At 43.7% G+C, this 243793-nt stretch overlaps 5 protein-coding genes, 2 long non-coding RNA genes, 1 other non-coding gene and 1 pseudogene across 18 annotated transcripts; 3 read left to right on the top strand and 6 right to left on the bottom strand.

The window, feature by feature from the left end:
- Positions 1–13545: 13545 nt before the first annotated feature.
- DERL1 (derlin 1) lies at positions 13546–43457 on the bottom strand. Of its 2 annotated transcripts, none has more exons than XM_072774371.1 (8): positions 42208–43457; positions 31296–31407; positions 24819–24883; positions 23749–23775; positions 23089–23184; positions 21463–21515; positions 19449–19559; positions 13546–15837 (listed from the first exon to the last, which is right to left on the bottom strand). In XM_072774371.1, exons 1-8 carry the CDS (start codon positions 42358–42360, stop codon positions 15699–15701), a joined length of 756 nt encoding a protein of 251 aa, XP_072630472.1. In that variant the 5' UTR covers positions 42361–43457; the 3' UTR covers positions 13546–15698. The 2 variants fall into 2 exon arrangements, with proteins under 2 accessions (XP_072630472.1, XP_072630473.1); XM_072774372.1 differs by lacking the exon at positions 42208–43457 and adding an exon at positions 41912–41931.
- Positions 43458–44238: 781 nt separating this feature from the next.
- LOC140603788 (uncharacterized) lies at positions 44239–83574 on the bottom strand. Of its 4 annotated transcripts, none has more exons than XR_012006776.1 (5): positions 83414–83574; positions 81337–81432; positions 72098–72237; positions 52107–52380; positions 44239–44395 (listed from the first exon to the last, which is right to left on the bottom strand). It is a non-coding gene; the product is annotated as an uncharacterized lncRNA (long non-coding RNA). The 4 variants fall into 4 exon arrangements; XR_012006775.1 differs by lacking the exon at positions 44239–44395 and adding an exon at positions 50622–50761; XR_012006778.1 differs by lacking the exons at positions 44239–44395; positions 81337–81432 and adding an exon at positions 50622–50761.
- TBC1D31 (TBC1 domain family member 31) lies at positions 65106–133397 on the top strand. Of its 4 annotated transcripts, none has more exons than XM_072774366.1 (22): positions 65106–65319; positions 69132–69278; positions 74872–74987; positions 79570–79748; positions 87642–87793; positions 91742–91901; positions 92714–92914; positions 96663–96839; positions 101259–101338; positions 101420–101566; positions 103718–103851; positions 107289–107422; positions 107749–107928; positions 109476–109708; positions 110157–110309; positions 111705–111840; positions 115805–115897; positions 120990–121130; positions 122759–122953; positions 125145–125283; positions 130829–130924; positions 133058–133397. In XM_072774366.1, exons 1-22 carry the CDS (start codon positions 65243–65245, stop codon positions 133189–133191), a joined length of 3204 nt encoding a protein of 1067 aa, XP_072630467.1. In that variant the 5' UTR covers positions 65106–65242; the 3' UTR covers positions 133192–133397. The 4 variants fall into 4 exon arrangements, with proteins under 4 accessions (XP_072630467.1, XP_072630468.1, XP_072630470.1 ...); XM_072774369.1 differs by lacking the exon at positions 65106–65319 and adding an exon at positions 69394–69456 and having other exon boundaries at positions 69143–69278; XM_072774368.1 differs by lacking the exons at positions 65106–65319; positions 69132–69278 and adding an exon at positions 69467–69507.
- LOC140603393 (acyl-CoA-binding protein pseudogene) lies at positions 92163–92652 on the bottom strand (annotated as a pseudogene).
- A 4124-nt stretch (positions 133398–137521) lies between the features above and the next one.
- Positions 137522–137594, bottom strand: TRNAM-CAU (transfer RNA methionine (anticodon CAU)). The gene has a single exon. It is a non-coding gene; the product is annotated as a tRNA-Met (tRNA).
- Positions 137595–155711: 18117 nt separating this feature from the next.
- FAM83A (family with sequence similarity 83 member A) lies at positions 155712–177627 on the top strand. The gene is given in 5 exon segments (XM_072774373.1): positions 155712–156038; positions 156041–156357; positions 167855–168022; positions 169612–169736; positions 176963–177627. Coding segments are annotated over 5 exon segments (1305 nt in total). The 5' UTR covers positions 155712–155878; the 3' UTR covers positions 177498–177627.
- Positions 177628–186945: 9318 nt separating this feature from the next.
- C14H8orf76 (chromosome 14 C8orf76 homolog) lies at positions 186946–206958 on the bottom strand. 3 transcript variants are annotated; one of them, XM_072774378.1, is made up of 6 exons: positions 206797–206958; positions 203804–203899; positions 202932–203075; positions 197929–198335; positions 193476–193608; positions 186946–187318 (listed from the first exon to the last, which is right to left on the bottom strand). In XM_072774378.1, the coding sequence occupies exons 1-6, from the start codon at positions 206911–206913 to the stop codon at positions 187121–187123; spliced, it is 1095 nt and encodes a 364-aa protein (XP_072630479.1). In that variant the 5' UTR covers positions 206914–206958; the 3' UTR covers positions 186946–187120. The 3 variants fall into 3 exon arrangements, with proteins under 3 accessions (XP_072630479.1, XP_072630478.1, XP_072630480.1); XM_072774377.1 differs by having other exon boundaries at positions 197929–198386; XM_072774379.1 differs by lacking the exon at positions 203804–203899 and having other exon boundaries at positions 197929–198386; positions 206797–206955.
- An 8710-nt stretch (positions 206959–215668) lies between these two features.
- ZHX1 (zinc fingers and homeoboxes 1) lies at positions 215669–240127 on the bottom strand. 2 transcript variants are annotated; one of them, XM_072774375.1, is made up of 4 exons: positions 239933–240127; positions 232867–232979; positions 219960–222809; positions 215669–216588 (listed from the first exon to the last, which is right to left on the bottom strand). In XM_072774375.1, the coding sequence occupies exon 3, from the start codon at positions 222582–222584 to the stop codon at positions 219963–219965; it is 2622 nt and encodes an 873-aa protein (XP_072630476.1). In that variant the 5' UTR covers positions 222585–222809; positions 232867–232979; positions 239933–240127; the 3' UTR covers positions 215669–216588; positions 219960–219962. The 2 variants fall into 2 exon arrangements, with proteins under 2 accessions (XP_072630476.1, XP_072630475.1); XM_072774374.1 differs by having other exon boundaries at positions 215669–217278; positions 239933–240124.
- Positions 218136–222842, top strand: LOC140603792 (uncharacterized). The gene is made up of 2 exons (XR_012006779.1): positions 218136–220999; positions 222476–222842. It is a non-coding gene; the product is annotated as an uncharacterized lncRNA (long non-coding RNA).
- Positions 240128–243793: the final 3666 nt, after the last annotated feature.

Consider the following 243793-nt stretch of genomic DNA (forward strand, 5'->3'; position numbering starts at 1 on the left):
GAAGCCAGTGACGAGGGACCTTGGAGATGCGGACCCACTCAGAGACGTTTCTGTCTCGTACGTTGGCGTCAGGGGTGCTGACTGAGCTCAGAGGCACACAGAGCAGGAGGCAGTAGTCGGGTCACCTGAGGAGGTCCAGCCTGAGGAAGGCAAAAGTTGCAATGGACTCAAGTGGATTCTGGCCAGGAATCCGGGCAAACAAGCCATCGATTCAGAGACCCCAAAATGCCAGGTGTTGGGATCCATCCAACCCAGCCCTCCTTGTTTTAGAGATGGGAAAAGAGCAGTCCAACATGAGTAATCTGCCTCAGATCGTCTTCTAGCTAGTTCCACATCCAGGGCCAAAACTGAAATTTCATGACTCCAGAACCAGCTTTTTTTTTTTTTTTTTTTTTTTTGGAACTATACACATTATTACTACAAGCCTGCATCAGGGTCACCTTTGGTAGAGCCAACGATGCCCTTATTCCTAACATGGCCGAGCCAGAAGAGGTTAATTACCCCTTGTATCCTGTGCCCAACAGCAGCTATGGGAAGCCAGAGTCACCTCATCTTTGATGGGCTCAAGCAAGCAGGAAGTACCAACAGTCTTCAGAGCTCAAGGGATCATGGGCAAGTCTTTCTCCAAATTCAGATTCTTTGGGATTTGATAAATACATCCACCGCGCCAACACCACTCATACAACATGCACTTTTTGAGTGCTTGCTTCGCATCAAGTACTTTAATTGCTGGGGAAGAAAAACTGCATCCACGCCGGCCCCGCCTCCAAGGGGCCCCACTGTCCGTTCTCCCAGTTGATCATACCTCACTCCACAACCTTGACCAGTTCCTCCTTGACCACCCAGGACCTGTGACAGCCCAGCACGTAGGAGGTGTCCGATCCACTCTTATTAAAGGAAATGAGCTCAGTCTAATGGGGGAGGCAGACAAGTCGTTAACAGCCACCATTAGACATGTACACAGGAACCGGGAAAAGGGCAGGGGCATCGATTCAACACTGGCATGGTTGGCTTCCTAGAGGAGTTGCCACCAGAACTGAGATCTGAGACACAGAAGAGCACCCCACAGGCGGAAAGGGCTGGGGTTTAGCAGAATCAATCTGATCCAGGCTTAGACTTCTCTCTCTTCTCGTTTTCACTTCTACTTCATTCCTATCCGCCTTCTCCTTGCAGAGCTGTCGGGTTTCTACTCTCAGATGAGAAAACAACCTTCAGTTGTCCCATAGACACATCCGTGTGAGCCTGTTCCGGTCTCCTTACGAAAGTCACCTGTCTGGGAGGCAGGTGGAAAATCACAGTGGTCACTCTTGGCCTGGCCTGACAAGTAGGAAGAGAGAGGGCATCACAGTCTGATCAGGAGCAGGGCGCAAGGCGGGAAGTGGGTGGAGAAGGTCCTAGCAGGGCGGCTTCCAGTCCTGACCCGGCCTGCTCACTGCGCGGCAGAGGGCCAGGGCCAGAGTCCCCGGGGTCCCCGGGGGCAGCCTCTCCTCTCAGCTCAGGTTAACACTGGACAAAGGCACAGAGAGCGTTCACCCCAGAGCCTGACGCAGCTCGGATTTCAGAACAGGTGACACAGCCTCTCTTGGCGCTGGGAGCTTGTAAGTCAGCCTGCAGCTGGGCAAACAATGTGCCCAGTGAGTCCAACCCCTCAGCAGGACATGACTGGCCTCACTCACCCTCAGCCCTTTGCTCCCTGCTCCCACTCTTTGCCTCCACTCTCCTCCAGTTCCCCAACACTCCATTTCTCTTGCATCCAGACCTGAGCAACCACAGGCCCCTCCACCTGACACTCTATCTAGTTCACCCCTCCTTAGAAAGCCCTGCTTCCAGAAGTTTCCCATGATCCCACCGCCAGGTCATGGGGAGCTGTAAGTGCCGGTGGCATGCCCGTGTCTCCCTGTAAGTCTCCTTCGGGGAAGAGACGAAGTCCTTTTCATCCCTGTATCCCCAGCACCCCGCCCAGCGCCGGGCCTGTGAATGTGCCAGGCCAAGGGGACACGTGAGCGTCCTTTCTCTCATCGGAGCCACTGAGGGATGGACTCCAGACAGCAGGATGAGAAAGCCAAGGTCACTCCTCAGCTGAAGGTCCTCTGGTTGGGGGCGGTGCAGAGAGTGCTCCCTCTGCAAGAAACACCACTCCCTTCTATTTGCAAAGGGCTTCCCCTGCACCACCCTCCGGGGCAGGTATTAATCTATCACTTAAGGACGGGGATCCTGAGGCCCAGAAAAATCAGGGGAGTTGCCTGCCATGCCCCTGGGAGGGCACATGGCCCTGCTGGCCCCGGGTCCATCTGACTCTGGCTCCCCAGCCACTCGGCTTCCCTTCACCCCTTCTGGGCCTCTGGCATTGCCCAGGGGAGCCTGGCAGCCTGAGCTCTGGCTGAGGGGGTGAGGACCCTGAGGGGGGTGAGGACCCGTTGCTTGGGCCCTTCCTGTGACGTGCTAACTCCCCTCCGAGGGCCCCGTAGGGCCTGCCTGAAGCTCCCCCTCCTTAGTGGGGTGCTCGAGGCTCCATGCTTCCCCAGTCTGCCCTCCGCACACACGTGTCTGAACCCCACCCTGTGACTTTTAGGTCCGTGTCCCTCAGGAAAAGGGGGGAGGCGGCCACAGAAAACTCGCAGGCACATGGAGGGAGAGGGGAAGGCAGCAAGGGAGGCACGTGCTGTCACCCAGAGCCCAGGAGCCCAGGCAGCCCAGGCAGCCCTGACACTGCACTGCCACTGAGGAAGGACCACCTGTCCCTCCTCCCCGCCTCCCAGTCTCACACTTTCATTTGCAAAAAGCAACTGGGACCCAGCTGGCAATGCAGCTTCTCATCCTTGGGGGGTGCGGGAGGAAGATCAAAAGGTTGTCCCCACCAGGCCCTTGCGAGGCCTCCCGAGGCCGGAGCACAGGAACAGCTGCCGTGCGCTTTCCGACTGTCCTAGGCCGGTGGCCGGGCTCCTTCCCCACCAGGAGCTCCGCCTCCTAAGTTAAGGTCTCAGCCTCCCCTGCAGCTGGAGCCCTAAGTTAAGGTCTCAGCTCCCCTGCAGCTGGAGGGGGCCTCGGCTCCACAAACCCAGTCTGCCTGCTGGGATAGAAGTGGAGACCTGAGGGAAGAAGCCCCTTGCAGCGTCCAGGTGCCGGAGCAGCCTCCCCACGCCGGGCAGCCCAGACTCCTGGCACGCTGGTCCCTCGAATGTTCCCTGGGGACACTGTCTCACCAGATCCCTTCTGTCTCACCAGATCCCTTCTGTCACGGGGTCATGCAGGTCACAGCCAGGGGCCTCAGCCTTCCCCAGAGTCTCTGATTTACCCAACAATCTTTTTTTTTTTAAGATTTTATTTATTTATTCATGAGAGACACAGAGAGAGAAGCAGAGACACAGGCAGAGGGAGAAGCAGGCTCCATGCAGGGAGCCCGACGTGGGACTCGCTCCTGGGACTCCAGGATCACGCCCTGGGCTGAAGGCAGATGCTAAACCACTGAGCCACCAGGGCTGTCCTACCCAACAATCTTTTGACACAAACATTAAAACTCAAGTATAGGGGCGCCTGGTTGGCTCAGTCGGTGAAGAATCTGCCTTTGGCTCAGGTCATGATCTCAGGGTCTCCCTCTGCCTCTGGGGCCACTCCTCATGCTCTCTCGCTCTTTCTCTCTCTCTCTCTGTCAAATAAATAAATAAAATCTTTAAAACTCAAGTGTAATGTCCTTACAAAACGCATACAAACTGTGAGTATACAGCTCAAGAAATGTTTATAAAGGGAACCATCCCCCATATCAATATAGGATATACCAGTACCCCCAGGGCCCCCCCCCAGGAGCCCTCCCAGAAACTGCCCTCTCTCTAAATGTAATTGCTAACCTGCCTTCTAACAGCATAGATCTGTTGTGCCTCTTCTTGAATTTTATATAAATGGGATCATAAAGCAGATATCCCTTTGCATCTGGCTTCTTCTATGCAACATTGTTTCTGAGATTCCCCAGTGTTGCTTTCTACCGCCCTGTTCTGTTTGTGCTCCAAGCTGGATAATATTCCACTGGAGGAGGAGTAACCCAGTTTGCCCATTCTTGGGGTGCTTCTAGTTTAGGCTTAGTATAAATAATGCTGCTGTCAGCATCCTCACACGTGGCTTTCATGTGCATATAAGCAGAACAGAACTGAGGCCAGCTCAGATTTTTAGAAGTAAAAAAAAAGTGACTTAAAAAAATTCCCACCCCAAAGGCTTGCAAGCAAGTAGAATCATTTTTTTTGTTTTGTTTTGTTTTGGGGTTTTTTTTGGGGGGGAGGGTGTTTTGTTTTTGGTTTTGGTTTTGTTTTTTAACTCAATTTGCCAACATATAGTATAACACCCAGTGCTCATCCCATCAAGTGCCCCCCTCAGTGCCCGTCACCCAGCTACCCTACCCCCCCCCCACCTCCCCAAGTAGAATCATTTCTAATGGAGGGATTTAGGGTGACTCCCTGAGCCCACTGCATTCCCTGTAATCAACACCCAACCAAGGCGGCAGGCTGGTGCTAAGGGACCCTACTACTGCTTCGCTGCAGCGTGACATGGCCAACTGCCTGGGTGACCACCTGTGGGCCTCAGTTTCTTCACCTGTAACTGTAACACCCACCGCATCAGACTGTTGTGAGGGCCAGACTGATGCCCGTTCTGAAGGAAAGGGGAAGAAGACGGGCGAACAAACATCGCTGGGGACAGTCTCTGTGTAAGATGCTTCCCAAACATCGGTTCCCTGAGGTGTCACCATCATCTTATGAGGAAGGTCTCACTCTTCTCTTTCTAAAGCTGAGGACAGTAGAGCTCAGGTTAATGGGAGGTCATGCACGTGGCTCCAGGTCACAGGGCTGGTAGGGGGCAGTGTCAGCTTCGCCCAGGTCCACCAGGCACCTCGGCCGTGTTGAATATACGCAGAAGGTGTATCTGCCTCTCCCTGGGAAGGGGTGTCATGCGCTCCCTCTGAGCCCCGGTATACTCGTTTGCAGCATGGGCACAGGGAAACCATCAGAGGGCAACTGTGAGGACGAAAAGAGTTCATGGTTGGGTAGGGAAGGGGAACTAACGTTTCTGAGGAGAGCCAAGTGATTTACACCTACGACCTGAGTTAATTTTCACAACAGCCTTCCTAGGTGGGAGCCGGATTATTTCCCACTAGCTCGGGCATTCGGGTGTGTCACGAATTGTGACTTGGAAGTCCCAGAGGGAAGCCAGCCCCCAACCTCCCTCGGCCCTCCTGGAGACTCCAGTTCGTCCTGGGGAAATGTGTTGGTCAGAATCAGCCCTGCAAAGCCCACGATCTCCTGCCACTAAGGCCAAACCCATAACGCCTCCAAATGCCTTTGTTCCTGAAGCCGGGCCTGCACCCCCCAACACACACCCCCCCCCCACAGGCCCTGCACAGCGAGCTCCCCTCCCAGCCCCCCACGCTATCAAGAAAGCCATTGTCAAATGCACACACTCAAAATGCTAAAAGACTGCGTTTTTATTTTTCAAGGACCCATTCCTAATCACAAGAGGCCACTTAGTCTGAGTGGGGCCCAGTAATGTTGATTAATGATTATGCATTTCTCAAGAGGGTGGGGAACGCTGCTGCTCTCGGTCTCCTGCCCCAGGGCCCGCCCGGGGTGCGCATTAATCACGGCGCCCCCGGGACTCAGAGCGGGGACCAGTGACCTTTGAGCAAGATCGCGGCCAGGCCCCAGCCCGGGTCCCTCGCCCTCGCGCGTCCAGGTGCCTCTGCAGCGCCGGACCCCGCCACCCTCCCTCGGGTGAGGGGCTGGCAGGGGCGTCTCGGGGGTCCCTGCCCCCCTCCAGTGCCCGGCTCACCCCTCGGGTCCCGCGCCACGTGCACTGAGCATTAATCAGAGCCCACGCGCGCCCAGGTGTTTCATCTTAATGATTTTAAGGGTTGTCTTTAATTCCCTTTCTCTGCGGGACAGACACACAGACACTGGCAAGGAGCGAGCGCTCCCAGCCCCCGCCCCTTCCGCTGGCCCAGCTCCCCTCCGGGGTTCGCGGCCCCCCCCCCACCCCCCCCCACCCCCCCCCCCCACCCCGGCTTACACCCACGTGTTCGGGGAATGGGCGGAGGGCGAGCAAACTGCAAGTGAGGAAAGAGAGAGAAACGGAGAAAAGTTGAAATTCAAAAATGTCAACTTTGGGGACTTTTTGGGGAGGTGAGAAGTCGGGGGCTCTAGCACGGCCTTAGGGGTCAGGGACCAAATGGAAGCAAGCGGAATGAGGATTCTCAGAAGTGCTGGGGTGAGTAAGGCACACTTAGCCAAGGGCTGGCACCCCCTACGCCACCCCACTGGGGGAGGGGGCGTGAGGCAGGCACTTTGGAAGACCGCCGGTTTCCACTATTGCTAGATTTGCACGGACTCGGATTTGGCAGTTCTCGCTTCGAGAAATTGGGTCTAGGAGGTGCCTAACCCCACAGATCCATGTGTGGGTTCATCCTCCAGAAGATGTGCGGGGGATGTTCACAGCAGCACCGCTCCCCATATCCTGAAACTACCCCATGCCCATCAGCAATAGAATGGATGAGAAAATCATGATGCCTTCATACATGGAACGGTCTTCAGCAACCAGAGTGATAGCAACACAATTAGACACATGAATGACCTTCGCAAGCATCACATTAAGTACAAGCAGCCAGGTGCAAGACAAGAGCTGCATTGTGGTTCCATGCATAGAATATTCTAAACCAGGCAAAAACTAATTTCTGCGGTGACAGGGCAAGACTGTGGCTCACCTAGGGGGCTTGGTGACCGGCAGGGGGTTCAAGAAGGCTTCCAGGGGCTGGAGATGTCATATTCTGATCAGAGTGCTAGTTACACAGGTGTGTTCCGTTTGTAAAAAACTCATCAAGCTGTACACTTAGGATGTGTGAACTTTCCTAAATGTATGCTGTACAGTAATATTATTTTTTGATTACCTTATTTTATTTATTTATTTATTTATTTAAAGTAGGCTCCATGCCCAGTGTGGAGGCCAACTGGGGCTTGAACTCCCAACGCTGAGATGAAGACCTGAGCTGAGATCAAGAGTCAAATGCTTAACTCACCAAGACACCCGGGTGTCCCCATAATATTCTTAAAAACAAAACAGCAGCATTGTAGTGGATCTGTTCTTTGGACTTCTTAGTAAAGATTTGAATTACCGTATAATGGCTCTTTGGTTTGCTGGACCATTGTTTATGCGATGGTGATACTGTGCTGAGACCACGCTCTGTGTTCTTTCAACGTCATTTGACGTGCCACGTGTGCCATCAGGACACTTGGGTTTCCGAGCTTCCCTTGCAGTTAGTTGACACCATGTGACTGAGTGTCGGCCAGCAGCACGTGGATAGAAATGACGTATGCCACTTTCGGCCTGGCCCCTAAAATCTCCTGCATGATCCTCCACTTGCTCTTTCTCAAAGTGTCCACCATCTACAAAGAGTTCAGTGGACTCTGAGGTCCCGGGACACTGTGGAGCTCCTCATAGTTTGCACCATGGCAGACAAAAAAAAAAAAAAAAAAGTTCAAAATCCCTGCACTAATTGAAAGGACACGGAGTCTCTGAATAACTGCATGGAGAACCACCCCTCCTACTCCACTCCCGAACCTTGACCCCACCATCCCACCTGCCTACCCACCTTGTCCTGTGATTTGCACGAGAACTTGATCTCTGTGGTGATGTCAGTGGGGAATTGGTGATTGCTTGTTATAGCTCTTAGTCTAACCCATCTGAATCACACCTTTCAAAAGCCCTTTGCATCCTGGATCTCCCAGTGGGACCGTCTCTGTCTTATAAATGGGAGTAGAAGTGAGCATTTTTAGGGAGAAATACTGGTTTCTCACTCCTTGTATTGCCACAAAGAGGGAATTTCCCAGGAAGGAAAAGTAAAATTCTATTTTCCTCCCAAAGGGAAGACTTTTATGATTAGAGTCAAGGTAGAGACTGAGCTTAGCCCTTATGAGGCCAGTCAGGCCTCCGGAAGCTACCTTCTGGGCTCTTCCCCAAGGCAAGCTTCCAGGAGTAGACACACACTCCTGTCCTTGTTTTGCGGGGCCAGGGACCAGGGCAGTGTTTCAAATTCTGGGGTTCTGTTTTAGGACATCTAAGTGACTACACCTCTATAATGTATCTTCCAATCCATCTTTTCTCAAGAGTGAAGCTAACGTTTTTATCTCTAATAACTGTGATTGTCTCTCACTTGGCTCCAAACTGAGGAGGGAAAGAGGAGAGTGATTTAATGGTCCTCTAAAATCCAGTGAAGACTAGGAAAGTACCTGTTCTCTGTAGCGATGGCCCCCAAATGAGGACAACTGCGAAAAATCATTTTGAACAACAAAAGTCAGGGAAATTTCAAAGGATTTGTAAAAAGGCGGGGGGTGGGAGGCAAAAAGGGACGGGATCGAGGGGTAATTTGTGACAACAGTAGCTGTGACCCTTCTCTTGCTAGACAATTTAGATCAGCCTCCCTTCTGTCTTTTAGGTATTAGGATTTGAAATTTCATTAGAGCAAAGAGTGTCATGCCTAAAGATCACTTGAAAATCTGATTGAGGGATCCCTGGGTGGCGCAGCGGTTTGGCGCCTGCCTTTGGCCCAGGGCGCGATCCTGGAGACCCGGGATCGAATCCCACGTCGGGCTCCCGGTGCATGGAGCCTGCTTCTCCCTCTGCCTGTGTCTCTGCGCCTCTCTCTCTCTCTCTCTGTGACTGTCATAAATAAATAACAATAAAAAAAAATATTTAAAAAAAAAGAAAATCTGATTGAGGTCATCTTTGAGGTACCCTGTAGCCTGAAGGATCTCTGAGCTTATATAAGGATTCCAAAATTCCATTTTTGTACTGTTTGCCAACCATGGCGGTCTGGGACAGACACAGACACACAGTGGCTAGAACGTAGAGGGAAGGCTGACGGTCGGCTTCTAAATTAAAGGCCTTTCGGCAGGCAAAGAAGAGATGCATCCAGGTGATCTTGGCTGCTGGGAGACTGGTGCTAACCTTTCTTTCTGTCTTGGACAGACTTTGTCTCACCCGAAGGGATGAAAGATGATCACCAGTACTTCTCTGGTCCTTCTAGGCCAGAGAGAGAGTTGAGAGTGCTCCAGCTGCGAGAGGCGGAAAGGGCACGTCGCATGTAAGGACCTGAGCGGAGGTCGTTGGGAAGTTATTACAGCACTCTAGGGGGTGTATTAGTTTCCTAGGGCCGCTGTAACAAATCACCACAAATTTGATGGCATGAAACAATAGACTCTTACTTTCTCACGATTGTAGAGGCCAGAAGTCCAAAACCAAGGTGTTAGCTGGACCACACTTCCTCCAAAGGCTCTATGGGACACATACTCCTTGCCTCTTCCAGCTTCTGGTGGCATCAGGTGTTCTTTGGTCCTCCTTGCTCCGATCTCGTCCTCTGTCTTTGTGTCACCTGCTCTGTGTCTGTGTCTTCCCCTCTTCTGTCAAGTATCTCGTGTGCCTTTTTTTTTTTTTTTTTAAGAGACGGGGAGGGACAGAGAGAGGGAGAGAGAGAATCCCAAGCAAATTCCCCACTGAATGCAGAACCCAACATGTGGCTTGAATTCATGACCTTGAGGTCATAACCTGAGCTGAAATTAAGAGTGGATGCTTAACCAGTTGAGCCACCCAGGCCCCCCCTCCCCTGTATGCCTCTTATGGGACACTTGTCATTGGGTTCAGAGCCCACCTGGATAATCCAGGATGATCTCATCTCAAGATCCTTTATTATATCTGTGAAGATCCTTTCTCCAGATAAAGTCATATTCATAGATTCTAGGAACTAGTACATGGATGTATGTTTTGGGGGCCACTATGCAACCCTCTGGAGAGGGGGTATCAGAATTTTGAGGAGTAGGTAATGATCAAACATTTGAAATAATGTCTGAAATAATTTCAAATAATAAACATAATGAAATCATCCTAATTTTTTAGTTTATTTATTTAAGTAATCTCTACATCCACATGGGGCTCAAACTCACAACCCTGAGATCAAGAGTCACATGCTCTTCTGACTGAGCCAGTCAGGTGCCCCAAAACTGTCTTAATTTTTTTTAAAGGTTTTATTTATTTATTCATGATAGACATAGAGAGAGAGAGGCAGAGACACAGGCAGAGGGAGAAGCAGGCTCCATGCAGGGAGCCTGACATGGGACTTGATCCCAGGTCTCCAGGATACGCCCTGGGCCAAAGGCAGGCACCAAACCACTGAGCCACCCAGGGATCCCCCTGTCTTAATTTTTTAGCCACAGAATTCCCCTGCTTCCCTGACCGAGTCTTGCTTTGTATCTGGTGAGTAACTTTAATAAGCCTTTCTAAGACGGGTAGACCTGATTAACTACAAAGCTTTTATTTTGCCGAGTATAGAGCTTTAGAGCCAGGACAAAACTGACCAAGACAGAGTGGACTGGAAGAGCCACCTGGGGAAAGGATGAAGAGACGGCAGGAAGCCAGCTGACAGCTCAAGAGAATTTAGGTTATGAAATGGATCCATTCCTTCAACAAATATTTATCTCAAGAAAGCTGTGCCCGCCAACCTTTGTGCTAGGTACTGGGGATGTGACAGTGAACACACACAGAGACGGTCTCTCTTCTCAAGAAGGGTGGGGAGTCACTTATCCCTCTGATGTTCAATGTCAACCCTCTTCACCTTCTTCCCCTCAAATCTTCAGCAAAATCCACACTGCTTGCTAATGTTCTGGAGGTGAACTTGAGAGAGGAGATGGGGGGACATAGAGTCTTACTCCTGGGTTGGAATGAGGCAAAGCCAGAGATTCTTCCAGAAGGCCACACATGTGATCTACATGCATGTTAGTGGGCCAACTGGGGCGTTTTAGGCATCCAGCATCTACTTCCCCCTTCTTATGAATGAGGAGTACTTTGGTTTGCTCTTGAATATTACTACTCCCCCATTGCAGAGTCTTAAATGGGACTGCCAGTCAAATGTTTTTCCCCCAATTCCTATTCACAGGAGATTCACAAGGTCAGAGGTAGGCCAATAAGACTTGGGAATTGAGCCCCAAAAGGAGAAACCCAAGTATAGAATAAGAAATATCTTAGCCCAGCAAATGTGGTTCAGATTAGCTTCTGCTCCCCTGAATCCCTGGTCCCCCTTCCTGCCAGGTGTCTCAGCAGCCCCCTGAAATCCATGAGGTACCGTATATCCTTCCAATAAATTCTTTTTGCTGAAGTTAATCAGAGTCCTTTCGGGATACCTGTAACCAAAGAACCCTCACTGATGGAAGGGATCAGGCAAAGGCCCAATCCTTCCCTTCCAGTAAGGAGGAGTCTGGAAACCTGCAGATGTTGAAGGCATGCTGTGGTGACAGATGCCATCTTACAGCCTCAGAGCTGGGTCTGTGACTTCTGTATCACGACAGTTTTGATCAAAATCTAAAGTCTCCCTTGAGCTAACGGTGATTGCCCTTAATTAACGAGGACACTCACTGTACCAGTGCCAGCCCTCAAAAAGGCCAACGTGGTGACAGAGAAGGGACAGGGATCAAATTCATCTAGGTCAGTTTGAAGGCTGCCAATGACAACCTGAGCTTAATAAACATTTCCTGAGTGATCCTTAAACCTTGCACCTGAATCCAATTCCACACTCCCTGTGGGTCTTTCTGGCCCTGGTGACATGGCAGGGGTTTCTCCTCCTTCCTAAGTGCATATGCACTTGTACAGGCAACAGGGTTCTCGCCTGCCTCCAGTCTATAGTCTCCTTTTGCCCCAATCACAAGGGTCACACCCATTCGCTGATATTACCCATTGTAGACAGAAGCCGCTTGACTGCTTTTTAAAAGTATCTCAACTTTGAATCCAGTCTTCCCAGGATCTCCAACCTCTTCCAATATCCTGCTTCAGGGAACTATGATCCCCCTGTATGAACAAGAAGTCCTTGAAGACTCCTGGGAGACTGAGCCATTAGCTCGCTTCCTAAACAGGCCAAATTCCTACCCAACCCAATCCCTAGTCCAGTAGAGAGCACACACCCTGAAGACAGAGCTGGTCCTAATTGCACCTGTCCAAACACTACTCAAGAGACACCTAGTTTTTATAATAGATAGAACTTATATACATGTTTACATAAATGTTTTTTTTTTTTTTTTTTTTAGGATCCCTCCCCACCCCCTGCCACCTTTGCAAGCCACAAGGCAATTCCCCCTAGGGATGATAGAAAGCTAATTTATACCTTCAACTAAGGTTTCCAGATATTCTGGCCTGCCTTCGGCCTGGCAAGAAAAGGATCTTTCTTCGCCACTTGATGGCCAGATTCTGAATGTTGGCTTCCTCAACTCCAGAGCAGCAGCAGAGATCTTAACTCAGAGCTGGGTTCATATCTTGTCTTTGGCACCGTGTAGCTGCTTGATCTTAGGCACCCTAACCTCTGAGTCGAGAGTTTCCTTCCCTGAGAAATGGGAATCCCTACTTCACAAGTTGGTTCCCAACCCCAGCCAAATAGTAGAATCACTGTGAACTTTAAAAACATGCAGGAGAGCAATGCAAGAAATCTGCACCCTTAAAAAATCCCAAGTGACTTTCTGGGACAAGCAGACTGGAAAGCAGAGATTGGAGGCTTACCTTAAATGATGTAGAAAGTACCTGGCACATCCAGTACCCAGGTATCTACCCTACCAGAGTTGGGAAGATAAGGAGGGCACGTGGACAACCATTCTGGGCTTTCATCATTCATGTCAGGATTACATGACATGATCCTCTCCCCGAATCCCAATCCCAACCGCCAGAGCCACTCTGGAAAGCAGATAAGTCAACTGCTAGGAAACACGTGTTTTCTCAGCCCCACCTTCCGAGATACTAACGGTATAAAGTCCAAAGAGCAAGAATTAGACTTTTCCCAAGGTGAAGCTTTGCTATTAAGTAAATGCTGCAAATTTTAAAGGGGAAGGGACCTCAGAAACAGAGTGGCCATGAATGGAGCAGTTGGCAACCAGCATCACCCGTTCAGTCAGTGTTACTCAAAGGCAGCTTGGAACACGGTGACACTGGCGATATGCCATCTCCTGAAATAAGCAAAATCATTCCTTTCTAACTTTCTGGAATTTCCCCCCAAGACAAGGAGACGGGTGCAGCACTGCTCCTTCTCATCACCCCACCTCATGATGGATGAATGAAGAGGGCCCAAAACCTGGCATACAAATTTGGGTGGTTCATGCTCTAGAAAAAAAGGCTCACTAGTGTCATGGCATCTGCCTTCCAGTCTCTAGGTTCTGACATGGCAAGGGGATTAAACGAATTCTGTAGGGTTCCAGGAGTCAGACCCATGGGCTACAGAAATGCCATGAAGCACCCTACAACTGGATAGGGTTCCTAACTCAGTGTTCGTTAAAATCAAAACCCAGACATTCTGCTTCCAGGAATGAATCCTACAGATAGTCCCCAACATGTGAACAGAAGTAGGTACTGAAATATGCTGCATCACTGAAATAGCAACAAATCCTGGGCACTCCTAAATGCCCAAGAGTTGACTGGTTCCAAAAATGACGTAGTACCTAAAAGAGGCAGCAGAGTAGGTACATGGAAATTTAAGGCAGACAACCATCAAGTTGTACACTTTAATTTACAATTTTTATCAATAAAAAGGATTAGTTACAAAAGGGGAAGTTCTCGATACAAAATAAGTTTGTTTTTTTTTAATTTCACTCATTAATAGAATCCACCATCATGTCTTGCCTTGCCAAATCAAATCTCAAATAGCTTGCTTAGCTAAAATTATTCCAAAAAGACAGGTCATCCAGACAAAATGATCAGCTCCCTAAATGTATTTGAAAAGGAAAATTTAATGAACATTTTGCCTTGAACTTAGGTGTCCTAAAGAATACTTGTAACCCTTACCAAAACTACTGCTAGCAGGCAGCTGAGTGGCTAAGAGGGCAAAGAGCGTCGGGCTCACTTACGAGAACCTTCTTACACGTACAATGAGTTTCCGCTCCTGTACGATGAGCGCACATGCGACATGACAGGACTAATGGCTTCTAAAAGTTTACAAGTAAATTTTATTGTGGCCACAGGTCAACAGCAAAAACATATGACAGTTGAGGTTCAGATTCTCTCGGCCTCCTATTTTATGGTATAACTTAAATATGGAGAGGTACACACAAACAAACTTTTTTTAAAAACGAGCTGTTTTCAAATCCTCACTTCCTGGGAGAACACACGTCACTACTGTTTAGAGGTGGGGCGCGGGACAGTCACACTGGTAGAGCACAAAGTTTCCTGAGAAGAAACCAATCAAAACGACCAAAGCCTTTCCAGCTGACTCCAAGTGTGGCAGCCACTCAACACTGGTCCTGGCAGGCTGCTTTCGGACTAAAAACACAAATTAAGAAACTGGCAAACACCAGGGCCTTCAAAAAAACTTTATTGGGGGATAAGCCTCACTCTGATGTGAAAAAGCCCACCTATGAAAACAGAAGTTGTGGGTATTTACGCTGGTCTGATGTGCATTCATGACGTGTACCTTCATGGCTCAAAATAAAGACCCTCAAGCACAAATGATTCTAAAGCCATTACAACCCAAAGTTATGGGATCTACCTAGATGTGCTTGTAGTAGCTCTCAACATACAATCTCTGTACAGAGGAGAGCTGCACCTTCCTCACAATTAACTGAAGCACATGGCCAGTAAAAGGGGAAGGAGAGAAAAAAGACAATTTAAATAGGGTATGAGGTTGTCCTGTCCACACTATTCAATGAACATAAAACTAGAAGGAGGAGGAAATGTGATCATGCCCAGGTCTCTCTCAGAGAGAGCAACTCCCTGCGGCAAATGTGATTTGGAACTTTCTAGCACAACACAACCCAAACTACTCTGGGCCCACACAAAACCAGTATGCTCTACATGAGATGCAAAGGGAGTTTGCAGTATGCCCCCCAGTTCACCTTAGCCCCACCCCCCACCCCAGCAAGATGCAGCTCCACTTGAGTTTCCACCACTTGACTTGGGGAAAACAAAAAGGACTAGCAACAACCCTCAGCCCCAGTCTGTGGCCCTCACTGACACAGTGGTGCTTTTTTTTTTTTTTTCCCATAAGAAACATCTGTAGAGGTGGCAAATGGTTGCACATGATACCAGGTCACAGCAATTCCAAAAGCTGATGAAGCTCTCCGTCCGCTGGTCCAGTCTTCTCTTCTATTGTTATAGTTCTGCCACCAAAGGGGGGAACGCGGTGGACAAGTTCTCTGTGACCAAGCCTTGGCAGAAGTCAATAAATAAGAGAGCTTGTCACAGGCAGAACCATGTTATGGGCAACCTCCTCTAGCTGCAAGTGTGGGGGTTGGGGAAAGAAGGAGGGAGGCATGTGTGCGAGAAAGAGGTAAGAGTCCCTTTGTCAAGGGTTTGGTGACCCCACCCCACAAGCCCAGCTTGGTGCCAGCAGACCGGGACCTGCCAAAACCCATTAATTCAGACGGAAAAGGAAGAGAAGACACCAAAAAAATATAGTCAGTTCTGAAATTTGCACAGTTGATATTTGTTCTTCGTAGCAGTAAGGACTTGAATGAGAATCACGAAACTTGAGGAACACTTATATTTTTCTTCAGGATTTAAAAAATTGTGTCTTGTACTGAAAGACTACATTCAGTGTGGGTCGGGTCCGACAGCGTTTGCTAGAACTTGGTTGGTAAGCACACCCAGCACTGGGAGGAAACGTCATCTGAGCGGAGTGGCTGGTGGGCAGGCCCGAGGCCGCCCCTTCACTGGTCCCCAAGCCGAAAGCCCTGTCCCCAGTTGTGTCTCCCGCCTCCGCCGTTCTGGTCTGCAGCTCGCCTCATGCTTGCGGGGGGCACACCGAATCCTGACACCCCTCCTCTCCTGCTGGGCAGCCAGCGGTACCTGGGTGGTGGGGGGACAAAGGGAGAGAAGACGACACAATCACTTCGGCAGAGTGATCCCACCACTCAGTGCACCTTCCTTTCTTGGTGTCCCTGTGGCAGCTGTCTCACTGAATCGTATTAGCGCGGCCAATGGAAGGACAAGGACAAGTCTTACTTTAACTCAGGCCTTTTCAGCACTTGGCTCAATGCACTGACCACAGGCGGTACGTGCTTTTCAGGTTTCTTTCTTTCTTTTTTTTTTTTTTTTAAGATTTTATGTATTTATTTGAGAGAGAGAGAAAGAGAGAGAGAGAGAGAGAAGGAGCACGAGGAGAGGGAGAAGCAGGAGACTCTCCACTGAGCAGGAGGCCCAACATCGGGCTTGATCTCGGGACTCTGGGATCATGACCTGAGCCGAAGCCAGACGCTTGGCCAACTGAGTCACCCAGGCACCCCACTTTTCGGGTTTCTCAAATTTACTCCATTCCCAGCCAGATCCACACTCAATTTGATTTCTGATTACAAAAGTATTTCATGCTGAAGAGTATGGAAACAAAAATATTACTCCCACAAGCCCAACAACCAGAAAGAACCACCCATATATAGCATTTTGACATATCTAAATACAGATCAAACTAGATCAAAGCAGACAAAACAAATTCACGTGCAGAAGATGAATCCGCAGCCTGAGTGTTGAGGCCCAACAGTGTCCACTGCCACATCTGGGCTCCACGGCATCCACCAAGGGGGATCGGAGAGGCCCTCTTGGTCTTGGGAGTCTGGGGTGTGTTTTTCCTGTGAATTCCTAATCTGCCCTCTGACAGCATTCCTTCCATCTCCAATATGGTGGGAACGCTGAAGCCCAAAAAGGGGACCTGATTTCACATGTGACAGATTAGTAAACCAAGAGTCACAGAACAGCTAAGAAAACATACACCCCAGCCTGTGTTCTCTTGGGCTCTGACCTCTCTGGACTCGGAGTAAATGGAGAATGTTTTTAAATCTATTCCACTTAGTGGCTCAGTCAGTTGAGCGTCTGCCTTTGTTCTGCTCAGGTCACGATCCCAGGCTCCTGGGATGGAGTCCCACATCGGGCTACCTGCTCAGTGGGGAGTCTGCTTCTCCCTCTCCCTCTCCCCTTCCATGCTCGCGCACTCTCAAATCAATAAATAAAATCTTAAAAAAAAAAAAAAAAAACCTATTCCACTTAAATTCTAATGTTTACAATTGTGCTCGAAGGCAGAGACCATCACCCGATGCCCCTGCTCAAAACCCTCATGGGACCAACAACAACCCAAGAGTGGTGACCTGCCCACAGCAAAGAGCCTGCAGAGCACAACCCAATCACCCAGTGCTTCGCGTACACCAGGTGCTGTCTGTGCATACACTCACCTTGTCTTCACCACAACAATATGGGGAAGGCTCGATTAGTATCCCATTTTATACATGAGAAAACCAAAACCAGATTGAATAAAGCCCTTCTAAAGGTGACCGTCGGGATTCAAACCCAGGCGTCCTGGCCCCAGAGCTTGCACCTGTACCACTTACTGCACTGCAGCCTGCAGAGGGGACCCACGGGGTGCGGTTCAGGTGACAGCGGCCGGTGACCGGAGTCCTCACTTGTTTACATCATCCCTGAGACTTTCCTGTTCCCGCCAAAACCAGACAATGAACCCCTTTCAAACAGAAAAATAACTGTGCGCAGAAGAGGATCTACTTTTCCAAATGGAATGCAGAACAGGGATCTATCTTAGAATTCTAGAACTCCCATCTTCCCTTTTAAACAAATACAGCTTTGTCTTTAAATGAAAATGTATTTGCAACTTCTGATTTCTCAATATCCTTGATGTTCTGGTACAATAATATTCCTCCAAAGTGTGTAATAAAGTAGAACACTTAAAAAGGTCTGTCTTGCTGTAAGACAATATGGAAGCCATCTCCACTGCTTAAATGGATAGTGAAATTAAATGCAAGTAATTAGTACAAAAAGACACCCAATTATACATAATCAACAAAAATTTATGGTAATTTCAAAGCAGTTACTGCTTTTGCAAGGAGCTACATTTTATCATCTGATCTTTATGCAAAATTCAACAGAAGGGCTTTTCCGCCAACAGAGAATGCTCAAATGGAAGGCAGGCTCCAGTGTGCCCTTGATTTTGCCGCTAGAATCTCGGATACTTTATTTCCTGCAATTGAGAAATATCTACAAGCCGGGAAGTCAAAATATGGCCATTTAAAGCAAAAGAACTGCTGGCTACCCACCAAAGGACCAAGTTTTTTCTTTTTTTTAATTGATGCATCTGCCATCTGACTTGATAAACCTAGATCAAAAATCCAAACCTGCTGTTATCGTGTCCTTTGATAATTAGAAAGCAGATTGGTCATTTGTTTTCTTAGCCTGAAGGCAACTCAAGGCTCAGAAGACAAACAAGTTTCTTTCTCTGCTCTTAAAAAAGAGAGAAAGTACAACAATAGTGTACTTCTCTGTTTGTATGTTATATTTCACAGAAGAAGGCTTTCAAAAACCTACCACTAACTGACAAAGGGGGCGGGGGGGGGGGTGAAGGGGCCTACTCAAGTTTTACTGCTCTCACTGACCCCTCCAGAAGAATGACAAACCGCAAAACATTAAAATGAGCAAGATGTGAAAGGGTGTTTTTTTTTAAAGCTTTTCAATGCAAGCTATGACTGCATATCCCCGACTGGAGATTAGGCGTGATTGTCAGGCAGGCTGTGACACCCAGATGGTGATTTCACTGGTCCCTTCTTCAACTGCCTTTTGCTTCACTGACAGAATGGCCACACTACTTACATGCTTAAGTGTGTCAGCATCTCTTCTGGTTTGTAAAATCCCACTCCAGCCCTAACTTTAAGAACAAGACTAAGAGCTCGTATTTACTGGACACCCATGGCTGTACGGCCAACAGCATACCTTTCCACCTGCAGCCGTGGGAGACAGGGCTCCCCTGGATTTACAATTTGCAAGTTGGAGCTCCAAGGTGTTATTAATTCCCCTAATTATCAAAACTGGTAGACGGGAATGGCATTCCAACCCAAGTCTGTCACAGGCCCTCAGCCCCCTCACCTGAATAAACCCTAAAACCAAAGAAGGAACCAGTACGTACTCCCGGGGTGCTTGGACTATCCAACCCTGGGTTTCTCACTTTCACTTTAAAAAGTCCCACAAATTTTCTGTTCTACAGCATCTAATAGAAAAAGGGTTGAAACTGCTAACCAAGGAGTTAACTTAGCCCCTTTGCCTCTTCTCTGGCCAAACCTTGTGGAAAACTGATACTCCGAGAGACGGTAGCCTTGTGCTGTGACTGTGCCCGGCCCCCTACGCACTGCTGTCCACGCTGGACCGTGTGCCTTGCCCCGTGCCCCGCAGAGCTACGGTGTCCCCTGGGAAGCCTGACATGAGTCAGCAGCCCCTGGCTGCAAGGGCTCCACAGAGACAACCAAACTGTGGCTCTGAGCCCTGGCTTCCTGTAACTGGGTGACCGGGGCAGTTTGTTGGCTCACAGTTCTCTGTCCACCAAAAGAGGTAAATGCTATATCTCATGGAGTTTTGATGAGGACGCCTAAAACATGAGCAAATGGCTATTCAATGAGCAAAAACACACTTACAGAAACTGAGGTGTGGAGAGAAAATTCCTTCCTCCCAAGTCCATCGGGTATCTGAACATTAGGAAGAAGTAAAGATGTCCAACAAGATTTCCAATTAGCTCATTGATTACCCTGCAAACAAAGAGCCAGGTGAGTTTGAAGGCATTCAAGCAGTCAGGTGAGATGTAGCCAGTTTTAACTAGAAGCCCAGGGAAGAGAGTCTGGCAACCCACTGCTGGTCCCTGGGAGCCTATGACAGCTCCACAATGAGCCCTTTTGTGGTCTGTATGGTGAATGCATTCGGAGGGAAGGGAAATTCAGTCCTGCTGGAGTCTGTGCTCTACAAGACCAGCTGCCCTGACATCTCTGTCAAGCCCCATCTCATCCTCAAAATATTGTTTTTGCTACTTCCTGCCTCCAGAGTTGGAAGCTGCAAAGCAAGCTTCTGCTGTTTCAGTCATAAATACTGTATTTGCAAACCATGGGCAAATCAAAAGGCTAGCAAGAGAGAAGCAGGGGAATATGGAAAGGTACAGGGGGAAGAGTGAACGCCTGTTCCCCCATTCCTAGAGCCACAGCACTTCTCCCTCACATCTTTGAGTATAAGACATCACAAAGATCACTTGGCATAGCTGACCTTCACCTTGTAATCCTAAAATAAACATTGACCTTCAGTTTTCCCATGGCTTACATACAGGCCACTTCAAGGTTTTATAGATCCACTCCTACTATCACATATCCTTCTGCCTTCTCCTGCCACGTGATTCCTGTCAGGGACAAATCAACAGCCACAAGTACTCCCAGACTCTGCCCATCCGGGTGGCAGGGCAGCTTTACCATGCTCAGAACTTGCTACGCTCTAAAGAGAGTCTGTTTGCTGACTCATTCATTTCTATCAATATCCGACAGGCATTAGGACCACACAGAGCAGAAATGTCAGACATGTTAAGGCCCCAGTACTATTAAAATCTGTTAAAACATTTAAGATATTTTGTAGTACAAGTAGGAGTTCACAGAACAGTTGCATCTTGATATCTTCCTTTTACAATTCTGACTGGATGCTTTAAAGGTCTTCCTCTCAGCTCCAATTCCAGACTAAAAATCTGAGGCTATTTGGCTAAAACTTCTGTACTATCAAACCACTTACAAAACTACTTCCCATCTGAGAATCTGCACTTCAATGACTGGTGAGCAGCTTTCAAGGCATCCTGGAAATGCCTCAAGTATAAAAAAAAACAAAGGGATGCCTGGATGGCTCATTGGTTGAGCAACTGCCTTCCGCCCAGAGCATAATCCTGGAATTCCAGGATCAAGTCCCACATCAGGCTCCCTGCGGGGAGGGAAGCCTGCTTCTCTGTCTACCTGTGTCTCTGCCTCTCTCTGTGTGTCTCTCATGAATGAATAAATTTTTTAAAAATCTTAAAAAAAAAAAAAAGAATAAAAAACATAGTAATTTTATGTATAATTCTTAGAGTCGTCAGCTCAGACACAAATTAAATTAGTTCTTTGTTTACTCAGTCTGGACAATGAATTCAGAAATATTTATTCAAAAACATGTACATGGAAATGTACTGTGCCTAATGATGAGCTAACAAAATAACAATCATTCAATGCTAAATGCACTTAAAGCCCTACAATTTAATCAATTAAATCAGAATGAAATTATAGTTGATTCTTGAACACAGATCTGAATTTTGTGGATCCACTTATATGTGGGGTTTTTTTGGAGAAATATAGTACAGTTCTAAAGCATTAATTGACTGCTTGTGCCATAAGCAAGGCTTTGGTCAATGGGAGACTATTAGCAATTAAGTTTTGGAAGAGTTAAAGAATATACACAAATTTCCAACGATGCAGGAGGTTGATGCTCCTAGCCCCCATTGTTCAAGGGTCAACTTTATTTCATAAGTATAAGGTTCCAATGCATCAATGTTGAACAACTTTCAAATTTTCTAAAGATAAGAGAAGGGAGATAAAGAATAATGGAAGTCTTCTAGGGATTTGTTTCCAATTAAGTAAATCTAGTATCACTTACGAGCCTCCGATGATATAGTTGAATCCAAGGATAACCCAAGGTAAATAACAGGCCTAGGAAAAAATATACACAAACATGAATAACCACACCTAAAAAGGATACAGTTGCTAGGGGGCTGGAATGGGTAAAGATATACTGACAAGAGCTTTATATAAATCCCTTGGAAAGTCACTGCAGTAATTTCTCAGACCAGTCTAGCATTATTGTACTTGAAACTTCCTATCTCAAATTATACAGGGGGCGCCTGAGTGGCTTGGTTGGTTAAGCACCTGACCTTTGGTTTTGGCTCAGGTCATGATCTCAGGGTCATGGGATTGAGCCCTGTGCACTCAGCAGGGAGTCTGCTTGAGATTCTCTCTTGCCTTCTGCCCCTCCCCGGACTTGCATGCTCGAGCTCTATCTAGCTAAAATAAATACATTTTTAAAAAATAAAATTATATTTATTCATATATTAGTAACTAGAGAGACAGAGTACTTTGCCCATGGTTCAGATACAACACATGCCCCTCTGGGTGAATATTAACAAAGATCTTCACAAAGGAGATGGGTGTCCTATGGATGCTGGTGAAAACATGACCCTGAAAAGAACCACTTTAAGACTCTAACTGGCAAAACTGCTACCCATGAACTAAAATATCCCATCTTTTTAGGTTCTTCTTTTACATATTTCACAAAATTACTTTGAATTTTTATCTCATTACACACGGATACCTTGAACAAATACTCTCCCCAGTGACAAAGCTCTTCAGTTGAGGCTCTGGCCAGACCAAGATTCAGCATGTTATACCAAGAGCTAAGGGAGCTGCAAGGAACTTCACAAACTAGTAAAGAAAGGGTTGCATATAAATAACTTGGAGACCGAATGTGGTTAAGTACCATAAGAGAAAGAGAACATCTTACAGAGCCCAGAGGCGAGACAAATTCTAGACAGGAGACCTGGAAGTATGTTCAGTCCCTACTCAAATGAAGAACAGGTAGGATTTACAAGAGGAAGAGAATAAAAAAGATGCTACCAGTGGAAAACTGTGAGAGAAGGCACTAAGGGAAGTGTTTGGTGACAAAAATAATCTCTCTTAGCTAAAGTGTAAAATACATTAACAGGGAATAGTAAGAATAGACTTTAAAAGAGAGTGCTCCCCAGGAGTATCTTTCCTTTTTCTTCTTTTTTTTTTTTCTTTTTAAAGATTTTATCTTTATTTATTCATGAGAGAGACACAAAGAGAGAGGCAGAGACACAGGCAGAGGGAGAAGCAGGCTCCCTGCGGGAAGCCTGATGCAGGACTGGATCCCATGACCCCAAGATCACGCCCTGAGCCAAAGGCAGCCACTCAACCACTGAGCCACCCAGATACCCCTCCTCCTTCCTCCTCTCTATCACGTACAGACATGAGACCACTTAGGGACACAAGCCTGAGGGGCCTGAAGCACAGAGGGAGTGAGAAGTAACAGCAAAGGATTCCAGGTTGGCTGCAGACAGGCAGGGCACTGAGCAGGGGAGAGGGGGCTTGCCTATGGTACGCTGCTCTGCAGTGACCTCTTCCGGATGAGTCAGAAAGTGCATCTCTGAGCTGAGGGGATTTTGCAAAGACAAATGAAAAGGAAAATTTTCCAACTACATGAAAGTACCTTAAACCGCGTTCCAAACCAAAACGATACAATCATGTCTCTGTTCAGTTGGGCCCAGACATAAAGTACTGACATGATCAGAGGAATCATCAGCAACTGCAAAAGAAGTCAACATGTAAAGACAAGGCTCCAGAGGCACTTCAAACAGGCTCAGCGTGAATCTACCTTTTTTTTTAACCTCTCCCCTACAAATTCTCACATGGCTATTCAAAACCAAAAAGAAATTCAATCATCAGAATTACAAACTGTGTTAATCAATTGGACAATGCACATTACAAAATCCTGGAATAAAATACAATTATTTTAGACATATTCAGAAATCTCAGGATCAAACTTGGTTATTTGAAAAAAAGCAGGCAGTAAAACTCTACCTAATGTATATTCTCAATTTAAAAAAAGTACGTATCCATATAATGCATAGAAAATACTGGAGAACCATCACTGTCCATACACAAACATTGTGAAGAAGCCCGAAATGAGCAAGGAAAATAACAGTTTAGATAATTCATGTAAGACTTTCAATATAAAAGTTATAATTCTGGTAATTTCAAAATGCCACATAGTTAGCCACAGAGTTAATGCAATGTAAGCTTCTCTCAAAGGCCATTCATTATAAATCTGAAACCTATAAAAGGGCAAACAGTTTCAAGGGACACTTACCTGCATATCCATTGCTAAGCCAGTAATCTTGGTTTATAAAGTTAAAGATAAGATACAAAAAAAACATTGTGCTCCTAGTATCAGTTAATTTCATTTCTGTGTCCTGAAAGAAAACACTTTTCTGTAGTTCAGGTTGTCTAGAACATCCCAAACACAAAGGTACCTAATCATCTTCATTATGAATACTCTCTTATACTATTATGATGACAAGGAAATGTGACAAATGAACTGCTTTGGCATATGACTCAGATGGCCCCCTTGCGTCCTCTCTGCCTTGCCCTGTGTTTCAGCATCTCATCTTCAAATGGAAGACAGAGATACCTGTGCCCTGAAACAAATAATGATTCTACTCACATCCAGGGCTCCACAGCATGGTTGAGGTTCCAAAACATTTTTTTTCTTCCCTTAAAAGAGGGGAAAGGGCAATCAAAGTGCCACATGTCCTGGCTCTTGGCCAAGTTTCAATGGAAGCTAAGCCCCAAAGCAATGTTAAGTTCACCAACTGGGTGCAGACTGAGCCATCAGGCCCCTTCTGCTGCTCTCACCATCTGTACAGGTCCGCAGCTGGAAGGCTGCTGGCAGCTGTAGCTGTGACACAGCAGAGACGAGCTGGGTCCTTTCCCAGAGCTGGGGACTTATGGGGGAACTGAATTACTGGGTAAGCCCCCGAAACAAGGACTGCAACAAAGTCAGGAAAGGATGCTGCTTGTAAATTCATTTTCTGAGAAGGAGCACAGATTCCAAAAGCTGTCTCATGGCATGGAATCTCTTTGTGCTGCAGTCAAACAAGCTGTCACACATGAGAACGCAGAGAACCAGGAACAAGAACAGGGACGGCAATAAAATTCAACCAAATGTGGGAAACCTCACAACAGCAAGAGGACGCATCACTCAAGGGCTATGTGATTTACGACAGCTTCAAAAACGAACTTTAATTATTCCTAATTATTAACTGTAGTAAACAAAGATGCAAATACTATAATTTGAACTGTTGTATAAAACACGGTCTACTTCCCCAAACCTGAAAATAATAGTTTATTTCTGGCCCCAAATAACAGACTAAAGGATACCACGATGCAAATCCAGTTAAAGAGGAGCATGAATAAATAGTCTGCCGGCCTCCCATCAAAAGCTCCTAGAAACAAAAACAAGCCAAATGTCATGGTTCAGAATTTCAGAACAAAGTGACTTCTATGTAGAGAAATACTTCAAAAAGTTATAGAGAAAGCCAAAATGAGAATATCTTTAAATTTCTCCTCTCAAGCAAAAGAAAAGTAAATTTTTAAAAATATCTAAAACGATGCCCTTGGAGCATGCAACCCTTGATCTTGGGGTTGTGGGCTTGAGCCCCATGTTAGGTTTTGAGAATACTTAAAATAAAAATCTTTAAAAACAAATTTAAAAAATAGGGATCCCTGGGTGGCTCAGTGGTTTAAGTGTCTGCCTTCAGCTCAGGTCATGGTCCCAGGTCTGGCATCGAGCCCCAAGTCAGGTTCTCTGTTCATCAGGAAGCTTTCTTCTTCTCCCTCTCCCTCTGTCTGCTGCGCTACCCCCCTCCCCGCCCCGCCCCGCTGCTTGCACTCGCTGTCTCTCTGTGTCAAATAACTAAGTAAAACCTTAAAAATAAATAAATAAAACCACTTCCTCAACAAAGCCCTGAGCTACAGCCAACTGAGTAATGCTAATCTGTGTTCTCCTAGCTGAATTCCAGTAAGGATCATGCTCCCCAACTACCACAGGCTGAAGGACTCCTGTGGAGGAATCTGTTCCAAAACTCCTGAGATTACACCTCCTGAAGACATCACAACCAGTCGGGCTCTTTCCTGGCTCTCCCCATGACTTGATGACACATCCGTGATCACTGGGGCAATCCTTTCCCTCTCCACTGGACCATAAGCTCTGATAGGGAGGGAAACACATCTGCTTTGCCCACCACTGTGTCTCCTCCAGCATGACTCTGTTGGGAAGTTCTTACAGTTGTTGTTGCTGTTGTTGTTAATAGATTCACACACACACACAAACCACTTAGTCTGACACTGCCTTTCTGAGAAGATTCAATCTCCTTCCAGCTTACATTCTAGCAAGGGAAAATGATGCTGGAAAAAGGGAAGAGGAAGGGCAAAGCCAAACCTTCCCATAGCCTCTGACTCTTTACCTTTACACTCCATCTGAGAGGTAGAAAAGAAAGACCCCCTTTCTACAGAGAGTTACATGACCAAAGTCACATGGCTTGTTAGAAGGTGAACTCTACTAGTCCAGTGCCCTTGCTACTACATCATATACCAGACTCTGTCTTATATCTGGACAGAATAATCAACATTGGTCTGGCTCTCCTTTCTAAGGGAGATTCCTCATGCATTCAATTGGAAGACCAGTGAAGAGGCAGAAATAAGAAACAAATGACTGGAAGGGTCACTCTAGCTCATACGTAGTCAACTAAAAAAAATCCTAACAAGTATCAGAAAGTCAGGGGAAAATATCTATCTAAAAGAAAAAAAAACAAGTGGGGCGCTTGAGTGGCTCAGTTGGTTAGGCATCTGTCTTTGATTCAGGTCATCATCTTGGGGTCTGAAAATGGAGCCCCGCATTTGGCTCTCTGCTCATCAGGGAGTCTGCATCTCCTCCCACTGGCCCTCCCCCAACTCTTGCTCGCTCTCTCTCTCAAATAAATAAAAAATCTTGGGACACCTGGGTAGCTCAGTAGTTGAGCGTCTGCATTCGGCTCAGGGCGTGATCCCAGGGTCTGGAATGGAGTCCCACATTGGGCTCCTTGTGGGGAGCCTGCTTCTCCCTCTGCCTATGTCTCTCCCTCTTTCTCTGTGTCGCTCATGAATAAATAAATAAAACCTTTAAGAAAAAATAAAATAAAAATCTTAAAAAAAAGAAAAAAAAAAACAAGTTTGCAGCAGAAGTCTCTCGTTCTTTCCCCCATTTCTCCCCTGATATCTCAGAGGCACACTTTAGCCCCAGTGTTAAGGATGCTTAATGGTAGGGGATCTATCTCTATGGATGAATCAGAGCTGAAATTCTGACAACACTTCTGAGTTTTAGTAATAGTTGTGCTTCTTTTGATTTGGTTTCGGCTTTATGATTTCTGTTTTTTTTTTTAATTTAATTTTTAAGGGGGCTCCATACCCAAGGTGGAGCTTAAATTCATGAACCCAAGATCAAGAATAGCATGTTCGACCGACTGAACCAGCCAGGTGTCCCACTGGCGTCTTGATTTCCAAGGATTATTCGGATTGACTAGTTTAACTATTGTCATCACATGAACTATAGTAGTCTATTATATGACAAGTTTGCAACTGGGAATTTACAAATTAACAGGTCTCAACCTGCAATCTTCCAGTTTAAATCAGAAACCTTATAAATAAACCAACACTGCTGTATACTTGAGTCAGGCAGGAAAATATATAGGTGACAAGTGTGTTGTCAGGATGTTATTGTGAGGCTGTACGGTGGAGAGAAGGCTGGGAGTCCACGAACCCAGGTTCCAGTCCTAGCTGTGTTACCTTGAACAGGTTTGTGACCTACGGGACCTGTCACCACCTCTCCAGACCATTGTTTTCTTGTCTGTGAAATCTTATATTAAAAGGACAGGTCTCAAAAGTTCCTCCCAATATAAATGTTGAGAGGAGCATCATTCATAACAGTGACAAATGAAAACAAGTCAAATGTCCATCAACTGATGGATGGAAAAACAAAATGTAGCAATTCCATACAATAGAGCTTTATTTGGCAATACACAGGAATAATGTACTGCTACATGGAAGAACCTTGGCAACACTATGCTAAGTCACATATTGTATGATTCTGTCTCTAAGAAATGTCCAGAATAGGCAAATCCAAAAAGGCAAAAGTAGATCAGTGGTTGCCTAAAAGTTTAAGGGGAGGGCGGGGTTGAATTGAAATGGGGAGTGGCTATTAAAGGGTACAGAGTTTCTTTTCATGGTGATAAAATACTCTAAAATTAATTGTGGTAATGACTGCACAACTCTATGAATACTCACTAAATCGTACACTCTAAATGGGGGGAGCTGTACCGTATTTGAATTACGTATCAATAAAACTTTAAAAAATGCCTCTCAACTCTAGAACTTCAAAATGCTCTGTGACTACATAGTATGGACTGGGGGAAACTTTTAAGAATTAGAGTAGACAAAAGAGATCAAAGGGCTAATAACCCTACAGATTGATCTGAAGTGTTATTCAGGTATCACAAATTAGTTTAATTACTTGACTATAGGGGATCCCTGGGTGGCGCAGCGGTTTAGCGCCTGCCTTTGGCTCAGGGCATGATCCTGGAGACCCTGGATCGAATCCCACATCGGGCTCCCGGTGCATGGAGCCTGCTTCTCCCTCTGCCTGTGTCTCTGCCTCTCTCTCTCTCTCTCTCTCTCTGTGTGTGTGTGTGTGACTATCATAAATAAATAAAAATTAAAAAAAAAATAATTACTTGACTATATAGTAGGGATGGGTAAGTGGGTTCCAGGACATCAAGCAACCAAGAGAAAACAATTTACAAATAAAATATGGCCGCAGAATTATTGTAACTTACATTTCATAACAGTATTATGATTATTTTTTAAGTCCTTGTGTTTCAGAAGTGAATATTAAAATATTTACGGATGAAATGATATCATGTCTGGCATTTGCTTCAATTAATCAGGGGCAGAGGGACAGACACGAATAGAAATCAAGTAAGACCAGCGATGAGATCATTATTAAAGGTGAGCAGTAGTTAGGGGTGCCTGGTTGGCTCAGTTGGTGGAGCAAGAGACTCTTGATCTCAGGGTCATGGGTTCAAGCCCCATGTTGGGTGTAGAGATTACTTAAATTCATTTTTTTTAAAGGTGAACAATAGTTAACAGAGGGTTCATATAGACATGTAGACACAGACTACAACATGGATAGACCTTAAAAACATTCTACTAAGTGAAAGAAGCCAGTCACATAGGGACTCAGAAAATGTCCCAAATAGTGAGATCCATATGTATAGAAAGTAGCTTGGTGTGTGCCAGAAGCTTGGAAAAACAGGATGGGGGAGGGAGAGTAATGCTTTCAATTTTGAGGGGGTGATGAAGAAATCTTGAATTAGTTAGTGGTGGATGCATAACACTGCAAATAGACTGAAGACCACAGAACTGGGGCACTTGGGTGGCTCAGTCAGTTAAGCATCTGCCTTCAGCTCAAATCATGATCCTGGTGCCCTGGGATCAATAGAGCCCCAAGTCAGGCTCCTTGCTTAGTGGGGATTCTTCTCCCTCTGCCTCTGTTCCTCCCTCCACTCACGCTCGTGCTCTCTCAAAAATAAAATTACTCTTTTTTAAAGATTTTATTTATCTAATCATGAGAGACACAGAGAGGCAGAGACATACGTAGAGGGAGAAGCAGGCTCCCTGCGGGGAGCCCAATATGGGACTCCATCCCAGGACCCCAGGATCATGCCCTGAGCCGAAGGCAGATGCTCAACCACTGAGCCCAACCAGGTACCCCAAATAAAATCTTAAAATAAAAAAATAATAATAATAAAAAGACCACAGCACCCTACACTTTAAAATGGTTAAAACTATTGGGGCACCAAATAAAATCTTTTAAAAAATAAATAAATAAAATGGTTAAAACAATCCATTTTTTTTTTGCTTTTTTTTTCTTTTTTGTGTTTTTTTTTTATTGGAGTTTGGCCAACATATAGTATAACACCCAGTGCTCATCCCGTCAAGTGCCCCACTCAGTGCCTGTCACCCAGTCACCCCATCCCCCCACCCACCTCCCCTTCTACTACCCCTTGCTCGCACCTTTCTGATTTCTTTCTTCTTCTTTTTTTTAATAGCGCTTAATGCAGGAAGGAGGCTTACTGACCATTTGGTACAGGAACCCAATTACATCTTAGGAGAGTTTGTTTTTTTGTTTTTTGTTTTTTTTTAATTAATTTTTTTTTTTTTTTTTTTTGGAGTTCAATTTGCCAACATATAGCATAACACCCAGTGCTCATCCCATCAAGTGCCCCCATCAGTGCCCATCACTCAGTCACCCCCACCCCCCGCCCACCTCCCTTTCCACCACCCCTTGTTCATTTCCCAGAATTACAAGTCTCTCATGTTCTGTCTCCCTTTCTGGTATTTCCCACTCATTTTTTCTCCTTTCCCCTTTATTCCCTTCCACTATTTTTTTTATATTCCCCAAATGAATGAGACCATATAATAAAACAATTTTATGTTATGTAAATTTTATCTCAATAAAAAGGAAAACAAAGGTGCATTAACCTTTCTCACTACTTTTGTGTATGTCTGAAATTTTTCCATAACCAAATGTTTAAAAACTGGTCATGATCATCCATACTTAAGAGTTTACTATTGATATAGAAACAAAATTACTCCAATAGCTTAATCCTCAATGAAATTATATCAGAGGGGCAGAATTTGAAGCCAGTTGGCATCATTATCAGCAAAAGGAGAGAGAAAAAAAAATCATGTGTTCTGGGGGCTTTAAGGACCAAACCCCTGATGCGATGGTGAGAGTCCTCACCTGCTGGTCAGTTTTAGCTCAGCCCTAGCCCCTTTACCTGTCTGAATAAGGGGATAGGCTAGGTCCCTTCCAGTGCTAACAGTTGATAACCTGACACTTTGTATTAATACAATGATTTTCTTTGTAAAAAGAACCTCATACAAATGCCAATTTAGGGAAAAATCACATTTGACACCAAGTGCCCATCCTTCTACTTTTCCCTGCAGTTACAAGATTCACAATTCTCAAACTGACTTAGATTTTTTTTTTTTTTTCAAACTGACTTAGATTTAAGGGTGGTTCAGAATTCTCTGTCCTGAGCTAACAGCTAGCAGGTTTATAGTCTCTGGAATCAGCCAACCTTTTCAAAATCATTTAGGCTTAACAAAATTATGTTTACATTTTGACACAGCAGTATCAACTTATTGCTTCTCCATGTAAGCAACTCGGAACAGCATATAAGGTATTTGCACAAAGGAAGTAACAATTGACAAAACTTTTAAGAAAAGGTTTTTGTAAAAAAGCTTATCCATAACATCATAGAGGTAGTCATATCTGATAAACCTGTGTATTATTAAATCCCAGTTATATATCTTACAGGTGAGTGATCTGATCACAGATAATAAGGCTTTCATAGCATAAAAAAATGTTTTTCAACTCCAATCTGGGAGATGTATACACTTCGGCCCATTTGCGCATTAAAGAACAAAAAATGCCACATGACAGAAATGAGATACCAAATTTCAAGGAGAGGCACACAGCTCAGCCCTTAGGGACAAAGTGTGGACAAGACATGTAAAGCTCTGGTCTTCTATTTTTTCACCTATAAAATGGTGACGCTGTTACTTCATGATAATGCTGTGAGGATTAAAAATCAAATAATCTAAGTACCTGGGACAGTCCTGGCACCAGTACTATTAACTAAGCATTTATTATCATTAGGCCATTTCCTATGCTAACTGCCCTCAAAATTCTTCCAATACATAAACATGAACCAGTAAGTTAGACAGAAACAAATCTTAAAACTATGGAAAACATACCTGTTTCAAGTCGTGTAGAATACTGATATAAGAAATATAAATTGACCAAATAAAGAAATCCAGTTCCTGGACCCACAGGGAAATAAAAGGTGGCAGTGATTGGCCTCCAAACCTGTCCAGATTAAAAGAGACACAGTAGTTAAGTTTCTCTAAACCTGGTTAATTGCTTTGTTTTGTTTTGTTTTTTTTTTTGAACTAAAACAACATTCACCTTTGCAAAATATTCTCCTCTGTGATGAAAGCTACCAAAGGGACACCACTAAGATAACTCAAGAAAACTGAAGAAAAGCTCTTATCAGCTACAATCATATTAATTTGCGAATTGATGGAATAACATATTGTAATATAAGCAATAAATATTTCTAACCAAGTTGAAAAAATCAATACTACAGAAATATATGATTAGTCTTTACTGGGATAAGGCATAGAGTTAAGCCTGTCAAAACTGAATTATAAAGACAATTTCAAAAAAGACAGTATTATCACTATGTAGGAAAAAGAAAATACTGGGATGACAAATCTTGCCAAAAAATGTCATAATTTAGAGGTAGAAGTAAAATAGAAATTTTTGTATTCAAATCTCTGTGCCATTTAGGCAATATGGACATATGACTTCACAATATTAACTCCCTCCCCCCACAAAAAAAAATTATAGAAAGGTCTACAGATTGAAATAAGCCTCCCTCCTGACCCTCATTGCCTAATTCCCTTCAGCAACAACGATCAGTTTGTTGTATTTCTTTCAACAAATATAATATTATATGTTACTATCGTACATCCTTTTTCATCCTACCACACACTGACAGTTCTTTACCTTGTTTCATTCACTTGAGGAAAAATTTTTGCTGGCTTTACAGTATTCCTTTTATGTGAGTGCCCAAAATTCATTTAAACTGTTACAATGCCACAATGAATATTCTTAAATATCCTCTTTATACATGTACATGTAGGATAAAACCCTGCGAGTTAATCTGCTAATAGACCTTTATGTTTAATTTTGGTAGATACTGTCAAATGCCTACAAAAATATTTAACCGACTTCTACTTTCTCCTAAATGTAGATTAGTACCTATCCTCTCTCCACGCCCTCACCATTTAGTGTATTCTCTATTTACCAATTATGTTTTTAAGACTTTAGCATTTCCTTTCTTCATTTTTCTGCTAGATTTGCATTTCTTTATATATATCATGGAAATTCCCCTTTCTCATTGTTGCAAATATTTTCTGGTCTATCATTAAATCTATGCTTTTCCGGTATTCTTGTCATATTGTGACATGTAGAAGTATTCATTAAATGGCGGCAAGTGTATCTATCATGTATCATGCTTACAAGCTACTTCTCCACTCTAAGAATATGAAAGTGTTCACAGTTTTATCGTAGCACATTCCCCGATCATCTTCATCTTGGAGTGAGGAGGAGATGGTCACTCAGCCTTCTCAATCCCATTTACAGAGTAACCCATGCCTTTTTTTTTTTTTTTAAGATTTTATTTATTTATTCATGAGAGACAGAGAGACACAGGCAGAGAGAGAAGCAGGCTCCATGTGGGGAGCCCGATGTGGGACTCGATCCTGGGATCCCAGGACCACACCCCAGGCCAAAGGCAGACGCCCAACCACTGAGCCACCCAGGCATCACATCCCATACTTTCTCCATTGATTTGAAAACTACTTTCATCAGATATTTATTTCCTTTTATATTAAGGTCTCTTATTATATTAAAGTGCTATCTTGTTTGGAATTGAATTCCTATACCAACATCAAACTGTTCTACTTTCTAGTTTTATAATATGTTACAGTATCTGGTAAAGTTACACAATTAAATAACCCCGCTCCCATTTTTCTTCCACAGCTGTCTTGATTTTCTTGGCTGGTCTCAATATTTTATTTTCCTAAAAGAACTAGAACCGGCATCTTTATTATATCAATGTGATACAATTCCCAACCAGGAAGAAGTCTTTCATAGCTTTTGTTAAGTTTTGTATTGAGCTATGCTTTCTAGCTCTTTTTATAACCAACCACCAAAGCTGAATTATCTTCTTGTTTGTAATATTAGCTGAGTTACCTTATTGTCTGTATATCGGAAAACTGAGTCTCTAGGGCTTTCCAAGTACACAACTCCATCTGTTTTAATCCATTCTTGTCTAATTCACTGGCTAGTGCCCCCAGAACAATGTTTAAAAATAGTGGTTAAAGTAGATGACCTTCCCAAACCTTGGGAAATACCAGTATAATGCTGGCTTTGGCCTTACTACATAAGCGTGAAAGACACGGCCCCTCCATCAAAGACTTCTCAAGAGTGCATTATCCAAAGAAGCAAGAGTGATCACAAGAGGGGAAATTTGGTCTTAGAAAAAACAAAGTCCAAAAGAACTGCAAGAGCACAATAAATAAACAGGTATTGCTGACAATTTGGGTGTGGCGGGAATGGAGGACATTAGTTGTGAGACCTGGCCAGACACAGAGCTGCCAAGTTACATTCTCCAAGTATAAGAATGTAACTCTCACAGCTCAAGAAAATGCACTTTATAAAATAATACCCCAAAGAGTGACTTTCCAAGAACCTTATATTAAACCAGTAAAACAAAGTAGCATTTTGATTTATTCATACCTTTATCATAGACAGTAAAGTTTAACAGAAAGAACACTGGAAATGATTTAAGAAGACCTAGATGGTAAGTCCTGGGTTAGGAGCTAACACTCCTATCCATCTGTAAAAGGGGAATGATCTACTAATACTTGCCTATTTTGATGAGTGGTTAAGAAGAAAAAAAAGTGTACTCTTCTGCTCATTTACATGCAGTGACCCAGGAAATAGGTTTTATTATTAAAGAAACAGAATGAGAAAAGGTTAAATAATAGTAAGTGGTGGAGCTAGAATTTTAACCCAGACAGCTTGACTCCAGAGTTTATGACACAAAACCCTGGTTTTTACAATGTTGTTCACAAGTGGTATCATTATTATGAGCTATAATTACAATTAGTAAACATTTTAAGTACTTACTATACTTGTATAAGCCTGATTCTCTCTTATGAAAAGCACTGGGAACAAAGACCAGCAGCAAGCAAGCCTTGGCCTTGGCCCTTCAGTAGCCCTGCGGCCTTGGAAAACTCTAGACTTTGGAGCTGGTGTCTTCATCTACCCAATAACACCTACCCTATGACTCCATCTTCCTTATCTCCAGATTTTACCTTTTACTTTGTAAAAGGTAGGAATTAAAAAAGTGGATTAAAAAGGTGGTTTGTAAAAAAAAGAAAAAAAAATTGTGTGGGTGTATGATTATTACAATCTTTCAGGAGACATGCTCTGACATGGTTTTTACAAATTCCCATTTTAAACTACCTCCATAGTCCCATAAGTTACTCAGGGCTTGATTTTGGAAAAGAAACCCTGTTTTTCTCCGACTGTATTTTTTACACATACTGACGCCATGACACTATTTTTAGCTACTGTGTGCACCTGTGCTTTGGAAATCAGTGTCTGTCAAAATATCTCACTTCTTTTCCTCCGTTCATTAAGCTTACCCTTGAGTTATACTTGGCTTTCAGTGATCTAAGAGACTTAATATTATTTTTGTATTACTTTAAAATTATAACTTAAAAACACCAGGAGAGAGCTTATCTCTTCAGAAAAACACAAGGCAATATACTTCTGAAGTCCTCACTGAAGATGCCCAGCTAAATCCCCTCCTTTACGGATATAAAATAGGATAAGAAAATGGCTTTATTTTCAGGGCTGGGAGAGGTTGGAAGCATGTTTTACAACCCTAGAAAGTCTTCACGGGTCCTATAATGGGCAGCCAGGCGCGGTGCCAAGAGTGCAGAACCCGCAGGCAGAAGAGGGGAGGGGAGCAGCTCATTTTCACCCCACCCCAGCACCCCATAATCACCCCAGCTTTTTCATGACGAAAGCTGGGCCCTCATGAGAGTTGAGGCAATCTGCCCAAAGCTCCTCACTTAAAATCTAGCAGCCCACATATTCACCAGCATAGAAGGTCTTCAAAAAGGGAGAAGACATTGATTGCCCTTTGGTTACTAGTCCCAACAACTCCTGTTGGGAGAGCGTACTGTAGCCATCCTTGATTTGTAAATCTCCCACACAGTCTGCTAATGAAATCATTCCAAATGCTACCCAGAGCCTCAAGCAGGGTTTTCAAAGTACCAAAAACAAAGATTTTTCCTGAAATAGTATGGACTGGTTAATTTGGAGTTAAGAAACTCTACTACACAGGCCATCAAACAAGAAAGAGAGGGAGTACCCATGTACCAAATGCTGATGTTAGCTAAGTTGTGGGCTTTTGTTTTTGTTTTTGTTTTTGTTTTTTTGACATCCTAGGTAAGGCAAGAAAAAACAAATAAAAGGCACTCAATTTCAATTGTGGACTTTAAAAGAGCTATGAGAAGCCATTCATTCTACTCCTAGATATGTACGCAACAGAAACACATACCTATGTTCACCAATACATGTACTGGAATGTTCACAGCACTATTCATTATGGCCCAGACTGGAAACTATCCAAAAGGCCCATTACCAGTAGAATGGGTAAACAGATTGTGGTCTAGTCACACGATGGAACAATATGAGGAACAGCAATCTATAACCATGTGCAACAATATGAATGACTCAAATGCACTATTAAAAAAAAAAAGACCAAACACAAAAGAATATATACTCTAAGATTTCATTTATAGAAAGTTTTTTTAAAATGGCAAAAATAATCTATGATAGGGCGCCTGGGTGGCTCAGTTGGTTAAGCATCTGCCTTTGGCTCAGGTCATGATATCAGGATGCTGGGATCAAGACCCATGTTGCGGTGGGCGGGGGGTGGGGGTGGGGGTGGGAGTCCTGCTCAGCAGAGTCTGCTTCTCCCTCTTCTCTGCTCTTCCCCCTGCTTGTGCTCTCTCTCTCCCAAATAATTAAAATCTTAAAAAAAAAAAACAAACTATGATGCTAAAAGGCAAGATAGTAGTTACCCTTGGAGGGGGTAGTTACCAGAAGGGAGCTGTAGGAAGGTTTTGTGGGGGTACTGGTAATTTTCTGTTTCTTTATCTGGGTGCTGGTTACATATTGGTATTCAGTTTTTAAAAATTCAACAAGCTATAGATATATAATACATACACTTTACTGCCTGTATACTTAAAAAAAAAAAAACAAAGCTATGATCTAATGGACCTTATCTACAGACAACAACACAACTGTCTGAAGTGAACAGGACTGTTAAGGAAAGATTTTAAAGCTGTATGTAATACTAGCCACGAAAGCTCTAACCCAAACCTTGAGGCTACTTCCATGCTCAGCCTATAAACCAAGTTCATCTCCCTTCTGGTTATGTGTGTAATAGGTCTCTCTTCCCCAATACTCTTTTTTTTCTTCTTAACTTTATCGGTTTTTTATTCAATTAATTAACATATACTGTAATATTAATTTCAGGGGTAGAGTCAGTGATTCATCAATCTTACAGAGCACCTAGTGCTCATTACATCCTGTGCCCTCCTGAAGGATCACAAACGTAGTGATCCAAAGTGGCACTTGAACCCTAAGGTTTATAGTAGCAATGTCCACAGTAGCCAAACTATGCAAAGAGCCCAGATGTAAGTGCACAGATGGATGGATAAAGATGTGGTGTGGTGTATGTAAATATATATATACATATAAAATGGAATATTACCCAGCTATCCCCAATGGAATATTACCCAGCTATCCCCAATGGAATATTACCCAGCTATCCCCAATACACTCTTAAATCAATCTGCTAGGATTGCTGTCATTGGGTTATAGGTGATATAACAGAAGCAAAAGTTTGGCAAATAAAACCACAAGGCCCAAATCACAGATTTGGCTGGTGCCATCTCTTATGACTCCTAAAAACAAATCAGCGAAATTGAGAGTTCATCTCTTCTCACCTAAAGGCAGGATCCTTTTAAGAGGGCTAAATAAGCAATAATAATCCAGCAGTTACATTTCAATCTCAGTTACAGATTAAAATTAGAATCCTCATGCCCACAGAGAAAAGGCAGGAATGGCAGAAATTATTACTGGCTAGTAAATAAAAATGGACACTATTTTTGATAAGATTATTTACCAGACTACTTACTGGGCACTTCACATTTTTCTTTGAAATTTTCATAACAGAGGCATGGAGTAGAGAACATACCTCCTCAGTTTGAGGACACTCATTTTTGTGTTTCTAAAATTAGGATGTGGCTTACAATCAATATCCTCATTTAATGGAATATCTACTCTTCCGTCCCTCAAGCTGATGGAGCATCTTAATATCAATGGAGTTTAGATCAGGGTTCATATGGTATTTTATTTTTTTAAGATTTTATTCATCCACTCATGAGAGAGACAGAGAAGAGGCAGAATGAGAAGCAGGCTTCCCCGCAATGAGCTTGATGTGGGACTCAATCCCAGGGCCCTGAGGTCATGACCAGAGCCAAAGGCAGCAGCTCAACCACTTGGCCACACAGGTGCCTCCATATGGTATTAAATCATCCCTACTCTTAGGTAACAATCTTGAGCCTCAGAAAGGATAAGTAATTTGCCTAAGGGCACAGCACTAGTAAGAGGCTGAGCCAGGCCTGGAGAACTGTGACTCAACTACTTGAAATCCTATGGTCTATTTTAAGAGAAAGGAGATAACTGGCTTGGAAGAAATCACCCTCAAGAATGTTTGCTAAACACTGAACTGTGTATTTTGGTAGATACTATGCGAAGGAGTTGAACGAGACAGCTCAGAACTATCTTTGACTCACTGAAGTAGAAACCAAACTGCAGCTGTCTACAAACTGCAGTGATACTTGTCTCAGGATGCCTGTGGGAGCGGAATGAGCTCGCATGGAAGTACAATACACATGTAAGGGGGCGAGCTTATTCTGTCCAAAGAAATTGGCAGCCCGGGGAGACAAAATCTCAGAAATCACCAGGGCTGCAGGAAATCACCACCTCTCTCCTAGTGAATCAAGGACCCATACAGAGACATGCAATCATTATGAACAAGTAGATAGATGAGTGTTAAATGTGAGGGGCTAGGAATTCTGGACAACAATGTGGGGAGTCTTAACACTCCTATCCAAACTAAGAAAATAACACTTTAAACTTTGCCGTTCCAAACCAACAAGCTACTCAGATGAGACCTAAAGATAAGGAGAAGTGACTTTCATCACTTCCAACATGAATCCACAATTCTAAACCAATCATCCCCAATTTTTTTTAAGCTGTTCAAGATTCAGCTTCCAAGGAAAAGAGGAGCCTCTAGCAGAAACCACATCACACTGTTTGTTACACATCTGCCTCTCAGACACACTTTTTCCTTCAACTGCTTCGTTTGCAAATGAGTTCCTCCAGGTGGGTCTGAAAGCTAAATTTGTCCAGAATGGGTAGCAGCCAGAGGAGCAGAAAGAAGATACAGACATTAGCCTTTTCACATCTGGACAATCAGTGCATTGCCTTGCTGCCAGAAGCTTCTCCCTGGTCTCAGGACAAGCCCTGACAAAACGATGCAAGGAAGATGGGAAAAGCATGGGAGCTGGGACACGAATGATGATTCTAATAAGTCACCTGTCAATATTTACCTGTAATCTATTAGAGAGCCTTTCTTATTTTACTCGTCTGACTACACAAGTGAACAGGGTTTTGCAAGGAGGGTCAAAGAGCCAGTTTTGACCAGATTCTTCTTACAAAAGGATTTACAACCACTGCTCCTCATGTACACACATTACCCAACGTGCCACTGACCGGGCACAAAGTGCACAACATTCACTAGGTCACCAATAATTACCAACGCAAATAAACAGAAAACACTGTACAATTCTGGCTGCAGGCCCAAATCACATTCTAACATCCACCTGCCTACTTCCGCATTTGGATGCCTAAGAAGCATCTCTATCAACGTGGCCAAAAGAGAACTCTTAATCCACATCCTCCCCCACCCCCAAATGGAAGCCTTCCTAAGCATTTCCCATCTTGGTAAAGGGCTCCACCATCCACTGTGGAAACAGAGACATCTCTGAGTGCTGCTGCCTTCAGCCACTCCCCCATTCGCAGCAACCTTGCCCACTCAACTCCCAAATCCATCCACTTCTATCTTCACAGCCACCCTGGCCCAAAACGTCATCTCTCTTGCCTTCTAATGCAATTCTATCCCTCTCCCCCAGTGCATGGACCAAGTCCATCCCACAGAGCGGTCAAAGCAATCCTCTCAGTCCTCTGTTTAAAAAGCTCCAAAGGGATCCCTGGGTGGCGCAGCGGTTTAGCGCCTGCCTTTGGCCCAGAGCGCGATCCTGGAGACCTGGGATCGAATCCCACATCGGGCTCCCGGTGCATGGAGCCTGCTTCTCCCTCTGCCTATGTCTCTGCCCCCCTCTCTCTCTCTGTGTGACTATCATAAATAAATAAAAATAAATAAAAAAAAATAAACTTAAAAAAAAAAAGAAAAAAGAAAAAAAAGCTCCAAAGCCTTTCTGGCATCTTCAAAATAAAGTTCAAACCACAAAGCCCTGTATGATCCAGGCCCAGGCTACATTTCTATCTTTGCTTTACCGTACTCACCCCTCGTTACCTCTGTCCTCATCTACCAATCCTCATCCCTGTAGCTGACTCTGTACTATCCAGTCTCCTTCTGTTTCTAGGGCCTGCCTCTCAGCCTTCCACTGACTATTTTTTCCTCTTGGAGGGTTGTCCCAGAGCCAGAGCTTCCCAAAGCTGGCTCCTGGGCATTCAGATTTCAGCTCAGATATCTCCTCTGAAGGCTTTCTGGAACACTCTGTCAAATGTTAAGTCACTCTCTATCACATGCCTCTCTCTCATTTTCTTCATGGGAGCTGGGACTTTCTGCCCTATTCACTATTGTGGTTCCAGTGGCCAGCGCTAGTAAGTGCCAATTATTTCCATGCATTCAACCAACATGAAAGCACCTGCTACGTGCCAGGCACTATTCTAGGTAACAAAGACGGTGGTAAACAAGTCAGGGATCTGGCTCTCATGGAGTCTTATTTTCTGAAGGGATGCCGAATAACAAATGCCAACAGGTGATACGTAGCAAGAAAAATTAAGGATAAGGGAGATGGAGTAAAGGACAGGTACTCTTTTCTGTAGGGCTAAAGCGTTGCCAATAAGGCGGCACTAGGGAAGAGATGTGAAGAAGGGAAGTAATCATGGTTATCTTCCTCCAAAAGAGAAACAATAGGCACTAATGACCTGAGGGGAGAAAGTTAGCTGCTAGCGGAACAAGAATTCCACTGTGGAGTCTTCTGTGCAAAGAAGGTGGACGGTGGTAGGAGATAAAGTCAGAGCGACAGTAAGAACTGAAAGGACTTGGATTTTAACCATCTGAGTTGCAGAGATGCTGGATGGTTCAGGGCAGAGGACTGACAGACTTGATTTATGTTTTAAAAGGATTACTCTAGGGGCAGCCCCGGTGGCTCAGCGGTTTAGCGCCGCCTTCAGCCCAGGGTCTGATCCAGGAGACCCGGGATCGAGTTCTACCTTGGGCTCCCTGCATGGAGCCTGCTTCTCCCTCGGCCTGTGTCTCTGCCTCTTTCTCTCTCCTCTCTGTGTATTCTCATGAATGAATGAATAAAATCTTTTAAAAATTAATAAAAGGATTACTCTAGCTTCTAGAGAAAAAAACCTAGCTGAAATGATAATGGCTTGCAACGCAGAATGAAAAGGGACCTGTACTCTGGATATATGTCTAGGGTAGAGCAAAAAATTAGCTGGCAAATGAGAGAAATGTGAGAGAAAGAGAAGTTGAAGATGATTCTACGACTACCAGTTTGAGCTCCTGTAATAGTGGAATCGCTATATACTTCTAGGGGGCAAAGGAAAAAGGGTATCCGGCTTGGGACATTTTAAATTTGAGGGGCCTATTAGTCATCTGAGTGATAATTCCAAACTGACAGCTGGAAATCAGGAGATAGATCCAGACAGAAAATATGTTTATTTGTATTCGAGAGTCTTCGGTTTATAGAAAGTATTTAATGCCATGGAACTAAATGAGATCACCTACAGCTGGGGACAGTGTAGAGAAAAGAAAAGGTCCTATCCCTGATCCCTGAGGGACGTCACAGCGTGTAAAGGTTAGTAAGATGAGGAACCCGCAAAACAGAGGAAGAAACAGTAAAGAGGGGGAGGACAAAACAGTGTTATCCACACTCCGATTAATGTGCACAAATTAATGTCAGGTCTTAGTATCTGATTAAAGACCTAAATCACACAATCCAGTGAAGATCATCTCTGGGAAAGTAATACTCTTGCCTGAAATACTCTGGACAGTTTCCTTCATGCTTAAACAAATAACTAGGACTTCTATTTATGGACCAATTTACTCTTTACTCAGTCCTTCACACATTCAACTACTACTTGCCAGATACCAGGTGGCGACTGGGTGAAACGCAGATAAACAACTCACTCTTTGCATCTGACCTCAAACCACTCCCAACAACAACAACAACAACAAACTCCATTAACAGAAGAAGAATTCGGCCTATGAGTAAGTTGACAACCACATGGCACCCACGTGGGTGGCAGACAGAGGTCAGAGGGCACCTGCTCCAGGTGGACCAAAGCTGCTAATCACTGGCGTCCAAAAGATGAACAGCTATCACAGAATTACCTTCCCACTGCCTCCTTCTCTGAATGCAAAGGGCAGGGAGCGTAAAGTTAGAAGGGCGAAATCAGTCCCCCTTCTCACCAGGCCAAACCCACTTGTCCAGCCATCCTGGCCCCCAGCTCCAGACCTCTTCGCCTCCACCCCGCCCCCAGACCACAGGACCCCGCCCTAAACCGCTGGAGCCGTCGCACTACAAATCCCACCAGGCACCGCGCGCCCGCAACATGCCAGTCTACGCTCCGCCGCCGCGGGGCCTCCTGGGACCTGCAGTCTCCACTCCCCTCGTCGCTGGTCAGTACCTGGAAGCGATAGAGGAAGGCTTCGGGCCAGAGGAAGAAGTAGGCCGGGCTGATGAGACCGAGTTTGCCGACCAAGGGCACCGCGACAGTGGCGGCGAACCAATAGCGCGTGATGGCCGGGATGCTCCTGAACCAGTCCCCGATGTCCGACATCTTCGCCTTTTAAGTGGCCAGGGTGCGCACAGCCGCCCGACTCCCCGTACTCGGCCCCTCACGACAGGGCCCGCTCCGCGAGTGGAAGGTGTCGAGGCGGAAGCCGCCCAAGCCGCGGCTAAGAAGGCGGAGAAGGGCGGACGTGGCGCCACCGAATTCGGACGAGCGAGGGAGCGTTCGAAGGCGAAACTTCCCCTTCCGGCGGCTGTAGAAGACGTTGACCAGAAGTCCCGCCGCTTAAAGGGCAAGCGCAGATTTTCACCGCGGGGCCGAACCGCGGCGGCTCGGGGGCGGGACCAAAAGGGGCGGGGCCAGGCGGGGGCGGATAGACACGACTGGTGGGAAACAGTGGTTGCCAGGGGCAACGGCAGATACTCCAGCCAATCGCGGGCCTCAACGCCTGCTGCACAGTTCAAGCCCGGGTTGTAACCCCGCTGGGTCTTCTCGGCCGGTGTTTGAAATGGGGAGGAGGAAAGTAAAGTACGCAGTTCCTCTTTTGCTCTTTCGTTCGACGGATGTTTGTTGAGGACCTACTAAGTGCCAGTCAAGGTTCTAGACACCCGGGATCCTGCGACTATCAGAGCTGTCGTGGTACCTTGTCTCCTGGGGCTTACATTCTAATGGGGATAGACAACTACTAAATAAGTGAAAAAGGTCATTTCAGAGAGTGGGAAAAAGTAATAATAAGGAATGAAAACAAAAACAAAAAATTAAAAAAATAGTAAGGAGTGTAAAAGAGGACGAGGCGGTAGAGCGAGGGGGTGGGAGCGGAGGAGTGTGGGGAAAGATGACTGCTTCGATGAGGATGGTCAGGGAGGACTTCTCGGATGAGGTGGCCTGAGAGCTGAGCCAGCTTCTCTCACCCCACCCCCCGCCCCCCATCCTCACCCCAAGGACCTGGGCTACAGGGGTCATTTTGACCCATGATTTTCAATCTAGGTGCAAAGCTTTAGCTGGAAGTTTTCAGGCCGTAGACTGAAAATGGGATTTTCCATCGACACCAATAAAATCTCGAACAGCAAAGCCTGTCCAACAATGTATTTATTATTTTAGAGAACAGTTCTCAGCACAACATCCCTGATGTTTATTAACAACAAAAAAAATTAAGATTTTTATTTTTTTACTCATGAGAGACAGACATAGGCAGAGACATAGGCAGGGGGAGAAGCAGGCCCCCTGAGGGGAGCCCAATGGGGGACTCGATCCTGGGACCCCGGGATCACACCCTGAGCCAAAGGCAGACGCTCAACCACTGAGTTGTGCACCCTCCCCCCAAAATAGTTTTTACAGAATAAAAAGGCACTAAGTATTCCACAGCCTGATAAAAATATACTACATTTGTTGTCTCCTAATGGATAACAAGTATAGTGAATATATGAGGGAACTCTTCATTCATACAAAGCTGGTGGGCCTACGGATTAGTACGACCTTATAAGATCATTGTGATCTCCAGTAAAAAGCTAGAACATTGGGATCCCTGGGTGGCACAGTGGTTTGGCGCCTGCCTTTGGCCCAGGGCGTGATCCTGGAGACCCGGGATCGAATCCCACGTCGGGCTCCCGGTGCATGGAGCCTGCTTCTCCCTCTGCCTGTGTCTCTGCCTCTCTCTCTCTCTCTGTGACTATCATAAATAAATAAAAATTAAAAAAAAAAAGCTAGAACATTGTATAAATAACATAATATTTGGAGATCCTTCCTGAGATTCATTCTCTGCATCTACCTGTCTTCTTGTACCCACTACCCCCTGTATCCAAGATACAATAAGAGAAAATGGGTTATCTAGCTTAGGTGGAAAGCTAAGGAAGGTTTCTCTGATGAAATCATAAGTACCGATGCCATATATACATATGTATCTACCAAGAACAAAACAACACACGCTCCATTTTGCAGTATTTATTTGTAGGTCACACTCTAGAATTCAGAGAGTGCATGCCCTGGAGTTCGACTTCAGGCTTTTAGAAACACTAAAGTTTGGGTTGTGATTACACCACTTGTTAGCAATATCATGTTGTAAAATGTGCCTCCATTTCTTCATCTGTAAAATGAGATAAGGGAGAATACTAGTACGCCATTCATTGGACTGTTGAGAAGATTCAAATGAGATAAATTCGTGTCTAATGCTTAAAGGAACATCAACATTCTTACTATTTTTGCTTCCTTTTTCAAAATGTTTTAGGATGAAAGTGTATCACTTTTAGAAATAGAAAGCTGCATTTTCAAAACCCTATACCCTCCCACAATGTGATTCTGATCCAGGTTATCTGCAGACCCTTCTTTGAGAACCATCAGACTATATGGACATTCAGGATTTTCTATTTTCTCTATAAAATCATTATATATTGTGATAAACTATTCTGAAGGGTGGGGGAAGACAGTTTATTCTTAGCTGTCTTAAATAGAGGACTTCCCCAATGCTCCCAAACAGCGAGCTCTAGAATTTAATTGCTTAGCTTGTAAGGAAGTCCCTGTGTTACTATCATAACATGAGTTATGATTTAAAGCATGCAGAAAAATAAATAAATAAAAATAAAACATGCAGGTAATGATTAGGCTGTCCTAGGAAAAATTGTGGAAGTCTGGGGGAAATAGGCACTCTCATGAATTATTGATGAGAATATACATTGGTACAGCCTCTCTGGCAAGCAATTTGGCAATATTGAAATGCATTTCTAGGAATTTAAGCTTCAGATAGACTCCCAACTTCTTTTTAAGTGCACAAAGAGAATCGTTGCCACAATCTATGAAATATCAGGAGATTGGAAATAGCTGATTATGCATCAATAAGTAACTGACTAACCTATGGCTTATCCATATGGTCAAATCCTATCAACCTTCATTGGAAAACAATAACTTCGAACACCCCAAAATGGAATGATTTCTAATAGCATAGCAACCAAGATACAAGAGTTATATTTCAATGTGCACATGATGTCATTGTATTGTACAGAAGGCTCACACACACAAATATCACACAGCATTTGCTTGGAACAGTGGTTACCTCTGGGAAGGGAAACTCAGAGGCTGGGAAACAGGAGTAGGAAGGAGATATTTTATTGCATATTCTTTTATGTCTTTCAAATGTCCCAACTATATGTACTATGTATTTTAAAATTAATTTTCAAAATAGGTAGAAAGGAGGTTCGTGCAGAAAGGAACAGGTTCAATGTCAAAAACTTTAGAAAAATTGAGAGGTAGAAAAGATTACCTTAACTCTGTCTTTGCTGCTATCTTCAAGTATATTTCCAAGTGTTTCTCTTAAAAAGGGACTTTAAAAAAACTGGAGGGAGACCAATAATTAAGAGCACAATATTGCCTAGCACTGAAGCTTGGCACTGCTGAGTGATGCTGACAGACAGGGAGCTGATGACTCAAATATCCTCTGTCACAACAGTCACAGAGGAATACCATCCTAATGGATGTCTGCCACATAAGTGGCCTCTTCAAGAAAGTCAAAGCACATTGCAAAGATGTAATTAATCCTTACGTTAACTAGTAGGCAATTTCATTAGCCCCATCTTGCAGGTGAAGCTATGGCAAGAATTATAATTTCTCTCTCCCATGTCTGGAAGAGCCAGTCCTATATTTTTAGTCATAAGTCTGGGAAATTTTAAAGATTTTGTCACACTGGGCAGGAGGGCAAGGCAGCTACTAAACACCATTTAAAGCATTTTGAAAAATAAAAAAAAAAGCATTTTGCATTTGTTATTTTGATGTGCACATGCGTGTATGTCTATGTGTGTGTCTACTAAATAAAGTCAGCCTTCTACATGCCGTCAAGGAATGAATTTGGATTCCAGTCCTGCCTCTGTCCTTTTCTGATTGTGTGACCTTTGCTAATGGTGTGTGACTGTGGGCAAGTCCCTAATAATAATAATAGTATTACCTGCCGCTATATCAAAGTTGTTGTTTGTCTGAATAGAGAGCTTGCTGTTTACCAAGCTCTGGACTTGAGGTTTCCATGCATTGTCTCTCTTAATGGACACACTAACCCCCAATAGGTAGGTACAGAATCATTATTATTGTTACAGAAACTGAGAAATAGACATCATCTAACTCATCCAGGGTCTCATAACTGTAAATGGTGATTCCAATCCAGGTCTGGCTGACTTGAGTCCATCTTTTAACCATTCTGCAATACTTCAGTGACAAATGTAAAAGCCCTTTATAAGCTCCAAAACATCCCATAAGTACTAGTTTTATTCTAGTAACTAACACAAAGGACCAGAACATGGGAGGCACTTGATGCTTTATAGATGAGTAAACCAGGCTGGCTGGACCAGAGTTTATGCAGGAAGTATTTGGGGAAAAAATCCCTTTAATATTCATAATTATCATTCTAATGACTAATATTCTACTAGTGGTGTAGCATAATCCTTTGACAGCTTTCCTATTTCTGATGCCTTGCAATAGCTAGCTTCTTTTTTTATTAATAATATGTGTAGAGTATTAATAAATTGACAGTCTATGGGAATGGTCGTAATAAGTCTTCACAAGAACATTTCAACCCTATGAGGTACTTTTATTTTTATTTATAATTGAAAAAACAGCCTCAGAAAAGTTAAGTAACTTGCCACTTGCTAGCATGTGCAAATATAAGACTTAACCCAGGTCTATCTAAAACCAAAGGTGGTACTCTCTGGGTGATTTATAAGCAACCTCACAGTTCTGGAGGCTAGAAGTTCAGAATCACGGTGCCAGCCAGGTCAGGTTCTGGTGAGGGTCCTCTTCCATTTTGCAGACCTCTTAGCACATCCTCCCACAGTAGAAGGGACAGAACTCTTTTGAGTCTCTCTTATAAGGTCATTAACTTTATTCATTAAGGTGGAGCCTACCAAAGGCTCCTCATCAATCCCAGTGCAGGATTTCCTGCCCAAGGGTCCTCTCCCTCGTGCTTTAATAAAACCATCCTTTATGCAGCAAAGGCACCTCAAGAATTCTTTCTTAACTTCCCTCTGAACCCCAACATTTCCATATCACCAGGTACTCTTCCAAGGCATTGTGGATATAGCAGTAAACCAAACTGATGAGTATCTCTGCCCTCTTAAAGCTTACATTCTAGAGGAGACAGAAAGACAATTGAAAAGGGTAAGAGTGAGAGGTATACTGGATGAACTCTTGATAAATTCCAGGAAAAAAAAAATAGAGCAAAGAGATTTGGGTTGGTCAAGGAAGGCCTCACTATGATCTCAAGGGATACTTGAGTAAAGATCTCAAGGAGGTAAAAGAGCAAGCAATGCAGATACCTCAGGGAAGAGTCCCTCAGGTAGTGGGACTGCCATGGAGGCCTCACAGCACAAAGACCAACATGGCCAAATGTACAAAGTCATTTGCATTACAAAGTCAATAAAGCATTTTATTCTGATATTTTTTAAGATTTTATTTTATTTTTTAATATTTTATTTGAATTCAATTTGCCAATATATAGTATAACACCCAGTGCTCATCCCATCAAGTGCCCTCCTCAGTGCCCATCATCCAGTCACCCCATCCCCCCTCTCCTCCCCTTCTGCAACTCTTTATTTGTTTCCCAGGGTTAGGAGTCTCACAGTCTGTCTTCCTCTCTAATTTTTCCACTCAGTTTCCCTCCTTTCCCTTACAGTCCTTTTCACTATTTCTTCTATTCTGCATATGAGTGAGACCATATGATGATTGTCTTTCTTTAACTGACTTATTTCACTCAGCATAATACCTTCCAGTTCCACCCACATCAAAACAAATGGTAGGTATTCATCCTTTCCATCTGAAAACACTTGAGATGCCTCTAGGGAATGGCCTTCCAGAATCCTATGACTATATATGGTTTTACAACACCAATGAAGTATGTCCACATGCACTAACAAGTATTGATTGCTTCCACCAAAAAAGAAGCTCTTAGTCTATGACTTCTAGCTGTGAGTTCCACAAGCATAGGAACTTTGTTTTGCTCACTTCTGTATCCTCAGTGCCCACAGGTGGGCCTGGCACATAGTGGGTGCTCAAGAAATACTTGTGGAAGGCATGAATTATTCATTTTAGAAATTGTCCCTGGGGGCACCTGGGTGGCTCAATTGGTTAGGCATCTGCCTTCAGCTCAGGTCATGATCCCAGGGTGCTGGATTCGAGCCCCACATTGTGGGGAGGGGGGGGGGGTCCCTGCTCAGCAGGGAGTCTGCTTCTCCTTCTCCCTCTGCCCTTCCCCTCACTCATGTTCTCTGTCTCGCCCTCAAATAAATAAAATATTGAGAAAAAAAAAGAAATTGTCCCTGACTCCCTCACCCACTTCCCATTAGCATCCCCTTGCCTAGATTAATGCTCCCCCACTTCCTTCTCTCCTTATCCCTAGAACATCACACAAATCACCATTGCCCTCAGCACATTGTTTTATAATTATGTGGCAGTCTCCTCCTCTAGGGTATAAGCTCCTTGAGGTGGAAACTAGGTTGTATAACTCTTCATACAAGACTGAATACATTTCGTAAGTGAACCCAGGCCTCTCCACCTTCAAAGTATATCCCCAATCCAACCACTTTGCAACATCTCCCTCTGTCCCTCTGTCCCAACCTACCTACCTAGGATCACTTAGTTCTGGGGCTTCCCCAGTCGACTTCTGATTGGTCTGTTCCCAGTGTGCCGTCTGTTCTCAGACAGGAGCCTAAATCAGCTCCTATCACTCCCTTGCTCAAAGCTCCATTGAATTTTATTCTAAGTGTGATGGAACGTTCTTACCATGACCTTCAAGGTACTAGATGATCTGAATCTTGGCTACTACTGTGACTTATTCTTCCCACTTTCCCCCTTGTCACAGCAATTCAGCTTCATTGAGTTCCCTACACTGGAAAGGCCTAGGCAGCACACGTTTGCTGGACCCTCAACTGGAAACATCCTTCTCCCTGAGGAATGGTGCTCAACCCTCTCAGGCCAAATGCCCTCTTTTACTTTAAAAAAAATTTTTTTTAAAGATTGTATTTATTTATTCATGAGAGACACAGAGAGAAAGGTAGAGACACAGGCAGAGGGAGAATATGTCAGCTCCCCAGAGGGAGCCTGATGCGGAACTTGATCCCAGGACCCTGGCACACACTCAACCACTGAGCCACCCAGGCATCCTCCAAATGCCCTCTTTTAAAACAACTATTTGCAAAAAAATAATAAGATAAAATTTAAAAAATAAAAATAAAACAACTATTTGCCCCCCAAGTTAAAACTAGTTTCAATAAATGTAGTGCCTAGTTGTCATATAAATTATAAATACAAGAAAATTAATTTATACTATGATATGCATTTTAATATGTAAATGCTCAGGCATAGCTACATTAGCAGATGTAATGAAATAGTCTGGTGCTTGCATTTAGACTTAGTATTGTGAGCAAAGAGTGACAAATGCAGACATACCCACGTTGTATTTGTAACTCAAACACCACCATAGCCTAGCATTGGTAGTAGACAACTTTTGGGAAAATTCTGAATAAAGAAAATATATCAAAATTCATATGTAATAAAATAACAGACTGAACAGATTGAGCTTTGTGAAAATATATTTGCATGACAAGAAAAATTACCAAGTCAAAAGGTAAATGACAAATTGAGAGAAAATATTTTCAAGATCTATCACAGATAAAAGACTAATATCCCCAAATATATGAAGAACTTATTTAAAAAAAAAAAATTAGGGGAGGGACACTTGGCTGGCTCAGTTGGTAAAGTATGTGACTCTTGACCTCCAGATCATGAGTTTCAAGCCCCATGTTGGGTGTAGAGATTACTTAAAAATAAAATCTTTTAAAAAATGAGAGGGGGCAGGGGATCCCTGGGTGGCCCAGCGGTTTAGCGCCTGCCTTTGGCCCAGGGCACGATCCTGGAGTCCCGGGATTGAGTCCCGCATTGGGCTCCCGGCATGGAGCCTGCTTCTCCCTCTGCCTGTGTCTCTGCCTCTCTCTCTCTCTATGTCTATCATAAATAAATAAATCTTTAAAAAAAAAATGAGAGGGGGCAAAAAGACCAAAAACCCAGTAGAAAAATAAACAGAATACAGGGATAATTCGCCAAAAAAATAGATTATATTCCCCTAAAGCATTTTAAAAGATATTCAACTTTTCCCGTAAGAGAAATGTAACTTACAACCATGATGAGATACTATTTTTCACCAATGAGATTGGCAAAAAAATAGTATAATCCCTAAAGAGGGCACATATTACAATAGAAACAACATATGCATTTACCCTTTAACAAAACAAAGGCAATTTTAATAACTTACCCTGAACATAAACCTGGAAGAGTACAAAAAAAAAATTTGTGCAAAAGTCAGATACAAGGTTATTTATTGTGTTATTGTAATTGCAACATATTAGAAAGGCCCCAAGTACCCATATATAGGAGATAGGTTGCAGACTACGGTACACTCACACATTCGAATAATAAGTAGCTGTAAACAAAGAATAAGAAAGATCTCTATGAATACATATGGAGTGATTTCCAGGATACCTTAGCAAGGGAAAGATAGGAAACTGCAAATTATTTACATGTAATATGCCATTTTTTATGTAAGAGAGAGGAAACAATACATACATATACATTAGAAACAGTAATATATAAACCTTAAATTTACACAATGTTACATGTCAAATAGATTTAAATTAAAACAAAATAAAACAAAAAAGAATAAGATCTTGTCTCAATGAGTACAGTAGCTGCATCCCAGGACAATTTAGAGTATATTAAATCCTTGTAAATATTCTTTATGTTTCCATGAAAAACAGAATTAGGTTCTAGTTCATATATCACAAACAGGGTTTTCACTAACAGGATATGTTGGAAATGTTCAAAAGGATGCAGGAGCATTTTATACATTGTTGGATGCCTGCCTAGCAGCCCTGACCCTTTTCCTCAATTCCTGTTGTGCTACTAAGAAATTGTGATAACCCTAAACAATCACATTATCAGCTGAAACGTGTTCCCCAAACAGATATCTTAAAATCCTAACCTCCAGTTCCTGTGAATGTGATATTATTTGAAAATACTATTTGTAGATGTAACCACGTCTAAATGAGGTCATACTTGATGAGGGTGAGCCAGTCCATTGGATTAGCCATAGCGATATTCTTATAAAAAGGGAAATTGTAGGGGGAGAAGGCCATGGGAAGATAAGGGTAGCGATCAGAGTGGCACATCTATCAGCCAAGGATTGCCCACCAGGACCAGGAGCTAGGAGAGAAGCAGACTCTTCCTCAGAGTCTCTAGAAGGAACCAATCCTGCCAATCCTTTGCTTTCAGACTTCTAGCCCCTGGAACTGTGAGAGAATAAATTTCACTATCTTAAGCCACCCAGTTTGCAATACTTTGTTACAGCAGCCCTGGGAAGCCAATATAAATGTCTTACACAGCACAGTGAATACACAGTTGCAAACCTGTCTTTGTGTCTCCTTCCTAGCAGGGCCCAGTTCCCTGCTCAGACAATACCTGTCAGCAGTGCCTTCCCCCAACATCTTAATCCAGGTACCTCCCACCCCTCCTGCTCATCCCTTTATCCTGCTTAAATTTGTCTTCCCCTTTTCATTACCTGACATGATATAATTTATTTGTTTTCTTAGTCATTGAATGTCTTCTCAACTAGAATGTAAGTTCCAGGCAAGGGCAATTTTGGCTTGTTCACTGCCATTCCCCAGCGCCCAAAACAGCCCTTGCCCACATAGGAGCCACACTGACATTTACTGAACTAGTGATTGAGGATCTCCTTTGCAGAGAGAGGACAAAGGTACAGAATGGCTTACCTGGAAAAAGCAAAGAGAGATATCAAGAGCACCTGCGAGCCAGAGGACTTGGAGGAAAAGCAATTCAAGATTTTTCAGTGAAAGTTGGATGTGCAAGCTCTTTGGGGCACAGGACGTTATCGCTGATTGCAGATGTAATGTGCAAACATGCATATGCTCGACTGGCAAGCATTGGAGCCAAAAAAAGCGACATCTGTCACATTTGTTTGAAGCCAATCCAAGTAGACTGAACATGCATTTAGAGAGCTCCAAAAGCTTTTATATCTTGTACGTGCTGTCAAAGACAGTAGGAAAAAGTGTGTTGGCAAGAGAGAGTACATACTAACCAGTCAAATTTGCGCGTGTGTTAGGTTACACGCAGGGTTTCACAGCCCCAGCTCCCAAAGTTGACACTTTGGGTCAAACAGTTGTTTGTTGGTGAGGGCTTCCCTGTGCATGGTAGGACGATTAGCAGCATCCCTGGTGCCATATTACAGTAGCACCCGTCTTCTCAGTTATGACAATCAAAAGCATCTATAGACATAGCCAAATGTCCTCTGAGGATCTGGGGGCAGTCACTCTTGGTTAAGAATCAATGAATTAGGGATCCCTGGGTGGCGCAGCGGTTTGGCGCCTGCCTTTGGCCCAGGGCGCGATCCTGGAGACCCGGGATCGAATCCCACGTCGGGCTCCCGGTGCATGGAGCCTGCTTCTCCCTCTGCCTGTGTCTCTGCCTCTCTCTCTCTCTGTGACTATCATGAATAAATAAATAAAATCTTTAAAAAAAAAAAAAAAAAGAATCAATGAATTAGGGGTGCCTGGGTGGCTCAATTGGTTAAGCAGCTGTCTTTAGCTCAGGTCATGATCCCTGGGTCCTGGAATGGAACTCCAAGTCATTGGCCTCCCTGCTCAGCTGGGAGCCTGCTTCTCTCTCTCCCCTTTTCCCCACTTATACTCTCCCTCTCTCTCTTTCCCTCTCAAATAAATAATCTTTAAAGAAGAAAAAGAAGGAGGAGGAGGAGGGGGAGGAGAAGGAGAAATCACTGAGTTACGTGTGATGCTTGTCCATTCCTCCTTCTTTCGCAACCCCCTTACCACTTCAAGATACACACACAGACACCACAAACAGTAGGACAACTCTCCCAACCCCCTTCAAATGATGATTTATTCCTATATGTACTCTTACTGAATACATCTTTGGGATTTCCTGATGTCATCTTTGGTCAACCATCACATTAAGAATCTCTAGCAAGGAACGCCTGGGTGGCTCAGTGGTTAAGCATCTATCTGCCTTTGGCTCAGGTCATGATCCCGGAGTCCCGTGATCAAGTCCCACATTGGGCTTCCATGGGGAGCCTGCTTCTCCCTCTGCCTATGTCTCTGCCTCTCTCTCTGTATTTCTCATGAACAAATAAATAAAATCTTAAAAAATAAAAGGAATCCCTAACAAAACACATCTCATGCAGGTGTGCAGTTTCCTTCTATATTGAGCCTAGACTTGCTTCAGCCAGTGGGGCATCAGCAGGCATGATGGTGCAAGCAGAGACTTGTTAGACTTTTATACATTCAGGCTTGTCCTACTGGAGCATTGCTTTCTTAGAACCCAGTGCCATGTTAAGAAACTCCAGCTAGACTGACAAAAGATGAGAGGCCACGTGATCAGAGGCACTGGTAGGTGAGAAGCCATCTTAGATATTTCAGCCCCAGGTGAGCTTTGGCCAAATGCAACCATCAGTGAAGTGACCATGGCTATACCCCCGCGAATGGAATGTTTAGCAGTGGAAAGCAGTGGAACTGTTTAGCTCAGCATGGTTAACTCACAGAATTATGGAATTTAGGAAGTCTCTTTTGGTTTAAGCCAATAAATTTCGAGGTAATCTATTATACAGCAACAGATAATTGAAACATTTGATGATTTGAAAAAACATCATTTATTATTTTATTTTATCTTATTTTATTTTATTTTATTTTATTTTATTTTATTTTATGTATTTGACACAGAGAGAGAAAGAGAGAGAGCACAAGCAGGGAAAGAGGCAGGGAGAAGAGAGGGAGAAGTAGGCTCCCCCACTGAGCTGGGAGCCCGATGCGGACTTGATCCCAGGATTCTGGGATCATGACCTGAGCCGAAGGCAGATGCTTAACCAACTGAGCCACCCAGGTGCCCCCATTCTTAATTTTTAGACCACATTTTACAATTTCAATGCTCTTGAGGTTGTGTCCATTTTATCTGTATAGTGAACATACTACGTAACAGTGTACTTACTATGCTTATGTTTTTCCAATGACATCACATTGCTAGCTTGAAATTGGTCCTGAATAGTAGGAGTATTTATATTCTACAAACCAGGGCTCTTTCTTTTTTTGTCCAGAGAGTCAGTTGTTGAATTTATCAGTACATCATCGGTACTCTCCTTAGAAGGGCTTAAATAATAGCAATACTACAATATTTAGGAATGTGTGTGTGTGTGTGTGTGTGTGTGTGTGTGTGTGTATGTGTGTTAAGGAGAAATAAAAGGGATCATCATGCAAATGATGAATTCCCTTCATAGCTTAGCAGCATATGCTTTGAGAATACAGATGAAGGCAGCACTACGGATTTTCTGGATGTGCAAGTTTTTACCAGATTATTGTTTCATGTATATCTACAGTGCTAAGTAATGGTCATGGAGCCCTCCAACTAATTGCTGTGTGTTCTACTGCCAGTGAGAAAAGCATGATGTGGTTGCCTGTTTCTTGTCTGTGGATAATAATCAGCAAAGTCTGTAACATTCTGGGTGGTTTAATAAAGAAAGATACAAAAAATAATAATAGCAATAATAATAATAGCTAGCTTTCACCCAGGACTTCTGTGTGTCATTGCTGTTCTAAACTCTTTATAATTCAAAAAATAAATAAATAAACTCTTTACAATTCTATGGGGTTGCTCCTATTATAACCTTGATTTTACAGCAGAAGAAATAAGGCATGGAGAAGTTAAATCCTATGCCCAAGGTTAGAGCACTAGTAAGTAATGGAGCCAATGGACTCAGGCAATATACTTATGGGGATAACAGGGTGGAATATGTGAAATTATGACTCTGAGTTCGCAGTATTCATGAGTTAGAGGTTTTAATTTAATGCAAAATTCAAATTGTTCAGTCCTATGGGAAATCTTCACAGCATTCTCCAACTCCAGAGCCTTCTGCCCAGGGAGGCCTTTGGAATAGGCCACTACAAGCAGAGCAACATGCTTCTAAAGCCTGTATGTGAAGAGGCAATCCTGCTGTACATACCCTATCTTATCTTTCTCTTTCCTCCTGCACAAAGTTGCTTGCAATATTTTTCAAAGCCATCAACCTAATGAAAACAAAAATTCTTGGGTAAAGGGGAGAAGGGAGGGATGAATAGGTGGAGCACAGAGGATTTTTAGGACAATGAAAATACTCTGTATGATGTTATAATGTCCAAACCCAGACAATCTACACCACCAAGAATGAGCCATAATGTAAACCAGTGGCTCTGGGAAATTATGATGTTTCCATGTAGGTTAATCAACTGTGGGATCCCTGGGTGCCTCAGCGGTTTGGCGCCTGCCTTTGGCCCAGGGTGTGATCCTAGAGACCCGGGATCGAGTCCCACGTCGGGCTCCCTGCATGGAGCCTGCTTCTCCCTCTGCCTGTGTCTCTGCTCCTCTCTCCCTCTCTCTGTGTATCTCATGAATGAATAAATAAAATCTTAAAAAAAAAATCAACTGTAACAGAGGTGTCACTCTGGTGGGGATGTTGATAATGAGGGAGACTGGGCAAGTGTGGGATGTTGATAATGAGGGAGACTGGGAGGTATATGGGAAAATCTATATAGCTTTCTCTTAATCTTCCTGTGAACTTAAAACTGCTCTAAAAAACTTTTTAAAAACTTACTTGGAGGGCTTCTGGGTGGCTCAGTGGTTGAGCATCTGCCTTAGGCTCAGGCTGTGATCCTGGGGTCCTGGGATGGAGTCCCGCATTAGGCTCCCTGCATGGAGCCTACTTCTCCCTCTGCCTATGTTTCTGCCTCTCTCTGTGACTCTCATGAATAAATAAACAAAATTAAAAAAAAAAAAAAAAAGAAAACCTACTTGGGAGCACCTGGGTGGCTCAGTCAGTTAAGTGTCTGCCTTCTGCTCAGGTCATGATCCCAGGGTCCTGGGAGCCTGCTTCCACCTCTGGTTCTGTCTCTGCCTCCCTCTTCCTCTATCTCTCATGAATAAGTAAATACAATCTTAAAAATAATAATAAATTTTTAAAATTCTTTAAAAAATTAAAAATTACCTGGGAAACATGTTTTTTACTGTTGGGTAAGGCCACATAAAAATCAGAAGAGACTGGAGAACCCGGTCTGTTTGGTGCGGATTTCTTGCTGATCATGCTCACTGGGCTCTGTGGCCTCTTGGCACACACTGCCCGGAGTGGGCACTAGAGGAAGGAGGCCACGCTGCCGTAGAATACTTTAATGCACAGTAAGTGCTTTGCTCAGTTTGCCTTCCTCCCTTACAGCAATTAAAAATATTTTACTCATGGTTTACTGGCATCCTGTCACACTTGATTGATAGCCTGTCCTCTGAGCTCACAAATGTTATTAGGAGCCTGTGAATCAAGACTAGTTGTTCAGTCCTGTGGGACTTACTCTCAGCCCTCTCTGACTCCACTGTCCTCTGCCCAGGTGGGGCCTTTGGAATAGGCCACCACCAGCAGAGCATAATTTAAAAGTTTTAGCTTCCAATAGAACCTTTCCACGTGGTCTTTGACGAGTGCCTACAATAGTACACTTAGATATTAAGTTCCCTGCCATATAGTTTGAATATAATTTTTTACTTTTATTTTTAAAATTTTTTAAAATTTTATTTATTTATTCATGAGAGACACAGGCAGAGGGAGAAGCAGGCCCCATACAGGGAGCCTGCTGTGGGACTCGATCCTGGGATACCAGGATCATGCCCTGAGCCAAAGGCAGGCACTTAACCGCTGAGCCACCCAGGCGTCCCTGAATATAATTTTTTAAAGCCCAACTGTCAACAATAGAGGGATGATAAAATTAAGCCACATCTGTAAGGTGGGATATATTGAAGTTGTGGCTAAGATGGAGGTGGTTACAGGCTGTCTTTCTTAGGACAGTTGTGGGCATGATAGGGGCCAGGAATTCTGCACCCCCTCCTCCCCTCCTGCCCACGTGGAAAGGCTGTAAAGACTGGAAGCTTGCAGCCACTGCCCATTGGGTCATGGAATTCTCTCAGGTCTCCTCCTTCCTTTAGCCTGCAGGAGGCCTTTTAGAAACCACAGTCTATGTCAGCAGTTTCTCATCGTCCCTGGGAATGATCCTGCTGCCTGTCAAAATCAACATCACATTTCGCTCTCTGCTTTGATACCCTACCGTTCCAGCTGTAGTTGCCAAATCCTTTTGATTACACAAGAAACACCGCCCTTGGTTGCTTTCATGTATGTTTTATGAGAACACCTAGCCATGAATATTTATTTAGGCAACTTGGAGCACGTCTCTTTGATTTTCCTTCTCTCTTCTGAGTCATGTTAAAAGGGGGAGGGGGAGGTGCACAATGTCATAGTTCACCTGTCATGGCTTTTGCCTTATCCCCCTCTTTCCCGACCACGCCAAATGGCTGAGTCGCCTAGGAAATGGAAAACACTGCTGCCTGGGTTTGCATCAGTTAGCAGCATGACACACACTTCTGCTTCACTGATGAAATGCAACCCGTTTCTTTGCAATGTCAGCTTTCCTACACAATATGTCAATGGACCCTTGTCATCTAATTGTTGCCTGTTTGGATTCCCTTTATGGTGACTGCCTTGATCGACCCCTTCGTCACTTTTGCCTCAAGTGGAACAGCTCACACCCTCTTTCTGTCTCAAGCCTCAAACTATTTTAAGTGATCTTTCTCACACAGTCAAAGGGATGTGTCTAGAAACCATGAGTTTCCCTAGAATCTTTGAGAAGAAGATTCAAGCACCTTAGAATGGTAGTCTGGGTCTTTTTTTTTTTTTTTAGATTTTATTTATTTATTCGAGAAACAGAGAGAGGGATAGATGTGGGGCTCAATCCCGGGTCCCCAGGATCACACCCTGGGCTGAAGGTGGCACTAAACCACTGAGCCACTCGGGCTGCCCTAGATTATTATTATTATTTTTTTTAAGATAAGTCTGGGTCTTTTTTTTTTTTTTTAAAGATTTTATTTATTTATTCATGAGAGACACAGAGAAAGAGAGAGGCAGAGACACAGGCAGAGGGAGAAGCAGGCTCCATGCAGGGAGCCCGATGTGGGACTCGATCCCAGAACTCCAGGATCATTCCCTGGGCCGAAGGCAGGCGCTAAACTGCTGAGCCACCCAGGCATCCCAAGTCTGGGTCTTTTATATTCTGACTTTTATATGTATCCTCACTCTTCTGCCATTCACTCACATAATAATAATAATTGTTACTGGTATTATTATTGAGGGTTTTCTAGATGCTAAACTCTTTACATGCATAATAACTCCTTGTGTATCCTGGGCTTTAATTACACTAAGCATTTCTAGTTTCTAGAAGGGTCCACGTTGTTTCACAAAAGCCCCTGACTTTCTGCAGATGCTGTTTCCATTCCTAACTTCTCTGCCTTGCTCATCTTTCCAGACTCAGCTCATGTATCACCGTCCTGAGACCTTCTCTGATCCTTTTTTTCTAATTATATCTATTTTAGAAATAGAAAGCAATGTTTTAGCTTAAATAACCAGTGTATAGTAGACAGCAGTCCAGGTAAGTTTCTGCAACAATTAGAACAAGAATATAAATGCTGCCAGAACAGAATCTTCTTTTACTATTTCTCTCTCTTTTTTTTTCCCCTGGAGTTTCAGCTACCCTCTCTCAGACTGGCCATCACCAAAAAGTTGGAGCTACTGCCTCTGGCAGTTCTCAGTCTTTGTTACCAGAGAGGAACTGAGACTTGCCATCCTTGGTCTCAACTTTAAAAATCCAGAAAGGGTACCTGGGTGGCTCAGTGGTTGAGTGACTGCCTTTGGCTCAGGTCATGATCCCAGGGTCCTGGGATGGAGTCCCTCATCAGGCTCCTTGCAGGGAGCCTGCTTCTCTGGCTGCCTGTTTCTGCGCCTCTCTCCCCCTTCTCTCTCATGAATAAATAAATAAAATCTTTTTTAAAAAATCCTGAAAAAGAGCTCTTTTTGGCTCAGCTGAGTCAGGCCCCACACCTGAGCCAATCATATGACCAGTAAGGAGTGGGCTAGGAGCATTTCCCAGAAGTGTGTGTAACAGGACATTTAGGCAAAATTATCCACTCATACCTTCCTACCATACCCTCCCCCAAACCCACTTCCTCAGTGCTTTATTTTTTTTTAAGTCCTCTTAACATCTTTGTTTACCAACACTCCTTTTAATGTGCAAATAAACCCTTTTCCCAAGGAGATAAAACAGAATCTTGTTATAAAAGTTCCCAGAAAAAAAAAAAAAGTTCCCAGAGATTTTTATCCCAGGCTAGCAATAAATTATTTTCTGGTCCAGGCAATAGGTCTTTTGGAAGAATTCAGAACCATACCAATCTGGTGCAGGAAAAGCAGAGTAAGATAATGGAGCCAGACAGGTCTACATTTGTTTTATTTTATTTTACGTTTTTTATTATTATCATTTTTTAGTAATCTCTACACCCAATGTAGGCCTCAAACTCACAACTCCGAGATCAAGAATTGCATGACTGAGCCAGCCCGGCCCCCCAACATTTTAATCTCGCCTCAATAGTTACATGACCTTAGACAAGTAAATAAGCACTCCAAACCTTGTTTCCTTGTGTGTTAAGTGGGGACAAAATTATTCTATTAGTCAGGATGGATTACTTTATGCTGCAGTAACAGCCTGGCTGATCCCAGATGCATGAACAATAAATGCTCATGGTTGAATGGCACAGAATTTTGGTGATTGTTTTTTCACAGCAATGTTGCAGCTACAGATAACTAATTTAGTAGGATTGCACTTCAGGGCCCCTCATGTTTGGATGGAGCTACAGTTCTGGTAATGAGTTGGGAGTAAAAGTTACAGTGACATTTCTGGGCTAGAGCATTGAATTGCTGGCATGAGACCCCCTAGAACTCTCTTTGTCCGACAGCAACCAAACACTTTTGAAATGGCAACTCCCAACAGCTGTGTTCCCCTAGAGACTAAGATGGGCTAAACACACTGGTAAATTGTTTTAAGCCGTCTGAGTTTGGGAGTTGTTACTGTGCATAACTTAGTCCGGCCTCCCTTAATGAGGTAAGAAAGGGTATTTGAAGAAATTTGCTAGGGATCCCTGGGTGGCGCAGCGGTTTGGCGCCTGCCTTTGGCCCAGGGCGCGATCCTGGAGACCCGGGATCGAATCCCACGTCAGGCTCCCAGTGCATGGAGCCTGCTTCTCCCTCTGCCTGTGTCTCTGCCTCTCTCTCTAGCTGTGTCTCTATGAATAAATAAATAACATCTTTAAAAAAAATAATAAAAATAAAAAAGATTTAAAAAAAAAAAAAAAAGAAATTTGCTAAAGGTTTTTAATTGTTTTCTACTCGGTGCTCTTTGAGAGACTACAGGAAATATTTGAATTGTATTTTTAGTTACCATACTGGTTTGATTTGCTTGCTCACTCCTTGACTGGCCTAGGTTTAGACAACTGAGTGCCAAGCAATAGCTGCCCTTTACCTCCTAAATATCTTGGGATTTTTCCCAAACAGAGTTTTCAGATGTTGAGTAATCCAAATATCCACTAAATACCCTTTAGCAAAGTAGACAAAGTGGGAGTGCTTCTTCTCTCTCCAGATTATATATTAACACAGCAAAAAATAAGGCATCCAGCAGGAGTACCTGGGTGGCTCAGTGGTTGAGCATCTGCCTTTGGCTCAGAATGTGATCCTGGGGTGCTGGGATGGGGTCCTGCATTGGGCTCCCTGCGGGGAGTCTGCTTCTCCCTCTGCCTGTGTTTCTGCTTCTCTCTGTGTGTCTCTCATGAATAAATAAGTGAAATTTTTGAAAAAAAAAAAAAAAGAAGAAGGCAGAAGTAGGGTAAGCAAGAGGGCAAAGAGAAAGGACTTTTCAAAGAAAAACCCAAAAATCCCTTGGATACACATAACTTTCCATTCCTCTGAGATGTATTTGAAAAACATACAAAGAAGAAAACAGGAACATTTCACAAAGAGGAAATCTTTGTGATCTTGGGTTAGGTAAAGATTTCTTAGATATGACACCAAAAACCCAATTCATAAAAGAAAACACTGTTGGGGGCAGCCCCGGTGGCGCAGCGGTGTAGCGCCGCCTGAACCCCGGGGTGTGATCCTGGAGAGCCTGGATCAAGTCCCACGTCAGGCTCCCTGCATGGAGCCTGCTTCTCCCTCTCCCTCTGTGTCTCTGCCTCTCTGTGTGTGTGTCTCTCATGAATAAATAAATAAAATCATTTAAAAAAATAGAAAGAAAACACTGTTGGGTTGATCTGCATCAACATTAATATCATCTCCTCATTGAAAGATATTGTTAATAAAATGAAAAAACAAGCCAGAAACTCGGAGAAAATATATGCAAAGCACATATATGATAAAGGGCTTATATCTAGAATATATAGCTCTCTCAAAACTCAATAAGAAAAAAACAGCCCAATTAAACTTTGGATAAAACATTTGAACAGATACTTCACCAAAGTTATATGCAGAAAGCAAATAATCACATGAAAAGATGCTGAACATTCATTCTGGAAAGGGAAATTAAAATCACCATGAAGTACCACAACATTCCTAGTATGGCTGTGATTACAAACACTCATCACAGATTTGGAGCACCTGGAACCATCCTACACTGTTGGTGGGGATATTCAATGGCACGATTACTTTAAAAAAAAAAAAAAAGATTTTCTTTATTTACTTATTTGAGAGACAGAGAGAGCATGAGTGAGGGTAGGAAAAGGGAGAGAGAGAAGAAGGCTCCTGGCTGAGCAAGGAGACCTACACCAGGCTCTATTCCAGGACCCCAAGACCATGTGACCTGAGTGGAAGGCAGATGCTTAACCGACTGAGACACCTAGGCACCCCTGGCACAACTACTTTGAAAACATTTGATACTTCCTTAAAAAGCTAAGTATATACCTACCATATATGGCCCAGCCATTCAACTTCAAAGAATTTAATCACCAGAACTGAAAACAGTTTTGGTATTTACACAAAGACTTGTATAGGAATGTTCATAACAGCTCTATTTGTAATAGCCCCAAACTGGAAACAATCCAAATGTTCATCAAAGGTGAATGGATCCATTCACAGTGGTATATCAATACCATGGAATACCACTCAACAATAAGAACATGTGAACTGTCGATATACCCAACAACAGAGTTGATTCTCAAAATAATTATGCTGAATGAAAGTAGCCAGGCCAAAAGAAAAAAAAAAAAGCGTACATAGTTTAGAAACTATTTATTATTTATTTATTTATTTATTTTTTGGAAAGAATTTTTTAAATTTTTTTTCAGACTTTACCCATTTATTCATGGGAGACACACACACACACACACACAGAGACAGAGAGAGAGAGAGAGAGAGAGAGAGAGGCAGAGACACAGGCAAAGAGAGAAGCAGGCTCCATGCAGGGAGCCCGACGTGGGACTTGATCCCAGGTCTCCAGGATCAGGCCCTGGGCCGGAGGTAGGCACCAAACCGCTGAGCCACATGGGCTGCCCAGGATCTATTTATATAAATGTCTACAAAATATTAACTAAGAGACAGAAAACATTAGTGATTACCTGTGGGCAAGATGGGGTGGGGATAGAAAGAGAATGAACTGCAAACAAGCAAGAGGAAGCTTCTAGGGGCGATGGGTATTTTCATTACCTTGATTATGATGATGGTTTCACAAGAGTATATTTATGTCAAGTCATAAAATACAATTTAAATATGTGTGGCTTATTGAAAATCAGTTACACCTCAGGTAGGCTGAAAAAGTATATTTATAGGATGCATCAGTTATTGACTGAGTAATGATTCAGGAAGAAAGTAGCAAATGGTCTACCAACTTGGATAACTCTAGGAAATTAGAACAAATAGAAGGCTGGCAGCCGCGGGTGCATGTCTCTTCAATTGCCAGCATGACCTTCAGATCTGGCCCAACTCAATCTAAAGATAAGTGCAAAGTGGAATCCAGAAGATCTGTAATATGGAAACCTTTTGTCACATACCTGAAATTGAATAGGATAGTCATATGGGCTGTGATAGCCCATATAAGCTGAACTGCAGGCAGGTTAAGCCAAAATGGTTCAGGAAATCATTCAGCACGTTTGTCTCTACTACTGATAAAAATGTTGCTTGGTTACCAGCATGGGATAGAAATGTGAGAAATAACCTGTTTCAAGTTAGACGCCCATATGCTTAACACCCTAAGCTTCCTGACTAATAACGCAAACGTTCATACACACAATTTGTTATCATCTCAAATCCAATAAATAAAAATGAAGAATGTGATGGTCTATTCTACAAGAGGTTATTGAAAGTTGTGTGGTCTCTCAGAGTCACCCTTGGCAACAATATAACAAGTTTTAAGCTCTGCATTGGTAAATTTTTGTGAGAGTTTTGCTTTTTTCGGTAGACTTTGAGCTTTTCAAATATCATGGCCACATAAGTTTGAAAAAACTCATTTTGCTGTTGTAGAAAAACACGGGGACCAAGCATGAAAAGACTAAAAATCTAATCGCAGCTCTCCTATTAACTCAATTCCTTGTCTGCAAAACGGGGATAAAAGACGTACCTACCTGTAGTAGGTTGAACAGTGGCTCCCCCAAAATATATACCCATGATCTAATTCCCAGAACATGTGAATGTTACCTGCTTTAGAAAAACAGTCTTTGCAGGTGTAATTAAGTTAAGAATCTTAGAATGAGGAGATCATCCCGGATTACCCAGGCAGGCCCTAAATCCAATGACAGGTGTTCTTATAAGAGAAAAGCAAGAGAGATTTGAGACAAAGGTGGGAAAGAGAAGGCAAGGTGAAGATGGAGGCAGAGAATGGGGGGATGGAAGGGAATGATGTGGTCCCAAGTCAAGGAAGCCACCAGAAGCTGGAAAAGGCAAGAAATGGAATCTTCCCTAGAGGCTCTGGAAGGAGCCGCTCTGCCAACACCTTGATTTCTGACTCTGACCTCCAGAACTATGAGAGAATAACTTTCTTTCTTCTTTCCTTTCTTTTCTTTTTCTTCTTTCTTACCAAGTTGTGATCATTCATTACTGCAGCCTTAGGAAACCAATATACTACCTCACAAAGCCCCCAAAATGAAAATAATAGTGCTACCAACATTGTAGATTTTCTATGAGGATTAAATGAGGTAATCGTCAAACACTTAGAAGAATGCTTGATACCTCCTAGGCCTGAAGGAAGTGCTAAGTTAAGTGAATTTTTACAAAAAGGAACTCTGATGTCAATGCAACTGGTTGTTGACGTTCACTAGTCCATGCCTGGTGGACTGGACACCATGATACTGGCGCCTTTTGTTAGATTACAGTTGAAAAACCAATCACAATGGTGATAAGGACAAGAAGAATGGACTCTATAGGGGTTCTTTTAAACTCTGTAAAAGGAACCCCCTTCAACTCTCAATGCATTTGGGTCCCTCTACTAGTTGTCTCCACAATCCCTGAGTCCCTAAAGGCAATGTAGAAAAGAATGCAGGGGCCACAGGAGAAAACCACTTTTATTGCCTCCATGGGGAGCCTAAAACCCCGCGGGGGGGTGGGGGGGGGGCAGCAGCGCAGAATTCTCAAGCACGTGGCTCTGCGCCACCCGCAGGAAACTACGATTCCCAGAAGGCTTTGGGCCCCGGGGGGTAGGGGATGGACCGCCCCCAAGGGGCGGAGCCTAAGAGAGGTCGTTGGCCGGTTCCATTATCCCGAGCTGCAGGGGTCGCCTGGGCGGAGTTGGGAAGCAAAACTTCCTCCCTATTGGCTGCGAATAGAAAGGTCGGCGTCCCCCGCGCGGTTGGTCGGGTCGCCGGGATCCCGGACGCCCGGGCCGGAGCCGGGAGCTCAAATTTCCCGGGTCGGGAGATTAAATTTCCCGGGCGGGGAGCGCGGGGCCTGCCGGGAAGGCGCCTGGGTCGGTTGTGCCTCGCGCGGCGGCGGCGGCGGCGGCGGCGGGGCTTCGCGATGCAGAGCACGGACCTAGGCAACAGGGAGAGCGGCAAGCTGTGGCACCGCAAGCCGTCCCCGGCCGCTCGGGACGGGTAAAGGCGGCGGCTGAGGGGGGCCTGGGGGCCGGCGAGGGCCTGGGGAAGGGGTGCGGGGGCCCGGGTGGGGCTTCGGGCTCTGCCCCGCCCCTGCCCCCGATGACCTCTTGCAAGGCAGGTGGTCCGAGTCGGTGCTCGGCTGGCCCAGGTCGTGGGGGCGGGGGCGCGAGACCGTGGTGCCCGGGCTGAGCCCGCCTGGGTCGCCGTGGCAGCCCCGAAGCGTTCCTGGCGCGCAGCAGATGCTCAGTAAACGTTAGGGGTTGCAGCTGGAAAGGAACTGGAGGAACGTGCAGGGGAAGGGCAGCGGTGCACGCCCACCGCTCCCGAATGCTGCAGCTTAACCTCCTTAAATCCTCGGACACTTGCATTCAGACGGGCGTGCACCCACCCGTCAACTGTTGAGCACTGACTCTGTGCCAAGCTTCTAAGCTCGGGGGGCGGGGGGCAGCTGTGAAACACCACAAACTTCCGGGTTTTTGGAGTTTACAGGGTTGTGTGTATGACGGTGACGACAGGGGGGTTCGGCCACGGTCAAGGTGGCCTAGTAAGGACTGTGCTGCTGCTGCTGCTGCTGCTGCTGCTAATTGTGTTTGTTTTTTAGATAGACTTTTTTTTTTTTTTTTTTTTCTTAAAGAACTGTTTTAGGTTCACAGGCAAATTCAGAGGAAGGGACAGAGATTTCCCATATACCCGCTGCACTCACACATGCATAGCCTCCCCATTATCAAAATCTCCCATCAGAAAGGTATATTTATTGCAATTAAGGAGTCTGCATTGACATATTATCATTATCACTGGAAGTCCACAGTTTATACTAGGATTCCCTTTTGGTGGTGTATGTTTTATGGGTTTGGGCAATTGTATAATGACCTGTATCCACCATTGCAGTATCCTAGAAAGTATTTTTACTGCCCTGGAAGTCCTCTGTACGTTTCCTGTTCCCACCTCTCCTCCCCAGGTTCTTTTCATTCTGGTTTTCATTCTGGTCAGGTACCTGACCTCTATTTGAGTCTTAGCCACTCAAGACTTTAATGGAAGCCTTTGTCCCAAGTGGTGACATCTTGGTTCCAATTGCTGCACACAGATTGATCCTATTGATTTTAATTTCCTAGGATTTCATGGCCTTTGCTGCATCACTTGGATTCATGTTTCTTCTCCTAGTATCTTTTCTCTTGATCCTTTGATTGCTGCTCAACAAATCAACAGACTTCAACTGCCAGCTATGCTTGCTGGAAGCCTGGTTCCGGACGTTGTACTGACAGCTTGTTTGATTTCTGCTTGCTGACAGCCCCCTAGCCTTGTTGCTGTCCCACCAATTCCATTGAAAAAAATTTTTTTGTTTAGAGTAGGGATTCTTCAGTAGACATTTTCATTTCCAAACTTGGAGTTTATGTAAACACTACCTCTACGTCTGATGTTTTCTAAATATTCTGAAAGTTACTACCCAGATGCCTGGGTGGCTCAGCAGTTGAGCCTCTGCCTTCAGCGCAGGGCATGATCCTAGAGTCCCAGGATCAAGTCCCGCATCGGGCTTCCTGCAAGGAGCCTGCTTCTCCCTCTGCCTATGTCTCTGCCTCTCACTCTGTCTCTCATGAATAAATAAATAAAATCTTTTAAAAAAAGAAAAAGGTTATTGCTAACCCACAGTAATTCTATTTCTTGCTATCATAAAATATCTGGATATACATGCAAGATTCAAAAAAGTAAAGACACAAGTTTTACACAAATGTTAATTTGCTTCCACTAAAACATAGCTTTATTTTTGTTCATCAGAATCCACTGTGATGGTGTTGAGAGAGACCAGGGGCACAGACTGAGTCAGTTGGATGGTAGTTGAAGAAAATATCCATTAACTAGTTCTATGAAGGGCAAGTTAATCACTAAGACTATAGGTGAAAATAATCATGCCTGCCAGACTAGTGTTGCCTTAGGGCATATAAAGTCTTTAAAAAATGTCTCAATGTTTCATGGATCTTGGTGTTTGGTAAATTTTTGATTTTTAAATTATGTTTAAGAATTGAGGAACCATCAGGCAACTCATGAGCAGTTGAAAAGGCAGTTGTTCTAAAATAAATGCTAGTATGTGTGTGTTATATGAATCAAAAGGGCAGAATGTTGCTATTAATTGTGATTATATATCCAGATGGTAGGGTTATAATCAGTTTTATTTACTAGTGTTTTTCCATATTTTCCTTATTTTGAACAATGATCATGTAATGTTATAATCCGAATACATAATAAATGTTATAGAAACAAGAGCAGAGGGAAAAGTCGTTGGCTCTGTCTGATTTTAATTGCTGGGGAACATTTTGATGTTATTACTCTTTTCAATATATATATTCTCCCCCTCTCCCCTTTGGGGATGTCAGAGGAAAACCAGAGCTGGACAGTAGTTAAAGTGGTAAAAACAGATTTTCTTCCTCTATTGCAATAGAGGAAAGGAGACCTCGGTACAGAACTGGGCTCGGGTCTGAATAGAGCCTGGGCAACTGGGAATATCAAGCCAAAAGGCAGGGTGGGAGTCAGTGGATAGAAAGTTACTAGGATAAAGGAACTTTGGGTAAACCAGCCTAAAGAGATTCTTGCTGAAGACAGGCCAGCTTGATTAGATGTCAGCTGGGAGATGGTTGAGAATGAGAAACTGCTCAGTTATCAAGGATGATCAGGTCCTGAAGGTCCGGGGTTCTAATTAAACAGACGGACTGAGCAGGGTTCTTGCTAAAACTAGGTTTTACAAGGAAGTGCACAGATGGAGAAGTGCCTCAGAAGGTACAGGAGCCAGACTAAAGTTTGGTCAAGCAAAGAATCTTTGTCAGGGACCTGATAAAAATAAGTATTGTAAGAAATTTGCTATTTCCCCCAATGAACAACCTTATGTTTAAACTGAAGAAAATAGGACGCCTGGGTGGCTCAGCATTTGAGCGTCTGCCTTCAGCTCAGGGCATGATCCTGGAGACCCGGGATCGAGTCCCACATTGGGCTCCCTGCAGGGAGCCTGCTTATGTCTCTGTCTCTCTCTCTCTCCATGTCTCTCATGAATAAATAAAATCTTTAAAAAGGGGAGAGAAATTATTCTGCTCTTTGTTACCTGAATAGGCACACATAAATTATTTTAAGAAATTAGTTATTCTCTGCTGCGAGTTTTATAACAGGCTTCTTTTAACAGATACATGGTGCAAGATCTTCTCAAAAAATAGTAACTTTAGACAACTGTAGAAAATAAAACTCGTGTACGCTTAATTCACTTTGGAACACTTTATACTACAAAATCTCATTAAGATACCTTAAAATTAAAATACTGAATTGACATTATTCTTGCATGTGGTGGCTTATGATTTACATGAAACTACTTTTCACTAATTACATCATTGTTTTTAGCATGTCTTTATGGCTTCATGTAACAGTTTGACTAACTCAATAAAAAATACATTCTCTTATATCTTGTTATTGTCTGTCACTTTCTGTTCATATGTGCACTTATTTTTTTCATATTTGTCTTCCCCACTAAACTGAAAGCTCGAAGAGGGCAAGGGCCTGTGTCCATCGGTTACTGTTAGGCCCCAGCATGTTCAGTGTGTGACACATAGTGAATTTTCAAGTATTTGTTGAACATATGAACAGTAGCCACTTTGATAATGAATAACCTGATCTGCTTTTGGAAATCACTGTACAATTGCTTCTAGGAGAATAGCAGAAAAGAGGGGAACAGGTAGGCAGGAAACTTCAAAATAAGTGATGTATGCTATATCTTTCGTAAGTTATGCTTGGCTTAGAATTACATATATTGTTTGTTTGTTTGTTTTTGACAGAATTATAGTGAACATCATTCACAGCACTTCTGATTACCTTCCGAAAGTCTTGCGATTTTTGAATGTGGCTTTTGATAGTTCGGGTGATTGCTTAATTGCTGGAGACCATCAAGGAAATATCTATGTTTTTGACTTGTATGGAAACAGGTGAGCAGATCCGTTTGATACATATCTTATTTAGCAAGTCAGTCACTGCCAATTTTAGTACCTCCTGTTAATTATTCATTCAGCAGGATTCATTTAAATTCTTACTCTATTTCAGGTACCCTGTAAAACACGGTCATAAATGCTGATGGAAGAAAGTGGAAGAGCATAGAAAAATATAGTTAGTTTTTTTTTTTTTTTTTTTTAGAGGATTCAAGTTCCAGTTTGAATGGTATCTCTAGTAGCTTGTTTTTCCCTAAATTTAAAAATTTATTATTGCTATCTTATCACTGTCTGGTACGTTATCAGGCAATTTTGAAAGAGCATAATTTCCTTCGTACATTATTGTCACGGTTTTCACATCTAGCAGTTTTGTTTTCTTTAAGATTTTATTTATTCATGAGAGACAGAGAGAGAGGCAGAGACGTAAGCAGAGCGAGAAGCAGGCTCCCTGCTTAACCACTGAGCCACCCAGGTGCACACACATCTAGCAGTTTTATTTTTTTATTTTTTATTAAAAGATACTCATCATTACTCACTATCGGGGAAGTACAAATAAAAACCACAATGAGATACCACCCCACTCCCATCAGAATGGCTAAAATCAAGAATACAAGAAACAACAGATGTTGACAAACATGAGAAAGCAGAACCCTCTCTCACTGCCGGTGGGAATGCAAACTGGTGTGACCCACCTGGAAAACAGTATGGGGTTCCTCTAAAAGCCAAAAATAGAAGTATCTTATGATTTAGCAATCATTCTTCTGGGTATTTATCCAAATACAAACATACTAATTTGAATGGATACATGCACCCCCCTGTTTACAACAGCTTTATTTTTAATACCCAAACTATGGAAACAGCCCATGTGTCCATCAACTGATGACTAGATAAAGAGGTGGTATATACATACAATAGAATATCATTCAGCCATAAAATTAATGAAATACTTCCATTTGCAATGACGTGGAGATGGAGTTAGAGAATATTACGCTAATCAAAAGCAGCCAGTCGGAGAAAGACAAATACCATGATTTCACTCATATATGGAATTTAAGAAACAAAATAAATGAACAAAGGAGAAAAAAACAGAGAGGCAAACCAAGAAACAGACTCTAAACTATAGAGAACAAACTATTGGTTACAAAGGGAAGAGAGTAAATAGGTGAAGGGGATTAAGGAGTGCACTTGATGTGATGAGCACAGGCTGATGTACAGAAATGTTAAGTTACTATATTGTACACCTGAAATTAATATAGCACTGTATATTCACTAACTAGGATTAGAATTAAAACTTAAAAAAAGAATTTTGTATACTAAAAATCGTGTGGTAAGAAATAAGAAAAATGGGTTTCAGTTAGAGCATGAGTTAAGTGGTTTTGTCTTTCTGGTTTTAACTGTTGAGTTCTATAATTGAGCAAGAGGGCTCACTGACGTCATCCCTCTATATCTTTGCCTATATGATACCCATTACTCCTTTTTTTAAAAAATTTCTTTTTATTGGAGTTCAATTTGCCAACATATAGCATAACACCCAGTGCTCATCCCATCAAGTGCCTCCCTCAGTGCTGTCACTCAGTCACCCCAGTCCCCTGCCCACCTCCCTTTCCACCACCCCTTGTACATCTAGCAGTTTTAAAGACTTGATCTTCAGCTTCTGCCTCTGCTTCCTCTGCTGAACAACTGAGTGCAGAAGCAGTTAGGTGGGATTGATGAAGGGAAGCATCCCTGCAGCGGGGGGCGGGTAGGTGGGAGGGAGAGCCTGTCCGCCTGGCAGAGTCAGGTGTCTCTGCGAGGGATGGGCAATCATGGGAAAGACAGGAAGCTTTGATCGAGTGAGTAAATATGTTGAGGATAATGGGGACCCGGCTTCTCCGATCAGGAAGGGGGGTTACAAATATAGGAACGTAGAAAACTAGAATGAATCCTGTGGTACCAGATTGGAATTGGATATACCTGTGTGCACTGCTGGTTTTGAATATCTGGACATAGAATTGAATAGATGTATGAGTGAGTGAATGAATTACATATTCATATGTTTCCTAGCGTAGTCCATTCATAGGACCTGGGAGCAACAACGCCCCAGTAGCAATGAATATACCGTTTTTTTTTCTAAATACCACGATCTGCTAAAAGTAATCAGGGATCCTGGCAGAAACGGCCAGTTTTAGGATAGAGACAGGCAAAGTACAAGGTGAGCCTTTAACATTTTGTAGCCAGAAAGAAGGAATTGTTTAAAGAAAGAGCGTCGAGATGCCTGGGTGGCTCAGTGGTTGAGCATCTTGCCTTAGGCTGAGGGCATGATCCTGGAATCCGGATCGTGTCCCACATCAGGTTCCCTGCGGGGAGCCTGCTTCTCCCTCTGTCTCTGCCCCTCTCTCTCTCTGTGTCTCTCATGAATAAATAAATAAATCTTAAAAAAAAATAAAGGGTCAAAGGGCACATGGGTGGCTCAGTCGATTAAATGCTGCCTTTGGCTAAGGTTGAGATCCTGGGGTCCTGGGATCAAGTCCGAATCGGCTTCCAGCTCAGCCGGAATCTGCTTCTCTCTCTCTCTCAAATAAATAAATAGAATCTTAAAAAAACACAGAGTGTCAAAAGGACATAATGGTGGCTTAAAAGAGCCCCTGTATTAGAGACATTGTAGCAAAATAAATAATGATAATAATGGGTACTAACCCACTGAGTAAAATAGAAATCTATGAATTCATGCTGTAATAAGTTAGTGAAAAGGGATACTCACATAGTCACAGAGCAGCTCCCCACAAAATAATTATAGAGGGGGAAAGATTAATTTTGTGGTGAAGTATAGCAAACACTACCTTATCAAATGATGACACAAGTAGTGGGACAGATCGAAGTTTGTGTGCATACATAGGATGGCCCATAATCTTGAGGGTTGAGGTCATGAAAGTTGTAGAAAAACCAGAAGAATTATTACAGCTTGAGGGAGACTAGAGACCTGAAAAGTAAAGACATGAATCTGGATTGATGTTTTTGCTGTCAAGGACATTACTAGGGACACATGGCAAAACTGAATGGGGGTCTGAGGACTCGGTTGTGGTAATATATAAATGTAATTTTCTGATTTTGATAGTTGTATTGCAATTATATGGGAGAATTTTCTTGTTTGTAGGAATCATGATCTCAGTAACTTATTCTCAAATTGTTCAGGAAAAGAAGAGGTCGTAGTAGATAATGAATTTCTCTGTAATTTATTAGATATCTGTTAATCATTGTCTCTCTTCTTTGCCAAAAAAGTAACGGTCACAATTCTCCCACCCTTTACCCTTGCCTAACGCATGCTACCAGTTCTCAATCTTAAGTCCATACAACTGTCTCTTCTCTGTTCCCGCTGCTAGAGAAAACAAAAATTACTTAGAGACTCCGTTACTAGATAATGGACCTGAGCGTTACTGATTCCTTCCCTTCGTTTGCTAATCAATTGTTATTATTTTGTCAATAGTTCTTATTTCTCTCACTCTCCTCCATTCATTCAATTCCAGACCTTTGCCTGCTTCCTCATCTCCTTGTGTACGATCCTACTCTTGCGATCCTACTCTTGCTCGACTGGCTGGCCTCCTCACTCATGAGAAAACAAACACTTTCAAACTGCCCTTCCTCTTCCCCAACACAGCCTCAGATACACAGCCATCCATATGGTTGGTTTATTCATAAAGTAAGTGATCCTAGTTTCTTCCAGTACTGATCTCCATCTTCTGAGGCCATCCCTGGGACTTTGCACCATGAGTGTTCTTCTCTTTTAATTTGTCCACTGTCCCTTTTCTCTCTCTCTCTAAATATTCACATCTGAGCAGAAGAGTAAGTGGCAGAGCTGAGCCTTGAAATCAGGCATGCCTGATTTGAACACCCATTGTGCTGGGGTCCCTTGGAAATTTTACTTGCCTAATCGAATGTCTCTTTCACTTCTCATTCCATTAAATACTCGTCTTCACATCCTCTGTAGAATTTTTTTTCTGTTGCTTCAAGGTACAGCTCTTTCCTGATTTTTTTACTTCCCTGATCAATTTTTCCCCTTGTTTCACTGACTCTCCTGCTAGTGCTTGTCCCTTCATTGTACTGCTTGAGCATCTCTCCTGGGCCTGCTCCATTCTATGCTCCAGGCATTCTCATTGATAATCTCATCAATACCAAGCCTGAGGCTTCAGCTGCCATGCAAACACTGTTAATCCAGATTTACTTCTACTACCTACTGGCTAGATTAGGCTGTCCTGTGCAGGAGCCACTGGCTGCATCAAGCTCTGGAGACTGAAAGTTGGCTAGTCCAAATTGAGATGTGTCAGGGGCACCTGGATGGTTCAGTTAGTTAAGCATCTGTCTTTGGCTCAGGTCATGAACCTGGGGTCCTGGGATTGAGCCCCACGTTGGGCTCCCTGCTCAGCAGGCAGTCTGCTTCTCCCTTTGCTCCTCCCCCTGCTCATGCTCTCTTGCTCACTCTCTCAAATAAATAAATCTTCTTAAAAAAAATGGTTAAAATTATAAATATTAAAAAAAAAACAAATTGAGATGTGTTAGTGTAAAATACACAGTGGATATGGAAGACTTAGTATGAAAAAAAGAATGTAAAATATCTCCTTAATTTTATTGATTAAATGTTGAAATCATAATATATACATATTAGGAAAAATATGTTATTAAGATTAATTTTACCTTTTTCTTTTTTTCAAAGTAAAAAGGCTCCTACAATATTTTAAATTACACCTGCAGCCTGTGTTATATTTCTTGGACAGTACAGCTCTAAACATTTTGCAAAGGCCTTGAACTCAACATATTTAAAACCAGACTTATTTTCTATCCTCAAACTCATCCCTCTTTTGCCCACTCTTGAAAACCTGATTTTTTTTAGTAAATTAATGTAACTGTGTGCCAGGTACTCTGCTAAGCACTTAGCATATATTATTTCATTTAGTCACTGTATTAGTTCACTTAATCATCACAACGACCTTATGAGATCGCTTTTCTTTCTTTTTTTTTTTTTTTTAAAGATTTATATATTTATTCATGAGAGTCAGAGACATAGGCAGAGGGAGAAGCAGGCTCCTTGCAGGGAGCCTGATGTGGGACTCAATCCCAGGCCTGGGATCACACCCTGAGCTGATAGCAGACGCTCAACCACTGAGCCACCCAGGTGTCCCGAGATCTTTTTTTTTTACCTTCATCATTCTTGATTCCTCCCTCCTCACCTCATAGTTGATGCATCACCATGCCGTACACCCACTTGACTCCTGACTCTTGTCCTGTTTGTCCTTTCCTTTTTATACCCATAACTCTGGTTAGATGCTCTCTAGCAGCTTGCTTCAGATCTCTTCTTGTCCCTCTATCCATTTGCCATTGCTGCCAGAATCATCTTCCTAAAAGCCGTGGCTGGTCGTAATTCTGCTAGGCTTAAAACCTGCTAAGTAAGTGCCAAGTTCCTGTACATGGCAGACGGAACTCTTCAGAATCTATTTTTGGCCTACCGAAACAAGAGTTCATTTTTCTGGGTTTCGTTTTCTTCATCTCTAAGGACTCCTCCAACGTAAAATTTATGATTGTTGGAAGAATTTCTAATACTAATGTGGTAATCTCTTAATAGGTTTAATCTTGTTCAGCGAACAGCACAAGCATGCACAGCTCTGGCCTTTAATCTCCGTAGGAAGTCTGAATTCCTTGTGGCATTAGCTGATTATTCTATTAAATGTTTCGACACAGGTAAGAAGTCTTTCTATTTATCATTTGAATAAGAGTAAAATTTAGACTGAAGTACTGCAAGGAGTTTGTCAGTCTGTACAGTCTGGGGCAGAGGTCCCCACAAAATGACCTCATTTGAGACATCAGCTGTAAGTTTGGGGGGTCCTGGGACCATCTTCCCATCAGGTCTGCTGTCTACAAATTCAAGGTTCCCCACAACTACCCTCAGGTTTGGTAATTCAGAATGACTCACAGAACTTAGGAAAGCACTCTGCTTACAATTGTGGTTTTAATGCAACAGGAGGATATAAATTGGAATCAGGTAAAGGAAGGACACATAGGGTAGAATGTGGGAGGCTCCCAGAAGAGAAACTGATAATTCCCCTTAGGGCATATTACCCTCCCAGCATCAGCAAGTGGCCATCCACACTGAGTATTGCCAAACCAAAAATTCACTAAGCTTTGATGTCCAGGACTTTTATGGAGGCTCCATGATGTAAACATGACTGATTTGAATTCAGACTGGTGGGTAATAATCCCAATTTCCAGCCCTCCCCTCTCTTTGGAGTGTTTGGGCAGATATCACATGGCCCAGAGCCCCAGCCTTCTGTTCACTCACATGGCTGGTCTTTCTTGTGTGACCAGACCCGGCTCTGAGATTCTCTCCTTAGATAAGCCATCTGTTGTTGTCCAAGGGACCAGCCATGAATAACAGAGACACCTCTTAACTGGGGAAATTTTTAGGGTTTAGAGAATGCTCCTCAGGAACCTGAACAAAAGCCAGACCTCTCTCTGAAGCCTCAGTTCCTTCTTGTACTTAGGTACAAGAATAATAACTTTCAAATATAGCCTATGTATTTTACACCATGTCATCTACTTTTAGAGAATTTAGAGTTCTGTAAACTGAATCTCTTAGTAAGAAAAAAGGTATCTCAACTGTATTTTTTTTCTTATTATTGAAGTAATTGATAGAATATTTAGAAAGATAATAATAACTGAGGGCAGCCCAGGTGGCTCAGCAGTTTAGTGCTGCCTTCAGCCCAGCACCTGATCCTGGAGACCCGGGATCGAGTCCCATGTCAGGCTCCCTGCATGGAGCCTGCTTCTTTCTCCCTCTGCCTGTATCTCTGCCTCTCTCTCTATCTCATGAATAAATAAATAAAAATCTTAAATAATAATAATAATAACTGGGGCGCCTGGGTGGCTTAGGTGTTTAAGCATCGAACTCTTGGTTTTGGCTCAGGTCCTAATCTCCGGATCCTGGGTTTGAGCCCCAGCTCCGGGCTCAATGCTGAGTTTGCTCATTTCTCCCCTTCTGCCCCTCCCCCATGTGAGCATGTTTTCTAATAAATAAAATCTATTTTAGAAAAAGGAAGATAATAACCGTAGTAATATTAGTGATAGCTAACACTTATATATTGTTTACTCTTTGCCCAGTACTGTTCTTTTTTTTTTTTTTTTTTAAGATTTTATTTATTTATTCATGAGAGACACACAGAGAGAGAGAGGCAAAGACACAGGCAGAGGGAGAAGCAGGCTCCATGCGGAGAGCCCAACGCAGAACTCGATCCTGGGTCTCCAGGATCACACCCTGGGCTGAAGGTGGTGCTAAACCCCTGAGCCACCTGGGCTGCTTGCCAAGTACTGTTCTATGACTTTATACATACTAATTTTCATTGTCCTGAAACGCACGGAGATGGATACTGTTATCTCCATTTCACAGATGAGGAGACTGAGGCATAGAAGTAACTTGACCAAGGTCCCACAGCTTGTAAGTGGTGGAGCCAGGAATCCTATCCTGGAAGCCTAGCTCCAGAGTCCCTGCTCTTAATCATCACTACACTCTCACTGTGCGTGTAAGGAGGCTAACTCAATGTCCTTCAGTAATGCTCAGACACAGTCCATGTTTCTATAGTAGGGACCTATCTTTCCAGTCTGTTTTCTCTGCATATACCTTTTTTACATTCTTTTTTCATTATTAAGCTTTTATTTATTTATTTGATAGAGCATCAGCACATTTGCACTCATGAACAGAAGGAGGGGCAGAGGGAGAGAGAATCTCAAGCAGACTCCCCACTGAGTGGAGCCTAGGTTCCATCTTATGACGCTGAGATCACTACCTGACCTCAAACTGAGAGTCCCACACTTAATGGACTAAGCTACCCAGGCACCCCACCTCTCTTACATTCTAACAAACATATGCTCATCCTATCTGCATTGTTTTGTGGGATCGTGTTCTTAACCTCATTAAACATTCAGACAGTATTTTAAAACCAGCATGTAATATTCCACTCTGTAGATGTTGGCATGACCATAATCATTAAACTTGTTACCTATCAATGGACTTTACCCTGTCTCCAATCTCTGTTCCAAACACTGCTATCACAAAAATTGTTAAAAAAAAAAAAAAAAAAAAAAAAAAGTGAAATGTTGATACTCCTCTGTGATTGCTTCACTTGGGTTCTATCCATGCTCTTCTCCTCTCTCCTTAGGTCTGTCTTTTCACAGTCTCTTCTGTCTGTTGAACCCCCCCTACCCTCACCAGTGAAGCCCCTTCCTTGGGATGTGGTCTTCACTACCTCCCTCTTGGCTGCTAAATCCCGCTGCTTCACCACCTCTAGCAGTGGACTCTGCCACTTGCTTCTCCCCACCCCCCCCATACCTCCAAGGTCATTCAGAACCTCTGATTGTTGAAACCCTCCTACTTTTCATTCCACCTCTCAGTAGCATTTAGCACCTTGCGTTACATCAGGACCTTAGTTTTCATTCTCTTCTCTCTCTGGCTTCTCCTCCTACCTTTCCGACTGCTTCCTAGTAGGTTCTCTCCTGTTGTTTTTTTTTATTTTATTTTATTTTATTTATTTATTTATTTATTTATTTATTTATTTTTTTTTTTTTTTTTTTTTTTTTTATTTATGAGAGACAGGCAGAGACACAGGCAGAGGGAGAAGCAGGTTCCATGCAGGGAGCCCGATGTGGGACTTGATCCCGGGACTCCAGGATCACGCCCTGGGCCAAAGGCAGGCGCCAAACTGCTGAGCCACCCAGGGATCCCCTCTCCTGGGTTATTTTAGTGGTCCCTGGTACCTGGACTTTTGGATTTTTTTCCCCAATTAAAGAGAAAGCAGAAGAACAACCCACATGGGTTGTCAACTTTTAAGTTTGCTAATTGACATTAGAAAAAACAATAAAACTTCATTTCATGAAACAAGATTTTTTTTTTAACATAAAAGAACTTACTAGAAGGATATAATACTAGATTGAAAGGTAGTACTTTAAACTTAGCTTTATGAGAGGTGCCTGGGTGGCTCAAGTGGTTAAGTATCTGCCTTTAGCTCAGGTCATGATCCCGGGGTCCTGGGATCTATCTAGCCCCACATCCGGCTCCCTGCTCAGCGGGGAGTCTGCTGCTCCCTCTCTCCCTCTGCCTGCTGCTCCCCCCCAACTTGTATGTGCTATCGCTCTTTCTCTGTCTCCCAAATAAATAAAATCTTGAAAAAAATAAATTTAGCTTTATGAAAAACTCGTTTCATTATCCTTATTTTTCTCATTTCACTGAAGACCAATGAAAAATTGATCATTAACTAATGCCAGACTTTAGACTGGTGTTTGGAAACTACAACTCTTCCCCCAGGGCTTTCTCTGTTTGCTCTGCTTTCAATTTCTACCTATGTTGTGTCTTTTAATGCTTCCCAGATTTACATCGTGCTTTCTGACTATTCTCAGTTTCATCTTTCTGGAGGAAAAAGTTCTAATCATGAAAGTAAAACATGCCTACCATAGAAAACTTGGAAACACAGGAAAATGTAAAGAGAATACACAAATCACTTCTAATTCTATGACCCAGTGATAATTGTCGTGAGGTTTTTGGTATTTTTCCCACCAGGCTGTTTTCTATGCTTCTCTCTCGCATGGATATACACAAACCTCAGGATCAGTTTTAAAAATCAAATTCATTACAAAAAAAAAAAAAAAAATCCATGATCTCTGCTTCCCATACTGCTAGATCTGTTTCTCTTCATGTATTTCTCAAGTCAGTTAGTAGTATTGCCATCTAGTTACATAACTAAGCTAGAACCACTGAAGACCTAACTCGTCTTTTAGTTCAACACATCTATTTGACCACACAGTCCTTTGAATTTCTCCATTACGGTTCTTGAGTTTATTCTTTTCTCCATCATCACCTTTTTAGTTTAGACCTTCCTGTTTCCTCCCTAGATTATTACAGCAGAAAGTGAATTTGTTATCTCTTCCTTCTTTGCAATGTATCTACCACGTATCTTCAAAGTGCTCTCCCTAAAATACACACCAGCTATGATATTCTTCTATGAGATAAAACTATGACTCACAAGAGAAAGCCCAAACTCCCTATTGTCACACTTGAAGCATTTCTTAAACCCTTTTTCATTTGTCCCCATCTCCTCACGTGTTCACGATATTCATGTTACTAACATGTTCCATTTGTGCATTTTATCAACCGGCCAACTAGGCTTTTACTTTTGTAGATGTTAATGAAGGTGCCTCATAGAAATACCTAGACATCAACTGAAATTGTTCTTTGGTGATAGTGTTTGATCTGTGTAACTTTTACTTTTCACCACAGTTACCAAGGAGCTAGTTAGTTGGATGAGAGGACATGAATCATCAGTATTTTCGATCTCTGTGCACGCATCAGGGAGATACGCCATCACTACTTCTTCTGATACGGCACAGCTATGGGACTTGGATACCTTTCAGAGAAAAAGAAAGCTGAATATTCTACAGTCTGTGGGTATACAAAAGGTCAGTGGAGGTGGGGTGCATCTTGGTCTTTTGTGCTTCTCAAGACTAGTTTCTTGGTCAGCAGGGTTTATAGATGATGGAAGACTAATGAATGATTCACATTGTCCCACCTAGCTGTGTTCTCGTAACTCAGCAACAAGCAAAGCAGAGTGGCCCACAGGATTAAAGATGTTACCTATGGCTACAATTTATAACTTACTGAGTTTTTGTTTTGAAAAATTTTAAACGTAGAGTAGATTTGTAAGAAATTCACAGTGAACACATGTGCACCATTAGATTCTATCATTAATGTATTCCTATGCTATTTTTACTTATGGTACTGTGCTATATTAAGGATCTGTCCATCTTTCTGTCCTCTATTCTTTTTTTTCCCATTTTTTTTTTAAGGTTTTATTTATTTATAAATGAGAGAGAGAGAGAGAGAGGCAGAGACACAGGCAGAGGGAGCCTGATGTGGGACTCGTTCCCAGGTCTCTAGGACCACACCCTGGGCCAAAGGCGGCGCTAAACCGCTGGACCACCGGGGCTGCCCTTTTTTTCCCCATTTTAAAGTGAATTACAGACATCAGTATACTTGCCCATAAATACTTAAGCCTGGATTTAATTGGTTAGGGTTCAGTATTTGCTAATGTGAAATTTATATATAATGAAATACACAAATCTTAAGTATTTATTTGTTCAGTTTTGTACAGTTTGCACATATACTTCTGTAACCTGTGTTGGACCTATTACTACCATCATCCCAAGGAAAGCACTGTCCTGATGTTTTCCTACTGTACATTAAGTTTTGTCTGTTGTAAAATTTCAAATAAATAGAGCTAGTCAGTAATGGTATATGTAAAGCTTTTTTCCTTTAACATAATGGTCTTGAGCTTCATCCATGTGGTTGTACATTTCAGTACTTCATTCCTTGTTATTATTGATGAGTATTCGATTGTATACATATATCACTTTTTAAAAAATACCCACCTCTTTTGCTTTTAAGGCTTAATTTTTTTTCCATTTGATTAGCCTAATACTATTGTCAGGATTGTCTGAGTCTCCCATGTGATTCATTCTATTGCTTCAGGTTATATTATACATGCAGTATTGCTTTTAATTTCTTGGTCATTAACATGAACAGCTAGCAGTGCATGTCAACCAGAAATTTATTTTATAGTCTCTGTGGAAATCTCAGTTCCTTAGATTGCCTTTAATAATTAAAAATAGATAAAAGTTGTAGCCAGCTTACTCATCAGGGGTTTAGGCCAAATATCTTAGTAGGTCTTTTCTTCTTTAATTGCTTTAGTACTAAATTGAATTCTAAATTCCAAAGCAGAGCACATTGGGAATTGAACCCACAATGGAAACAGAGTTATGAAACAGTGACACAAAAACCATCTGTTCTTTTTACCATGAAATTAAAATTACTAGATGCTGGATAGTTGCCAATCTAGCCTTGCTTGGTCATTTAGACATTTTAGTTTAAAATGTAAGACTCCAGTTGTTAGTGATACGAGAATAAAATTTAGAAAACATATGTATAGTATGCAGTATGGATATAGGTATATTGTTCTAAAATAAGAGAACATGGTAGTCTGTACGTTACCTGCAAACTTTTTCTCAAAGGACCAGGTAGTAAATATTCTTGTTTTGCAGACCCAGAGTAAAATTGAGGATATTGTGCATGTACTTATATAACCATCTGCAATGAAATTATTTTATTTTGTTTTTAGATTTTTATTTATTTATTAATGAGAGACACACAGAGAGAGAGGCAGAGACATAGGCAGAGGGAGAAACAGGCTCCATGCAGGGAGCCCGACATGGGACTCGATCCTGAGTCTCCAGGATCACAACCTGAGCCCAAGGCAGACACTTAACCGCTGAACCACCCAGGCGTCCCTACAGTGAAATAATTTTAAAATGTAAAAACCATTCTTAGCCCCTGGGCTATACAGGAACTGAAGGCTGGTCAGATTGTTGCTACTCCTGGCTTATTCTTTGAAAACAGGAGGTAATTGTGAACTAATCTTAAAGTAAAACTTTTATTCTTAATTTTTACTCAATCTATGTTTTCATTCCATTTTCTGATTCTGTATTTGATTTTTTTAAATTTTTTATTTTATTTATTTTTTTTATTTATGATAGTCTCACAGAGAGAGAGAGAGGCAGAGACACAGGCAGAGGGAGAAGCAGGCTCCATGCACTGGGAGCCTGATGTGGGATTCGATCCCGGGTCTCCAGGATAGTGCCCTGGGCCAAAGGCAGGCGCCAAACTGCTGCGCCACCCAGGGATCCCTGTATTTGATTTTTTTTAAAAGATTTTATTTATTCATGAGAGACAGAGAGAGAGGCAGAGACACAGGCAGAGGGAGAAGCAGACTCCATGCAGGGAGCCCAACATGGGACTCAGTTCCGGGTCCCAGGATCAGGCCCTGGGCTGAAGGCAGCACTAAACTGCTGAGCCACCTGGGCTGCCCATGATTCTGTATTTTATATAGAACTTCTGTGACTTTTGTATGTATGATACATGGTGACAAATGATGTTGAGTCTCATTTTATGAGGGCTCTTTTTAATCTAAAATAGTCTTCTATGAGGTACGTGAGTAGCTCAGTCAGTTAAGTGTCTGACTGTTGATTTTGGCTCAGGTCGTGATCTCAGGGTGGTGAGATTGGGCTCTGCCTTCAGTGGGGAGTCTGCTGAAGATTCTCCATCTCCTTCTCCCTCTGCTCCCCTGCCCCCACCACTGCATGCACACTCTCTCTCAAATAAATAAATCTTTAAAAATAAAATAATCTTCTACCGTTTTTCCCATGACATTATTATTTATTCTTTTATTTATTTTGAGAGCAACCAAGCCAGTTGTCCTGGAAAATGCCCCAAATTCTGAATTTGTCTTATTGTTCATTGCTATGTCATTTAACTTATTCTCTGATTTGTATTTCTTATAAGCCAGAAGTTAAATCTAAAGTCTTAAGTAGGGATTCCTGGGTGGCTCAGCAGTTTGGCGCCTGCCTTTGACCCAGGGCACGATCCTGGAATCCCAGGATCGAGTCCTGCGTTGGGCTCCCGGCATGGAGCCTGCTTCTTCTCCCTCTGCCTGTGTCTCTGCCTCTCTCTCTCTATGTCTATCATGAATAAATAAATAAATAAATCTTTTAAAAAAAAAAAGTCTTAAATAAATTCATGTTCAACATTTTCGACAGGCTATTTACCTTATACGTAAGATGCAGATAGTAGTGGCCCATATCTTAGTGTTGGCTTCAGGACCAAATGTGGTAGCTTCTACAAAGCAATCTAGACCTAACATCTGCTTTGGTGTATCAAGTGCTTATTTCTAAGTCAGCTGCAGCTGCTTCTGCTGTTGTCCTTTGTTCTTACCTGTTTTCTGGTTCTACTACAGGAGTGGCTCAGTGCAGTTAGGTATCTTTTTAAAGAGCTGTAAGGGGCGGCCTGGGTGGCTCAGTGGTTTAGCACTGCCTTCGGCTCAGGGCCTGATCGTAGAGACCCGGGATCGAGTCCTGCGTCGGGCTCCCTGCATGGAGCCTGCTTCCCTCTGCCTGTGTCTCTGCCTCTCTCTCTCTCTGTCTCTCATGAATAAATAATAATAAAATCTTAAAAAAAAAAGAGCTGTAAGATAACTTGTATTTCTTTTGAACTACGTGAAATAGATGAATGGTACCTCATTAGCAATTCAGAAGCCCAAAAGTTTCAAGCAGTTCACTTGGTGGCAAAATCTGATCTTGCTGAATTCACTTGGCAGCAAAACCTGAACTGAATTGACACAAGGCTGAAATGTTCATGTGTTTGAGTATGGGATATTGCTCCGGGTCACCCAGGGGTTCTGCATTCTATCACAGAATATCATATTACCATTCTCAAGTCAGAAATAATTCTGAATTCTGGAACACAATTTAGCACCAAGGGTTTCAAATTAATAACTATGGACCTTTGATTTAAAAATATTTTTCCTTTTTTTTTAAGATTTTATTTATTTTGAGAGAGAGAGAGAGAATGAGTAGGGGGAGGGGCAGAGGGAGAGAGAATCTCCCCACTTAGTGGGGAGTCTGCAGGGGGCTCCATCTCATCACCCTGAGATCATAACCTGAGCCTAAATCAAGAGTCAGACGTTTAACCGACTGAGCCACCCAGGCCCAGATATCAAAATGTTTTTAAAGAACCTGTCACTCCCAACATCTTTCCACTGGTTTTGTGCCTGGCAATAGAAATAATTAATACCAATAGCAATAGATACTAATTATTGAATATTTATTATGCACCTAACACTTTGTTTAGTTATTTTTAAACTTTAATCCTAAAAGTAGATACTACTCTCATTTTACAAAAGGGGATCTGAAGCTGAGAGACATTAGTAACGTCCCATGTCTACATAGCTTATCAAATACTTGTGGTTTTAATCTAAGCTCATATTAGTGTAGAGTCTCTCCATTATACCATACTGCCTCTCGGGTAAGTCAATTACACTGCTTCATATTAGTAAATTTCTATTAGTTTGTTGATGTTCAAAGTAGAATATTTAAATATTTAGTTTGGGGTTTTTGAATAAATCTAGAGTTTCTGATGACTATGGTTCAGTATGTATTGGAAAAATTTTTGTGATGGATATGAAGAAACATTTAACAAAGAATGTATTACTGAACTTAGTCTCTTTAGTGGGCACACACTAAATTTTTGCTGAATTGTGCATTTGACTTGCCCTTTATTGCCATACTGAACTCTCAACTTTGAAAAGAGCCCACATACCTCTCAAAAGTGAATTGGAAAGCTTAAGATTTTTGCATTTTATAAGGAAAAGCAGCAGCCCCACCCTTTCAGCCAACCTTCCAAAAAGCAAATTTTGTTAGTGCTTTTGAAGTTTTTACTAAGCTTATGACTGTCAAGAGATGACACTATCTAAATAATGACATGATTCATTAGGAACAATTTTATAATCATTAAAATCTGGCAATTAAAATCACAAATCTAGTAATGAATAATCATGTAGGCAATAATCTATCACAGCTATTCCCCTAAAATAGCAGTTGGTGTTCATTAACTTTTAAGCTTTTGCTTCTCCCACTAGGAATAAACTTTATTACTTTTCTAGAAAAATATTGCTAATTATAATAAAAATCTTAAGTCACTCTTTCGACCTTGGCTTTCAAACAGCGTTTCAGTGCATTCGTTTTAGATTACATTGTATTTATTGCAAATTCTTTCAGTAAGACCTTTCTATTATAAATCTTCCTGAATCTGTTGGCAAACAATCTATCAGAGATTGTCTTTGACAAAGTGAGCCAAGGACAAAAGTGAGGATTGAATTAGGCAAGGGCAGCAGTCAAATTAGCATTTTTTATTGTATCTTATTAGCATGAACACTGAGTAGATTGTTTTAATTAACCAGTAAGTCCCACAGTGCATTATGTATGTGTGTATGTAAGAGTTGTGGTTTTTAAGCACTATTTATTATTTAAAAAGATACTGTTATATGTATACAAGAAAAATAGTTCATAATAACAGCCTTCAACTATTATTATAAAAACTACAGGTTTCTTGGGGTGCCTGGGTGACCCAGTCGGTTACAGTCGGTTAAGCATCCGATTCTTAATTTTAAGTCATGATTTCGGGTTGTGAGATCGATCACAATCGATTGTGAGGCCCGCGCTGGGCTTGGAGCTTGCTTAAAATTTTCTTTCTCTCTCCATCTGCCCCTCCCTGCACCTCTTAAAAAAAAATTAAAAAATAAATAAATAAAAAACTTAAAAAAATTACAGGTTTCAGGCCTTGAAATTTTTATAGTAATATCATTAACTATTAGAATCATTCTTGGGGCACCTGGATGGCTCAGTGGTTGAGCGTCTGTCTTTGGCTCAGGTTGTGATCTCAGAGTCTTGGGATCAAGTCCCACATCAGGCTCCCTGTGGGGAGCCTGCTTCTCCCTCTGCCTATGTCTCTGCCCCTCGGTGTCTCTCATGAATAAATAAATAAAATATTTTAAAAATAAGAAATGATTTTTTTTTTAACTGTATGTATAGAACAGACTTGGTGACAACACAAAGCAGATGCAGGGTTGCAGAAGTATTTTATTTAGGTGCCTATGGATTCATTATGTCTATAACACTTGGAGAAAGCCGCAGTAGATTTGGTGTTGATCCTGCTTTACCCTCAGACAGTCATTTTTGGTCCACTCCTTCTCACTACTACTCCTTTTGGTCCACTCCTTCTCACTATTACTATGAGGATGGCCTCCAAATTGTAAATACTCAAGAGACACTCCAGTGTTAAAGATGGTGATCACCTCATCTCCAAAGAATGTAGCATTTCAAGAGAAAACAGGGTTTCTCTGACTCTACTAAACGGTGAAGGTGTATGACAAATCCAGGGTCAGAATGAGAGGCTACAAATTGTTCACGGTGTGCTGCCTCCTTAGTCCCTGTTCCTTCTCCAACACAAGAACAAATCATATCTCTTCAAAAAATAATAAAGCTTATAAAGACAAACTGGTGGAAACAATGACAAAATATGTTCAAATATGAAGAGTAACAATAAGCTGTAATGCAGTTAAGATGGCAGCTCTAGATGGGAATCAAAGAATAAAGAGCTAGAGATAGAACTAAAGATTAAACCATGGGAAATGTCACTTGAGGTTTTTTTGAGAGGATGGACAGTCTTAGGGCATAGATTTCTTCCATCTTCTCTCCTTTCTTTTCCTTCCCTTCCTCCCTTAGTGTGCTTTATACAAATGACACAAAATCATATTAGAGGACATTGAAATTCTTAGGAGAAAATGGTGAATTTTAACTAAAACTTTGTGTTATCAAAAGTCAGCATTGTTGCTTCTCCCTCTGCTTATGTCTCTGCCTCTCTCTGTGTCTCTCATGAATGAATAATTTTTTTTTTTTTTAAAGGAGGGGGTCCCTGGGTGGCTCATGGTTGAGCATCTGCCTTTAGTTCAAGTCATGATCCTGGGTTCGTGGGATCAAGTCCCTCATCGGGCTCCCCAGCAGGGAGTCTGCTTCACCTTCTGCCTGTGTCTCTGCTTCCCTCTCTGTGTCTCTCATAAATAAATAAATACAATCTTAAAAAAAGAGAAAAGTCAGCATTGTTTAGTGCTTATACAATAGAAGAACAGACATTAGAATAAAGTGGTATTTCCAACTTTACTATCAAGTCCAGTCTCAATTGTCCATTAAAAAGATAGAGTCACTGATAAAATATCATAGTTTTGTTTTCAACAACAAACTTGTTTTTTGTATTTTTATAAATAATGCCCAACAAACATTTGTATACCTTTACCTTAAAGCACTTTGCTGATTTTTTTCCCCAGAAAGGATTAACTCTTAGAAGCAGCCTGACTAGCTCAGAAAAGATACATACCTCTCTTCTCAAGGTTGTTGAGATACCTTGTATATTATCTGTAACCAGTTTTTATTACCAGCAGCCAGGAGGACAGTGCCGGTTTCCTATACTCTCACCAATATTTAATATTTGTAATCTTTATGAGTAATTAGTATTTCATGTCATGTTTATAGTAGAAGGTAGTTTATAGAGTACATATGTTAGTGTATGTATAGCTTGTGTATATGTTCATTTGTGTTAGAGTATATCTGATACACAAAATATTGTTTTCATTTGAATCTTTTATAAGGTTAAATATTTTAAAATTGTTACTTTGTATTTTATGAATTGCCTAGTCATTTCAGTCCCTGATTTTTTCTAAAGTTTGTTTACCTTTTCCTTTCAGTTTATAATAGTATATGAGTTATCAGTATTATCCTGTCATAGGTCATAAATATTTTTTTCCAGTTTAAGAAAAAGTAATTTTTTAAAAGAAAAATTGACAACTTGTATAATTTTAAATTTAAAGAAGCTGTTGGCTATATGAACAATAACTTTTCCTTTATCTTTAGGTTTTCTTTTTACCATTAAGTAACACCATCCTCAGCTGTTTTAAAGATAATTCCATCTTCGCCTGGGAATGTGATACTCTTTCTTGCAGATATCAATTGCCACCTCCACCTGAAAGCTCTAGTATATTATACAAAGTATTTGCCGTAACCAGGTAATGTGCATTTCACTTTTTGTTTAAATGTATTTATTTTTTAAAGTAATCCCTATACCCAGCGTGGGCTCAAACTCGTGACCCCAAGATCAGGAGTCATACACTCCTCTGAGCCAGCCAGCTGGGCCCCCCAAATGTACATTTTAAAAATGTTTTGTTTTATTTAAATTCAACTAATTAACATATAGTATATTATTAGCTTCAGTGCTAAAGTTCAATGATTCATCGGTTGCATATCATGTGCCCTCCTTTTTGTCTGTCACCCAGTTACCCCATCCCCCCACCCTCCAGCAACCCTCACTTTGCTTCCTATAGTTAAGAGTCTCTTAAGGTTTGTTTCCCTCTCTGATCCAAATGTACATTTTTTAAAACACTGAGAATTTTTAAGAAATCTAGTTTCCAGTAAAATTTTATAAATTTTCATTCCATTTTCATTATCTATTCATTGTCTTTTCTTTCATAGGAGAAAAAAAATTGCTTCAAACTTATATATGTTCTATAGAACTTTTTAATTTATTGTGGCAAATTTCAGATGTACACAAAAATATAAAAATACAGGAAGCCCTAATTACAGCATTTTTATTAACTGTAATAATCATCTGATAGCCACTTTTATTTTATCTGTAACTCAACCTATTACTACCTCCTACTACCTACTGCATTTCCTTAAAGCAAAATCCAAGCGTATCATTTCATACATAAATATTTCAGTGTGTATCCCTAAAGGAAAGAGTCCTTTTTAGAACATAACTTTAGTATTGTTATCACTTCCTTTTCCAAGTTTTTATTTAAAGTCCAGTTAATTAACCCATTATCATACTTTTTAAAAATGAATAATTTCTTAATATTGTCATATACACAGTTTTTGTTCAAATCAGGAACCAAACTAGGTTCACACAGTGTTTTGGATGATATATCCCTTTTTAAATATTTTCCTTGCAATTTATTCATTAAGGAACAGTCATTTGTCCTATAGCGCTCTCTGTATTTCAGGTTTTGCTTTTTGGATCCTTGTGATGGTGTTTAATATGATCCTCTCACCTTGTTTCCTATATACTGGTCACACCTATATTTTCTATAAATTGGAGGCTTGGTCTGGTTTAGGTTTGATTTGGGGTCAAGAAGACATGATAATGATAGGTGGTTTGCATGCTTTAATCAGATGAACATTTCTCTTGTGATATTAGCAGCCATCGCTGATCATGACCTAGAATCAGTATTGCATTCGAGGCTAGCAAAATAGTGCTATGCTAATTTTGTTATTCCTTCTTCCCTTATTAACTAGAAACCTACTATAGAAAGAAACGTCCTCTCATCAACTCTTTGGTTACTTTATAGTTGCAAAGGAAAGGTGGGATAAATGCTTGATGTCCCTGTCTTTAAAAAAATTTTTTTTTTTTAAAGTAGGTCCCCCACCCAGCATGGAGCCCAATGCAGGGCTCAATCTCACTACCCTGAGATCAAGAGTCAGACAGAGTTTAATTGACTGAGCCAACCAGGCACCCTTAAAAATTTTTTTGTAAAAAATAACGAATTGGCTTATTGGCATTTTCCACATGTCGCCAATGAAAGCTTTGCCTTTAATTTTTGTGAATGAATGGATTTAAATGTAGTTGATATGATTTAATCCATTAATATCACTATTTGTGATGCTCTAGTTCTCCCCTCTTTGACTGCTTTGAACCCTTCTGATAACAACCCCAGTGGTCTGTTTTGAAAGCTCTCATTCTTTTTCTTTTTCTTTTTTTTTTTTTTTAAGATTTATTTACTTATTTATTCATGATAGACATAGAGAGAGAGAGAGAGAGAGAGAGAGAGGCAGAGACACAGGAGGAGGGAGAATCAGGCTCCATGCCGGGAGCCCAACATGGGACTCTATCCGGGATCGCGCCCTGGGCCAAAGGCAAGCGCTAAACCGCTGAGCCACCCAGGGATCCCCCGCTCTCATTCTTTCTTATCTGACGAGATGTTCCAGGCTTACCTTATACATTTTCTGTCCCAAACCTGGAATCAGCCATTTTTCTAAAGAGCCTGGGCTTGTTTTAGTGGGAAATAATAGTTCAAAAACTAATCTGGATGTTAGGGGTACTCCTTGTGACTAATCTGGTCACTGTCTCTAGGCCTTTTCAGTGGAAAGAGCTAGAAAATATATTATTTCCTTGTTTTCTCTCACCCTCTTCTAAGTCATGAGTAAATCCCGTCAGTTCCATCAAATATCTTGAATTGGTCTGATCTGTGCATTGCCACAGCTATGACCCTACTCTAACTCCCTTGGTCTCTTTCAGACTTCTATAATATAGACTCCTTATTTGGTCTCCTTGTTTTCAATTTCATTTCCTAAAGTCAGTCTCTACATAGCAGATAGAGTGGGGGTTTGGGGTTTGTTTTGTTTTGTTTTTTGAAGTAGGTTCCATGCTCAGTGTAGAGCCCAGTGCAGGGCTTGAACTCAAGACTCTGAGATCATGAGTTCGAGGCTTAACTGGCTGAGCCACCCAGGTGCCCTGATAGAGTGGCCTTTTTAAGTCATAAGTCAAATCATGTCACTTCCCTATTGAACTTCCTTGAAAGGCATTCCCTTGTGTTTAGAATAAAAGCCAAACTCCCCATAATATCCCTATGGCCTCTGTCATCTGGCCTCAGGTTTTCTCTTTCCTCCTATTGAACAATTCCAACCACCCTTGAGTGTGGCTTCTCTCTCTTCCTTAGGTGCTAACCTTATTCCTTTCTCAACACTTAAAGTGTCGGCCAGTCTGGAATACCAACCAGCATGGAATTCTTCCAAATCATCCCACAGCTGTCTCATTCACATTTTTCACGGAGGAGACCTTCCTCCTTTCCCAAGTCTATAACTCCCATCTTATTTTATAGTTCTTTAGAGAACTTACCGTCAGCTGAGGTAAAGTTCATTTGTTTCCCCTCCTCTATACTGAAAATCCCACAAGAGCAGGACTCTTACCTGCCTGGGTCACCATTATGTTCCTGGTGCCTGAAATGATACCTGTCTTCTAGTAGACTCTTTACAAGTTCTTGGCAAATGAGTGAACAACATTGCAAGTCAAACCAGCTTATTCTTTTTGTACTTTGTAAAAGTAGCTTGCTTTGAGCAGGAAAAAAAAAGCTGGGGTTTGGGCGCCTGGGTAGTTCATTCAGATCATGATATCAGGGTTCTAGGATCAAGGCGCAAGTCAGGCTCCCTGCTCAGTGAGACATCTCTGCTTCTCCCTCTGTTCCTCCTACTCATGGGTGCACACTGCACAAATGCACATTCTCTCTCTCTTTGTCATAACTAACTAACTTTAAAAAAAAAAAAAAAAAAAAAGGTTGAAGGGCACCTCGGTGGTTCAGTGGTTGAGTGTCTGCCTTCGGCTCAGTGCGTGATCCTGGGATCAAGTCCCACATCAGCTCCCTACAGGAAGCCTGCTTCTCTCTCTGCCTATGTCTCTGCTTCTCTCTGTGTCTCTCATGATAAATAGATAACATCTTTAAAAATAATAATAAAAAGTAAAATAAAAAAGTTGAGGCTTTTTGGGTTTTCATGTAACAGTGCTGTATCAATTCAGTATAGTCATATGTGAAATATAGAAAGTTGAATAGAGGTGACTTTGAGATTACACTATAAAAGATAAATGTTACTCCGAAATCCTCAATCAGGTCATCAAACAAGTATTTGTTAAGCTGGTGTCTTAATACAATAGGTAAAAAATCTATATGCTGTAAACCTGAACTTTTCCTATATGATAGCTACTATATTCATGGGACTATTTAGTAAAAATTAAATAAAATTAAGATTTTACTTCCTCAGAACCGTTAGCTACATTTCAAGTTGTGGCCAGTAGTGACCATATTGGGTGGCATAGATGGAGAACATTTCTGTCATGTGGGGTGATAGTGGACAGTACTACTGTAAACAATTCATGTAGTCCTACTTTCTCACCTTTTGTTCCACAGAGATGGTCGAATCCTGGCAGCTGGAGGGAAATCAAATCACCTTCACTTGTGGTGCTTGGAAGCTAAACAGCTATTCAGAATTATTCAGATGCCTGCTAGAGTTCGAGCCATCCGCCACCTAGAATTTCTCCCCGATAGTTTTGATGCTGGCTCTAATCAGGTTAGTAATATAAATGTAGGACATTATACTTTCTGAGAAAGAGCATATCAATTCCTGAACTATCTTTGTTCTCCTCTTTAACTTGCAAGGTACATGTGAGCGTGTGTAGTTTGATATTCAGAGAGTTGACTGACTTTAACATTGAGGTGTTAATTGGCATAAACATTAGCTTCATAATGATTTGATATCTGTATACATTATATAATGATCACTGTAAGTCTGGTTAACATCTGAGACATGGGACTTAAATGTGACTTTTTTTTTTAAGTAACAGACGCAACTTTAATTGATTTCTGGATAAAAACTACTCAGTGCAGGTCAGTAACCATGGCAGCCCCTACTCTTTTGGAGCCACGTCCTGCATGGTCTTCAGGACCTGCATTAACGGGCTATTTGCATGATTTCATGTCATCCACAGTATTAGAAAAACAAGACATTAGATCAGTTTAGACGAAATGCACTGCTGGCAGCCAAATCCAGCCGTTATATTCCATATTTTTTCTTTAGATCTTCTACCTTGTTGACGTAAGCTATCATGGCATCTTCCTTGGAAGTCCCTTTCAGCTGATTCCAGGCATCCCACTTGGCCTTGCCTCTGAGATCCAACAGCCCAGGCCGTTCTGTGTTTACATCACCTACAGTTGCCTGTTTGTAGTGACTGTAGATGAACAACATCTCATCATCTGCTGGCTTGGTCTTGAGGTGCTTAACATCCTCAGCAGCTTTGTCAAACTCAGCCTGAGACATGGTGGCGGGGTTGCGAACCTTCGGGACTCATATATTATTCATATATTATTTCTCTCTACTCTTAGGTTCTTGGAGTGCTGAGTCAAGATGGCATAATGAGATTTGTTAATATACAAACTTGTAAACTTCTCTTTGAAATTGGGAGCCTTGATGAAGGAATTAGCTCATCAGTAATTAGCCCACATGGACGGTACATTGCATCTATTATGGAAAATGGAAGTCTGAACATATATTCAGTTCAAGCTCTAACACAAGAAATCAATAAGGTATGTTATCAAGTAAATAACATCAAAGATTTATTTTATTTTATTTTATTTATTTATTAAAGATTTTATTTATTCATTCATGAGAGACACAGGGAGGCAGAGACACAGGAAGAGGGAGGAGAAGCAGGTTCCATGCAGGGAGCCTGATGTGGGACTCAATCTGGGGACTCCAGGATCACGCCCTGAGCTGAAGGCAGATGCTCAACTGCTGAGCTACCCAGGCATCCCTGTGCGGGGCATTTTAAAGAGTAAAATCAACAACAGAAAGCACAAAGATGTGAAAAACGTGACATTAAACAGACCATGGAGGGGATACTTGTTTCAATTATGAGAGCAGAAATAAGAAGGCCGAGTGCTGTCGTGGGTGAGCAGGGATCGAGTCCCACATCAGGCTCCCTGCATGGAGCCTGCTTCTCCCTCTGCCTGGGTCTCTGCTCTCTCTCTCTCTCTCTCTCTCTCTCTCTCTCTCTCTCTCTCTCTCATAAATAAATAAATAAATCTTTTTTAAAAAATGCTCCACACACATACACAGTACCAGCGTGCTGTCTAGTGTACCTAAGCACAAGAAGGTTGCAATAGATACACTTAATTCAGGCATAAGTTATAGTGCCGTTGGCATGAGTTCAATGTTCGTGAATCAACTTATATAGAATAAGTGTCTTTAAATACAAACACACACTAAACAAAGCTATATATTGATTGGTCAACAAAAATGTTGTGATCACTGGCTCACAGGGACCTAACTGTATTTCTCCTGGGAGCAGTGATTCAGTATTCACTAGCTCAGTACTTCTTGGAGCTTCTTTATAGAACAGAACTACTGTGAATAGTGAGAACCTTTGTGTGTGTGCGTGTGTGTGCATGTGCACACTTGTGTGCATGTGCAGATGCATACATTTTCTTTAACCATATGGAATTATACTCTACTATTCTCATAAACTTTAAATATTTAGTAACTTACTAATTTGATTTTAATGAGTTTTCAGCTTAGCTGAATTTTACAGGAGCTAGGTACATGTTATTAATAGAAGCAGGGTGAGATCTGAGAAAAACCAAAGGAAGGGTAAGTCATTGACTTCCTCTCTGGTATTTGTTAAGCATATTAACATCATATTGACCAGAAAAGCTAGCCTATAACAGAAGTAAGGTCACCTTTTTTTCTTTTTGTACACATTATCAGCACCACTAGTGTCTTTCTGGCTATTCCAGGCTTGCACAAATGTTCAGATCTGTAGTCTCTACAAAACTGACCCAAGTCCTGTTCTTTCAAGTCCTGTCTTGTGGCCACTGGAGAATCATTAGTATTGTGCTGATAAGTAAGTTAATTCCTGCTTATGTGTTGAAGCTTTAACACTACTGAGGTATGGCAGTTCAGATCCTATCTCGGGCTCTAACTTTTGGGAGGATTGTATTTTGTGGAAGCACATGAAGTTCAAGAGGAAAAAAATGTGGCACTAGAATAAAAATTTTAATACAGATTGGAAGAATGGATTGACGTTAGAAAGAAGAGAGTTCAAGGATATTAAAGATGGGCACTATTCAGAAGTCAGACCATTGTTAATTGTATTCATCGCTAAAAAATTGAAAAATCACAGAATAGATGGCCATCGTACTTTTTTTGAGGGGCAAAGCTATTGTTAAATTTTGCATTATCCTCGTATTCTTTCTAGATACGAATAATAATGTATCCGAGAAAAACACTATTTTAAAAACCTTACAGAAATGGTTCCAACTTTAAACGCTTTTAATAATAGTTTTAAAACAGAAATGTAGTATCTACACCCTGTATATTATATTACCTACTCTACACGTTTTACAGTGTTCTCTATATTCATCGTACTGCAGTTGGCAATAGAGAAGACTTTTTTTTTTAAGATTTTAATTTTTTTATTTGAGTGAGAGAGTGCATGAACAGGGGGAGGGAGAGAGGGAAAGGGAGAAGCAGAGTCCCCACTGAGCAGGGAGCTGGATGGAGGAATCGATCCCAGGACCCTGAGGTCATAACCTGAGCTGAAGTCAGCTGCTTAACCCACTGAGCCACCCAGGTGCCCCAGGGAAGACTTTTTTGGACTCATACAGTAGGCTGCAGGTTTCAAAAGTAGAAGTCCTAAACCTCTGAAGATAACATGAGAAAAATCTTTGAAACTTCAAAGTAGTCTTTTAGTAGTCTGTGTTATGAAAAAGGGTCAAGATGTTTGCTTTGTTCTGTTTTTTTCTTTTGGGAGTAAGGCGGGGGGAGGTCAAAAAGTTTGGTTTCGTTTTCAAGGAGCTTTTTAGAGGAGTAGTGATTCATTGTCATTTACATTATCTTGGAAAAACATTGTTCCAGCTTTCATGATGATCTGAATGCAAGGTAATGTGTATATCGTATTTTTCTGAAATCTGGTGTGTTCATTTTGACATATGGGATATTCCCTGTGTTTGTGGTCTGTTTTCTCATCTAACAGGAATTGGCACTTTGGCTTCCAGAAAAATTTTTTAAAACTCACATATCCACCTTGTTTTTGATTTGAGTCTGGGCTAATCACTAAGGAAACTCTTAGCAATAATGGACTCAGACATTTCAGTAATCTGTGAAAGTCATTGTAACTTTCAGAATATTTAGAACTTTGGAAACCTGAGTTACCTTATCTGCTCATTTCCTTTGAGCGGGGAAGACCTTTTGATTTCAAAGTGGTGTTATTCATGGAGAAAATGTTTCTGTGAATCATTTTCCCTTAAGTAAATTGAAGCTGTTGGGATTTATTTTCTTTTATTTTCCCATAATAATGAGGGTGGAGAATCTAAGTCTTGGCGTCCGAACTGCCTGTTAAGCTGTCAACGTAGTAGAGGACTAATGGCCATCTCTGTAGTACCAAGGACAGAGAGAGACAAGTGTCCCAGGCTTCCAGAGGAAAGTCATTTGACAACTCCCTCAGAGAAATTCACTTAAGCCCAAAGAGTATTGGGGATCCCTGGGTGGCGCAGTGGTTTGGTGCCTGCCTTTGGCCCAGGGCACGATCCTGGAGACCTGGGATCGAGTCCCACACCGGGCTCCTGGTGCATGGAGCCTGCTTCTCCCTCTGCCTGTGTCTCTGCCCCCCCCCCCCCCGTGACTATCATAAATAAATAAATAAATAAATAAATAAATAAATAAGTTAAAAAATTAAAAAAAAAAAGCCCAAAGAATATTAAGGTGCTTCTCTCAGCATTCTAGAGGGCCCTGTGTCCAGCTGCCTTCTGTGCCACAGATTACCACCAAACCACTAACTTTATCACACAAGTATTAAAAAAATGGATTAGGGAAACCTTGGTGGCTCAGTCGGTTAAACATCTGCCTTCAGCTCAGTCATGATCTCAGGATTCTGGAATTTTGAGTCCTGCATGGGGCTTCCTGCTCAACAGGGAGTCTGCTTTTCCCCCTCCCTCTGCCCCCCCCCCCCCCCCCGCCCCTGCTCATGCTCAATCAAGTAAATAAAATCTTTTTTAAAAATAAATTGATACAGTATGGTTTAAGGCCAGCTTTCAAAGGATAATTAAATTCTCTATTGTTGTTATTCACGTATCTTTATTGTGTTCTTCAAGGGAATTTGGCAGAAATTTGATTTAACAACAAGGAAACATTTTTGGATATTTTATGTACACTTTTTGCTTGGAGAATAATGTAAAGGTACATTATGAAATTGATCACAACAAATTTTGTAAATCTTATGTGAACAGGTCTGTGTTCTAAGAATAGCCACTGGATTTTATTTTTTCTCCCTTTTAGCCACCTCCTCCCTTAGTGAAAGTGATTGAAGATTTGCCTAAGAGTAAACTGAATTCTGGTGACCTTAAGATGAAAGTAACATCAGGAAGAGTACAACGGCCAGCCAGATCAAGGGAAAACAGAATACAAACCAGAATACTAAAGAAAGACCTGACTGGTAGTTTTGAAAACAAAGAGGTAAGAATATATTATGATGACATTTTTGTCATGACTCTGCTATGGAGGAGATTTACGATACTTAAAGCCATCATCACTCTTCCCTCTCTTAGAACTTAAAGGAAAGGTAAGAAGATAAGAAAGTTGTAACTGAAATTACAACATGTTTTCTAAATTTTCAATATACAATTATATTAGTACATGTTTATGGTTTTTTAAAAAGTCAAACAGTATAGAATTGCACTGTCCAGTACGCTAGCCACTAGCCACGTGGGGCTCATGAATACCTCAGATGTGCCTAGTCTGAAATGAGATGTGCTGTATGTGAGAAATGCTCATCAGATGTTGAAAACTTTGTATAAGCAGAAGAATGTAAAACATCTTGGGGCACATGGCTGGCTCAGTCAGAAGAATGTGTGACTCTTGCTCTTAGGATCTTGAGTTGGAGCCCTATGTTGGCTGTAGAGATTACTTAAAGTAAATAAACTTTGAAAAAAAAGGAATATAGGGATCCCTGGGTGGCGCAGCGGTTTAGCGCCTGCCTTTGGCCCAGGGCGCGATCCTGGAGACCCGGGGTCGAATTCTACGTCGGGCTCCCGGTGCATGGAGCCTGCTTCTCCCTCTGCCTGTGTCTCTGCCTCGCTCTCTCTCTCTCTCTCTGTGTGACTATCATAAATAAATTTTTAAAAAATTTAAAAAAAAAGAAAAAAAAAGGAATATAAAATATAAATAATTTACATCGATTATATGTTGAAATGACAATATTTTGATTACCTTGGGCTAAATGAAACATTACTAAACTTAATTTTACCTGCATCTTTTTATTTTCTTTTTTTTTTTTTTTTTAATTTTTATTTATTTATGATAGTCACAGAGAGAGAAAGAAAGAGGCAGAGACATAGGCAGAGGGAGAAGCAGGCTCCATGCACCGGAAGCCCGATGTGGGATTCAATCCCGGGTCTCCAGGATCGCGCCCTGGCCAAAGGCAGGCACCAAACCGCTGCGCCACCCAGGGATCCCTGCATCTTTTTATTTTCTTAACATAGTTCCTAGAAAACTTAAAATTACATGCATGAGTTGCGTTGTTAACGCTACTATAGAATGTTAGGAAGGGAAAAAATAAAAGTACATCTTTCTTCTTCCCTGTCCCCTAGCCCACTCTTCTTCGCACTCCCCAGAGGTAATCATTGTTAATAGTTGTTGATACGCTTCAGGAGTCTTCTGTGCATATAGAAATATATGTATATCTGCACGTGTTAACCTTTCTATTTTTTTTACATGAATGGAATCATAGTACTGTTCTATAACTTATATCACTTAACATATTAAATATCTATATTTATGCATATGGTGCTACAACATTTAAAAAATACTTGCATTGTATTGCCTTTGTGCATATACCTTCGCCTTAATTTACTGTGCTTAGCTGGCATTTAGATTATATCATCAATCTCATGTTAATACAATCTGTGATGAAGTGGAAAGCCTTATATAATTATCTTTGAACATTTGCACAAATGTATTGGGAGAAGTAGAATTTTTAAATCAGAGTTTGGATAAAAATTTTGATAGTAGGGATCCCTGGGTGGCGCAGCAGGTTAGCGCCTGCCTTTGGCCCAGGGCGCGATCCTGGAGACCCGGGATCGAATCCCATGTCGGGCTCCCGGTGCATGGAGCCTGCTTCTCCCTCAGCCTATGTCTCTGCCTCTCTCTCTCTCTCTCTCTGTGTGACTATCATAAATAAATTTTTTAAAAAATTAAAAAAAAATGTTTTGATAGTAGAAGCCAAATGGTTCTAAGAAAGAATGAGCTACTTTGCCTTTTTGCCTTGTTTGCGATAATTTCTATACTGTATGTGTGTGAGAGAGAGAGAGAAAGAGATTTATTCAAGAAAAACTTAGAAACAACCAAAATGTCTGATTGTAGGTAACCAGTCATAAATTATGATACAGCTATATACTAGAAATCTAAGAATATTTAAGAGGAAAGGGAAATAATTACAGTATATTAAAAATAAAAAGCAAGCTATAAGTACTATATACTTGGATATCAGTTTGATTTGAAAAGACTTTGAGTACATACGTATTATTTTTGAAGAAAAACCAAGATGCTAATAAAATTACCTTTGCGGGATGGGCTTTCAGTTTTATTTTCTTCTTTATGTAAATTTTTTGTGTTTTCATAATTTTCTCAAAGATCATATATTACTTTGGAATTGAAAGTAAATATAAATATTCATAAAGAAGTTGGTAATGTTTTCAAGGACTTTTAAAACATTTTATTGACATTAAACCAATTGCACACACAAAAGTACACTATACAGCTCAGTGATTTTTTTTTTTTTTAATAGACCGAACACACCTGTGTCACTAGCACACAAATCCAAAAATTGACCCTTAGTAGCACCCAGAAGGCCCTCTTCTGGTCCCTTCCAGACCCTTTCTTCCCAAGGATGACTCCTCTCCTGACTTGTAACACCATAGATGAGTTCTGCCTTTTTCTGTATTTATATAAATTGGATCATTCAGTTTGTAGTCCTGTATCTGGCTTCTTTCATTCAACATTATGTTTTATTTATGCTTGAGAAATCCATGTAGTTGTACATCATTCGCTCATAACTATATAAAATTCCATCATGTGAGTAAACCAAATTTTATCCATTCTGTAGTTGGTAGACATTTGGATGGTTTTCTACTTCTTAAAAAAATTTTCTGTTAGAAATAGTGCTGCTGTGCACATTGTAGTACATGTCTGTTGGCGAACGTTGGGCATATTTATGCTGGATAAAAACCTAGAAATGGAATTACCAGCCTGTTGGTAATGCTTATGTTCCGCTGTAGTATGCTGTCAGTTTTCCCAAGAAGTTGGTTGAAACAATTTACATTCCCACCAAGAGGTATTTGAGAGCTCTAGTTGCTCCATATTCACACAAGCACTTGGCGTTTTTCACATTAATTTTAATGACCTCTTTTTTTTTTCCTCTGAGCATTTTAAAATTGTGAACCTGACATAATACGAATGTGTAAAGCGTGGTCTACCAGGGAAATTCATTAGAGACCCAGTGGCCAGAGTTTTCAGTGAAAGCTGGTTATATAGGCATCGTAGGTTAAGTACATCTCAAAATCCCGGACTCTACAAGGAGAGCAGGTATTCAGCATAAATCACAGTGTACGAACAATTTAGGCACAGTGAGCCACTCTTATCTGGGGACAGTGGGAAATTTCCTGAAATCCAGGTTTCTAGACTCCAGACAAGGCCCAGCCTTGCAAGTACACCTCTCTAAGGGTAGTGTTCTCAGACCTCCCATGTTAACACTTTTCAGGACATACCCACATACACATTAAGAAACTGAGTATTACCAGTAGCTTTGAAGCTCCCGTGTGCCTACTCCCAATCACATTTCTCTCCCTATCCTATAGATGTAACTATTGTCTGCATTTTCATGTTAATTATGTCCTTTATAGTTTTATTACTTTTATGGGTAATCTTAAAATATTAGTTTTTTTAATTTACATTCAATTTAGTTAACATAGTATATTATTAGTTTCAGAGGTAGAATTTAATGGCATGTAACACCCAGTGCTTATTCCGTCGAGTGCCCTCCTTCATGCCTATCACCCAGTTACCCCATCTCCCCTACCCACCTCCCCTCCAAAAATATCAGTTAGTTTTAAAAAGCTAAGTAGCAGGCACAAACCTAGCTGTGTAAAGGTTGGATAATCTCATTCCTGTTAGTTGAATGTTCTGATGAGAAAATAAGCTGAATGATAGCTCTGAGACATGATCTGACTTCAGCTTTCCTGAGAATTTACAGGAGCCTTTTCTGGGAAAACTAAGGGCATGGTCACAATTGATTTCTGGAAAATAAGAGGCACCACCTTCAGGGCAGTACTCTAGTGGGAGTCAAATTTGGGAATTCTTCAGAAATATGTCAGGGAGTGGGCTGCTTCTCAGCAATTCATAGCCAGCTCTAAGGAGTAGGTCAAAGTAGAATACTTGAACAGGGTGAAATCTTCACTATAATCTTGGCGTCATGACATGGGAAGGGAAGTAGGAACTTCGTCTGTATATGGTCAGGATAAGAACAGATAAAACCCAGGCCAAACTCACCTGGGGATTTTATCTTCGTTTACAAAGAGGTTCCAGGGGCACCTGGGTGGCTTGGTTGGTTGAGCATCTGACTGTTGGTTTTAGCCCAGGTCATGATCTCAGGAGTCCTGCATTGGACTCCATGCTCAGAGGGAAATCTGCTTGAGATTTTCTCCCCTCTCCCTCCTCCTCCCTCTCTGCTCCTCCATCCCCAACTTGCACCCTCTTTCTCACTGTCTCAAATAGTAAAATCTATAAATAAATAAGTAATGCTGGAAAGCCATTGTGAGCTAGATTACCCTTTCTGTTTTGTGATGATGTCACTTATTGATGTTATTTTTTTTTTTTAAGAATGAGTTGTCAGATGGATTAAACAAAAAGCGTTTGCAAATCTTATTAAAAGGCTATGGTGAATATCCAATGAAATACAGGTAAAATTTACATTCTTCCCTGTTAAATCAATTTTACACCCCTCCCCCAAACTTTAGGTTAAAATTATACCTTTATTTCAGAATGTTCATTTGGCGCTCTCTGCTACAACTGCCTGAAAACCATACTGCATTTAACAGCCTGGAAGATAAAGGTGTTCATGTGGCATTTCTCAACCTTCAGAAGAAATACCCCATCAAAAGCAGGAAACTACTCAGAGTGTTACAGAGGTATGTTCAGTATATTGCAGCAATATGTATATCTTCCTCAAGATATTAATTATAAATGAGAAGATGGGAATTTTATAGTAGAGAAACTCAGCAGATACCACCTTAATATGTTGCACATCACTTTCTAGGTATTCTTACCAAAAACGTATAAACCCCACTCTAAGTCATGAGAAAACGTTGAGGGACACTCTATAAATAAAATAACTATGTGATATTCCCCCAAAATGTCAATGTCCTAAAGATAAGAAACTGGGGAGCTCCCATGTTGGAAGAGCCTATGGGCTCTTAATTTAGCAAATAAATATAGTGTTGAGTCCTAGTTTGGCAAAATGAAAAAAATGACACATAAAAAAATGGGGAAAAATGATAAAATCTGAATGAAGTCTGATTTAGTTAATAGCATAGTACTGATGTTAATTTCTTAGTGTCCTAATTGTACCATATTTATGAAAGATGTTGACATTAGAATAATTTGAGTGAAAGGTATATAGGAACCTCTCTACTATTTTTGTGGCTTTTTTGGAAACCTAAAACTATTTCAAAATAAAAGTTTTTTTTTTAAAAAAAGGAAACCTTAAAAGTAAATATAGGAGAATTACAGCCCTAGAGTAAGGCGGGCCTTTTAAAGCATGATGTGTCCAGAAGAGATTGATATGAACACAGATCTCTACATGTAAAAAAATTCCCCAAAGACAAATGTAAAAGTGAAAAAGTATATATAAAACATAAGACAAAAGGCTGGTTTCTATATGAAATACTCATGTAAAATGAGTGTGGAAAGGACCAACCAATAAAAAATGGAAAAAGAGGGGCTGCCTGGGTGGCTCAGTTGGTTGAGTTTCTGCTTTTGACTCAGGTCATGATCTCAGGGTCAGGAATGAGCAGCCCCACATCCCGCTCCCTGTTCAGCAGAGAGTCTGCTTCTCCTTCTCCCACTCCCTCTGTGTGTGCACGCTCTCTCTCTCTTTCTCTCTCTCAAATAAATAAATCTTAAAAAAAAATGGAAAAAGGATTGAATGTGTTGTTCATAGCTGAGGATATAGTTCTTAAACATGAAAAGTTGTGTATCTCCCTTATAATAAATGCCAGTCAAAATTACATTGAAAAAATATGTATATATACACATTTAAAACCACATTGCCGTTGTTTTTCTGAGTTTCAATTGACCAAAATTTAAAAAAAATAGTCCTGGAGCAGCACCTGGGTGGCTCAGTGGTTGAGCATGTGCCTTTGACTCAGGGCGTGACCCCGGAGTTCCAGGATTGAGTCCCTCAGTGGGCTCTCCACAGGGAGCCTGCTTCTCCCTCTGCCTGTGTCCCTGCCTCTCTCTCTATGTCTCTCATGAATAAATAAATAAAATCTTTAAAAAAAGAAAAAGAAAATTGATAATAAAACATGTTGGCCACAGTGAAAAAATGGGCATCCCTTTATTCTGCTAATGAGAATGTGAATAGACGCTATTTTTGCAAAGAATAATTTGGCAGTGGCTATTGAAATTGGTGCACATGTTTTTTGACTCAGCAATTCCCTTCTAGGAATTTATCCAAATCTATATTCCCACATGTAAATGTAAATAAAACGTTAAGCATGGCATTGTTTATAAAGGATTAGAAGCAACTGAAATGCCCAGTAAAGCCAAATTTAAGAAATTAAGGTATCTACACAAAACTGTCATGTGCCATCAAAGCTCCACATCTACTTAGATTGAACTATTTCCAAGATACTATTAAGCAAAAAATACAAGGTGTGGAAACAATGTTTATATCAACCTTTGTGATTTTTTTAAAAAAAGGATCTAGGGCACCCGGGTGGCTCAGCGGTTTAGCGCCGCCTTCAGCCCAGTGCGTGATCCTGGAGACCCGGGATCAAGTCCTGCGTAGGGCTCCCTGTGTGGAACTTGTTTCTCCCTCTGCCTGTGTCTCTGCCTCCCTCTCTCTGTCTCTCATGAGTAAATAAATAAAATCTTTAAAAAAAAAAAAAAAAAAGATCTATACTTTTTAACAGTGGTTCTGGGGAAGTAAGCTAGATGACAAAGGTAGAGGGGAGAATCAAATATACCGTCTGTAGCAAATTTTTTTTATCATGCGAATGTTTTACTTAAAATTCTAATAATAAACTTTTCTGGTCTTTGTTTTCTTACATGATTCACAGAACCCTATCTGCGTTAGCTCACTGGTCTGCCATCTTCAGCGACACACCATATCTTCCACTCTTGGCATTTCCATTTGTAAAATTATTCCAGAACAACCAACTCATCTGTTTTGAAGTTGTTGCTACCCTCATCAGTAAGTAAATAAGTATTAAATAATGAAACCAAGGGCAGATTTCTGTCTGTTTTTCTGATGTCTTTGTGACATTTAGCAATTCTGGTGTTAAACAATCAGATACAGAGCGTGAAATGGATGATTTGGATATTTATACATAAACCTTTTTATTTACAGGAAAATCTGGATAGTTACATTTTAGAAGATACTAATACAGGTTAGATTTTGTTAGTAAGAGGAAGCAGGGGCACCTGGATGGCTCAGTTGGTTAACCATATGACTTCATCTCAGGTCATGATCTCAGTCAGTGTCCTGGGATCCACTCCTGGGGCTCAGCATTCAGCGGGGAGTTCAAGTGTCCCTCTGCTGTGCCCCCTCCAGCCCCCCAGCTCCTGCGTGTACTCACTCTCTCAAATAAATAAAATCTTAAAAATAATAAGAAAGAAGCAGATTCTTTACTTACTGAAAGTCAGTTAATATTCCTAGGATTGTAACAAGTATGTAAAGCATTTAATAAACTGGATCCAATTATAGATTGATTTAACAAAAATAACAATTTTATATGTATTTTAAATTACTTTAAAAGATTGTCTTGTACAAAGGAGAAAAGCTCTTACCTATAACAGTAAAATTTTTAAAAGAAATAAAAGATTCAAGTATACATATTGTGAGTATTATATTTCTCTTTATGTTTTTTTGTTCATTTAATTACATTGTATTTGCTTTGGTTAATTTTTACTGATCATTGGAGAAAATATAGGAAAATCTACAAAAGGAAAGTCACCAGTGTTCTTCCTCCCCATGGATAATCTTTGATAATATATTGATGAATTTCTTATAAGAGCATTTCCCCCAAATCATTAAATATTCTTGAAAAATATAATTTATTCCCTGGGTAATGTAACATTTCATCATATAGATGTATTATAATTTAGTTCCCCAACTGGTAGACCTTTAGTTTTTTAAATAATTTTTCCATACATTTTAAGCAATATTTAAAATTTTTATAATTGAAAAAAATTTATAATTATATTACTTTAATGTTATGTACATTTCTCTTTTTATAAACTTTATATTTTATTGACTGTAGGATTCTTTTTTTTCCCCCTCACTACTAAAATATTCTATAATGTAAATGTACTAGTTTAATCTGTTGTTGGACATTTAGGTTATTTCTAATTTTTACCTCAAGAAACAATGTTATAACTATCTTTACATAGAAATGATTATGATTCTTTTCTCTTGGTCAAATTCCTGGAATTGGTATTATTAGGTCAAAAAAATAAGAATATTCTAATTGATTCCTCAAAAGGGTTATACTAGTTTACCCTGGCAAAACACTTTGTGTTTTAAAAGGAAAAGAAGCAACTCAACAACAAAAAGAAAAATAATCCCATTTTTATATGGACAAAGACCTTGATTAGACTTTTCTCCATAGGAGATATCTAAGTGGCAAATGAGTACATGAGAAGACGCTCTGGATCATTAGTTATTAGGGAAATGCAAATTAAAAAACCACACTGAGATGCTACTTATACCTACTAGGATGGCTATAATTTCAAAATTGGGGAAAAAAAGAGGGATTGGCAAGAATGTGGAAAAATTGGAACCTTCATATATCGCTGGAAATGTAAAATGATGGTCACTGTAGAAAATTGGCAGTTCCTCAAAAAGTTAAACATAAAATACCATATAACCCAGCAATTGCACTCTTTATTTCCAGTAAAATCTTGTTAAATCGTTGGAGCATGATTACGTGCTGAGGAATTGATTTTCCTTCTAAACCTGAAATCTAAATCTAGAAGATCCATCATGGTCAGCATGAGTAGCTGTGAATTTTCATCAAGGGTCTCAAACTAGTTTTAGCTAATAAACATTTACTAAATGTTAGCTCCAACTAAATGTTAGCACTGCTTGCGATATTACCATTGTTCTGACCGTTCAGGTTCACAGTCTAGTTGGGACCTAGTAGAAAGTCTGAAGGAATATAATCACTTTGGTATATGATTTGGAATGTGTTTATAGAAGTCATTTTAAGCACTGTTTTACAGTCTCTTTATGACCAAGAGGGAGTTAGTTCTTCAGGTGGAGTCAAAGATCTCCACACAGTGATTTCTCCTTATCCTGTTCTCATTCAGTTCTGTGTCTAGGTCCTCTACTCGTACTCCTGTTGTGGTGACTCCATGCCGAACAGAGGAAGTTACTGTGTAAAGCAGGGTTTCCCTTTTGCCTAATTGAAAGCAGTGTTCTGTTGATGATTAGGTATAAAAATCAGGGCCGTATCTGTGTGCAGTGTTTGACAATTCCTAGGATTAGCAGTGTCTGTCTGAGTCATGGTAGGTACTTAGCACATGTTGCTGAACTGGATTTTTCTCTTAGAGTTAACTCGAGCAGCAGTTAAAGAAGTCGAAATAATTTCCTTTAAAGCTTAGTTTTTAAAATTTTTTTTTAAGGTATTTATTTATTTATTTGTGATAGTCACAGAGAGAGAGAGAGGCAGAGACACAGGCAGAGGGAGAAGCAGGCTCCATGCACCGGGAGCCCGACGTGGGACTCGATCCCGGGTCTCCAGGATCGCGCCCTGGGCCAAAGGCAGGCGCCAAACCGCTGCGCCATCCAGGGATCCCTAAAGCTTAGTTTTTGCAAGAGTTTAATTATACCTTAATTATTAACTCAAATTTACTTACTAATAAATAATTGACTTCTGGAATTAGTAGGCCCTTTATAACCGTATGTAATCCAAAATTCCACTGACCTAAACCTTGGTTAGCTAATATGTGAAGAGACCTTTATCATCAAAGGATGGAACCACAGTCCTTTTCCACTCAAGCATCCCTGATTAGGTATGAATTTGAGTAGATTTCAGGAGATTGGCATTTAATGTTCATCGGTTTTGTTTTGTTTTTAAGATTTTATTTATTTCAGAGAGAGAGATAGTGACAGAGCTAGAGCGCAAATCGTGAGGAGAGAGAGAAGCAGGCTCCCCCACTGAGCAGGGAGCCCAGTGCGGGGCTCAATCCTAGGACCCTGAGATCATGACCTGAGCTGAAGGCAGACCCTTAACCGATGGAGCCACTCAGGCACCCCCCATTCGTCACATTTAACAAAGACTTAAGAAAGAAGTTTTTTTAGAAGGGTCATTCTGTTAACCAGGAGAAGTAGGAAGCAGAATGCCCTATGGTGAGGATCAGGAATACTAAGGGAAGTATCGTTTGTTTTGATTGACACTTTCTTATCACCTGCTCTCATTTGAAGAAATTGGCCAGTTCCATAAACCTAAAATACTATTGTTAACATGATGGAACTTTAAAATCAATTGTTCTAGAACTTGAAGAGTTATCATGTGTTCTTTGTTAATGAGCATATTGATGGCATAAAGAGTGGATACATTTAAGAATTGCAAAATCTTTTGATAAATCAGAATGGTAAAGATAAATTTTCTATTTTTTTCTTCATAGTCAATTGGTGTCAACACTGGTTTGAATATTTTCCGAATCCTCCTATCAATATTCTCAGTATGATAGAAAATGTTTTGGCATTTCATGACAAAGAACTACTGCAGCACTTCATAGATCACGATATAACTTCCCAGGTAAGAAGAATAAGGTTTTTTAGGATAACATGGCTTATTTGGGAAGCTAACATTGGTTCTGGTATAAGTAAGGCAGTATTTTCTTGAAAGAGTATAATAAAAGAATATACTACCTTTTGTATTTTTAACAGTATTCCATTCTTCTTCCTTAAACTGCTTTCCTGAAAGTCTGTAAAGAAAGGTCCGGAGTAAGGTGGTTCTTTTCCCAGTTGTTTTTAACATAACTGTTTTTAACTCTAACTGCTCCATCAAATGTAAGAAAATATTGGCAATGACTTAACGACTTTTCCGTAGGAAACTAATAAATCTTTCCTTATTTATTTTAGCTGTATGCTTGGCCTCTTCTTGAAACCATTTTTTCAGAAGTACTAACAAGAGAGGAGTGGCTAAAATTATTTGATAATGTCTTTTCCAACCATCCTTCATTCCTCCTCATGACTGTTGTAGCCTACAACATATGCTCTAGAGCTCCTTTGCTCAACTGCAGTCTTAAAGATGATTTTGAGGTAAATATCCTTGTTCTTAAGTAATGGTTCTCAAGTTTCATTTATTTCAATTGAAAGATCCATTCATTTATTGAGTACCTGTTGCATGTCAGTTACCAGTGCTGGGTGGGTAGTAATGCAGTACCACATCCTTACTCTGACATAGTTGGTAGATAATCCAACAGGCAATTACAGCACACTATTTGTCTTACAGTCATAGCTTCAGAAAAGAAACATGGTAATATGGAAGTTCCATGCTTGTTGCCTATGTAAAGGATGTTTAACAGGTGGGTCGTTGTTCTGTGTGTGGTTTTATAAGTGACCCATCCAGTCTGTGACAGTCTGGATGCTTATTACACATATGAAATGGTTACTATGAGAATTTTGAGACATAAGAGGAAAGTTACTTAGGAAAGCATGAGAGGAGGTTTTTTAAAGGAGAAGTTCTTGGAGCACCTGGGTAGCTCAGTTGGTTAAGCATCTGCCCTCGGCTCGGGTCATGATCTCAAGGGTCCTGGGATGGAGCCCTACATTGGGCTCCTTGCTCAGTGCGCCTTCCCCCCATCCATGTGTGCTCTCTCGCTATCTGTGTCTCCCTCTCAAATACATAAATAATAAAAGAAGAGGTTCTTTTGGTAGACAAGAGGAATTGGGCTTGCTTGTTATTTATTTTGTGGTTCCTAGCAGACTTTATTTTTTTAAAAGGTTTTTAGTTTTCCTTTTTTTAAAAAAAAAAAAAAAAGATATATTTATTTGAGAGAGAGAGAGAGTGGGTGAGGAGGGACAGAAGGATGAGAGAACCTGAAGCAGACTCCCCACTGAGCTCAAAGCCCAACGAGGGGCTTAGTCTCCCAACTCTTGACATGAGCTGAAATCAAGAGCCAGACTGAGCTATCCAGGTGCCCCCTGTCAAACTTTATTTTTACTTAATGTTCACAAGATACATATATACATATATTTTTTAGAATTTGGACCTGCCGGGAGCACCTGGGTAGCTCAGTGGTTGAGCATCTGCCTTTGACTCAGGGCGTGATCCTGGGGTCCTGGGATCAAGTCCCATGTTGGGCTCCCTGCAGGGAGCCTGCTTCTCCTTCTGCCTATGTCTCCTCTTCTCTCTCTCTGTATGTCTCTCATGAATAAGTAAATAAAATCTTCAAAAAAAAATAATTTGGACCTGCCAGCAGAACAAGATAATGTGGAAACATTTCAAATATTTTGAACGAATCAAGCTAATTTATTTTCATATTTATTTATTTTGGATTTTGCAGAGAAAAAAATCCAAGTGGAAGAGCTTGCTCCATTGTGGGTTGAAGTATTCTTCTAATATAAAGGAGGCCTTTGGTTTGAGTTAAAACTTAAAAAGTATTATTTCAGAAATTTGGTTTTGAAATTTTATTGGACTTTGAAAATATGAAATTGACTCAAAAACTTGGGTTAAGAAAATCTTCAGTGAATTTGCCAAGAAAGAGAGAGAGAAAGAAAATTCATACTTTAAACTCTTGTTTTAATTCTATCTCATAGTTGCTTTGTTATGTAAATCACAATTTAAACACAAAGTTCTCTTACAGTATTTTTTTCATCATCGGAATAACTTGGATATAAGTGTTGTAATTAAGGAAGTTTATCGTCTCATGGATACCACTCCCACTGACATTCATCCAGACAGCATGCTTCATGTTTTTGTGGCACTGACAAAAGGGCAGTATCCAGTATTTAACCAATATCCAAAGTTCATCGTGGACTATCAGACACAGGAGCGAGAAAGAATAAGAAATGATGAATTGGACTACCTGAGGGAGAGGTAATCATGGAATAGTTGTACTTTGTGGGATAGAAGCAAAATCTGTTATAGACAAAATTTTTATGAAAAACACATGTAAAATATTAAGTATTTGTGTAGAATCAGAGTTTGAAGGCTGGGAATATCTTTAAAGGTATTTAATTCTTGCATATAGAAGTAAAACAATCATATTAATCAGGTATATATTTCGTGTTTTGATTGTTCTTGGACTTAAATTACTCAGTTTTCTTTGTTTGCATTTTTTTCTTTGCATTTTTTGGTGAGACTTACATAGGGCATCCTTTCCAGTGCTTTCTTCCCCTTGAATGAGATAAACTTTAATTTTTGAAAGTAAAAGGCAGTTGTTCAGGGTCTCAAAGGGAAATAGCAATTTACCCTTTCGTGATCACAAATGTATATTGGAGGCTTGTTTGTGTCTGGATGTAATAAGAAGTATTCCCTACTTAAGGCAGATGGTTGAAGATATGCAAGCTGAAGTAGACCAGCAAAGAGTTGAAGATGAAGCTTGGTACCAAAAACAAGAACTCCTTCGTAAAGCTGAAGAAACAAGGAGAGAATTGCTCTTACAGGAGGAGGAGAAGATGGTACAGCAAAGGCAGAGGTATGTGTTACCGCTTTGAGAAAATCTGGACATGTGAGTTAGTCAAATAATTTTTATTTTCTTCTTTATTTTCTATATATATAGCATTACCCACCTGTGGCATTTCCATTAAGCAAAAATATAAGCTAATAAAAAGAAATCTGCATATACCACATTTCAAAAGATTGACATATACTGAAACATAATTCTGAAACTATACTGCACTGCACTATAATTTTGCACTGATTATTCAGAAGTAATACAAGACCTAATGTACCTTGGAGGATGTTATTGGAAACATCATTATACAATAGGCAGAAATGCTCTGTAATACAGTGCTGGGTAAATCACCTTGAGGAAGGCATAATTTTTTAAATTGTGTTTTTTTTTTAATATTTATTTATTTATGATAGAGAGAGAGAGGCAGAGACACAGGAGGAGGGAGAAGCAGGCTCCATGCCAGGAACCCGACGTGGGACTCGATCCCGGGACTCCAGGATCGCACCCTGGGCCAAAGGCAGGAGCTAAACCGCTGAGCCACCCAGGGAGCCCTTAAAATTGTGTTTTAAGCATACTGGCATGACTTGAAAATTGAAACATAAAATGATTATCTCTATGCATTTCATACTTTGGAGGACAGGGTGCTAGAAGTGCTAAATGCTTATTTGAACATACATTAATAAAGCAAAATGTTTAAATTGATTAAGATTATGGGATTCAATAGTAGGGACTCCTGGGTGGCTCAGTGGTTGAGTGTCTGCTTTTAGCTCAGGGCGTGATCCCGGGGTCCACGGATCAGATCGAGTCCCACATCGGGCTCCCTGCATGGAGCCTGCTTCTCCCTCTGCCTATGTTTCTGCCTCTCTCTCTCTCTCTCTCTCTCTCTCTCTCTGTTTCTCATGAATAAATAAAATCTTTAAAAAAAAAAAAAAAGCCTAATCGTTGGGAAACTCACTTCTGTAAGTGTTTACTGATTTTTACTCTTGGTTGGGACTTTATGAAACCAATTTCTAGTGTGGGTTAAAAACAATTACTGAACTGAGCATTAACCTTATACTAAAATTCTGGAAGAGTAAGCCTATGTAATCTTTGGTCACACTGGAGCAATTTTTGTTCTTCTTCAGATAAAGGGTATCGACTGTAGTGAGATGATCTGAATAGACCTGTTATAAGAACTTTTAAATCTGAAATGAATAACCAGTTGTGTGTAGACACATGTCATTTCCATGCATGCAGACATGGGCAGTGTTCACCCATGTGTGGTATACATACCACCATGCCACGGTAGCACCAGTCACACTGGGGCAGTGCACCCTAATACGTGCCAGGCCTTTCATTGTTGGGACACATGTTTCCATTTAAATCTACATTGAGAAATGTGTTGATTTGTTTCTCTTGATGTATTTTGTATTTAAGACTAGCTTCTGTGAAAAGAGAGTTGAAAGTAAAGGAGATGCACTTACAAGATGCTACAAGAAGGCGCTTTCTGAAGCTGCAGCAAGATCAGCGTGAGATGGAATTAAGAAGGCTGGACGATGAACTCGAGAGAAAGGTATATGACCACTACTTTTGTGCTCACTTGGGATCACCCTTTACTCTCATTGAACTGTGACCCAAACACCCTCAAGATCAATGTTATTGCTAGAATTCACAAGGAATATTAAATAGCCTCTTTACTTTCACTTTTCCCTAGGCTCTTCTTATTCACTTCCATATTTCATTAATAATTAAAGATTTTAGAAATGCCAAGAAAATTAGTCAGTTTGACTGGCATCCTTGGCGACTACTTCTCGAAAAATAGAAGCATCGATTAACCATTAACTGTGAAGTAGGGGAAATACTCTTTTTTAGTATAAAAATTTGCACATGGCTAATACAAGAAAATTTCTGTCATAAAATGCATGGAGTCAAAACCTTCCCCACTCTTCTCTCCTTTCCTCCCCCAGAGATACACTGAAAAATGGCAATACAGCTTTTCCATTTCTCATGGTTGCCTAGCATTCCATTGTGACTATATTATCGCTTGATTAATCCTTTGCTGTTAGACATTGAGGTGGTTTATAGTGCTTTGCTGTACAAAACGGTGCTAGGTTAGCATTCTCAGTACAAATTGCACTCAGGTTGCACTCATAGTTTTGTTGAGTAAATTCCAAGGTATATCAAATTATTCTCTAGAAATGAACCTACCTATTTTAAGTGTATATATAAGAGTGCTTATACCCTAGTCAATTCAGAGTACATCAGTCTTAATATTTGCCAATCTGATGGGTGCAAATTGTATATTTTAATTTGCCTTTTTTTTTTCTTGCTAGTGAGGTTAAATATCTCCCAAGTTACTTACTATCTTCTGTTTGTAGAACTATAAATTTTATGTCCATATCTTTTGTCCTTTTTTCTATCAGGTTTTTTCCTTATCAATTTACATTGGCTGTTTGTGCCATTTGAGGCAGCAGGATCCAGTAGAGATATGATGTGAGCCACATAGGCAATCTTGTTTTCTAATAGCCACATTAAAAAAAATAAGAAAATAAAAAAGAAACATGAAATTAATATTTAATACAGTAGATTTCCAAGTTATTGTAATATGTAATTAGTACAAAGATGTTATTAATGAGATATATTACTTTTTGTTTATACTAAATCTTGGAAATCTAATAGTTTATATAGTATACCTCAATTTGGACTGGTCACTTTTTTTTATGATTTATTTGGTTTAGAGAGAGTGAGTGGGGGGTAGGAGCAGAGGGAGAGAATCTCAAGCAGACTCCCTGCTGAGTTGCGGAGCCCCATATGGATTTCTGTCCCACGACCCATGAGATTATGACCTACGCCAAAATCACAAGTCAGCCACTTAACTGATGAAGCCACCCAGGCAACCCTGGTTTTAACTTTTTAAATGGTTAAAAGAACTCAAGAAACATAATTTCATGACATGGAAATTATGTGACTTTTTTTTTTTTTAAGATTTTTTTTTTTTTTTTTTTTTTTTTTTTTTTTTTTAATTCATGAGAGACACACAGAGAAAGAGAGAGGCAGGTACACAGCAGAGGAAGAAGCAGACTTCATGCAGGGAACCTGACGTGGGACTCCATCCCGGGTCTCTAGGATCACGTCCTAGGCCGAAGGCAGCACTAAGCCACCTAAGCCACCCAGGCTGCCCTTATGTGACATTTTTAAAAGCATGAAATTCCTATTTCAGTATCCATAAATAAAGTTTTATTGGAATAGTCACACCCATTTGTTGATGAACAAAGTCATTTGCCAACTGATGGTTTATTCAGTGTTAAATCCCCTTATATATCGTATCTCCTCCATTGCTGTGTCTGCTCCTAAGCCAGCACCACACTGAATGACAGTTTCGGAGTGTTTTCCTAACTAGTGGGCCTCATTCCCACTATAAGTTCACCTTTTCAGGATATTCTGCAGTATTCTCAAATGTGTATCATTTTATTTATTTATTTTAAATATTTTATTTATTTATTCATGAGACACAGAGAGAGAGAGAGAGAGAGAGACAGAAATACAGGCAGAGGGAGAAGCAGGCTCCATTCAGGGAGCCCGACACGGGACTCTAGGATCATGCCCTGGACCAAAGGCAGCGCTAAACCGCTGAGCCACTGGGGCTGCCCAAATGTGTATCATTTTAAATGGAGTTTGAGAATCATATCACTTTTTCTTTCCAGATCTCTACCTCACCCCATCCTAGCAGCACTTTTATTAGGATTATTAGGATTGCATTGAATTTATAGTCTCATTTAGGGAGTTTTAAACCTAGTTTTGGTCAAATACTAAGTATTTTTTCAGTCTTTGAAAGTATTTTGCATTCATCTGTATTAGAAATCTATCATCTCTTCTATAGCATGAGATAATACCTTTGTTTTATTTAAAGCCAGTGAATTTTAAATTGGGTTTTGAAAGCTATGTTTCCTTTTCATGATCTCAGTGAATAAATGAGGTTGATAATTCATTATTCTAGAAAAGCATATATTCTTCTCCAAAAGTAGTACAGGCTTAGAACAAACTCTGACCTCTTTATTCCAAACTCTTTGAGATAGTGAAGGCAATTTTTTGTCAAAGAATCCTGTAAAGTCCTTTCAGTTCATATGACCTGGCCTCTGCTTACCCTTCCAGCCTCCTATTCTTCATCTCCCTATTCTGTTCATGAGCTCTGACCCTGCTAAACTGCCAGAGCTTTTCTGCTCCCCGTGCAGGCACCAGCAGGGAAACTGTTTAAGTCCACAGTGACACATTCAAGTGACTGCACATCCATTAGCAGTAAGCAGAGTTGATCTGTGGTTGCTCTGGCACTAAGCTATTTGTATGTCTAAGCAAAAGAGCTTCTCTAATTGAAATTCCTAAAACACATTATTAACTATGCCAAACCTCTCTTCCACCTATTAGAATTTTTACTATTCTTGTTTCATAAACTTGAGCATCCCCACTTTTGACCTCGTTGGCTTTCCCAGTAACCTTCCTAAGTTGAACTGGTCACCGGTCAGTGATTTATTTACTTCTCAGATGCATGTCCTTGTATGTCCCACCGTATTTTCATTTTTACTCTGTTTCTCCAGTAATAGGTATTTGATCTCTTTACAATGTCTAATACTTACACATACAAATAGTAATGCAATTCTTAAATGTTTACTGAATAAACGAATGGGGTTTGATAACTGATGTCATTGGTTTTATTTCTAAAACACATATCTCTCCTAAAAAATGGGGACTTTAAGCAGCCAAGTATTCATTTAAGACCTCTCCTAATATTTTCTAGCCACCTAAAGAGGCCCTTATTCAAATCCTCTCATGTATAAGTGTAAAAAGCTTCCACATAATCAAAATCTGAAGAAAGGTAGACTTTAAATTAGCTAAGTCCAAGCAGAGCACATTTAAAATTGGAGTTACTCTTTGCCAAACTGAATTTATAAAAGTACAGTCACTTACAGGCACCTAGGTGACTCTTGATTTCGGCTCAGGTCATGATCTCAGGGTCATGGGATCAAGCCCTGTGTCAGGCACCATGCTCAGCAGGCAGTCTGCTTGAGGTTCTCTCCCTCTGCCCTTCCCCTCATCCCCCAAAATAAAGAAATCTTAAAAAAAAAAAATTTTTAAGTATAAGCATTTATTCAAAAAGAACATTAAATAATGTTATATTTAATAAGATTAAACATTCTATACTTTTAACCACCGCAAATTTAAATTGCTCAAGTTTTTCTTACTCATAATATTGGCTGATATGGTGTGGTAAGAGCTGCCATCTGTTCTTGCAGTCTGGGTAGATGAGCATATGGTAATTGTACTTTCCTTTTTAGAAAATTAAGCTTAACTTTAACTTAGACATTATTCCTAGATTCTGCAATGAATAGTAATAGACTATCAATTACTCTGGTATCAAAAACCCAATACTTTTTATTTTAAATACTTTTAGTGGGTTATTTGGATTATAAGATTACTAAAGCTGTTAAACAGAAATTATCTTGTCAGTTCTTTTTGGTGTTCACACTGTTGTTTGGCCATAGGTACACATGAGAGATCGAGAAATTGCTACTACAGCCAAAGACCTAGAAATGAGACATCTGGAACTTGAATCACAAAAAAGACTTTATGAGAAGGTATAATTATCTGTTTCCACCATGGGAGAAGCAGGGTTTATACAAACTCTTTTTAGATTGTATTTATTCATGATTTCATAATGCTCATTTTATTTGTTTTTTTTTTTTTCTTTTAAGCAGAATATAGTGTCATCCAGGATTGTAAGGTAGCCAGAATGTCTGAATGTACAGTTTGTTGTAATGCTTTAACTCATGTTTCTCTTAGCGACTTGGTCTAGTGTCTGACGTACCAGATGTAAGCCCCAGATTTTGCCTTAGGATCTTCCACCAACTTACTAAGTTTTCTCCCATCTATGTGATAGTGACTACTAAATTAACCTAGTACTTCACAAGGATCTTTATAAGTAAAGTAAATCAGACAAGAGCTTGTAAAGTACTTTTAATTTGAATTCTCTGGAATTAGATTATCAAGTATCTACTTAGAATATATAATTGAGTTTCCAAGACAGTGGAAAAAAGAGTTTTGTTAATATAAATATTTATTATTTGGGAAAAGCATTTTGTTATGCATTTATTTAACGTTGAAACCATAAGTTTTCACTTCCTTCAGCCCTCTTAAAGTGAGATTTTGAAGTCAGTGATAACTGCAAATATGTAACAGGTAACATATGATTGTTCACATTAAATGAGTTTTAAAACATATGTCCTCCATTTGTATCTGCAACATATTTTGAGTTCCACACTGAACTACTTCTAGAATTGAGCCAGGGATTTACACACTGGCTAGGTCTCCTGTGATTTTGAATTAGATTCAATTCATTTAGGCCAAACCTAAGTTTACTTTTTCCCTGTTTTTTCTTTGGGGAGATGGGTGGTGGCACCAATGGAGCATGATTTCAGAATTAGCAGAAAATTTGCAAGAAAAATACTAAGAATTTCCAAATATGTTTCTCTCAGAAATATTGAATCAAATATTAACATCTTGTTAAATTAGCATTATCCTTCCCTTCCTGTCTATGCCTTGATACCCCTTCACCCCTAAATGCTTCAGTGTATATTTCTTAAGACTAAGGAATATTTATCGCATGACCACAAAACAATTATCAAAATCAGGAAATGAACATATTATTGTTATCTATTTTATCAGTTGTAAAAATGTCCTTTAGTGCAAAAGAAAATCTCAGATGATTCATTTTTTTCAGTTGTCATGTCTCTTTTAGTCTCCTTTATGTTGGCACCACTCATGAGTCTGTCTTTATAACTTGATATTTTTGAAGCATTTGGCCAGATATTTTGTAGACTGTCCCTCAGTTGATGTTTGTTGTTTCCTTATGATAAGATTCAACTTAAGTGCTTTGGACAGGAATGCCCTACAAGTGACACTGAGTTTCTTTCTACATATCATCATCATTTTTGCCCTCTTTTGAGGAAAGTATTTATTAAGCAAACTAATAGAGTTAGAGAAGACTGAGCCTACTCAATAAAACTAATTCATAAAATCATGAACTTTATCTAGTCTGTTAGATTCGGATGTGCAGCTCCTGCCTTTTTCATCAATTTTAGTAATTAATATTTTATCTGCCAAACTTAGCTCTTACATTAGTTTGATTAACTGCGTCTATTTGTAAACAAACTATATCCCAGAAAACAGACAATATTGTGATGACTCTTATTGGAAATATATGCTCAATATCCCATGTATATCTAATTTGAATTTAAAAAATTAACAAAAGAATAAAATGAAGCAAAAAAAAAAAAAAGAATAAAATGAAGCACAAACAAGCACATACTGACCTCTGATCCTGAATCCATCTCCTTCATCTCCTAGGACCCTGCTTCATCAAGTCCAATTTCTGCATTTCTCTTGGTCTCTCTCAAGCACATGTACTTTCTACTTGGTGTAGGACCACCCTTGCCAAGACTGCTGTGAGAATTAAATGAATTAATATCTATATGTCAGTGACAGGAGTCCCCAAGACTATCCTAAGGTTCAGTGATTTGCTAGAAGGACTCACAGAACTCAGAATTGTTATACTCATGGTTATGGTTTATTACAGTGGAAGGATACAGAATAAATTCAACAAAGATAGGGGGCACCTGGCTCGTTCAGTCAGTGGAACATGCAACTCTTGATCTCAGGGTCATGAGTTTGAGCCCCACAATGGGTATAGAGATTACTTAAACAACAACAAAACGCCTCAGCAATGGTAAAAGGCACCTAGGGTAGAGTCCAGGAGAGAATAGGCACAAGCTTCCCCTTGTCCTTTCCCAGTGGAGTCATACAGATAGTGCTTAATTTTGCCAGCAAGGATGTATGACAACAGAGTACTGCCAACAGGCATGGAGTGGGTACATGGCTGACCCTCCTTACTTGCTCTGCAGAGGTCAGGCTGATAAGGGTGACCCAAGGCTCCTACCATAAGTCACATTATTAACATCTAGCAGAGCCCAAGACCCCACATATATAGAGATACCCTTATCAGACAGGGTATTCCAGGGGTTTAGAGCTGGTCAAGGGCTAATCTTTTCTTTGGAATGTGCAGGATTTGAATAATTCAGGCTACTGAGTTACCCCTTTACTACACAGATGGGCACCAGCTGGGCGAGTATTATTAATTTCCCATCATTGCCCCTTGGCCAAAAACGCTCTACACTTTGACAAAATGAATTGACAACTTCCTTCCCCTGATTCTTTAAATCACCACCCTGTCTTCCTTCCTCTACTGTTTGTAAATGTCCATTGTTTTCCTCCTAATCTCTGCATATACATTGTTTTACCTCTTGTGGAGTAACTAAGATTCTGTATTCTTTTCTTTTTTACTTAATAAAATCCTTTTTCTAAATGACTCCATATCTTGGTATTGTCATTTGTAATAGATATTGATGAACTATAACTTATTTAAATCTATTTTCTGTTGTTGGGTGCTTAAGTAGTTTACAGGTTTTGGCAATAAACTTCTTCATACAAATATCTTCTCTGCATATAATTATAAACATTTTTATTTTTCATTATGAAGGTAATTATGTTGCCAGTAGATCATTGGAAAACTAGAATAAATCTCTAAATTGGGAAATAAAAAAAATAATAAATAAAATAAAATAAATTGGGAAATAACTGCTAATATCATCAAGTGAGATTATTTGGTACATACAATTAGTAGTTTGCTTTTTTAACTTAAATATTCATGAATATTGTTTGCTGTCCTTCCCTACAACCACTGCACTCATTAGCACTCATTCTCCTGACTCTGGCAAGCACTTATTTTATTCTCTATCTCTATGGATTTGCCTATTCTGACATTTCATGTAAGTGCATGCAATCATACAATGTATAGTCTTTTGTGACTGTTTTCTTTCATGTAGCATAATGTTTTCAAGGTTTATACATGTAGCATCCTGAGTTAGTACTTCATTCCTTTTTGTGGCCGAATAATATTCTGTCATATGGATAAAACCACATTCTGTGGAGATTTGGGTTGTTTCCACTTTTTGGCTATGATAGGTCACACTGCTGTGAACATTCACATACAGCTTTTTGTTTGAACATACATTTTCTATTATCTTAGATATATACCTAGGAGTGTAGAATTCTCATTTCTGTACATTCTTGTCAACAATTGTTATTGTCTGTCCTTTTGATAAAAGCCATACTAGTGCGTATATAGCGGTATCGTGTGGTTTTGATTTGCATTTTTTAATGACTGATGATGCTAGTCATAGTGATGCTTTCATGTTTATTGGCCATTTTTATGGTGCTCTTTGGAGAGAGAGAAACTGTTGGTTTTTAATATCTCATATAATTTTTTGTCGAAAACTATATATTTTAGGGGCACCTGGGTGGCTCAGTTAAGCATAAACACCTCTTTGGCTCAGGTCATGATCTCAGGGTCTTGGGATTGAGCCCAACTCAGGCTCCCTGCTCAGTGGGAACTCAGCTTCTCCTTCTGCCCCTCTTCTCTCTCTCTCAAATCTTTAAAAAAAGAAAAGAAAACTAGGTCTTTTAAAATAATGTGGCAGTTCTGAAAATCAGATTCTCCTCCCACCTCAGGGTTTCTTGTCTCTTAATGACTTTTCTGAATTAAATCTGTAAAGTTTAATTTATAGAATTCAATTAAAGTCTTAACTCAGTTCTAGTGACTATATAGAGATTTCCTTAGTTGCCTGAACCAATTAGCTCCTAGTCTTTGCCAAGGGACTCTGTGTGCACTGTGTTGGACCATGCCTTCAACATTTAGCTACGTAGTTCAGAACTCTTAGATTTCACTTCCTGACTGTGCAATACCTCAGTTCACCAGACTTGAAAGCTCAGGACCTTCTCAGATCTGAGCATTCACATAGCCCTTGGCATATATACAGCCTTACACATGCATATGGACTTTTAGGGTCCTAGGAATCTATCAGAGCTTTTCAAAGTCCCCAGCAGACATCTGCTTCTCCAACTTTTTCTGTAAAGCCTTTTGATTAACTTATGGTTTGCACTGAGATCTACTGCCCAAGACAGCCAAGATGTTCAACAGGTTCCTCTGATGTTTTTCAGCAAATGTCCCCAGGGAAAAGACTGTTCAAAGTAATGAGTTCTTAATAAGGACAAATAAAGACAGCCTTGGAAGAGAGTTCTTCCAAAATCAGCAAATAGGTCAAATGGTGACAATCATGGGAGAATGGGAGTTTGAAGGAGCTCCTAGTCCATCTTGCCCCTTCCACAGGCTGCCAGGCTGCTGGTTTTCAAGGCTAATGCAGAGCTAAGGGGTGGGGTGGGACTAGGAATAATGCAACTTAAAAATGCCCTAAGGCTTATTCTTTTTACCAAGATTCAGCCATTTTTATGAGTGAATGCTCCCCAAATTGCTGTAAGCCTTTGGTTAGTTTCCAGAGTTCTGAAAAAATTGATTTTACCAGTGTTCTTAGTACTTTTTTGGATGAGAGAATTTTCAGAAGTCCTTTCTTGTATTGTCACTGATGTCACTTCTGTTTGCTTTTGTCTTTGAAAACTAGAGAACTACAATTTTTTATTTGTGTGCTAGTATTAAAGGGGAAAAAAGTCATTTTGTGTTCTAGCATTATTATATAGATTTGTTCTAGCGTTGTTATATAGATATAATCTATATATATTCTATAGATTTTTTTTTTTACAAATGCTTTTTTTTAACAGAATCTTATTAGAAATCAGGAAGCTGTTGCAAAAGAAATGAGAGAAGATACAGATGCCTACAGACGAAAAGTGGATCTTGAAGAACATATGTTTCATAAACTGATAGAAACCGGTCAAACTCAGAACCAAAAAACTCACAAGGTAAAAATATGGCAAATCTAGCATATAGAGGGGGGAGGAATCCCCATCTGTCATCCTTTTATGTATTTATTTTTTCCCTGCCCCCATCAGTCATCCTTTCAAAAGAAGAAATTCACAATCGCGCTCTGTGAAGTTGAGTTAATTCATTTCTTTGTTTCAGTTATCACAATTCCTAGAATCTCACATTATTTTTACAGGTCACTCACTTCACTGCCAGACATAAACATGTATCTTTTATAGTCTTTGAGAATTTTAAGACTTAGAAGAAAATACGAGGGAAATAGTAACGTTATAAATACAAACCCACTGTGTTAATGTCTCAGAAATTGTCCCTGAGTAAATTAGTTACAAAACATCAGGTCTTTGCCTGGTATATATAAGCCAGCATTTCCAAAGTAGGTTCTGTAGAATATTAATAACTATGACACAATAAAATGGGGAGTGGCAATAAGTATTAGAGGTGCTTTGGGTTTTTTGTTTTTTAAAGATTTTATTTATTTGAGAGAAAGTGAGAGAAAGCACAAGTGAGGGGGAGAGGGAAAGGGAGAGGGAGAAGCATCAGGGCTCCCTGATGACACTGAAGAGCTAGGGAGAAATCAGGAAGTAGATAACTGGCTGGGGTGTGTTCCTTTTCAGGCTGCTACAAGAGGCTCCATTCCAGGACCCTAAGATTATGACCTGAGCCGAAGGCAGATGCTCAACTGACTGAGCCACCCCAGCAGTGCTGTTTAAATTTAGGGGCTTTTTTCCTGCCAAATTTGAGGATATGATACATTGTGAATCTTTAAGAAAATTTCCCAAACTTATTTTGTAGAATTTCTGTGGAGTACCCTTTCAGAAATGCTGGCTTACATGAATTGAAATAGAATTTGAGAACTTCCGGAAAGAACTTTCTCTATTATCCAGTTAACAAAATTCTAAATGAGTCTGTAGCAAGGCCTGGCCCTGGTCCAAAGCCAGGAATAGTGTAATGTTTCCCTACCTTCTGTTCAATAACAGTCCCTTAGGTGATCCCACTGGAATAGCCTACCATTTATTTTTCCTTATAGGCTTTTGTCCACAGTGTAAGAATGGGCTCTTCTGACTCCTTTTCAAAAGGTTGAAACATGGAAATTGTTTAATCCCCCTTATTACCTAACCTTGAAATTCTCAACCTTGACTATACATTAGAATTATCTTTGTAAAAAAGTTTTAATATCCTGCTACCCCAGAGATTGATATAATTGGTTTGTGCTGGGTCCTGGATACTCAGCATCCAGTTTGTTTTAAACACTGTGAGGTGATTCTAATATGCAGCCAGGGTTACAAACAGGTACCGGAGGGGTGCCTGAGTGGCTCAGTCAGTTTGGGAGTCAGTTTGACTCTTGGTTTCAGCTCACATGATCTCTGGGTCATGAGATCAAGCCCCACTTCGGGCTCCATGCTCAGTGAAGAGTCTGCTTAAGATTCTCTCTCTCCTTCTGTCTCCCTGCCACGCTCTTTCTCTCCCTCTCTCTCTCTCAAATAAATAAATCCTAAAAAAAAAAAAAAAAAAAAAAGTTCCCCTAGACACTTGGATGCATTGAATGGATATACTGTATTTTATATATAATCTGACCTTGTTTCTGAAATTTGTAAATATTTCTTAGTTAATTGAAGAAAATTTGGCAAAAGCTGAGCAAGCGTGTCTAAATGCAGACTGGCGAATTCAAGCTTTACATAAACAAAGATGTGACGATCTGCAGCGAAGCGAGTGTTACCAGGAAGTGGCCAGACTCCTTCGGGAAAACAGACGGAAAGAAACAGAAGTATTAAACTCAATGATGGGGGAGGAAGCTAAAAAGGTAAGAACGGTGTCACAAACTTTTTGTTATCATTTGAGTTTTGAAATATTACATCATCAAATGACAAAAGCATCAAACAGGATAAATTTGGATAAATAAGATCTTAAAAATAATCTAGTTTTAATAGGTTATTTACAGAGAAGAAATCTAACATGATACCGAAAATGACTAGGCATTACATTAGTGCCTCTCAACTTCTCAGCTTCCTGCAGTGGATTTGTTCTGGCTGATGGGATAATATTACTAACATTACCTATTTTTTTAAAGATTTTATTTATTAATTCATGAGAGACAGAGAGAGGCAGAGACATAGGCAGAGGGAGAAGCAGGTTCCATGCAGGGAACCTGATGTGGAACTTGATCCCAGAACCCCGGGATCACGCCCCGAGCCAAAGGCAGATGCTCAACCACTGAGCCACCCAGGCATCCCTAACATTACCTAATTCTTGATTATTAAAATGTTAACGATATTTAAACAGTTAGGAATTATATGTAACTGCTACTAACAAAAGCCGAACTAATAGTGACTATAAGCAAGATGGAAGTGTTTTACTTTTTCACATGAAAGAAGTCTGGAGGTAGGAAGTCCAGAGTTGCTTTCCTGACTCCAAGGTCATTAGGGAAAGTGGCCCCTTCAGTCTTTCTGTGTTGCTTCCTTTCCTGGTGTACAACTGTCTTTCTCAAGGATAGCTTACCGTCCCAATATGACTGCTGCACTTCCAGTGATCACATATGCATTCCAGCAGCAAGAAGAAAGTAGGGCAGACGTATAAAGGTCCAACTCTCAGCTGAGACAACTCTATAATTCCTTTCCAGAAGTCCCGTGTCACATTTCTAGCTACAATTTGCCTGCGAAGGATGTTGGGAAATATGGTATTTTTAGCAGGGAGCATCATCATCCCAAATAAATTTAGAGTTCTTTTCCCATAAAAGAATTAGAGAATGGATTTTAAGGAGGAGCCTAAGAGTTTATGTCATGTTACACAAATGTGTCCTTTGGTTGATCCCGTGAGCAGCTCTGGCACCCACGCTCTACAGATCTTACTGCAGACAAAGCAGGCCTCCCTGATGACACTGAAGAGCTAGGGAGAAATCAGGAAGTAGATAACTGGCTGGGGTGCGTTCCTTTTCAGGCTGCTCTATCGTGATATCTACTCTGAAAGCTTTTTATAATATATTTCCTTCAAGTCACTACTCCTGTTCATGTTCCTGCTACCCCATCTGAGGGGTACGTGGCCCTGAGAACACTTTGAGTGCCCCCTGCGGCTATTCTCCTCGGGAAAGTTATGGTGGAGGTCCATGTCTTCAAGGGTTGCTGACATCAGCTCTAGAGTGTGCCAGATTCGATGCTGCTCTTCATTGAGTAAAATGGTATAGATAAGAGTAGACTCAGAATCACTGTGAGGAGTTTCCCTGTTTTACAGAGATCCTCCTTTGTATCTGGTATCCTTGGTCCTCAACCTGAGGATCCTGAGGATCCTCCCCTCCTCCTCAGTAACAGGAAAGAACTGGATTTCTGTGGTCCTTCCTAGCCCTAATGATTCTTTAAAGTTCTGTTATTTTCTGCTTTAGCAATTCTCTAACATAAAAATCGTATGTGTGTTTGCATAGAAGAGCTGCAGCATGGAACACTGACGAACTTTAGGGGTTGTATGATATCTTAAAGGGATTATTGTAATTGCCCTTGAGCTAATTTTGAGATAATCCTTTTCTCACTGTAGGAAAGAGAAAGCAAGGGTTAATAGAAATTCCTTTACTTCCCCATGGTTGGTGTAAATACCAGAACTGGGCAAAGAATTCATTCTCTGCACATTGTAGATTTTAATATTAAGGGATAGCATTCAAATTAAGTAAGACCATTGTCATGAATTTTAAAAAGCTGCTTAATCTCTTAAGATTTGACATTTGAAATGTATTGAAATGACTTGTTATTCCAAAGACAGGAGACACCTATCTGTGCATTTTGGCACCCTGAAGTCCTGAGTGCTACCTGAGAAGTGCCTCTGTCTTTTAGGGTCTTCAGCAGTCCTGGGCAAAGACAGGCACTCAAGTTTCCCTGAAACCAAACAGATCCTACATGCCATGGACTCCAAAGGAAGTGAAGTAAACAGAAAGGGCTTATTTCACTGTAGAAACTGACATTACCCCAATTTTTGGTGATTTTTATTTTCTCTCATTTATCTGCATATAGTGGCAAGAAGCTGAAGAAAAAGACTTCCATTTGAAATCAGAAAAGAAAGCTTCAGCTCTCTCAGATGCATCTAGAAAGTGGTTTCTACAGAAAGAGATAAATGATGCTTTAGAACATGCAGAACATCCATGTACTAAAGGTGAGTATCCATGAGTGCCTTTCTTTTCTTGATAGTACAGATTCATTCATTTGATGTGATCTGCTGTCATGAATAAATCCCTGAGGTGTAGTTTATTCAAATTATTTCTTAGCTGAAAGGTGATCACTAGTCACCATTTCTTTGGTTGCTGGGGCTTGTTTTAAAAAAAAAACAAACAAACAAAATAGCTCCAATCAAGAAAAATCTCTCAACCATTCTGTACAATTCTGTTTTATTTCATGGATTTATTTCCTGCCATCTCCTTAATCTAGCGGAATCTCATTTATTCCCAAAGTGCTATTTCTAGTTTATTTTGGTAAAAATTTGTGCTTTGCCAATAGCTGGTCCTCAAAACAGTAAAGTAGCACAAGGAAACTTAGTATAACTATTAGGTTTTGGTGTGGGGCTTACAATGGCATCAAGTGAAAACCTAAATTACTTAGAATTTTTAAATATAGTGAACTTTTTTTTACTACGTTTTGTATTGTTCCATCTTTTTTTTTTAAGATTTTATTTATTTATTTATTCATGAAAGACACAGAGGCAGAGACATAGGCAGAGAGAGAAGCAGGCTCTATGCAGGGAGCCAAATGTGGGACTCAATCCCAGGACTCCAGGATCACGACCTGAGCCAAAAGCAGACAGACACTCAACCACTGAGCCACCCAGGCATCCCTGTTCTCTTCCCATCTTTTATAACGTATATGGATTACTTTTTTTAGAAACTGTCTTACTGATAAATAATTCACAAGCTATTTGATTTACCTATTTGAAGTATATAATTTTATGGTATTATACTGCCATAAGTAAAAAAATATATATATTTGGGGTCTTCTCACCATGCTACCTCAATTTTTTTTAACTTTCCTAAATTTCACCAATGAGAGATAATTTGGTTAATAATCATCCATTTTTCAAAAGGCAAATGTGTAAGGATTTTTCATTTTCTTAATCAGGGTGTATAAATGAAATCAGAGTCATTTGCTCTTACCACTAGGAGATAATCAGCTGTAATTAGGAAAATGGCATTTTGATTGTAGGCACTCAGGATTGGTTTGTCACTCAGGGCCTAGAATGGAGGCATCAGGAAGTAAGAAGCAGATTAGAGTGTGCCAATGATGGGTCATTTATTTAAATTTTTAATAAGAACGGGGTGCACCTAGATGGCTCCATTGGGTTAAGCGTCTGACTCTTGACTTTCGCTCAGGTCATTATCTCAGGGCCATGGGATCGAGCCCTGCATCAGACACTATGCTCAGCATGGAGTCTGCTTGAGATTCTCTCCCTTGCTCTCTGCCCTCCCCCCCATTCATTCTCTCTCTTGCTCTCTCTCTCAAATAAATAAATCTTTAAAAATAAGTAAAATTTTTGCTTATTGTCAAATCTTTATTAGCAGTGAAAAGGAAATTCTTAGTATTTTCTAGAAAACAGAACCTTCCAGACAATGTGAATGGCCCTTGCTACCCCTAAAATCCCATGTCCATAAACTTAAAATTGTAGCTGAATAGCTATGTCCTATAAAATGATATTTAGCATAGAGTTTTAAATGGGCAAAGGATTTGAATATACATTTCTCCAAAGAAGATACACATGGCCACAGTACACACAGGAAAAGATATTTATCTTCATCAGTTAATAGGATATATAATTTATATAATATAATATAAACCAAACCACGATGAGGAAAAAAATTTAAAAATACAAAAACAGGGGCACCGGGATCCCTGGGTGGCGCAGCGGTTTGGCGCCTGCCTTTGGCCCAGGGCGCGATCCTGGAGACCCGGGATCGAATCCCACGTCGGGCTCTCGGTGCATGGAGCCTGCTTCTCCCTCTGCCTGTGTCTCTGCCTCTCTCTCTCTCTCCCTCTGTTACTATCATAAATAAATAAAAATTAAAAAAAAAAACAAAACAAAACAAAACAAAAAAAACGGGCACCTGGGTGGGTGGCTCAGTCAATTAAGCATCTGCCTTTGGCTCAGGCATGATCTCAGGGTCCTGGGATCAAGCCCTGAGTCAGCTCCCAGCTTAGTGAGGAATCTGCTTCTCCCCCTGCTTATGTGCTTTTCTCTCTCTCACTCTCTCTCTCTCAAATGAATAATAAATAAAATCTTTTTTAAAAAATTTTAATAAATAAATACAAATAAAAAAACAGAATGAGGTACTATTTCATACTCATTAGCGTGACAATAATCAAACATAGCAAGTATTGACAAGGATCAGAGAGAAATGGGAACAGTGCTGATGGGAGTATAAAATGGCAGCCACTTTGGGAAATAGTCTGGTGGTTACTCAGTAGGTTAAACCTAGAGTGGCTGTATGACCCAGCAGATGCGCTTGTAGGTGTGTACCTAAGAGACTCAGAAATGTGTTCATACAAAAACCTGGACAGGAATGTGCATAGCGTCATTACTAGTAATAGCTGAAAAGTATAAATAACTTGAATATACATCAAACGAGGAATGGATCAACAAAATCTAGCCTGTGCATATGATGGAAATTTATTTAGCAATAAAAAGGAATTAAGTACAAATTTATGTTGTAAATGGATAAACCTTGAAAACTCTGCTAAGTTTAAGGAGCCAGATATAAAGGAATACATATCATTTGATTTTCACGGGGGTCGGGAGGGTACTACTAATGGATGTAGAGGACTTGGGGGGACGGAAGTGCTCTAGAGTTAGTGGTGATGGTTGCACAACTCTGAATACACTGAGAACACTGAACTGTGCATTTTAACGGAGTGAATTTTATGGTACGTGGATTACATCTCAATGAAACTGTTACTTTAAAAAAAAGATGTTAGTAAATGCTGTTATCATGTGGGGCCATTGGACCAGGTTTTTAATCACTAGGTCTTTAAAGAAAGGGATGGACTTGGAGCAACAGGGAGCACACTTCAGAGGGAGGACTGCATGATGCGTGCAGTGCAGGATCCCCAATTGGGTGGCAGGGGCGCACTGGATCCTAGTCCCAGCTTTATGGTAAATGAACACAGAAGTTTAAAGATTAATTGGTTGGTTGGTTGATTGATTTGAGAGAGAGAATACAAGCAGTGGGGAGAGGCAGAAGGAGAGAGAGAGAAGTGGACGCCCCACTGAGGATGGAGCCCCATGTGGGCTTGATCTCAGGACCCAGAGACCATGACTTGAACCCAAGGCAGACACCCCAACCCAACTGAGCCACCCAGGTCCCCCCAAACACAAGAGTTTAAATAAGTGATGCTAGAGTCACTGGATTTATTCAGAAATGGTGACTGGTCTTCAGTTTCCTCATTTGTAAAATGAGAGCATTATAGACCAGGTGATCTTTAATTTTGTTCCAGTGCACCGTTTTCTAGCCATTTATGGTTTGTGGACCCCTCTGAGACTCTTCCAGAAACATGCACATACAAATAGACACACAGAACTTTCCTTTATAATTGTTGTGGATTCACCAGCTTCAGCCTCCATGAACTCTGCTTGTACATGACAGAACTTGTTAGATGTGATTAATCAGCGGCCCGAAGTTGCCTGCTGTGGTGAGATGTTAGACCAGCTGGAGCAGAGAACGCGTGTGCAGGATAGTTAGAGATATCACTGGAAAGCGAGAGGAGAGGGACCTTCAGTGCCAGGCTCAGGAAGTGGGCCACATCCTCTTTGCCTTCCTGGCTACACAGCAGAATGACCTGGAAACTCTACAGTGGGGCCTACCTCCTGGGTAAAGAAATTGGTACCTGGCATTAGGAGAAGGGAGGAATTTTAGTTTGTATCTTTGGTTCCTTTTGAATTTTGTGGTCCCCTTAATACAAATTCAGCAAATACATACTGATTTAAACTGATAAGAGTCCCCTTTGGGGCTTTAAAATATATTACATTGGGGAATCCCTGAGTGACTCAGTGGTTTAGCGCCACCTTCAGCCCAGGATGTGATCCTGGAGATTCTGGATCGAGTCCCACGTCAGGCTCTCTACATGGAGCCTGCTTCTCCCTCTGCCTGTGTCTCTGCCTCTGTGTGTGTGTGTGTGTGTGTGTGTGTGTGTCTCTCATGAATAAATAAATAAAATCTTTAAAAAATAAAATAAAATATATTACATTAAATGAAGAATAAGAACAAGTTGTACTCCAAAAGGTACAGGAAAGGAATTTTGAGTTTTTGCTTTATTCTTTATGTGTTCAAATGTGTTACTTCTAGCATTTTTTTTTAATTGAAGATTTTTAAAAACCCACATATTGAGGATCTCATCAACAGTGAATTAATGTGGTAGATCTAGGATAGAAGCTAGGAAGCTGGAATTTTGTTTTAAAATTTCATAGGTTAATCTGCTCAGCCAGTGTTTAAAGCATGGCTGTAGGCAAAGGGAACCATTCGGTGCTGGAACAGAGGTAATGTTTACACCATGGCCCTTGGGGGAGAAGTAAACAGCCAGGGGCAGGCTGGCTCTTGGAGGACAAATGAGAGACCAGGGACAGTGAGGTCTCAGATGTGGAAGGATCCAGAGAACCAGCATCTACTGTGTGAATCATCTGCAACATCGCAGTAGCGAATAGTGGTTTTACAGTTTATGCCAGGATATTACGGAGCTGGCGAGCTCACCACCTGATTCCATTTCTGCCAGTATTATATTTACAAGCTATGTCTCCTTATGTAAAATTCAATATGCCTTTTTTTTTTTAAATTCTCTCATTAGAAACAGTTCTTTGGAGCAAATGCAGATTACATCTACTACCTCTGCCTCATGACAGCCCTTCAGATATTTGAAGATGACTCTTACGTTCCATTTCCCCACACCAGTTCAAATTAGTCATTTGGTAATCAGCCCCAAATAGTCTTAATGACTCATTGAGCTAAAACTGTGAGTTAAAACCATTTGCTAAAGCCCTCGAGATCAGGTAAAAAGCAGGCATCTTAATGAGTCAGTGTAACTCAGACAGTCTGGACCTGAGTCTTGGAGGCTTGGACTCCAGGGATGGGAGTAGAAAGGGACAGTCATGACTCTTGTTAGGATGAAAAATCAAAAAAAGATCTTAGTGTCTTACTGAAAAGCTGTAGGAGTTGGGGAACAGTGAAAACAGAGCTGAGGGGCCTGTATAACTTATGAGATGAGAATGATTGATTAAAAAACCGGGGAAGGTACCGTCGGTGCCGGAACCCTGCTCTGCTCGCTGTTCTGGAAGGTTTCAGGGTAGCCAGTCTGCTTCTTGCTGGTTCTCGCTTGCTCTCCGTTGCTGCAATGAGGCCCTGCCCTGTGGAAGCCACCGGGGATGGGCTCGCTCATCAGTTTTTCATAATCTTTTCCACGAAACATTTGGAATCTGTGTCCTAACGTCTCTACTTTTGAGTTGTTTGTTGGCTTTTTGTTTTAGCTAAAGGTGTTTTTAAAATATTTCGCCAAAACTTCAGCTCTGAACTGCACTTACCCTGCCTTTAATGGGGACAGCACTCTTCTCAGAATAGAAGTCGGGCTTTTCATCCTTGGCAACTGTAATTTCCTAGGGACCATTTTGAATTAAGAAAGGCTTTCCACTCACTCCTAACGTCTTCTGTATCTCCTCACTTTTCTAACAGGAGTGCCCAGGTACCAAAATGGACAGGTCGTCTCCACCTGTTTGTCTAGAACCTCGCAATTAAATGACATTTCGGAAGCGGATTCCTCAACATGTCGTAAGTTGATAAGCAAGAAATATTTCTTCCAGCATTGAAAATTTAGCATTAAGGGCATTTGGGTGGCTCAATTGGTTGGGCGTCTACCTTCGGCTCAAGTAAAGATCCCAGGATCCTGGGATCGAGTCCCGTGTCGGGCTCCCCGCTTGGCACAGTACCTGCTTCTCCCTCCCCACTCTGCTCGTGCTCTCTCTCACAGTCTATCTCTCTCTCTCAAAAATAATAATAATAATAATAAATATATATCTTTAATTTAAGCAAGGTTGTGGCTTGAATTCTTTTTGCAGCATGCTGATACCATTTTTCCAAGGCATTGATAATGGAAATCCTGAAATGGAGGTAGCAAGATTCTCAGAAAGTCTAGCTGGGGTAAAAACTGGATCAGACCAAAACCAAGCAAAGAAAGTTTGCCAGATGGATGTCTCTGATGAGAACCAGCTGCCGGCTCCTGCAGAAGTCTGTCACTAACTAAAAAAAAAATTTTTTTAAGTTTTTATTTATTCTTGAGAAACACAGAGAGAGAGGGAGAGTCAGAGACACAGGCAGAGGGAGAAGCAGGCTCCACGCAGGGAGCCCGACACGGACTCAATCCCAGCACTCCAGGATCACGCCCTGGGCCAACGGCAGGCGCTAAACTACTGAGCCACCCAGGGATCCCCTGTCACTAACTAAATTAATGATACTCACAACTAGTTTTTACATCCTGTGGAAAGAAAATCTGAGCGTTAGTTTTCAAAGCTATTACATGTTTGAATTTTCTGACTCTGTTCTTCTGGGTGGGCTCTGTCCAATAGCCACTGGAAACGTGGGTTTGCTCTGGGCGCCGTGATGGACTGCTGGGGCCACTAGCAGCCGAACTGCCAGACACTAATGGTTTCGTGGTGATTAGCTGACTTTTAATCCCTCCGCCTGATTCACTGGAAGTTTCTGTTTAGAAGGGACAGGGTGGAAACATGATACAGAAATAGAGTCACGGCGTTAGCCCATCAAGGAGCTGACAGCTTTCCCAATAAAGTATTGATTTCTTTTTTAAAACAAGAGGGGACAAGAAACTCTTTTAGACTTTGATTTCAACTGACATTTTCAATTAAAACTATCGTATAGAAGAAGCGGCATTTAACGAGATGTTTTAAGTTCTCTTAGAAGAACAGATTCTTAAACAAGTGTCTCTGAAGACAAGCTGTATAAGAACTCTACCTAAGAACAAGTCGGGAGATTCCAGTGTTGTATATTTTTGGCTGACTCATACTTTATATGAGTACAGATTCTGTGTTAGAATCAGAATTAAACCAAAAGTCATGCGTAAGTCAAATGAAAGCGTACGTGAGATTTTCAGCTGTTCTTTATTCTGACACATCAGAACTTCACTTTTTAGTTATTAGATCATTCTAAATTAGAAACTAAGGTCAAGACATTTGGTAAGCTCAGGTTATTTAGCAGCAAAACAAAACACAAAAGTTGTATTCCTTTGGAGGAAAATCATAGTTTCAGAAATCGGAGCTGTTTGAATCTAGGTTTGAGAAAAGTGTATTTTTAAGATGCTTGCTTTTTTTTTTTTTTTCCCAGATTCCAGTGTTTACTAGTCCCTCAAACTCAGTATCAAATGGCTGTTGCACTTGGATACATTGTAATATTTTAATTGGACTCTCCCTGTGTTGGCCACTATTAAAACCATTTGATTTATTTATTTTCGTTTAGTCATTGGGAAAGTAGTCTTGGTGTACTTTTCTAAATATTAATTTTGGCGGCTTGGAATGCTTTTTCTCATTATCATTAAGCCTCCTGGTGAGGAAACTTATTGTTGCAAAGAACTCATTCATCCTCTCTGGGACAAGATTTGTTCCTAATTTAAAAGATTGTATCCCCCAGATTTAAAAAAAAAAAAAAAAAAGTGGTAACTAACCAAAAGCAAGTACATTCTATGACAGCATTCAACAAATTTATTCAACAAATAAATATTTAGCTTGTAAATGGAACAATATAGGAAACAATAGATTAGGCTTTTTGTTCAAGAAATTTTTTTTGAATATTCATTTCATTATTGATTTTTGGCAACACATTTGCCTTTAAAATGCTCTATTGTTGCTAACATCAAAAATTAAACTATTGTTAATTTTAAATTTTGTTTCCAAGCTTCTTTTAGTCAAAGAAGAATACAATGGGATACCACGGAACGGGATCTTATGGAGAGAGTGAGAAATCTTCGCCAGAGACTCACCGTCCAGGCTCGTAACAGATGTCAGACTCCTCACCTTTTGGTTACATAGATAGGGCTTGAGATAGTTGAAGAAATAACCTATTTTGCAATCAGTGACATGGATTTTACATTATTTATTTTATACCCCTAGAGAGGTCCACCTTTTGTATAGAAAAATGTATGTATAAAAATTATGTGTACTATTTTGTTCTGATGCTTTTTGGCTTGTAAATGACTCCTTATATTTTTCATAATAAAATTTTTGAAGCTCTTAAAGCTTGTGTTAAGCTCTTTCAGGTTGCAAGGACCAGCGTAAACCTCTGACTAGCTGATGAGAGTTTATTTTAAAGATAAATGGAGAGGGGCGCCTGGGTGGCTCAGTTGGTTAAGGATCTGCCTCTGGCTCAGGTCATGATCTCAGGGTCTTGGGATCAAGCCCCAGGTCAGGCTCCCTGCTCTGCAGGGTGTCAGCTTCTCCCTCTGCCACTCCAACTGCTTGTGTTCTCTTTCTAATAAATAAAATCTTAATAAAATAAAATAAATAAATGGAGAAACACAGAAAATCATCTTATAAACCTTGCAGCCAGAACTGCGGGAGAAGTCAGCAGGACATCTAGAGCACCAGCAGTGTACACTGTGGCCGTCTGTCCCCCAGCACCAGGGTCTCCTCTTCCCCAGTGGACCCCCCCTGCTCCTAACACTGGTGTGTGTCTCTGTCTCTCCAGACAGCTCTGCTCTCCCGCTCTGGCCCTTTGCTCCACAGCAGGGCTCCTCACAATTTCCATTATCTTGGGTAATTATTTCCAGAACCTTCCCTGAACCCATCTCTAAAAGGTGGGTATAAATAGCTCAGGACGGATGTGAGGATTAAATGAAAGATAATGTAAAATTCTGATACTGTGACATACAGTAAGCATGCAGTAGTAGTAATTCTTATGCTCTCTTTTGTCCAGTAGGCAAAGTCCTAATGCAAGGCATTGGTTTCCCAGGAGCACTTTCTTCAGCCTACTTTTCTGTCCATTTTCAGGCAGCTGCAAATGCCTTCATGGGCCAAGCTGGTGTGTGTTTGGCAACAGGAAGTCACAGAATATAAAATGTATAGGGTAGAATGGAAAGTCAGGGGAGCTAGAAACTGCTTGCTGTCCTAAAAGCATTCTAAAGTATTCTGATCCTGCCAGCCAGACTCAGCTCTATAATGCCAGATTTTTACCTCTACTTCAGGTCCCCTTTTACCGGAACTCACAGTTACTCAGACTGGTTTTGCAAATACACACCTCTTTTATAGTACTACCGTTTTTCATTTTTGAAAGTTACCATTTGATGGGTAATTGGGTGACCGGCATTAAGGGGGGCACACGATGTGGTGAGCACTGAGTGTGATAGGCAACTGATAAATTATTGAACACTACATCTGAAACTAATGATGTACAATATGTTGGCTAATTGAATTTAAATAAATTATTGAACACTACATCTGAAACTAATGATGTACTATATGTTGGCTAATTGGATTTAAATTTAAAAGTTTCCATTTATCCAGGGATGGTTATGCAGACTCTCAACCAAATGAAGCTCTTCCTATCACATTCTTTCAGTTTTCTCTGGCTCTGTAGTTCTCCCAATAATCTTGATAACGTCACTGTCGTAGCAGATTTCAGATCCTGGGCTGAATCTGGTCAGATGTGCTTGCTTGGGGTTTTCAGACACTCTCACACTTAAATAAAATAGATGAAATACATTTCTGATTATCTCCTCCTGCTGCTTGACACAACTTCAACTTAACCCCAATTTCTTTGTAATGTAAATTCTCTGGGAATTGAAGAAAGGTGTAGCTTAGCTAAAATTCTTCCTACTCTGGCTCCCTTCAAGTAGTTTCTCTCCAGTACTCCCTTAAGCTTGTTAAAGCAGGACGGTTCCTAAAGGCCTTTCCGTATTTATTGCCTTCATAAGGTTTCTCTCTGGTGTGAAGTGGTCCATGTTGGATGAAGGTGAGGCTTCCCCTGAATTCTTCACATCGGCTACACTTAGTGTCTCTCCAGTATGAATTCAGTGATGTCGAATAAATTATTAACTTGGTTTAAGGCCTTTTCAGATATTTTTTTAAGATTTTATTTATTCATGAGAGACACACAGAGAGAGGCAGAGACAGGCAGAGGGGGAAGCAGGCTCTGAGTGAACAGGGAACCGGATGAGGGACTCCATCCCAGGACCCCGGGATCACCACCTGAGCCAAAGGCAGATGCTCCACCGCTGAGCCACTCAGGCGCCCCAAGGCCTTTCTGGATCCGGTACATTCCTGTGGCTCTTGTCCAGCGAGAATTCTCTGATGTTGAGCAAGATTTGAGCACTTGCTACAGGCCTTTGCGCGGCGATTCCATGTCGCCCAACAGGGCAGCAGCGGGGGCCACCAGCACGGCGACAGCTTCACTGGCATGGGTGCCCCGGGCACAGCTTCTGGAGCTCACGTCTAGATGGAGCCGGGAGCCAAACCACACGGCAACTTTAGCAGGAAAAGCCGGAGAGACGAGGCGGTGAGTTCTTAAACGATGATGGGCCAGTAACGTTGAGATGTGAAGAGAACTCTGCGGGGTCCCGCGGACTGCGGGAGAGTCAAGGAGGCGCACACACCCGGAGGGCCCCGGGCTCCGCGCCAGACCTCGTGGGACGAGGCCTCCCGGCCAGGGGCGCGCGGGCGGGGCCCCCGAGGGTCGTCTGCGCGGCGGGCGCCTGGTCCCTCTCGGGGCCTGCCCGGCAGGTGCCCCGCCCCGCGGAGAGGCTGGTGGCCGAGCGCTCGTCGCCCGAGGCTGTCCGGCCGCTGCGGGGAGCGCTCCGGGGCTCAGGGCCCAGCAAGCAGGAACCGGGAGGCAGAACCGCACCTGCCAGGAGGAAGAGGAGCCCCTTCCTCGGCGGCGACCTCCAGACCCCCTGCTGCCCCTCGGCCCCCCTGCACGCCGCGGGAGCGCTGGGGGAGGCCGCGCGGGAAGGGAGCCGGGGCCCCTGGCGGGTGCTGCCGACGACGGCGTGCAAAGGCTTAGGGACGCAGGGATGGAGCAGGGGCTGCTCGCTCACCTCCCAGCCTCGCGCTCAGCCCCGGGGCGCGCCCCGCCTCGGGCACCGAGTGAGCGGAGCGTCTGCAAACTTGAAGAGCTCGGGGCTGCTTGGGAGGGGGTGAGGGGGGCGAGAGATGCCGCCGCGGACACTCCCCTGACTCCAGGGGGGGGGTGATGGGGTTCCTACCAGGAGAGGCGGGGGGGGGGGGCGGGCAGCAGAGGAGGGGGAGGGGAGGGGGAGAGGGGAGGAGAGGATGGGGCTCTGGGCAATGGATTCTGTTGTCCCTAAGAATGAAATCGTTGGCAGTCCACTAAAACGTCCTGACATCCGTAGCAGGAAAGCTTCCGCGGGCTGAGAACCCGACGGGAGAGCCGCGCCACGCGGGCCGCAGTTTCCAGGCCCACACTTCTTTCCAGATCCAAAGGCTCCTGACCCAAGGGGAGGCCGGGCCCCCCCGCCCCCCGCCCCCCCCGAGGAAGGATCCCGCAGCAGTGAGTGCCCCTATTATGCTATGAGTAATCCCAAGCCTTTCCAAAGGGACCCGTTGCCATTCGCCGGCCGCAGGTAGGGCCTGGGCGCAGCCCTTCAGGGGACCCCAGACACGGCTCTAAGTGGACACTCACTCCCGCGTGCACCAGCCTCGGGCAGCCGGTGGCAGGTGGTGGGGTCTGGGGCCAACCCGGAGTCAGGGCGGGCGCAGCAGGGCCAGGGCGCCGGCTGCGGCTCTGAGGAGCTGCCCGCGGGGACGACCCCTGACCGGCGGCCGCAGCTGCGCACCGGCGCCCTGGGGGCTGCTCCCACGGGATGGGAGCCAGAGGTCCTCCCGCGGCCCGCGGCGCGGCTGCACAGGTTAGTGCCGCCGCCGAAAACCTGGGGCGGCCGAGCCCCGCGAGCGCACCGCGTCGGCCCGCGCAGCACGGCAGCTCCGGGGGTGCAAGCGCCTCGGTCCGCCCCGCCGGGGTCCCGCAGCCCCGCCCCGCCCCGCCCCACCCCCCCCGGGGTCCCGGGCCAGGGCGGGGGCCGGGGCCGGGGCCGGAGCGGGCGGCGCGGGAGGCCCGGGGGCAGGGGCGCCGCCTGCTGGGGACGCCGCGGTGCTTCCCAGGAGGCTCACAGCGGCGGCCCGCGGGGCCAGCCAGGCTCCCGGTGTCCCCCTGTCGTCGCGCCTCGGAACAGACAGGGCGGACGGGACACCCACAGGCCGCGTCCGGGCGCCGGTACTTGGGGGGGCGAGGCCGACCCCAGGGGCCCACGGGGGAAAAGCACGGACGCCGGGGTCTCCCCGTGCGGCACCGACGAGCAAACAAAACCCGCGGGTCTGGCGGGAGCGGAGACCGCGAACAAAAGTATTGTGCCCCGTGTGAGGATCGAACTCACGACCTTCAGATTATGAGACTGACGCGCTGCCTACTGCGCTAACGAGGCACCTGCGTGCGTCCTCCGGCAGTAGGGTAATGAGGCTAACGCAGGGGCCTGCGCGCATGCTCAGACGAACCCCTGCGCCGGGCTCCGGGACCCGAGCTCCAACGCCGGCGCCGGACGGCGTCCTTGGCAACCTCGGCCCCGCGCCCGCCGGACCGTCCGCGGGAGACCAGCGCCGCGCCTGCCGGGCCCCAGGCACCGACGAGAGGACGCCGAGGCCCGCGCTTCTTCCCGCGGCTGCACTTGGGCGTTTGCATGTTTGCGAGCCCGTGAACCACCTACTGGGCCCCTGCGGTGTCCCCGGCTCCGTGCCGGGCGCTGGGCTCCCGGGGACGCCCCGGCCCCCGCGGGCGGCGGGGCAGGCGCAGGCGCAGGTGCAGGCGCAGGCGCAGGTGCACGAGCACGAGCACGAGCACGAGCCCAGGTGTGCCCCGCGGCCCGGAGCCGCTCCAGGAGCAGCCACGGCCTGAGCCCTCGGAGCCCCCGATTTCCCCATTTCCCCCCCACCTCCCCGTCCTTTACACCAACGTATTTAAACACCACCTCCCCTGGTCCAGGAAACTGTACCACCGTCATCCGTGGAAAGCGGGGTGGGTTTGTTTTTTTTTTTTTTTTTTTAAGAATAGGTTTAAGGACGCGACTATCGAACTGGAAGTCCTCTCCCGCGTGTCCCCTGAACCCAGCCGCACGTGGCACCCACACCTGTGGGCCTCGCTGCGTCCCCCTGGACCCTCACCCCGTTCCCCTGGGCTGAGCCGCCGCCAGCGCCGGGCCTGGGCGGAGGGAGCGCCCCCGAGCGGGCCTGCAGACGTGTCCTAGTTTTCCTGAAATTTGCCAGTATGTTGTGTCGGTCCCCGCGAGCTCGGGAGACGCGGCGGGCTGTGAAGGGGACGGATGGCCCACGCGGGCGCCGGGAGGTGGGGGCCGCACCCCGCGACCCTGGGGGCGGAGAGAAAGCCCCGGCGGGGAGCGCGGCGGGGCGCTAAGGGGAGCGACCCCCGGGGCGGGAGGGGCCGCGGGTGCAGCGGGCGGCCCGGCTGCAGGACCCGCGGATTGGCTGCACCCTCCCCTGGGGACGTCCCCCCGCCCCCGCCCCCGCCCCCGCCCCCGCCCCAGGGAAGCCCCACGGCTACTCAGTCCTGGGGCAGCTCTCCCTCCCCCGCTCCCTGGGGGACCCCACGGGAGCCGTGCCCCAGGGGCGGTCGCGGCGGCCTCAGGGCAGCTCCCGGGGCGCAGCAGGGCGAGGGGGAGGGGGAGCCCCCAGAGAACACACTCACAGGAAGCCTGGGGGGGGTCCAGTGACTCGCTCCGGGTCCCGCAGCCAACAGATGCCCTCCCCCGCCGCCGGGCTTATGCCCTCAAGCCGCGTGAGACCCGCAAACATTCGGGACGAGCCCAAGTCCAGGAGCAGGGACGAGGCCACAGGAACGAGGCTGCAAACAGGAACGCGGGGCGCTCCACGCCCGACAGGACCTGAGTGGAGCAAGCCCGGGCACAACGGGGTGTGGGGCCTGCCGCTGCCACTGCCGGATGGGGGTGCGGTGGGGCTGAGGATATGCACAGGTGCTCGTGTTTGCACCCCGAATCTCTGAACGGATACACAGAAAACCAAGATCAATGATCAATATGTATTGGAGGAGGCCGGAAGCTGCACGGTTGAAGGCATGGATGGGAGGAAGGCTTTCTAGAAAGTAAACTATTAAGTTAGCAGGTTTAGATTTACAGAGAAATGGCAGGTACTAGAGTTCCCATAAAGACCACCCCCAGTTTCCCCTATTACTAACCTCCCACATTAGTGTGGTATGCTGGCTACAATCCCTGAACCAGTGTGCATATTTTATTGCCTGAAGTCCATCCTGATTCACATTTCCTTGGTTTTCCCTAAAGGTCCTTTTTCTGGTCCGGGAGCGCATGCAGGACCCCATATCCTGTGTAAAAGTCATGCCCCCTTAGGCCCCTCCTGGCTGTGACAGTTTCTTAGACTTGCCTTCTTTTTCTCCTCCTCCTCCTCCTCCTCCCCCTCCCCCTCCCGCTTCCCTTCCCCCTCCCCCTCCCTCCTCCTCCTCCTCCTCCTCCTCCTCCTCCTCCTCCTCCTCCTCCTCCTCCTCCTCCTCCTCTTCTTCTTCTTCTTCTTCTTCTTCTTCTTCTTCTTCTTCTTCTTCTTCTTCTTCTTCTTTTCTTCTTCAGTTTTCCATTTTTAATATTTGGTTAAACAAAATACATCTTTTGGGGGATCCCTGGGTGGCTCAGCGGCCTAGCGCCTGCCTCCGGCCCAGGGCGTGATCCTGGAGACCTGCGTAGGGCCCCCTGCGTGGAGCCTGCTTCTCCCTCTGCCTGTGTCTCTGCCTCTCTCTCTCTGTGTGTCTCTCATGAATAAATAAATAATCTTTTTAAAAAATACATCTTTTGTAAACAAACTCAGCACAAGGCCAACAAAAAAAAGGAATAAAAGCAAGAAAAACAAAAAAGGCTAGGGTTGCCCCTTATTGGGCATCCGGGTCAGGCCTGCCCCCTTCCTTAAAGGAAGTGGGGCTTTTTGCCCTCGGGTCAGCATGGGCCCCTGTTCTAAGCACCAGAATTGGGTATGAACAGAGAAACCAGCCCTGAAATGTCTGAGAGTCGCTGCGTATCCCCTTGGCTCCTGGCCTCCAAGTGCACAGGGACTCCTCTGAAGTGCCCTTTGCACAGGCCCAAGCAGATTGGTGGAGAGGACCCCCCCCAACCCCAATAAGTAGTTACTATCACTGACAGGGCCCCTGGACCCCAGTGTTGGGTAGGACTGGTCAGATAGTTCATAGACTGATCCTCAGTTTGGGGATTTGCCTCAAGTTCTTCTGGGAGGAAGACGTTTCTCGGTTTACCTTTGAATAGTTGAAAATAAAATATTCCAACTTTGTTCATCTACTGCCTATTTAAGATGTTAAGTCCATTAACCTAAAAGATCTAAACTGCAGGACCAAAGGAGGCGGGGGCGGGGGCGGCGGAGAGCGAGGAGGGGACGGTGCAGATGGGGAGGAGGGCGTCGGTGCGCGGGGAGGGGGCGCAGCCGTCTCCCCATCTCCGGGTGGAGGGGTCCCCTCGGGAAGGCGGGAGAGGGGAGGGCCCGTCCGTTGGGTTCTAGAGCGTCCCGGGAACAGGGCAGGAGGCCGAGGGGGGCGCGGCCACTGGGGGGAACCGGGCTGGGCCCGCCCGGGGGGGGGGGGGGGGGGGGGTCGCAGCATCACCCAAACCTTCCCATGCAAAGTAGAGCACGCGAGGGGCGGGGTGGGGCGGTGAGCACCGGGTCAATATTCCACCAAATAAAGCGTCTCCATCTTTTAAATGCGCGTGTCACCAATTTTCAAAGACTTTGACAAGGAGCCCGTGTGCACGCACACGCACACGCACACTCGTGCTTCCTCCGTGAGGCCCGCGCCCTGCAGAACCCGGGCAGGTGCCGGCCCCACGTGGCACCCCCCTGGCTGCTGCGCAGGGTCCGTGGCCTGGCTGTGCCCCGAGTCTGGAGTCAGTGTCACCTGCCCACCAGGGTGGCAGACGCAGACCCCCAGGCCTGGCAGCCAGTGAGTGACCCAAGGCTGAGGACCTGTGTCTGTGCAGGGGGTCCCCAGACGAGCCCCTTCCACCCAGAGGCCTGGCACCAAAGGCCTGGCACGCCTTTTCCACCGTCAAGCACCTTGTTTGAGACGAGTCTCTTCCCTTCTCTTCTCAACCTTTCTCCAGCCTGGTACACCGTCACCCCCTCTGCAAAAACCTGATCCCTGTTGCCTTCCTCCTTTGCTTCTTTCCCCGGCCCCACCCCCAAACCCCTCCCTTGGGTGGATGCGGGGGCGGGGGAGGGGGGGCGGCTTCGTCCTCGCAGCGGAACACTCCCTCCCTGGGGCTCACTTACTCCCCAGAACAACCTGAAGGGGTCAGTACCACCCCTGTTCTTCACTTACAGGGGTGCACACTCAAGGAGGCCGGTTAGGCGGCCTGCTCGGGTAGGAACCCCTGGCTGCCAGGGAGGCAAAGACCTCAGCCCTAGTCAGGCACCGCTGGGGGCCTCCCTCCAGCGCTCCCCGCACCCCCAGCAGCAACTGGCCAACATGCAGGGGAGGAGCGGAGGGAGAGAGAGAGTCTCAAGCAGGCTCCAGGCTGGGCTCCATCTCACCACCTGGAGATCAGGACCCTGAGATCATAACTGGATCCAAGGTCATAACTTGATCCGAAATCAAGAGTCCCCAGCTTGAGGGTCTGAGCCCCCCAGGCGCCCCTGGCTGCAGTGTTCTATGTAGTTCACAGAGTGAACAACTATTAGTACGTTTTGCTAGAATAAGATGGGGTTCTGCATTAATTTTATTCCTATTTTTCATATTTACAGACATAAAAGTTGAGAAACTTCACATAAAGAAGAAAAAAGGGTGGAGAGAGCTTTGCTTCAGCACTAGAATCAATTCCTTCAGCATATTTCAAGTTACAGCCTAAAAAGCACTTCAGAACTAATTTTCATCCATTTAGCAGCTTGGTTGGTCCTCTTTCAGCTTGGGATTGGAAGCCACGATCATTAGTCGTCAGAATCTTTAGCTTTCTCAACTTCTAAGCGATGTTGAATTGAACATTCCCCTTACTTGTGGTGCTGGAGCTTTCCACACCCACCTAGTAGTACGACGATCCGAAATATGGAAGAACAGATGGGAAATGGGAGATGGAGAAGGAACAGGAACCCCTCCTCTTGATTAATTTTAGGACCTCTTCACGTACCCCTGCGGGTACTGACAGGCAGGAGAGGCTGTTGTAAACCCATTTTATAGAGTGAAAAGTTGGTGTGCTTGAGTGTGTGTGTGTGTTTTGAGAAGGGGGCCTCAGGGCCAGCTGGACAGGGGAACTTAATGGAAACGTGTTGCAAATTATTGCTTTCCCACAGCCTGGCTGGACCCAGGCAGGGAGGTCACCAGAGGAACCAGACAGACAATCCAGGCCCAGGGAGATGGCTACGGAGACGAGGATTAGGGAGCCAATGGAGACACGTTCTCCAGGAACAGTCAGGACTTGGATCTGGTCAACTGCCAAGGATAGACAGAGAAGCCAGGAGTCATTCCAAATTAGGATGAGCAATGTCCAGAAACATCCTGGTGCCACCACCAGGCAGGAAGACAGAGGGCCTGTTTAAGGGAAACCCAATACATGCTGATTTTGCATCTTTTGTATTACACAAATAACGTGTGCTCAGTGTAGACACACACACGCAGCTCTCTGTCAAAAATTGCCATACAAGTGCTACTTCAACCAATCATCCAAAAGTCAATGACTTAAACAACAAGCAGGTATTTTTCTTTTGTAAAAATAGCTTTATGGGACGCCTGCCTGGCTCAGTGGTTGAGTCAGGGCGTGCTCCCAGGGTCCTGGGATCAAGTCCCACATCAGGCTCCCCACGGGGAACCTGCTTCTCCCAATGCCTATGTCTCTGCCTCTCTCTCTGTCTCTAATGAATAAATAAATAAAATATTTTAAAAATAAAAATAAAAATGGCTTTATTGTGGGCACCTGGAGGGCTCAGTTGGTTAAGTGGCTGACTTCAGCTCAGGGCATGATCCCAGGATCCTGGGATGGAGTCTCTCATCGGGCTCCCAGCTCAGCGTGGAATCTGCTTCTCCCTTTCCCTCTGCCCCTCTGCTTGTCTCTCCCTCTCAAATAAAATCTTTTTGAAAAAATAATAAATTGTAGCCAAAGATATACAAAATTTACCATCTTAACCACTTTCACTGTGCAATTCAGTGGCACTAGGTACATTTATGATGCAACTGTCTTAACTATCAATTTCCAAAACCTTTGCCTCACCCCAAGCAGAAACTGTACCCATTAAGCAATAGCTCCCTAGTCCCCCTCCTCCGTGTTCCTGGTGGCCTCTAATCTACTGTCTATGGATTTGCCTAATCGAGGCATTTCATGTACATGGAATTATACAACACTTGTCCCTCTGTGTCTGGTTTACTCCGCTCAGCCTACTGTTTTCAAGGTAAGCATGTATTTTTCTGGCTCCTGCAGGTTGCAGGACTCATACCAGGTGAGGTTGAATTCAGCTCTGCTCAGGGCTGTCTCCATGTTCTCCTGGGACCAGCTACCCCCCAGGGGATGTTCTTCTCAGTGAGGGTCATGGCAGCCCAAGAGGCCAAGCTATGCCAAGAAAGCACATTTAAGGCCTCTGCTCTGGGTACATCCATCAAAATTGCATTGGTCAAACCAAACCACCTGGCCAAGTTCAACATCCATGGGGCAGGGAAGCATTCTCGGCCCACTGTGGGAGGCCGCAAAGCCAGGGAAGGGAGGGAGTGAAGAGGTGAGGGCAAGAAGCCAGTCTGTCACATACCCATATGTCAACACGGACTCAAGCACATAAGTCCTCCTCGTCCCACCCTGGCCCCTAATCTGTTCCCTCTCCAGAGGGAGACCACTGGTATCAGTATCCTTTTGTCCCATTACTAACAGTAAGCTGGGAACTCTTTTTTTTTTTTTTTTAATTATTCATGAGAGACACAGAGAGAGAGGCAGAGACACAGGCAGAGGGAGACGCAGGCGCCCTGCAGGGAGCCCGATGTGGGACTCGATCCCAGGACCCCAGGATCACAACCTGAACCGAAGGCCGACACTCAACCACTGAGCCACCCAGACGTCCCGAGCTTGGAACTCTTTTCCTGCCAATACATATACATCTTCCTGTTCTTTGTCACCACAGCAGAGTGTCTCCAAGAGGAGATGGGGCGGTAGACGCACAAGGGGGAGACCATGTGAGGGCACAGGGAGAGGACGGCCGAGTACAGGCCAGGGAGAGAGGCCACAGAGAAGCCCTGCCGACTCCTCAGCCGCAGGCTTCCGGCCTCAGAACTGTGACAGGCCAGATCTCTGTTGTTTCAGCCACCCAGGCTGGTCCTTTGTAGTGGCAGCCCCAGCTGCCCTAGGTCTTCTGATTCCAGAACGTCTCATCCTTCCCAATCAGTAACGAGTGCTGTAGTGAACACTCTTGTGCTGGTGTTTGACAGCGGACATCCAAGGGGCTTGTGGACAGCCGAAAACTTGTTCTGTCCTGGATTCTGGTAGATTTACTGTTTTGCTCCCAAGGAAGCACAGCCGGGGTTGTCCATTTACCTGAGGGCGAACACCAGAAGCTCCAGGGTCGCTGTGCGGTTAGGAGCTGGGACTTCTCTTTCCACCCTGACCTGTCCCTGCACCTCCACGCCACCCTCGGGCCCCTGACTCCATCTGCTTGGCAGGGTCACCAGCACACCGTGAGCCCATCTGACCTGACCACGACCCACAGCCCATCTTTTCTCAAACAGCTCTCCTGTCACTGGTCCAGGTGGAGGGAAGTCAGAGTGAGCGGCTTCCAGGGCCCACGCTCACTGTGATTCTCCTCTCCTTTCCAGCTCTCTCTCTCTCTGCTAAAATAAAATAATAAAATAAAATAAAATAAAATAAAATAAAATAGTAAAATAAAAGAATATCTCTATCATCTATCTATCATCTACCTATAGATATATAAAGAGAGGGCTAAGTGAGGGGAAAGGCTATGAGGGAAGGAAGGACGCTGAGGAGAAAAGCCTCATTTATGGTAGGTTCGCCTGTGGCACTTTGGGAGCAGCAGAGGCTTCCAGGCCTGGCCCCTTGCCAGCCAGGACTTGGTAACTGGCTGCAGGCCCTCGTGTCTTGTCTCATTATCCTGGCTGTGACAAGCCAGGAGTGAGGCCACAGCCAGCTGGGCAGGTCTAGGGAAGACTGAGAGAGACAGAATGTGGGGCCAGGAGAGGAGGATTTTCCTCAGACTATCCCTGCAGGAAGTCCTCCTGTGCCCCCAGAGGCCTCGGCTTTGGGGTTCCTCTGTCCCCTGCCCTCACCACCCTCCACACAACCTCAACACGACTTGGGTGCCCATTCCCTCCCGCCTCCCCCAGCTGATTCCCACCACCCCGCTGGTCCCCACCTACACAGGGCTGTGACCTGAGAGATGCCTCCTGACCCCCAGGACTGGGTCAGGCCTCTCTGTTCTGCATTCTCTTGGCTCCCGTGACCTTAAGGTTCACCACAGTCTGACGTGGTGACTTCTCATTTGCTGTCTTTCCCGTGGACTGTCAGAGCCACCGCGACAGGGGTCTGCGGCAGGCTGAGCAGAACCCACGCCGGGCCCTCCAGTGTTCGCTGAGGAGGGGAAGCTTCTCACATTCTACCCTAACGGCTTTTCTTTCCTGGAGGGCGGGGGCTGTGGTTGGTTCATTTCTGGATCTCCAACTTTGAGGCTGATCAAAGACCTATTTCTTAGTTCCAAACATGTGCAGGATCTGATCTAATAACCAAGTTATTAGTGGGCCTTGCCATGACCCGGCCAGGAATGGGCTTCAAGATCCATTGCCCACTGGGTGCCTGGGTGGCTCAGTGGTTGAGTGTCTGCCTTTGGCTCAGGTCGTGATCCTGGGGTCCTGGGATGGAGTCCTGAGTCCCATAACAGGCTCCCCGCAGGGAGCCTGCTTCTCCCTCTTATGTCTCTGCCTCTCTCTCTGTGTCTCCCATGAATAAATAAATTAAAAATCTTTAACGACAACAACAACAAAAGATCCATGACCCACTCCCCACACACAGGGTGGGGAGGACAGCCAGGTGTCCTAGCCAGAGGAGAGGAAAGGGTTACAGCACTCCCTTCCCAGGGCCCTCCCACTCCGCCCCCTCGGACAGGTGAGACAGGTGGTGAAGGGTGTGGTCCCAGCAGCCCTGGGGCACCAGCAGGTGGGCCTGCCCCTTCCATGGTCAGATTGACATTCCAACAGACACAATGACAGTGACAGGGGTCACAGTGTGTGTCCTGGGACCCCAGTCGGTGTTGAGACACAGAGGCTCGAGGCTCCCTTCTTCACAGGGCTAATGGGCGTCATGGTTCCCACCTGCAGTAGCCAGGCTTCCAGGGCCTGGGCTGCTTAAATATTAATGCTTTCAAATCATATCACTAAAATCTACTCCCGCACCTGTGTTTCAAACGTAGCTTTGTGCCTGAAATTGCACAACTACGTTATGGCAAAGTTGCATCATCTGGCTCCTAATTTAAGGCTTAGAGGCTTCAACTAATCTAGGTGACAGTCTGATAGCCAAAGGGAGAAAGTCTGTTTACAAAGTGGCATTTGCTGGGAGGTCCAGGCTGCCTCCTGCACTTTACACACACATACATGCATAGCAGACCCACGGTCGGTGTTTGCAGAATGAATGAATGATCCATGTCTGCTATTCTGAGTCTGTGGGGTTTTCTATTCAGAAAAATCTGTCCCCACTGAACACACACGGACATACACACACTCATCACGGAGCGGGTCTTTGCTCATTGAAGCAGAGCAAGGAATTGGCCGCGGTGAGCTCATTCATCTGTACGACCTTGAGTCACTAGAGCCAGGGTGTGCAAGCTGGTATCTTCTAGAACAGTGCACTTCTCTGGGAGACAGTCAGGAAATGTTGGTGGGGGGGGCATACATGGAGAAAGAATATCCCCGACTCGATCCAGAAGTGGCTGGTGCTAGGACTACTCCACTCCTCCCTTGGGGCAAAGTAAGGGCTGCTGGACAGGAGCAAGTACTTCACTCCGCAGATACTTGCCAAGTGCTGCCACGGGACAGCCACAGGGATCAACGCGGTGGATGAGACAGTTGGGTCCTCCCTCATTAAGACATATTAAGTAGAGGCACCTGGGTGGCTCCGTTGGTTAAGCATCCAACTCTTGATTTCAGCTCAGGTCACGATCTCAGGTGATGATCTCAGATAAGTGCTATGAAGGAGGTTGGGAGGAGTGAAGCTGAGGCCCCAGCAGCGAGTTCTTCATTGCAGACAACAGAATCCACTCTAGCCGGCTGAGCAGAAGGGGCTTTGTTGCAGAGTATTAGTTCATTCCAGAATTTCCAGGAGGGCTAGGGAACCGTGCTCAGATGCCACAGAGTCAAGAACAAGCCCAGGCAGATGCCTGGCCACACCATGGATGGTTCCAGGGGAACACTGCTGCTGTGGTTCTGCATCTCTGACACCTGGACTGGAGCCTGCACCCATTCCCACCCGAGCTCTGATCTCTTAAGAGCGAGCACCTTCCAAGTCATGGGGGGATGCTCCTGCCTGGCAGAGCTTGGGTCCTATGCAGAGCTCTGGCTTTGGGGAGTACTGGGGGGGGAAGGGAGTAGCACTCTCTAGAGGGACTTTACAGAGGGTCCCAGAGACATCTAATCTATGCTGTGGCCACAACGCACAACCAGTGTTAAAAATTGTGATGCCAGTGGTGTGCGGCTGTGGAAGACAGGGTGGGTGGGGTTCCATCTTAATGCATTTTACTCATTTTTGTTTATCTGGATTTTTTTCACAAATTTTTTCTGGGTTCACTTCACAAATGACCATGTAATAGTCACAAAACAAAGGGGAAAGCAAATAGAATTATTTTCCAAAGCCAAGGAGACAGGGTGGAGTTCTAAAAAAGAAGTTTCCCAGCTGGGCTTGGAGGGAAGGTCCCTCGGACTACCCACACCTGCCCGGTGGCCACCTTGGGCAGGTTCTGACTATTTGCTGACCTGTACCAGGAACTATATGAAATTCCTGAGAGTCACTTCTGAGTTGCTGAGATGTTGCTGGGTTGACCCACTTATATATTCCTTCCTTTACCAGCTGATATCTTCAGCCTTCTTACCCCAGCTCCTGCCAGCTGTGTGTGGGGTGAGGGTCATCATAGGGGAGCCTCAGTGCTCTCACTCTCCCCTTGCTCCCACACAGAGTCAGGGGTGCAGGGGAGGCTTATTCCAGCACAGTGGTTTTCCTGAGGGCCTGTGGGTGCCCTGGCCAGGCCAGGGGTTGTGCCCTGTAATGAAAGAACAGAAGTTGTGTTCTTGGGACACCTGGGTGGCTCAGTGGTTGAGCATCTGCTTTTGGCCCAGGGCGTGGTCCCCGGGTCCTGGGATCAAGTCCCATGTCAGGCTCCCCACAGGGAGCCTGCTTCTCCCTCTGCTTATATCTCTGCCTCTCTCTGTGTGCCTCTCAAGAATAAATAAATAAAATCTTAGAAAAAAAATAAAAAGAAGGTCAGCCCGGGTGGTGCAGCGGTTTAGTGCTGCCTTCAGCCCAGGGCCTGATCCTGGGACCCGGAATTGAGTCCCATGTCAGGCTCCCTGCATGGAGCCTGCTTCTCCCTCTACCTGTGTCTCTGCCTCTCTCTCCCTCTGTGTCTCTCATGAATAAATAAATAAAATCTTTTAAAAAAATAAAAAATTAAAATTAAAATTAAAAAGAAGTTGTGAGGATCCCTGGGTGGCGCAGCAGTCTGGCGCCTGCCTTTGGCCCAGGGCACGATCCTGGAGACCCAGAATCGAGTCCCACGTCGGGCTCCCGATGCATGGAGCCTGCTTCTCCCTCTGCCTGTGTCTCTGCCTCTCTCTCTCTCTCTCTGTGTGACTATCATAAATAAATAAAAATTTAAAAAAATAAAAAATAAAAAAAATAAAAAGAAGTTGTCTTCTTCATTCTAGAAAAAGGAACGATGTCCTCAGACAGAGAAAGCTTAAGTTAATCACCTAAAGAACAGCATACCCCAAATAACATAATTACCTAGGATCTCAGGGATGGACTTTTTTTGATAAAAAAAAAAAATGATAAAAGTCTTTTAATCTGGTATCACAGAGGATGTGCACGTCAAAGAACTCGTTTCTCCAGGCAGCCCGTGGGGTCAGTCCCGTAGGTCCCAGGCTCACGAGGGCCCTAGGCTTGGTCTAAGGCTCTCCTGTCACCATCTTGAAATTCTTGAATGATTTTGATCGTTGAACTGGGGTTTTGTAAGTGAAGTCCAACAGCGGGGTGAGCAGGAGACAGGCAGCTCCTGGCTGAGCCACTAGCACAGAGCACAGACAGTGCCCATGAGCTCTGAACCCCAGTGGGCCCGCCGAGCGTGGGAAGTCAGTGAAACTCCCAGGGAAGACAAGGAAAGTGGGGGCAAGAGCAGACCCCGAGAGGTCACGCCTTCTGTTGGAACCAGAATTTGCTTTGGTTGCAGGAAAGGGCATTGTTCTGGGAAACAACCAAGGAATTCTCCATATGCTCACTGAAGAGAATGAAGGTACCTCCTTCTTGTCTCTGTCCTTCCTTATGCACCGGTAAGCCAAAGGTAGAGAGTGTTTGTAGGTAGGACATGCACATGGTAAGAAGTGAGACAAAAACAGGTGAGCCCAGGTGGCTCCATCTGGTTAAGTGGGATCATGACCTGCCTTCAGCTCAGGTCATGATCCCAGGGTCCTGAGAGGGAGGGAGCCCTGCACTGGGCTCCCTGCTCAGTGGGGAGCCTGCTTCTCCCTCTCCCTCTCCCCTTGCTTGTGCTCTCTCTTGGTCAGATAAATAAAATTGTACTTGCTTGTGCTCTCTCACTCTGTCAAATAAATAAAATCTTAAAAAGGAACAAAGCAAAACAGGTGAGCTCGTTTTGTGCAGCATTTCCACTTTCTGGGAAGAACAAAATACATATGCATGTACAAACAAAATGCGAATTGTGTAATTTCAGTGATTCTACGTACAGGTTAAATGCGCTCATATTTGCATTTGAAACAGCATTGCACAATATAGAGATGAAGGGTAAAATCCATGTTAACAGTTTTGAATTTTAACGTTTCTTTACTCAAAACATGAAATAACAAGTGAAAAAAAAAACACACTGCCATGAGAAGTGGAGAGAAAGACTATGGTAGAAAGGAAAAAGCTTTCTATTTTAATACTGTTAATGGCACTTTTTTTTCTTGAAAATTAGGGCCCTGAAAATTATGCCGCCATCCCTGCTATCAGCAGCGATGGATAGCACTGTTTTTTGAAGTCTACACCCTGGCAAAGATGCAAAGCTCCTGGAAGTCCCATACATTGCCAGTGGGATGCAAAATGGTACAGGACTTAAGGAAACCACTTGACAGTTTCTTATATACTTGCCTACACACCTAGCATAAGACCCAGCAAACTCACCCCTAGGTATTTATCTAAGACAAGTGCACAAAATTTGTGTTCATACAAAAGCTTTTTTATGAATATTTATAGTGGCTTTGTTCATAAACACTCAAAACTAGAAACAACCCGGTGTCCTTCAACTGGGAAACAGATACACTGGTGCATTTGTGCTGTAAGACACTACTCAGCAATACGGAGTAGCTAATCACTGGCACACATCACTATATGGATCAATCCCTAGTGCATTATGCTAAGCAAAAGGAAGCCAGACTCGAAAGGTTCACGCTGTATGATTCCATTTATAGAACTTTCTGGAGTAGGACCTCTCGGGAGAGGTCATGGATCAGTGCTTGCCAGGGGTTGGGCGTGGAGAGCAGTTGACTACTAGGAGAGGGCAGGAGATAGAAATGTTCTAGATCTTAGCTGTGGTGTGGCTACATGACTGTAGGCATTTCTCAAAGCGCATAGAGCTGAACACTAACGAGGGTGCATTACGCTCATTTAAGTTATACCTTCATTTGAAAAAAGCATCTGCAAAAAAAATAAAAAATAAAAAATAAATTAATTACATTAAATTTTTAAAAAAGCATCTGCAGATTTGCTAGCCCCAAACTGGGAGCTCCCATGGTTTTTATGCGTGTTTATGGTTTTTACACACATCAGGAATCTTGAGCAACACACGGGGAACTCAAAAGTAGGAAGCTGGAGAAGGCAAAGGGCTCCGGGGAGTAAAGCTGTGGTTTTGCTGGGTGCCTGGATGGAATCACTGAGGACAGCCGGGAAGAGGCTGCTCTGCTGAAGAGCAACTGTAGAGCACCTGTGGGTGCAGCTTAGCTTGGGGGGGTGGGGGGCTGGACATCCTGGCCCCTTTGGGCTCCCACCCTCTGCCCTTGCCTGCCAGAGGAAGGAAGGATCAGCTGCAGGAGCTCCTAGGCCGCCTTCGTGGAGCTGATTATATGCAGAATGAATTGATTGGTGTTGACAGGGAGCTATTTACCCGTCTAATTAATTATGCCAACTAATTTTCAACTTAATTGCACTTCTTGGGTCACTGGCTAATGAGCATACAGTTTGCATGCTGCTGCAGGCCCGGATGGAGAGGTGGTAGGGAGGCGGGGGCAGCTGCTTCGTAAGGTCAAACAGGCAGATTCCTGCCCCCAAGGCCCAGGCTCGCAGCCCCTGGCTGCTCCACAGACAAGCTCTGGGGTCCTCATTCCAGAAGATTCTGTGCGAGCTGGCCTCCGCCCCAGGAGCCCTTCGCCATCATCCACCTGACAAATGTGTATTAGGTGCCTACTGTGTGCCAGCTCCAAGCGGCATAGGCCCCGAGGGGTGTCAAGAAGCGAAGTCCTGCCTTGCTTGCTCCCCCATCCCTCACCCTAACTTGCTCACAGCCTGAAGGAGGAGAATCTCACCTAAACTGCTTAGCGTGGAGTCTGCTTAAGATCTTCTCTCTCTTATGCTATATGTTGGCAAATCGAACTCCAATAAAAAAAAAAAAAATCTGTTGAAAAAACTGCAAAAAAAAAATTCTATCTCCTCCCTCTGCCCCTCCCCCTGCTCTCTCTCTCTCTCTCTCTCTCTCTCTGTCTCAAACAAACTGTTCAGCCAGGAAGGGGGTGGGAGACAAGGGAGCAGGAAGCATGGACATTTTTTAATGACATGAGAAATACACTTCTGAGTATTATGATGCTATCAAAGAAGATAAGCTATAAAATTGCATGGATAGTATCCTACGTAAAGAGCTCAGAAGAAAAAAAAAACACTGCAGCTGTCTCAGGCTGAAGAGTGGAGCAAAACTGGAACAAGGTTTGATCATGTATGACACAGGGCTTTCCCTTTATTATTTTTTTTAAGATTTCATATATTTATGTATTCATGAGAGACAGAGAGAGAGAGAGGCAGAGACACAGGCAGAGGGAGGAGCAGGCTCCCTGCGGGGAGCCTGATGCTGGGCTCCATCCCAGGACCCCAGGATCAGGACCTGAGCCGAAGGCAGATGCTCAACCACGGAGCCCCCCAGGCGCCCCACTCAGGGCTCTTTGGCAGGGATTCCTCAGCATGTGTGGCTCAACAGCTGGCCAGATTTCCTGCTCCAGAAGCGCAGTCCCGGGTGTGTGTGTGTGTGGGGGGGTGTTATTTCAGCCAGCAGATCCAGCAGGAACAGTGATGGTCCCCAGGGCCGGGGCTGCAGAGGAGCAGAGCGGGGAGCGACACCCATGACCAGCACCTGCCAGCTGTCTGACGTCCCCTCTCTGGGCTTCCTGTTTTCTCATCAGCAAATGGAAGGCTTGTGGTACATCCAAGATTCCTCCCGGTGAGGACTTCTCTCTGAGCCCCATAAAGAGCAGGGGGGTATGGTCCCCCGTTCCTGGGGAAAGAGCTCTGTGATCAACTAGTAATGTCTGCCAGGGACACAGAAATAGGGGGATAAGCTGTGTCACAGCACATTGAATGTATGGGTGTCTATTCTGAAGGATTAAAGTAGAATCTTTGGGGTCTTTGTGAGGGCACAGAGCTGAGAAAAAGAGAAACAGGGCTCTTCTTCCTCATGCAGTTCTAGAGGTGAAAGTTCCATTCAGATGTGGTTTTTTGTTTTTTTTTTAATTAGAGCTGCTCTGCAAGTGCAAAGGTAAAAATAGTCCCTACAGGCCCTGGAGACTGGCCACTGGTTCAGGGGTCCCTCAATCATTTATTCATCAAAGAGAATTGGGGCCTGGGTGAGACCAGAAGCCCATCTCCTCCACCCACTTCTTAGGTCTCCCTTGTATAGACTCTGGAACTGGTAGGAGGATGTGGATTGTTCTGAGGGTAGAAGGCGAAAGGGCAGGGGAAGCTTGGCACAGTGAGCACATGAGCTTTGGGGTGACAGTGTCTGGGCTATGCCACTCACTAGCTGCGTGATCCTGGACAAGTTACTCAACTTCTCTGAGCCTTGGTTTCCTCATCTGTGAAACGAAGCCCACTAATCTGTGTCTCCCTCAGCACAGATGGCCAGCATGCAATGAGCACTTAATTATGGCCAAGTGTAGGAAGGGTCAGGCTGGAATGTTCCCACGGGTCTCGAACACACAAGGTCTTCAACGCAGGGCTTGGGAATCAGTACTTAACACGGCAGGCAGTGGAGAGCCGCAGACATCTGTAGAGCCCTGGCACGAACCAGGAGAAATCCGGGGGTTATTACTGTCCTCCCCAAGTTGGTTTCACCAGACTGGGCACTGGACTTAGGTGACACAGCTGGAAGAAGGGACCGAGGAGGGCCAGAGAGGAGGCAGGCTCAGAGGCGAACGTGGGGAAGAGGTTAAGTCAATCTGTCCAAGCAAGAGTCGGCCAAAGGGAGAGGCACGGAGCCAGAAGGGCACTAGGGAGAGAGTTAGGTTTGTCATACTAGGGGTTCTAGGGGTTGCAGGGAAGAGAGAAAGTCAAATACGAGAGAGGGTTGCACAAGGGTGTGAATTGGATTTCTTCAATGACCTTTAAAAGAAGAAATTTCTTTTAATTTCTTTTTCTCTTCTTGGACTGTGATTTTTTTTTAAAGATTTTATTTATCTTTTTGCCACAGAGAGATAGAGGGAACACAAGCAGGGGGAGCAGGAGAGAGAGAAGCAGGCTCCCACTGAGCAGGGGGCTTGAGGTAGGACTTGATCTCAGGACCCTGGGATCATGACCTGAGCTGAAGGCAGGTGCTTAACTGACTGAGCCACCACTGAGCCACCCAGGTGCCCCTGGACTGTGTTTTTTAAAATGCTACTACTGTCATTCTGGACTGAGCCACTTGGGCCATGGCTTTGGTGGGTTATAGATGCTGACAGCGATTTTTCTCCAAAGAATAGATAAGCCACAGACAGATAGACTTCTGGCTCTTTCTACATGCCAGCTGTGTGAGGACCCCACAGGCCCACTCCTCTGGCATTGTTCTCTTAGCAGACATTGTCAGGGCCCTACTTCGCTCCCATTAGCACTCACCACTCCCCTGAATCTCTGACCCTGTCTCTGAGAGTCGGACCACATGTCTCCTCTGGCTTCAAGGTTTGCTTGGTGAGCACACAGGGCAGGCCAGCCACGTGGGGGTTGATGTGGGCCGGGGAGCAGCCCTCCCCCCATGACAAATGGAGATTGGTAGATAAATCCTCACCCTTTGGGTAGGAAAATTCTTTTTTGGGGGGGAGGGTGTAGGGAAAATTCTAAGATGTATTCAATACCATCTCCCAGAGGGCCTGGCAGGAATGACCCCAGACAGTCCCTCGGTGCTCATAAATCCCAGATGTGCACAACAGTCACCTGCTCATTAGCATATGCCCGGGTGGTGCCCTGTGGTGCTCCCTGCCCTTCCTGTCTCACTCCTCCCCAGACCCGTTGGCGCTTCTTGGAATCACCTTCCAATGAGCAAATCCTGTGTCATTCTGTTTCTGGTAGGAAGATAGACATTGCATTCCACTGACACTGACTTGACCATGACCTGACCTGGGGAGAAAATGCGGCTTCTAAAAAAAAGGAAGAGAGAGATTGAGAAAGAGAGAAAGAAAGAGAAGGGGAAGGAGAAAAAGAAAGAAAGAAAGAAAGAAAGAAAGAAAGAAAGAAAGAAAGAAAGAAAGAAAGAAAGAAAGAAAGAAAAGAAAGAAGAAAGAAAGAAAGAAAGAGGCTTCTCCCTTAGCTGTTCTGCGGCCACCTGCCTCCAGCGCAGGGCGGGCAGGTCCCGTCACCGCGCAGACAGCAGCGGCCTCCCCTCCAGGCGCTTCTCCCAAGCGGTGGCGGCACCCCCCCTCCCGGAGCTTCTCTCCATGCTCTGTTCAAACACGACGGTGACAAACATTAGCAGGGGGAGAGGGAGCCCAGGCAGGTTTTTCGGAGGAGGAGGCCGGGAACTGGGGCGGCCCGGGAGAAGGGAGGGCCGCGAGGTGGACAGCTCTGGGCCGCCCCCCCCCTCCCCCCCCCCCCCCCCCCCCCCCCCCGGCTCTCCCCAACCTCAGGGCCGCATCTGCTCCGCAGGGGAGTCCTGGGCTCGAACCAGTGGTGTCTGAACTGAGAGCACAGGACGGCCTCCCGGCTCTGCCCTGCGCCTGGCTGGGGGGGGGGGGGGGGGGGGGGTGCAGGGCGGAGCGTGCGGGGCGTGCCCCGGGCAGGGCAGGGCGGTGGCGCCCACAGGTGGGCCTGGCCGGGATGCTGATCCCGGCAGCGCTGCTGGGCCAGGTAACCACTTCCCTGCACAGGTGGATGCGGGGGGCTTCCCGGGAGCGCTAGCCCCCCCCCCCCCCCCCCGCAGCGAGGCCCCACTGGCCTCAAGGAGACCTGGAGCAGCAGCGGCCTCCCCAGCACCACTGGGCAGCATGAGCCGGTCAAGGCACGTGGGCAAGATCCAGAAGCGCCTGGAAGACGTCAAGAGCCAGTGGGTCCGGCCGGCCAGGGCCGATTTCAGCGACAACGAGAGCGCCCGGCTGGCCACAGACGCCCTCCTGGATGGGGGTCCCGAGGCCTACTGGCAGGCGCTGGCCAGGAAGGGGAGGTGGACTTCTTGTCCTCCGAGGAGGCCCAGTTCATCCAGGCCCGGGCCAGGGAGCCGCCGGGTGCCCCCGAGCCCGCAGCAGGGGCAGAGGCAGGCGCCAGGGGACTGGACTCCTGCTCCCTGCCCTCGGGCACCTACTTCCCCGCGGCCTCCGAGGGCAGCGAGCCCACCCTGCTGCACACCTGGGCCTCAGCCCAGAAGCCCTACCTGAAGGAAAAATCCAGCGCCACCGTCTATTTCCAGATGGACAAGCACAACAACATCCGAGACCTCATTCGTCGCTGCATCACCCGGACCAGCCAGGTACAGGTGGTGGGGCCTGTGTCTCCTTGGCCGTGGGGTCGGGGGCGAACGGGGCTGGTAGAGGAGGAATGGGGCTGGGGCTGGCCCCACGGGATGGGGTTCAGAGGCTGGGGCTGAGGATGGAGTCAGGTGCTATTCTCTCTCTTGCCCTGGATCACCGACTTTCTGGTCCCACCTGTCACCATCTGGGTCCCACGACCCACCCTCCCTGGCATCCTACCTGCCCCTCGACTTCTTTTTTTTTAATTATTTTTTAAGGATTTTATTTATATGTTCATGAGAGACACAGAGAGAGGCAGAGACCCAGGCAGAGGGAGGAGCAGGCTCCACGCAGGGAGCCCGATGTGGGACTCGATCCCCGGGTCTCCAGGATCAGGCCCTGGGCCCAAGGCGGCGCTAAACCGCTGAGCCCCGGGCTGCCCTGCCCCTCGCCTTCCGTGGCGATCCCCAACCACCCAGACTCCATGCCGCCCCCCAGTACTTCTGCGCTTCCAGTCTAGCCTCGTCCCTTCCCGCTGGGAGCCTCCGGGTCTCCCCCGCACCTGCAGTGGGAAGAGCAACTCCGCGGGGCTCCCAGCTCGAGCGGCCGGTCCCGGGACCTGCAGACCCTCCAGCCCGCCTTGCTCCTTCTTCAGGCCTTGCGGGTGCCGTGCCCCCTGCCCGGCACCCCTCCCCTTCCCTGCTCTTCACCTGATGATGACGCCGGCTGCTTCTTCAGGACGCAGCACCCGAGTCCCCTTCTCAGGAAGGCCTCACCTCGGGGTCAGGCCGCCGAGGCTCATGCCCGCCCCTGAGCCCCCAGCCTCGGCTTAGACCCGGTCACAACAGGCCAGGCAGCACCTGGGTCCAGCTAGTGTCACACGGAAGACAGGACAGGCAGAGAGGTTTCTCCCCGCGTGTCTGCACGCCAATATGTGACTTTGGAAGAAGAAAAACATTTCAAGACTGGAGCGTGGTTGATAGAATTTCGGGCACGATCTTTAAAAAAAAAAAAAAGAAAAGAAAGAAAGGGATCCCTGGGTGGCCCAGCGGTATGGCACCTGCTTTCAGCCCAGGGTGTGATCCCTGAGTCCAGGGATCGAGTCCCACGTCGGGCTCCCTGCATGGAGCCTGCTTCTCCCTCTACCTGGGTCTCTGCCTCTCTCTCTCTTTGTGTCTCATGAATAAATAAATAAAATCTTAAAAAAAAAAGAATTTCGGGCACGGCCGGAGCCACTCTGGCTCATTCTCCCCCAGCTGCATGAGACAACTGTTCCGAACAAACAGGGCTGGGGAGGCTCCCTCCTGCCACCTGAAGCTCAGAGAGGGGAGAAGGAACTCATTTTTTTTTCTTAATTTTATTTATTCATGAGACTCACAGAGAGAGGCAGAGACACAGGCAGAGGGAGAAGCAGGCTCCTTTGCGGAGAGCCCGATGCGGGACTCGATCCCAGGACTCAGGGATCATGCCCTGGGCCAAAGGCAGGCGCCAAACTGCTGAGCCACTCAGGTGTCCCGAGACTCTTTTTTTTTTTTTTTTTTTTGAGAGGAGACTCAAAGAAAGAACAAGCTGATGCTTCAGCTCATTTTCTGCCGGGATCCCAGGCTCCTGACCAAGTGCCCTCAGAGGGTCGGTACTCTGTGAAATCTTCAGGCTCCAGAAAAAGCCCCGCTTAAGATGGGGAGGCGGTGTGTGGACCGGCAGGGAAAGAGTGGAGTTCTGGAAAATGAAATAAAGTCACAATGGGTGGAGTGTTGGTTTTTCAAGTGGCAGGGCTGCTTGAGAGCAGTATTTCATGCTTCCGGGCCAGGTCAGCATTAGGGATTGACAGATGGGCCCAGGCAGGCAGCCAGGAGCGCAGGCCGCGCCTGGGGCTGACTGCGGGACCTGGGGCAAGTCGCTCGACCTCCCCAGGCCTCAGACTCCACTCTGGCCTCTCCAGTGTGCAGTTCAGCGGCCTCCCGAGGGGTAGGGACCACTGGCATGGGGAACATTCTCACCCACGGCCGCAGCTCGGACCCTGAGTGAGTGAGGCTCCCTGGAAAGAAGCCAGGTTAGGGCTTGTGAAGTAATCCCCAGGCTGAGTCCCTCCCCCCCACACCCACCCTCCACCCAGAGAGGCTTCCCTCCCTCTGTGGCCCTGAGGCCCCCTCAATATCCTTTGTTTCACCAAAACAGCGTGTTATAAATTTAACACAACACTGAAAAGCTGAAGATTTCGGGGTTCCTGGGTGGTTCAGTGGTTCAGCGTCTGCCTTCAGCTCAGGTTGTGATCCCGGGGGTCCCTGGATCAAGTCCCCGCATCGGGCTCCCCGCAGGGAGCCTGCTTCTCCCTCTGCCTGTGTCTCTGCCTCTCTGTGTGTCTCATGAATAAATGGATAAAATCTTAAAAAAAAAAAAAAAAAGCCTGAAGAGTTCACTTAAGAGTGAGAATTTCTAGTTCCTCTTAGCAAGTAGGAAGAGCTGGCTCTGCTGGCGCTGAGTGGCGACCACCACTTTGGGGGAGTGTGCTTTGCCACAGTCCCCACCACGCCCTCTTGTCCCAGGCCTTGATGAGCTGCACCCATGTTGTAGCCTGCCAGGCCCCTGCAGGCAGTTTGTGATATTCTCCACACACACACACACACACACACACACACACACACACACAGGGGCTCAGGGGTGGCCGGCCCCCACAGAGATGCCAGGGCCCAGGGACCTGGTCACAGGCTGTCCTCAGAAGCAGGTTGTGCCCCTGCCTCCCCACTCAGAGCTGGAGGGTGGATGGGTTGGCGTCCTCCCTCTATGGCTTCAGCCTCCTGAGAGGGGAACAAACAGAGCCAGCCTGCTCAGGGTTTTCCAGACCAGTTTCCACTCCCTCAGCTTGCAGGAATTGTCTGTCTTTCCCTTCATGCTCACATTCCTTTATCCCACAGAGCCTAATTCATAGCCAGGTCCCGCACCCAGGATGGCCAAGCAGAACAGGGGGCCTCCCTCCATCCCTCGGGGAGCGCCCTGCCTCTGTGCCCATTAGGGGAGGAGAAGAGGACACTGGGTGGGAGGCAGCCCCGGGGCGTGAGCAACCGTCTGTGCCTGGGAGGACAGGGTGACTAAGGCTGGCTTCACGGAAGAGGTGGCCTCTGACCTGAGTCTTCAAGGCTGAGTAAGAGGTTGTGAGGCAGAGAGGGACGGGAGTCTAGGCAGAGGTCAGGAGGTGTGAGAGGGTTGGGTGTCCCGCAGCGGGGGGGATGTGCAGGCATGGAAACGCCTGGCGTGAAACAAGAAGTTTTTGCTCACAGTGCCTTAGAAGCAGGGGGCATAGCGTGGGCTGCAGGACCACAGGAAGCACCAGGGGGGTCAGGAGGCAGAAGGGGCGCGGGGAACGCACACGCACAGGCCCTTACTGTGCTTCTGCAGGGAAGGGAGGGCAGGCAGGGTACACGGATCAGGATGGGCTAGTTGGAAGGAGGCCCTGTTCAGCAGGCTCTGCTGCCCAGCACGTGGCCCTGGGGTCATTCAGGGTCACTCAGGGCAGGGGCCGTGCTGGCTTGGCGTGCCTACCAAAGGCGTGCTCCGAGGCACGGTGCTTGCCGCCTCTCCGGCAATCAGCTGGCCCTGCAGGAAGAAGCATCCTGAAATATGGAAACACGAGGATCAATCCATCCTCCGAGGCGGTCAGGATCCCCGAGGGTTTCCCAGACCCCGTCCGTGGGCCTGGGCCGTCATGTCCTCTCTCACCACTTACCTGTGCGAGGCCAGATTATCTTCGTTGGCTTCCACCCAGCAACAAAGCACAACAGATTGCTGCAGAAGCAGGTTTGAGAAGCCAGCTGTCTTCCGTGAGGCCAGATACCACAGGGATTTGCCAAACTGGGAAAGGGTGTGCTCTGCTCCCTACATGTGGCTGTTGCTGTTGTTTTTGGAAAACAAAGGAGCCTCAGCACACAGAAGAGAAAGAGGCAAGAGAAATGGAAGCCGGGGTGGGGGGCGATAGTGTTCCCACCATGCTTGGGCCCCACCAGGACCCAAATCTCATCGCCCCTTTTCCACCCTGCCATCCCCTACAGACGGATGAGGCAGCGGCCCTCTAGCCCAGGAGGAGCTCGCATCTGCCAGCCAGGGGGTGAGGTCCCCGCAGGATGACCCTGGCATATGGGCATGCCCCCAGCAGAGCAGCACCCCCTGGGGGGCCTCCTCCGTCTCTCTGCAGCTCAGGTTCCCAGAGCCGGCTGCCACCTGGGCTTCCTCCTTTAGGGTCTCCAGAGTACTTCCTCCTTCTCAGCCAACCCCGCTCCAAAGTGCCCATCCCACTGATCGGCCTACTTGATTTCTTCTTTCTGCCACAGAGGTGCAGGCACTAATTTTAATCCCCTTCCATAACCCAGACTGAAACATGTTTGCATGGTGATTTTTAGAGATTTTATTTATTTATTCATGAGAGACACAGAGAGAGAGGCTGAGACACAGGCAGAGGGAGAAGCAGGCTCCATGCAGGGAGCCCGATGTGGGACTCGATCCCGGGTCTCCAGGATCACACCCTGGGCCGAAGGTAGATGCTCAACCACTGAGCCACCCAGGCTCCCCTGCATGGTGTTCTTCTAACATTATTCATACTTGTTCCCAATGCATATAAAAACCACACTCATTTTTAAACTACAAACTAGAATAAAAACTTTTACTTTTTGCACACGGTTTCCTCTCTGTTATCTGGGCTCAGGGTTGGATGCAGCTGGGATGATAGCTAATGCTCTTTTTGGGTAAAGAAATTAAGGCCCAAAGACAGTAAGTGGCTTGTCCAAAGGGACTCAGCTCATCTCTAGTAGCACCGGGGCTGGCGCCAGGGTTCCCTAACACCCCGTAGAGCACTGTCCTCTGGATTGTGTGCTACCCCTCCCTATTAGTGTCCCGGGGCTGCTGTGACAAGTTCCTGCACAGCTGGTGGTTTCAAACAAGACATATTTATTCTCTCCTAGTTCTGGAAGCCAGACCTAAAATGAAGACATCCGTTGAGCCATTCTTGCTCTGAAGTCTCTGGGGGAGGGTCCTGTCTTCTGCCCCCAGCTTCTGGTGGCGGCAGGTGTTCCTCAGCTTATGTTCCTTCACTCCAGGCTCTGCCTCTGTCTTCGCGTGGCCTCTTCTCCTTGTCTCTCCTCTGGGTGTCTTTTTTTTTTTTTTTTAAGATTTTATTTATTCATTCATTCATGAGAGACAGAGAGAGAGGCAGAGGGAGAAGCAGGCTCCATGTAGGGAGCCTGACGTGGGACTTGATCCTGGATCTCCAGGATCACACCCTGGGCCAAAGTCAGGCGCTAAACTGCTGAGCCACCCGGGCTGCCCTCCTCTGGGTGTCTTTGATGAGGATATTTGCCAGTGAATTTAGGGCCCACTGGATAATCCAGGATGATCTCATCTTGCAATTTTTTTTGAAGATTTTATTTATTTATTTATTCATGAGAGACACAGAGAGTCAGAGACATAGGCAGAGGGAGAAGCAGGCTCCCCGAGGGGAGCCTGATGAGGGACTTGATCCCAGGACCCCAGGATCATGACCTGAGCCAAAGGCGGCCACTTAACCACTGAGCCACCCAGGTGCCCCTCACTTTGGGAGCTTAATTGCACCTGTGAAGACTTTTTCCAAGTGAGGTCACACCCATAGGCTCTGATGGTTAGGATGTGGACCTGTCTTTTGGGAGGTCCTCATTCATCCCACCACACCCTGTAAGGTAGCATGACCACGCAGGGGACTGAAGAGGTTATGGGCCTTAAAACAGTCCGGCTGGGAGCCAATCCCAACAGGAGGCCAACACGATAAACCTAGACTTCTTGAGCCTGTTTTTCCAAGTATCCCTTAAATCATGACCTGGGGTTATTTGTAAACATGCCCCCTCACTGGAACACAACAGGGGGTGAAGGGTGGACAGGAGCAGAGAGAGGGAATTGTCCCTTTCATCTATATCCCCCTCAAGGAGGAAGCAGTTATCTTTCTGCAGAGAGGGCCTGGGTTGCTGTTGGCATCAGAAGGCTAAATGTGTAGAGACAATCACGTGCTAACAGGGCCACGGTTCTAAAGGAGCGTGACCTCCCTGTGAGAACATCTTTTCCGACTTCTGACCCAGGCAGTTCTTTCCCCTGTGCAGACACTCATGTCATCTGAGCAGGAAGTCAGCTCCGAGAGGTACCAGACATCTCCTTTGTCTGTGTCAATGACCCTCTTCTTGTCCTTGCTACTTCCCAGATGCTAATGGTCCATATATCTACAGATCTGTATGTACATATACATCTCCATATACCATATCTATATAATTACTATACTTTTATAGCAATTATTAGAAAAATGGTGGAACGTTGTTATAGGTAATGTTGAAAGCTGCCCTCATGCCCAGTCCAAACCGCTAGTTTTGGCTTTGTGCCTGCTTATGTGTCTCCACGCCACTTGCCCTCACTGGCAACCGTACCAGAAATACTATCATTTTGTGCTCTGTTAAGCCTTTTTCACTGAATTCGTTCATTGCTAACACACCTGTGTTGAGCATGGATTTCCTTTTTTTTTTTTTTAAAGATTTTATTTATTTATTCATAGAGATGCAGAGAGAGAGAGAGGCAGAGACACAGGCAGAGGGAGAAGCAGGCACCATGCAGGGAGCCCGACATGGGACTCGATTCAGGGTCTCCAGGATCACACCCTGGGCTGTAGATGGCGCCAAGCCGCTGCACCACCAGGGCTGCCCGAGCATGGATTTCTTAAGATTTTACTTATTTATTTGAGAGAAAGAAAGACAGAGATAGTGAGAGAGAGCGCACCAGCAGGGAAGAGAAGGAGCAGACTCTGCTAAGCAGGGAGTCTGACGTGGGACTCGATCCCAGGACCCTGGGATCATAACCTGAGCCAAAGGCAGACACCCAATCGCTAAGCCACCCAGGTGTCCCTTAAGGGTGGATTATACAGCACTTTTACTTCAACATTCCGCCATGTCTTACAGTTTTTATATGATGGTTTTAATTATCATTGCGAATGGCTGCTGAATCCACTTGTCCATATGCCATGATCCGGGTGTGAGGACTGACTTTCGATTGGGTGACAGCCGTCTAGTTCTGCTCCCACCCCACTGTGTGGGAGTCTCCCACCACCGGGCAATTCTCAGACCCCAGCTGGGCGTCCCAGGTTGTCACCGGTGCCTCTGCCCCAGCAGCTCAGAGTCTGGAGACTGGCCCTCTCCTTGGGTGTGATCAATCCGCTGGACTAGCTCACAACAAAGAAACCTTTTACTTTCTAGATTGCCGCTATTATAAGGGCGAGCACTCAGGAACAGCCAGATGGAAGAGATGCACGGGGAAGGGCATGGAACTTCCACGCCTCCTCTGAGCACTCAGCTCTCCCCAAATCACCAACCCAGAGGACTCAGAGCCCGGCCTCACACAGGCACGACCCCCGACGTCATTGGCACTGGCAGCTGATTCAACCTCCAGCCCCCCCTTTCCCTGGGGCAGCGGGCGGGAGGGACAGAAAATTCCAACCCTCCAACCCCTAAGTGGGTTCCCCTGGCAACCAGCCCCATCCAAAAGTCACCTCATTAACATAACAAAGCATCGTTATCTCTCTCCGCTCTCACCACTTAGCAAATTCCAGGTGTGTTAGAGCTTGGTGCCAAAACACGGACAAGGATCAAATATATATATTTTTTTATAAATCACAATATCGGGGGAAACAACCCCAAACAAGTGTAAGGAGAGGAGCAGGCACTGACTTCCACGGTGGGAAGATCAAGGGTAGGGCCGGCTTCGGGCATGGCCGAAACCAGATGATCGGAGGATGCTGCCGGGACCCTGCTCGGCCCGGCTGTCGCCGGGGCTGCCTTCACGTTCGCGTACGCTGTCCCCAAGTGGCGGCGAGACGGCAGCCGGAGCCTCCCCCGCGCTGCGGCCCAGCGACCGCCCGCGGGGCTCTCATTAGCATAACGTGGGTCACGTGAGCAGCCCCGGGCCAATCCCCGTGGCTCGCAGGGGATGCCGCGCTCTCATTGGCCTGGCCGCGGTGATGGGCCCTCCCCGCCCCGGTGGCCCCGCCCAAACCACTTTGTTTGCGGAGGAGGCGGGAGTCCTCAGAGGGAGGCCGGGAGCCGCTGGCAGGAGGAGGCTTGGGGCCTGGCAGGTGGAGACGCACACGCGCACACACGCGCACACACACTGGCTGTCTGGCGGGTGGAGACGCACACAAACACACACACACACATTGGATGCCTGGCAGGTGGAGACACACACACACTGGATGCCTAGCAGGTGGAGACACACACACACACACACACACACACACACTGGATGCCTGGCAGGTGGAGACACACACACACTGGATGCCTGGCAGGTGGAGACACACACACACACACACACACACACACACTGGATGCCTGGCAGGTGGAGACACACACACACTGGATGCCTGGCAGGTGGAGACACACACACACACACACACACACACTGGATGCCTGGCAGGTGGAGACACAAACACACACACACACACACACACACACTGGATGCCTGGCAGGTGGAGACACACACACACACACTGGATGCCTGGCAGGTGGAGACACACACACACACACACACACACACACTGGATGCCTGGTAGGTAGACACACACACACACACTGGATGCCTGGCAGGTGGAGACACACACACACACACACTGGATGCCTGGCAGGTGGAGACACACACACACACACACTGGATGCCTGGCAGGTGGAGACACACACACACACACACTGGATGCCTGGCAGGTGGAGACACACACACACACACACACACACACACACTGGATGCCTGGTAGGTAGACACACACACACACTGGATGCCTGGCAGGTGGAGACACACACATGCACACACACGCGCACACACGCGCACGCACACACTGGATGCCTGGCAGGTGGAGACACACACATGCACACACACGCGCACACGCACACAGTGGATGCCTGGCAGGTGGAGACGCACACGCACACACACGCGCACACACACTGGCTGTCTGGCGGGTGGAGACGCACACAAACACACACACACACATTGGATGCCTGGCAGGTGGAGACACACACACACTGGATGCCTAGCAGGTGGAGACACACACACACACACACACACACACACACACTGGATGCCTGGCAGGTGGAGACACACACACACTGGATGCCTGGCAGGTGGAGACACACACACACACACACACACACACACACTGGATGCCTGGCAGGTGGAGACACAAACACACACACACACACACACACACTGGATGCCTGGTAGGTGGAGACACACACACACACACTGGATGCCTGGCAGGTGGAGACACACACACACACACACACACACACACTGGATGCCTGGTAGGTAGACACACACACACACACTGGATGCCTGGCAGGTGGAGACACACACACACACACACTGGATGCCTGGCAGGTGGAGACACACACACACACACACTGGATGCCTGGCAGGTGGAGACACACACACACACACACTGGATGCCTGGCAGGTGGAGACACACACACACACACACACACACACACTGGATGCCTGGTAGGTAGACACACACACACACACTGGATGCCTGGCAGGTGGAGACACACACATGCACACACACGCGCACACACGCGCACGCACACACTGGATGCCTGGCAGGTGGAGACACACACATGCACACACACGCGCACACGCACACAGTGGATGCCTGGCAGGTGGAGACGCACACGCACACACACGCGCACACACACTGGCTGTCTGGCGGGTGGAGACGCACACAAACACACACACACACATTGGATGCCTGGCAGGTGGAGACACACACACACTGGATGCCTAGCAGGTGGAGACACACACACACACACACACACACACACACTGGATGCCTGGCAGGTGGAGACACACACGCGCACACACACACACGCACACACTGGATGCCTGGCAGGGGGAGACACAAACACACAAACACACACACACTGGATGCCTGGCAGGTGGAGACACACACACACACACACACACACACACACACTGGATGCCTGGCAGGTGGAGACACACACACACTGGATGCCTGGCAGGTGGAGACACACACACACACACACACACACACACACTGGATGCCTGGCAGGTGGAGACACAAACACACACACACACACACACACACTGGATGCCTGGCAGGTGGAGACACACACACACACACACTGGATGCCTGGCAGGTGGAGACACACACACACACACACACACACACACTGGATGCCTGGTAGGTAGACACACACACACACACTGGATGCCTGGCAGGTGGAGACACACACACACACACACTGGATGCCTGGCAGGTGGAGACACACACACACACACACTGGATGCCTGGCAGGTGGAGACACACACACACACACACACACACACTGGATGCCTGGTAGGTAGACACACACACACACACACACACACTGGATGCCTGGCAGGTGGAGACACACACACACACACACTGGATGCCTGGCAGGTGGAGACACACACACACACACACTGGATGCCTGGCAGGTGGAGACACACACACACACACACTGGATGCCTGGCAGGTGGAGACACACACACACACACACTGGATGCCTGGCAGGTGGAGACACACACACACACACACTGGATGCCTGGCAGGTGGAGACACACACACACACACACTGGATGCCTGGCAGGTGGAGACACACACACACACACACTGGATGCCTGGCAGGTAGACACACACACACACACTGGAGAGACACACACACACACACTGGATGCCTGGCAGGGGGAGACACACACACACACACACACACTCACATCCCCCCTTTGCTGCATTTCTAGGGCTCTCTCCTCCCCCAGATCCCCCAGATCCTGTTATGATAGAGGTGGCAGTGGCTACTCTGCATGTAGGGGTCTCCAGACACACACAGAGAGAGAGGCAGAGACACAGGCAGAGACACAGGCAGAGGAAGAAGCAGGCTCCATGCCGGGAGCCTGATGCAGGACTCGATCCCGGGCCTGGGCTGCAGCATTGAGCCCTGGGCCAAAGGCAGGTGCTAGTCCGCTGAGCCACCCAGGGATCCCCTCCACCAGGGTTCTGTTGGAGGCGAATACATGTGGCTTCATAGCAGGTGAAAACCAGTGGCCACTGGGGGCCTTCGAGCTTGTCTGGCTGAGCAGCCCCGTCGTCAAATCTGTCCCTCAGCCCTGAACCTGCGTGGCCGCCTCCCCTTGCTCTGCCCTTCCCTCCTGCTCCTTTCTCTGCCTTTCTCTCCTTCCTGCTGTGGGTGCTGCACTCCAGCAGTGGGCCAAGAGGCCCGAGGGGCCGTGGTCAGGCGATGGAGTCAGGGCAGAGGCCTCCAGCTCTTTCCCCTTAAATGTGCCCTGGCGGAGCCCCCACCCCTCGCTCCTCCAGTGCAGCAGCCGTGGGGGCTGCTCTCCCAGGAAGGCCCACGGGGTCGGGGCCGTAGGAAGCCGGGCGGAAACCAGTTAGCACCTGGCCCCTGACTCTGTGTCCACCCCTCTGCCCTGGCCCAGGTCCTGGCTATCCTGATGGATGTGTTCACCGACGTGGAGATCTTCTGTGACATTCTAGAGGCGGCCAACAAGCGCGGGGTGTTTGTCTGTGTGCTCCTGGACCAGGGAGGTGTGAAGCTCTTCCAGGAGATGTGTGACAAAGTCCAGATCTCTGACAGCCACCTCAAGGTAGGGGCCCCCAGTGGGAGTGAGGGCAGCATGGCTGGCGCCCGCTAACAGTCCCCTCCACACACCCCATCTCAATGGCTCAGCGTAAAGAAAGGTTTGTCTCTCGCTCAAAAGTGCCCTGTAAAACAGGCGGCCCTCCCTCACCTTGTAGCTACACCATAGGAATACGTGGCCTCGGGGTGGCAGTGACAGGGAGAGAGGGCAGGGGAGTGCCGCAGGACCTGACCTGGAGGACGTGTCCGTCATGCCTGCTTAGGCCCTCTGGCTCACGCAGCCCACGGGGGCTGGGAACTGGAAGGGGCCGTGGGTATCTCGTGGGCCGCAATCTCTGCTGCGCATGCCTGTTGTCTTCTCTGCTGAAGGACCTCGTGGCTCCACAGGCCAGGTCAGCATCCGGGCTGTTTGGTACACGTATAGGACTCCGCAGGACCCCAGGAAGCTGATCCTTTTGGACAGAACCCAACTGCCCACGGACTTCCTTCTGGCAAGGAGAAAAGAAACCCAGGCATAAAGGGTCATTTAATCATGTCGAATTTAGGGCAGCTACTTCAGGGTCAAAGGTAAAACCACCCAGTTTTTATGAGCGGGCTCTACTCACCAGGGGTGGGTGGTTCCCTCGGTGACTGGGCTCTAGCTCAGACAGGTCAGCCTCCGGGAGACCCCCCAACCTCCCTTCCTCCATCCCTTGTCCTCCCCACTGCCTGGGATGCAGCCGAGCTCAGGCATCTGGAGCGACAGGCCTGGGTCCTGTGATTACCAGGCCTGCTTGGCCTGGATCGCACCTCCTCGACACGAGGCCGTCGGCAGGTGCAGAGTCCGCACAGGCCTTGAATCCATGGCCCACACCAGCCACAGCTGCCAGTCCTCTGCCCGCCAAGGGACAGTGAGATGAGATGAGACCCTCCTCTCAACAGGTCACAGAGCTTATGGGGAGGCTGGGAATCACTAGGAAACTCGTGGGTGTCCCCTTCCCAGAGCTTGCCCAGCCACCAGGGACATTCACGGGATCCCAGCAGTATCCTGGCTTCCCCAGAGATCCCTGGCTTTACCCACCCTTTCATTTCTCCAGCCTCCCAAGGGTTCTGGGCAGGGGCTGGGGCAGCAGGTGTTCCTGGGGGCAGAGGAAGGGACACGCAGGGCCATGATTTGGGTTGTGGACACACCTTTCCTTAGGACGATCTAAGGTCCACTGAGGTCTCCACAGAGCCACCCCTCCGGCTGCACTTCCCTGTGACCAGCTTGGGGTCAGGGACTCATGTAACTGAAGCCCCCTGCAAGGCAAGTTGGGTATTAGGCCGTCATCTTTCTTTTCTTTGTCACTTTGTTTAAATCCTACCATCTAAAAAAATAAAATAAAATCCTACCATCTCTCTCCCCCTCCCCCCGCCCCATTTCTCAAATAATGTCAGGACAATGAAAAGAATCTAGAAAATTCAGCAAAGGAAAAAATAAAAATAGCTGATGAGCCTACAAATTAGAGATAACCCCTGCTCATGTCTTGCTGAGCATCCTTCCAGATGTTTTCCTAGGCAAACATATATCTACACATACGTAATTAGCAAATGAGGCCTTGACTCTCCTTCCAACAGAACATTTCCATCCGGAGTGTGGAAGGAGAGGTGTACTGTGCCAAATCAGGCCGGAAGTTCGCCGGCCAAATCCAGGAGAAGTTCATCATCTCAGATTGGAGATATGTCCTGTCGGGATCGTACAGGTGAGCGCTGGGTTTCACGGGCCCAAGGCTTCGAGGAGGCCCAGGCTGAGTGTGGCGTAGTCCTGGCCGCTCAGGCACGTAGCCTGTCCCTCCCAGGGGCTCCCAGGGGGCTGCTTCTGTCCCTGCCGAGCTGAGACTTCATCACATACATGAGGCTGGAGGCAGGACTAGCCTAGGAAGAAGGGGGCCTTCTGGGCTTGAGGGTAGAGAGGCACTTTGAAGTTTCCCTTCAGGTTGCAACAGGACATAGAATCTTCTTTTTCTTTTTTTTTTTTAGAATCTTCTTTTTCCTTCCTCAGCTCTATCAGGCGTGATTGTAAAACTATGCAATTTGTTTTGGGCTGTGTGTGTGTGTGTGTGTGTGTGTGTGTGTCCTATTTTATTTTCAGAAGTGTGTCCCAATTCACTGGGACCTAAGGCTAGTGCTAGAGACTGGACGTGGCAGCAGCCTGGACTAGACGTTGGGTTCAATTCCCAGCTCTGTAGCTTTCTGGCTGGGTGACCTTGAGCAAGTCACCATGTGTCTCTGTTCCTTCATTCATTCGACAGCTATGTAGAGACCTACTGGGTACATAGTAGGCATGCTTGAAGGCTGGGGCGCCCCTCTGGAGCTGCCATTCAAACCAAGGAGATAGACTACAGCCGGTCATGGCTGGTTCATTCGGTACAGTGTGTAACTCTCGATCTTGGGGCTGTGAGTTCAAGCCCTATGTTGGGTGTAGACGAAGAAGAAAGAAGAAAGAAGAAAGAAGAAAGAAAGAAGAAGAAGAAGAAGAAGAAGAAGAAGAAGAAGAAGAAGAAGAAGAAGAAGAAGAAGAAGAAGAGGAAGAAGAGGAAGAAGAAGGAAGAAGAAGGAAGAAGAAGGAAGAAGGAAGAAGAAGGAAGAAGGAAGAAGAAGGAAGAAGGAAGAAGAAGGAGAACCCGTACAGACGGACAGAGAAAGAAGAGTGATGGGGGGAGGGAGGGGGTCTTTGGAGGGGGGCTGAGCTGCCTAAAGCTCCCTTTACTCCCCTCTGGCTGTCTCCACCTTTTCCTGGCCCTGGTTTCCTCGGCTGTGCATGGGCCTGTGCTCTCTGCCTCACAGACTGCACCCGAGCTGAATGAGGTGTGGTCCATCTGCAGGGGGAATAGTTGTTCCTTAGCTCCTATGCCAGGAGGGGCTCTGAGACCAGACAGCCCTGAGGGGACACCCAGTGTCCGGGCGTCACTGAGCCCCATGTGCATTTCCTCCCACAGCTTCTCTCCTCATTGTTTTGCTTCACTGGGGCACCTGTGCAAAAGGGACCCCATGTACTTCTGATCCTAGGGCCCCGCATTAGCGCTCGGTTGTTTTGTAAGAGGCTGAGATGGGGCTGAGTTACCCTCCCCAAGTGGCCAAAGCCACTTTCTCAGCTTTTTGTTCTTTCAGATTTGAAAGTGACAAAGGCCGCTGGGCAGCAAGCCAGCAAGCCATAAGCTCTGGGTGGGAGCTCAGCCTCAAACCCCACATCAGGACTGGAGGCCTCTGACCTTGACCTCTGACCTTAGCTAAGCTGCCACTAGAGACCTAGCTCACCACCTGGATGGGCAGCTGGAGTCAGGGGCCCACCAGAGCTGAAGAGTCCTCCTTCATTCTTTTTTATTATTATGGGGAAATTCGCATAACCTAAAATTAGCCATTTTCAATGTGTGATTCAGTGGCATTTAATTCATTCCCTGTGTGTGCAACCGTCACTGCTACCTAGGTCCAGAATATTTTTATCACCTCAAAAAAAAAAAAAAAACCCATACCCAGTATATGGGGAGGAAAACCCTCATTTTCCTATTACCTTTCTAGGTGCTCTGGCTGGGGCCTGTAAACTGGACAAAAGATAGACTAACAAGAGAAAAGCATGTGGATTTATTTCCAAGTTTCATGTGGCATGGGACCTCCAGAAAGAAATGATCCTAAGAAATGGTTAAGCCTGAGCATTTAAAAAAAATTTATTAATTTATTCATGAGAGACAGAGAGAGAGGCAGACACAGGCAGAGGGAGAAGCAGGCTCCATGCAGGGGGGCCTGATCCAGGACTCGATCCTGAGACCCCGGGATCACAACCTGAGCCCAAGGCAGACGCTCAACCACTGAGCCACCCAGGTGCCTCCAGCCTGGGCATTTTTATATGAGCTTTGATGAAGAGCAGAGTCAAGGAAAGTCCTGGAAAACATGGTAGGGCAAAAGGGTACGAGCTAAAGGTTGTCACTGGGGAAATGTAGCAAGGCCCACTCATTCGGATTCCTCCCTTGTCTTCTGGGCCAGAGAAAGAAATTCTGAAAGAGAAAATGCAGAGGAATGAGAGTGTCTCCTCTTGTTTTCAATTGGGAGAATTATGCTTCTTTGTTTTTGTTTGTATTTGCCCTTGCGGAGCTCATTATGCTGCTGGCAAGGGGGGTGGGTTGGGGGTGGGGGGTCTTTGCCCTTGGTGGGGGCAGAAGGAAGCAGAACTAACCTTGTTGAGCTTTGTGCCAGGCCCTAGGCCGGGTGTGATGAGACTTTTAGGAAGGATTTAACCCTTTGAGGGAGGAATTATTCTTCCCAATGACGGTTGGGGGAACTGAGGCACGGCAAGGGTAGGTGATTGGCCCAGGGTCACCAGCCTTCTCAGCTAGGATCTCCAGCTCTCTAGTGCCTTCTGAGCTTGTCATCCTGATATGGGAGGTGCCGGGAGGAGGGTGGCACCGGGCCTGAAGACACACAGGGCCATTCCTGAGAACCGAAGAACCCAGCTCCTGGAGAGAGGGCAGGACACCTGTAACTTCATTTGCACTCAGCGGTCAGAGGAGATCTGTTTGCTGGCCTTCAGTTAGATCCTTCTCCGTGGGGACTCTCAAGGTTGTCTCCAGTTGAAACAAAACATGTCTCCCTCCCATTCTTTCAATGCAGCTGTCCTTGGGCTTCGGATATTTTGGCCCTGGTTGTATACAGTTCTCCCAAACTGAGGTGCTCTGTGCACATCTTTAGCTGAGGGGTGCGGGTGAGGTGGGGGGTGTACATTTGAACATTTAAGCTCTGTTAGAAAGTCTTACCCAGGGACGCCTGGGTGGCTCAGCAGTTGGGCATCTGCCTTTGGCTCAGGTCGTGATCCTGGAGTCCCTGCATGGAGCCTGCTTCTCCCTCTGCCTGTGTCTCTGCCTCTCTTTCTCTATGTCTCTCATGAATAAATAACAAAACTCTTTAAAAAAAAAAAAAAAAAAGTGAAGCCTTATCCAGCACAGGCAATATGCCAGGTGCTGGAGACACAGAGCTCTTCTCTCTTATGAAAAAACATGGACAAATGGCCACAGAGCGGTGTGGCGTGTGTTCTAAGGTCAGTATGAGCTTAGGAAGTGCTCTGTGGTCAGCCAGGAAGGAGCTCCCACTTCTGCTGGCAAGTCCAGGAGGTTGGTGCCTTTGGGGTTGGGCCTTGGTGGCCACAGCGTGAGAACTGAACCACCCCTGATTCCATTCCTGCCCTGACCCACACTTCTACTTCTGGGCTTTCTGTACCAGGAACAGAAAGATTTTTAAACAAAAACCAGATCAAATCACTGGCCTCCTTAAGATCCTTCTATGCTTGTCACTGCTCCTAGAAAAGAAAAAAAAAATCATTCTTACCATGGCCTCTGCAGGATTTTCCTTCCTCTCCACTGTGCTGTAGCCATACTGTGTTCCTCCAGGTCTTTCATGCTCTTTCAGGCCTCAGGGCCTTTGCACTTGCTGTACATGCCCTCTGCTGGAGAGGTAATTCCTGCTGTCTTATCCTGCTAACTCCTTATCTTGCAGTTCCCAGATCATCTCCTAGAGAGCTTCTCTGTGGACTTGTTTATCCAAGATCATAAACATAATGTCAGAACCTGGATCGAGTCTGTTTTCTCCTCTGTTATATCCCTGGAATGAAATATAGCTAACCCAGTGCCCGAACATTATATATGATCATAATATATGTTGAATGAATGAGTGAATAAATTAATGAAAGTCTATATAAGGTTCTGGCCATCCAATGTAGCTAGAGGAACAAAGTTTTTCAAACCATGTGCATCATTATCCATTAGCAGGATATGAAATCAAGTTAGTGGATGATGCCTGGAATTATTTTTATAATGATATAGGATAGAATAAACATACAGAGAGCATTCCTGAGGTCAGGAATGTTCTGGAAACTGTTGTGTACTTATGTATGTGTTTGTATATGTGAGTAGGTCAAGACATTAAATGTATCTCTCCAAGATTAGCCGAGGTAAGTCGGAGGAAGAACAGGTAGGGAGGACCTCCCCCTGCCAGGGCTCAGGCTGTGTCGTGGAGCTGGAATAATCTAGACAATGTGGCATCGGAGGAGGTACAGGCAAACTGACAAATGGAACAGAGCAGAAAGCCCGGAGACAGACCCACACATGATGGGGCATGTCTGCACAGTGGGGAAAGGAGAAACTGGAAAACAATAATTCTGCACACAGAAAATTGGATTCCATGTCACACATGTACAAAAAAAAATCACCTTCCAATAGATTAAAAACTCTTAAATGTCAGAAAAAACCCACAAACTTTAAAACTCTTAATAGAAAAGAATAGATGAATATCTTTTTAGGCCTTAGGATAAGGATTAAGTGTCTTAACACGGACACCTGTCTTTTGTGTGAAACAACACAAAAAAAGCCTTGACACTGAAAGATCGCTGTATCTGACTGTATTCCGATGAAGAACTTCGGTTCATTGAAAGATACCTGAAAGAAAGGGAAAAGTCAGCTTACAGAGTGAGAGCGGGCTTTCCTGATGCCCTGACGCGATTAGTGTCAGAACCACAAGTAGTTCCCGAGGCTTAGCGCCAGAATAGGGGGTGCGAGTGGGCATCCCAGCCAGGAGCACGCGGGGAGAGGCGTTCGCATCTCAGTGACCAGAAAGTGCAGATCGAGGCTAGGACCAGTTGCCTTTTTATACCTTTTCAACTGGCAAGAAAATAAGACTGACGATACCAGATGCTGGCTGTACAGCATCTTTCCTGCATGGCTGAGGGGATTGTAGGTCGAGAGAGTGATTTTTTAAAAAAATTATTTATTCATGAGAAACACGAGAGAGAGAGAGAGGCAGAGACACAGGCAGAGAGAGAAGCAGGCTCCATGCAGGGACCTGATGTAGGACTCGATCCTGGGACTCCAGGATCACTGCCTGGGCCAAAGGCAGGAGCTAAACCACTGAGCCACCCAGGGATCCCCAAGACAGTGACTTTTAAAAGAGTTTGGAATTTCTCCTGAAGCTGACTATTCACCTGGCTTATGATCCAGCACTTCCACTCCCAGGGGTATTTCCAAGAGAGGGAGTCCACGGTGTAGTAAAAGACAGGTATGAGAATGCTTGCTATAGCACAGGTCCCAACAGAAATACCGTGGAAGCAATCCAAATGCCTGTCAACGGGAGAGTGGATGAATAAACCATGATCTAGCCACCAGTGGAATATTATACAGCAGTCAAAAATGGATGAGGCACAGCAACAAGAAAGAACATGGATAAATCTTAGCAATATAATATTAAATGGGAAAACCCCCCAAAATATTACATGTATATTAAACTCGAAAATACTTTCTTTCCAGAATACATAAAACATTTTTTTAAGGAGAAAGGAAAGTATGGGAACTATGACACAGGATTCAGGGTGATGATTCCTTCTTTTGGGGAGGGACTGTATGGTTTGATGCTGATTATTGCCAAGATGCTAGCTTTTTATTATTTTTAGGTGCTGGGTTTGTTGGTGCTTATTACGTTATTTAAAATAACTAAGTAAATAGCTGAATAGATTAAAACGGGCGAGGAATAGACCAGTCATGAGAGTGGTTCTTGAGCCAAAAATTGTGACAACATCAGTTCCATGTACTAAGTGCCAAAAAGCAATAGAAATGAAGTGTACTTCTTACCTCGGGTGGTGATAAAGAGAAAGTGTAAAAGGGCATAGAATGAATGGCAATGCAGGGTGTAAAGGAGGTTCATAGGTGTGCAGGGGCTGCAGGGACACCAAGGACCTGGGGTGGGGGGCAGGTGCAGAGACCACCGGGGTGTGGGAGCCTGAAAAGTTGCCAGGGCACCTGTGGGACTGTTCTGTTGCATAAAGCATGCAGTTGCTTGGCCTAATCTCGTCTGATTCCAAGCAACACCAGGCGACTGATTTCTTAGTGTAGCCGAGTCCCGCTGTCCCCACTGTTTGCTGCCTTCCCTGTCACCTGGCTGGCCCTAGGCTCTTCGTCAGTTGCTCACCTCTCTGGGGTGTGTGGGTGGCTTGTGGGCCGGAGGTGAGGTTTGAACAAAGCCTCATTGTTCTTCCCGGGATTGCTCAGCCTTGCTCACCTGCCCTGCCTCACCAAGTGGGGACTCTGCTGGTTGGGCCAGGCCTTTTTTGGTAGCAAGGCCGGTGGGGGGTGGGGGGGAAGGTTGAGACCGTTGGTGGGGGGTCGTTCCTGTCCCCCACATTGACCGTGTGTCCCTCTGACCATCCTGTCACTATTGCCCTCTATGCCTGGGTTCCCATTATTAGGGACCCAGGAATCTCTACCCTGACCCTTTGGGTGGGTCCTCTGTGCTGTCCACCAGGGCTTTTCAAGGGGTTTGAGTATGTGGGTGTGTGTAAGTGGGGTTAATAAGGGGACTTTTCCATCAGAGATAAAAAGGAACTCAGTTAAATCAAGGAATCATAAAACGCAATCCATAAATGCCTTCAGCATTTTGTTTTCATTTGAAACCAGTTAATGGAGGGAGGGCCGAGGCCTCCGCCCACCTCCCTGGGGGTCGGGGCAAAGTGCACTCTGGTTCCCGTGGGAATCCCCTCCCCTGCCGCCTGCCCCTTGGGGTCCCTGGGCCTCAAGTGTGGCCACACCCTCAAGACTTTCCTGAGAACACGCCCTGCCTTCTAAGGAGCAGCCTCCCCCAGACCCCCCCTTTGGTTAGAAGAGGCAGGTGTTCCCACATGTCACAGGTGGCCTCAGCAGTCCGGGGACTCGGCTGTCACTTAGCCCTCTTGCACTTGGGCAGGGAGCGCAAGAGTTCGAGCCCCAGGAGGGAGCCTGGCCCGACCCAGGGCTTCGGTCTGGTGTCTTTAGGGTTCACCTGCGGACACTGGCCGGTCCCCTCTGGCTAGTGGTCGGTCCCTCCGGGCAGCCGTGCCGGGAGCCCACTGCCACCCGAGCGGCCTGCGGGGGCTCGGCGGGCCTCCCCGTTGCCAGCCCGCTCTCCTCTTCCCCTGCAGCTTCACCTGGCTCTGCGGACACGTCCACCGGAACATCCTCTCCAAGTTCACGGGCCCGGCGGTGGAGCTGTTTGACGAGGAGTTCCGCCACCTATACGCATCCTCCAAGCCTGTGATGGGCCCGAAGTCCCCCAGGCTGGGGGCACCCCTGCAGCCCAGGGCCGGCCGCAGCCCCCCGCCTGGCCGCCTCAGTGGCAGCAGCAGCTCTGCCAGCGACCACACGTCCTCCAACCCTTTCAGCAGCCCGTCGACGGGCAGCAACCCCCAGAACCGGAATGTGTCGGCGGCGTCGGGGCCCAGCAGTCCCCCGGCCCCCAACCCACCTCTGCCCGCCAGGCTTCAGCCCCACCATGGCCCGTGGGGGGCCCTGAGCCCGCAGGCCCACTTCTCCCCGAGGCCCCATGACGGCACAGCAGCTCCCTACAGCAACCTCAATGCCTACAGGCCCACGCGGCTGCAGCTCGAGCAGCTTGGCTTGGTACCCAGGGTGGCCCACATCTGGAGACCCTTTCTACAGGCCTCCCCTCACTTCTGAAGGGTCGCTTCCCCCAGCAGCCCTCCCCAGGGCCAGGGCTGGGCGTTCCGGGACTGTCCGGCCCAAGGACCCCACCTCAAGGACTAGCAGCTTTGAACTTTAGCTTTGAACTAAAAGTGCTTGGACAACATCGTTGCCTGTGTTTGAATGTTTCCAGGCCTGCGACCATTCGCTGGCCAACACCCACCAGTCCTGGGGGTGTTGGCCTCTTTAGTTTGGCCTATGGAGCACATTCCAGAAAGTTCCAGGGAGGTGGGGATGGGTGAGGAGGTAGAGGACAAAAGCATGAAAATAGAGCCCTTTTCTTCCAAAGAACAGCTGGCGCTTTAATAATGTTTCCTGAATCTCTGTAATGTAAGAAGGGGCAGATGTGGCCCAAGTTTTACATATGGGTAAACTGAGGCACAAAGAGGTAGACTGTGGGTGTGACTAAGGTAGTTCTGTTTCCCAGTGCCCAGGGATAGCCCAGTCCACAGAGATTCAGAAGGTATGGGAACATTGTGGATGTTTCTGGGAAGGGTGGTGAAGGCATACCACTACCCCTGGGCTGGTGAATTAGGGGTAAGGCTGCAGGATGTGCCCCTCTAAGCAGTGGTGGGTCAGTTGAAATGGTAGCCACCAGGGATGGGGCAAGCCGAGGTGTCTGGGGGTGGAGTTGGGCAAGGCTGTTCATGAGCTCAGGTTCTGGCTTCAGGGAGCCTTGGGCAGGTCAAGAGGTCCCAGAGTCTGGCCAGGCCCAGGGGCTGGCGTTGTCAGGGTCTAGAGAGATCCCCGCCGCAGTGCCCAGGGCAGCTGGGAGCCACCAGGGGGGCGTTCAGCTGAACTGCAAGGTCATACCCAGGGGCCTCTGAAACAAGGACGCTGGGCCCTTGCAGGCCCCATCATGCACTTACTGTCAGACTCACAGCAAGTAAGGCAAGGGCCGGGCAGCCGGGTCTGGGGAGGTCAGGGGACACTTCCCAGAGAAGTGACAGTTAACGAGACCTGATGGACACGGGTGTGAAAGGTGGTGGTGGGGGGACGACAACTCAGACTGTTCCAGCCCCACGGAGGCAGGCACAGAAAGCCCCACAGGCATCCCCGTTTCCCTCCCTCTGCCACCAGATCACCCGAGCCAATGTCTTCCTGTTGCTGGAGCCTGGTTCAGAAGCTTTGCCTTCACCATGAAGGGCTGCGAGGACAGAGCCCTTTGTCCTGATGGCTTCTGAAGCCCGGCAGCTCCTGGCAGCCCAAGTCACGCTCCCCAGAGGGTACCTCCCTTCAGCCCATCCCTGTGTTTGCCCAGTACTCCTGGCAAAGGCAAAGGCAAAGGCAAAGGCATCTTTGCTTCTTTCAAATAGTATTCCTGTCCTCATTTCACTTTTCCCCTCCTTAGTTCCTAAAACTCCAACAACAACAAAAAACCCTTTTGGTTCCTGAAGGTTCTTTAAACCCCAGGCCTGATGTGCTGTTTTCCTGCTGACCGCCCTAACGAGGCTGGAACGGCCGGGGGCCGCTGAAGGTTCTAAGCTGGATTCCAGTCTGCTGAGAAAGCTTCGGGAAGGTAAAGCCTGCCAGGGACCAAGAGCCCCAAAGGCCGGCTCCGCCTCGGCCTGCAGCTGGCTCAGTCTGAACGGAGAGGAACGAGCCCCCTTGCCCCCACTCACTCCGCACCAGCCAGTCACCCCTCACCCCCGAGGTCTTCTTAGCGGTTCACACATAAGGTTTTTCCTCCTCTGGACATTTTGTCACCTGTGACCCCTGCCTGCCAGGGAAGTTAGCTGTGGTTGGTGGAATATGGGCAAAGCGGTGGGGATCACTTCCGGCCCGAGCTTTAAGAGCTTGGGTGCAGGTGGCCGTGCAGGAGCTCTCCTCCGATGGAGCCCCTCCGCCAGCCCAGATTCCCCAGGGACGGTGCTGAGCAGGACCTCCCACTCCCACCCTCCGATCCCTGCAGTGGATAAGTAGCACGAGCCAGAAATCAACCTTTGTTGTGCAAGCCCCGAGATTTGGGATTATTTATCACTGCATCATGATCCACCCTAGCCCGCTGGGACCTGCCTACGTGAGGCTGGGCCGTTCCTTTGTGGAACTGGATTCCCAAGGGCCCCCCAAGCCCTGGGCTCTCACCCCAAGACGCTATTTCCACCAGACACCAGGAGGGTTTTACACACATGGCAAGGGGGTGACTGAGGATCAAAGCAAATGCTAATCCAAGTTTCCAATCCTCCCAAACCCAGTATGCCCTGTCTCTAATTCTGCTCTGGGCTAAAACCACACCTGTACCTGCCTTGGCCGCCCTGCTCGCTGGGGGCTGTCCTAAACACATGGCATCTCTGCCACCGTGTGAAATTCGACGGTAGCCAGGGGACACCTGCCATGTGTGTGCTGACACCATTTCAGCTCCAGGGAGGGACCCAGACTCACGTCTGTCCTGGAGAACTCCAAAGGTGGCCGAGGCGTGACACCCACATGAACCACCATCGTGAAGAACATGAGAGAATGAAATAGTATGACAGGCATGGTGGGGGGCGGAGGGGGGCGTCACTGACGGCCAGATGCACGCCCCATACCGGGGATGAGGGCTCATGTTACCCAGAAGGATTATCAGCCAGGACTGACTGGAAATGTTAGTCCCACAAGCCTCTCCTAGAAATTATCTGTTGTGCTCATGTGCTCCTCACCAGATACTGACCTTTTATCGCCCTGTCTGCACCGTAAGAGCCCAGAGGCCAAGGTTACCTTTGCTGGCCCCGGGGGCCCTAACCTCAGCGCCTGGGTGGTCCCAGCCCACAGTGAGTGCCACCTGACTGCCGGAGGGGCTTGGCTCCTGCTGGGGACACTGACACAGCGCAGGATGACTTCTCCTCTCCCGGCTCCTGCTCTCACCTCGAGGTGGGCTCCCTGTCCCCAGCCTTGCTTGCCATGCTGGCCTGTCACGGAAGGTGCCAGAGCCACATCTTCAAACACTTCGTTTGCTGGACTTGGTCCAAGAAGTTGTTGGACACAGAGAAACTGCCACTCACTTTCTCAGCTTCCTCCTGAAGAGCGTATGTGTGTCAGAAAAACTGTTACCAGAGAGTATAAATATCGCAGACACACATGCACGAGCATAAACACAACCTCCTTTCTTCTTGTTGTTTGCTGTGTTTCGCCTGAGGCAGACATGTCGCTTCCGAGGTGGGTGGCGCGTCCCTTCCCTCTCCCCTCGGGAGGGCGTGCTGAGGGGCGTCTGCAGGAGCCACGCTGAGGCTGACCCTCCCGGAGGAAGACACTCCTTCTACCTGACTGCCTTGGAACCGGGACATAGGTCTTTCCTGTCATCAGACTCACACTGAAACCCTGGCTGTCCCTGGGCCTGGAGCCTGTTGGCCTTTGGACTGGAACCTCACGCCGGACCCCCCGGGTCCCAGCCTGTCTGCTCACCCTGCGGACCTTGGGACTTGCCGGCCTCCAGAATCACATCAGCCAGTGCATGTACTAGATCTCTCTGGACAGACAGAGCCACAGGTACAGATACAAGTACAAATAGGCATATTGAGGTTCTGTTGCCCCAGACAACCCTGGCTAACACTGATTTCGGTGCCAGGCGTTTAAGGGCCTTATCTCCAAATACATTCTGAGGTACTGGGCTAGGCCTTCAACATACAACTTCGGGGCGGGACGGGGGAACGGAATACAGGCCAGCCATGACAGGCAGGCCTCCCACGTAGGCCGTGGCCAGAGCAGCCTGGCCTGGTGGACACCGGGCTGCCCCTTCCAGCCCCGCCCTTGCCCCCCGCCTGTCCCCACGGCACTCCCCTCCTGCCCTGCCGTGGGACAACAGACAGCTGAGTCAGCTCAGCTAGGCCTCCGGAGAGGGCCCTTCTCCATTCAAACTCTGCCAGCAGAGTCAGGGGCTTACTCTGGGGGCTGTTCTCCGAGAACATGTGTGAGCTCCTCACAGGCCCTGCAGTGCAGCCCACAGAGGGGTGAGCCCGCCACTGCTGTGCTGGGAACCCTCCCCGCAGGGCGGCGTGAAGAAACGTCCAGCTCACGTTTCCTTGCTGAATTATTCTATCCCAAGTCCTGGGACGCCAGCCTCGGTTTCCACACCAAAAGGGCCTGGATTCATGTATTTAATCACAAACTTGGCCCTCTGCGGTGCCAGGAGCTGGGTGGCCAATGTGGATGGAAGCGGATGTGCTCCCTGCTTTCCATGAGCTTAGCAGCGTCAAGGGCCTCGCTGCCTGCCTGCATCTTGCTATCTGTGGTTTGTTGGGTCTGAGAGTGACGGGGGGCAGGGAAGGCCTGTATGAGGGGAGACAGGGGTGGACACTGGAATGTGAGAAGCAGTCAACCACGAAAAAGGTGGGAAGAGCGTGCCAGACAGCAGGCAAAGGCTGGTTGGAGTTGGCCTTCTAAGTGTAATGGGAAGCCCTGAAGAGTAACAAATTCTTCACAACAATGTGAATTCCCTAAGGCCCTTGGAACATCCGGGGGATCTTGAGGCCACATTGGTACCAATATCTGGAGCTTTCCCAGACCAGCCCCCAAACACATGTTGCATGAAGCTCAAAGACTTTTAACATTTGGAAAGTAAAATCAGATTTATCAGACCAAAGCACAACCCTAACCCTGCTCAAAAACTTTCTCTAGTTTGGTATTTGTTCCCTGAGTGAAGTAAAACTTTTTACATGGCATCAATGACCTTTCATAATGTGATGCTGGCTCACCTGCCCTGCCTCATCTCCCATGTCCCCTCATGCCCGCTAACCTGGACAACCAGCCTTCACGTCCTCCAGGTGGTGGCTCCTTACATCTTCTTACTGAGAAACTCAACATGCCTGCCTCTTGTTCCCCACAGACCCTGCTGCAAACCCTCCCCTTCCCAAAGTCCAGCTCGGATGTTTCCACCTTCATGAAACTTCTTTGGAAGCCCCACCTTCCTCTGTACCCTGCAATAGCCAGACCTCCCTCCTGCCCATTATCTACTATTTACGTGGATGTCCTGTTACTTCGGCTAGAGAATGGAAGCTCTTGAAAGCAGGTGCTGCATTTTTTATTTGATACCTTCTACAATAATGTTCTATCAAAGTTTTAAAAAGGAAAGTCATGTATAAAAGAAATTGCCTTCTGAGAATCAAATTCTTATTCTAAAACAGAGATTGAAGGGGCCCAAGTGGCCTGTATTAGGATTCTTTGGTTGCAAGTAACAGGAGCTGAAACTAGCTCAAGCAGTCAACTTATGACTACAAACATCATAGCTTGAAACAACACACATTACACACATTCATTACCTTAGAGTTCTCTAGTTCAGAACTCCAACATGCATTTCACTGGGCCAGCAGGACACCCTAGGAGAGAGTCCATCTCCTTGTCTTTTGCAATTTCCATAGGCCACCTGCATTCCTTGGCTCGTGGACCCTTTCTCTATCTTCAAAGCCAGTAGCATAGCATCTCTCTGACCCTGACTCACTCCTTCTGTCTCCATGTGATGGCTAATTTTATGTGTCAACTTGACTAGGCGAAGGGATGCCCAGATAGCTAGTAGGACATTATTTTGGGTGTGTTTTGAGAGTTTCTGGTAGAGATGAGCATTTGAATCTGCGAACTGAGTAAAGAAGATCACTTTCCCCAGTGTAGGTGGGCACCATTCATCCTGCTGAAAGCCTGAATGGAACAAAAAGGCAGAGGAAGGGCAAATTTGCTCTTTGCTTGAGCTGAGACATCAATCTTCTGCCTTTGGACACTGGCACTCCTGGTTCTCTGGCTTTGGTATGCAGATCAGGACATAGACTGTTAACCCCATTGACTTTCAGGCCTTTCAACTTCTCAGCCTCCATAATCATATGAACCAACTCCCATAAAAAAACTCTCTCTATATACACACACATTTATACATATACATGGATAAGTACATACATATATCTGTATCTATAGCTACAGATATACAGATATCTCCTGCTGGTTCTATTTCTCTGGAGAGCCCTAATACATTCCATCTTCCATTTGGAAAGATCCCAGTGATTACACTGGGCCTACCTGGATAATCCAGGATAGTCTCCCTATTTTTAGGTCTGCTGATTAGCAACCTTAATTCCCCTTTGCTGTGTAACCTAATGTATTCACAGGTTGTGGGAATTAAGACATGGACATCCTTGGGTGGCTCTTATTCTGCTCGCCACACTCCAGGTGTCTCATGGAGACTTCAGCCAGGAATGTAGCTGGGGGTAGAGAACAGGAAGGGCTTGCAATCAGGAAGTAGCCGGGCATCTGGGCATTACTTTTCCTCCTTCTCTGTAGACTTTCTCTGTCCATTCCTCAGTCTACTTTGGCAGAACACAGCCACTCCCAGGTTTTGACCCTGTTAGTTTCAGACAGGAGAAGAGTCTTTGATTTCTAAATCTCTTGGGTGAGATTCTGATTGGCTGAGACATTTCCAGGTAAACCCTCCATCCTCTCTCCAATTAGAGTCACTGAGTACAAATATGGCAGCCGGGTACCCACCTGTGAGGGTGAGAGGGTAGTTCCCAGAGATAGGGGGTCGGGTGGTTGTTAACTCAAGGGCTGAGCAGACCCAACACTGAAGCTTTAGGTAGTAAAGTCACTCTGCTAAGGAGGGAGAAAAATGACAAGAGTGAGTCCCAAATAGACAAAGGCCAGTCCTCTATTTTTTCAATTATAATCCCATCTGGTGCTTTGGGGGAAAAAGCACGAACACTATGAAATTTAAAGGGGGACCTAAGCTAGTGTGCGATCAGGAACATTTTGTATGAGAATGACCCCTGAGCTGAGATCTGTAGGAAGGGGAAACTAATGGCAGGGTTGGGAGACTACGGGAAATAATGTTCCCAGTAGAGGTAACTGCATGGGCAAAGGGCTTGGGTGGGAATGAATTGGGAAGTCCACTACTGCACTGAAAACGATCTTTCTAAGACCCTCTGGCTACAGTATGAAGATTGTGGATGTGTGAGAGCATATAGGACAAAGGACTTTCACCAGCTCAAATGCCAGCTACAAACTCCACCTTGGGAGAAAATGTTGCAGACAGACCTTTTGGGAGTCACAAGAGGTGAGGATTGCCCTTGGGTCCCACCCCACCCACCTGGAGTGCAGTCATCCCCCTGGTTCACATTTGCTCACCTTCCCTGTGATTCACTCATTGACAAGAGGGTGGGGTCTCTAAGTAGGCAGGCCTGAGATTTTTCTTTAGCATAATCACTGCTCAGTTAACCCTGCCCTTCACCATCTGTGCTGGAAATGATCAAGATGACGTGTGTGAGGAAACTCTGAGGTGCCCAGTATTTCTGAGTGCCCTTCCCCGCCTTGCATTACAGCCAAGCATCATGGTGAAGGAGGCTGGCTTCTCACACACATCATCATCATATTGCTGCCAGGAAAGTGAGGTGGGGCAGGGGTGCGGGAAGATTCACATGGAGACCACTCAGGGAGTTCAGGACAGCACAGACACTGGATCTGGGAGGACTGCCAGAGGGCTGAGAGCTAAAAGCATGGATGCAGCAAGAAGGGCACTAGAATGGAGATGGGAAGCCAAGCCAGACTGGAGGGAAAAGGGTATTTCTAGGAGGCCTAGACTAACAGGGGGAAGGTGTTCAGTTCCAGAAAGAGAAACAGGCAGGGTGTTTCCAGTGCCTCAGCACTGTGTTGGGTCTTTGGGGAATTAAGTTTTTGTGCCAACAAAATAAGACGCTGTTTTGTAATTAACTGTATTAATGCAGTTAATTCAGAAATTCAACAAATATTTAATGAAATGTCGAGTATTCTGTCCTGAGGATACCTCTATGAAAAAGACAGTCTTAGTCCCTAGTTTTACAATTTTAAAGTCTACGGTGAAAAACAAGCAGGTGATCACAACTGAGCAGTGAGAAACAATATGGGAGTGAAACAGTGAAGGAGCATGAAAGAGGGAAACCTACTGCCACCTGGAGGTCAAGACTTCTGGGAAGCTGTAAGAAGTAGAGACTGGAAAGGCTTAGAGAAGCAGCCCTATGATAGGGGATGGGGAGAGGTGCCAGGCCAAACTGCCATGCGAAGGCCTGAAGGCAAAAGCTATGGCACATTTAAAGCTGGGGAGCCGGGAAGGAGGGAGCCTGGGAGCCAAAGGCTTGGCAAACCAGGTTTCTGTTTGGGCTATATCCTTGGGGGCCATCCGCAACTAGACCATAAACTCCCAGAGCCAGTGTCTCCACGGCAACCACACAATGCTTGTCATTGAACAGGAGCTCCACAGTGATTGTTCATGACTCCGTGAGTGGATGGATGGAGGACAATGGGGAGCTGTTGAGAGGCTTCCATATAATGGTTCCTAAAAATTAAAATGTCTATTAATCATACCAATCTTTTGTTTCACATTAGAGATAAATGACAACTTAAAATTGCTAGTCAAGCTATCATACATACTAAAAGACCAGTCAAAATAGAAAGAGAATCAGACATTTCTGTTTTGTGAAGGGGCCTGGGAAGGGGTGAAGCAGCCGGTGAAGTGGAAGGGAAATCTCGAGGATTCCACTTCTTTGCCCAGGGCTGGAATTCTTTTACCTCTGCTGAGAAGAATAAAAAGCTGTGTGGGACAACACTTGATGAAGTTTTTGGTTTACTATTAAATTCCACTCCTCATAAGGGCGCTCTTCCATTCCAGATGATGCGAGTAAGATGATGGCCTTTTGTATGGAAGATTTTAGAGACTGTGACTCTAATCAAGTGGCTGGAAGACAGACCATCACCATAGATGACAGTGCCCTGTGGGCCTTGCGTTTTTGTGCCTCTGGTGAGCAAGACTGCCCTTCATTCCACACTGTAATTTCAATGATGCCTGCACAGCAAACAGCCTTACAAAAGAGAAGGTGTCCTCCGCTGGAGCACAAGGCCAGCATGCTGAGTACTGCCCACGAGAGAGAGACCTGAGTTTCTATACTACAGCCTACTCCATGCGCACTCTTTGTTCAGACCCATATACAAAATCTCAGAGCCAGGATCCCTGGGTGGCGCAGTGGTTTGGCGCCTGCCTTTGGCCCAGGGCGCGATCCTGGAGACCCGGGATCGAATCCCACATCGGGCTCCCGGTGCAGGGAGCCTGCTTCTCCCTCTGCCTGTGTCTCTGCCTCTCTCTCTCTCTCTGTGTGACTATCATAAATAAATAAATAAATATACAAAAAATATTAAAAAAAAAAACAAAACAAAATCTCAGAGCCTTCAAAGACTTTGACACATCATTCTTAGAAATGGTTTACCTTTATGTTTCAACATTCTCATTCTTTCCTGATGAATTTACCTAAACAATGTGGATACTTTTATTGCTGATTATAACACAGTACCTGTTTAAAAAAAACTATTAATATCTAAAAGCCTCTTTTATTCACTTTCCCAACAGGTACCTTCTAAAGGGATAGTAGGTTTAAGATAAGTGAATGGTAAAAATCTACAATGGAAACAAAAAAAATCAAGAAATGACACAGTAGAAATAATCTGGAAGAGAAGCTATTTTTATAAAACAATCATTTTAAATTTACTATATTCCAAAAAAATTTTTTAAAAATAAATAAATAAATTTATTATATTCCATGATTAGTATGGATTCTATCCGAAATAAATAAGGACAATTAAAACATGCAGGATGTTTTCTTTTGTTTTTAAAGGGACCACTAAGCCAAGATTTGTATCTCTGTATGGAACTGATTTTCAAAGGGACAGAAGTGGTCTTTGATCTTTTTGAACCACTTGTCTTCAAATTCTTTCGAAGATGCAATCACCAAGGCAGTCAGGGCTGTAGAACCAACACACTTCACCTCTGTATGAACCTCATCTTTTATTTTTTCTGGGACGATATCTTCTCCCATAACCTGCAGCAGGAGGAAAAAAACAAAACATGTCCCAGTGAAAGGGGCAGCAGACGTGGAATAGAAGACTATGCTATTCATCAAGTGTAAAGGATTTCATACCAAAAAGCAAGCAGAAATATTTTAGCAGCTAGGGGATAATTCCAACAATTCCAACATATTGAAAAGATGTTTGTTCAGAAGTAGTGATCCAAGGACTACATAAGTAAAATACCCCTATTTCTCCTCTTATCTTCCCCTGAGTGAACAAATCACTGAAATGACCAATGTGGCAGCTATTCAGCCTACAGAGAGTGCCCGGTCAACCATCTCAAATCAAAGATGATCTTTTGCTGGCAAGAACACATCTGTGAGTACTTCTCCCTCCTCATAAAATAATCAGAAAGCAGAGCTTGGGCAGAAAACTGCTGCTGGGGGTGAGATGGGGGCATAGATTCTCCCTCTTAGAAGTTCTCCAAAGAAGTCAAAGGCAGCAAATAGGCAAGTAGCAAGTAGCTGGGCCTACCCTCTCCTGACCCAGAGAGTACTCAATCCCTCTGGAGAGGTCACAGCAGCCTCCAGGACCTGGAGGAGCTTGTTTACCCTCCCAAGGCACAACACTGCTCCCTACTGGTCAGAATCAGGCCCAGATATTTTGTTAGTTTCTCTGATAAGACACGCAAAAGTTAAGATGTGGAAAGCTTGCACCTGAACCCACTAAGTGATCAGCCCATCTTTGGTAAGGACAGTGAACTGAAATTAAGTTCCAACACACTTCATACCATTGGCACAAAAGGTTTAGGGAACCATCTGGCAGGGATGCTGTAGAGAGAATTTAAGTCACTTGGATTTGGACTAGATTATGCCTAAATTTCTTGCAAACCCTGAGATCCAATGTATTCATGAATACTCAAATTATAGTGGATTAATAAGCACATCCAAAGAACAGTTTCCACTGACTTTAAATCTTCAAAGACTACTTATTATTTGAGGCAGGAGCTAACAAGATGAATAGCTTTCCCAGTCAACTATCAGCATTTATTATAGCTTTGTATTTTCATTAATTCTTTTTTTTTACATTTTTATTTATTTATGATAGTCACACAGAGAGAGAGAGAGAGAGAGAGAGAGAGAGAGGCAGAGATACAGGCAGAGGGAGAAGCAGGCTCCATGCACTGGGAGCCTGACGTGGGATTCAATCCCGGGTCTCCAGGATCGCGCCCCGGGCCAAAGGCAGGCGCCAAACCGCTGCGCCACCCAGGGATCCCCCTGTATTTTCATTAATTCTAAGACAATTTTTGTTTTGTATTTTAACATTTCTGACATCAAGCAACACCAGCATGTCACAGCATAAATGGCATCTTAATTTTCTTTTTAGTGGCCCATCAAATAATGATGTGTCTTACAATTGATGATTTCTTGGACTCAATTAAATGAAGTATTTTAAAATCTAGGATATAACCCTAAAAGTCTTTTTTTTTAATAAAAAGAGAATTGAATAGTAATATCCAAATAATACAATATTCCAGAAAGAGGGATTAGCAGGTGCATAATTCACAGTTGTCAAAATATCTGCAAAAACATTTGACCATATAAAATAATTTAAACTTCTATATATCAAAAAAAAATCATAAACTTCAGAAAATACTACAACATATAAAAGGTTAGTAAGCCTAGTATAGAGAGAACTCTTAAAAATTATTAAGAAAAACAGAAACATACAAACAGAATAATGAAGAAAAAGCATGACTAGGTATTTCACAAAATACAGATGGCCCATAAACATGAAAAAACTGTTCATCTTAAGAGTAATCAAATAAGTAAATTAACACTAAAAAGTGCCATTTTTACTAATCAAATTGCAGATTTTGAAAAATAAGTTGACTAATACATATAAAACTGTTTTTATAGGTCAAAATGATCAACTTGACAATTTCATATGGTTCAATCTAAATAGGATTTAGAGAAGGAAAATCAGTATTCTCATACAGGATATGTAAATTGAACCAGCTTTCTGAATCATAATTTGGAAAAGGAGTTTCTTTAAAAATGTTTATATATTTTAACCCAGTGATTCTATTCCTAGTAATCTATTCTAAAAGGAATACACTGATTTTTTTTTGCAGAGTTATTAAAATAGGTAGTTAATATTTGTTAAATGTTCAATATAGAGGACTTAAGTAAATAAATGATAGCTCATCCAAAGCTATAACTGGACCACTATCCCACCATTAAAAAGGACATACTTGGGCAGCCCTGGTGGCACAGTGGTTTAGCGCCGCCTGCAGCCTGGGGTGTGATCCTGGAGACCCGGGATGGAGTCCCACATTGGGCTCCCTGCATGGAGCCTGCTTCTCCCTCTGCCTGTGTCTCTGCCCCTCTCTCTCTCTCTCTCTCTCTGTCTCTCATGAATAAAAAAAAAAAAAAAAAAAAAGGACATACTTAAACAACCCTATAGAGGTATGGGTTGTGATCTCAGGGTCATGGGATCAAGCCCCACATCAGGCTTTGTGCTCTGCACTCAGTGCAGAGTCTGCTTGAGTTTCTCCCTCCCTGTCCCTCTACCTCTCCCCAAGGCATGCTCTCTCTCTAAAATAAATAAATCTTAAAAAAAAAAAAAAAGATACGGGGACACAATCATGTTACTATGTCAGGTAAAAATAAGAGTATAAGGTGAAATGTACAGTTTGGCAGTTCTTCAAAAATTAAACAGAATCACCACGTGACCCAGCAAACTCCATTCTTAGGAATATATATCCAGAAGAATTTAAATCAGGAATTCAAACAGATACTTGTATGCCAATGTTCATAGTAGTATTATTCACAATAGCCAAAAGGTAGAAATGATCTAAGTGCCATTTGACAGATGAATGGATAAACAAAATGTGGCATATACATAAATGCAATGGAACATTATTCAGCTATAAAAAAGGAATGAAGTTCTGACACATGCTACAATAATGGATGAACCTTGAAACACTACATTAAGTGAAAGAAGCCAGACATAAAAGGGCAAATATTATAGGACTCCACTGTTTGAAATATCTAATATAGGCAAATTCATAGACACAGGAAGTAGATTAGAGGTTACTAGAGGTTGGGAGGGAATGGAAATTATTGCTTAATGGTTAGAGTTTCTCTTAGGGATGATGAAAAAATTTTGGAAGTAGTGCTGATGGTTGCACAACACCGTGCATGTGATTAATGAATTGTACATTAAACATGGTTAAGATGGCAAATTTTATGTTATATATTTTTCATCTTAAAAAAGTAGAGAAGGGTAGCTTTTATAGAATAAAAGAGATGGGGATCCCTGGGTGGCGCAGTGGTTTAGCGCCTGCCTTTGGCCCAGGGCGCGATCCTGGAGACCCGGGATCGAATCCCACGTCGGGCTCCCGGTGCATGGAGCCTGCTTCTCCCTCTGCCTATGTCTCTGCCTCTCTCTCTCTCTCTCTCTCTCTGTGTGACTATCATAAATAAATAAAAACAAATTAAAAAAAAAAGAATAAAAGAGTTGTAAGAGACAGAAGAACCAAATACAGTCCGTGGATCTTATATGGATCCTTTAATTTTTTTTTTTTAAAGTAGGCTCCACACCCAATATGAGGCTTATACCCACATTAGAGAAGAAGAGTTGGATGTTCTACCAACTGAGCCAGCCAGGTGCCCTAGATCCTAATTCAAATAAACAGTGATAAGAAGAAAAAAATGTATACAATCAAAGGATATTTAAGGACACAGGGTCATGCTCATGTCACCAAGTAAGATTTATGGAGCACAAAATGAAGTGTATATTATAATCCCAATGAGGGTCCAGACATTAGTCTTTTTTTTTTAATATTTTATTTATTTATTCATGAGAAACACAGAGAGGAGAGAGAGAGGCAGAGACACAGGCAGAGGGAGAAGCAGGCTCCATGCAGGGAGCCCAACATGGGACTCGATCCAGGGTCTCCAGGATCATGCCTGGGCTGAAGGTGGCGCCAAACTGCTGAGCCACCCGGGCTGCCCCCAGACATTAGTCTTTGTTAAAAAGCTCCACAGGTACTTCACATGCATTGTCCAGGTGGAGAACTACTATTGCACTCAGTCCACAGATGTACTGAGCGTGGTAAAGATAAAGAGTATGAAGATTTTTAAGACATCTTGTAAGGATGTCTTCTTTTTAAGGATAACCTTACTTATAAGGAAACCTAAAATCTAGTTGAAAAGTTGAGACATATTCTTGTATTTCTTATAGGGTCCAAAGAGCTACCTATTCAATACTTCACTCTTCCTGAGCTGAGAGGAGGGAGCCATTGCCACAGACAGGAACGTTCAGGGAAAGCTTCCTACAGGGAAGAACCTCAGTGGGGTCTTTGAGGATGGAAATACAGTAAGTGGGTGGAGATGAGAAAACCCACAAGTCTGTTAGATGTGGCAGATCAGTTTAGAGGATGCAAAAGATTTGTGTAAGGAATTACTAGGTCCTAAGTTTGGGGTTACTCTCTGGGAGGCCTTGGATATCATATGGAGGCACCTAAAATAGACTTGACCTCTGAGGTGATGGTGACACACTTTGGTTTTGGGGCAAGCAGGTAATACGCTCAAAGCAATGTTGTAAGAGAAAGCTAGCAGCAGCAACGTTTCAGTCAGATCTGAGGGGAGAAAGTAAGGAGGCAAGGAGAGCCAAGCCAGGAGGTCACTGTGAGCCAAGCAGAGGTGGTAGGGATGAGGGTGCTGGAGGTGCAAGAGAAATGAAAGGTGGACCTGAAAGAAGGGTGACTGCGTGCCTGCAGGAGGGGAGATGGCTCACAGCTAGCGAGGCCCCAGGTCTAGATAACAGAATGACAGACAGCAGTGATGAAAAAAACAAAGTCTAGCATGGAGAGGGTTCTCTCCAACTTCTCTCTGCTAGATACTGACAGAAGATTGACTGGAAAGTGTTTTGATGAGTAGCTCCATTTTAGACACTTTGTACCTGAAGTGACAGTAGGATCATCAGTTATCATTTCAGATAAATCACTTAATCACAGACCAGGTAACTGGTCTGAGACGTGAGACAAGTGTTCCAGAGATGGGACTAAAGATACAGACTGGAGGATAATCAACCCAGAGGTGACCACTGAAACCATGAGTGTGGTTATGACTTCTGTGGGAGATGGCAAAGAGAACAGAGAACCTAAGTAGAACCTCAGATGATGTCATTACTTAAGACCCAGAGGAAAGCAGCAAGTTCCAAGAGGCAGAGGACTATTAGGAAAATAGGAGAAAATTAGACTAATATTGCCTCTCTGAAGTAAAGGGAAGTGGAAACAAAAAGTGGGTGGCTAATAGCTATAAATGCCACATAAGGATGAAGGAAAGCAAAGGCTAAAGAAGGCTACAGGAAACTGAGGATGGACAGACTATCTGTTACACCTGTCTGTGGGCTCAAGGGAAAAAGCCCATGAAAGGGAAAAGGTTGAAAAAGGCTCACAGAGAACGGGAAGGAGAGCGTGGCCCCATAAGAGAGAAAAGGGGTCCAAGTGGACACTTAGTTTGAAGGAAGAAAGGAGCCAGACAATTGAGATATGCAGTATTTCTTAAAGAATGACGGTGGGATGGATATGGATATAGACTAACTGCATGGGAAAAGCACCTGTATTGTCAAGTTTCAGTTACAGTCAAATGTCAAAACCTTGACATTTCAATTTTTCTGCAACCATCAAGGTAGTTGAAAAGTGGGCAATAAAGAATATGGACTTTGTGGTGGGACGGGCTCCCATCTAGCACTGCAGCTTATGATCTGACCTTAGGCAGGTCCTAACCTGTCTGATTCTCACTCCCAGATTCACCTGTCCCACAGGCCGTGCTGAGGGTTCTGAGGACAAATGGAGGAAAAAAGGTACGGAAATGCTGCAAGAATGTCAACATTCATTCATTCGTTTAATCAGCACTCAAATAACAGTTACTGGGCATTTACGATGTTCAAGCAGGCAGGTACTAACAAGCACCGACAAGAAAATGAAACAGAGTCCCTGCCTCCAGCATGCTGCAGGAGAGAGATGACGAAGAGGCTGCTTTCAGGGATTGAGTGATCAAAAGGCATGTGAAGCAGGGAAAAAAGAGTCCCTTCGTAGAGATTTGGCTGTTTCTTAAAAAATGGTACCAGAGCCAAGAAAAATACCTCTGATGCCTGGGGGTTTATGTGAACACTCACCTCAGCTATCAACAGCAAAGTGTCTTCCTTGAAGCTGAACCCTTTCATTTTATCTTCAATTTCCTGCTGAGTCCTTAAGTTCTTCTCCAAAGCAAATGATGTTTGCTGAGATTGGGTGAGCTGAAGCAAAAGCCTGAAAAACATTAAGTTCCAACGTGTGAGCAACAGGTAAGGGAAAGCAGTGAGGAAATGTTTGCAGAGAGCACAGGTACTGGGCTGGATGGGAGTCCTACCAGGATAAAGGAAGATCCTCACCTTCGTTTTAATCCCTAAAGCTTCTTACCTGAGCAAATGGAGCAAACTGCAATGGAGAGACATCTTTTCTAAAATTCATAGACCAAAGCTTCTCAAATAAATCTTTAGAGGGCAAAATCTCAAAAGGGCTTCCTGTGGAAGTCAAGTGATTGAAAGCACAAACAATTTGGAGTGAAAAGGACAAGCTTCCTAATCAAAGGCTCCTCCTCACAAAGTGTCTGGGATGCGTTCTTTTGAAGTCCGTGTTCTGTGACCCTTTAAATCTCTCCAAACCCACAGCCACTCAACTTCAAGGACTAATTAGATCCTCCAGCATACTTTAATTACCCCAAGCAAGGTCAAATCTTTGACAAGCTTCTGATGACCATCTGGCAACCGCCTCGCCACTACCTTCCCATCATGAGCATAACCTGGTTTTCTCTTTCCTCCTCCCTCGTGTCCTCTTCACACAGCTCTTCTCTTCATTGTTTCTTAAAATATTGAATGTGGGGGAATCCCTGGTGGCTCAGAGGTTTGGTGCCTGCCTTCAGCCCAGGGCATGATCCTGGAGACCCAGGATCGAGTCCCACGTCGGGCTCCCTGCATGGAGCCTGCTTCTCCCTCTGCCTGTCTCTGCCTCTCTCTCTCTGTGTTTCTCATGAATAAATAAATAAAATCTTTAAAAAAAATTGAATGTGGGGGTGCCCGGGTAGCCCAGTCCTTTGAGTGGCTGACTCTTGATTTTTGGCTCAGGTCATGATCTCAGGGACATGAGATTGAGCCATGTCGGGCTCCCTGCTCAGCAGGGGGAGTCTGCTTGAGATTCTCTCTACTCATTCTGCTCATCTCCTGGCTTCTGCGCACTCACGCACTCTAAAAAAAATTTCAATCTTTAAAAAAAATATTGAGTGTGTAAAATTTCCCAATTTCCCTCAGGCCTCACTGTCTCTATTGCTATTCCATAAGCACTCGACTCTTCCATTCACTCATTTCACGTCTTGAATGGACCACTCACTATTCTAGGCATTGGGAGATACTGGTAGGCGAAAAACAGGGTCCTGCTTCATGGAACAGAAGGAGAGATATCACAAATAAATAAGATGACTTCAGGCAGTGAGGACTGCTGTACAAACAAAACAACCCAAGCAGGGGGAATAAAGTGTCTGCTTTAGGTGGGGAAGTAAAGGAAGGCTTTTCTGTGTTACCACTCAAGCTAAGATCTAATGATGAGCCAGCCACCAGAATATCCGGCGGAAGGAGGCCCCTGACACATGAATTAGCTTGATGTGTTTGAAAATCATAAAGATCACTGTGGCTAGAACAGAGAGGAAAAAATAACTGCAGTAAGTGAGGAGAAAAGGAAAGGCAAGGTCAACATCTTGCAGGCCATGGAAAGAAGCGGGGCGTTTATGTAAGTGCAACGGGAAGTCACCGGACAGCCTGGTAGGAGAGCATGCTCTGACCCACATTCCCCCATTCACTCAAACCTGCTTACTTATATGACCTACCTGGCCTCTGGAGGCATGTATATTTGTGACCCCTTTTATCTTTGATGGATATCAAAGATGTACATTTCTACTCTTCCTCCTGAAAGTACCTGAAAATACAGCTTACACTCGTTCCTTCCGTGTCATGCTCATTCAACCCTCTGCCTCGTCATCCATCACCATTCAAACTGCCTTCTCAAAGGCTGCAATGACCTCACTTTCAAATCTCAGAATCGATCCTACCTGACTTTTATCATCTGGTTGCTATTTTCTTTCCTGAAAACTCCTTCATCTCTAGCTCCCTTCTTCTGAGCTGAACTCCTCCTTGTGAAAAGCTCCAGCTGGATGTCCTACAGGCACTCAAATGTCAGCACACTGAACGAAAATCTTCACTGCCATCCTAAGTCTGCTCTGCTCTTTGTCCCGTGTGTCCTGTCGCAGCAAAAGGTGCCACCATCCACCCAAGGTAGACCCTTGACTGGTCTTGGACTCCTTTTCTCTCTTCCTTGTCTTTCCTACACCCTCAGCTGGTCACTCAGTTTGGGCTATTCCACCCTGCAGTGATGTCCATTTCTTCTTGGGTCAGGTCCTAGATCAGGTCTTGATTGCCATCCACTGATGATTCCACAGCTCCTTTACCGGTGTTCCGGGATCCCTATTCCTTCTTCCAAAATATCCTGCCAGCCACCAGATCTCTCTCTTGAAATCACAGCTCTTGTCATACCACTTGGACATTTAAAACTTTCAAATACTATTCAGGCCTTCAGCCTAAAGACCAAATTCTTTAAGATGACGTTTAACATCTTATGCTAATAGTACAGAAGTACAGCCTTCACCAAATGCTGTCCAAATACTGTGCACTACACCAAGAGCTTCAGATACTTTAATTCTAACGATCCCATGAAGAAGGCATTTCCCCATTTCTCCATGAAGATGAAGATGAAGGAACTGGAGATCAGAGAGTTTAAGTAATTTGTGCAAGATCAGACCACTAGCAAGTGGAGGAGTCCACACTCATTCACTTAGTAACAATTTATTAGGTTCTTTAACACCTTAACTCCAAAACCCCTCTTCCTCCTTCTCACTATGTCATCCTGGCTCATGGTCTACAACGCACCTCTCCAGCTCCACCACCAATGCTGCTGTCATTGCAGCAGATTGTGTTACACCAGGCCTTCCACCCCGTGGACTCGGCTTTCTTTCTCTTTACCCAGCCTCTTCTCATTTGGAGACGTATTCCAGAGTCAGCAAGATATCCCAGAAAGAACACAAGCTGTGGAATCAAAGGCCTGGGTCCAAAACATGGCAGCATTTCCTAGCTGTGCCACTTTGGGCATAATTCTAAGTTATGATGCCTAGTCTCCCCGATGGGATCCAAATGTCCACCCCAGGGAGCAGCGAGTGAAATAAGGTATACAAAGCTCTAGCACACATTTCTCTACAGCTGATGGAGGTTCCCAGAAACATTCGGCAGAAGCATCACTCCCTCTGTAAAGGCTTCCTTCTTCCTGCTACACTAAACAGCTCCTGCTACCTGTCCCCATAGGGTTCCACTCACCTACCCGTTAGCACCTGTGCCACCTGTCACTGACTCTTCATGTATTTTCCTCAGAGCACTGAGTGGTGTAAGGAAAGGGCCTTTAAAAAAAAAAAAAAAAAAAAAAAAAAAAAAAAGATTTTATTTTTCTTTTTTAAAAAAGAAAAATAAAAAAATAAAAAAATAAAAAAGAAAAATAAAATCTTTTTTTTAAGAGAGTGAGAGAGCACAAGCAGGAGAAGTAGCAGAGGGAGAGAGAGAAGTAGACTCCCTGTTGAGCAGGGAGCCTGATGTGATGTGGGGCTGGATACCAGGACCCTGGGATCATGACCTGAGCCAGAGGTGGGTGCTTATCTGAGTGAGCCACCCAGGGGTCCCAAAAAGGGCCTCTTTTTAACAATCTTTATGATCCCAGCACCCCGCATGTGCCTGGCATACCACTGATTCAACATATTTCTGATTCACAAAGTAACACAGTCAACACTAAACATCTGCTGAATAAAGTTTACAATTTTGCCTCAGAGATACCACTTCTCAGTGAGCCTCACTGTTCATATTTCTAGAATTCTCCAGAGTTAAAAACAATGACGACAACAACAACAACAAAAGCACTCCCTTTTTGGCATCATGTGAGACCTAAGAGAATCTGTTTCTTTCATAAATTATGGGATTTGGTCAAGTGTATGTTCCCCTTTTCCTTAAACTTTTTTTTTTTCTCTTAAACTCTTGTTACGATGGATTTAAAGTGTCTGGAGTCCCTAAACCACAGGAATTCTCTGTAGAATGAGTTAAACAGTGTTTATTCATATTATTAATAGTGATTCAAACACAAGAACAAATTTTGGTCTTTAGTAGATTTCTATGGAAACTGCAAGTGAAAAATTCCTTGTTTAAAATACCTCTTCCCCTCTGTTAATGTTTTATACATTTAGTTTTCTTTTTCTAGTTTTAATGTTTTTGAATTTTAACATTTTATCTGGAGCAATGGTAACAAATCATATTCTTGAGCAAACATAGTTTTGTTTTTAAATCTTACTAAAAGGACATGTTCAAAGGATTCCATCTAGACTATAGGGAAAATAATCTCAAAAACATACCAAATGTCTAGCCTATAACTTTTTGAAGTTTAAAATTAGAAAAATAACACCTTTACCCTTGGCCTAGTCCCCTGTGTTGTTTAATCCATCTTCATTACCTGGTTCGTATAAAAGAGGCACACGCTTTCATCTGAGTCTCTAGCAACACTGCTTCTCTCTTTTCTGCCATACAGTTTTGAATATTTTTCATGGCTTTCTCATTCTTCTGGTTATTACTGCTGCTTGCTTCCATAGAAAACACAGAGCTCTCAGGCAACGTTTCAGGAAAACACAAAAGACAGTCTTTTCCTGAGTGTGGAAAGGAGGATTTGATAGTTTTGTCACTGGAGGTGAAACTGTTCTGTTTCTGAGATGACGCACACAATGTTGACAGAGCTGGCCCCAGATTCAGGTAAGCCTCTGCCAATTTGCCCCAGTTCCAAGGATTAAAAGGATGCAAAGAAATTAGTTTCTGTAGGCAGAGAATTGTTTTCTCCAAGTTCTGCAGACTTGAACAAATAGCCAACTGGAGATAGAGCACAGTGGTTAAATGGTCTGTGTTAGTTGCTTTATTTTCCTAAGGAGAAAAAAAAAAGTTAAAAACTTTATTATTTTTTTAAAATTCTATTTTTAAACAATCTCTATACGCAATGTGGGGCCCAAACCCACAGCTCCGAGATCAATACTTGCATGCTCCACCGACTCAGCTAGCCAGGGGCTCCAAGAGTTAAAAACTTTAAACTGCAGAATGTTTTTCATGTAAAAATGGAGATGCCTAAAAACCCAACTTGTGTATGCTGTAAATGAGAGGTATCTTTCTGTAGCTACAAGTACAGAGAACTGTTTGAAGCTGTAAACCTAGAGAAATACATACTACCTACCAAAATAACCACCAGACACTCCCAAACATCCTGTCATAACTGTAACATAATTCATGTGACAGTGGCCTGACAAAATTCAGCACCCAAATCATAAAATGGCAGTTTATCTTCAATTTTTATTGTAATCTTCATTGTCTTAGCCAGAAAGCCGAAAGACCTAAGCCAACTCTTTTTAACCCTGGGCTAGCGGTTCCATTTTAATATTCCAGGTTTTCTAAAAATCCAAATGGTAATTTCCTTGAGGATTCAAATGGACTCCATTTCCAAATCTGACTTGGCTTAGACATCTTAAACAGGAGAGCCCTGAAGCTCTCAGTGCTTCACGATGCATCATAATTGAATCCAAATGCCGTCCCTGGTAACTATTACCAAGGCCAATTATTTTTGGCCAGAAGGGGTTGCTTGGTTTCCTTCTGATCAGAAAATGCTTTTCAAGTCTCTTTAACCAGAGCCACCACCTCTTGCCTAACTTGCCATATGGCAAAAGCCCTGTGGGTTAGGGAAAACAAGGCTTCTTTTTCTAAGTTAGTCTGTGGAGAGCAGATGGCAGACTAAAATTACCTTTCAGTTAATTTTAAGCCTAAAGAAAACTTGGCCTACTAATATCCAGATCAAACTCCTGTACAAAACTACAATGAGCCAGAAATACAAGTAAAACTACCCAGTATGCAGCCTGAAGAAACAGGCCAGTGAGTGAAAGCTTGGGGAGGATCCTAAATATTTCTATATTAAGTGAGAATACAGAAAATAAAGCTCCATGCAATCTATCTGGTGATACTGCAACTTCCCAAAGACAAATATATTTGGTTTTATTACTATTGTTTAGCATTTTGTCCTTCCTAACAGAACATTAGGTTCCAAAAGGGTTTTTTTTTTTTGTTTACTTTTTAAAACTCATTTATTTCAACCTTAGTTCTGACCACATATAAAACTCTTTTTTCTAAAGTTTTTCCCTTCAGAAATCTTCTATAATTTTTTTCTTTTTAAGTTTATTTTATTTCCAGTTAGTTAACATACAGTGTTTTATTAGTTACAGGCGTACAATATAGTGATTTACCCCTTTCACACATCACTCTGTGCTCATCACAAGTGCACTCCTTAATCCCCACTACCTAGTTCACCCACCATTCCACTCCCACTCCCCTCCCTTCTGGTAACCATCAGTTTGTTCTCTGTAGTTAAGAATCTGTTTCTTGCTTTTTTACTTCTCTCATTTCTCCCCCCAAAAGTTTTTCTGTTCAATGCTGAATTCCTAGTAGAGAGCATAGCACCATGGACATAGCAGATATTCAGTAACTAAGTAATACATCTTCATGTCGTTTATTTATAAGGAGAACAACACACAGACTTTAAGAAATACTACCTTTCTTCTACAACTAGTCTATAGTGCTTTATGCTATTTAACAACATTTCATATTGAGAATGTATGTTGGGGTAGAGGCTGTTACATACAAACTATGATTTTGATGGAAGAGTTTTTACAGCATAAATAATAACTCTATGGAAATTAAATTCCATTTAAATGACTTTGTGTGATTTTCCCAGAATAATACAACTCCTGAAATGCAATAATGATGACAACAGTTAATATTTATTGAGTGCTGGGCAGACCGGGTGGCTCAGCAGTTCAGCGCTGCCTTCAGCCCAGGGCATGATCCTGGAGACCGGATATTGAGTCCCACGTCCGGCTCCCTGCATGGAGCCTGCTTCTCCCTCTGCCTCTCTCTCTCTCTGTCTCTAATAAATAAATAAAATAAAATTTTATGATAGACAGAGATGATATGTTATGTTATGATAGACAGAGAGAGAGAGAGAGAGGCAGAGACACAGGAGGAGGGAGAAGCAGGCTCCATGCCGGGAGCCCGACGCGGGATTTGATCCTGGGACTCCAGGACCGCGCCCTGGGCCAAATGCAGGCGCCAAACCACTGAGCTACCCAGGGATCCCAAATAAATAAAATCTTAAAAAAATATATTTATTGAGTGCTAATATGTGTCATGCACTAGTTATACTCATTTATTCCTCATGACAATCCTTTAAAATAGATTCCATTATTATCCCCATTTCATAGAAGAGGGAACCGAGTCATAGCAGAGAAGTTGGAGAGCTTGCCTACATAGCTAGTAAGTAGCAGAGCTATAGTCAGTCATATCAGAAGGCACAGGATGCAGGGTACTTTAGAAGAGCTGACGCATGTTAGCTGGCTTGGGATTCTCCCTCCAGATACAAGATGAGCAGTGTATTGGGGCGGGGGGGTATGGATATGCTTCATCTGTCACCTTAGCACTGAACCCAGAACTGGGCATGTAGGACTGCAACATTTGTAGAGTACACACATTTAAAAAAAAAAGTCATTTACCGTCAGAAAACAACATTGTTACCATAGCTTATCTCATGAGCCTATCAGTTACTGTAAGATGTTTAATTATTTAAAATGATAAAATATAAATGAGTTCTATTACAAATTCTGCCCAAAAATCATTAAGAAGAGAGTGAATTAGAAGTTGTGAGCATAAAGTGTTCGCATCCTGAGGGGCACTCTAGGACTGTGTATTTTATTCAATGCAATATACCGACCTGTCCCCCATACAGAACACAAAAGGACAATAACCACCGAGACAAAAACAGAAATGGACCAAAGCTAATAACAAAAGAGAAAGGTCTGTAAGGAAGAAATTTAAAAAATAAAACAAAACACGGGGTACCAGGCAATGGGAAACTATGCAAATTGGTAGAGGTCGGAGGTCATGTAGAGACTCAAAGAAAGAGTGAAAGCCACTGGCCTACACTGCTGGTTCGTTCTCCCACAAGGGGCCTACAAGCCTGATGGATAGTTCTCAGTCCTGGCAGGGGAGCTGAAGGTCTTCCGACTGGTCCCTCTTCCTACTTCATAACATCCTAAGCTCTGGACAGCTGGCATCTGCTGACAGGCAACAGATGTTTCTCTGAGCCACAGAAACAGACTTCCTAAGCTAGAAGGAACCACAGAAATGATCCAGACACTAATGCTGCTGCCACTGCCTTCAGTAGGTTAGGCAGGGAAGAGCACAGTGGTGCAAGAGATGCCAGGAAGAGAGAGGGGAGAGAGAGCATAGAACAGGAACGAAGGACGCGTGACTGATGTCTAGAAAAAGGCACAAAGGGCCAAAGCTGCTGCTAATTTGCAGACCCCAGAGACAGAGAATGAATGCTGTTAAATCCCATCAAGTTCACTGTGCCACGTGCTTCTGAAGAAGCTAATCTTACCTTCCAGCTTAAGAATTAACCTGCATTTATTAAAGGGGAGAAAAAGAAGAAGACATAGCTGTTTTCCACATTCTAAAGACAAATTCCAAGGTCTGCTCTCACTGCAAGAGGCTGAGGTCTGAGGCAGTAAACCCACCAGCAAGTAAATTTAGGGATTTCTCTTAGTGAAATGGAGGAGGACAGCTCAATCGGATGCATACTTTAGGCTGACCTCCCAGCAACTTCAACTGCCGGGATCATGGATCAGTGTCTTGGCACCTCATTTTAATTCCTTCTGAGCAAGAAAACTGGTCATCTATAAACTAAGATTGGTCTTTTTAGACCAATCCTTATATAAAATTTATACACAGAAAAACCAGAAGTAAATTTAAAAAATGCTTTCATCTGAAAACAAAAACAAGCAGAATCTAGAACTGCAAATAACTGCTTTTCTTCATCCCTTAAAAAGGGATTCTGTGAATTCCATTTAAGAATAAAAAAGGCTGTTAAGCTTGGCTCAGTATTGTATCTAGCTTTTTTTTTTTGATTAACTTTATTTCTTGTTTACAAAAGTAATCCATGTTCATTGTAGAAATTTTGGAAAACAAAATCTAAAATAAATAAATAAATAAATAAATAAATAAATAAATAAATAAATAAATAAATCAAAATAAAATAAAATAAAATAAAATAAAATAAAATAAAATAAAATAAAATAAAATAAACGTTACTGATGATCTTCCTACTCTGAATGTTTACTCCTAACAAGAGTAAAACCTTTACAAATGAGATTTTTAGGCATAACACAGGAAAGAAAAAAATGTTACAAGAAAATGACTGTCTAGAGCTCTGAACTGTTCATTACAAAGTTCTTGCACCACTGACGATTTTCCTCTACTTATCCAAACCCGCAAATTTTGCTGCTGGCAAGAAGTTGTTTTTGTTTTTGTTTTAGAAAATAAACTATTCAAAAATCCCAAGAAAGCAAAAGGAAAATAAGCAACCAAACCACTTACCAAGTTTGTAGCAATCTCCAAGGCTTCTGTGTGCCTTCCCAGGTGAGCCAGACACCGAGCCTGGCCTTCCTGGACATCCCTCTTCATGGCAAAATTCGTAGATGGCAATTTTTCAGAGATGCTGGAATACTCTTGCAGTGCTTTCTGCCAATTATTTGTTACATAAAGGAAATGAAGAGAAGGAATAAAAAGAGGGGCAAAAATATAGTAGAAATAAGGATTCAGTTATAGGGATGACTTTTTTCTTGGCAGAAGGTATTATGATAATGGACTCCGCAACGAACCAAGGAAGGCTTGAGTAACTTGTCAATACTATTCTTCTAAAAGGTAGAAAAGAAATGGCTGGAGAATATAACCGCTACCACCATGGGAAATATCACCATAGGGTAGGAAAAGCTTTCTGAAGCCAAATAGACCAGGATTGAATCCTGGTTGTGCCACTAACTTGCTACACTACCTGCCATTTCTCATCAGCAAAGTAACAACAAGACTCTTGCGAAGAAATGAGATCTTCTATGTAAAGCAAGATGGTATCTACTTGTCCTTCCCTTTTCTTACACATTTTGGGGTGCCCTACCCCGTGACTCTGTGAGGAATCTGTACTAGAGGCTCCCACAGAATGAGGAGGTAACAGAACCTGGGGAAACAGACCTGCAAGGATCCCAAAAAGATCCCTATATCGTAGATACAGGACACAAAACAAATAACATAGAGGCATGTAGAAAAGGACAGAAACTTGGGGTTCTGAGTTTACAAACACTTATCACAGATCAAATTCACCCTCACAAACAACATGCTCACAACTAACATCCTACAACTGGCAGAACAAGAGCTTATGTCAAGTAGCGCAACCTCACAGAGCTGAACTCTACCTGATACTCCTGCCGTCTGTAGGCAAGGTCCCCTTTGAATTTCTTCAGAGTTAGAGCTTCAACATCATCACTGTTCCCTGTTTCTTCATCAAACCACTAGAAATTGTGAAAATAGCATGTTACAGAAATTACGTTTTGCTTTTCCACCTACTTAAATAGAAGCAATTTCCCACATATAGTTGATTAAACCTCAAAGAGAGACATACTTCTTTAGGATGAGACTCACAGGAAAACATCCAACAAGAATGACAATTTTAGCATTGGTTTAGTTTTCATTAGAATTATTTTGAGTTGGGACGTCTGGGTGGCTCAGTGGTTGAGCGTCTGTCTGTTTTTGGCTCAGGGTGTGATCTTGGGGTTCTGGGATCGAGTCCCGCATCGGGCTGCCTGTGAGGAGCCTGCTTCTCCCTCTGCCTGTGTCTCTCTGTCTCTCATGAATAAATAAATAAATAAATTATTTTGAGTAATAAACATACCAATACGAAACCCCTCGACTGAAAAAGCAGCACAGGCATATACGGTTCTATCTAGAGCATTTTGAAATGGGGTGGTGCCTGGGAAGCTACATTTTTAACTAGCACAGTTCCCAGTGCTGCTTTTTTTAAATTTTATTTTATTTTATTTATTTATTCATGAGAGACAGAGACAGAGAGAGAGAGAGAGAAACAGGCTCCATGCAGGGAGCCCGACATGGGACTCGATCCCGGGTCTCCAGGATCACGCCCCCAGTTGAAGGCAGCGCTTAAACTGCTGAGCCACTCAGGGATCCCACCAATGCTTCTTTAGACTGAGACACATTTCCCTGTAGAGACACTTTTAGAGTAGATGGAACAGGGATTGACAACGCTTTATGGAAAGGACAAAGGAAAGAGGAATTACCTTTATTTACAGTGCTTTTATGAAAATGTCATAAAAGCAAAGGTAGACTCTAACCAAAGAGACTGAAATTAAGGCTGAAAGGAGGTTTCTGTGCAATCTAATGCCAAGGACCTATAGAAGAGAAGTCTGAGGAAATGCCATTCTGGAATATTTTATTCACTTTTCTACTGATTTAAACCCTATTAGAAAGGAAAGTGACATTGGACTTGGTTAGTAAAGAACGTCAAGATGAGGCAAAAGGCATAACAAAAAGCAGTCTGTGTGCCAGTTTTTCCAGCTTCACCACAGTAGCTCAATCTCCTTTTTTACTCACAGTAAAACATACTGAGGCTGGATGTAGTCTATCCCCAGGTAAATGCTATTAAAATGCAACTGCATTTGTGGTGGTGGTACCATCATGTCAAAATTGCTTGGTCCTATTTCTAAGAGTTGCCTGGCTATCAGTGCCCTCCCATCATCTTAGTAAAACACTTTATCTCCTTGGCCTGTTCCATCCCAGCAAAGAAAGCTAGTAAGTGCTGTTTTTCTGTTTCCCTTAAGTGTTGCGTTAAGTCAACAAGTCTAGGTACTAAATCCATAATTTTCCTTCATGCTCTGCTGCTTTCTAGTCACGGTGCCAGCCCCAACTTACCGAACAATAACCACCTAACTGCAACCCTTCTTCCAATTTTCATGATCCCACTGGGAAATGATGGAGAAAAACTGGCTTTCAAATGATTGTTTCTATTCTCCCACATACGCTGCAGGTCCACAATGATTCAGACAGAAATGGCTTCAAATCTCCCTTTCTGGTAAGAGAAAGCTTGTGAGCAAACGTGGAACTAACAGGTGAAGTGCTGGATAAGGCCAACCTCTGTCCCACAAAGAATCTGGGCAGGGACAGCAGAAATCTTCTAACCCAGGCTCCAGGTTTTTCACCCAGGGAAATCAACATGACTCGAGTAAGGAAGGCCTCTTTGAGGTTATGAGCAGTATCCTATACCAAACAAATCCTAAAGACAAGTGATTTTGGGTTTTACCTGTGAGTGTGCAGCACATCACACCTGACAAAGTATCTCACCCATCGCACTCCACAATGACCCTGTGAGCCAGCAAATATTATTTTTCCCGAACTACAAATAAGGAATTGACACTCTGAAAGGCAAGTAGTAAAAGCCAAGGCTGCAATTCAGGGTCTTGTCTCATGGCGATGGCTTTTAATGCTGCGCCACATGACTTCCCAAGTCCGTTCCTGTTTTTAGTCTGCATGATCAACTACTACAGGTAACTCTGAAAGAAGGTATGCGTTAAGGAGAAAAGGGAAGTGAAATAAAACTAACATAATCTGGTCACTACTGAGCACCCGACACCTTTAAGTACAATGGGTTTTAAGGAAACATGAAGACAATACCAGAAAAGGAACCTAGCTAGCATTTCCAGAAACAGGTGAGTTTCTGATACATAGTAGGGTAGTTCTTACACATGAGAGGAGATTTACATATGTGCAATAATACAAAGTAATATTCTACGGACTCAAAATATTCACGGAGCTCCTGTTATGAACAGAAACTGCCAGGCACTGGAGGACGTAAAGTTAAGCCCCCCGCTCTAATGTGATCGATTAATTAGCTTTATGGTACAGGCAAGGGCTGTAATACAAACTGAAGGGGGCGGGGAGGGAGGGAGGCAAAGACAAACATATTTGCTGGAAAGGAGGAATCAGAGAAGACTTCCTGGAGGAAGCGGCAGTCAAGGTGTGCTCCGAGATGGGTATAACTGCACACCCTGACCCCGCGAGCCGGGCTGACGGGGCTGGGGGAGGTGCCCGAACAGGGGCCGGCCGGCGGGTGCGGCGTCGCCGTTTGGGGAGCAGGTGAGCTTCGGGAGGTGGGCGCTGCCCGCCGGGCTGCAGGCTCAGCGAGGGCGCACGTCGTGACCCGAGGCTGCAGGACCGGGCGCCGCGGGGACCCCCGCCGCCGACAGCGCGGCGCCGCCGGCCAGGCCCACCGGCTGAGGTTCGGAAACGGCCGGGCCTCTCGGGGAGCCGAGGCCTGCGGGGGCGGCGGGCCGCCCGGGACCCGGGGCCCCAGGCCTGCGGGGGTCGGGAGACAGGCCGGCAGGCCCCGCCCTCTCACCTGCGGCTCGCAGCGCTTGGCGCAGTAGGGCGCCGCCGGTCCCGGCCGCCGCTCCCGCCTCTCTTCGAACACCGCGTCCTCGAACTCGCCGCCCAGCAACCAGCAACCGGTCTCCATGGCGCTCCCGCCGCCGCGGTACCGGGAGGGGGGGGGGGGGCTAGAACGGCGGCCACGTGCGGGCCAACGCGGAAGGGGCGGGGCCGTCAAGGCCAGAGCGCGGCATGCTGGGACTTGTAGTCTCTGGGTGGAGGCGGGGGGACCCAAACCGGGATCCGGCCCGCGGCTGCGCTGCTGGCGTGGAGTCCTGGTGGAACTCCGATCTCTATCTGACTCACTCTGATCGAAGCCAGGACAAAATGTTTGACCGCTCCCTTTCAGCAGATGGACAGAGAGAGCCTTACCTGCACGCATCAAAAAGCACTGGCTCCAGGGTAGCTTTTTAAAACTAGTGCATACCAGTTTTTCACCACTGAAGATACTCCTGACACTGTGTTAAGCATGTTCTTTTGCACTTTGTATCCTCTCCTAACAATTTATGAAAGGCGCAGTGATTCTCACTTTCCAAATGAAGCTACTGGGGTTTAGAGAAGTTAAGTACCTTGCTCAGGATCAATTTTTATGTGGCTAAGAGCTGGGAAATACAGAAATGAATCACTAGTCCCCATGTCTCCAGAAAAGAGACACCACCACCATCAAAAACAAAGACCAGAGTAATTCACGCATTTATAGAATGGAGGACAGAAATTCACTCTGATGCTCCATCAAGGACCATTAATTCTACCTGGAGAAAAATACCAAATTCCAGAAGTTTAAAACTAACATTTACTAGATTTCTTATACATTCAAGATATCCCTTGAGACTGGAAAATAGAAATTGACAAAATAACCACCAATATTGCACAACACAATATTACTGTGACATACTACTACTGTGACATACTACTACTGTGACAGCAGGTTTTTCCTTGCTTTCCTCCTATTTCTCATTCACCTATTCCTCTTCCACCATTTGTCTTCCAAGTTTCTTTCTTTCTTTTTTTTTAAGATTATATTTATTCATGATAGACACAGAAAGAGAGAGGCAGAGACACAGGCAGAGGGAGAAGCAGGCTCCATGCAAGGAGCCCGATGTGGGACTCAATCCTGGGACTCCAGGATCATGCCCCGGGCTGAGCCACCCAGGGATCTCTCAATTTTCTTTCTTTAACCCAATCTTCTATTCCACAAATTCACCCTGGGAGAGTCTAAGCTACTCCCCAAAGTTTCAAAATCTCTCTGCTGATCAATCCTCAAATCTAGAATCAGCTCATATATCCAACAGCCTTGAGTGGAAGGCTTAACCAGAATAGCCTTCAGACATTAGCTACTGATGCATTCATCCATAGATGGGTCATTAAAAAAAAAAACAAGAAAAAATGTTTGTTTTCCATTCAGAGATGTAATAGTCCTAATTTGGAAAAACTTAGAAATTATAGAAAAGTAGAAGAAAAAGAGGTATCCATAATATAAGCATCCAGAAGTAATGGAGTCTAAAAGGGTAGAGATATTTGCCCTAATCCTAATATGCCCTGTTCTAGTAGTAAAGGCAATATAGTATAGTGTTGAAAGGGCCTCATGGACCAGATTTGTCTGGGTTCATGATCCTGGTTTAGTTATTCACTAGCGGTGTGATCCAATTTGTGAAATGGGCACTGATTAAAATAATGCATGTAAAGTGCCTGTCGGATAGCAAGTGAGTAAGATATGTTCATTCAAAATTCCTGTTTCAGGTACAAAGTAAGAACAAAGCAAAGGCAGGCAGAGAGAACTTTTTTTTTTTTTTTCCAGTTTTTTCTTTTTTAAGGCTGTTTGGTTTTGGAATCTCCACCCTATTGGAATCTGTGCCCTCTACCTCCCACCTCATTCTAGCCTCCTAGCCTCCTCCTGGCCCAATGAAACTATCTAAGCTAGATATTCTTTTTTTTAATATTTTATTTTTTTATTTATTCATGAGAGACACAGAGAGGGACAGAGAGAGGCAGAGACACAGGCAGAGAGAGAAGCAGGCTCCATGCAGGGAGCCCCACGTGGGACTTGATTCTGGGTCTCCAGGATCACACCCTGAGCTGAAGGTGGCGCTAAACCGCTGAGCCACCTGGGCTGCCCTAAGCTAGATATTCTTACCACAGTGGTCAAGAAGCCACAGAACAGCAGCTTATGAGTATGAGAGAGTTCTTCAGCCTTTGAACTCAGGATTCCTGAGGTGCAGGGTTTCTAGCCTTTTTACCACTAAGAAGCCTTTGTTATTTTCCCCAAAGTTGTGGAGGATTTGTGCACACAATAAACTGCACTAATTAACTAATAATTGCTTCATTTTCCTTTAAAACATTGAATCTGGGATCCCTGGGTGGCGCAGCGGTTTGGCGCCTGCCTTTGGCCCAGGGCGCGATCCTGGAGACCCGGGATCGAATCCCACATCGGCTCCCGGCGCATGGAGCCTGCTTCTCCCTCTGCCTGTGTCTCTGCCTCTCTCTCTCTCTCTCTCTCTCTCTGTAACTATCATAAATAAATAAAAATTTAAAAAAATAAATAAATAAAACATTGAATCTAAATTCTATATAACAGCCAACACAAGCTTCTGCTCAGCCTGAGCCTACCAGCCAACGTCATTGTGTATTAGAGTTTTAGTTGAAAGCAAAGAGGTAGCTGTTAGGAAGCCTGGGGAAAGGTTAAATGTAATTAACATCAGGCCTTTGGCAATAATGAAAACAGCTCAAAGGGCCCTTATCACTGTTGAGGACCTGGCATCTAGACCCCAAGTTTTATTTATTTATTTATTTATTTATTTATTTATTTATTTATTTATTTATTTTAAATTTATGATAGTCACACACACACACACACACACACACACACACAGAGGCAGAGACATAGGCAGAGGGAGAAGCAGGCTCCATGCACCGGGAGCCCGACGTGGGATTCGATCCTGGGTCTCCAGGATCGCGCCCTGGGCCAAAGGCAGGCGCTAAACCGCTGCGCCACCCAGGGATCCCTAGACCCCAAGTTTTAAATCACTGTGTCATTTGACAGAAAGGCCCTAGGATTATGTTATTTTTAAAAAGAGAGGGAAGCCTGGATGGCTCAGTAGGTAGAGCAAGAGATTCTTAATCTTGGGGTTGTGAGTTTGAATCCCATACTGGGTGTGGAGCCTAGTTAAAAAAATAAAAAGAAGAGAGTAAAATAAAAGAGAAGAGTAAAAAATAAAATAAAATAAAAGAGAAGAGTACTTTGTAACTATTAAATACATAGGAAATGCTAGGTGTTAGGCACTGTTAGGGAGTAAAAGGGAATTCTGCAAGTGTTTAAGATTTTGTTGGTTGTCATTAAAATCTGTTTTTATAGATTATTAGATTGAGTTTCCCACCGCAAGATACCGCCTCCTCCAGGCAGCTGTCCCTCCTCATTCTTCTAATTCCTCCATGCTTTCATCCACTGTGGCATTTATCACACTGTGGACTGTTGGAAATTAAAGATAGTGTCTTTCTCACTCTTTGGAAACTCAGCCCTCAGACAGAGCTTGGTCCAGAGCTGCTCTATTAATGCTTGTTGAATGGACAGGAAGTGGCACTTTGAAGTTTTAAGTCACATAATGAGGCCTTTTCTGAGAGGGAGGGGAGGAACCAATATTTATTGAGCATAAGAAAATGACAAGCATCACTATGTGTCCCCTTTCAAGGTCATTGGCCAAGAGATTCTATTGGCCAAAGAGTGAGATGCCCTCGCCATCTCAAAGAACTGAAAGCTGAAGGTTCTGGTGGTCTCCTGGTGGCTCGGGGGTGGGGGTGGGGGCTGTGGAACTGGGAGGTGGCAGGGAGCCAAGTGTACATATATGTGTGGTCTACGGAATTTGCAGTCACTATGCCAGGCAGAGAGCTGGGTCTTTGCTTTGGCATTGGCTGGGAGCCCCTGGGCTAGAGTCTAGTCTCTTGGGTACATCATTCCACAGACTCAAGGGTGCTTCCAGAGTACAAGATTGTTCTCACTATACTTAGAAATTACAGACCTCCACACCTCTCCCGGTCTTGAGCCCTGCTAAATTTCTATTTCTGCCTCTCAAAGATACTCCCTTCCAGAACACCAGAATATTATCTTTGACTATAGGCTTTAACCAAAGGTGGGAAGACTGGTTGTTTTCAAATCGTTTTTGGAACTGCCCAGAAATCCAGATGCTCTATGAAGCAAGAGGAAGTTTTATCCAGCCCTCAAAGATGGGTGTCTGAGGTTACTACTTTCCTGGCCCAAGGGAGACCTTAGAGGTACTTTTAAAAAGCCCAATACCAGGACACCTGGGTGGCTCAAAGGTTGAGCACCTGTCTTCGGATCAGGGCCTGCCTGATCCTGGGATCCGGGATCCAGTTCCACATTGGGCTCCCTGTGAGGAACCTGCTTCTTCCTCTGCCTATGTCTCTGCCTCTCCCTCTCTGTGTGTGTCTCATGAGTAAATAAATAAATCTTTTAAAAAATAAAATAAAAAGCGCAATGCCTTACTAACTATACATTCTTCAGGCATTCAAAGCCATCTACAGTCTGACGCCAAACTAACTCATACTGTTTTATTCTTTTGTTTATTTATTTTTGTGTTTCTGTTTATATAACTTTATTAAGTTATAATTAACAACTACACATATTTAAAATGAATTTTGACATAGGTATATCTCTATGAAACCCTCCCTCCACTCACGATGATGAACATATCCATCACCTATAAAGGTTTTATCCTTCCCTACCTCATTTCTTTCACTGAATCCTGCTTTGTAGCCAGGCTGGGTCCTCTCCAGAATAGGCCTCCTACATTGCCCCTGACCCCCACTCCAAGTCTTTCCTTTATCTTACAACCTTCCCTGCATTTACTAGGTCTCAGCTCACCACTTTTTTTTTTTTAAGATTTTATTCATTTATTCATGAGAGACCCAGATTGAGAGAGAGAGGCACAGACACAGGCAGAGGGAGAAACAGGCTCCACGCAGGGAGCCCAACGTGGGACTCGATCCCGGATCCCGGGATCATACCCTGGGCGGAAGGCAGATGCTCAACCGCTGAGCCATCCAGGCATCCCAGCTCACCACTTCTTTCATCAGGAAAGCCCCTCCCAGTGCCCTCCCACTATAACTAAGTGGGATTTATTTTAGGAATACAAGAGTGGTTTAACACAAGAAAAATAATCAATATAAGACATCATATTAATAGAATGAAGGGGGGGAACCATACAATCATCTCAATTGATGCCAGAGAAAGCATCTGACACAAATCCAGCACTCTTTCACAATTAAATCTGTCAGAACACTAAGACTACAACTTCCCTAACATGATAAAGGACATTAATAAAAAGCCCACAGATAATGATATTTGATGGCAAGGTTAAAAGCCTTCTTTTGTGATCAGGAACAAGACAAGGATGTCCTCTTTCACCAGTGCTATGCAGCACAGTGTCAGAAGTTCCAGCCAGAGCAATTAGATGAGAAAAATAGGTATCCAGATGGGAAAAGAGTAAAACTACATCTATTTAAGGAGGGCATGATCCTACATATAGAAAATACTAAAGAATCCACAAGAAAACTACTAGAGCTAATAAGTGAATCCAGCAAAATTGGAGGTTATGAGATCAACAAACAAAAATTAGTTGCTTCTGTACAATAAACATCTGAAGAACAAATTAAGACAGCAATTCCAATAACAATAGCATCTAAAGAATATCTATGAATAACATGTAACCAAGGAAGTGAAAGACTTATCCACTGAAAACTACAAAACTTGCTCAAAGAAATAAGACCTAAATAAGTGGAAAGGCATCTCATCTTCATAGATAGGAATACTGAATATTGTTAAGATGTCAATACTACCCAAAGCAATCTAAAGATTCAACATAACTGCTTCCATGGTTCATAATTTAAACTTCTAATAACTTTTTTTCAGAAATGGAAAAGCCAATCCTCAAATTTGCATATAATTGCAAGGGACCCCAAGTATACAAAATAATCTTGAAAAAGAAGAAAGTTAAGGACTCATACTCCTGATGTGAAAACTTACTATAAAACTAAAATAATCAAAACAGTGTGGCAATGGCAAAAGGATAAGTATATATACCAAAGGAATAGAAGTGAAAGTCTAGAAATAAACCTTCATAAATATAGGCAACTGATTTTTGACTAGGGTGCTATATCCATTCAGTAAGAGAAAGATAGTTGTTTCAACAGATAGCACTAGGATAACTGGATTACCACAAACAAAAGAATGAAGTCGGACTTTTACCTCAAGCCATATACAAAAATTTATTCACAATGCATTAATGATCTAAATATAAGATCTGTAACCATAAAAAATAAAATAAAAAACATAAAAAAGAGCTGTAACCATAAAACTCTTAGAAGAAAACGTAGGGGTAAATCTTCATGACCTTGGATTTGGCAATGGATTTTTTCTTATTAAATAATTTGTAGGCCCAATACAGGGCTTGAACTCAATCTAGAGATCAAAAGTCTCATGATCTACCAACTGAGCCAGCCAGGCACCCCTTGGAAATGGATTCTTAGATATGACATCAAAAGCATAAATAACAACAATAACAAAAATAGATAAATTGAACATTATCACAGTAGAAAATTTTTTGTTCATCAAATGATGCTATCAAGAAAGTGAAAATACAATCCACAGAAGGAAGAAAATATAGTCAATTTTTGTTCCTCTCAATAGTTATGTTCTATAGAGTCACTAATTCAGTGAATACTGAACAAATTCTCCTAGGGAGAATCCTGGGAGTTTTTCGATCATAACGTTTTCATAAACTGATTAATACATAACCTGTTTTATGTGTTCTTCTGTTTAAAGATACCCTATTTAATATACATTGTTGATTCATTAACATTGAACTCTCAGCCGACAGCACCATAACTCATGCCTGAATAAAGCTTGTCTAACACGTGTTTTCTCCATAAGGCACTTAACAGCCTTCTTGCATTTATGAACACTAGACAGTGCTTCAGCACAACACTTAGGGTCATTTTAAACAGCTAAATCACCAAGAAAAGACGCAAAAATACTTTAAAAGTGGCACTAACAGACTACAGAAGGGATGTTTCTTTATAATCTGAGAGTTGAAATAAGAGGCAAAGCATAACTTTTTTTTTTTAAACTTCATCTGGGAACACGCAGTTTGACAATTCAAATGTTTTGCCACCATTCACATGTGTGTGGATGAGCACAAAAGTGCCATGAATATTGATTTCAGGATTGCAAATAAATGTTAGTGAGTAGTCAAATTTCATAAACAGAATCTGTGGATAATGAGAAGTGACTGTATCTGCAAATCATATAATCTGTTAAAGGTTTCCATCCAAAATATACAAAGAACCCCTAAAACTCAACGACAAAAAGCAACGCAATTATACTTGGGCAAAGGACTTGAACACACACTTACTTCTCCAAAGAAAATCTATAAATAGTCAATAAACAGCTAAAAGATGTGGAACATCATTAGTCATTAGAGAAATGCAAATCAAAACTATGAGACACCACTTCATACCTATTAGGATAGTAATACTAGTAGTAATAATAATAATAATAATAATAATAATAACTTTTTAAAACTGAAAATAAAAAATGTTGGCTAGGATACAAAGAAACTGGAGTAAAATGGTTACAGACACTATGGAAGACATTTTGTCACTGTAGAAAAGTTTGGTGGTTCCTCAAAAATTTAAACACAGAATTACTATTTGATTCAGCAATTCTGCTCCTAGATAAATACCTGAAAGAACTGAAAACAGAGACTCTAAATGGATACTTATACACGCCCATGTTTACTGTAGCATTTTTCTGGCCAAAAGGTAAAAACAACTCAAATGTCTATCGTCTATCAACAGAAGAATAAATAAAATGTATATATTGGATTGTTCAATCACTATGTTGTATACTTGAAACTAATGTAACATCGTGTGGCAACTATACTCAAATAAAACAACAAACAAACAAAACACAGCTACCATCTGGAATATTATTCTGCCATAAAAAGTAACAGAAGTACCTGGGGTGGCTCAATCAGTTAAGCCTCCGACTCTTGATCTTGGTTCAGGTCTTGATCTCAGGGTTCAAGACCAAGATCTCATGAGTTCAAGCCCCATACTGGGCTCCACGCTGGGCATGGAGCCTACTTAAAAAAAAAAAAAAAAAGGAACAAAGTACTGATATATATTACAACATGAATGCACCTTGAAAACATTATGATAATCAAGTACAAAAGGAAAAGTATTGTATAATTCCACTTACTTGAAATATCAAAAATAGGCAATTTCAGAGAAATAGAATAGTAGATTAAAGGTTACCAGGGGCTTGGGGGAGGGGGAATGCTCAACGGTTATGGAGTTTCTGTTTGGGATGATGAAAATGTTTTGTTAATAGTGGTAATGGTTGCCCAACATTGTGAACATAATTAATGCCATTGAATCATACACCTAAAAACAGCTATAGTGGCAAATTTTGTTATGTGTATTTTACCACAGTTTTTAAAAAACTCAGTTAATAAAATGGAAAAAAAATCACTGAAACCTACTAATCACTGCTAATTTTTATTCTGTATTCAAGGACATCATTAACCCGGAAAAGAGGGCTTTTGCTCTGTCAAATAAATATATTTAAAATCTAGCAAACATCAGAGCAGAATGAAGTGTCAAGTTTATAAAAGAGACAGAGAGGGAAATTACTACTAGTTATTTATGGTTATACAAAGTTTACATATAGCAGGGGAAACATAATATAAATATATTATTCAAAGGCTTTATTTCTAATACTTGACATTTCAAATATGAAAATTGTCAAACAAAACGCAGACCACATTAGCAATGGTTTAAAAAAGGGAGCAATTTAATTATTATAATACAGAGGGCTTTAAGAAGTTTTTAAATGTGTAAAAGAAAGAACAGTTTAGTGCATTAAATTGTTACAGTCTTTACATTGCTTCTTCTTAAAAAAGTTAACAGTAGTATGAAAAAGCCACCCACAAAGCCAGCTGTCTGAGTGAAGAAATCAGCTAAATTGCAGCATTTTGGAATTACTAATAAAGCTATAGTTAAAAAATAAAAAGTTTATAAAAATGAAAGCAGCATGCATATTCAAGGCTTTTTCATAACATTTCATTAGCTGACAAACATTTAGGTAAAAACAAGAGCTTAATATTATTCATTAAATTAGACAAAAGAAACTGGCCAAGCCCACTACATCCGGTCATTCAGAAAAACATTTTAAAATCCAGAGCTAATTAAACTGAACATTTTTTTTCTATGAAGAAAGCACATTTTGAAAAACGATCCTAAAGTCACAAAAAAAAAAAAAAAAAAAAAAGGGTCCTTCTCAACATGAATGAACAGCACCGGTCTTTACAAAGTTTATAAGTTAGTATGAACTTTCAGTCTCCTGACATGGCAAGAGTTAACAGTTAACACTCCCATGATTCATAAATGAAAAGCTAACCTTTAACTCATTATGATCAGTTCAGAATTTTCTCTCTATTCACTGAAATTGCTACATAAAGTAGAATTTCCCTGAAAGAGAATTCTTGAAAATTCTGATATGATACCTGTACAAACATTTCTGATTTCTATATGATTGTTAAGAAAACATTAAGTATATATTTACTAAATGGTTCTTCTTCACATTTTTGGTAAAATAATTATTTCAGAGTTTCACCCTACCAAATTCTTATGCCTTTTTCTTTTCCTTCTTCAGAATTATCTTCAGTTTAATACAAAGCAAATTCAGCTTCTAATGAAAAAAATGAACAGAGTATTACAGAATAATAGTGGTATCCATGAATGTGTTAAATTAAAGATCCATCATTAAGGGCCAATGATATCACAAAATCTTACTGTTTCAACATGTGTCAATAGGCTGCTTTTTTCCACTTACGTTGAAATTGTATAAGCCCATGCACAAATTTTAATCTCAGTGCAGGGCCTGATAAATAAGACATAGAAATACATCAAGTTTTTCCTCTTCCTGTTTCTAACAATTTTTACTCTGTAAAATGTTTGGTCACTCAAAGCTATAAGCTTAATCACATATCAAAGAATATAGGCAATAAGGCCCATCTCACTAGACATACAGTATTAAGCTGGACAAAATATGAGGACAAGCTCTAGTGGTCATTAAACCCCCTCAGAAAGTCTAAGAATCAGAACATCTCCATCATATCAGAATAAAAATGTACTATATTAAAATTCGAATTTTTACAAGTTGTTTAATTAGTGTTCTATTTACATTGCAGAACTTCCGCCAAATGCAGTAGTTTAACTTTGGCACAACATTAAGTTCCATTTCTTTTGGGTATTGGATCCTATTTTTTTGAGAATGTGTATGCCCCAAAACATTTTCAGTGTCATCAAAGATTGGGCCCATTCACAGTAAATCAGACATCTTGCGTTGAAGAATTGATTCTCCTCCAACGTTAGGCAGCTATAAAAGAAAAACATAATAAAAAACTAAAATTTTTTAAAACCCATATTTTAATGTTTACCACTTTAGAAACAAAAATTATACAAATTAGCCATGAAAATACATCCTTTGTATTTGCTTATTAAACACTGAGATCACTTGCTATATACATTTTATATAAAGTAGATTTTGTGTGCAACTCCTATGTATAGGTTCTGCATATGGACATTTTCACCTTTATGTTAAAATTTATAAAAACAATTATTAGTAGGAAGTGTATATTCACTGTCAGTATTTGTAATAAACAGACTGAGATCTAAAGGGTCTTGTATTTTTTTTCTATTTATATACAAGTCTCACTTATGCAAAAGATATATATGTATTTCACTTTTTGCAATAACTATTTTGGAGAAGTTTTGGTTACTTATTTTTGGTAAACTGAACCATATTTAAGTGAAGAAATAAGAGGAAACTTAAGATGAATCCTCTTATAAGATGAAAAGTTATTTTGTTAAGCCAACAGTAACTTGCTAATTAATGCATTTTTAAATTTTAGACTTTTGAATATTTTTAAAGGCATGCCTGAATATGTACCATGAAAGTACATGAATAACATACATAATTTTTTGAAAACTGTGGCTTTGTATGAATTTTTATCATAGTATCCATTAGAGTGTCAATACAGAACATGAGAATTATCCACACAAAGCCAAAAACTGTACAAAAAAGTTCCTGTTATTTTTAGAAGATTGCAGCTCCCTACAGAATCATTGCTGAAGTTACTACAACCACAAGGACAATTCACTGCAGCAACACATTTGTTGATTTAATCTTGGCCGAGTGAGAATTGTGTTTAGCAAAAAAAAAAAAAAAAAAGCCTGGTAAAAATATTTTATGCATCTGGGTCAGAAGAAAGCCTGTCCTGAAAATTTCTGACATTAGGAAATGGAGGACTGCACTTCAGAATAAAGCTATACAACATTGTTTAACTTCCTGTTACTTACATTATCAATAACCTGGAGTAAGATTTACTCAAAAATAGATGCTTTAGTTTCATCTATATTTCTGCTTGAAAAAAAAATGTTAATGCAAAGAAAGTCTGGAAAAGGACTGCTAAGCAAAAAGAAAAGTGCCTGGTACATATTAAGCTCTCTATAAATAACTGTTTAACAAAATAAATAAAACCAGTGAGGAAGACATGGGGGAGTCAAGGAAATACTGTGCAGAATAATAGAGCATAAAAGTAGAGGATGGGGTAGGGATGCAAACAGCTAAGGAAGTAAGTAAACATGCTCATACGATAATGAGGATCTATTCCTCATTTCCTTTTTTACTGTTTGAGAACACGGCAGTAATCTCTGATAATAAGATGCTTTTTGACTCCTGACAGACATATACAAACATTTTGTGACAAGTGCATTATTTGCAATAGAATATGGTTTACTCTATACTCAACAGAGTATAGTTTTATCCTAGAACACTCCAAAACAGAGAGTAGAACTATGCTATTAAATTCCAAAAGTATTAAGAATTGAAGTCCTAACTCCATATCAGGTGTCTGATTTGCAGCTACAGTGAAATTTTAATTCAATCTATAAAAGAGTTAAAATTTAAGGAACATGCCAAACATTTCAGATTTAAAGCATGTTTACTTGCGCTTTTATAGCAAGAGATGTATTTTTAACCAAATACAGCATTTCTTCTGGTAGCAGGTTTGTTTTCTATCAAAGAATGAAAAGACACTTTAGGCAACTGAGTTAATTTAATATCAAATATGTTATTTACCTTTTGATCTCTAAGACAGAAATAATTTATATCACAGTTTTCAAAAACAGATGCCCTCCAAGCAAATATGAATTTACATAAAGCCTAAAATAGACCTTTGGCTTTCAACAGAAAAATTACTGAATAATTTTAACACATAAAGCATTTTATTTTATTTTATTTTTTTTTAATTTTTATTTATTTATGATAGTCTCACAGAGAGAGAGAGAGAGGCAGAGACACAGGCAGAGGGAGAAGCAGGCTCCATGCACCGGGAGCCCGACGTGGGATTCGATCCCAGGTCTCCAGGATCGCGCCCTGGGCCAAAGGCAGGCGCCAAACCGCTGCGCCACCCAAGGATCCCACATAAAGCATTTTAAACTCTAGTTAAAAACCTAATAGTTTGGGGGCAATACAATAAATTAAAAAAGATACCCATTTTCACCTAGTTTCCTAAAACTGAGCAATCCTCGCCCCTGTGGTAAGTTTGTCCTTCGGTACACTTTTCCCCTTCTTTTTAATTTTCATTTTTGAATTCTTCCCTTAAATAGGCAAAAAATGAAGCTTTAGTGAAGGAGGGTTGCAAACAATACATTTTAGTTATCTTCAGTATTTTGTGAATCCCTCCACTCCACCACCAGTCTAGTCTCCCTTCTCTGAGAATGGGTACCTTTCCCTTAAAACAAAGTGAAAAAAAAAAACATTTTATGTAAAAATGATAGCAGCATTAAATTCTACATAATCAATGTAACAATCATAATAATCAGACTACACATAATAATCACGTGTCTCTTGGCCACAGTCTTGGTCCTTAGTCCTCTTATTAGCTAAAAGGAAAACCATCTCAGAAAAAACTGTCAAGAGTGAAGGCGTCAGATATAAGGTGACTATTCTAAATGTATATGGTTGATGAATATACACTCAGATTAGAAACTTACATTTCAGTCATCTGATTTAGAAAGCTTCCGTTTCACATGTCGTGGGGGTTCCCAAGTGTCACTATCATCTGTTTCTTCTTCGTCCTCTTCCTGATCATCGATCACTTCATCTTCCTCCTCATTTTCCTCAAATAATTCCATACCTAACTCGGATCTCCTCTGTCTTTCTGCAAACCACTCTCTGACCTGCTCATAGCCCATATGTGATTTGTTCACGAGCTCGTCAAGGTCTTGCTCATTAAGAAATTTGTGCTTCAGGTAATAATCCTTAAGTATTGCAGTTCCAGTTTTAAATTTTATGAGTGATGGCCCCCTGTCCCAGTTGTTCATTCTCTTGCTTCCTCTCGGCCGCCCACGTGGTCTTCCTCTTCCCCTTCCTTTGGGTCTCCCCCTCCCCCTTTTCCTAAGGGAGGACAGCCCATTCATACTACTCGAATTGGCGCTTTGATAGTAGTAGTACCATTTTAAGTTTCCATTTTTCCAAGCATAACGGGTGTCCCCAAACCAACTGACAATGTCTGTTCTAGCAAGCCCGCTTTCTTCAGCCAACTTGTCATATTCTTCTGGTGATGGCCACTGGGTTCGGACAAATGCACTCTTAAGCATGTGCAACTGCTCAGGTGTTTTTTTACAGATCTTGCCCGTATTTCCTGGCTTAGGTGCACCAGATTCATCTCTGGGAGAAGTTTCTCCAGGTTCTTCTTTGGAACTACCTGCATTATTTTCATCTACTTCCATTTTCTCCTCCTTTAAAGCTTTTGATTTCTTCTTCTCTGTAAACCAAGCATCAATTTCCCTTCTGGTAAGTTTGGTTTGAGCTCTTAACCTATTTAACTCTTCATCTGTGAGTACAGAGCTGTTGAGAAAACTTGCCTGAAGGGCACGGAGCTGTTCTGCGGTCTTCTCTTTAAATTTCTGGGGAGTGAAGTCGGGAAAAGGATTCCAGGATTGTTTAGGCTGTGAAGTAACAACAGTTGGGGATTCCGTGGTTTCATCACTGGAGTCTATAATAATAGTCGTGGAGGAATCATTGTTGAGATGTAAGCACTGATTACTCTTCGAATTTCTCTGGTTGTACCTTGTGTCACTAAACCATTTTTTAATCTCTCCTTTAGTCAGGCCTGTGATTTTCATAAGTCTGATAATTTCTGAATCATGGGGAAACTGATTTTTAAGGTAGCTGACTTTTAATTCAGCCAGTTGTTCTTTAGTCTTTTTGGCTCGAATGCCAAATGAATCAGGGTTTGCCCCTGTGGTTTCATGTTTAACAAGCTGAGAAGGTGGGATTGCTGCTGTTGCTGGCTTTGTCTCTGCAATAGGCTGGGCAGCAGGTGCCTGACTTTTTTGTACGTTTGTTTGATTTGGAACCCCTGCCACTGTCAAGGCTATAGGTGCTGTTACTGGCAAGGGGTTTGCTCCAGCTACTTGTGTAAGGACCAGTCCTGGCTGACCAACTATTTGGCATGTCTGTAAAATGGATGGTAAACCATTACTCCCTGTGGAAATGTGTGTAGGAATAACGGTTATGGTCTGAGGTACAGTGTGTACTGTTCCATTGAATTGTTTTCTTCTGGCCTCCTCTACTTCCTCGGGAGTCCAGCTAACACCATGTTTTAAGCGTTGGGCTGAAAACCATATCTTGATCTGTTCCTCTGTGTATTTTGCTTGAGCAGAAAGAACAGTAATTTCTGACATTGTGGGATAAGGGAACTTGTTGTAGGTGTTAAGCAACAGGGGGTTGTTATCCAATGCAGCATTGTAGGTAGGAATGCTATTAACGGGGATTAAGACTTTGGGAATCAAATTGGAATTCTGCTGAGCTGATACAGCAGTTATCACCTGTGCTAACCCAGGAAGAACTGCTGCTGGGGTCATGACTGTGCTGGCAGTATTTGGATGTATTCTGTTGACAATCGAAGTACTTGTATTAGATTCAGAGGCTGAGGAACTTGGATTTTCCACAGTTTCTTCACGGTCTGGTTTGATTTCATTCTCTTTGTCTTCAGGAATGTCCTCAACTGAGTTGTGATGAACTGTGATCCGTTTGTTCTCCACTTTATTTTTCATCATTTTCATGATTGGGGTTTTACTGATAGATATTCCTGAAGAAGAAACTTCTGTAGGTTCAGCTTGCTCTGAATTCTCCTCTTTGACAAAACTACCATCAAAAGTCAGATCATTTATTGTCTGTTCAAAGATTGTCTGGTTATTTCGTTTCACCATAGTCAACTTAAAATTCTCTTCTCCTGGGTGATATTTCAGATTATGCTCGGAAAGTGCATCATACCTTTTGGTAAGAAAATTGCATTCAACACAAACATAGGATGAATTTAGCACTACATTGGGATGTTCTGAATCCACATGAAAAGTAAACATATTTAGATCTGGGGTTTGAAAAGTACAATATTTACATTCATAGCCACCTTCAACTTTTTTATTTTGTTGATTGTCAGAATCCACAGATTCATGAACTTCTTCATCACTTGAGATACTCTCTGCTCTGGTGTTTTCTACAGGTGTAAGTACAGGAGGACCTTCATCCAAATCTGATATCAACTCCAGGTCTGGATCCTGTTCACTGGCAAGGACCATGCAAGGTGTTGTGGATTTTCGCCTGCTTGCCATTCTGATGTTATGAGGAAAATCTCAGTGGTGATTAAAAAGCATCGAGGCTTAAAATTGTTCAGTATTCTTCATTTGAAAACAATGCCTTTTGGTTCTTCAAGTCCATTTTTGTGTTCAGCAAGTTTCATTAGCAGCTTTCTCATGGTGCAATCAAGTAAAGAGCTTATTGTTGGCAGATAAAATACTGTTGAACTGCTGAAATTTTTGAAGCACAACTCCAATCACCTATATTAAAATAAATTTAAAAATGTTTTTAAATGTGTGATTATGATCTTTTAAACAAGCTGCAGTTATATTTCACTTATATGAAGTTGTTGGATAGTTAAGTTATAAAGATCTAGAATAAGATCAGAACCAGGAAAAAAAGTCATCTAATGATCAAAATATATGTCTCCAAGTCAAATCACTGAAAGTCACATACTGTATCATGGTCAGCCCCCAGCTGTTTACTTGGATTTTTCAGCCAGCTCTATATTTAAAAGGAGAAGAGTTTGCTTTGGCAAGCACACTATTATCAATGTGAAATGATAATCTGTTAATAAGGGAGGAAATTTAAAACTCTAAAAGGTAGTCACAGGTACTCAGAGCCATTAAGTATATAAGAAATTCAATCCATCACTTATGCCCTCTTCTTCCTACTAGGCTGTTTTACGATTCTAGTAGTAGAGCCAAGTATGACAGAAGCAGCAAAGATGGGTAAGAGTGATCAAAGTTTTAGTTTTAGAGACATTATTCTTAATCATTCTCCATAATGCTACTAGAATTTATAAAACATATATGATCATATCAGTCTTCTGACTTAAAGTTTCCCCAGTGTTGAAAGAATGAAACCCAAACTCCTTAAGCCACATGTAGTTCTCTTTACACCTGGTTTCAACCTCAACTTCCTGTAGTCTCCCTCCTGACTCCTATTTCTTATGCTTTGAACACAGTAGACACAACTGTTGTCCAGGGACACACAATGGGGTCATTCCCTATGCCAGAAGCCTTGTTTGTGCATGAGCTGTGATGATCTTTGTCTGCTCTATAGATCACCTTCTCCCTTTAACTTGGCCTGACCTCCTCCTCAATTTATCTTCTGGTCTAGCACTTACCATATTGTGGCAGAGGAGTGTTACATTTCTATCCCACAACCTATCCATACTCCTGGTCTCCTTACTACAGTGCATCTCATTCTTCCAAGGACCTTTATATCTTCAGTGTAATGCTCTCCCAGCTGAACTATCTTCAGCTGAACTATCTTGGCTGCCTTCTCATTTATTTCTGTAGCCCCTCTGCATACAAAAAGCCTAGAAGTAGGGACTCATTAAATGTTTATTAACTTGAACTATAATGAACAGGAAAACAGTCCTATGAAACTCAACATACCCTGCCAAATTATGGAAAGAGCCCAAATGTCCATCGACTGATGAATGGACAGGTGGCTCAGCGGCTGAGTGTCTGCCTTGGGCTCAGGGTATGATCCAGGGGTCCTGGGATTGAGTCCTGCATCAGGCTCCCTGTGGGGAGCCTGCTTCTCCCTCTGCCAATGTCTCTGCCTCTCTCTCTGTGTCTCTACTCAATCAATAAATAAAATCTTTAAAAAAAAAGATGTATACATATATACAATGGAATATTACTCAGTCATCAAAGAGAATGAAATCTTGCCATTGGCAACAATGTGGACAGAGCCAGAGAGTATTATGCTAAGCAAAATAAGTCCCAGAGAAAGACAAATATCATATGATTTCACTTATATGTGGAATTTAAAAAACAAAACAGATGAACATAAGGGAAGGGGAAAAAAGAGGGGTAACAAACCATAAGAAACTCTTAACAACAGAGAACAAACTAAGGGCTGATGGAGAGAGGTGTGTGTAGGATGGGCTGAATGGGTGATGGGGATTAAGGAGGGCACTTGTGACAAGCACTGTTTTTTTGTTTTTATTTTTAAAAAATATTTCATTTATTTATTCATGAGCGACACAGAGAGAGAGAGAGGCAGAGAAACAGGCCGAGGGAGAAGCAGGCTCCATGCAGGGAGCCTGACACGGAACTCGATCCCAGGTCTCCAGGATCACGCCCTGGGCTGAAGGTGGCGCTAAACCGCTGAGCCACCAGGGCTGCCCCTGTTTTTTGTTTTTAAAGACTTATTTATTCATTCATAAAATACACAGAGGGAGAGGCAGAAACACAGGCACAGGGAGAAGCAGCTCCCTTGCAGGGAGCCGATGCAGCACTCCATCCTGTATCCTGGGATCATACCCTGAGCTGAAGGTAGACGCCCAACCCCTTAGTTACCCAGGCGTCCCAAGCACTGGGTTTTGTATTTAAGTGATGAATCACTAAATTCTACACCTGAAACTAATATTAGCATATATGTTCACTATTTAAATAAGAAATTGAAATAAAAAATAAAAGAAACTCAACATGCCCTGAGAACATCACCACAGAGAACAGTAGCAGAAATTCACAAGAATGATTGTGACTTATCAAGAAAAAGTGAATTATGTTTATACAAATACATTTCAGTAATTTTGTATCCAAATATTTAAAATTTTTATGCTACAACAATGCAAGGTAATGTGCTTTGAAGTCTAAACCAAAGAAAAATGAATAAAATGAGTTAAGTGGTCTCCCTTACTCTCTACTCCAAATTAGAACTATTTGCATTTATTAGTCTTATCCTTATTCTCACTGAACTGAGGAGATAAAGTTTACTTCAAAGATTATAAAGCAAAACCCAGGGTGTATGAGGAGATATATTGACTCAGGAAAAGCAGAAACATCTTTAGGAAACAGAACTGTCCAAAGAGAGAATGCCTTGCCTCTGATTTGAAGGTAGGAAGATCCTCTTCACTGGGATTATTCAAATATATACTACATATCCATTTGATGTATCCAAGCAACAGAAGGAAAGTTGGCCTAAATGTCTTTCATTCCCCAATTTTCCATTATAAAATAAAAAGCATCCACTTAGTAATAATAGTATTCGATTCTCAAAGGTGTCATTCCCCACCCCCACCCAGGAAAAAGCCTCTGATTTCTAAGGTAATATAAAGAAATCACTGATATTTAAAACTATTTCTTAACTGAATATTTTATGCTAAGCTAATGCCATCTCTCCTAGTCATTTCAGTAGGATTTGAACTATTTTGTTCAAGTGCTAGTATAGCTGTTTGATCATTTTTTGGTTATTAGGAACAGGGAATTCCTCAAATAGCCTGAAGTAAGTGGAAGAGTAACAAATGAGCAGTACTCACATTTTTGGCAGTGAGGGAGAATTGTTGAAAGGCAGCGAGTAAGTTATTTTGTAACTGTTATTCTCCTAGAATCTTAGATTATATGGAATTGGGAGTATACTAATAGTTAAAAATCAAAGATAGGTTTTTTTGAAACTACCTTTCCTTAGTGATGGTTTTCAAACTTTTTGTTGTAAGCAGGGGAGCCCTTTCTTCAAACAAGATTCTATGAGAAGCCTTGGGGCAAAATAGATAAAAGAACAGCTATCTGGTTGAAGAAGGAGAGGCTAAACTACTTCCTGACTCCATCCCATGGATCCCACAAACCCTACTTCCATCTCCAACGGGTTCTGAGATGTGTTTGAAAGCCTGTGCTTTAAAAAACTTAAATACTTTCAAGACAATGTATCAGTGTCACTAAAAATCCTTTGCAGCTTAACTGCTGAGCCATGAAATTTGAAAACTAATCTAAAGAAAATTTAATGTGTCCTTCAGCTTGTTTCACTGTGGAAGGCAGGGCTTGGGCACTCAGGGTAGAACAGAGTTGCCAGTACTACTAAGAGATACAAAAGAGAAACTTGAGGACCTCAGGTCCCTTTATTGATCTGGCTCTCTAGGTCTTAGGTTAAGCTGCTTACTTTTCACTTTATCTAGCTTAAAAATAGGAATTTGCTAAATTCACACACACACACACACACACACACACACAGAGAGAGAGAGAGAGAGAGAGAGAGAGAGAGAGGCAGAGACACAGGCAGAGGGAGAAACAGGCTCCATGCAGGAAGCCTGACATGGGACTCGATCCTGGGTCTCCAGGATCAGGCCCTGGGCTGAAGACAGCACTAAACCACTGAGTCCCCGGGGCTGCCCCAATATAAACAAATTTTAAAGTCTTAAATATGGGATCCCTGGGTGGCGCAGCGGTTTGGCGCCTGCCTTTGGCCCAGGGCGCGATCCTGGAGACCCGGGATCAAATCCCACGTCGGGCTCCCGGGGCATGGAGCCTGCTTCTCCCTCTGCCTTTGTCTCTGCCTCTCTCTCTCTCTCTCTCTCTGTGACTATCATAAATAAATAAAAAAATTAAAAAAAAAAGTCTTAAATATGTTTTGCTAAAGCCATAAAAAATTACAAAATATTCATAGATTATTTTACAATCTAATGATGTATATGCACCATTGTGTGTTTTCTGTTGAAAGCACTGGTTTTGGCAATATAAACTTAAGCTACTTAAAAGAGAAGCTTTAAAAAAAATCTTCAGTAATGCAAAAGACTCAAATCTGATTATCTCAGGTATTAAAGATGGCCTCCAGCTCAGGTGACTTTTATACCCAAATACACAGATCCAAGAAATACTCCCCACTTTATTCCTGATACTGTTTACATTTTCCCAACAAAACCTGAGTCACTATATTGTTTAGTATTATTTCTAAGGGAGACTGAGAATTCCCAAGAAACCTCAAGATTTGGTCTAATGGCTCAAGTCTACTATAATGTATATAGCTCAAAAATAGACCAAAGCACAAACAAAGAGATCCTCGGGGTCCTGATTACATAAAGTCATAATTTGGGGGGAAGCAGGGAACTCAGTACAAATACTCCATTTTCATGACAGAAGAAACTCAGGCCCAGAGGAACACATTCACAGAGGAGCTGTGATATAGGATAAAACCACAGGTTCTAGAGTCTGCTCTGTTACTCAGTGGTTCAGTGCCTGGAAAAGTTACTCAGAATCAACCTCAGTTTTCTCATCTATAAAACCAAGATTCTTCAATTCAACAAATTCATTCAACTATTTGTTGGATGTCAACCATGAGCCAAGCACTGTGTTAGGCACTATAGTAAGGCAATGACCATGATAGATTGCCTCAGGTCTGTCACTACTAGCAGTTGAGCAAGAAAAACAGGTAGTAAACAATCACTTAAAATAGCTGTGATCAATGCAATGAGAGAGGAAACATCAGGAACTCTATGAGCACACTATAGGAGGTTCTAGAAAGGAAACAGAAAGGCTGCCCTGGAAAAAATAAGAATGGTGCTATCCACCTCAGAGGCCTATCAAATAAAATGCTTCACACACGGTAAAACATAGTCGGTGCCCAATTAATGCTATTTTCTAGTCTCTAAAAATTCTTTTGGGAGATGAAGAAATACCACTTATTTAGTATTGTCCTCTCTCTCTTTCTATCTCTTACAATTTAATCAGCTGACACAAACTGAATGAAAAAGGAGAAAGGATAAAAAGAATAAGAATTTCTTTGGTGTGGTTCCAATTTATCTCCTTTTATCATTAAAGTACAACGAGGCTGAGACACGAAAATTGCCATACAGAAATCACTATTAGCTGACAGGTGAAGGTAAACAAAAAACAGCTCAAAATCAATTAGGGGAACCTTGCACTATTTACCTGTAAAAAGGGGGTAGAGTTCAGTTGCACAACTGAGTAGATAGCTAGGTGGCTTTGCAATTAAAACACAAAGTGAAGACTGCCAAAAAGATAAAAAAATTATACTCTCAATGCATATAGCACTGTAAATATAGTTGAAAGCTATTTTCAGGTAACTTTTCAGTAGAAAAATGGTAACAACGTAACAAAAAACCCCCAACCTGATCAACTATTATATGATTATTTTAAAATGTAATCAAGAGTAATTAAGGAATATAAAAAAAATCGCCTCTCAGCCTTTGACTAAGATCAAGTGTAGGAATATGAAAAAATATTTATCCACTTTTACTGCTAAACTTTTTAAAGAATCAAACAAAAAATCATAACAAAATTTGCATATTAATTATAAAATAACTGGGAAAATATGTATGCATATGGGCAAAAACTAGATGAGAATATAAAGAAATGAAATTTTCATATGAGACTATGGGTGAAATTTTTATGTGTGCTATTTACAAATTTTCTTCATTATAACATTGCTTTATTATAAAATACAACAAACAATTTCAAGGCCTTAAAATTGCAAATAGACTAGAATATTCTGATGGTCATTTATCTGGAGCTGGAAACAAAGTTTACTTTCTATTTTTAGGGCAAAAACATGTGCTACATAAAGGTTTTTTTCAGGGGAAGCAGAAATCTCTGAGTATGTACAGCATTCGAGTGTATTCCACACATTTTTGGGACCTGCTCCACAGTCTGAGAAGTCAAACTAGTTCTAAGAACCCTCAGGAGCACTCAGAATGTGCAGCATATGCATCTAGGTCAAGTCAATTTCCATGGTTCCATCTGCATCCTAGCTCTTCTTCTGAGGGTAAGATACTTCTTAAACAATTCATGATTCTAAACTCATCAAAATAATTTCAACAAAGTTTCTCTACAGAAGAGCATTTAATGAAAGCAAAATTCATTTTATCAGGGACAGTTCCAACAGCAGTTCTTACATAGTCAGAAAGAATGTCTACCTAGCTCTCCACTATATATTCCAAGAGCCCAGCACATTGCCTATTAAGGCCTCAATAATATTTGTTGGAAAAAAAACCTTTTATAATATATCAGTATCATATATTATAACATTTTACTTCATTAAACACTCTTTTACAGAGAAGTTATAAAGAACAACTGTGCTTACTATATAGTAAATTACTTCCAATGGTGAAATCCTTACTAATAAAATTACCTTAGTCATTAGAATATTAAACCATCTTCCTATATAAAACATTCTATTTATTAAAATATAGCAATGAATATTCAACAAATATTTACTATCATCTATAATTCTGTTGTAACAAATCAGTTTTATGTATGAGTAGTACATGTCTAAATTTGTGGACCGCATAAGAATGAAACAAGGGAAATAAATTCATTCACAGAATTAGTCCTGCAGTCAAATTCAGGAGAAAAATGTTCCTGTAAAAATAGCAAATATAAATCTGAACTTAGAATCATTATTTTTCTGTTCCTGGAGAAAACTATACTTTAATGGTGTTGTACATTTTTAAATTAAATTTTAGATTAAAAAATAAGTTCTCAATTAATACATTATAAATAGTAGATTGTTTCAAATTCTATGCTTAGTGCTACAAATAGTCTAAAATTTTTTACGGTTACACAGACTTGTGATTATACTGAATTTCCATGCCTCTATTTTTTTGTCTGTCTTATACTTCAAATTAAATGACTAACAGACAATAATTTACTTGCCTCGTTAGCCACAAAAGCATATTATATTGGTAAGATTTTATGTGAATAAAAACAACTTTCATACCAATTCTTAATCAAATATGAACACTTATAAAATAATTATAATTTTTAAGGATTATGTTAGTTTTGATCTGGTACTAGCTAAAAATTGTTCTCAAGGTAGCTAAAATATAAACTGATAAATCCTTTGGGATATTTATTCAGACCTATACTGAGAATTCTTAGAATTCTGTATTTTATTTAGTTTCATTTCTTATTCTCTAAAGTCAGAGTTCTGTTTAGCCAACTGAAAATACTTATTTTTGCATGTTTATATTCAAACTAAAAGTTACAAATCCACCAAAATCACAGAATGCCCGGAATAATAATAGGAATAAAGAATAATGGGGTCAAATTAAAACACAGAATATCCACCATGTTAAAGAAAAAGATGTCCAAGAAGATACCTTCTTTACTTAAAGAAAGCAAACCCGTTTTGGCCTGTATACACTTTAGGCACTTTTTAAAGCCAAAATGTAAAAATATTTAGAAACAATGGCTAATTTCCTAAAAAAAATTAAATAAGAAATTTGATAACTCAAATTTGTACCCACAGCATATGTTTTTAAGAATTATTACCTAAGAGATAAATCTCAAGAAAATTGCCAAAATGGTCTCAAGATTATCAAAATTCAAGTATGAAGGTGAATACAGACAGAAGTAAATGTGCTAAAAATAGAAGCACTGAAGAAACTTTGGCCAAAAATCAACTAATTTCAGGTCCCTTTGCTAATACTAAACTAAGGCTTAATGGTTTAGAAATTCTATCCTCTTTGCTAATACTAAACTAAGGCTTAATGGTTTAGAAATTCTATCCTCTCTACCTATATTTTTCTACCTGAAAAAGCCAACCTTAATACTGTTAAAGATTAAAAGAAGAATCTAAGCTGGACAGATTTCTCCTGGCAAGCATTGACCCCAGATTTGAGGAGTGAAATGTCTTTTTGTAAGGTTTCTACAACACTAACTACTATCCTGGTTTTCTATCTTCTGCTGGCATGTAGGTAGGTAAGTAACATATTGAGAGTGATACATAAATAAGTACTATAATGAAATCCACTATTTTTGTTATTAAAGTTTATAGTATTACCCCAAAGTAATTTTTTTTGCTGTAGGTAGGTAAGTAACATATTGAGAGTGATACATAAATAAGTACTATAATGAAATCCACTATTTTTGTTATTAAAGTTTATAGTATTGCCCCAAAGTAATTTTTTTTGCTGGAAAAAGTTTTGCCTAACTTTTTCCAAGAAGGTACATTAAATCTTTCACAGACAGTCTAACACAAGAAGGCAAACAAAAAACTGCAAGTGCTGCAAGTGACTGCAAGTGCAAGTGACTGCAAGTGACTGCAAGTGATATTATCATTGAGTGGCTGAAAAACCATTCATCTGTCTATTATCGTCCCCATTTATAAAATAAAATAACTTACATATTTTATTCAGAATATAATCATTCAATTATAAAAAATACTTTGAAACATAATAGTAATTAGTATTGGTAATGTCAACTTGTAAGGACTCTTAACAATTTTTTAAAAATGAAAGTTGAACCATCACATTAATAGCTAGAGAATCTGGGGTGCCTGGGTAGCTCAGGCAGTTAAGCGTTCAACTTTTGGTTTCAGCTCAGGTCACGATCTCAGGGTGATGGGATCAAGCCCCAGTTTGGGCTCCATACTCAGCTGGGAGTCTGCTTGAAGATTATCTCCCTCTGTGTGTACCCATGCGCCTACACTCTCTCTCTCTCTAAAATACATAAATAGGGATTCCTGGGTGGCTCAGTGGTTTAGCGCCTGCCTTTGGCCCAGGGTGGGATCCTGCAGTCCCGGAATAGAGTCCCACGTCGGGCTCCCTGCATGGAGCCTGCTTCTCCCTCTGCCTGTGTCTCTGCTTTCTCTCTGTGTGTATCTCATGAATAAATAAATAAAATTTAAAAAATAAAAATAAAAAAATAAAATACATAAATAAATCTTTAAAAAATCCTTCTTGGTACTTTCTAGAATTATCTAAAATAACAATAGGACTAAAGTGTAAATATTTCAACACTATAGTATGTGATCTAATGCTTCTTATGAAAGCCAATTTATGTCAGTTAAATAAAATATAAAAGTAATTAGGTACAAATATATTCAGATATTTAAATACTGCCATGCTTAACCTAAAACTAAGTACTTAATCACCAATATCTTAACTTTTAGAATTATAATTATTATTAGTAGACTATATACTGGAAATATATTTTCAGGAGTTGTTCTCTGAAGTCTTGAAGAATTTTTCTGGATATAGGCAAAAAAACAGTAAAATTTCTAGATCAATTTTCCCACACTAAAGTTATCTGCCCTCATGATCTTCATTTGTCTTGTTTACCACTGTTACCACAGCACTGAATATAGTGCCTGACAGTGTATTTCAACAAATATTTTTTTTTTTGATTTTATTTATTTATTCATGATAGTCACACAGAGAGAGACAGAGAGGCAGAGACACAGGCAGAGGAAGAAGCAGGCTTCATGCACCGGGAGCCCGACGTGGGATTTGATCCCCGGTCTCCAGGATCGTGCCCCGGGCCAAAGGCAGGCGCCAAACCGCTGCGCCACCCAGGGATCCCTTCAACAAATATTAATTGAAAAATTAATGATTAATATACCACATAGATTTATCATGAACTGTGATGCTGTTTCCTTTGAAATTAAAGCAGCCAGTACTCCTATATTTTTAAAGTTTGAAAGCGCATTTCTTAACAGTATCAAGACTAAGTCTGCTGCTTTTTTAAGGAAAGCTTTTAAGAGGTTAGCCAAATATAGTATCATGGGATCTAAAGTGAACATATTCAGAATTTGAGTTTTATCATATTCAAACAATGAAATACATACTTGCCATAGCTTCTTCAGCATTCTGTTCTTTGACACGGAGGGTGTCCCTTCAAATTCGGTGTTTAGCTCAGGCCATCATTACCAACAGGTCTGAAGTACCTATCTGCCATTTCCTAAAAAAAAAAATAATAATATCACTTTATTATCCTAGATATAATACGGCCTTAGGACTTTAAAGTTTATGCCTTGATTTTTAAAAAATAAACGTAATTTTGGAAAAAAATTTAATTTCCTCATAGAAATTGTAAAGGAAGCATTTAACTGTCAAACCCAATATTACTAAGAAACACAAAATGTAAAACATTCTCAAAAACTGGATTTATATTATATAAAACAACCAGATACTATTTTCACTATTACGTTATTTTCAATAAAAATTTCCAAAATGTGGATGGATATATGCAGGCTGTAATATAAAAGGAGAGATGAAGAAACTGGGAACTGTAAAATATTAGACCCATAACAAAAGTTATGAAAGATAATTTAGTTAAACTAAGAGGTGGGAGAAAGTGTATGTTTGTATGTTTACACATAAACCCACTGATATCTGTATCCTATTTACAATGCATTAATTGCAATGCAGTGGTTATTAATCCTGGCAACAAGACAATATAACTTAACTAGCGGTACTCTACCCCAAAGCATGTATTATCTAGTAGAATGACCTGTGTTTATTTCATTTTTACAAGAAACTACTACCAGATGGCTTTTCAATCCGTGTGTTGTAAGCATTAGACCATACAATCAAACTGAAGATCATTTACCAAAAATTGAGATATGTGTCCAAAATTCTTGGGACGTATTATTCAGAGTATTTAACCCAATCAGGAAAACGTAACAAAAACTGTAACTGCTTCTCTTAATAAATAATAGTAAATGGCACTTTTGAAGAGTCAAAGCATTTTTAGCTGTTGTTCTTTAAGCACTGAAACTCCATAAACCAAGCGAATAAATATTAAGGAAGATGATTTCTTCCAAATACCTTATCCTTTGATTCTTTTATTATATACATGTTCATGAAGAGGCTCTTAAGAAATAAATACACCAACCCTTTAGTAAGATACTTCTAGATTAAGTTAAAGCTTAGGCTAAATAGTTACACTATTTTCATGAAAAGCAAAAGAGCATTTTCCTGGTAGGCCCAGTAGAGCATCCTGCTCTCTGCAGCCTGGGATTCTACAGTTTCATTTCCTGGTATCTCCTTGTTTGGAAGCTCCTTAGCTATCCATCCACAGGATGTGGACTAGAAGAGAAGATAGGAAACAGCTGCCAAAGAGGGGAAGTTATTTTCCAAAATGAATTATTAATATTATGGGAAATTGGTAACCTATTTGAATCCATTCTTGAATCATACAGTAATTGCAAGACATTTTACCGAACGAGAGTCTCTTGAGAAGAGCTGCTGAGACATTGCAAGGGCACAAGGCAACTAGAAGAGCAACAAAGCAGCTCCTTGATACTTCTGGATGAAAAGTATACTTGCCCGATGTTATTTTAGCTCTTGACACTGGGGTTATTTTTAAATACTTCTAATTCAAAGTATCTTTTAAGATTTTAATATTAGAATGAACTTCAAAAATTACAGAAATCATCTCAGCTATATACATTATATAGTAAAACAGAGGAGTTGTTTTGGCAGAAGATGGGACTGTAAATAAAGATGAAGACCTCGGGCTTTGGAACCAAGACTGCATGGGTTCAAATCTCAGCTCTGTCACTTACTAGCTGGGTGGTCTTAAACAAGTGACTTAGCTTATGTTATTGCCCCCTCATCTCAAGTGGGACTCTAATAACATGTGTTTAAAATAACCCACGTAAAGCTTGTAGACTTAGTAAGTCCACAATTAGATTTTTCTTTTTAAAAATATGTTATTTATTTATTCATGGTAGGCACAGAGAGAGAGACAGAGACATAGGCAGAGGGAGAAGCAGGCTCCCTGCAAAGAGCTGGATGCAGGACTTGATCCCAGACCCTTGGGTTAACACCCTGAGCCAAAGGCAGACACTCAACTGCTGAGCTACCCGGGTGTCCCCACAACTAGATTTTTCTGACTTTTATTTAAGGTATTAGCTTTAAGTTATACAACAAAGGAAGTCTTCACATAAACTTTGCTAAATGTTGAGACATTATAAAATATTTTAAAGGTCTGGGCAACAATCAATTTTATTTTCCACTTCATACTTTTGAGCATATTAAGCAATGCTAGAACAAGTTGGCTTTAACAGGTAGGCATTAAGCAATCATAATTTACACCCCCCCACCCCAACATACACATATTTTCTCTGACCTTAGCTTCAAGGAGAATCATTAATGCATAACACATTTTAAAATGTGTTTCATAGAACTAACAAAGCTCTGATACAAATCATCTTATTGTAGTTATGAAGAAAAATTGTTCCCTCCTCACCATACCCTCACTTAAAAAATTTTTTTTTGTTTAAATTCAATTTGCCAACATATAGTATAACACCCAGTGTTCATCCCATCAAGTGCCATCCTCAGTGCCTGTCACCCAGTTACCCCATCTCCCCACCCAGCACCCCTTCCACAACCCTTTGTTTCCCAGAGTTAGGAGTCTCTCATGGTTTGTCTCCCTCTCTGACTTATCCCCATTCAATTTCCCTCCTTTCTCTTATAATCCCTTTCACTATTTCTTATATTCCACGTATGAATGAAACCCTATGATGATTGTCCTTCCCCAACTGACTTATTTCACTTAGCCTAATACCCTCTAGTTCATCTATGCTGAAGCAAATGGTGGGTATTCATCCTTCCTGATGGCCGAGTAACATTCCATTGTATATATACCACATCTTCTTTATTGATTCATCTGTCGAAAGACATCATGGCTCCTTCCATAGTTTGGCTATTGTGGACACTGCTGCTATGAACATTGGAGTGCAGGTGTCCCAGCATTTCACTACATCGGTATCTTTGGGGTAAATACTCAGTAGTGCAATTACCATTCCCTCACTTTCAAATACAGCCCAGGTCCAGCAAAGTTTTAACAAACTTCTTTTTGACAATATTAGAAGTTAAAAGGGAATAGATTTTGTATAGAAGAAAAACATAATTATTGAGTGAAGTGCTTAGAAATATAAAAATCAGAATTTCTATCTCCTTTCATTCCTCACAATAACCCAAAAAAACAGAAAGACCATCGGGAAGGAGGAAAAGGGGAGTCAGAAATCCTATGGGAAATATGAAATCACTAAGATTTAATGACAAAGTTCTTTTGTTTCAAAATAATATGTATATGGTTCCTACTTCAATGATTTTTTTAGATAGGCTTTGAGAATATTATTTTTTAAAAATCTAAATCTAAAAACTCAAAACAAAAATCCTGCATAAAAATTTTGACAGCTTTGGGTATCTGGGTGACTCAGTTGGTTGAGTGACACTTGGTCTTGGCTCAGGTCTTGATCTCGGGTTGTGACTTCAAGCCCCCACGTTGGGCTCCGCGCTGAGTATGGAGGCTACTTAAAAAAAAAAAAAAGTAAAACATTTTGACTGTCTTCAATAAATGTCATTCTTAACCTACTCATAAAAACTTATTTTCTGGGACACCTGGGTGGCTTAGTAGTTGAGCGTCTGCCTTTGGCTCAGGGTGTGATCCCAGGTCTCACATCAGGGTCCTTGCATGGAGTCTGCTTCTCCCTCTGCCTATGCCTCTGCCTCTCTCTGTGTCTCTCATGAATAAATAAATAAAATCTTAAAAAAAAACACTTTTTTTCCAAAGTATATCATCATATTTGTTTTGATCAAAGGAATTAAAGACCATCTTAATACCTCTTGAATACACCATAGGATATGGATTATATAAGCTGCAAAGATTATGTACCCCTTAAGACCCAAACTTGGCAACTACATAAAAATTTACATAAACATTTACTTAAAAATTAACTGTATGAAATACAGATCCCAAAAATGTAAATTCAAATGTATTTTGATTAGTAATCTAAATTAGCAGCTTCAGCCATTCAAATTTGGTTACTCACAACCACAAATATATCAGAGCAACAGGAGACAGTAAGATAGATCAGTAATATTATAGAAGCATTGGCTATTATTCAAAGGCTAGCATCACAGCTTTTTTCCCCCCTCAATTAAATGTAGTTTAAATTACCTTTGAGATTACATAGGATGATTTGGAAGGATTTTAATTTAGAAGAGATTTAGATGTAAAAGTGGATGTGTTACACTGGCTATAGGGCAACAGATATTTCCAAACACCTCCCTAAATTAATGAATATGATATTAGATTAAAACCTAGCTTAGGCACTGAAATTTTAACACTGCTAATGTTCAAATAAGTAGAGTCTCTTGAGCCCACATCCACAATGATGCAATGTATATAAAAAGGTTATTTCCTCAGCTACATTTGTAATCATTTTAGTAATGTTAAGAGTAATTCTATTTAAATATAAAGCCATGATTCACAGCAAATTAAGTCTCAAATAACCCATTTTTGTGCCCAATTAACAGTATTAGAAAGAAAATATAAATACATTAAAATATCACCTTTCAATCTTAATGTAAGTTATAAAAGGGAGAAAATCTTCAACATGAAGCACCTCACCTACGCTGTTAAGGTCACTAATAAAATAACTGTTAAACTTTATTCATATTTATTTTTAAAAACCTTGCAAGTATCACCAAAGGTGAAATAATTGCTACATCATTCATGAACTGTCCTCCAAATCCAGTGAAATAATAAGCTCGCTATAAGGGAAAGACATCTACTATTAACGAGTACAAGCACAGCACAAGCACATTTATGTTTTCAGCCTTAGCATATTTTCAAACCATCTGGCATCAATGCTACTCTGGTTCATCCAGCCTAGTCTGTTCAGAATTGAATACAAAACTAGAGCTACATGCACTTTGGGGAAACCAAAGAATAGCTCACATGTATAATAATGCTCTAAATGTGCAGCTCTCAACTAGTTTACACTTGAAATGTGTTTGAGAAGACATTTCTATGAAAGACATTAAAGCTCTTTTAAAAATACTAGAATGGTTCAAGAAATCTGTATGAATCATAGCTGTCATCAGGTACCCAAGTCTTACTTGATTTTTTTCTCATTTTAATCCTGATCATTACATAAAGCATTTGAAGAGGTACTTCTACAAAAGACTCACTCTTAAGTGAAATGCTATCATTTCTATATTGAACGAACCCAACACTTTACATTTTACTTTGCGTAAAATTAGTTAGCTTGGCCCTAATGCTTGGAGTAAGGAGAGACAGATTAGGAGGAAAAAATATTCATGAGGGCCCTTTTACATCCTGTGATGCATTATTGTCTTTGGCAGCACCCACATTTCTTTTGCCTGAAATCAAGAGTCAGAATTGCTCCTTAAGAAAATTGTTTAAACTCTATGGATATACTAAGGCCGTGTGAAAACCAACTCCCGTTCATCCTCACTGATGGCATAAAAACATAACGACTTTTGGGGGGATAATTTCTCAGAAACAAGGACAATCCATGTAACACCGTGTAAGACAAGTTAAAGCTTCCAGACAAAGACTGAGATGCAATGACCAACACCAACAAGTCTAAAGGCGCACTACCGTAGGGAAGGCGCGCGCGCGCGCACACACACACACACACACACACACACACACACACACAGTCCAAACCCACGAATAGGCACTAGTCCTGGAGGGAAAGCTGCTGCTTCCTCCCTGTGAACTCTATTTCCCAATCCTGTGATTTTCCTCCCTTTTCTGTTATATTCTCAACCTCCAAGAGAACTGCTTTTTCAAGTTACATGCAATCCCCACCTAATCACATTACAAACTATCAGCCTTTTTTTTTTTACATCCCCCCCCCCCGCCCCTTAAAGATGAGCTCCTTCTGTTTTCAGCTCGGGGTGGGGGGGGGGGGTGACGACAGAACAGCGCTGTAGGATCCGCACTCTGCCCAGCTCTGCACCGCACTCCTCGACCCCCCCCCCCCCCCCCCGCCCAGTCTCTCCCCGGAGCCGGTCACAGCTGGCCGCTCCGCTCAGCGCTATAACCTAAACTTAGGATATCCAACGGAGCCTTCTCTTCCAGTGGGGGTTCTGCTCTCTCCTTACTGTTACCTACAGCGGGGAGAGGTGGAGGGAGGTGCACGGAACAAAGAATTCCAAGTCCCTCTACCCACAACTTCAGGGTAAACCCCCAGGGGAAGGGCATCATCCGCCAGGGCTCCTCGCGCCCTCAGCCCCCGCGCCTTGTCCCCTCGCACCCCCTCCGCAGCCCTTCCTCCCTCGCTGAGACTGCGAGGCTGTTCCCGTTAGGCCCCGAGGCTCGGGCGAGTGCCCGGTGGGGCCTCCCTCGTCTCCCTCCTGCAAGGGGACGGGGACCGCTTCCATTCTCTTGAATGAACTTCGGAGTGCCAGTCTGCCTCTAAACGGAAGAGAGCTCGTCGGGACTCGACTCCGAGTCTTGCCCCCCAGGGGCGGGCACGGCCTGGCCCCGAGATGGGCGCCGAGCCTTCCGTCAAGTGGGGGGCAGCCCTCCCGCGGCGCGTTGCCCGGGGGCTCCGACGCCGACTGCGCTCGGCCCCGCAAGGGGGGCTCTGCTCGCCGCCCCGGGGGCAGCACCCACCAGCCGGCGCGCGCCCCCGCGGGGCGGGCCTCCCGACCTCCGCCAGGACCCTCCCCGCGCCCCGCGGCGCCCCCCCGCCCCGGCGGCCGCGTCTTCACTCCGCTCCAGTCCCAAGTTGCTCGGTGCTCCCGTAAGAACGGGGGCTGACATGACTCCTCCCAGAGCCCCCCGCCAGCTCCCTCCACGGCCGCAGACACCCCGAGGGCGCGAGGGAACCTCAGGGGCCGTCCCTCGGCGGCGACTCCCCGAGGCCGGCAGGCAGGCGGGGTCCCTCCCCCTCGGGCGCCCCGCGCCGCGTCCTCCTCGCCAGCCGCCGCCGCCGCCGCCGGCGCCCGGAGCCCCCGGGGTCCCTGCCCCGGAGCCGCCTTCCCCCGGCCGGCCCGCGCTGCCGGTTCCCCGCGCCCCCACCCCGCGCGGTCCCCCGGGCGTCCCGGCCCGCTCGTCCCGGAGCCCGCTCGCGCCGCTACCTGCAGGGGCCGCCGCGCCTCTCAGCGCCCCGCCGCCGCCATCTTGCATTTCAAACCGGCTGCACTTTTCAGGGAGTCAACTCTGACCTGTGAACCCTACACCCGGAACCGCTCGGCGGGCCGGCACACGGCCTCGGCAGCTCGGCGGGCCCCGCGGAGCGCGGAGGGTCGGGGGGTGGGGGTGCGAGGCGAGGCGCGCGCCCCAGCGGCCGACCGGGAGCGGGGAGGGAGGGAAGGAGCCGGCCGAGGCGGGGCCCTCCCGCGCGCACGCCGTCCCCGCGCGCCCCCACCCCGCTCCGCGCCGGGCTCTCGGCTCCCGGACCCCGCGGCTCCCCTGGGGTCCGACCCCGGCCTCTACCCTCAGGATTGGCGCACTGGGAGGTAGGGCGCCGCCCCGCCCCTCTGTCAACAGAAGCCCCGCCCCTTGCCCGCGGTGGCCCCGCCCCCTGTCAGCAGAAGGCCCGCCCACTCCGGATCATGGAGCGGCCCCGCCCCTTGCCCGCGGTGGCCCCGCCCCCTGTCAGCAGAAGGCCCGCCCACTCCGGATCGCGGAGCGGCCCCGCCCCCTGGTCGCGCTGGCCCCGCCCCCTGTCAGCAGAAGGCCCGCCCTCTCCGGATCGCGGAGCGGCCCCGCCCCTTGCGCTATCAACAGAAGCCTCGTCTTAACTCGGGTCGGTTCCCTCCTCCTGTCACTTGTGGGCCTGCCCTCTGGGCGCTCCGCCTTGCTACTGTCACCGCCGGACCTCAAGAAACGCCCGTTGTCAGCGTAAGCCCCGTCTCCCGGGGGCGTCCGCCCAAGCCCCGCCCCTTCATCGGAATCCCCGCCCACTGTCAAAAAGAAGCCCCGCCTGGCCGAGGCCCCACCTTCTGTCAACCTCCGCCCCGCCTCTTCTCGCCTGCGGGTCCCCGCTCCACCACAAACCGCAGCTCCACCCGCTGACACCGAAAGTTCAGTTCAGCCTCGCTTCCAACTGTCGTTGAAGACGGAGCCACCCTTTGCTCCCCTGGAACCCTCCTTTCCCCTCTTACGAGCCGCTCTGCTGAAAGGCTTCCTTTTCCAGCCGAGCTCTTCAAACCCGGACAGCTTCCATGGGCACTAGTCCTGCAGAGAGGGGGGCCAGCCAAGCACCCAGGCGTCACCGCCCCTCCTCACCACTCCTCCACCATCACTTTCAAAATTATGAAACGTGCAAACCAAAGGGATGAGAAATGTTTCACTCTCCAAGCCGCTCTGCACAGATTCATGAGCCTGGACGCTGGACCCTCTGTGCTTTGACAGCAATGCTTCCCTGAGCCACATTAATCCTAAAACGTGCAGTTGCTTAAAGTGAAAGCCTGATTGTTGAAATCAATGTACACCAGCTTCTTTATTTGTATGTTTCGTCTTAGAATCCTAGAACTTGGGGAAGCAGAAGCAAGCAAAGCTTGATGATCTTATAAGCAGAGTACTCAACCCTACCATACTCAACATCCCCGTATTTACAACATAAATGTAACACCACTTCACTCTCCTAGAGCTAAATTCACAGATAATGTAAACTACACAAATAAATTCAATAAACCAGTGTAATGTTATAAAGGTGGAAAAAGAGAAAGTTCGAAAATACTATACTAATATCAAGGAAAACAATAAAATATGTTTTGCACTGTGTAAACACTCTGGCCCCAATACGAGAACTACTGAACAAAAACTGCCCCCATAAAATTTCAGGACCCCCCCTAGGGGGCAGTACCGTGCCCTTAGGACTTCTTTCTGTGGAAAGGAAATGCTTCAGTTACAGAAATGCATTCTTTTGTTCATACATTTAACAGTAGGTTTTTGAGCACCAGCGTCCACCAGGCACTGTGGGAGATGCAAAGCTGAGTCAGGTAACATTTCTGTCTTCAAGGAGGCTACAGTCGAGTAACCAAGTGAAAAACATGAGCATAAAAACATCAGTCAAAGGGAGAGGTGAGACGAGACCAAGATGGAATACAAAAAGAGATCCCTTTAAGGGTATGGACTGATGAATAGAAATCTCACCCTCTCCCTCTCTCTCCCTTTCTCCCTTTCCCTTCTTCTATCCCTCCTTCCCTTCTTTTTCTCCTCCTCCTCATCCTCTTAGTACCATTTTATAGAATCACCTCCTTCTCACTGTAAGCTGTCTGCCTGGTTCACTGCCCAATGCCAGCAGCCCAGAGTCCTCCCAATTTAGGGCCATGCCCACAGGGCAATTCTGTCCAGGAAAACAACTTCAACAGCACAGTGCTTAGAACAGTGTCCTTGGCTGAATTGCTGCCAATTATTTGGTATCCTTGTACAAAGCAAGACTGTTATCACCCTCAAAAAAAAAAACAAAAAAAAAAACCACACACACACACACACACACACAAAACCTGCTTGCAGACCCAAGCAATATGAATATATGTTTAGCATAGCAGATTGTGCCAGCCCACATAAATCTGTTTAGAGATCATGCTCACAGAGTAACTTGTTTTTATTAAAATAAACTCATTTGTAAAAATTGTAAATATGACTGATTTCAACAGCTGTGTGGCTCCAGAAGTAAGTTTTTAGCCATGCATTGGCACAATTAGAAGAGTCTAGATTTTTTATGCATATGTTTTGCAGTTTGTCATACACAGTCTGGTATGGCAAAACTTCAGTACTGCTAGAGATGAAAAGTTGTCCAGCAGGTTTTTAAAAAGCACAGCACTTTTGCTATTCAGAGCCTCTTCCGTATTTGGAACAGTGAAAAAAAAATATTTGTAGGAAATGAAGAGATTTGAATCAAAAGTTCTAAGCACTGGTGTCATCTGAAGAGGAATAGGCTTCCAAAAGCACTTTTTTGTAGTAGTTCCTTCTGTTATTATTTTTTTCCTTTTTCCTCTTTTGGTGACAAAGTCTTTAAAAACACACACACACACACACACACACGATACCTTGAAAACAGATCAGCCGGAAAGACGTCAAATGAAGAAGACACTTTAAAGTTTTAATTACAGGTAGATGAACTGAAGAATTTAGCCTTAGTGAAATACTCCCACAGCGCTCTCCAATGGCTAGTTCCGAAGGTAAACAAAAACGTTCAGGCTAAAGCTAGTTCAGACTGAACAAACTTCCAAAGTCAGTTTAGGGTCAAGTCATTTCCTATTCCTCTGAATGCTTGCTTTGTGAAAATAGGAATGTTGTTGATAATAACAACAGTAAAAACAAGGTAATATTCTTAGTAATGTTCTTCCCATCCCACTCTTCCCGTTTCTGTATCTAGCTAGCATAAGACTATAATACATACAGGACTATGAGACTGCAGATGCAAAACAAGAAAAACAGGAAAAATGGATTTCCCAGTGTTTATTCAAGGAGTAACATGTTGATGCACTTTTTCTTTTTTTTAATCATGGTGTCATCTGGGTTGGTTCAATCATTGCTATGTGGTCTATTTTCACCAAAAAGTTAGTGGCTATGTCAACACCATCTCTGGGAGGAAAAAAAATGGTGCCAGTGTTATCTGTTTTGACCTAAAATCTTGGGACATGAGTAACACTAGAGGAACACCCAACTAAAAAGCAGTCCTAGAGTGAGAAGATGAAATACTTCACTGTATTTCAAAGTCTTAGCAGAGGAGTCTAGGGCAGCAACTCTTAAATTTTAATGTGTGTGAAAATTACCGGTAACTTGTTTAAAATGTAAGTTCTCAGACTCTGCTCCTGGGAGAGTCTCTAATTCAGTAGGTCTGGGATGAGGCTATGAATCTGCCAGGCAGCTGGTGAGGCTCAGGCAAATGAACTGTAGGTTTACTTTGAGAAACAGTGATCTAGAAAAATGCTTATAATTGAGGAAAAAGTTATTGCATTCTTGTAGAACCAAAGGCTACAAGC

Source organism: Canis lupus, chromosome 14 (genome assembly GCF_048164855.1).
Source record: "Canis lupus baileyi chromosome 14, mCanLup2.hap1, whole genome shotgun sequence".
NCBI lineage: Eukaryota > Metazoa > Chordata > Mammalia > Carnivora > Canidae > Canis > Canis lupus.

Coding starts and splice junctions, on each gene's coding strand:
- DERL1 (XM_072774371.1), bottom strand. CDS start 42,360: ATGTCGGACATCGGGGACTGGTTCAGGAGCATCCCGGCCATCACGCGC. Junction 23,776..24,818: donor TTAACTGGATTTGCATCGTG/GTATCCTTTAGT, acceptor TTATAAACCAAG/ATTACTGGCTTAGCAATGGA. Junction 23,185..23,748: donor GCTTAGCAATGGATATGCAG/GTAAGTGTCCCT, acceptor CTTCTTTTGCAG/TTGCTGATGATTCCTCTGAT.
- TBC1D31 (XM_072774366.1), top strand. CDS start 65,243: ATGCAGAGCACGGACCTAGGCAACAGGGAGAGCGGCAAGCTGTGGCAC. Junction 92,915..96,662: donor TAACACAAGAAATCAATAAG/GTATGTTATCAA, acceptor TCTCCCTTTTAG/CCACCTCCTCCCTTAGTGAA. Junction 115,898..120,989: donor AAAAAAGACTTTATGAGAAG/GTATAATTATCT, acceptor TTTTTTTAACAG/AATCTTATTAGAAATCAGGA.
- C14H8orf76 (XM_072774377.1), bottom strand. CDS start 206,913: ATGGAGACCGGTTGCTGGTTGCTGGGCGGCGAGTTCGAGGACGCGGTG. Junction 203,076..203,803: donor ACAGACGGCAGGAGTATCAG/GTAGAGTTCAGC, acceptor AATAATTGGCAG/AAAGCACTGCAAGAGTATTC. Junction 198,387..202,931: donor TGGAGATTGCTACAAACTTG/GTAAGTGGTTTG, acceptor TTTTCTCCTTAG/GAAAATAAAGCAACTAACAC.
- ZHX1 (XM_072774375.1), bottom strand. CDS start 222,584: ATGGCAAGCAGGCGAAAATCCACAACACCTTGCATGGTCCTTGCCAGT.